Source organism: Aethalodelphis obliquidens, unplaced genomic scaffold, assembly GCF_003676395.1.
Source record: "Aethalodelphis obliquidens isolate GAN/ISIS:26980383/991018 unplaced genomic scaffold, ASM367639v1 scaffold97, whole genome shotgun sequence".
NCBI classification, from domain to species: Eukaryota; Metazoa; Chordata; class Mammalia; order Artiodactyla; family Delphinidae; genus Aethalodelphis; species Aethalodelphis obliquidens.
The window spans coordinates 1,985,673-2,244,468 of record NW_020838041.1 but is presented as its reverse complement, the minus strand read 5'-3'; the positions used below and the strand labels follow the sequence as shown (position 1 = coordinate 2,244,468).

General features: G+C 46.1%; 5 protein-coding genes, 3 long non-coding RNA genes, 1 other non-coding gene and 1 pseudogene across 30 annotated transcripts in view; 5 read left to right on the top strand and 5 right to left on the bottom strand.

The window, feature by feature from the left end:
• LOC113614462 (uncharacterized) overlaps positions 1–143 on the bottom strand; it is a 378-nt gene extending 235 nt beyond the window's left edge. The window contains exon 1 of the long non-coding RNA XR_003430647.1: positions 53–143. This is a non-coding gene — a long non-coding RNA (uncharacterized LOC113614462). The remainder of the gene's footprint in view (positions 1–52) is intronic.
• The window catches only part of INAVA (innate immunity activator), a 29,621-nt gene extending 22,906 nt beyond the window's left edge, over positions 1–6,715 (bottom strand). For 8 of the 9 annotated variants that reach the window (XM_027095988.1, XM_027095987.1, XM_027095984.1 and 5 more), the window contains exons 1-5: positions 6,519–6,715; positions 3,817–3,965; positions 2,880–3,004; positions 2,372–2,488; positions 1,586–1,802 (exon numbers count right to left, since the gene is read on the bottom strand). In XM_027095988.1, coding sequence (XP_026951789.1) covers positions 1,586–1,802; positions 2,372–2,488; positions 2,880–3,004; positions 3,817–3,871 — 514 coding nt within the window. In that variant the 5' untranslated portion in view covers positions 3,872–3,965; positions 6,519–6,715. Of the gene's footprint in view, positions 1–1,585; positions 1,803–2,371; positions 2,489–2,879; positions 3,005–3,816; positions 3,966–5,192; positions 5,655–6,518 lie in introns of those variants that run through there. The other variant, XM_027095991.1, reaches the window with a different exon arrangement.
• Positions 6,716–27,391: 20,676 nt separating this feature from the next.
• Positions 27,392–29,473, bottom strand: GPR25 (G protein-coupled receptor 25). Its single transcript, XM_027096014.1, has one exon. The coding sequence runs from the start codon at positions 29,390–29,392 to the stop codon at positions 28,274–28,276; it is 1,119 nt and encodes a 372-aa protein (XP_026951815.1). The 5' UTR covers positions 29,393–29,473; the 3' UTR covers positions 27,392–28,273.
• A 9,340-nt stretch (positions 29,474–38,813) lies between these two features.
• On the bottom strand, positions 38,814–136,773 carry CAMSAP2 (calmodulin regulated spectrin associated protein family member 2). 3 transcript variants are annotated; one of them, XM_027095965.1, is made up of 17 exons: positions 136,612–136,750; positions 118,109–118,368; positions 81,174–81,335; positions 72,528–72,611; positions 63,737–63,878; positions 63,305–63,444; positions 58,493–58,586; positions 56,364–56,448; positions 53,448–53,530; positions 53,111–53,180; positions 50,623–52,795; positions 47,809–47,945; positions 46,964–47,184; positions 44,894–44,966; positions 44,027–44,142; positions 42,366–42,484; positions 38,814–41,729 (listed from the first exon to the last, which is right to left on the bottom strand). In XM_027095965.1, the coding sequence occupies exons 1-17, from the start codon at positions 136,748–136,750 to the stop codon at positions 41,424–41,426; spliced, it is 4,404 nt and encodes a 1,467-aa protein (XP_026951766.1). In that variant the 3' UTR covers positions 38,814–41,423. The 3 variants fall into 3 exon arrangements, with proteins under 3 accessions (XP_026951766.1, XP_026951768.1, XP_026951767.1); XM_027095967.1 differs by lacking the exon at positions 136,612–136,750 and adding an exon at positions 128,347–129,461; XM_027095966.1 differs by lacking the exon at positions 72,528–72,611 and having other exon boundaries at positions 136,612–136,773.
• LOC113614506 (small nucleolar RNA SNORA62/SNORA6 family) lies at positions 87,034–87,178 on the top strand. Its single transcript, XR_003430664.1, has one exon. It is a non-coding gene; the product is annotated as a small nucleolar RNA SNORA62/SNORA6 family (small nucleolar RNA).
• On the top strand, positions 96,395–99,804 carry LOC113614447 (glycerol-3-phosphate acyltransferase 3 pseudogene; annotated as a pseudogene).
• Positions 136,774–172,086: 35,313 nt separating the features above from the next.
• LOC113614448 (uncharacterized) lies at positions 172,087–190,872 on the bottom strand. Of its 2 annotated transcripts, none has more exons than XR_003430637.1 (3): positions 190,558–190,872; positions 176,977–177,107; positions 172,087–174,649 (listed from the first exon to the last, which is right to left on the bottom strand). It is a non-coding gene; the product is annotated as an uncharacterized LOC113614448 (long non-coding RNA). The 2 variants fall into 2 exon arrangements; XR_003430638.1 differs by lacking the exon at positions 176,977–177,107 and having other exon boundaries at positions 172,087–172,687; positions 174,482–174,649.
• Positions 190,873–191,174: 302 nt separating this feature from the next.
• DDX59 (DEAD-box helicase 59) lies at positions 191,175–212,793 on the top strand. 5 transcript variants are annotated; one of them, XM_027095963.1, is made up of 8 exons: positions 191,175–191,340; positions 192,482–193,302; positions 194,379–194,546; positions 197,411–197,500; positions 204,845–205,096; positions 206,622–206,774; positions 207,288–207,403; positions 212,281–212,422. In XM_027095963.1, exons 2-8 carry the CDS (start codon positions 192,493–192,495, stop codon positions 212,300–212,302), a joined length of 1,611 nt encoding a protein of 536 aa, XP_026951764.1. In that variant the 5' UTR covers positions 191,175–191,340; positions 192,482–192,492; the 3' UTR covers positions 212,303–212,422. The 5 variants fall into 5 exon arrangements, with proteins under 5 accessions (XP_026951764.1, XP_026951759.1, XP_026951760.1 ...); XM_027095958.1 differs by having other exon boundaries at positions 191,180–191,340; positions 207,288–207,416; positions 212,281–212,793; XM_027095959.1 differs by lacking the exon at positions 191,175–191,340 and adding an exon at positions 191,660–191,765 and having other exon boundaries at positions 207,288–207,416; positions 212,281–212,793.
• A 6,043-nt stretch (positions 212,794–218,836) lies between these two features.
• Positions 218,837–221,541, top strand: LOC113614483 (uncharacterized). Its single transcript, XR_003430653.1, has 3 exons — positions 218,837–219,501; positions 220,099–220,305; positions 221,410–221,541. It is a non-coding gene; the product is annotated as an uncharacterized LOC113614483 (long non-coding RNA).
• A 7,163-nt stretch (positions 221,542–228,704) lies between these two features.
• Positions 228,705–258,796, top strand: part of KIF14 (kinesin family member 14) — a 53,187-nt gene continuing 23,095 nt past the window's right edge. For 2 of the 7 annotated variants that reach the window (XR_003430626.1, XM_027095955.1), the window contains exons 1-20: positions 228,706–228,816; positions 229,347–229,519; positions 231,964–233,158; positions 235,029–235,283; positions 235,807–235,894; positions 239,515–239,613; positions 240,609–240,661; positions 241,937–241,967; positions 242,412–242,519; positions 243,878–243,994; positions 244,725–244,840; positions 246,085–246,257; positions 247,228–247,375; positions 247,663–247,726; positions 248,312–248,496; positions 251,512–251,614; positions 252,437–252,597; positions 255,278–255,425; positions 255,794–255,946; positions 257,437–257,563. Coding sequence is in view for 6 of the 7 variants with exons in the window: in XM_027095955.1 (XP_026951756.1) it covers positions 232,077–233,158; positions 235,029–235,283; positions 235,807–235,894; positions 239,515–239,613; positions 240,609–240,661; positions 241,937–241,967; positions 242,412–242,519; positions 243,878–243,994; positions 244,725–244,840; positions 246,085–246,257; positions 247,228–247,375; positions 247,663–247,726; positions 248,312–248,496; positions 251,512–251,614; positions 252,437–252,597; positions 255,278–255,425; positions 255,794–255,946; positions 257,437–257,563 (3,211 nt within the window). In the remaining variant the exon portion in view is untranslated. Of the gene's footprint in view, positions 228,817–229,050; positions 229,136–229,346; positions 229,520–231,679; positions 231,774–231,963; positions 233,159–235,028; positions 235,284–235,806; positions 235,895–239,514; positions 239,614–240,608; positions 240,662–241,936; positions 241,968–242,411; positions 242,520–243,877; positions 243,995–244,724; positions 244,841–246,084; positions 246,258–247,227; positions 247,376–247,662; positions 247,727–248,311; positions 248,497–251,511; positions 251,615–252,436; positions 252,598–255,277; positions 255,426–255,793; positions 255,947–257,436; positions 257,564–258,796 lie in introns of those variants that run through there. The other 5 variants (XM_027095954.1, XM_027095952.1, XM_027095953.1 and 2 more) reach the window with 5 other exon arrangements.

Sequence of the window (258,796 nt, the reverse complement as noted above, 5' to 3'; positions counted from 1 at the left end):
ATCGACACAGGACACTAGACCCAGGACCTCAGGCCTCATCAACACAGAACACTAGACCCAGGACCTCAGGCCTCATCACCACAGAACACTAGACCCAGGACCTCAGGCCTCGTCGACACAGGACCCTAGACACAGGACCTCGGCCTCATTGACATAGGACACTAGACCCAGGACCTCGGCCTGGTCAGGCCAGGGCTGCAGGTGGAGAGCAGAGCTGCCTCTCTGATCAGGAGGGTGGAAGCAGTTGCGTGGCCAAGCCCCTTCCCCACAGCTCTGTTTCCCCTGGACTAAGTGCCCCCTCCCGCGGGTGGCTGGCCCAGCCCCAGGCGTGTCCTGGCCTGCTCCCCACTCCCAACAAGCAGCCTCATCGTCGCAATGATAGGAGCAGAGCCACAGCCCTACACCGTCCACCACCCCACACCGCAGGCCTGTGGTCAGAGGAGCCCACAGGGCGGTGTGAGGCCAGACGGGACACAGGAGGGGCTGGGACACACAGACGGGGCACAGCCCCCCGGGCCCCTGCCACCAGGACGGCAACGAGCCCTCAGGGGCTTCCGTGCCCAAGTCAGCAGCTGCCTTTCAAGGGGAGCTCGCATCCTGGGTCTCCCCGTCGCCCGGGGTTACTGGGTCAGCTGTCGCGTGGAGGCATCTCCTCCCTCGTCCTCCACTCCTGGCTGCTGGGGGGGACCTGGGAGGCGTCTGGACTCACCCTAAATTAGAGGCCACGTGCCCAGCCGGGGCAGGAGGTGGCCCTGGCACAAAGCTGACCTGAGGGGCAGGGGTGGGAGCTGGGGAGCCCAGGTGGAGGCCCCAGATCCGGTTCAGCCCAGGGCCCAACTCCCTGTGCCAGCTCCCTCACATGCACGGGAGGCCTGGGAACCAGGAGAGGCCTGGGGGAGGGCGAGCCCAATGCCCTGGCGCCGGAACGGAAGGGAGGCCTCCAAGGACTGACCCGACAGGTTGGGCTCGGGTCAGGAGAAAGAAAAAGCCACACGCGAGGGCCCAGAACCACTTGCTGGAAGAGGAACCGGCCTGGACGCACGATGTCCACTGACGCCTGGGCCTGGACGACTCGCTAGGTGCCGCACGGTCAGCGGGCGCTGGACCCCGGGCTCAGGGACTAGACTAAGAGGCACAGTAACTAGAGAACAGAGCGCGGGGCCCCAGTCCTGACTGGGCAGTTCTAGGTACTTCAGGGACGGTGGGTGTGCACTTCCACCAGAGCATCCGCCGGCAGCCATGGGCCCTGCAGCAGTGCAGCGAGCAGATATGCACAGAATGTGGGCCCTCGGCCGTGCTCACGGGACCACCTGCCCTGTGGGCCTGGGATCGGAGGGCTGGACAAGCCCTCGAGATAAGCTGAGGTCAGCCTGGGGGTGCCTCCTGTCCGGGAGGCCTCCTGCAGGGCGTGGATTCCGAGGGAGGAGTGGGTTGTTTTCTAAGGAAATGGGGAGGGTCTCAGGGGAGGGCGATGACTGGGCTGAGGCTTGTGGGGTTGCCACGGGTCAGGATGGGGTGGGGCGGACCGGGGAAGCAGGTTTCCCCCGACGACGGGACGGATGGGTCTGGGACCGCCACTGCTCACCTGGGCCTGGGGCCGGGGCGGGAGGGGCCCCGTTGCCTCGCTGCCACTCCCCCAGGCAGCGCTGCAGGTCCCGCAGCTTCTTCTCTTCCTGCTGCACCGCGTGCTTCCGCTGCCGGCGCGCCTGGCGGCCCAGGTTCCCCTCCCGGCACAGGCGCCGCGCGGCCTCGGCGATCTGCAGCTGCAGGGCCAGCTCCCTCTCCAGGCTGCTCAGTGGGTCCTGGGCGAGGACGCAGTGAGTGACACCGGAACAGCCCAGACCCCCAGCAGACGGCGGTGTCCAGGGCCCAGGCCTCCGAGCAGCTGGCCCAGGACCCACCCAGCAGCCTGACCCCGAGCCAGGCGGGGAGGGACTGAGGTGGACGCTTCCCTCCTACCCCAAAGGGCCGGGCAGACGAGCCACCCGTCACACCACGGGGAGGGACCCGAGGGTCCAAGCCACCCCACAGCCCGCCTCCCGTGCTGAGAAAGGGGAGGATGGCCCCAGGAGCCAGAGCGACCCGTCCACACAGGCCACTGCCTCTCCGGGCCGGCTGCGCTCTTGGCTGGCCTTCTGCCCTCAGGGAACTGAACCCCATGTCCTCCCTTGAGGTCCCCGCCCTCCCGGCACTGGCACGGCTTCCCTGAGGCCACGTGAGCTACACGTTGGCGGGTGCCCCTCGTCCACGCAGAGCCAAGCGGCCTGAGCTGTGTGATGCTAGAGCAGAGACCCCTGCGGAGGGGAAGCAAGGCCTGGGGACCACAGCCGCCAGCCTCGGGGAGCAGGGACGGCGCCCTGCAGCACCTCACCTCTCTGTGCAAGGCCCACTCGTCCAGTTTGTAAGCGGCTCCGATCCTGCGGCGGACCTTGGGGGCCTTCTCCCCCGGTCTGAAGGGGTACTCTGCAGGCAAGATGCCCGTCAGCTCCTGCGGGGGAAGCAAGTTCGTGCCAAGCCGCTCTCCACGCACCCAGCCCTTGGCCGAGCAGGAACAGCCCGTCCGGCGGGCCCTGGGTGACCTGTGCCGCCCTTCCCCAGAGGCCTCTGCCCATCTCCGCGCGTCCCAGCGTCCAGGGCTGTCCCTCGTCCGGGGATCTGCCCTGGCCTGGCTATGGTCCCCTGCAGCCCCTCCTCTGCCCGGCCATATGCCTGGGCCCTGCGGGGAGAGCTGTCCCCTCGCTGTGCCATCCGGTGCCCCGTCGGACCCCCAGAACTTTCTCAGGACCGGGCCTCCCACTCCTCGGCACCGACAGCCCAGCACGCGGCTCCAGCCCCCGGGGTTAAGCCCGCGCTTGTGTGCGGCGGGGGCCCAGCCTCACCGCTTCCCGCAGGCAGATCCTCCTCAGCTCCTCCAGGCAGGCCTCCAGCCGCGCCTCCAGGGCCCTCTGCTGCTTGCGCACCGCGTGGGTCAGCTCCTTCGCGGGGGCCACCGGGCTGTCGGGGCCTGTGGCGGGGCAGGGGCGCGCGCTCAGGGGAGCCTGTCCCAGGCGCCGTGGGACGCCCCCGGGGCTGTCGGCGCACACGCGCGCTCAGGCGGCCTCACGCCTGCCCAGGCTGCGGGCCGGCCGCCACAGCAGGCCGTGTCACACCCAAAAGGCGGCGTGTACCCCGGCGGCCCGACGGCACCGTTACGGCTCGGAGGGACGGGCGGCCCCTCGGCCGTGTGCGGTGAGGGCCAGGCTGTGGTCAGAGCCCGTTCCTTCCCGCCCTTCCCTTCCCAGCCGCCACCCGTGGCAGGTGCCTTCTTCCTTGTCTGCTCCCCCACCCCTCTCACACACACTCACACACATACACACTCACACACACACATACACACATACATACACACACATATAGACACATACACGCACGCACATACACACATTCTCACACACATACACACACCTACACACACACACACACACACACACTGCACGCGCATCCTCTCTCTGTCCAAACCAGACCCGACTGGGCCCATCGGCTGTGGCCAGCCTGAGCCACAGCCCCTTCCCGCGAACCAGATAAGAGTTTTCAGCTTCTTAGGAATCATGGGGCCAGAGCTGAACACGGCAGGTAGCTGTTCAGATAGGATTGACACTCCAGGCCAGAGCCCCCCCTCCCACCCAGGGAGGAAAACTCTCAGCCCTTCCAGGGTCTGCACCCACTTCCCCGCACAGTGGCCTCCCCGCCGCCCCCGCCTTGGGCCCCTCAGCCTGGCCGGGCCTGGAGCCTGGGACTCGAGGAGTTGGTGGGGTCGGGGGCGCCCGAAGCCCTCACCAGACTGCAGGATGATGCCGCTGTCGGTGTCGCTGACCTCATCCTTGCTCTCCATGGTGGACTTCTGGGAGGAGGGGGCACAGAGGAGGAGGGGCCGACACCCTTCCCAGCCTGGGCCAGGATGTGCAGGTGGCCTGGAGTTTCCCCAGCTTTTAAAAGAACAAAAAATGATACACGTAAACCCCCTTGCCTCCAGACAGAGCTGTTGAGTCAGGTGGGTGAGGGTGGGAGATGTGGTGTGAGGCCCGTGCTTCCGGGGAAGTGAGTCTGGGATGGGGGTGTCAGTGCTAGGGGCGCTGCGGACAGAAGGCTCTGTGGGCCTCTCCAGCGCACCTGCCCTGGGCCCAGCCTGGGCCCCTGCCGCCTCCTTCCCAGAGAGGCCTCCGAGCCCAAGGGGTGACAGCAGTGGTGGCCACAGGGACCACGACACTGGGGAGAAAGCCCATGAGGACAGGAGCAAAGAGAGAGGATGGAAAGGAGGGAACAAGAAAAAGGTGGGAGGACAAGTCAAGGAGGAAGGGAAGGAGAGGAGGGAGGGGAAACGTCGGTGCCAGGAGGGAGGCACGGCTGACGGTCCTCAGCCCAAGACCCATCCCGCCGCCCCCGTGGGTGAGGGCACCGGGCACTCAGCCAGGCCCTGTCCCGAGGCCCACAGCCCAGGCTGCCTGCTGTCTGTCTACACCAGGCGGTCCACCCTAGGGCAGGTGCCCAAAGCCGTGAGCCAACTCCCGGGCCACCAGCTATGCCTGGGAGGCGCCTCGAAGGGGAGGGGGCCCGGACCTCACACCCCACAGCCGGGAGCGAGGCAGCGCGCACGTGCACGTGTGTTGGGCGTGTGCTGCCGGGGCTGGAGGGCTGACCAGAGCCGAAGCTGCCCCAGGATGGGAAGGAGACCACGGCCACTCTGCTTGCCCGGGCCGGGCGCACGTGTGCAACTCAGGTAGAGTTCCAGGTGTGCGTCTGCCGGCAGCAGTCACCCGGCCGCACCCGCTGGCGCCCCCTCTCTCCTCGCCAAGTCTGCACCCCTGCTCAGGGTCCCAGCTGGCCGGGGCCTGGCGGCGGCTGGCTGGAGCCAGGGTGGGGAGCGCGGGCGGGGCCCGGGCAGGCGGCCTGGAAGCCCAGCCACCTGCTCCCTGAGTCAGCCATTGAGCAACAGTCCAGAAGTCCTCCGGAGTCTCTGTCTGGAGCTTCTCCTGCTTCTCCTCAGTGGGAGACAAGCTGAGCCCGCAGCCAGGCCCCTGGAGGAGGGACCGCTGACGGCCAGGCCCCAGGAGCACCTCTCTGCCCATGGACAGCTTTACAGACCTACAGAAAGAGCACAGCCTAGCAGAGCACCTTGGGCCTGTTAAAAACCTCGCCCTGAAAACAATAGGTACCTGCACTTTGGAGTTTCAGTTCTCCAAGGAAGTCTAGAGAGTGGAGGGGAGGATTTTTTTTTTAAAGTTTATATGGGGCCTCTGCGAAGATGCCAAGGAGAGAGCCTGGCCACACGTTCTGGGAACCGAGACCAGGGTACTGGGCGTGAGTTAGCTCTGCCCGGTTCACCCTCCCAAACCCTCATCCCTCCTGGAGATGGAGCGGGACAGACAGCAGGCAGCTCCCCCGCCGCCCGCTGCAGAGCCCTGGGCAGCCTGTGGGCCTCCCCAGCAGCCAGGGGCAGGGCCCTGTCAGAGCAAGGAAGCAAGGCCGTCCTAGCACGTCTGCTTGGACGAGGGAGGGGGTGATGTGGGAGGGAAGCCATCCATTACTCACACTTACTAATTAATTATTAACCATTAAGGAGCGCATTGGGAAGCTCTGACAACTCAGACCTGCTTCTCATGCTGTTGCCTGTTGCAGAGTGAGCAGGAATTGCAGGGACCGAGGGGTGGCCCGGCAGAACGGCCCCCTCAGCCCCTTCCTCCCTCTGGCCAGGGTCGGGGGCAGGCCTGCTCCAAGTAGGGCAGAGAGCACGGACCGGACGTTGGGAGCCCCAGATTCCAGCCTGGATCCTGCCATCACCTATGTGATCTTAGGGGAGCTCACCTCACCTCACCTGGCTGGGCCTCCCGTCCTCACAGGCACGGTGACAACTGGACGGTACCCGGGGCCCTGGCCAGTCCCCACACTGAATCTGGATAGCGCCAGGTTGAGCAGGAAGGACCCACACGTGTGCGGCCCGCTCATCTGCCCCCCCGGGGGCGGCCCTCCAGCTTCGGGGACCCTGTCCCAGGGCCTGCAGGCTCCCGTGGGTGTTGAAGGCATGCCTTTCAGATACAGGCAGTTCTGGGAATATCCCCGCCTCTCCGCATGGGAACCCTCCCTGCCCTCCAGACCCGCAGCCCCAGGTGGCAAGCCCTATCCGTCCACCCCGAACAGAGAAAAAGAACGGAGAACAAGCAAACGAACGCAAACCCCCAGGAAAAGGCAGAGGAGGACAACAGGGGAGGAAGGGGAGCGCCGTGCACTTGCCCTCGGGCTGAGCCACTGGGACCCTCTCCCGTCACAAATGTGGCCCCAAAGGGGGGCCCTGGGACTCTCTCGTCCCAGCCTTCCCCGCTCCCGTGGAAACTGAGGCCTGGGAACTACAGTGCCGGGTCCTCCGAGCCCACCGGCACCCCCATCACCCCTGTGCCCTGTGGCTGACGGCCACTGCTGGGCCCCCCACCCCTAGGCCGGCTTGCCCTCGCCCCAAAGACCCGCTCCAGCTGCCCCACCCTCACCTGCTTCCAGCTCAGTCCAGGAGTCCGGGAAACGCCCCCTGGTCCCAAGTCAGGGGACCGAGGGGCCTGGCATGTCTCCTCAGGGTGTCCCAGGCCGCCCCGTGCTCTCTGGCCCACTTCCGCTCCCCACGCCGATGGCCGGTGGCTGTCCCTCCCCTGGTCCCGCCTGTGTCCCTCCCAGGCTGCCCGGCCAGGGGAGCCAGGTTACTTGTTCCAACCTGAGTCAGAGGGAGGAGCGGTGAGCAAGCCCTTCCCAGAGCAAAGCCTGCCCCACAGGCAGCCCGGGCCTCTGCACTTCCGGGGGCCGCACAGGCGGGAGAAAGGGGCTCCCCACGGAGGAACCCCAGAAGAAGGCAGCAGGGATCAGGCCCTCACGGCCTCAAGGGCCCCCCTGCCCTGTGCTGAGCCGCCCGCCCCCCCAGATTCCGGCTCCGCGCAGCGCCCAGAGCAGGCGAAGACCCCGGCGCGTGGGGACCACCGGCGAGAAACCTACATGCTGACAAGGAGGGTCCCTGCTCCCCAGACCCTGAAGCGGGGCCAAGGCCAGATGAGATTAGAAACTCCGGGCCGGGCCGTGACCCCGGAACTCCACGCGGGGCGGCTCTGGGGTCCCACAGCTGGCCAGGCTGTTCTGATCACAGACATTTCCCTCCAGAATCCTCATGGCCACCACCTCCCTGTTTATCTTTACAGCCATCCCTCCACAGGGCCCATGGCGCATTGACCTGGACCCCAGTCCTCTCCCTAGTCCACAGGAGGGCCACTGGGACCCCGGGGTCTAAGCTCAGTCCCCAACCACCGGGGGCCAGAGACCAAAATGGAACTTGTTCCCTACAAGAAAGGAGCCTCTGGGTCTCCACGCCACTGACCTTCAAGGAAAACCAACAGTTTGGAATTCACTCTATTTCATTGGTGGAAGCAAGGGCCAAAGACACTGTGACCCATCACAGGAGGCAAGAAGACAGACAGCGCTGCACACGAAGGAGACCCCTCAAGGCTTAACGCCACCTGCTTTTCTCACCATGCCCCTCACCTTGGGATCCCAGCACTCACGAGTCTCCAGTAGCTCCACTCCCCCAACACCAAGACGACCTCGCCAGACGCTAGACCACATCCCCAGCCCCTACACCACCTCCCCAGCCCCAAAGACCTCCTCCCCAGCCCCAAGACCACCTCCCCAGCCCCACGACCACCTCCCCAGCCCCACGACCACCTCCCCAGCCCCAAGACCACCTCCCCAGCCCCTAGACCACATGCCAAGCCCCAAGACCACCTCCCCAGCCCCACGACCACCTCCCCAGCCCCTAGACCACATGCCAAGCCCCAAGACCACCTCCCCAGCCCCAAGACCACCTCCCCAGCCCCTAGACCACATGCCAAGCCCCAAGACCACCTCCCCACCCCCTAGACCACCTCCCAAGCCCCAAGACCACATACTCAGCCCTTAGTCCACCTCCCCAGCCCCAAAGACCACCTCCCCAGCCCCAACGACTACCTCCCCACCCCCTAGACCATCTCCCCATCCCCAAGACCAAATACCTAGCGCCAAAGACTACCTCCCCAGCCCCTAGACCACCTCTCCAGGCCCTAGACCACCTCCCCAGCCACAAGAGCACCTCCCCAGGCCCTAGACCATGTCCCTAGCCCCGCGACCACCTCCCCAGCCCTATATACTACCTCCCCAGCCCCTAGACCACCTCTCCAGCCCCAAAGACCACCTCCCCAGCCCCTAGACTCTCTCCCTAGCCCCTAAACCACCTCCCCAGCCCCAAAGACCGCCTCCCCAGACCCAACGACCACCTCCCCAGCCCCGAGACCACATCCCCAGCCCCAAAGACCACTTCCCCAGCCCTAAATACCACCTCCGCAGCCCCTAGACCACATGCCGAGCCCCAAGACCACCTCCCCAGCGCCTAGACCACCTCCCCAGCCCCAAAGACCACCTCCCCAGCCCCAAAGACCACCTTCCCAGCCCCTAGTCCACCTCCCCAGCCCCAAAGGTCACCTCCCCAGCCTCTAGACCACCTCCCCAGCCCCAACGACTACCTCCCCACCCCCTAGACCACCTCCCAAGCCCCAAGACCACATAGCCCTTAGTCCACCTCCCCTGCCCCAAAGACCACCTCCCCAGCCCCTAGTCCACCTCCCCAGCCCCAAAGACCACCCCTCAGCCCCAGGACCACTTCTCCAGCCCCAAAGACCAACTCCCCAGCCCCTAGACCACCTCCCGAGCCTCAAAAACCACCTAGCCAGCCCCAAGACCCCGCCCCCAGCCGGAACACCACCACCCCAGCCCCAAAGACCAACTCCCCAGCCCCTAGACCACCTCCCCAGCCACTAGACCACCACGCCAGCCCTAAGAGCAACTCCCCAGCCCCTAGCCCACCTCCCCAGCCCCTAGACCACCTCCCCAGCCCCAAAGACCACCTCCTCAGTGCCTAGACCAACTCCCCAGCCCCTAGACCACCTCCCCAGCCACTAGACCACCTCCCCAGCCACTAGTCCACCTCCACAGCCCCTAGACCACTTCCCCAGCCACTAGTCCACCTCCACAGCCCCTAGACCACTTCCCCAGCCCCAAGACCACCTCTCCAACCAGAAGACCACCTCCCCAGCCAGAATACCACCTCACCAGTCCCAAAGACCACCTCCCCAGCCCCAGGACCACTGCCCCAGCCTCTAGACCATTTCCCCAGCCACAAGACTACCTCCCAGCCCGCAGACCACCTCCCCATCCCCAAGACCACCTCCCGAGCCCCTACACCAACTCCCCACACCTAGACCACCTCCCCATCCCCAAGACCACCTCCCCAGCCCCAAAGACCACCTCCCCAGACTCTAGGCCACCTCCCCAGCCCCTAGACCACCTCTCCAGCCCCTAGACCACCTCCCCACCCCAAAGTCCACCTAGCCAGCCCCAAGACCATGTCCCCAGCCAGAAGACCACACCCCAGCTCCAAAGACCAACTCCCCAGCCCCTAGACCACATCCCGAGCCCCAAGACCACCTCTCCAGCCCCAAAGAACATGTCCCCGCCCCAAAGAACACCTCCCCAGCCCCAAGACCACCTCCCCAGCCCCAGAGACCACCTCCACAGCCCCAAAGACCACCTCCCCAGCCCCTAGACCCACTCCCAGCCCCAAGACCACCTCCTCAGCCCCTTGACCACCTCCCCAGCCCACAGACCACCTCCACAGCCCCAAGACCACCACCCCAGCCTCAAGACCACTTCCCCAGCCCCTAGACCACCTCCCCAGCCCCTAGTTCACCTCCCCTGCCCCTAGACAACCTCCCCAGCTGCAAAGATCACCTTCCCAACACCAAAGACCACCTCCCCATCCAAAAGACCACCTCCCCAGCCCCAAAGACCAACCCCCAGTCCCAAAGACCAACCCCCGAGCCCCGAGACCATCTCCCCAGCCCCAAGACCACCTCCCCAGCCCCGAGACCATCTCCCCAGCCCCATGACCACCTCCCCAGCCCCAAGACCATCTCCCCAGCCCCATGACCACCTCCCCAGCCCCAAAACCACCTCCCCAGCCCCAGAGACCACCTCCACAGCCCCAAAGACCACCTCCCCAGCCCTAAAGACCATCTCCCCAGCCCCAAAGACCAAACCCCCAGCGCCACTACCACCTCCCCAGCCCCAAAGACCAACTCCCCAGTCACAAAGACCAACCCCCCAACCCCAAGACCACCTCCCCAGCCCCAAAAACCAACTCCCCAGCCCCAAATACCACCTCCGCAGCCCCAAAGACCACCTAGCCAGCCCCAAGACCACGTCCCCAGCTGGAAAACCACCACCCCAGCCCCAAAGACCTAATCTCCAGCCCCTAGACCACATCCCGAGCTTCAAGACCACCTCTCCAGCCCCAAAGAACACCTCCCCAGCCCCTGTCCCAGCCCCCAGGGCAGGGATGACAGAGGAAGTCACCCCCCCCCAACCACCTTCTGTGGAGCTGTGTCACCAACACAGGCAGTCTCCCCACTCCCCCTGCACACACACCCATCTCCCCTCACATTCCTGTGCACACCCTCTGTCCAAACAACGTGAGCCCTGAGCCCTCCAGGCTGACCACCGCCTTCTTTACCCAGGCTGAGGGGCCCCAACAGGGGACAGCCCCCCTGTGCTGGGGGGCCTACTCTGGGTCTCCCAAAGAGCCCGCAGCCCTTCCCTTCCCCCCCACAGGTTTGTCACAGTCTTCCCACAACAAACAGAGGAGTTGACTCTGAAGCTGCCTCCACCCAGCCTCCACCTTGCCCATCCCCCAGCTCCGGGGGGGAGGGAGTGATGGAAGTTTCTAGAATCAACTCATAGCATATTTTTTAATGCATAAACTAAGATGAAGAGAATCACTAAGATAATGGATTATATTAAATACAGTTCTAAAAACAGTGAAACATAGTAATCTATATATGTTTCTTTATTAACATCAAACAGGATCTAGTAGTGGGCAGTTCCGTAGCAATGACGATGGTAAACGATGTTTCATGACCGACGGTAAACCAGGTTTCAAGACAGCGATCACAACTGCACCGTGATATGAAACCCTCTGTGGTGTCTATTAATGGCAAATCACAGGTACTACCAAGGGTTACAAGGCAATGCTAAATTTCAGTAAAGGTTAGTGAAAAATAAACCCTTCCCATCCGAGTACACGACCCTCTGAATGCTATCCACAGATGCTTGGGTGCCCACGGACCCAGTTAAGAATCCCGCCCTCAGGTAACCACCCCCATCTCTGAGCTCAGGGAGAGAAGGACAGAGGACCGACCAGTCTCCGCGTTGATCCTCTGGAATCCTCCAAGGCCCCTTGCTCCCTCAAATTCACACGCAGCATTTCCCAGCCCAGCAGGATCTGAGGCTTGGAGTGGGACCAGCCAACCAACTCTCCCAAGATCCCCAAGGCCATGGATCTCCCTGGCTGCCATGCCCTTCAATTCAAAGTATCCAGAGTGGGCATTCCAGAGGCCTGCTGAGAACGTGGGGTTCAGCGCCCTGCTCCCAGCCAGTGCCCTGAACCCCAACCCCACAGCATCATTGGTGAGGAAGTGGGGTTTCCCCACACACTTGGAATCTGATCTTTGAAAGAAGGGAAAAAATTGCATCTCTTTAGGGTTTTCATCTCCTAAGGAAAAGTCCTGAATCAGAAAACTCTTGCACCTCCTGCATCCATCCACTCTCCATTATTTTTTTTAAGTTCCTCCTTTAAGTTTCCTGTGATACATGAGATCGGAAGTCAGAGCAAGGGCCCGACCTGACGCCCCAACCAGCACCCAGCAAAGAAGAGTCTCAGGCGCTCCTACAATTTCACTTAAACAATTAAGGAGCCAATGGTCGGCGGCTCGAGCCAAAACAGTGAAAAGAGAAAGGAGGGAAATATCCCGGGACCCTCCAGGCGAGGGGGGCGGGAGATGGTTCCTCAAACTGTTTTCTTTCCCCTCTCCTCCCTTCCCAGTGGGAAAGGTGCTCGCCTCCAGCGAGCGATGGTGGAGCGGGCTGGGACAGGGGACTCCACGACGGCCTGGAATGCGCCCTGGAATCAGACCTCTAGGCTCTCCTCAAAAAGCCCCTTTGTCCGGTCCACCCTGCTCCCCTCCCCCACCGCGCCCTCCGCGTCCAGGCGGCCCGAGACTCGGCTCCTTTTGTCTGCCTTCCCGGAACCTGCCAGGGGATCCACAGGCGTGGGGAAGGTCGGAGGAGAAAGGTCGAGGAGACGGAAACATGCATTTTCGGTAGGAACTCGGAATTCCCACCCCCCGGCAAATTCCCCCCATTCCCCGCAGGGCCCCCTCCTCTAAGGCGGAAGACTGTGGGTTAGGGGCTCGATCCCCCCGGCTCCCGCGTCGCGCCCCGGCGCTCCCCCTTACCTGTCCCATGGAGATCCCTCGCCGCCCGCCTGCCCCCGCGCCCCCCGCGCGCGCCTCGCAGCCTCGGGACCTGCTCGTCCAGGCCAGCTCTCCTCCCCCCGCGACTCCTCCCGGCCTCCCCTCCCCGGAGGTATTTCATTTAACTTCGGCATTTGCAGCATCCCAAATGTTAAAGATCCCAAGACATCTGTCCCCTGGGGCGTACCAAGGCCCAGAGGAAAGAGGGGAAAGACGCAGGAAGGGACCCGGGAGTCCGATCCGGGAGCCGGGGCGGGGCCGCGCGTCGGGGCGGGGAGGTGCCCGCGGGGGTGGGCGTCCCGCGGGGACCCGGGCGCGGGGCGAGGCCGGCCCCCTCTTCCCGCTTCCGGACGCGCGCGCGGCGGGACCCCCCCGCGCAGCCAGTTCCCGCGGCCCGGCGGGGGAGGCTCCTCCCGGACCCGGGCCGCCTTCCCTCCGCGCGCTCCGGCCGGCCCGGCGGCTTCCGCGCCTGGAGACCCGGGCTGAGCCGAGGGGGTGCCGCGCCCACCCCCAAGGGCGCTCCCCGCCCCCCGGCCCCCCATTGCCGCGGCCCCGCCGCCCCCCGGCCCCCCTGCGGCCCCGGCCGGGCCCCCTCCCGCCGCTGGCGGCCCCGCCGCGAGAGGGAGGTGCGCGCTCCGAGGGGTCGCCTCCTGCAGCGTACCGCGAGCCGGCGCCCCGCCCGTCATTCATTCACTCACCCACTGATTCAGGGAACACGCTGAGCACCTACTAGTGCCCGTCCCGGCGGATCAAAGTTAAAGGGCTTCGGGGATCCCCAAGCTAGCCGAGCAATCCCTTGGCAAGAGGGTCAGAGAAAGAAGGCCGGCAGCACCTAGGCGGGGGGGCGGCGGGGCTGACCGAGCGGAGGACGGCACAGACTGCCCGAGGAGGCCATGCCAGGGAAACTGGGGGTCGGGGCGCGAGGAGGAGCCCACGGCAGCAGCGATGGGATGCGCAGAAGCAAAATGGCAACGGAGCTCAGGAGGGTCTAGGCGCTGAGGGCACTTGGGGTGTGGGGCCAGGAGGGGCAAGGGACTAGAAGACTGGAGCCGCAGGCAGTGGGCCGGCAGGAAGCAAGGCCGCCCCGTGCGGTTGTCCAGGTTGTGCACCAAACTAAGAGGGAACGCTCACCCAGGCTCCACCCACCAAGCCGCGGGCCTTGGCCAGAGCCGCATCTCCCCAGAGGCGGTGGCTTTTTCCAATTTGTACTGAGGCGCTAGGTGAGCTAAGTTGGCTGAAGAGTCATGTGGGCTGACTAAGGATTTCAGATTTTTATCTTGAAATTGAGGAAGAGCTCCCAGGAAACAGAACCAATAGGGGATCCCCCGTGTGTGTGTGTGTGTGTGTGTGTGTGTGTGTGTGTGTGTGTACACACAAAGAGAGAGGAATTGGTCCACGCCATTCCTATTCCAAAGGCTGACAGGTCCACAACCTGCAGGGTGGGGCTGGCAGTCTGGAGACTGGGGGGAGTTGCAGTCCGAGCCCAGAGGCCGTCTGCTTGCCAAACTCCCTCTTTATTAAAGTCAGTCTTTTTGCTATTCAGGCCTTCACCTGAGTGGATGCGGCCCACCGACATTATGGCAGGTCATCTGCTTCACTCAGAGTCTACTGTTTATTTCAATGTTAATCTCATCTAAAAAAAAATACTTTCGCAGAAACATCTGGAATAATGTTTGACCAAACAGCTGGGTACCGTGGCCTAGCCAAGTTGACACATAAACTTAACCATCACACTACAGAAGACAGTCCGCCCGAGGACAAGCTGGGCAGACTCACGTTCCCGTCACTTTGGTGTGTGAGTAATTGGTGCGGGGAGAGTTGCAAAACAGGGGAACCGTGGAGAGATGGCATTCAGACAAGGGGTGAATTCACGCTGTGGAACTGGGGGGACGGGGGGAGTCAAGAGCTATTTGGGACCTAGTCTGACTCTGTAAGTGACTGACTAAAGGCTTGGCAGAGAGGAAAGGGACGAGCCGGGGGTTCCCGTGTCTGCTTGAGTTCAGGGTAGCGTGTGTTCATTTTAGGACACGGGTGATAATGTCCTGAGAGCAGCCAGGCTGCAGGGAGGGCTTGGGAGCCGCAGCAGAGCTGCAGCTCCGGGACCAGGTGAGATCACCCGGGAAGGGTGTGCAGGACGAGAAAGGATGGGGGCGGGGGGAGGAAATTCTGGGAGCACTTAAGGGGTGGACAGGTCGTAAAGCACCTCCAAAGGTAAGCATTATTATTATTACTCACGCGATGGAATAGTTTGTTGAAATGTTGATTGGTAGCCCCTCCCCCTCCCAGTCACCCCTGCCTTTTCTCTTGCTGGGAGGCAGTGGCTTCCTGAAGGCCTCAGCTCTGGGCCCACTGAGACAATGCCAGGGGGCCCGAGGTGCAAGGGTAGGGATGTGGCTTTGAGGGCCCGGACACAGAGGGGAGATAGACTGGGAACGGGAAAGAAGACGCCCTGTGCAGCGAGGACCCTGAGGTGCCTCGGGAGGTGATGAGACCTCAGTAGAGATGGGGGTCAGGATGCGGGGCCCCAGATTTCTGGCCTCGGCAGATTCTTCCACTGCACGCGTCCAGGGGGCAGGAGCCCTGGCGACAAGAGACCCCCCGGGGGGCCAGAGCCACTGCCTTCCCCCTGCCTTCTGGCCTCCTTTAAGCCTTAAAGGATACTGCATGAGAAAATGCAATTTTTTGCCATCCCAGCAGGCCCAGGACAGAATCAAACTGATTTAAAATAAATTAAGTAACACATGTGTCTTGCAAGCCTGCGCTTGCAGGTTGAGATTTGCAGCAACGCTGTTCCCTTCATTTACAGGTAAGGAAACTGAGGCCCCGAGGAGCTCAAGCTGTGTTAAAAGCACACAGCCAGTAAGGGACTGACGTGCTTTTGCGAGGTAGACCTTCCTGATTCCATAGCCCTAACCTGTGGCCGAAAAACTGCAGACACGCAAAGGGACCGGGCAGACACGGTGAAGGGAGGAAGCGTGTCAGGGCCGAGTGCTGGTCACCACAGCTCTTACCCGGCCTTGGTGTGTGTGGCAGGGGTGGGGCAACTGTGGACGGCTTCCTGGAGGCAAAGTTCAAACACTCAGGCTCTGTCTCAAGGGGCCATCGCTGCAAACGTGGTCATAAGAAAAAGGCGTCTGTTTCAAAGACAAAGCTGGAAATCCACATTTTCTATGTGAAATCAGATGGGTACACCTTCGATTTTCTTGTTAAAAATTCAGAAGCGTCTGGGCTTCCCTGGTGGCGCAGTGGTTAAGAATCCGCCCTCCAATACAGGGGACACGGGTTCGAGCCCTGGTCCGGGAAGATCCCACATGCCGCGGAGCAACTAAGCCTGTGCCACAACTACTGAGCCTGCGCTCTAGAGCCCTCGAGCCACAACTACTGAGCCTGCGCTCTAGAGCCCGCAAGCCACAGCTACTGAGCCCACGTGCCACAACTACTGAAGCCGTCACGCCTAGAGCCCGTGCTCGCGACAAGGGAAGCCACCGCAATGAGAAGCCCGCGTACCACAACGAAAAGTAGCCCCTGCTCACCGCAACTAGAGATAGCCTGCGCGCAGCAACGAAGACCCAACATAGCCAAAAATAAATGAATTTAAAATAAATTTTTAAAAAAAGTATAGGTAAAAAAAAATTTCACAGGGGTCAAGCAAACCGTGTCTACGTGCGTTGGGCTGTGGGGCAAGGTGCTGCTCCGGGACCCGCCACCTCTAGGAGCCCGAGTCGGAAACTGGTTTGGACAGGAGGCCCGGAACACTGGAAGATGCTGGGCTTGGAAACAGAAGCCGGGCCCTCACTGGGGACTGACCGGCCCAGACCGTGGAGGGAGGGGTGGGTGCAGTTTGGGAAAGCCCACCAAGCCCGGATCAGCCTTCCCTCCTGTGCACTTTGGCTGAAGGGGGCAAGGGCATGCCTCCATCAGCCATCAGAGGGGCTTTTGGTGGCTGGGCGGCGGCCCGTCTGCACCCTGAACCCACCCACTGACACCCCTGCCCCAGTGGAGGGGGCTCACCCATACCTCTCCCTGCCCAGTGGGAGCTGCCCTGGTCCCGCTGACTCGTCCCCTGGGGCCTCAGGCCCAGCAGAGAGGATGCGGCTCCCCTTGCCCACCCCTCCCCCTGCTCTGTGGCCCAGACGGTGCCCTGTCGGTGCCCTCGGCCAGAAGCTCTCTGGAGACTCCAGGATGACTCGGAGCCGAGGCCCTGCTTCCTCTCCTGACCGCATCCTGCAGCTCGCGGCGGGGGCAGGTGCAGGGGAGGCACTGCCCCAGGCCTCTGTCTCGGTTGCCAGAAGCTAGAACTTGTCCGGACGGCCGCAGGCTGGTGAGTAGCTCTGCGAAACTCAGACAACTGACTTCGGGGCCAAGCCAGGGGACTTCATCCCACTTCTTCTCAAGGGAAGGGAACCCCGACACTGGGGCCAGACAGGAGTCAGAGCTGCTTGCAGTGCAGGGCAGCTCTGCTGCCTGGGGCTCAGGCTCAGGGCGGGAAAGGACCCACCGCCCAAGAGGCCAGCATCCTCCAGGCCGGCGGCTCTCGCTGGTTTCTCTCCGGAGTTTAGGGTCCCGCCCCGCACCCTCCCCGCCTGCCCTCTCTCTCCTCTTTCATTTTTCCTGTGCCTTCTCTCTTCCTTCTCTTTTTCCTGTGCCTTCTCTCTTCCTTCTCTGCGTCATCTCCAGCGCCTCCATCCCGGCCTGCGCACTGCCTGGACCAGGATCCCTGAGGCGCCACCCTCTCCCCGGCCCTGCTCCCCCCGCCGCGACCACCAGGGGGCGACAGTTCCCGGCGGAGCCTCCGGTCTCCGTGCGACGGCGGGGGGACAGGGATGGAGAGCCAGCCGGGGCCTGGGGCTCTAATCCAGCAGGGTCTCTATCTCGCTTCCCGCCCGCTAGCCCCCTGGCCCCGCTTCCCCTGCGTCCGCCGTGGGGCCACGTGTCCAGCCTGCCCCACCGCCCTGGCCTCTCTGGCCGGACCCCCTTTCCTTTCTGGAGACGCAAAGAGAACTGGGAACTTAAGAAAAGGCAGTGAATGGTGTTGAACATAATACAACTGCAGAGATAAGGCTAGATACCAGAACAAGGGGAGACAGGCATTTGGGGAGCTTTTTCCACCGTGGCAGAGACCAGCATCTAGACCAGAAGACACCCGGGTCCTGAGGGCGGGTCCGGAGGGCGGCTCCGCCCCAAGCTCCCCAGCGGGAAAGCGCGTCTGCTTGTCAGGTGGCAAGTCACTGCCCTCCTGGCCCCCACCCATGTGGCCCCTGGGTGGGTGGGTGTGCTGGAGAATCCCAGGCCCCGGGAGCAGCCCCGCCGCGGGACCCCATGGTGCTGCCCCCGGAAAAGGCTGAGAACCGTGCAGCTGGGGGTGTGTGTGCCCTGCCCAGGGCTGGATTATCGCCAATACTCCAGTAACCCCTGCCCTTTTCAAAGGCCCGGGCTGGAGGTGCCTCTGAAATAGCGCCGGAACCCCTCCACCCCCCGGGCCCTTGCATCACTTTACCTGGCAGGTGCGAGCGTGCAGAGTGGCTCAGGGTCACCATTTAGGAGAGACGTTAAAACACGTGGGGTTTGGAGTCAAACAGCCTGGGTTTCTTCCTCTGTAAAATGGTGGGGATGGGATCACGCGTGTGGCCGTGATGAGGCTAGTGAATGTCCTATCATAGTGAATGCGCGGTTAGAATGATAGTGAATGCGCGGATAGAATGTCCTCTGCACAGAGTAAGCTCTCAGAAAGGCAGTGACTTGTTGAAAGATGTTTTTTCGACATTCCTCATCTTAAAAAAAAAAAAGTTTTTCATCTTTCTCGCACTCAATTCTCAGGAAAAAATAATAATATTTCTGCACGATAATTGCATCTTTCATGTTCCAAACCTGTTACCGGTGACCAAGTTCCACTTCCTGTGGTTTAGCTGCTTCAGGCTGCAGAAGGCGCACCTCCTCCTGTGACCAGGCCGCCGGGCCTGCGGCCTTGGCACCGGTTAACTGAAAACAAGCTAGTGCCTCACACCTTTGGCGTCTCTTAAACTCCTCAGTGATGAGAATGGAAGGGAAGGCAGTGTGTTGAAGGGAAGTTGGTTTAAACTGAGGTCAGATGCTGTTGAAATGGTCCATGAACGCCGCTGCGTGGGACCTTTCGGCACCTCCCTCAGAGCTCTGGTTCCAGTCACTCCTGCCCTCACCCTCTGTGACCTGGTGACTTAGGTCAATGCATTTCTATTGATTTGTTCATAAATGCACTCACCAAAGTGTTCTAGGTGCTCTGATTACTCTGTAGGGGGTGGGTGCATTCCATGGAGTGGCCGAGAGGCCCCAGGAGGAGCTCAGGCCGGCTGGGCACTTGTGACGGGACGGGCAGAAGGTCCCAGGCTGGAATCGGGGGGAGATGCCACCCGGTTTGTTCAAGGAATGTCAAAACTTCACTGTTGTCTTGGAGGCTGGAAAGTGGGTGATTTCCATCTTCTTACGCACTGTTGAGAGCTGGGATTTCCAGCAGGAATAGGTAAGAAATTGAGAAGCGATTAATATGCACCCACAGGGTAACAGGGCGGTGGGGGGAGGTGAGAGGACAGAGGGACGTAAGCTTTTCCATTTCTGCGTGAGCTTTTTGTTGTGAAAATGCATTCTCTGTGTATGTGCAATTTCTGTAATGAAAATAGTGTAAAACTTGATATGAAGACTTTCCAACATTAGTAGAAGCAGAGCCTAGTATAGTGAGTTCCCATTTATCATCACCTAAACTTAGTAATTATCAACATTTCCCTGTATTTCCATAGTTTATTTTTTCTTTAGTGAAATATTTTAAAGAAAAATCCCAGGCCTGGTAACCTATCACTTCTAAATGTTTCAGAACGCATCTCAGAAAAAAAAAAAAAAAAAAAACCGCACCTTTTTCTTGTATAAACATGTGGCCATTTTCACAATAACTCCTTAGTAGTACACCTAACACCAAATCCATTCAGAGTCCTTCAGTTGTCCCAACACTGTCTTCTAAAGTCAGTCTTTCTATCTGGATCCAGTAAGGCCTACACGTTGCATTCTGCTCTTTTAATCTTGTGTGGGTCCCCTCCCCACCCTGATTGTTTTTTAATCATGTCAGTGACTTTTTGAAATCGGGTTAGTCGCCTCGTGAAATGGCCTACATTCTGTGTTTCGTCTGCTGCGTTCAACTTGCTCCTAACCCCACATTTCCTGCGACCTGGAAGGTATCGGCAAAGCCTTAGACTGGGATCCTGGCTTGTGTTTTGGGTGAGAACACCTCACAGACGGTGTCCGCTGCTCCGTCCCCCCCTCTCCCAGAGGCAGGTAGCCTCTGGTCGCCTCTCTTACAGCAATGATGTGGAGCTGACATGGGGGTTCCGGGTGACAGCGATCCTCCCCCATCAGACTGTGTTTTCCCCTTGTCACTGGGAGATAATCTGTGAGGTGACACGTCCAGCCCCCATCAGCTCCCACCGAGTGGTTTTAGTATCTTTTTCTCTAACAAACACCCATCACTGTGGCCCGAGTCAGTTATTGTACTGAGACTGCCGAAGGAGATTTTCTATGTCTAATTAAAATAGTTTTTCTCTTAAAAAGCAATAAATTCCATACGATGTGAGCAATTTCCTTCTTCGTGATCCATTTTCCCAACTCAGATTGTGACACAAGAAAACCCCCAGAAGACGTCCACGCTGGTTTATTACATTTTACAATAACCTCCCTATTTATACCACATGCTGGGGAGCCCCAGTGCTGGGGTCTTGCCCGCAGCTGCCCGACTGTCCAGCACTGGATACAGCACCTCAGCAGAGTGGTGACCGTGGGTGAGGCTCTCAGCCCCTCTCACTGCAGGGAACACTCTGGCCTCTGCAGGACATTCCCCGGCCGGAGGGACCAAATGTCCTCGGTCAACTTGAAGGCTTTCACTGAAGGGTCCCTGGGATTAACTGATACCCTGGAAATCAGTGATGTACAAAAAGTGGCTCAGTCACAAGACGGAATGCTGTGTGTGATTTTCAGTTTCAAGAAAAGAGAACTAGGAAAAGAGAAATAAAGCTTTACCCAAATTAAAGGTCCACCTGGCTTTATTTCCTTCTTTGATGCCAGTGAGGCTACCATCCCCATCTTTTTTGTGTTGCGGCTGGAGACTCAATTTACCGGGGTTATCCTGGAGGCGAGCCGAGACTCTTTTTAATTTCTGTAGTCCTGTGGTCTTGCACGCTGACTGGCACATAGTAAACTCAAAATGAAAATGAGTTGAATCAGTGATTTTGAGAAGAGAAATCCAAAACGATGGTATGACTCAATTCTATTTAACGAATGTCTTTCTCGGGTTTTTTACTCCCAATAATTATAGCAAACATACGATGCTTTTTTAATATGTGTCAGATAGTCCCGAGCACTTTTCACATATTAACACATCTAACTTTTTCACATTCCCTTTGTGCTAAGAAGCATGATTCCCATTTTAGGATGAGGATTTTGAGGTGAATAACAGGACAAAGACGGGGAGGAAGAAGCTGAGAGCTGCTGGCGTGGTTCACAGTCAGCGCCTAGCATCTAAAGTAATCATGGTAATTCTGACAAAAACCTGGTTACATAGTTGTTGTGCTACTTTTCAAGGTGCTTTGTTCCCGAAGCCGCTGCTCCTGGGGAAGGTGAGGCGGTCTCCAGAGGCGATGGGTCACACGGGGCCCGAGGGCCGGGAGCCCCGAGGAGGGCCGGGTGGCAGGGGGTTTGGGACCCACGTACAAACCAGCCCTGTACCAGGAGGAGGAGGTGATCACCGCACACGCTGACCAGAGCAGGGGTGCTGGCGTCTCAACTGTCTGACAGCGGAGGCCCCGCTAGTTACACGCGGCCTGGCCCCGGATGGAGCCTTCAAAGGGACCACTGTGACATCTACGTGGTGGCCAAGAAAAATGCTTCTAATACCTTCCGGGGAAAAAAAGCAGAGCACCTTGTGATTGCAGTAACGTGACCTGGGACCATGACAGGAGAAGGGCTGGAGAGAGAAGGTCAGAAAATGAAAATGAGTACAGTTAGGCTGCAGGATCCTGAGCTAGTCTACTCTGGATGGGGCCTCGTCTCTTTATAGTGATCACAGTGTTAGAAAATGAGACCTGAGAAGGTTTGAGGCCGTAGCTTATATAAAAACCGAAACTTTGTTTGAAAAGATAAAAAGAATTGGGCGAACCTGAGACCCTCCCCGGCGCTGTGACTTTGCGGGCACGGGATCTGGGGTAGGGACAGCCCGGGTGTGAGCTGCTTGTTTTAGGGTATCTGTGTGGCAGGGGAAACGGGGAGTGTGCACACCCGAAGACGGTCGTTTTCAGAGCAGGACGAGCTAGATGAATCACCCCTCGTCTGGCGCCTCTTCCTGGGCAAACCACAGCCTCCCAGACGCTGCACTTTCAGCTGCTTCGCGGGCCAGTGCCTGAGGCTTCTCCCCAGCAAAGCCCAGCACCTTCCACCCGCCTGTGGGGTTACCCAGGCAGCCCTGGTGGGGGGGGGCTTTAGCACTGCCTCTCCCAATCCCGACCCCGAGCCCAGCACGCCTGGGAAGAGCCCCCTTCCCCCTCTTAATCGGATGCCCAAACTCCATCTCCTGAGGGGACCCTGGTTGTATTAGATTGGGTTCTTCAGAGAAACAGAATATATATAAAGACGTTTATTGTAAGAAATTGGCCCAGCCTTCCCTGGCAGTCTGGTGGTTAAGACTCCGTGCTCCCAATGCAGGGGGCACAGGTTTGACCCCTGGTCAAGCAACTAAGATCCCGCATGCTCATCACGGCCACCCCCCTGCCAAAAAAACACAACAAAACAAAGAAACTGGCCCCCGTGGTTATGGAGGTTGAGAGGTCCCAGATCTGCACTAGGCAAGCTGGAGGCCCCGGAGAGCCGATGTGAGGGGTCCCAGTGCCGGTCCGGGTCCGCAGGGAGGAGAAGCCTGATGTCCCAGCTCAGCTGGTCGGGGGAGGCTGGGTTCTCTCTGACTCTGCCGTTGTGCCCTAGTCAGGCCTTGAGCGGAGGCATGAGGCCGGCCCTGTGATGAGGGCCATCCGCTCCACTCAGTGTCTGATTCAAATGTTAATCTCATCCCCAAACACCCAGAATAATATCCGACCGAGCACCCAGGCGCCCGGTGGCCCACTCAAGCTGACACGAGGTTAAGCGTCACACCCGGATCTTCTGAGAGCAGAAGCAGGGCCAGTGCCGGTGGCCTTCACCCCAGGTCACCCTTTGGTTTAGGGCTAATCGGTGAGAAACAGGGTAAGCCGGGCACCAGCAAACTACAAGAAGTGGAGGATGGCTTGAGCTGGGCACCAGGATATGGGCTTAAGTCCTGCCCTGGGCGTGACCTCGGCAAGTCAACACACCTTGGTGTTTGAGTTCCCATCTATACGGTGGGGGCAGTAACACAAGTCTTTAAGGCAAGTTACAGGAACTCTCCAAGGCTCGATTTTTCCATCTGGTGAACAGGGAGAATAATATACATGCCATAAAGTTGCTGTGAGGATTCATAAGATAGTACATATAAAACCCTTAGGTCAGGGCTTCCCAGGTGGCGCAGTGGTTGAGAGTCCGCCTGCCGACGCAGGGGACGCGGGTTCGTGCCCCGGTCCGGGAAGATCCCACATGCCGCGGAGCGGCTGGGCCCGTGAGCCGTGGCCGCTGAGCCTGCGCGTCCGGAGCCTGTGCTCCGCGACGGGAGAGGCCACAGTGGTGAGAGGCCCGCGTACCGCAAAAAAAAAAAAAAAAAAAACCCTTAGGTCAGCACCTCTCATATAGTTTGTGCTCAATAAATATTAGCCATTATTTTAACACCTACTTCAGAGTGATATTGTAATAATATGCTGTATAAAAAAGGTATTTGAAATAACATAATAAGATGGTAATATTGTATTCTTTTAAACTTGGGCAGATACCAAATTGGCAAATATTTTTTTACGATAATAACGCCTGGTGTTTGTTCAGGGTGTGGTGAACGGGCACCCGCATACCTCCAGAGAGAATGTAAATTTTTCAACATTTTTGGCACAGTGTACCGAAGTCTTAAATGTTCATAGTCTCTGATGAATAATTTCACTTCTAGGAATTTGTCCTGAACAAAGAATCAGAAGTGAATATAAAGATTTTTGTCCAAGGATGTTCATCACAGAATTACGTATAAGAATGAAAACTTGAAAAAAAGTTTAGGGGCTTAGTTAAATAAATGCGGTTACGTTTCATATAATGATGTAATGTAACCTTAAAAAGATGTTTAGAATAATATATATATATATATATATTTTTTTTTTTTGCGGTACATGGGCCTCTCAGTGCTGTGGCCTCTCCCATTGCGGAGCATAGGCTCCGGACGCGCAGGCTCAGCGGCCGTAGCTCATGGGGCCCAGCTGCTCAGCGGCATGTGGGATCTTCCCGGACCGGGGCACGAACCCGTGTCCCCTGCATCGGCAGGCGGCAGGCGGACTCTCAACCACTGCACCACAAGGGAAGCCCTAGAATAATATTTAACGACCTGATAAAATACGGCATTTTGCAAGTGAAGGAAGCATGCCACAAAATAAAGTATATAACATATATTCAACAAACTGTTACTGAATGCCAAGTTTGTGCCAGGCACTGGGTACACACTTGGAAACACAATAGACTCAGTTTTTGGTCTCATACAGATTGACCCCAATTTACTGGTTTATTTATTTATTTTCATTTGATTTACTTACTCATTTATTTTTGGCCACGTGGCAGGCAGGATCTTAGTTCCCTGACCAGGGATTGAACCCATGCCCCCTGCAGTGGAAGCGCAGAGTCTTAACCATTGGACCGCCAGGGAAGACCCCAATTTAGCTGGGAAACAATGTACATGTCTATTATCATATACACAGAAAAAGAAGGTATCTTCAAGGTAGAATAATGGATGTTTTCCATATTTTTCCTTTATATTTTCCCGTAATTTCCTTTTTTAAAAAAAACAAAGAACCTGCATTACTTAAACAATCGGGGGGGTGGGGCGGGACTTAACAATTTGTAAGAGAGAGCCTGGGCCTGGGCATCCCTGGGCGTGAGCTGGGTGTCACACGGGAGGGGGTGACAGGGTCCAGAGAAGTCGGGAGGGAGAGACAGAGGCTTAAGCTGCCCTGTTGCTGGTCTGCGACCCTGACCAGGCTGCCTCCAAGCCCAGCCCCACCATCAATAAAATGAATGGCTCATTCCTGCCTGCCCCAGGGTCATGAGGGCCAAGGAAAGCACGTCTATGTGCCTTTTACAAACGTGTGCTGTGCTGCAGAGATGCAAGTGGTCGCCGTTACCTTAAGCAGGTGAGTTTCCGGGTCTGGCCCTCCCTGTCCCCGACTTGGAATGAGCAAAACGGGCCTCCAGGTCTGCAGGCCTGCGATGGACGTACTTAGGGGTCGCACACAGCGCCCACTCTCATGAGAGATGCAATGGCACGCGCAGCAGACACTCTGGTGACAGTTCACCTCCCCACTTCCTCCTTCCCTCCCGCGAGCCCAGCATCCCTGCCCTTGGGCTCCCGGGTCTTTCCATCCTTTGCCCCACTGGACTGAGCGGGGGTCTTGATGGGGGCGGGGTGGTGAGGAGCTTCCTGCAGGCAGAGCAGCACTTAGACCCCATGGGCTCTGACAAACGAGATGTCCTCACCATGTCCAGAGCGACGGTGGGGCTGAGTCATCTCACCAAGCGTGGCTTCACCCACTCTGCCATTCCCATGAACTCCCCAGATCACTCACCCAGGGGCCTGGGTGACAACACGGTGCCCTGAGAAAGGGCCCAAGAAAGCCCAGAATTAGTCACAAGTTCAAATCAGAGTCACACAGGCCGAGGTGCCCGGCCTTTGCCCAAACGTTGACCTTTAAAAAACCCAGAGAGGGCTTCCCTGGTGGCGCAGTGGTTGAGAGTCCGCCTGCCGACGCAGGGGACACGGGTTCGTGCCCCGGTCCGGGAAGATTCCACATGCCGCGGAGCGGCTGGGCCCGTGAGCCATGGCCCCTGAACCTGCGCGTCCGGAGCCTGTGCTCCGCAACGGGAGAGGCCGCAACAGTGAGAGGCCCGTGTACCACAAAAAAAAAAAAAAACAAACCTCGGGCAAGGGGAGGGGGCACCCTCGGAAGGGGAGGGGCAAGGGCAGCCGGGCCTGGACGCAGCTAATCCTGAGGGTTGGGCTCCTGTGATTTCTCATGTACGGCTGAGCCCCTTTGCTGTGCACCTAAAACTATCACAAGGTCGTTAATCGGCTATACTCCAATACAAAATAGTTTAAAGAAAAGAACGTGATTTCCCTCGATCTGTGAGATGCCTGAGTAAACTAGAACCATCTCCATCCTTCAGATGAAGAACCAGAGGCTGGAGGGAGCTGGCAGAGATGCCCAAGGCAGGCCCCCGCCAGGACTGAGCCAGGTCAGGACCGGCTCTGTCTTCAGCTCCAGCACCGGGGCACTGTGACTGCTCTTTGTTCGCTGACCTTAAAAGAAGCTTGCAGAAAATTTCATGACAGAGACATGCAGGGGAAGGGGCTAGCACTCCCTCACCCCTACAGCCCTTTCCTGTGTGCCCAGATCGTAATACCATGCAACAACCCCGCTTTTACGCTTCGCGTTATTTCTTATCATTTCGGATGACGACGGGGTCCCGAGGACCATTCCCTCCACGGGGGGTTCATGCGTGTCCCCTTCCCCACCAGACACTGGGGACACAGCCTCAAACCAAACAGACGTACTCCCTTGGCTTATGGAGCTCGCATTCTCAAGGGAGAGACAACACGGAGAGAAACGGGACGGCTTCCCACTAGTTGAGAAGAGAGACGCCTATGGCGCTTAACTGGAGCTAGAGAGGGAAAAGCACAGAAGGTGGTTTTTACCCAAACGACCCTGTGGTTCCTAATGTTTTGCTTCGACAACACCAAGGCTAACAATTATTTTATGTCCTCCAGCCTTGAAGTGTGTGGGTGTTTATTTAACACAAGCAACTCTGTTACCCCTTTTTTCTTTTCACTTATCAGCATTTTCCAATCTCCCAGCAGCGGGAGGGAAATGCTGAGCTTTGATAACTGCTGTGCTGGGGGGAGATGGAGAAGTTTTCTGTCTGTCTGTCTGTCTTCAGGGAACTCAGTTCATCAGCAAGTCGGGAGAAGCAAGGTGACAGGGGTCCAGGTAGGGGCTCCGTCCGAACAGCCCAGTAAAGCGCTTCTGCTGTAAGCTGAGGTCCCATCATATGAAACGGTCACCTCTTGCCTCGGAGGGCGATGAGGTGAGGATGGGGGCAGCCCCGATGTACCGAGGTTAAAGTGTCTGGACTCGGTCCTGCCGGCCCGGCGACCCCACAGGCTGCAAGGCCTGCCTCCCTCGGGTGCGTGGGGAGGACGCGCCCAGGTGTGCTTCTTCCCAGCTTGACCTCCCAGGGCCGCTGACAGGCGGGTTTGAACTGCTGTAACCCATCAGCCCCAAAGACTGGACTCCACGCCTGCCCGGGGGTCTGGCGGAGAGGGGGGCCCTCAGAGAGAAATTCTGAGCTCCTTTCCGCAACGACTGACACTTCTTCAGGCCAAATCCTCTTAAAAGTAGAAACACTGAAATTTCAACCCCTCCAGAAACCTCAAACGATGTCACAGAGTCAGAAAATGGACACCCTCAACATTTGTACTGGATGGTCTCAAAAGGGGTAGGAGAAAAAGCCCTGTGCTGATCTGAGAATCACAATGACACATTTCCTCTTTGAAGTGACACCTGGCTGGCAGATGACCTTAAATCTTTTTTTTTCTCTTCTCTCTTTGAAACCTTCAAAATGTGAAGCACCCTTTAAAATAATGAGAATTAAAAGCTATGCCGCCCTCCCGTGGGACTGCTGTGCCCACGGTGGGATCAGCTCTCTCGGTCCCTGACCTTCACCCCAAATTCCGATCACTTTGAGGTCAACCTCAACTCCCGGGTTGAGTTTTGTCTGACCCAGTGTTCCATCCGCCTCTGCTCAAGTAAAGACCGACACAGTTGTCGGGCGAGGGCAGCGAGAGTGTTTATTGAGAAAGGGGAACTCACACTGAAGGGCCTGGTGTCCGGGCTGGGGGAGAGAGAATCCAAACACCTGATGAGAGATGCCAGAACCCTCTGTCCAGAGGGAAAGTCCAGGATAACTTCCAGGGTGAGTCCTGCCGCTTGTTGGGAGAGGGGAGAAGATACGGAACTGGGGCAGGCCCGGGCTTCTGGGGAAACTCAGGAGGAATGGCTGGGTGAGCGGACAGCAGGACTGGTTCCCACGCTTTGGCGAGCTTTGAAAATGAAGATCTGAACTGATGGTGACTAATGATTCAGCAAACTCTGCCGCCAAGACCGCTGAGTATAAAGGGCTGTCGGTTTCATAGTCTGTAGGATCTTTTGGAAAGTGAGGGGCCAGAGGGTCTGGCTTGGAGGAGGTATTTCTCAGACGGCAATGGCGATTGTAGGGACCAAAGGTAACAGAGCCCAAGACAAGAGTGGCTTTTGGGGGGCTCTGGCCAGTGTTGCTATCCACGGGGCAGAGAAGGGAGGCCCACTTCCCTTTCCCCTACTCGGCGGACCCTGCGGTGTCCGGGCTGCTGTGGGCTCCATCTTGCAGGACCTTTCTTGGGCTGGAGACAAAGAGCCCAGGTGCCCGCGGGGCCGAGCGGGAGAAGACCTGGTCTCAGCCGCCTGGCGTGGGGGGAGTTCGAAACGCTGAGGTTTTGGGAAAGCTGGTGAACGAGACCCGCGGGGTCTAGGCGGTGCCGGCGGAGCCGCTCTCCGCGCTCGGGAACGCAGGTCCGGGGAAGGCAGGTGGGGGGTTGGGGGCGGCCCACCTCGCTATGCCTCCCGCCCCTCTCCGCGCGCCGCTGCCGCGCCCTCCTCCGGGCTGGCCAGCTATGGGCCCACGGCCGAGGAGGCGTTCGTCGTCTGGGCTCGGCGGGCCGGGCTCCGGAACGGAGAGCCGTAGTCCTGGGAGAGCGAGGACGCCGAGCTGCCCCCGCGCGCCGCGCGCGCCGAGCGCCAGCAGGCCCCGCGCCGCCGCAGCTGCGCGCGGAACGAGCGGTCGAGCAGCAGGTAGATGAGCGGGTTGGCGCAGCTGTTGACGAAGGCCAGGCAGGTGGCGACGGAGAGGCCCCAGCGCAGCGCCAGCAGCAGGCGGCAGGGCAGCGGCAGCGCGCGCAGGCTCGCCAGGTGGAAGACGGCGCGCAGCGCGCAGAAGGGCAGCCAGGAGCCCACGAAGGCGCCCTCGACGGCGAAGATGATGCGCAGCGAGCGGTTCCGGGCGCGGCTCAGGTGCGCCGGCCCGCGCAGGCGGCGCGACACGAGGCAGTAGCAGACGACGGTGACGGCCAGGGGCAGAGCCAGGGTCAGCAGCAGCGACAGCAGGCTCAGGCCCTGGAAGGCGTCGGACGGCTCCTCGGCGCACTGGCTGCCGTGGCCCCCGGGGAGCGGCCGCAGGCGGCGGAAGGCCAGCGAGGGCAGGCCGGCCGCCAGCGCCGTGGCCCACACGGCCCCGCACGCGGCCAGCGCGCAGCGCCGGGTGCGGCGGGCGCGCGCGGCCAGCGGGCGGCCCACGGCCAGGTAGCGGTCCACGCTGAGGCCGGCGAGCAGCAGGGCGCCCGCGCAGCGCGTGCCGGCCATGGCGAAGCTGCTGAGTTTGCACAGGCCCTCGCCGAAGGGCCAGAGGCCACCCCGCGCCGCCGCCGCGGCCCACAGCGGCAGCGTGAGCACGAAGCCCAGGTCGGCGGCCGCCAGGTGCTGCACGAAAGTGTCCACGAGCCGCCGCGGGCCGCGCCGCCCGACCAGCAGCCACAGCACGAAGGCGTTGCCCGGCAGGCCCACGGCGAAGGCCGCCAGGTAGAGCGCGGGGATGTAGGCGTAGCCGTAGGGCAGGTCCCGGGCCGCGCACAGCTCCTCCTCCAGCTCCAGCTCCAGCTCCTCCGGGGCGCCCGACCCTGAGTAGTCCCAGGACGCCGTCCCCGGGCTGGGGCTCCAGGGCTCGGTGGGGCGCATGGCTGGCGAGACCCGGGCGGACGCGGCGTCGAGAGGGAGGGTGGCTCTTCACGGCCGGTGCCCAGCACCTCCCTTCCTGTCACCCACCCGGGGCCGAGGCGACTGGGTGGGCAGGAAGGGGTGGGGGAGGAGGGGGGGAGGAGGGGAGGAGGGGGCGGAGGGGGGGGGGGGGGGGGGGGGGCGGGGGCGGGGGCGGGGGCGGGGGCGGGGGGCTTCCCAGCTGGGTCCTAGGAGGAAAAGTCCCCAGGGCTGGGACACGGCCCTGCCTCCCTTGGGAGCCTAGCCTGTCCCTCTCCGTAAGTCGCTCGGTTTCTTTGTTCATGGGCCAAGAACGGCAACCGTCTCAGGGGTCTGGTGGCCGGTTGAAGAGGCGCCCAGAGCCCCAGGCGGTCCTCATCCCCGCTTCCCCCGCTCCCCGCTGCTGTCTGTCTCTGGGAGGAGACAGGGCCAGGGGTGAGTATTTTATCTGGGGAGGAGCCCTCCGCCGCGGTTCCCCTGCCTTCTAGGAAAGAGGGGTTCTGCCATCTGTGCACAGCGGGCATGTTGCGGGGAGCCTGCCCTTGGGGGGCCTACCTACTCTCAGGGACTGGCCACCAGGCCCTCGAATGGTGTTAGCTCCCTGAGATGCTGGGCCGCGTGCCTTAGCCCAAAGGGTGGCTTTTCTGACCAACTCAGGTTCCCAGGGAGCCACAAGGGAGGGCTTGACCCTGGAGGGGGAGGGTCAGACTGTCCAGATGAAAGGAGCAGAGCCTGGAATCCAAATCCCAGCTCTTCCCCACCTTCCTGCATCGGCAAAACCTACCTGTTAAGCCAGACACAGATGTAAGTTCAGTACAAAAGATGACACGAGACGGCACCTGACTCGGCAGATTAGTCGTCCTAAATCAGGAGTCAGGAGCTTAGAAGGCGGGCGAGATCCCTCGTGCACTGAGAGAGGTGGGGAAGGATACACGGAGAAGGGTGGGCGTGAAGCCTGGCCTTGAAGAAGGCGGTGGGGCCAGGAAAGGGACGGGGAAGGGTGCGCGGGGATGCTGGACGATCCAGTTAGGTCCCAACTCTTCTTAGCAGACTTCCTCCCATGGGCTGCTGTGTAGCAACTGATGTGACAGTGTGCGTGTCCCCCCAGAGCCCCCGCCCCATCGTCACCAGGAATGAATGAACTGTTGGGCCATCTGGCGTTAAAAATTTGAGGTGGATTATCTATCCGTTTTATAGCATACCTTCCCGTTACAGCGAGCTCCTCCGTGCGCAACGCCCTGTTTGGGCGTCACAGAGATGCCGTTCTTGACCTTGGAGGGTGTCTGAATAGGAGGCAAAGGAGACAGATTCATGCACAGGACATGCAGTGGCCAGCGTGCTAGAGGTCAGATGGCCTGGAGTGAATGTTAGCAAAGTCCCCCTGGAGCTCAGACGGGAGGGAGCAGCTGCCTCTGATGGGAAGAGTCAGAAACCTTTCCCGGCACCTGAGGTCAGTTCCAGAAAGGAGCTTGAAAGGTGAATTCTTCGAGCAGCAGAGCCCAGGTGGGAGGAGGGTGTTAGGAGGGGACGCAGGAGAGGCAAGAGGGGACTTGGATGTCACCAGTAGGAGCCCCCGGACATGTTGAGGAGGGCAGTCCCCCCATCTGCTTTGCACAGGTCAGTGCAGAACTGTGGACTGGACGGGGAGAAGCTCCAGCCGGGGGACCCCACCGTGGGCTGTTGTCATTGTTTGTGTTGGGGAGAGGCAGGGTCGGACATAGGGAACTGGACGAGGGGACAGAAAGGAGAGGATCTGTTCAAGAGAATTGCGGCACCGAGGACCTCAGCGCAGAGGAGTCGGCTGGGCCTGGACGGCCAGTGGGGAGCGCCAGGGGCACTGCCCGTCCACTGAGGTCGGGGCCACGGGGCGGCTTGTGTGTGCATTCCGTTTCATGTTGATTTGAGGTGGGGTGATGGAATAATTCTTTTTTTGTTGGTTTTTGTTTTTTGTTTTTGCGGTACGCGGGCCTCTCACCGTTGTGGCCTCTCCCGCTGCGGAGCACAGGCTCCGGACGCGCAGGCTCAGCGGCCATGGCTCACGGGCCCAGCCGCTCCGCGGCACGTGGGATCTTCCCGGACCGGGGCACGAACCCGTGTCCCCTGCATCGGCAGGTGGACTCTGAACCACTGCGCCACCAGGGAAGCCCTGATGGAATAATTCTTGATCCACAGCAGGCACTTCTGAGAGTGAAAGAAGCATTATCACGATCAACCTGGCCCGTTCTGCGCAAACTGGGACATGAGGTCACCCTAGCTGTGGCCCCTCTGGTCCATGGAGATCCCCAGGGGTGGCAAAGCCTAAGGAGGGGTGGGCGCGCGTGTCCACGCCGTTCCGGTCAGGAATTTCTCTCCTGGGCCAGTTACAAGACGGGAGAAGCAGGCAAGGGAAGAGGCTGGGGAATGGAAGGCTCTGGCCCAGCCCTCCACGGCATCCCAGCCCCCAAGCCTGGGTTTCTCCTCAAGACCCACATACAGCGTGGACACCTGAGGGGCCACGGGACATGTGGAGCAATTTTTCTGATGTTTGATCACGTGGTTGCTGCTGAGGGACGCTGTCGTCCTGGGGGGCCTGGGGGCCACAGCCTCCTTCCCCAGAAGGCCAGCCGAGGTGGTGCTGCCTTGCAGGAGCCCGGGACAGTCAGGGACAGGCCCAGACCTGCCGGGCGCCTCTCAGCCTGGGGCATAGAAGGGGCGTAAATCTGAAAGCTCAAGATGAACGGCCGGAAACCTCCAGGTGGAAGAGAATAGGGCAAAGAGACCAAGAGGGTCATGGAGGCAGGGGGTGGAGGGGAGGCAGAGTGGGCTGTTTATTAAAAACACAGAGGTTCTTGTTTCCTGGGCTGTGGTCTTGTGGTCCCGAGCACATGGCGGATTTTCTCTGCCAGGGCCTGGGCGTTGGGCCTTTCCGCATGTCTCTTGGTGGCAGGAAGCAGCTCGGGCCAGAGCTGGGGGCGCTGCTCTGGGCCTGGCCTGCCACGTGTCCAGCCTGGCTTCAGTGACTAAGGCCAACTCCATGACACTGGTCTCTCCTCCCCTCTTCAGGGGACCCCCCTCAGGGTTAGAAACAGTCCATTAGTGGAAACTCATCGCGGTCAGCTGAGAATCCAGGCCACTGCTGATGGGTGTCAACACAGCAGAGAGGAAATGGTCCTCCCTCTCTCCATCCCACCCGGGGGCCTTCCCGTGCCAACGGACCCTCCTCCCTCTGGACGGCTGGAGCCCGGGTGGCCTGGTCACCTGGGTCAGACTCACCCTGCCCGTGGGATTATCAGCTCCTGGGGTGAGGGACGCTCGCCATCACCGCGACTGGTACAAGCCTGAGATCAGAGGAGATACTTAATAAGTAAATATCCGATGCTTTGAACTAGATGGCTTCCAGGAGTATTTTTATTTCTGGCCCTTTATGGGCTGTATATTTAAGCCCTTACCACTTTCCCCCCTCAATGTTAATTTTTCTGTACAAATAACCATCTTAACGCTTTTGGAAAAATTTTGATAATTATCTCGCCTTTTTCATCATAAAAACCACAGTCACGTCGCAGAACGTGGAATAAGAAAAGGCGTCCCAGCCCTCGTGAAGCATGACGTGGTGAATTTCTTTCCTACCAGTGAAAGACATTTTCAGAAGTGGAGAATTCGTCTGTAATCCCATTATTCTTGGGTTTTCTATTTTGTCAACATTCCATTTCAGATGTTCTCCACGTACATAGATTTTACACAACTGTTTCAGAGGCATGTATGTAGTCAGAATGTGCCCTGTTCTATAGTCTGCTTTTCTCAATTCATGCAAATTCACATTTTTCTATGTTGCTGAATTTTCTGATCCCTTAATTTTGGACTTTTAGGTTGTTTGCAGTAATTTTTGCTGTTATAGAGATTTGTAACGAGTAACTGCACTTACAGCTTTTTTCTTCTTTCACTGTTTTCAGGGTATAAATGCCCTCGTGAGGGTCAAAGGCTATAAGCATTTTCCTGGCTTGATACAAATGCTTGCAGTGATCAGTAATCGTCTGGCATTGTAGGAGGGTACGGGTTCAGTGCAATCTTGTTAGAGACATTCATCAGTAAAATATATTTTTCCACTTTAATAGGTAATGAGGTCAAATGGTACCTCATTTAAATCTACATTTCTTTGAAAACAATAAGACTGAAAATCTTTCTAGATGTAATTCCTCTTATGTGAACTGCCTAATTACATCTTTCAGACATTTATCTATTATAATCTTTTGTATTTCTTATTAATGTGTATGGACTATTTTATTTAGGATAAACCATTGTCCCATTTGGTTTAAATATTTTTCCAGACCTTTTTCTTAGCGATTTTTAATTTTTTGTTTTACATTTCCATAGTCATTTGTTGCTTTTAGCAGTTTCAGAGTTTAGAATGTTATCTTCTCTTTGATGATCTAAAAACATTCAATTCTATTCTTGTTAAAATTTTGTATCTTTTTTAATCCACCTAGAGTGTAGTCATTCTTTTTAGATTTCTGTCGAAATTCCCCAACACCACTACATTAAAAATATTTTTAAAAACCCTGCTGTGTTGTGATGTCAAGTTCATCATGTACACACCTCACACGCTGTGTCCGAGTGTCTGCTTCTGGCCAGTGAACAAACGGGTCAGATTGTTACTGACCTGAGTTTGGCTCCCACGTCAGTTTTATAACTTGACAGTTGTGTGCAGCTGGGCTCCAGTTCCTGTGTCTTAGAGCGGGCGGGAGAGGGTCTCCCTGAGCGGGTGAGGATCACATCAGAGAGCCCTGGGGAAGGCCCCCCTCCAGCAGGGTCTGAGCAGGGGGGTCAAGGGCTCCCCCCCACCCGGAGCTGCCAGGCTCAGCTTCCCCCAGCCCCATCCCCTCTTTGCTTTCTGTGCACACAGTGGGTGGTGGGTAACGATTTGGAATTGCTCTGGGGAACTACCAAGGGATCATCCCCATCTGGGGGCTTGCAGACCTGACCACCACAGGTCCCTGGGCCTGGGCTCATGGGTGGTGAACTCCACGGGGTGAGGGGGCTTCTGCTGCAGATGCTGACAGGGCTGAGGCACAGACAGGTGGCATTTTGCCAGTTCTGCGGTCGACGGGTTAACGGCCCGTGTGTGTACCTGTGTGTGCATTGTGCATGCGCGTGTGTGCGTGTGCAGGGCAGGGAGGGGTGTCCAGGGAAGGAAGGCGGCGGTCCTGCCCCTGCCCTGCAGCCTGCCCAGCCGAGGGGCCCCACCCTGGCTGCCGGCCGAGCAGTGTGTCACGTGCTCGACTGTTTCAGAAACTCTCAGGAAATAAACCTGGGTGGCTGGGAAGGGGCATCAGTGTACCCCAGGTGCGCCGAGGTGACTCAGAGTGAAAGCACCTCAGGGCTGCGACCTCACTGCCAGCCTGCGGGTCGGGGGTGGGGGTGGGGGTCGGGGGCGGAGGGTGGCTTTCAAGGAAAGGGAGACTCCATCCCCTCCACGGCCGGGGCGCACACAAGGCGGCAGGAACCTGACAGATGGGCGGCAGGGAAGTCCCTCGGCAGGACCAGGACCCCAGAACGTGTTTGGAAAGGAAGTCACAGCTCTCGGTAGCCATTACTCAGCCCACACAGGCTGCTCGCTAGGACCTGCCATCACTTTCCAGTGATTTCACTGAAAGCTGGAGTGGGAAAGTGGGTGCACATTTCTAGTCATTTCAGTAGGAACTGGAGCGGGATGGGGATTGGGGGGCGGCTCTCTTGGTTCTGTGACCCTGCCCTTCCCACCCCATCCTGCCCCTGCCCCTGCCCTTCCCACCCCGTCCTGCCCCTCCTACCACAGGGTGGATGCCCCACCTGTCAGGTAACAAAAGACAAGAAGAAAATGACACCCTGCTTCCCTGAGAACCGCTCTCACGTTACTGGAGAGGATGAATTCTACCACATGAATCAGCATGACTCGAGGCAGCCCGCGGCATCCTGTCCCGGGTGCGGGCAGCGGGGCGGCCTCGCAGAGAAGAGGACTGCGTCGGGGGCGTGATAAGCAGGGTGATGTCCTGAGTGGCCCCAGCGCCGAGGGGTCACAGTCACCCCAGCACCATCCTCCCCGCAGCTCGACAGACACAAGAGGAGTTAAGATAAGCCCAAGACCGTCCTTACAGTTTGACCTTTTCTACGAGTACCTTGATGACTTACCTCGGAATGTCAGACTGTCTTATTTCCGCGGTGTCTACTGGGGATCTCCCTGCCGGTTGCCATGACAGTGACCCGGCCGGCTGGGGAGGGCTCCCGAGGCGAGGTCCGGGCCCAGGCGAGGCGGCCCCGGGGTTGGGGCGGGGGGGGGAGACACTCGAGATGCATCGGGACCCGAGGCTCACCTGCGAGAGCCGCCCGACAGGAGACTGGGGGCGGAGGGAGGCGAGGATGGGACACGTGACGGGGGTCCGGGCCTGGGTGCCTTCCGTGCTGCACGGGGGAAGGAGGAAAGGATGCTCTTGAAGGTTTCGGCCTTGGTGGCTGGAGGCTGCCAGGAGGGAGTTGGTTCCACTGGGAGGTTTGCTGTTCGGTTCCTGAGCAGGTTGAGCTGGGGATGGCCGTGAACTTCCAGGGGACAGGTCAGACGCATGGTGGCGGCGGGCGGGGCGTGGGGGGCCGGGACCCTGAGGGGCTGGAGGCCCCGAAGGAGGGCAGGGGGTGAGCAGGGCCTGGGGTGGGCGTCGGGGAGTGCGGAGCTCTGAGACAGGCCCATAACTCGCGGGGGGAAGATGGGGGCCCAGAGAGAAGGTCAGAAGGTCACCGTCGTGATGACCCGGCAGTTTGGAATTTCGAGCTGCCCCCGGGTCCCAGGGAATGCTGTGTGAACCGGAGGGGTCAGAGCGGGAAAGCCAACGTGGGGTTCTTACTTTGAGGGCAGAAATATCTTTAGTAGGAAAGCAGGGGTGGCCCAGCAGAGACCAGACTAGGTCTGGGTCTGATTTTCAATTCCGGGCCTCCACTGACTCACCTGGCGAATACCGACTCAGCACTGTTATGTTTACACACGGATCGCAGGGTCAGGGATGTAAGCACAGACTTCCAGTGTCCGCAGGCACAGCTGTGTGCTCCCCCGGGGCCCCGCGCTCCGCCGCCTTCACACCCTGTGGGACGTGGGACGTGGGACGGGCAACACAGTGGCTGCCTCTGGCTCCAAGTCAAGAGGGTGCAGTTTACAAGCCGCTACCTTGCTGAAGGGCCGTGGTCGTAAAAGTAGGCCCTTACGGCGACTCACAATTCAGGTCTGAGACCACGCTGCACGCGCGTCCTACAGCTAATGCTGTAGGACCGTCTTATGTTCCGTACAAAACCGGCTTTCATGAGGCTGAACTTGCTGCCGTTAAGGAGAAAAGGACTCGCTTGCCCCCATCACAGCAGAGACTCTACCAGCTGTTTTCAAGGCCTGAGTGCGTCTGCCTGCAGGCAGTCGAGCTCCCTGACGGAAGGGACCCTACCGTGGTGACCCTCGCACCTGACGACTCTTTCCCCGATACGTGCAGTCAACCTGTTGGCAGGCTTCGTTTATCTCCAGTACGCTCGCGATCGCTCCGTCTTCCCATCCTTGTGAATCCAGGTATTCAAGGCCACGGGAACACACTCGGCTGGTTTTAGCTGCTGCTGCTGTGTGGATGTTTGGAGAACTGGGCACCAGAGGGAAGCCCACCTCAACCCTAAGGGCTGTTCCCCACCGCCGGTGAACGTGTGACCGCCTTTTGCAACCGTCAGACTGCGTCGTCTTTTCACGCCACGGCACCTACGGCAGCGGGAAAGGCTGCCCCGTGTGGCCCGGGCGGGGAGGGGACCTGAAATCCCCAGGCTGACACGCCGGCTGGGACGCTGCCACTTCTTAGCTTTGTGTCCCTGACAGAGTCACTAACCTTCCAAGGCCTCGGCACCCTCGTCTGTAAAATGGAGATGTCAATGCTCGCGTCTCCACGGAGAGCACGTCAGAGGACCCTTCAAGTCCTCAGGCGATGTGAAAGGGGACGGTTTCTGCTTGGTCGGGGCTGAGAGCCACGTTTCCTTTCTCACATCGACGAGAACCACCGCAGCCGAGTGTAACTGTCAGCGACACGCGCCCCCCTGTGTCTTCAGCCTGCGGTGCTTCGCACCCCAGCAGATGCTCCTGAAGGAGGGCGAGGATTCAACCACCTCAAGCCACAGACTGGGGTGGAGCAGAATAAATGCATCAGGAGCTGAGGTTCCACAGTGGCTTCGCTTCGTATGGTAAAAAAAACCCACAAAAACCCTTCGCGGGCCTTAAAATATGTTTCTGTTAACTCAGTTGCCTTTACCCTCTTCAATGGAAAGTAAAAAAATCCTTTTCTTCTTTCTTTCCGACATAAATAGGAACTCACTCTTGTTGGGGCACGTGGAAGGGAACCCGGAGAGAGCGGGCCACCGAGACGAGGTTCTAGAGCCCCGACGTGAAGAGCAGCTGACGTACCCCCCAAATGACACAAATAGTTAATTTCTCATGTGTCTCTGAGAAGCAAAACTGCCATTTTAAGGAGATGCAGGTCTACTTTTTAAGCACCCGTGATTCTGAGGGAGGGCAGAGCTTCAAACTCACGCCCGATTCCTAGGTCAGAGCCTCACAGCCGTGTTCCCTTGGCTGTTATCTCTCCGCGTGGACAGGTTACGAAATAAAGGCGCCTGTTCCTATCCACCAGGCTACCTTCCTCTGCCCTGAGTAAGGACTCCCAATGAGCCAGGCCAGGGGGCGCACTCCCGGGCACCACGGTTTGCGCACGCTTCTCTAGTGTCGCCTGAGTCTCACGGTTAAATACTTTCAGTTTTGAAAATGGAAGCGCAGCTCCGTGCTGAGGCCCGAGTGTCCTGTCAAAGGACCAAAGGCGGAGGACGCACTCGGGCTTGGCAACCGCAGACGTTTCTTCAGGTGTGGAATATGCAGGAAGGATTTCTGTTGTTGTTAACCGGTTGTTAGATCTTTCTTTTTTTTAACTGCTCTGCTCTGAACGAAGAGAATCAGCAAAATCAAAGTGAAACTTAGAGAATAATGGCCAAGACCTGGCTTCCCACCGCTGCCAGAGACGGCGGGGTAGGCGGTGAGGGGGTCGCCTCAGCAGCCGTTCAGTTCCAAAGGTACAGAGGGTTAGTTCTGACACGATTACTAACTCACCAGAAGAAAGTGAAGCAACACGGACAAAATTAGTGCGGGACGAGCACAAACACTTACACGCCACCACACAGACCGTCTGAGCCGAGCACGGAAGGCAACAGACTTTCAGCATTGCCTAAGTCAGGGTTCAAACAACATCTAGTGTTAGTGGCCTCTTATGAGTATCTCAACTGTTCAATTTAAACAGAGGTGAAGAGACAGGAAGAACGATACGATGAGTTTGCCCAAGTTCAAATATTACCCCCAAAACCCGTATTTTATTCAAGAAACAGAAAAGGCCATTTGGTGCCATGCTTTTATTCAAATGAAAGGGCAAAAACTACACGGTACCAGGAAGTAGCAAATAGGACAGTCCTTTACAGCACAGCATCGTAAAAAAACCTGTAAGCGATGCTCCGGGGCGCACGGTAAGCACACCAGACACTGCACCGCCCGAAGTGCCCATGGAACCACAGTTAAAAAGCTGACTTCGGCTTTAAAAACAGCCAAATAAAAACGGTTAACAGTCGTTCGAAAGCAAAAGGGAAAAGCCGAGAGGAATGAAAAGCTTTCCAAGGCTGTGTCACGTGGCAGAATCTGACAGGCCGCACTGGTAACCGTTACGGGTTTGTTTGGCAAACTTGACTGAATAATTGTCCTAATAACGTGACCCTCCAATGATGAGAAGCACCAATGTGTTTCAATAAGGTTGACGGATATCTCCAGACTGTATGAAGTAGCGTAATTTTCATGTGTATAATTTTCAAAACATAATTTAAAAAAGATCTGCAGACTTAAATAGATCCATATTCTTTCCGCATGAAGAGAGTAAAACATACTGAGAGCGAGGAACTTCTGTGGCAACATTCACATTCTACCTTTAGGCGCTGTGGACATTGTCGGACACACACAAATTTGAGAATAAAGGGTGGTCCTGTCCGGTTTTACATAGTCAGTTCCTCCATTGTCTGGCAGCCAATTTAAAAAAATTTAATGGCCAAGTAATGTCACCAAGAAGATTGCTTTGATAAAGGAAATTTAATTGATTGAAAAGAACAAATTTAGTAATGTAGAACGCTTATTAATTCTCCTTCTGTCTCTATAATTTACCACATTTTGATTAGATTCACTTACTTGTTTTTTTTTAAAACCAGTCAATCTAAACATGTATTTGACGATCATTTCCTTCTCATTGTGATAGAAACGGCTGTCTGAAAGGTAACATGTGCAGTCCCCCAGTTTAAATCTTCATATATTATATACACAGTATGTATACACTTAAAATATAAGAGTTACATATATCCTGGTCTCTTACATGCAAACAGTAGATCACAAATAGTTCTGAGCTACACATATATCTTGCACAGGTACTGGAAAAAAATCTGTGAATTTTTTTTTTTACAGTTTTAACAAATATACATAAATATAAGGACATAAATTACAGTAAAATATTGACAGCATTTGAGAAAATGTTGACAACCCAGATGCACTGATGCCTAAAGGCCTTATAATAATAGAAAAGTACAGTTCAGGGACATCTCATTCCTACTCTGTTTAAAAAATAAGTAAATACATCATATGAGATATTAGTTATTTCTCTAAACAACTCAGTTAGAGAAATGTATAAATTTTAGTCTCTACTTCCCGTGAAAGAAAACAGACTACACATCTCATATATGCTACAATACTGTCTTTCCCTCTAAGTTTACACGGTTGTCACAACACTGAAACATAACAGGGTCACAGAATCATTCAAGTCTTTTCCTGAGAATGAAGTTTTTCCCCAACTAACCCTCTGGTATACACTGTTAAAGGAACAAAGACCACATAGAGAAGATTTCAAGTGTGTACTTAATCTAAGCTGAACCACTTGAAAAGGATAAAGAAGAAGAAAAACTCAACATAAGCAAAAGAATGTGAAGCTATTTTAAAATTAAAACGTAGCCCTTTGTACATGTTTAAAAATTCTAAATATAATTTTTTATATCAGTTATAAATATAATGTAAAGACCTCTTGAGAACTCATGGCAGGAAGTCTTACATCCTCAGATTCCGAGACTATTCTCCAAGTGTCCTTCACTTCCGCCAGCTTATAAAGTGACATACTTTCAGAGAGATAGAGAGCCTTTTTGTTAAAAGAACAATCCAAATTATTCTGAGTTGGCCAGAAGTGGTGTAAAAACAGCACTGATTTAATCAGCAACTTCTTATAACATCTTCTTGGTTAAGCTCATGTGGTTTAAGTGAACCTATAGCAGCTCTTCACAACTTCTCCTCTTATTTAATAGAGAAACATTAATACTTGAGTGAATAATAAATATGGAATTGTAAATACTCAGCAGAATAATTCTTGCAAATGCTCTAACACCATTAAAACATGAGGGTTGCTGTAAAACTAAACACTAGTGTTTCTCTCAGCGTCCTAAGAAAGACGCAAGTTACCTCTGAAGGCCTGTTTCCTACTCGCATGATCTCCACGTGAAACAAAATACAAAGGTATCTTGGAACAAACCCCCAGCAGAGAAAAACAGCAAAATAAACCATCTGAAGACAGGCATGTACGTTAAAAAGTTCTTTAAAAAAAAAGCAACAAACAAAACACACAACTCGTAATCTCAGCCGTATTTCAACTAGTGTCCATATGAGAACTCAGTGCTTCGATGTATCGAATACCGAGCAGGCGAACCTCCACCTGTGAGCTGGACAGCGCGTCACCGCCTGGCCTATCACCCGTGTGGGTCCTCCTGCACTCCAAACACTGCGGTCTACATTCCAGTTGTCATGACAACAGAGCTGGATGTCCAGTTTCAATTAATAAAAGTCTGTTGGCAATTAGAAAGGTTTTCTATAGGCAGGGAAGATGAAGTGCAAATTTAGCATGAATGTTCTGAAGCGAGTATTTCCCGGTTCCTATGCTTTAGTGGGCAAAAGTTTCTTGGGCGTCACTGGTCTCTTGGTCTGCCATAAATGGCTGTGAATGGTAATGGCATCAACACTGGCAGATAAAGTTTTAGCGGGGATGTGGCTGAACTGTTTCCTGTCAGAATTATATTTGTAAAGGCCCTCGATCATCTTTTTAGTGATAGATTTAGGGCCTATCCCAGTCAGCTTATTAATCTCTTCAGTCTCTGGGCAGTAAGTGTACAAAGACCTGAACTGGCAGCCTGAATCCCGGAACAAGATTAGGAAGTTGTTGGCATCTGACTTCTCCATCTCCTTTAGGATAAGAAACAAAAATAAAAGCCCTTAAACATTTTGCCGAATATAATTTATATAACTGTGTTACATTTCTTGGCCAGTTTTTATGACATGTAATTTAAGATATAAGTTCTTAGTAGCCAAAATGAGGCACGCAATCCACGTCCAGCACACGGGGATTGAGATGTGTGCAGAGACCTTACCGCCGAGGTCCTGTTGGCTGTGCCGGAATTGTAATCCCGGAGGGACTTAAAAGGGCTGCAGGGTCTGCTAACTCTCGGTCTCAGTCAAACTGTCTCTACCACTAACAAGCAGGCACTGGCGATCTCCTTCGCAACAGAGCTTCGTTTTAAAAAAGGCAGATCACGTTATCTGCATTTATGAAACGTGAATGAGTGACTCTGGGCAAGAAAATAATTTATAATTTTATATTATCATCTTAAGTCTATGCCTAGTCTTTAATAAAATCTGCGGTCTTCCAGAATCCCGTTTGAAAGTAAACTCAGTCTAACAATGAGAACATAGTTAACAGATCTTCCACATGCTGTTGAAATTCTAGGAGTCCCCTGAAGAGAATTTCCTCCTGAACTGAAAGAGAAGACGCCTACAGTTTTACAATGTTGCCAAGTCTAATTTTCATGCAAACATGCTTACCTCCAGTATTTTTTTCTTCTGACCTTCATTTACTTTTCCAGCCAAACAGCAATGCGCTAAAGCATTTTGTATTATGTGCTTATTGGACTTTGCACTGGGTTCTTTGAAGAGCTTTGGTCCTGTGGCAGAATTTAATAACAGTAATAAAACAAAAACAGCATTCCTACGTCAGAAATACGACTGTGTTTAAACGATGCGACTGTCCCTACACTGATTCAACTCTGTAATGGAAAACCACATTCTGTGCCTGAGGGCCTCTGGCTGCTCTGCAGCGGTCAGAGCAGGTCAGAGCAGGTCAGAGCACTGTTGCATCCGCAGGGACAGCCCTGGGGGCCTTCGCGGGCCTTGCCGTGATCGTCACACTGCCCGTCTCACCTCTTTCTCGGGTTTGGTAAGGTGATTGGTGAGCTTAACGCACAGTGGGACCGCAAGTAACTTTAGCTTTTAAAAGACGAGAAAAAGCTTCATCTTTTTCTTCTTCCGTACCTCTGGGGTTTTTTCTTAGCGTTTTTTCACAACGGTGTCTGTAAAGCACAGAAACCCTTTTTGCCACTTTGCTGGGACATTCGCGCTCGTGAAGGGCCGTGTGTTGGCAGGCTCCCTCCCCCTCACACTAACTCAGCTCTGCCCCGAAAGGCCCTCGGTAGTGTGCCGAGAAACTGGTTCTTTGGGAAAGAAAAAACATGAGCCCTGACCTTTACCTATTTCTAGAGTAAACTACTCCTACCGTGGCTGACTCAGGGCCAGCAATTGTTCTGCAGCCGCATAATTCCTGGAATTTTACAGTCAGCCCGTGAGCTGGTCTGAGCTGGTCAGGTGCGTGCCGCAGGCCTGCAGCTCTGGGCTCCCAGCGGTGCTGCAACACGGCCATTAAGCTGGCCTTGAAGGCTGACACGCTGCTGAACGGGGCTGTCGTAGAAGCCATAGAACAGGGAGGGAAAGCTCACACCAAGTCAGCCAGCTTTGCCTCCTTGGGCCTTTGGCGGCCGCTTCCAGGGCCACACGGATGCAGGCGGGACGCGGGCGGTCTCTGCTCCTCCGCACTTCTCCTGTCCTCCCACCTACCTCTCCAGGGCGCTCACATTTCCTCTCCTGCTTCTTTTCTTTAGGTCTTACCTACTTTCCATTCCATGAGCTTTTCCTTCAATAACACCTCTGCAAACAGAGGCTGGAGGCGGGCCTGACGGGGACGTGCAAGGCTGGGTGCCCTCCTAGACCCAATGCATTCCCATGTCTTCTAGAGCCTCTCAACATTTTTTCAAGACGCACCGTTCCAGATACTGAAATCCCAGCGTTAGAGCAGGGGCTTGGTGGACTCTAGCTGTTCCCAGTACTCAGGACCGATGCACTGCTGAGGGACCCTCTCTAAAACTTCTTCAGACCCAAACTACAACACAGAAACGGCCTGAATTTTTAAGGGAGAAGTAGAGGAATGAGGTGTTAAGTGGTGCTACTACCTTTTAGAAACTTACCTTAATTCTTCTGGGACAAACCATATCACTGAAACCGACTTACCTGAAAGTGACCACCTGCGTTCACTGTTTCGGATCAGTCTTCCGTGTTTAGACCGAGAGGCAAATCAGTGAACCTTTCTTAGCACAGCCTGCGGCTAGTCTCAGCCCCATGTTAAACTGTTTCCCTAAAAATGCACAGGCACTGACCTGTGTACTCTGTTCCAGAAGCCACAGAAGAAGTGGTCGAAGCGTTCTCCCAGTCCTTTTCGCCATTTCTACTGCCACAACGGCTTGGAGACAAGAAGCCTTCTACAGACTCTGATCTAAATAATAAATAACATTTTAATGCCTCAGATAGAGAAAAACATTTGGGGTTCCGAAGGGTATACGTGAGCACCAAACACACTCAACCCAGAGGCTTTAAAACAAGAGGACGGTGATAACTTCGTCTCATTCACAGCTATACATCCAAGTCCCGAGAACTCAGCAGGCACTCCCTAAGTGTCTGCTGAATGACAGAATGAATGGTTTGTCCACATGACAATCGGCAATTAACGCAGTAGGGTGGTAATACAAAGATCAGAGCTCAGAGCTGATGACTGTCCCTAGAAACGCTCTTTTCTGTATATGGGTGTTATAGTATAAAATAATGAAATACTGATTTTTAGCTTCTAAGGTACATATATCCTAGAGAAAGAAAGAGACAGCGTACAAAAGAGATCTTTCCTAAGTCACGAGCAATAATTCCTTACTTTGGAATTATTCTAAAGGGGAAGAAAACTAGAGGCCGGCACTATACCGATGAGGTACTTTCTGTTTTTACCATGATTATATCACAATCGTAGTGGCAACGACTGATGTACAATTACGGTTAATGTCTTATTGGTGTCATAATTCTAAAATTCTGAAAGATAAAAAACTGAAAGATGAACAGACCTCTTTACATATAAATTTCTTTGAACAGAAACCCAAACTGTCCTAGCGAGAAACACTTATAAACATCTGTGACTATGGTCCGTTCACTGGGAAATATAAAGTAACGTTTTCTATGAAAACGCTTATGCTGCAACTTACCTCGGGGTCCTCCTGCCTGAATGCACACTCTCGCTGTCGCCTGTGTTCAGTGACGCCAAAGAAAGGCTAGAGACTGAAAAGACACGATAAATTTGTGATCCTGAATAAAAACAAGATTAGAAATTCAAAAGGAACAACTGGAAAAGAGTCTGCTCATTAGGCAACACCAGCATATGAAAACGGAGCTCACGCAGTTTCTTTTCCTTTTTAGATGCATAATATGCTTGCACGCATGTACGCACAATTTATTCAAAATGAGCAAGGAACTACTTTTGAGAAATAATGAAGTAAGTGAGGAATTAAGAGGTACAAACTTCCAGCTGGAAGATAAACGAGTCACGGGGATGAAATGTACAGGGTGGGGAGCATAGTCAATGACTGTGTAATATCTTTGTACAGTGACAGGTGGTAACTAGACTAACCCTGGTGATCATTTTGAAACGTATGGAAACATCAAGTGAACCACTATGCTGTGTAACAGGAACTAACACAGTGTTGTAGGTCAATTATACTTCAACAAACAAACCAACTCATAGATAAAGAGATCAGATTTGTGGTTACCAGAGGTAGGGGGAGGGAGGGGGAACTGGAAGAAGGTGGTGGAAAGGTACAACTTCCAGTTACAAGACAAACAGTCCTGGGGATGTGATGTACAGCAAGACGATTACGGTTTATAATTTATCTAACACTGCTGTGTGATACATGACACGAAAACTGCTAAGAGTAAATCCTAGGAGTTCTCATCACAAGGAACAAATATGTTTTTCTTTGCCTTTAACGTTGTATCTATACGAGATGAGATGATGGATGTTCAGTAAATTTACTGTGGTCATCATTTCATGATGTATGTAAGTCAGATCATTATATTGTACATCTTAAACTTATACAGTGCTGTATGCTAATTATATCTCAATAAGGCTGGAAGAAAAAAAAAAGAAATAATGACAAAATTAATTGCTGTTAGGATTTATTCCAGAAACAACGTGGTAATATGAGATATAATACAGTGATTATAAGGAGGAAGTTAACAATAAGAAAAGTTAACAAAGAAATCAACAAGAAGAATAAAATATATTTAGGAGTATCTAATTACCAGGTAGAAAATTAATTTATTAATTTCAGCCAATACCGGGTATCAAAAATTTTCACTGACTAGAAAAGGTAGAGTTCTCTTTATTTTTTGAACTGAAGTATAGTTAATTTACAATGTTGTGTTAGTTTCTGGTGTATAGCAAAGTGATTCACTTATATATTATATATATATATATATGTGTATATATATATATATATACACACACATTCTTTTTCAGATTCTTTTCCATTATAAGTCTATTACAAGATACTGAATATAGTTCCCTGTGCTGTACAGTAGGTCCTTGTTGGTTCTCTATTTTATATATAGTAGTGTGTACCTGTTAATCCCAAACTCCTACTTTATCTCACCCACCCCGCCCCTTTTCCCCTTTGGTAACCATAAGTTTGTTTTCTATGTCTGTGAGCATTAGAGGTCTCTTTAAACAGTCAATGTTATGTTATTTTCCTTCAGTTTTAGAATTACTCTAGGAATTCTCTAAAATTTTCCATGGCATTTAGTTTTAATAAAGTAAACACTAAAAAAATAAGAATATGCATGTTGAATTTAGAAAAAAATATTATCTCAACTCCAGAAATTATAAATTTGGATTTTTGACCATTTATATCTTAAAGGAGGGACTCATGAACTCCTGATCTTATATTCCTGGTTATACTGACATGTTCTGTACACATTCCGCGCACACAATGCTTATCTTTCAATTTACCAGTACAGAAAGGGCAGTTAATGATCCAGGGAGCTGACGTCTGCGGGCGAGCTCCCTGCCAGGTTAGTGTTTAAGCTGGATGTTCAGCCCCTGCGTTTGCTCTGTTGGCCATAGGCATGCACACATAATACACTCAAGTCACCGGAAGCATCCTCTGCTCGTTCTGGTTCTGCACACAGGGAGTGTGCAGTTCAGCCCCGAGCACCCCCTGCCAGCGTGACTGCCCAGGTTGCTGTGGCTATGAACAGACTCCTCACAATGCACGTGTTACCTGGAGGACCTTTTATGGGTGTTTTGGGGGATTCAATGTGGTCTCTGTGGATAGACTTCGGCCGCTGCTTTTTCTGCTTTGCTCCCTGAGGCCGAGGTTTGATGACCGTGTCCATGTCTTCCATGAGCTTCAGCTGCTTGCGCCTCAGGTACTCCTGCCGGATGAACTCCCGGCGGGCTCGCTCATCTTCCTTCTTCTGACGTTCTTCCTCGGTTTTACGCCTAGGAAACAAGCGGGTACATTTCTTTGTGCACAACACTGTCAGGTGTGCGCTTACGTGAGAAGGAAGAATGATTCAGCCCCTGGGAAACTGGTTCATTTAAAATGTACTTGAGGGCTTCCCTGGTGGCGCAGTGGTTGAAAGTCCGCCTGCCGATGCAGGGGACGCGGGTTCATGCCCCGGTCTGGGAAGGTCCCACATGCCGCAGAGCAGCTAGGCCCGTGAGCCATGGCCGCTCGGCCTGTGCGTCCGGAGCCTGTGCTCCGCAACGGGAGAGGCCACAACAGTGAGAGGCCCGCGTACCGCAAAAAAAAAAAAAAAAAAAAAAAAATGTACTTGAGATCATTTAGGTCACTTAAATATACCATTAATAAGTAAGTACTTAAAAAATGCGTGTGTGTGTGTGTGTGTGTGTGGAAAATTACTTTCAATTAATGTTTCTGGAGAACTTTAAGATGCCTCAAACTCAGGATAAAAATATGCAACCAAGTAACACTTTGGGAAAATAACTTCTGAAAAGCACCCCAAATCAGCGTCGTCTCTATATTCTGCAAAGGTCCCTAAACACCGTTAACGAGAGTCAGGGGGACACCACCTCCCACGGACCCCGCGCAGCGGCCCCCACCTGGTCTCCTCTTTCTTGTGCTCCATCTCAGCTTCCAGCTGTTGCTTCCGCAGCTGGGTCTCTTTCTCCCTTCTTAATCGTTTCTCCAACAAAGCTGCCCGTTTCATGGCCATATCATTTTCTGCTTTTTGATCATCCTAAGAGTGAATGTCATTGAGAAAGAGGAAACATCTGAGGCACCAATATCCTCACGTTCAATGCTTGTGGCCACATGGAGGGGTCACTCTTAATAACTGAAACTCCAAACTGTCTAGTGAAGCTCACTCCAACTGCACCATAGATGCACATGTTCCAAAATTACGAGGGGAGAAATGAATTAAAGTGGTAATACTTTTATCAAGTAACAGAGGACACAAACTTCTTTGATTACATGTTTTCAAAACTTAGGAAGTTAGCAAAGAACAACATAAAAAGGAAAAAAAAAGACAAAGTTTTTTTGGGCCCTGATAAGTAACTGATAGAGTGGAGAGTTTCCCCACAATTTTTAAAACTGCCTTTAAATTGTATTTAAATACATGCTTAATATAGAAAACTCAAGTAAAAGCATCAAAAAAATTAGCTACCCAAAGCTGTATCACATAAATGAAGCTATTGCTGCATGATTTTTTTTTAAAAAGTTGAGGTCCTGACAGTTTGCTTGCTGGGTTCTGAACTATACCACAGGTTTTTCCTTTGAAGAGAAGACGAGCATACTTATACTCCTAACCCCAGAGCTAGTTCATGACCTGTAGGTGTCCTGAGCCTGCCCCAGCTTCTACCTGAACGCTCAGGGAGCTCAGAAGTCAGGAAAGTAACCAGCTGTAGAAGTGGTTCCCTGTCGTAACGATGCCTTGCTTATTAATTCAACAAGTGTTTCCTGCGTGTCTAATACATTCACAACATAGTGTCAGACATTACAGATACTAAAATATGAAAAAGATAGGGCACCTTAGGTTAAGGAGCTTCTAGATCCCACGGGGAAGAGGTACAAACAAGGTGCTTTGCACAGAAACCCAGAGAGAGATGAACTCTGAATGGAGAAAGTCAGAAGATACCCTTCAAACAGTCAGTCCAAACATTCACACGTCTGTGTCAAACAAACTACACACACTGCAATTTGCCAGGCACTTTACTATGCTCTGGGGATAAGGAGATGCAGTGTCTCTAGGAGTTCACAGTCTAAGAGAAATCGTAACAGAAGCAAATCACAAGGTAGTTGGAAATTCTGGGTCAGCAGCATTACTATGAGGATGTTTAGGATACAAGAGACCCAGAGGAGAACATATTCACATCTACCCAAGGAATCATGAAAGGCTGCAGCAAACAGATGAGGCCTGAAGTTAGTCTTACAAAACATCCCAAACAGAGTTATGGGGGGAGAGGGTGGACCAACAGGCTTGGATCAGTCTGTGAAAGGCCCCTGAATACATGCTGAGGGGTTTAAGTTTATCCAACAGGCAACTCTAAGAGACTCTGTCGAGTTATGCTACCAAGTGGCAGTGTGACGAATGGGACCATAACAGAGGCAGGGAGCCCCGTGAATGAGCTATGACCACGGTCCCAGGGGGGAGTACTGGGCAGTGAAAACTGAAGTGAGGAAACGAGGGTAGAGATGGACTGTACGTTTTACACCCAAGGATGCCCCTCTGTTCTCCTTTCTCTGCAGGAGCAGAGGTAGCAAGGTCTCTAAAATTAAACACATCTATTACTGTCTACAGTAGCAGCCTATTAAAAAAAAATAGTTCTACACGGTTAAGAGACAAAACACAACCCACATTCAAATTTCTAAACATTAAAAAGGGCCGAGAGGGCCATCTCTCTATGACCAACTTCAAAGTAAGTTACCAGGTTCCAATATTTAATGATCCTAAGTAAAACTAGCAGTTGTAACCACTTCAGTGTTCGCGGGTTTTGACCCCAATAGGACTGCTGTACGTTTCATTTAAAACCCGAAATTATAAACTGTTGCCACTGAGTGCTGTCTTCCTATCTATATTCCCAATTGTGGAGCTATTCAGGATCACAAACTATTTACTTTAGTCCCTTAACTAAAAAGAGAAACACGAGTAGCACACATGTACATGTTTCTGATTATAAAGAACCCTGTATTATTCCCTATAGGGAATTTGGAAAAATGTAAAGATGAAAAAAGGGATGACAGGAGAGACACTTTTAAATAACATTAGGCTTTTCTGGTTCTAATATCTATGATAAATTTCAAGATCTTACCATCACGAGGTGATCCTGCTCAGTATTTGTGTTAGTTGGCTGTAGTATCGTTTAAACACATGTCACATCCAACACCGATCCTGAGATTAGGGGTCATATGCTACACCTTCGCCAATGCTTCTAGAGAAGCTATTTCAATGACAACTGCTCCAATTATATACTTTTAAATGTTTCACCTTGCACGAGTGTGTCTGGTCAGTTTTCAAAGGATTTTTTAAAAAACAATACATACAAGGGAAGATGGTCGGTATTAAGAAAATAAACTAAAACAGACTCACATGCCAAGTTACGAGCTTTTTACAAAGTGGCCACTGCACACCTTTTGGAAGAGTGTGAATCACTTGGTTTTCAAAAGGCTTTGGTGAAAGTGAGAGAGTCAGAGGGACAAAAACAGCACGTCTAAACATGTACCACGATGTGATGAAAGGAGGACTGTTCTAGAAACCAATGTGCCCGAACAGAACTGCAGTCCGCAAGGGGCGGGCCAGAATACATTTTAGGGTTAATGGCAGACCTGGAACGAGAAGGGCGGCTGCCAAAGCAGCAAGCGCGCCCACTGAAAACACCCACCGGCGAAGAGGCCTGGGCCACGCGGGTCAGCGTTACCTTAAAGAAGAATCCACAGCATACTTTCTGGTCGTCATCAACTGGTTCTTTATCACTTTCTCCGTCATATTTTTCAACAGATACATCAGCCTTTTCAGGGGCTTTCAAATCTGAGAGGGAGACTTCAATCAGATTAGCACTTTTAGGAGCAGCGGGTGGGAAGGCAGGTCTGCAAGGAGGCTCTGCAGGCTGACTCACGCGGTCCTCGCTCCGGGTGGGCCACGCGGTCTCCGTGGCGGGCCGCGCCAGGCCCTCGGGAGCCGCAGGGGGCGGAGCCTGCGCCTCCTCGTCCTCCGGGATGTGCCCGTGCTGCTCCCGAGGGCCCGTGGACCCCTCCCCCTCCTCCTCCCCCTCCTCGTCCTCCGCTCCCTCCTTGCGTCCGGACTCCTTCGCTTCCGGCTCTCCGCCGCCCCCCAAGCACACGAAGGACCTGGTCTGAATGGGGACCTGACTCGGGGAGAACCTCCTGAGCCGAGGGAGGCTGTCCACAGAGCGAGGGGGCGTCAGCGTTCGGTGCAAGGGCGTGAGTTTCAATTCATTTGGCCTGGGAGTTCTCTGAGTTTTGACGGAGAAGGCGGCGCTCTTCCTGGCAGCGGGCTGCGGAGACGGGTGGGCAGGGCGGGGGGCTTCGGCCGGCGGCCGGTGGGGCTTCCCTGCGCGGGCCGGCCGGTGCGGAGAGGGCGGGGGTGGGGAGATGACCCAGGCCTGCTGCTCGCGCATGTGCATCAGCAGCTCCTGCTGCAGCGCCAGGCGCTGCATCTCCCGCTGCAGGACGAGCAGGGAGGCGTTGAGCCTCTCGATGGAGCGCGTGTGCTCCAGCAGCTCGCCGTCCTGCGGCGGCTCCTCCGCGGGGCCGGCCGGGCTCCACGATCCCTCGGGGTCGCCGGGCGCGCTCGGGGACGGCGGCCACCTGCCCACGGGGCTCTCCGTGCCCTCCTTGGGGTCCGCCGGGGACCCGCTCCTCGGCCCGTTCGCCTTCTGTGGCTCCTTCTCCGGCGGCCGCTCCGCGTACACTTTCCCGTCTTCCGCGCCAGCCGCCTCCTCCCGGGGTGGGGAGGGGCCGTCCCCTTTCCTTTTCACCACGGTGAGAAAGGCCGTCCGCCCCATCTTCTGCCTCTGCTTGGTGAACGCGGCCTCCATCTTCTTCTTCTGGGCCTCGATGGCCCGCCGTTTCTCCTCCAGCTTCATCCTGAGATGCACCACCTCGGAGGCCAGCAGCTGCGTGGTGTCCCGGCCGTGCGGAAGGCCCGTGTCGTCTGGGGTCTGTGCCCAGGCCACCACGTGAGGGATGTTGAGCTCCGAGCCCTCCGGCGTGGTCTTCTGAGAACTGCTGCCGCTGCTTTTTCCGTCGGTGTGATTCAGCTTCCTGAACTTCTGTTCGGCAAAGCTGGTCATCTTCACGCCGGAACTGGAGGAGGCGCTGCTGCCGGGCTGGGACTTGGTGCTGACGGTGCTGGGACAGGGACTCAAGGCCTCTCTGGGGTTGTAGTCCTGGAGGAATTTGGATGTGTCGTCCACGTCAGAGTCCAGACTCACGGTGTAGTCTCTCAGGGAAGAGTCTTCATCCATAGTTTCCGGCATGTCCTCTGAAGGGACGTGGATCCCCGTGTCCACCTCCGTGTTGTCAGTGACGGGGCTCGAGGCGCCTTTCGTGTCCGCCATGCTCTCGGGACTGGACTGGCTGCGCGGGACGCTGCAGTTCAGGACGCCCACGTCCTGGCTGTGGAGGAAGAAGCCGTTGGCAAGCTGGTCCGGCCGAGGGGTGTGGGCAGGCTGCTCGGTGTCGTGGATTATCTGTAACGCCTCTTCGATGCTGGGGGTCCCGACCTGACTGCCGAACTCATCGAGGAGCACCCTGCTCTGCAGAGCTCCATTCGGAAGCCTGTGAGCCATGTTCTGCTTAGAACCTACTTCGTTTGTGTTTAGGGGCACGTAGGCCGTCAGGTGGCCGTGAGAGCCCACCTGAAGTTCTTCTTCAATGCTTCCTGCTCCCTCCTCCCCATTTACTGGCTTGAAGGACAGATTTTTCCTAATGTTCTTGGATACACGACTGTTGTTCAGAGTAAGTCCTTCATTACTAATAGAACGAGTGATTCCTTGGTTTGGAGTGGACCTCTGTATACTACTTTCTTTATCGAAAGAAATATCAAATGAAACGCCATGCACTGATGATCTAAAAAAAAATTAAAGAGAAAATCTTTAAATAATCCCAGAAAGGAAACAATCTGATATCACTGAACAACAACAGTTATTTGAAATTATGCTTCCTTTCTTTCCCATTTCTCATAATCACATTGTCCTCAAGGCGAGGGTAAGGCTGTCGGGCCACCCGTCACATTTGGCCCCTTTGGTCACTCTATCATCGGCCCACGTTGCCCTTTTCAAATGCAGGTACTAATTAAATTGCAATCTGGCTAACAAGGGGGTGGGGGCGGGGGATGAGCAGTTCTTGAGAACGTGAGTACACTAAAAATAAGTCTCTGTGTACCTTTTCTCCTTGGGCCATGTCCCTATGAAGCCGTCAACGTAGGACATAGATGAAGACCTTCTTATTCCTCCTTCAAATGCATAAAAGTAAAAGTCATTGAAATCATGTAAAAAAAATTTAACTTACAATAATTTAACAGATTTCACATAAGGTAAGTACATGTGGAGAAATAAAGATCATTTTGTTAAAAGCAAGCATAGAGAAGCAACCCTTTCAGTGTGTCATATGTAACACTTTTTAGAAAAAAGAACTGGATACTTTTATTTACATTTATTCTCAATCATTTTCTAGTTAACCACTTAAATGGCATTTTCCTAGGCTTTTTCAAATACATTACCTGAGGCTGAAGGATGAGCTTGGGGACGTGAGTGTCTAGAAGGCAAATGAGGACGAGGGTGTGTAAGCGCAGCTCCTTCCCCACTGCAACGTAAAATACATGTCAATCAAATGTCATAAAGTGTCTAGCTCTTGCATATAAATTTTAGATACAGCAGCTGAAGTCGGAAACAACACTGTCACTTCCGACTCTCCATCCTAAGTGAAAAAAAAAATAATAAGGAAACATAATATAGTGTTTAAACCAAAGAATGGCGGTGATTATATGTATCTCTATGTATTTTATGTCTTTTAGCCCAAGAGCTTGAAACACTACTTTCATGTACAGCTCAGTGTCCTTATGAGACAAGATACGGCACATTATTTTCATTTTACAAACAGAAAGACTGAGAATTAAAGAAAGTAAAGTCGTCAACTTGCAGTATTCTGGTCAAATCTCAATCTCTAAAAGTACAGGAATGATGAATCCTTGTGAAAGAGCCTGGCACCCCCTGCTCGCGGGCAGTCTGCACGTCTTTAACACTTACATTTTTTCTGATTTAACTCTACCCTGTTCCAGTTAATGCAGCGGATCACACAGTCTACTTCTCAGTTTCTGACGACATTTGGCCACAATTTAGTTTTTCTTTTTCTACGTTTTCAGTCCACCGCGGCCTACCTTGTAGCAGGTGAAACTAAGCATCCCGACCCCAATGGGCTGAGACTAAGCTGGGAGCAGGACGCCGTGACCTCTGCAGCTCTCTGCGACCACACTACCTCTCGGCTAACGCAAACTGCGAAGGTGGACAAGCAGCTAAAGGATACAAAGGTAAGCCACAATGCTGCATTCTTATTATTTAATGAAAGCTTAATTCACGAGCTTTCCAGAAGCAACAACGCCCGGAGCACGTGCACACCTTCGCTGTCGCTTAGCTCCCACAGCCCCCGCCCCTGCCCCGCACATCAGTTTCCTCTCACTGGCGTCCCGGGTCGTTTCCTGGGAAACCCGGGGAGAGGACCCCACGCTGCTCCCTGTCTCGTCCGTCTCTCTCATCCCCGCTCCAGTAGCCTTTCCGCAACCTCTACCCTTCCTACATCTACAACAGGAGCATAATCCTGAAGAGATGTAAGGTCGGTTATTAAAATAGGTTCACTCTTTTCTTCTTCCCCAAGTAATGGCTAAACTGTGGTACCTTCCTACAGTTGCCTTACTTCACGCCTGCACAGAGGATTTTGATGTGGGGTGATTCCCGTACAGGTTAGTAGCCAAGCGTGTGCAGTAGCTGCTACCAATGTCTTGCTTTGCTGTCTTCTTCCTTTGGCTTTTTTTCCTCGTAAGGTCACCATTCAGGTGCGATAACATTTGTAAATGTGGCTGCATTATTCCCAGGAAGAGCAGAAATCCTTGAATCCTTCCCCAAAAGTTCTACAATGGGAGAACTACAAATGGACCATATAGAAACTCATAGAAATGAAAGGATTACACAACGACTCTTCAAGGAAAAGGATTCAGACATCCATCTGGTTATAGGAAGTTCTTCTGCTGGGAGAAAGGAGAAAGGTAGCCACTCAGATATCTGAGAGACAGAGAAGGAATGAGTCTTCCAGAGAATCTTAAGACATTTCCCAGTGTCAGAAAGGTGGAAGGTCGTCCACTCAAGTTCCTAGAAATAATAATCATGGAATAACCTAGTCTTTAACTGGAAAGTTTCAGAGGTTTTAAAGATTTAACAGTACAAGAGTTACGACCCAGAATACTGAGTGTTTTCTAAATTTTCAGGGAAGGAAATGCCACTATCCAACCGACCCAGGAAAGCACTGAGGAAGTAGCGTGTACAAAGAAGTTTCCGACGGGATAAAACAGAGACGCTCCTGGATCAGCCACACTCTAACCTAATCCCTTTGTGGTAAATCTCAGGGGTGGTTACGAAATAGAAAGCTTAGTGGAGGTAAGAAAATTTATAGGAGTCAATCAGAGGGTAAGGGAAGGAAAATGCCTTCTTAATCTGAAGGAAATACTTAGCGAGATGAGAAGTTCACAGCGCTAAGAAGCCCTACCGAAGGCAGTAAGAGTACTGTAAGGGTTCTGTCCATGCTCGTTAGCACACAGTGGAGAGAGAGACTTCTCAGATGTGAGGAGGGGGTGACAACTTCAGTACAAGTTCATATTTCATGCAGAAAGATTCAATTTCTTACTCATAATTTTTAAAATGTATTTTTAATAGATCTGCTTGAATTTCTAAAAAAAAAAAAAAAAAATCCCAAAATATATCCGTTTTAAACTTAAAATAAAAATCAGGTAAGTTAGGGAGCCCAAAGTCAATACGCATTTTAGGTTCTAGTAAATACGCATTAAAAGTGCTTATGGGATCTGCTGAAAGACAGTTTTAAACAAATTAATGTCTCTATCACATACTTGGGTCAGAAGTCAGGATTACTCGGCTATTAAATGTTTACTTTGCTTCCAGTCCAGTTCCTGATACTAAGAACTAAAGCATGAGATAAAGATTCAACAGGACAATAAATATTCCACTGTGCTCTATGAATAGCTACAGTAACCAGCAAACAAAACAGTAAGGAAAACTGCCTCAAAGATTAAAAAATTATTAAAAAATGGAAAATTAAAAACTTTCCCCCTGGCCTAAGAGTTACCTGTCGTTTAAGCATCACATAATCTCAATTATAAACAAGTTATGCAGCAAAGTTTAGTTTTAGGCTGATTATTTGGACCTTCCCACCTTTCAGTGGGATTCGTAAAAGCCTATTTATGAAACATTCATTTCAGTGTAAATTTCAATTACAGTGATGTTAAAACAGGCTTTAATAGGGTAAGTTAATTGAAACGTACTTAGTTCAAAGTCCAACTGAAACTTTAAAAACTCTAATGTAATAAGATTTTGATTTCCTGAGTGAATGGAATCGATGTTCTGGACCCTACCTTGGGGTGAAGTCAGAGCTGTCCAAGGCGTTTCTCTGGGCAGCAGTTAAGACAGGATCTGAGGGCAGATCGTCCACAGGTTCAGCTACAGGAAAGGAAAAAAAACCTCAGAATTACATAGTTAGCATGTTTGCAACACTGCTTCAGGAATTATGAGCCACAAATAAATGTTTAAGTTTAACCACAATTTTCCTTATTACTTATAGAGAAATCTTAGCATATTTAATTTTCTCCTTAAATAATTTTCAAAAGGACAGATTTTCTTTAAACTGTTCTTGGAAGTGTTCTGGCTTAAAAAATCCACTTGACTGGGGCTTCCCTGGTGGCACAGCAGTTAAGAATCCGCCTGCCAATGCAGGGGACACAGGTTTCAGCCCTGGTCTGGGAAGATCCCACACACCAAGGAGCAACTAAGCCCGTGCACCACAACTACTGAGCCTGTGCTCTAGAGCCCGCAAGCCACAACTACTGAGCCCACGTGCCACAACTACTGAAGCCCACGCACCCTAGAGCCTGTGCTCTGAAGCAAGAGAAGCCACCGCAATAAGAGGCCCGCGCACCGCAAAAAAGAGTAGCCCCCGCTCGCCACAACTAGAGAAAGCCCGCGCGCAGCAACAAAGACCCAACGCAGCCAAAACTAAATAAATGAATTTTAAAAAATCCACTTGATTAAGGCTAATTGGGGAAAAAAAGGCTTAATATAAGATAAATAAACGTATTTAAAACAAAAATAAACGAGTGTCTAATTTTGCTAAAAGCTTTCACAGAACTTCAGTTACACATGGTCACTTTTACATCTATGAAATAGTTGGTATTTTGGTAATCAATTAGAGACAGAATTTCATTGGTTAGTAATTAAAACCACGGGTATAGTTTACATTTTTGTAAATAACGCTCATTTATTTTTTGCTTTGGAGGCCTAATGTAACAGCTGTTGAATATTTTGAATAGTGGGCTTCACAGATGAGATCACACAAAGCGACGTACATGAAAACTCCATGTTAACGGTGAAAAGCTGTACAGTATCGTTTGTGGTAACTACTGAAGACACCTGGCTTTATGCAGTGGCCTTCGGGAAGGGCCTCAGCTGCTCTCTACGTCTGCCTCGTTACACGACAGCTCTGCCCTAAGCAGCTCGGAAGCACAACAGGTTAAACACTCATTTCCTGCATGTTTTACAGAATTTGGCCTGGGACGCAGTGGGCCAGCCGACTGAAGGCAGCTCCTTCTACTCACCAGAGTGGTATCGCCCTCCCACGTCCCTTACCCACTGCCGCCTGAGTGCGCAGTTTTCCCTCCTTCTTGATCTCTTGCTCTTCTTTAATATTTTTTGAGGGAAGGGGTGGAGATGGGGAGAAATAAGGGAAAATACAAAAATGGGGCACCGAGGAAAGCAGCTAGCTAGCTGGGAGGCACAGTAATCCCACTTCGTGCTGGGCAGACTGCTGGCAGCAGGAAGAACCCAGAGTTACGACGGGGGCACGTTCTCTAGTGGGCCCACACCTATCATGTGGAATTGATTTTCCCCTACAGAAATTAAACTCTGGTCTCATAATGGAAGCTGATGGAGAATTTGTTCTGCTTTAGAGAAAATACAGAAAGATTTTTTTTCTTCATTTCCAGAGATCTTTACGGTAACTTACCCCTTTATTTCCTACCAGTGTCCTTATTATGAGCAATCAATAGATCGTGGTACCGTAACAAATCACAAAACCTACTAGGGTTAAGAATAAACATAACAAGCCCCTTTATGGTTTAAGGGCAAGTTCAAATTACAGATTAAAGCCAAGCCATAATCTGAGTGGCTTCTGGGCAACAATGTTAAAAACTCCAGACGCTAACAGGGAACAAAAAGCTAGGGATGGGGGTAAAAGATGCAGAGAGAGGAAAGTGGGAACCAGTTAAAGCTACAAGTTCCACGGCATAAGCCGTGGAATGCAGGGCTATTCGCGCCACCCCCTTTGCCTCCCCTACACCATGTCTGTCACGGAGAATTTAGTGGCTTTAGACGCTGAGAGAGAATTTATCAAGGCTAGACTAGGACACAGCAACAGGCTTCCCTGTAAAAGAATAACCAGGTGAGGCTATCTGAACGCTCCATCCTGCTTGTTTACGGGAACATGGATCACCTCCTTGCGGACGAGCATCGCGGGGCTGGACGAAGGAGGGCTTCACGACCTCAAACCACCAGAAGAGCTCCGCCATGAACACCAGGTAGTTACTCTGTGCGAGAGGCAAGAAGTTAGGAGAGAAAGCAGGTAACGCCCGACCAGAAAGCAATGACAGGGAGTTCACCTATTAAAACACAGCTCGAAATAGCATTCACCCATCAAAATCTGTGATTTTTTTTTTAAAGAAATGATAAAGCTTATAATCCCTAAGGCTGTGCTGTGGGTTACCTTCTCAGAAGCTTTCCATTCTCAGTTAGATTTCTTTCTCCTGTATGTTTATTCTTCTCCTCAGCTGAGTCCTTCCTGCTTGGCTTTTACACGTGCTCAAACCTCTGCCACTGAACGCAGCCGAAACCGGCACGCGATCCTTCACCCTCCGCATGCGTCCACCTGGCCTTGCTCATCGCTTCGGACTTCTGTAACACCGGCCTCTCCCAACAACCTGTTCTCAGCCCTCCTCTCCCTAATCCACTCCAGTCTGGCACTCAGGCGCCCTCGCTCTGAGGCAGCATTTGCTCAGGTCACCAATGTCTGTGTCACTAAATGAAACAGATTTTTTTCGTCTTCGTTGCCCCCAAGCCCTCAGCAGCATTCGATACCCCTGATGTCTGAAAACTGCCGCCCACACCCACCAGCTATCGAACGGCCCCCAAGGCACAACTGCACTTGCACATGCACTTTCTGTTTCTCTCACTGTGCCAGTCGTCTTCCCCACAAGTCTGATCAGATCCCATCCTTATTTCCCTGAATGGCAGCCACCTTCCCGGCGCACAAAGCAAACCTGGGAGTCACCGCGACACCGGCCTCTTTCTCCCCTCATACCCAGTTCACCGCCGAGCCTGCAGGTTCTGCGCCTCAACGGCCCTGGAATCCACCCACTTCTCTCCACCTGCAGCGTCACTACCCTCACTCAAACTGTTTCCGCCTCTTGGTTAGCACACGGGCATTTCTTCTTCGGCTTATGAAGCCAAACTTTTCAAAATGCAACGCCCCTTCCCCCGCTCGCCCTTGCCCTTGGGAGACTGACTATAGTTTACAAGCGGGTACCTGATTGGGTCCCTTTTCAGTTTCCCCAGCTTCATCTAATACCATATTCTCCAGGGTTCCTCATCTTACCCATCAGACTATATGGTCAAAAGGACAAAGCTGTGCTCACCACTACATCTTCAGTGTTTAAGACAGTGCCTGGTACATAATAGATGTCCAATAAATATGTAGTGAATGAACATAGAAATGAATGAATAAACATATTAAAAGAAAGGCCAGTCACTGGCAAAGCATCGAAATGTTGATACGGAATATCTCTGGGTAGTACGATGATTGTGATTTATAGTTTTTCTTTATACTTATCTCATAGTATACTTTCTAAAACCAAAGTATAAAATTATATCTAAAGCATTGGTGCTAGGTTCCAGCTCTTCTAGTGCAGTTCACTGAAAGCTATGTATATCTTTTGGAAAAACACTGTTTAAGTACCCCGTAATTGTCTGTTGATAGGAAATTAATTACTATCTTAAGGACCCTGGAGCTCAACATCACTAATCATCAGGGAAACGCAAATCAAAACCACAAGGAGACACCAGCTCACACCTGTCAGAATGGCCATCGTCAAAAAGATAAGCGATAACCAGCGCTGATGAGGGTGTGGAGAAAAGGGAACCCTTGTGCATTGTTGGTGGCGATGTAAAATGGTGCAGCCACTATGGAAAACGGCATGCAGGCTCCTCAAAAAATTAAAAATAGAACCACCATATGATCCAGCAATCCTATCTGGGTACATAAGCAAAGAAAATGAAAACAGATCTCTTGAAGAGAGATCTGCACGTCCATGTTCACTGCAGCCAAGACATGGAAACGACCCGAGCGTCCACCAGCAGATGAATGGATGAAGATGTGGTGTACGTGCAGCCACGAGAAACAAGGGAGGTCTGCCATTTGCAACCACACAGACGGATCTCGAGGGCACTGTGTGAAGTGAAATAAGTCAGACGGAGAAACACAGACACTGTATGGCATCACTTGTACGTGAAATCTGAAAGAGCCAGACCCACAGAAACCGAGTGGTGGTTCCCAGGGACTGGGGTAGGGGAAATGCGGGAGTACTGGTCAAGGGTGCAAACTCCCAATTATAAAATGAATACGTTCTGGGGATCAAATAATTATAGTTAATGATAACTGTATTATATACATGAGACTTGCTGAAAGAGTAGATCTTAAATGTTCACAACAAAAATGGTAATTATGTGACGTGACGCGGGTGCTGACTGATACTATGGTGATCATCATTCTGCTGTATATAAGTGAATCAAATCAACACGCTGTACACCTTAAACTTATACGATGTTATATGCCAATTATGGAAAAAATTTATTTTAAGCACCTTGGTAAGATAACTGTCCTAATAACATAATTGTAATGTGTCTGGCCACTAGATGTCAGCATAGTAAGAAATAATTTTCCCAGTAACTAGTTTATGAAGAGAATGTCTTTCTGAATTTACGATGATTAAACAGCAATAAATCTGTCACTATGTTCCTGGAATGGTACCAGATTCATTTCATTTAAGAGCTCTTCTTTCCTTCTTTCAGTTAAGACAGTCATGCAGCTGTACATTAACGTTCTTAAACACTGTAAATGATATCAAAGAATACAAACATACGGAACATAGAATAAAAAGTAAAAGTATGCTTTAACTCCTCTCCCTCAAATCCTAATACTGCAGTCAGAAGAAACCACTGTTAACAGTTCCGTGTTTGTCTCTCTACAGACCTCTTCCCACGCCTCTGCAGGTGTGCAGATGTGCATACAAACAGAAAAAGGATTTTTAAAACATATGTAAATTGCATCATGCCGCACATAAGGCGTGCTCCCCGCACGCTTCCCTTAGTAACTCCTAGCGAGCTTTCCGCATCCGTAAGATACCCCTGCCTCCTTCAAACAGCTGCTTTACAAGACGTTTCAAGTGTGGCCCTCCCAAGGTGAACTGCTGCCAACTCCTCACCACCACGAACAATCCTTATACGTCCTTCTGTGCACTTTGAATGTGGTTAGACAACGCCCATCTGCCCTCTAAAAAGAGCACACCGGTTTACAAGTCCGCCACGAGGGGAAAAGAGGGCTCACTCCCTACTCCCCACAAACAGCTGTTACTCAAGTCAACAAATGACAAGGCGGCCAGCACCATGGACCGAGCAACCTCTTGCGGGCTTAGAGCCTTAAATACTCATTTGAGGCCAAAACTGTGGTTCTGATAATTTAGCAGAGAACGTAGAAAGTGACCAAAGCCTTCTCTGCAGATAAGTATCTAGTTTTAAAGTGCCCGATTGAAGAAAATGTCTTTGTATCCGGATCACGCCCAGACTAAGTTGATCTAAACATCAGGGATATGTGTTATCTATTGGAAGTCCAAGGTATACAACTTAAGCAAATGTAACCTTACAATTCAATGTATTTAACGAGGTCATTTTTTTTCTTTGAGATCTCAGTAAAAGTATTTGAAATTTTTAATAGGAAGCGCCAGAAAAAGTATTAAGATAAATATGAAAATATCTCCTAACTTCCATTTTGGTAAAAACGGCAAAGTGTAAACATTCAAAATCAGTCCAGGTTTTTCTTGTGATGTGCTGGACAGTGGGGAGTGAGCGCTATTCTGGTCAACAGGGGCAGTGGCTTATTCTGGAAACGCCGTTGCCCCTGGCTCCGTCAATCTGCCTCGCGGTAACCGAGAAACGGGTACAGGAAAAAGAGAGAGGCCGGAGAACAAGAATTTAAAGCGTCACAAGGCACTAGCATTACGCTGGGAGGGGTCCTTTGGCAGCTTCCATGAAGGTGGGCATCGCAGGTACAATTAGGACTGACATAAAGCTGTCCCTCTCGGACGTCAAACAAATCGATTGTAAGATCACTCATTCCTAAAGCCTTTAAACAGAAGTGTTAACTTCAGGCAGGCGTACGAGAGCCGTGAGCTGCAGCTGCCGGTGACAACAAGGGCAGCGTTCCCACCATGAAGTTCTGGAACCTGTAGCTCAGAAGCCATCACACCTTAGACACGCGTCTGTCTTCACCACTAGAAAGAACGCCCTGAAAGAACGCCCTGAAAGGACGGGGGTGGGGGGGGTGTCTTCGTGTTGTCTGCTGAGTTATCCCAACCACAGAACACTATGAGGCGCTCAATAAACATTTCTTGAAAGAAAGGCACTGAGCAACGCCCCGAAGCTAAGAGGTCATGTGATGTCCTGAAGCAAGGGACAAGTGTATGGCTAGTAAATGCGATGACTTCCTAAAAGGTTCATTTCCAGGTAACTGTGATGTTTCCTTCCCTCTTCCTTTCCCAAGGCTCTGCCTCAAGTTCTGGGACCTCAGGGCCCCTTCTTCCCAGACACCGTCCACAGTCCTGCTGAGTGTCCCGAGCGGCCGCACCCCTGCACGCTCCCCACAAGCGGCCGCAGCCCTCCAGGACCCAGAAACGCTTACTGGCTCGCCCGCTGTTTTGCTAACAACATCAGAACCATGGTTTAATTCTGTACCATGACATTACGTTTAGCTTTGCACTACAAAAGAAACCTGTAGCTAACAGTGTAGGTTTTTAAGAAATAAGAAATAAAATAAAATCAGCAGAAAAATCAAACAAAAACGATTTTTTCAAGAGTTCTTTTGCCTGAAATGACAGTTAATTTCGTAAGCTTAAAGCAGCTATACTGTTTATGTACCTGGTTATATGTTTTTTCAGCAAACTTGAACAAACAAAGGGGAAGAGGATGGTTGAAATACCTTTATGGAGGAAGCGGCGTACAGCATGTCTTCCAGGGCGAAATGGCAACACTGGTTCAAATATTCTTGGCAAAATTCTTGAATCAGCTGCAGATTATAGAGGCTATCAGCCAATGACATGGTTTCTTTCAAGCAAATATCTTCAAACAGGAAAAGAGCCAGGGTTAATTCTGATAATGTACATTTCATGTTCATTTTGTTCATACCTTAATACAGATACACAACTACGTAGAATCTGTCTGACCCACACATGTAACGGCAGTGATCACTACACAGAGGCTTAGAGACCAAGCACTCCTTCGCTCAACCACTTCCTAGAATTATACATAAATGTTCTTCTTAAAAGAAGCCGTCATTACTTATTAAATTTACTGTCTTAAATATTTCTTACCATCTATCCGCAGTTTCGAGACATTTCAGTGGAACACTTACCTTCTAATCTGACGACACCAGGACAGTAAAAATGAATAAGGGCAGCTAACGCACAGCCATCCGAGCCGTCTTTCAACAAATTTTCTACCAACGGAATGCAAGGCAGTTGCCTAAGCAATGTCTGCTCTTTCCTGTAACGAGCCTACATTTAAAAAAAAAAAAAAGAGATGAAAATGAATAAGTACTAAGCAACATACAGGAAAAAGACAGTATTGTAGATTCCAATGTATCAGTAATAAAATATAAGTCAAGAGAAATGAGAACTACTCACCAACATCCTTCTTTTCTAAACATTACCTAGACCTCACTTTACCACCAGCACTTTGGTTCTGAAGCCAAGTACTTAACGTAACATTACAGCGCTCATGTGCGTGAAATTCACTTAGCCTAATTTACACGTGAAAGCATCACAAAATGGATTTTGACCATTTGTTATCCAAATCATCAGTTCTGCTCTTTTGCAGATGATGAAATTCTTTCACTTTAAGGGTAGACTTCACTTAGACCACACGTTCTCACATGGGAAGAGTGAGACTCGAGCTGAAAGAACGAGGAGAGGCATCGGAGTTGGGAGAGCGGGCAGAGGAATGTGAAACCATTCTTAAAGGAAATGTGGCGAGAAGAAACATCACTTTAGGAACTGGAATAATATCCAATACCACGAAGATACTCTGGCTCCTCATCTGAATGCTGAGACGATGCAAATAAAGTGTAACGACTTGGCAACTGAAAAACACCCTCCTGGTTGAGGTCGCATTAACCAATAACAGAGCAAGTACGAGGGTTTCTGCTCCCTCGCAGAAAAACAGATGAAATTCTTGTTTTCTAAAGACTGGCTGGCGTGAGTGGATACAAACGTGTAAGGCGGTTCTCTAGACATGAGACGTGCTGTAGAACTCAGAGGTCACGAGAACGAGCTCTTAAGCCAGACCACCTAGGCTCAAGTCCTGGTTCTGCCACTTCTTAGCTCTGTGATCTTGGACAAGGTACTTCAGTGCTCATTTCTCGCTTTCCCCATCTGTGAACTGGGGACAATCACAGTACCTACTTCACAGCAGCACGAAGGACTACAGAAGATGATGGACAGAAAGTGCGATGCACACACGGGCACACAGCGGGTAATCGCCAGTGGTCAGCTGCTACTAGCTATTAGCTCTCCTCAGGCCAAGAAAAGTACTGCTGAAGGCTTAATGAAGATGCACCCTGAAGTACTTTCTTAGCAAACTTTACAATTGTAGTGGTTACTGATATTTAAATACAGTTTTTTTTTTTAAGTAATCAAAACTAATTTTTCTTCTAACTCCATCTAACCTGATTATATTTCATAATTAAAATACAATTATGAAATATAATACTTTCGTGAGAATAACAGAAAAATATTATAATTTACTGAAAGAGAAAATTTACTATTTGGTGGTGAGGTCAGATTTCCTCTAAATGATATCCCTCAGAAGAGCACACACGTTCAAGGAGACATTTATCCCTGTTTCCCTGTCACTGGCTACTCAAGAGCAAGGTTCATGGGACATCTCTTCCTCCGAAGATTTTCAGAGGAGCTTGTTCTTATGAATCAGTGGGGACTAGACATCTGTGTTTAATGGTATGTTCCAAACTCACAGACTACCTACATTCAGAAAAAAAAAATCACACAGATACACTACATAAATTCTTTAATTGATTACTGACTTTTACATAATCCTTAGAAAACGTCCTCATATTGCTGCTGGCAGACGGTTTAAAAATCAGCCATGAAAAAAGAGGAGAGAGGAGGGGAGGAAGGGGGAGAGAGAAAGCAATCAGCCAGTGGCCTCTTCCGGCCTTACGCTGCCCCTCACACTTGGTAGTAAGCACCCTTCCAGGTCCTCTTGGGCCGGCTAGAAACAAAAGAGTCACCTCTTGGGAATCCCCTACATGGGCTGGGCTCAGGGCCAAACTTCCCAGATCTCCAGGTCTACCCTTGTTTTCGGCCCACGGTCTGAACTGGACTGAGCTGAGTGCCCAGAGTCATGGAACAAAGAACTGAACTGTGTGCTGTGTTGTACCGCACCCTGCACAAGGCACACACAGACACACACGTACAGAGCTTCATCAGGCTGCAGCCACAGAGGCCCACGGCTTAGACCAATCAGAGGTTTATACGTGGCATGCCGAAACATCTTCCTGAAGATTATATCCTAGGAGAGGCATCAGGTAAACCAACTTTTAATACTCCCTGAAAGTTCATCTGCAGTTCACAAAGGTTACAGAGTCTTTTATACTTGAACATGCTCTATGCCTTACAAACTTACTGCTCTTTCTACAAATGGAGAAATCTGGCATTTAAAAGGGACATACTTTCTATCTTTCAACATTATGGTGCACTTGTAAGTTACATTTCTGTTTCCGAGGGTGTGAAATACTTAAGTGGTCTAACCCCCAGATGTCACCGTGAAAGATCAACTCTTCAAGTCAAACCAGAATCGAATCTAGCTCAGGTCCAGTGCTGGGAGGGACACAGAACCTGTCACTTCTTTATTACACAGAAAGTATCCTCTACGGTTCAGGCCAAAAGGAAATGATCCTGTCGAAAAGATGACTTTACAATACAAATAATTTACATGTGCAATTCATATTCACTTTTACTAACATTATTAAAACGAATGCAAATCTATATCCATACTTTTTTTGTTACCTAGTTACTGATGGTCTGTGAATACTGACAGACTAGCTTACACTTTAAATTATTTTTAAAGCTTCTAATCCAAAATTTGACTAGATTTAAAAAATCTTTCTGTTTTACATTATGATCAAAAACACCTTAAAATCCAATCTCTACTTGTGACTAACAGAATTATACGTAATGACCATATCGGCAAGACATAAACGATACCATTCTACAATTACACTTCTGGAGAGCAAGTTGAAGAAGCTGTGCAAACTTACTGGAACCAATTTCCAAAACCATTTGGAAGGAGACTTCAGAGGAAGCAGCAGGAAGAAAGGGGAAGCAAAAGGTAAAGGGAAAATTCATCAGAAGTTTTTAAAATTAACAAGTTATAGTAAAGTTTCTGTTAGTGGAGTTCCTAGTTTATAGTTCTCAAAAAATTTTTTAAATGTTAATACTTTACAATTTAGCTTAAACTATAGAGGTTCCTAACGATAAAGACCACCACCTTCCCTCCCCTCTCTCCTCTCCCAACATGGATGTGCGTTTTTAGGGTACCCAGGACATGCTGTGTACTTCGGCAGCAAAGAATTTTACCTCCCAGTTCTGGGATCACACATCACATTAGAAACTAAATTTATATCACAAGAGGGAGTAGAGAGATTCTAGGGCTGGACTTGCAATCATTAAAATTCTTAGACATTAGGAGGCCAAGTCTGATAAGGTAGACTTCTTCCCAGAAGGAAAAGAAGAAAGACTGTTTCACAAGTGCATGAATAAAAGCAAATAACAATGTAGAATTGAACACAATGATCATTTCTTTTAACGACATAAAGAATTTCTTTCAATTAATGGGGGATAAAAAACCAGTTGGCAATTCTCACCAGTTAGTATTTTTATAGAGTCTCTAAGGCAAGTAGCTACTAACACAAAGAGAATGTAAATGTTATTAATTTTACTGTCTAGGGGTGTTCCAAAGAATATAATTTTATGTCTTTAAGAAGATGAATATACAATAAGCCCATCATTTCAGATAATATGAGCATAATTTGTAACTGTTTATCTTGGTATTTCCTAGCACAGTTTTCTGGCAGCCCTAAATAAATATTTGTTGAAGTGAACCAAACTAAATGGGGTCTGAGTTAAAATTCATATTCAACTTCTATGCAGAAAGTTTTTCCTACAGAAATTAATAGCACAAATAACATTATTCGGAAAAATAATATAAATGAGGTATTTTCAAGAACTTCAAAGATCAGAAAAATGTCATCTCAAGAATCAGAAAAGTACCAGCTTCCCACAAAGAGATAATATTTCCAATAATTTTTTCTTATTGCATCAGGAAGAATAACCCTAATAATTTTTTTGCATGTATTTGCATCTCTCGTTTAGCCAAAAGTTTTTGGCAGCTGCAGTTATAATAGCCATAAAAAGTGCACGAGCAGGACCAGAGAGCAGGAAGCCCCCGGGAACGCGTCAGGATTCCCAGTGAATGACAGGAATTTCAAAAACAGGAGTTCTCTCGTTTCTGAGACTAGAAGAATCCATAACACAGAAACTGACGACAACAAGAAATTACTATGGATTATACAAAACAGAAGATAAGCAAAGGAGTCTCTCGTGGTTCAAATGAGTCTGCATTTCTTGCAAAATATTCAATACTTGACCTTTTTACTAATTCAGACAACTCTGAAAGAGCTCCCCGTGGCTGCAGCTGGAAAAACGGAACAAGTCAATACCACAGACTGGATTGTAACCCAGACTATACAACACATACTGGAGCCCATAACAATACAAATCAACACAGACTGGATTGCAACACCAGGTACAGAGCACATACACACCCATCCACATTGATACAAATACACGGCTGAAGGACATAAATAGATGGAGAAAGTACGAATCTCACTTACAGAATTCCAGATGGTGTATAAACTCTTCCCTTCAGGGAGGGAGCTTAACTTCCCTCTCCTGGAACACGGGGTGGATTTAGTGACCCACTTCCAAAGAAAAGAGCATCAGAGGGGGAAACAGAAACTTTACAGTGAAGGAGACCACTTTCAGCAAGTGGTCAAGGTGGACACCATCAGTGACAAATCGTGTTCATGCCACGTGCTCCCTGATGTGGCGTGATGAGATGTGAAGCCACTTCTGTGGTGTTCTTCTCAAAAGGCCCACAGGCCCAACCTCATCACAGGACACAGGAGACAAACCCCAATTCGGGGACACTGGTAAAACACCCGGTCAGGACACGAACTGGTGTAATGTACATAAAGTCTGTAGTTTAGTCAATGAGAATGCACCAATGCTATTTTCTTGGTGTTGCCAAACAGGCCACGATTACGTAAGATGCTAACATCGGGGGAAACTGGACGAAGCTGTACTATCTTTGGAACTTCTCTGTAAATCTAAAATTATTCCACAACAAAGTTGATTTCAAAAATGAATACACACGAAATTAAGTGAAGGTGGTCAAAAGGCACAAACAGTTACAAGATAATGAGTACTAGGGATGTGATGTGCAGCGTGCTGTCAACACTGCTGCATGTTATACAGGAAAGCCGCTAAGGGGGTAAATCCCAAGGGTTCTCATCACAAGGAACAGATAGGTTTTTCTATTCCTTTATGCCGTATCTATACGAGAGGATGAATGTTCACTAAATCTATTGCGGTCACCATGCATGTAAGTCAAATCACTATGGCGCACACCCTACAGTTACACAGGGCTGTGTGTCAATTAGATCTCAATAAAACTGGGAATGAACGAATCAATGAACAAATGAATAATGATGGACAGAAACAGATTATAACCCATTAAATAAAATAAGAATCCATCAGTTCATACAGATAATAAAGAGAGGATAGGTAGATTGATAAATAGATGAGGTCACATTTGCTTATAACAGAATCCTAACTAATAAACGTAGAAGAAATGATAGTTAGAGAATTGCCATTTTGTAACCACCACAGTAAAAAGTAACTGAAGTAGGGATCGTCAATAAATGCTAAGTCTAGGAGGTGGGGCAACACTGAAGAGGAACAGAATATTTACAGTCTCAAAGTACCCTCCTCTCCAATTACTTATTACGAAAGGAAAAATAATCATCATGCAGTCAAAAAACCCAAACAACATCTGAACCAACCGATCAAAATTAGTATCACCTAGTAGGGGCAAATGGATATCACACGCCTCTGGATACAACACTGGGAAAAGGACACACTTTACATAGTATTCTAGGCTAAAGAAAGCACAACTTAATCTAACGATGAGGAAACATCAGAAGAACCGAAATTGAGGGATATTCTATGAAAATGACCTGTATTCTTAAAAAATGTCAAGGTCACGAATGAAAAAGAAAAGCTGAGGACTGTTCCAGTTTAAAGAAGATGAGAGATAACAACAGCTAAATACCTTACCTGACCCTGGACTAGATCCTGGACTAGAAAAATATATAAAGTTCAATTGGGATGACTGACAAAACTAGAACATAGGCCGTAAGTCTGATCAAAGCACTTTATTGACATTGTTACCTATCCTGTGGTCGTGTAAATGAATAGCTTTCTTCCTAGGAAATATACATTGAAATATTTAGGGGTGAAGGGGTATGATACATGCAACCTTCTTTCAAATGTTTCAGAAAAATGTACACATATATACGTCTGTGTGTGCAACATGTAATGCACAGAGCACACAAAATGTTACACTGATGAATCTGGGTAAAGGACATGTAAGGGTTCTTTGAACTATTCTTGCAACTTTTTGTTAAATCAGAAATATTTCAAAATAAATGTTCTTAACAAGTTATATTAAATCCATACCAATCCAAATCTTTGTAGGGTCTTGCATCCAAATGCACAAGACTACTGATCTATAAAGCTGCTGAAGAAACCTCATTTTTATAGTACTCTTAGGCAAAGATTAAAATCACGGTACTAGGATATCTAACTAATGTATAAGTTTCTTCAGACCAAATCATCTTTATAAAATATTGCTTGGAGAAAAAAAAGTTACGGTACCATCTCTGAATTTTAAAAATGTTTAAATATATACATAAATGTGAAAGCTTATAAGGAAGAATTTTGTTTTTACAAGAATGTAAATCAAGAATAAAATGATTATATTTCTAGCCAAACCAAATAGTTCAAATGCCCAAAATCCCACTGTTGGGTAACAGAGCAAGGCTTCATCACCTACTCTGTGCTTGGCAGTGTGCTCTTCATGAGGACCCCTGTACTTCACAGACTATGTGAAATGAACACTTACCTTCACAAAGATTTTCACAATGAGAAAAAGGATAAAATTCATTTGAAAATGAAGGTATTGAATCTAAAACATGGCACAGATGAACTTATCTACGAAACAGAAAGAGACTCACAGACATAGAGAACAGACTCGTGGTTGCCAAGGGGGAGGGGAGATGGGGGAGGGATGGAGTGGGAGTTTGTGATTAGCAGATGCAAACTATTGCATATAGGACGGGTGAACAACAAGGTCATACTGTACAGCACAGGGAACTATATTCAATATCCTGGGATAAACCGTATGGAAAAGAGTATGAATAAGAATGTATATATGTGTATAACTGAGTCACTCTGCTGGACAGCAGAAATTAACACAACATTTTGTAAATCAACTAGACTTCAATAAAAAAGTAAATGAAAACAAATAATAAAAGAGGAAAAAAATGAAAATGAAGGTATAAATGCTATGCTTGTGCTCAAGTAAAAATGTGTACTGACCCAAATATTTAAGTGAAGCACACTCATTCATTCATTTACTCAATCACTCACTCAGCAAATACTGGCTGTGAGGTCAGTATGTACAATTCCATGGGCCAAGTGCTGTGAAAAAGTCGGAGTGATGTGATCCAGTAGTGTCTGGATGCCATAGTTTGCTTTTCTAAAAGGTCACTTAATCTGAAGTTGTTTGGAACACAAATAGCATTTTTTTCCATAGAAACAAGGTTTACTGGATCCTATGTCAGCACATAAAATCCCCATTTAGTTCATAATGTGTATGCAAAACTACAGAATTAAATCATATATATAATAAACGAGGTTTCCATGGAAATCCTGTAACGCAGGATGATGCTGAACCTTATTCCTGATTAGAGCCAGGAGCAAAATGGGGGGTGGGGGGGGGCAGGATTAAATCCATCTCTAGGGCAAGGATTTCTACTACTAAAGGGAGGGAAAGAGCAAGGGGGGAAACTGGAAAGGGCTGGGGGACTCAAGGGACAAGGCGGGGGCAGAGCTGGGGGAAGCAGGGAAGCGGGTGCAGATCTCCACTGGGGAAGGTGGTCAACAAAGACAAGAATCAAGCCCAGGGAAACCACTGTGACCCCAAGCGCCAGACTGAGACAGAAGTGTAGGTGGTCTCCGCACAACTTGCCTGGCGCAGCTGGTGATGCACAAACCAGCTTTTTCCCTTTCCCTCCTCCGGTCTCCTCTCTTACAGAGTATCAGTAACTAGCAGCATTCGCCCAAAATGAACAGAAGTGCTGTATAATAATGAAGAGACTTAAAATAACCCAGATGGAAAATAAAGTCTCTGCATAAGATGATTTCTTATACCTCAATTCAAATGCTAGACAACATGTTTAAAGGGCTCTCATTATAATATATTTTAAAAGATGTAGGAAATATACTTTAGGTCTTAGTATATAACAAACACAAACACACAAGTGTTTGGAGAAAAAAAACTCTAAAAGCCTGTTCAAGAAGTTTAAAGAATTAATCCGTGTTAATGTTTCTTCTTCCTTCACAAAATAACCATATGTACAACTTATAATTCCTGGAATGTAATTTTAGAGGCTGGTCTTACTACAAGTCATTATAAGGCTGATATATTGAAAAATGTTTTCCTGTTTCATATATTTTATCAAACAAAGACAAACCCATTATTTTTTGCCAAAAGAATGTCAGAAGCTGAGCTCTAGTCATTAACAAATTTTCCTAAACACCGTCATCCAATTAACCTTCATTTTGCACTGCTACTTACTTGGTATTTATGGAAAGGCTTTCTACGGTACAGTTAAGATCACCAAAAACTAATTTGATGAACACACTCTTAACGCTTCCCCAAACAGCACACACATATGAACACAGGGTCTCACAAAGGCGCCTTTTTTTCTTAAGAACATGTACCTTTTGGCCTCCTGAAGCTTCCACTGTGTGGTGGTCTTTCAATTTCTGTGTTTGTTCCATTATGTCTTTCAAATGTTCATTTACCTTAAAATATAAAAACATTAATTTGAATTTACAGTCAAATATAACAGTAAAATAACATGTACCTTAAAATGCCTGTGTTCGCATCTCTGATGTCAAATACCAGGACCACGCAAATGAACAGAATTCCATTTTCCCAACCAGAAAAAAGTATTTTACAGGTGTTCTGTTTGAAATTCTAAAATTCATGACTTTACCAAATATTTGTTGAGTACCTAGTACACGTCAGGTACTAGCTGGAGTGCTAGGGGGAAAAAAAGGTACTTGATAACTTCTGTTTTAATGCTTGGGAAACAATAAAACTTTTTTCAGTAAAAAGTTTACAATCTCTTTTAGGACTGCTAAGTGAAAATTATTTTCCTCAAAAACACTCGGAATCAAACTCTTTTTTTTTTTTAAATGTCTTCCTTGTCTTTTATTCTTTTCTTTAAAATAAATTTATTTATTTATTTATTTTTGGCTGCGTTGGGTCTTCGTTGCTGCACGTGGGCTTTCTCTAGTTGTGGCGAGCAGGGGCTACTCTTCATTGCGGTGAGCAGGCTTCTCATTGCAATGGCTTCTCTTGTTGCAGAGCACGGGCTCTAAGCGCCCAGCCTTCGGGAGTTGTGGCACGTGGGCTCAGTAGTTGTGGCTTGGGGGCTCTAGAGCGCTGGCTCAGTAGCTGTGGCGCGTAGTCTCAGTGGCTCCGCGGCATGTGGGATCTCTGAGCCGGACCAGGGCTCGAACCCGTGTCCCCTGCATTGGCAGGCGGATTCTTAACCACTGCGCCACCAGGGAAGCCCTGAATCAAATTCTTAGGCTGTGATCTCATAGGCATGTCCCTGGATCATGAGTAGGTTTTAGTGTGGTCATAAGGCCACAGTTAAAATACATGAAAAAATTTTGCATATGGGAACTTCTTAGGGAGAAGGTCTGACTTATCTATCAGATTGTTCAAACAGCCCATAATTCAAGATGATTAAGAGACACTCTGTCTAGTGCAAAAGTATTTCTTCAGAATAGTTTAGACAAGTTTGGATTCTGAATCGCTGATTTTAAGGTCAGTCCAGTAATAATAAGCAAATGTGCCAGTTAATTAATAATGGCCTTCTGGAAACTCTGAATGGTACCATCAACCACTGTAACTCTAAACTAAATCAATAATTTTCTAACCTCTTCTGCTGCTTAAAATTCAGTTCAGTGCCTAAGAAAAAAAGACTGAAGAATTTGAATTTATGATAAATTTAACTAACAGTTACGATACACTCCGAGGCGTCAGAAGGAATTTAACCAACACACAGATTCATCTTGGGCTGTACTGCCAAGTAGGCTGCTGTGCTCTAAGATCTTAGGGCGCCGACCTGGCAGTGTAGAACACTCTTCCGAAGAGACAGCAGAAGCAGAAGTGACCCGGTTCTGACTCAAGACCCCCACTCACAAGCCACGACCTTAATAATTTCCTGATACCTGAGCCTTCGTTGCCAGCTGGAATAAAACCTACTTCACAAGAGGTTTGGAGACGATGGCTCTAAGACGGTCCCCAATGATCCCCCTGAGTGTGGGCAGGGCCTATAATTTGCTCCTACCCAACAGAATACAGCTAAGGGGATGGGATACCACTTTGGCGCTTACGTCTCGCACACTAAGCCCCACTCTCTCCTGCTGGCTTTGAGGAAGCACGCAGCCATCCCTCGAGCTGCCCTACAGAGAGACCTGCATGGTAAGGAGCTGGGGGCAGCCTCCAGCCAGCAGCCAGTGAGGAACCGAGGCTCTCCGTCCAACTGCTGGACCTAAGCCCTGCCAACAACCATGTGGGCTTGGAGTGGACCCTCCACACCCAAACTTTCCAATAAGACCCCAGGCCTGGGCAACACCTTGACCCAACCTTGTGACAGACCCTGAAGATGGAGCGTGCAGGTAAGCAAGGTCTGGATCCCCGACCCACAGAAACTGGTAATCCTGAGATGATTATAATAAGTGAGCAAATAACTGAGCTACCAGAAGTTTTAAGCAGTTAAGTTTGTGGTAATTATTACAGCAAAACAACTAATACAGAGAATAAAAGAGATAATGTATAAAATGTCCCAAGTAAAGTGCATAATACAGAGCACAGACCCCATAAATAGAAACTACTGCCCTTACTTAGAAACAATACACCCCCAATGTAATTCCAGATATTACATGTCTGTAAGGGCTTTAACAAATCCTACTCAAAATACTTCAAGTTGATGTAATGGCATAAATCATCCAAAATACCAAACTCATGATTATAAGAAGATTTTACATGTTGATAAGTCATTAACTTTCTAATAAGGAAACTACACGGAAAGTACAAGACCTGGTCACTTCAAGTCATTTAACCTATCTGGGTACACAAGACAGATAAATGAGATAATTAGCTTAGTAATTCTTAAGCCAGTTCCCAGATGCTGGTTAGAAAGTTCTAGCACTAAAGTTGAGTCGTGACATTCTTTGCGCAACTCACGGATAAAAGTTAAAGATGTGTGTGTATCAGAGAGCCCATCGCAACTTGGAGGCGGTTCACCGCTGGAACGAGCGCTGAGGACCAGTGAACTAGAGAACATACAACGAACAGCCGGCGCTGGCATATGAATTAAAAATAAATGTGCTAAAACGTCACATGCATTTTTAAATATCCATTAATTTAAAAATGGACACTAGCTTTTATTTAATTTTTTTCATTTAAAAATACAAAATAGTCCTGTGTATCCTTGCCTTGATGTAAGTCTAAAGTCAGTCAATACTTCTTCCTTCCTCCTGAATAATACAAAAACCTTAGAAAGGCTTTAATTCAAATCACCTCCTCTCACCCCTCATGTTACTTTAACCTAGCAACATAGTTCTTCCTTTTTAAGGGCCTCAGAATTAGGCACGATGATGATTTTTTAATAACACTTGCTTAGATTTACCCATGTGCACACCAACCCCCCTTTTTATCATTGCTTCCTACACCCCACCTCTTCCTCTAGGTTCCCCTTCTTTCTTCCTGAAGTACAACCTTTCAGCACTTCTTTCTGCAAAGGTCTGAATGATAGACCACCTCTGTCTGAACAAATCTCGATCACAACTTTAGTCCTGGGCCAAAGTACAGAACTCTAGGTTCATCGTTATTTTTCTTCGGCACTTTGATGATCTTGCTGCACTGTCTTCTGGCTCAACTATTACTGCTGAGATGTCTACTATCGCGTTCCTTTGAGAGAGACTGTCTTTTATCTGTGGATTCTGCAGTTTCATTGCTATATATGTAGGCGTGGATTTATTTTAATTTCTCCTGCTTCAAACTCACGATGGTTCCTGAATTTGAACGTCTATGCCTTTCATCTATTGTAAAACATTTTCATCCATTGTCTCTTCAATTATTCTCTCCCCAGCCTACCCACTCCCTGTTAACTCCTTTTGGAATTCCAATCAGGCCTCTAGGCAAGTCTGTTAACCTCAATGTCATCTATCCCATCTCATCTCTCTGGGCTGATTCTGGGTAATCTCTTCTCGTTAATTAACTCCCCTCTTCAACTATGTCTAATCTTCTGTTTAATCTTTTTATTTCAACGACTAAAATTTTCAATTTCTAAAGTTATATTTTATTCTTTTTCCAATATACCCTCCACGCTGCCTTATTCTTTCCTATGGCCTTTATTCCGTGTTTTATTTTCAGCCACTCAAGCATTTATTTTTGTCTTTTCAGACTGCTCTGCTCTCTGCAGCTCTGGCGTGTGGGCCTTGTTTGTCAGGTTTGCTGACTCTCCCGCGTACGTGACGGCATCTTCATCATTTCCTAAACGCTTGTTGTTGGTACTTTTGCATCTGCGAGAAGAGTGTCCCTCCCCCACTGCTGGGGACTCCCACGGTTTGAGTGTAGAAGTGACCTTCAGAGCAACTTTACCTCTGCTGGTCTGCCAGGTGCCAGGAAGATACCACTGGCCTGGCACTGGGCTTTCTGGTCATCTGTCGCGCCCCACCCCACGCTCAGTCCAGGAGGCCTCCTCCCCAGACCTGGAGGGAGATGCAAAGTCAGCCCAAGACGACCCGACAGGCCGCATCTTCTCGCCAGGGGGTGGTTTAGGTGTGGGCCTGAGAACCACCCTCCTGGGGGAGACCTTCTGGGGGAAGGTTCCTTTGCTGATAGCAGCGCCCAGAAGACCCTACTCTCATCTTTGCCGGACACCGTTATGACTGCACGTGTACGACCTCTGGAATCACCACAGCCATCGTAAAACCATGCGTGGAAGTAGCCCCGTGGCAAAGCTGGAACCCCTGCATTCCTGATGACACTAACACCGACAAGGCCCACCTCCAGGTGGCACTTAAGAGCAAAGACATCGCGGCTGGTGTGCTCGTTTCCACTGAGGGCGCGAGCTCTTGGTGGGTCTCCACAGAGGTCACGGTTCCAACTTCCCGTAACCGGCAAAACCCACGGCCTCCTCTGGCACCCAGCGACTCTCGAGCCCCGGCAGAGGCTCCACGGCCCCTGAGAGGCCACCAACGCCTGCAGCCCCACTTTGTTTCTGGCACCCGACAGTTTCCTTTTCTGTCTCTGATGCTCAGCTCTGTAGCATAAACCTTTCCAACTGCATTTTATCAAACACGTCCAGGAGTCTGTAACAGGAAGGGCTACCGCTGAATGTGACACGCTGCCAAAATAACTAAAATGTTCTGTCCCGGCAACATGTGTTACAAGGCGTCATAACGTCCATGCATCTTGAAGCATTTTGATGGATTTACCAATTATGGGGGGGGAGGGGTTGATAGGGCCCAAACCTGGGAAAGTTTATAACTTTTTCTGGGTTTTTGGTTTGGTCCTTTTTCTTAGCATTTTCTTTTCTTTTCTTTTCTTTTTTTTTTAAGTTAAAAAAGAAACACTTTCAAATTCAATATCAGGTAGTTGTGACTGATCTGTCAGTTTGGAAATATCTTCATGATTTTTTAAATAGTCCTTATCTGATTCTCTCCACAAAGCAAATTGGTCACACGTGAACGTTCTGAACCACTATTCCTTCACTTACTCATCCACACAGTCAACAGCGACTTACTGAACTCCGGACGTTATATTAAGAGGCTAGAGGGACACAATGGTGCATAAATACAGTCTAGTCCCCGTCCTCACGGAACAAGGGAGACGGAACAAAAAAAGAGGGTGAAAAACTCCCCCCCACAAAAGCAATCTGTAAGGAGTGGTACAAATCAATGAAGAGGTGAGTAGAAAATCACAGGAGTGGGGAGACCTATCTTGGCAGGAACACTGTCCCAGAGGCGGGCTCTGAAGCGGCAGCCACGACACAGAGGAGGATGAGAGACAAGCAAAGGCCCTGTGGTGGGAAGGCCTGGTGTGTTCGAGGGAGCGAAAGAGAACAGGAAGGCTGGAACCCAAGGGGGGCTACAGATGGAACTAGAGAGAGGTAGGGCCGAGTAACAGAAGGCGCCTGTATTCACAGCTCTCGTGTACCCTGCCTGACTTAGCCATTGCAATCTTGTCCTCTGTGATCTTGCTTTTTTTAAGTTTAAGCTCATTTACAGTCAACAATGCTGATAACTATTCTAGCCATGTAATTCCCATTTTTCTATGGTAGCTTTTTTTTTTTTTTATACTTGTATTATCCAGAAGAAAAGGCAACTAGGTCAGGATGAGGCAAAATAGGAGCCAGAAGGAGAGCGGAAGGTGACGTCACACCCAGAGAACAGACGCCGACGCCGGGGCTGGTGGAACCGGCGAGAAAAAGCTACTCTGAGCTACTCTGAGGTGCAGGTTCAATCAGCTGGTTCCAATCATGACCTGAAAACTGAAGAGGACACGGCTGCCTACAGGTGTTGGACGTTCCGAATCAGGTGATCTCCTTATCTTCCGTAGACTCCCTCCGGAAGTTCTACAGTGCCGAGCCTGATTCTGTGGCTTAAACTCCCTCTTCGATGTATTAAACACCACCGCTTTGCCAAACACGGCACTAGTCCAGGCACTTACCACTAAAAAAAGAAAGATGGGCACAGTGCCTGTCCTCACATCGATTATTCTAGTTTGTTCAAAGGATTAAACTCGGAAAAGTGCTATAAAGGAAACAGAGCATCACAGTAGAAAATAAGACTTGCCAGGTGCCTACTTTGGACAGGCTGCGAAGGAGAGCGCCATCCAAGCTGAGAAATGATAGCGCAGAGGCACCGAGCCGCACAAAAGGCTGGGCGATGGGCCACCAGGAACGGGAAGCATCGCGTCCAAAGGGCCAGAGGTGAGCCCCGCAGCTGGGATGAAGGTCCTGACCTGGGTCGGGCTGGGGGGGTACTTTGTCGGCACTGGTCCACTTGACATTTTCAGTGTAAGATGTGAACTCAGCATGATCCGAGTGGCCTGAAAGCAACACTGGGGGTCCTGGCTCTGGTCCTGCTGAGGCAGCAGGTGTCACCCGGAGCTTCCCAGGGACACCGAGGAGAGCTCTGGACACGACGGCAGGACCGGGATGGGGAGCCGCTGGAGGAGGAGCACGCCGAGTGCGGTCGGCCTGCGTGGCTCTGCCCTCAACCCACGCGAGGCTGAGTGGCTGGGCTCAAGCAGGGAGCTGCAGCCTCGGTGGCTGGAGGAGCAAAGGGGTCAGTCACCGGCGTGGCTGGGTACCAAGGAGGAGCAGCCTGGCCGGAAGGACTCGCTCATGGAGGGGACCCCAACCCACACGGAAACTGCCACAGATCCTTGGCTGGCCTGCACTGTGCTAGCAGGAAGGGGCCCCGGAGCCCGGGGAGGGGACAACTGCTGGGACCCCAGCAGGGCGGTGGCGTGGCGCGCGGGCTTGGGGAACGCCCGGCGGTCCCGAGGCTTCACAAGGCTCACGTGTGAATTCGAGACGCGGACAGAAAAGCAGCCACTGGATTTGTCCAAATGGGAGGCTACAGTGGCCTCAGCAGCGACTTCAGGGTGGGAGTGGGGGAGGGGACGGAGAGGTTCCATGTACAGAGAAACAGGGTCTGAGGTGGATGGGGAAGCTTTGTTTACCAAGATGGGAGACAGCAGACCAGCCTTATTCTTAGAGGACGACCTGACAGGGAGGGAGTCGGGTGGCGGAGGAGCGTGAGTGTGGCCCACAGACCAGCGCTGGGACATTACCAGGAGCTTCTCAGAAGCGCAGACTCTCCACCCCAGCCCAGACCTACAAGCTCCCAGGAGATTCTTCTTTTTTTTTTTTTTTTTTTTTTTGCGGTACGTGGGCTTCTCACTGTCGTGGCCTCTTCCGTTGCGGAGCACAGGCTCCGGACGCGCAGGCTCAGCGGCCGTGGCTCACGGGCCCAGCCGCTCCGCGGCATGTGGGATCCTCCCGGACCAGGGCACAAACCCGTGTGGACTCTCAACCACTGCGCCACCAGGGAAGCCAAAGGTGAACGTTTTTAATAGTGGGGGTGTGAGAGTGAGGGAAAAGAGTTAATCAAGAACGGAAGGTCTGTGGTGGGTCGTGAAGGCCACGTGGTTTCTGACGATGAGTGGGTCCAGGATAGGACCGTGATCCCTACAGCTAACGAGTGGAGGGCAGAGTGCCACACGGGCCTTTGGCACTGATGCCGATACTACAGACCACGATGGCAGGTGCAGGAGTCTTCACACTTAGCTTCTTGTTACAAGCTCCACGCAAGCACTCAGCGGAGGACACCTGAAGATGCAACTGCTTTTCAATCCGTTCGGGTCTGTCTTGCTCACAGATAAGGTCTGATTTCTCTGGGGTTACAGTTGTAAACGAAAGAGAATCAAGAGGAATTAACTATTCAAATTGGTAAAGGGAGCGACAAATCGACAATCGAAGCATCTTCAGAGCACAAATAAGTAATCACAGCTCTATAAAAATTTCCAAGAGGAGGAATCTACAACCTATGTAGTCTTATGCAAGTCAGCCAAGCAAACCTCAAAAGCATCTAGTTGGAAATGAGAAACTTATTTCATTCCTGGATGTAAAAAATACTTACTGAGCGCTTGCAGCGTATAGTTAGTTCCCTATTTGGAGGGCTCTGAATTTTCTAATAATCTAATATGAACTAGATTAATCATTAAATGTAACTACAGATATTATGGAATACATAAAATCTATTTCCATCATTTTAACAGTATATATATATTTTTAAGTCTAAAGGGAATGGGAAATTTCAAGTAAGATCACACAACTTTCGTTTTCACTTTGATTTCAAACAAAAAGAGTAATGGAACCTGTCTTAGTCCGTTCAGGCTGCTACAACAAAAATACCACAGACTGGGTGGTCTGTAAGCAACAGAAATGTATTTCTCAGAGTTCTGGAGGCTGGGAAGTCCGAGATCAAGGCGCCAGCAGACTGTGTCTGGTGAGCCCGCTTTGTCACACGGCAGAAGCGGCGAGGGAGCTCTCTGGGGTCTCTTGATAAAGACAGTGGCACAGGTCCCACGCATGAGGGCCAGGCCCTCACGACCTAGCCACCTCCTGACACCACCACATTGGGGCTTATGACTTCAGCATATGAACTGGGGGGCAGGGGGACACAAACATTCAGTGTGCAGCAGAGTGGGGATGTGTGATGTTTTCTGGTTCTGAGACTTTTTTTTTACCCGAGGGAGCATATCCCTACCTTATTGATCCAGTACATGACGGCATCCTCAATGTCATAGGGCAGATCTGTGGCTTGGAAGAAGGCCGAGTACTGCTGAGCACACGCGGCCACCTTCTCCACACTGACCATCTCCACGGTGTAAGCCATCATGAGGGTGTCCATCATGGCCAGGTGAGCGCTCTGGAAACAGAAACCGAGAACAACCGTCAGAAACTGCTGCTTCTATATGTTTACACATTAATAATATTTCCTTACGAACAGGAGCAGAACTCAAGGCTATGGAAGACGAGCCTTGGTGAGAAAGCACAAATGGTCCAGGCCAGAGGTGAGCTGACGGAACCCAAGTCATCTATCACTCAGATACTTCCTGAGGATCTATGCTCAAGACACTCGTTATCTCCTGCTCAGAGCACGCTCCTTTTGCTCTTGTCCTGCCTTCGAAAATGTCGCAGTCATCGGCTCGGCAATGCAACTTCAAACTTCAGAGCAGTCTCTGAGTAAGTGCTCTCCTCACTCCTCTCCTCCACGTGGTAGAAATGTACACATGCTACTTGTAAGCTGTCTCTCAAGGCTACCCTCCTGGTCTGGTGGCTCCGCTCCCATTCCCCCGAACAAGGCAAAAATCCTGAGTTTCCTGTGGCTCCAACTTCTTCCTCACGCTCTGCATCCAGCACAGGGCTTCTAGTCTTTCCTTTGTGGCTGCTTTTTGGGAGGGGTGGTTTCAAACAGAAACGTTATACGGGCGGAGGGGGGTGTTTCTTAACATTTCCCAACATTACAAAGTATCTAAAGTCGAAAGTACCCTCTCCCCGTCCTGTTTCCCAAGAGCGTCTACGGTTTGGTACGTATTCTTACCAAAAATGTAATTTTGGTAAGAATTTACACTGCTTCCTGTTCTTTGGCGTCACAAACAACGCTACAACCTTGTGTGTCTCCAGGGACGATTCTCCACCGTGGGGCTACTGGGCCCGAGAGCAACCGCATGCTAAGTTTTGATGAATAATCACTTATCTGCTCTCTAGAAAGGCTGCAGCAACTTTCACATCCCCCAAGAACGTTAGCGAGGGTGCTTGTTTCCCCATGCTGTTTGCCAACATTAGACATCATTCCCTTTTTATCATCTGTATCGGTCTGAAGGTTAAAAACCCCACTCTTGTTCAGGCTTTGCATTTCTCTGATTGAGGACGGGCATCTTTTGTATGTTGGGCAATTATTTGTATTTTTTCCTTGGAAAACTGCTTGCTCATGTCTACTTTTCTCGTAGGTATACTCACCTTTCTTTATTTCTTGATTTGTAAGGGCTCATTATTTATTAGGTACATTAGCTCTGGACCATTCAGGTAGCAAATACTTTTTCCTAGCCTGTCTTTGGACTTTCAACTTTATTCGGAATGTATTATGCTGCAGAGAAGTTCTAAGTATTTACTCGGTAAAACCTGTCAAGCTTAACGTTCTCCTTCACGACTTTGGAATTTCTCCCAAGTTTACAAGAGGCTCCCCCCGCACACCCCCAAGAATATAGAAATAGTAGCCTCTCCTTTTTCTGTTATTGATACTTTAAATCCACGTGGAATTTATTTTTGAAGATGTTACCAACTAGGGACTAGTTATTTTTCCACATCAGAGACGTCATCATATCAGAGACGTCATCATATCACGCTCCCCTAAAGTCTACCTTATCTTCTATATAATAAAGTCTAAGGCCCCTCCCTATCCATCCAGTTTTACAACCCGCATTTCCTTCCCCCAATCTACATTCCATTTAGAACAGCCTCAGAAGAGCGTTTGCTGCTCCCCAAACCTGTCGCCAGGCTTCAAGCTCCCATGCCCTCACCTGCTGTCGCCACCTCACACTGCAGACTAAGTCCTGTTGTTGGTCTGACTGTCACCCTCTTTCCGACCCCCTTTCCAATCAAGATGGATCATTCTTCCTACAGAGTGAGTATACTATTTATACTTGCATGAAATTCTTTTCTTCTTTGAGCTTTACTGCAATGTAACTGAAATGCCACACTGTGTGAGTTGAAGACTGGACATACAGATATTGTGAAACGATGAGCACAAAAGGTTTAGTGACACGTTCACTGAATTCTGACTTCATTATCTGAAGCAGGGCACGGAAAACAGTATCTGTAAGAAGCTCCCCGGCTGTGGCTGAGGACCACAGACTGTCTTGCTGCAGGACAGGCACCATCTCCCTGGTGAGACAGCGAGACCCCAAGGGCAAGGGCACTGTCTGAGCATCTTCGCACTCCTACACCTCACACGGTGACTGACAGCGAGCACGGGCTGAAGGAAGGAAAGGAGCTGGCCTACTGCTCATAAAGGGCGAAGAGCTAGCTCGACTCTGGAGGCTGAGGAAGTGGGTTCTGACTTGGAGGTGGTGGGCCAGCGTACTGAAAGCTTAGCGGTGTTGACAGGAAGGCAGGTGCTCTGTCTGAAGCGGAATGCCTGATTACGGCAATCAGAAAACCAACGGTGACTCCAGGTGCTGTGCTGAGGGCTTTATTAACACACTAGCTCTTCCAGTTCCAATCTCTGCGGAAGTGAGGCTGGAGATAATATACAGTTGTTATAACCCTTAAAGCTCTGAAGGAAGCATCGTTTATGTTTTTAATGTGAGGAAGCTGAAGCTCCAGAAATTAAATAGTTCGTCCAAACCCACGTGCTCCTCCTATTGTGTCGTGCGGTTGGCAGAAGCTAAGTCACGTACCAATAGTTAGGCAAGAAATATGTTCTGGAAATGGTAAACAGACATCATATGCAAGAAAGAAAAATCAGCATCGTTATTTGAACCTCAAGTCATATTTTCACATTCTCCCTTTTTTTCAGGCGGCTACTGAGAGAGACCCCAATTCCTTCTTCAGACTCAGAGTGGACACAGGATCAATGGCAGCGCGCCCTTCCACTCAGGTGATTTCTGCGTCCTCTCTCTATTCACTCGAGCCCTAGGGAGCGGGGTCCCGCCTTTCTCATCTTTGTTCCCAGCACAAGGTTTTGAGGGCAAAGTCTGAGTCATCAGTATTTACAGCATTACAAAGCATAACTCTTCTGAACAAAAATGTGGGAAAACATCTCAGGAGCTGTAAAACCATTCACCTCCTCTTCACTAAGACTCTTTCTCTTGGCAATTTATTCTACAGATACAATTTAAGGGAGAAAACGGAGCTGTAGGAATGAAACTGACCGTTACAGAATTGTATATAACAAGAAAGGAAGCAATGTTACAACCACAATTAGCGATTTATGCCATCCTAAGCTATTTAACAATAGGGGAAAATGTGCACAATACAATGTTGAGTAGAAGAAACAATGCCGTACTATAGCAATGCTCAAAATAAATATATACACATAAATGGGCAGACGTAAGTGTATGTACATATACACCTTGAATATACATATAGTATATATATATATAAAACAGGAAGGAAAAGGAATGAATAAAAATAAAACTTACTTAGAAACGACCTTGTTATAATATGCAAAAAATACATACAAAATCTATAGTTTACTTCAAAACTTAGGATAGTAAACACTAAGTATAATTAGTAATACATTTTCAGAACAAAGCTCATCTCACTGATTACTTCACTTCCTAAATTTAAAAACAGACTTAAAAAAATTCCACTACAGTGTTTACAGATATTTCCATAAGACGTTCACCCACTTTTAAACTAAGAACCTTCAAATTTTATTATGATTTTTTTTTTTACCCCTTAACTTTATGAGGTAGAAGTAAATTTAGGAATTATATATAACAGAAACTATATACATAATGAATCTAGAAAGGATCGACAGTGAAAGATAAGCTGTAGGCTACAATCAATCCATTTGGAACGATTTATGTCTCTGAATAAAATACACGCATTTAATTGTTTACCCAAAGCACTGAGGTCAGAATAACAATAACGGCAGCTAGCACTGAGTGTTATGCTCCAGGCAATGTTTCCCACATTTGTGTCAACTCACTTGATAACACAGCGCTGTGAGATGCACTCTTATTAAACCTGTTTTACAGATGAGAGAACGGAGCCACCTGTCCGAGGTCACAGAGCCAGGAGGTGCGGAGCTCGCACGGCCCAGCAGCAGCCTGCAGACCCCAGGGCTGGGCGCCGCGGTGGCAGTGCAGAGCCCGCCACCCAGGAGCAGCAGCAGAAAGGCTAGTGAGGAAGGAAAGCAGGAAGGTTCCCTGCATTTTAGTGAAAAAGGCAAGGACAAGGAGGCCCGGGAACTCACTGAGGCCTCTACTAGCTTCTAGATCTGGGTGACAGGTTACATTTTTGTTATCTCCGACCAGTGGAGTCTAGACAAAAATGATTTACATTTAGGTATCAGAAATGAAGGTCAAGGCTATTAAATAAAGAAGAGCATCGAAGTGTTGTAGGTAAGAAGGCTGTTAATGAGCCTCACAGATTAATAACATCCAAGTTCTGCTATTTCATGGCTTTTTTATTCTTTTATCAGACGTAGGACTAAGAAAATATTTCCGAAACTGAACTCAGGCCTGTGGCGCAGTGGCCAGTGCACCAACCGTGTCCAAGCCCTCCTAGAGGGACACGGGAGGGAACAGGCTTAACAGGTGGACACGAACAGGAGGAATTGGAATTATTCTGCTAAAATGGCACACAACAGCATATACACATCACGCTATAGTTTGTCAAAGTTAATTCCGATTCAGAAAATAATATTTTACACATCATTTATTTACATAAACAAGTTCACCAAAATTTTCATTTATCCTTCATTTACATGGAGATACAAGGAAAACAGCACTTAAAGCCCTACTGAGATACCACTTCCCAGCAGGAAGGCTATAATTAAAAAAGTCAGATAATAACAACCATTGGCAAGGATGTGGAGAAATGGGAGCCCTTGTGCCCCGCTGGCGGGAACGTTGAATAGTGCAGCCACCGTGCAAGAGTCTGGCAGTTTCTCAGAGTCTGCCCCAGCAGCTCTGCTTTTAGGTTCATTATACCCAAGAGAAACGAAAACGTGTCCACACAAAATCTGTACACAAATATTCAGAGGAGCATTATTTGTAAGAGCCAAAAAGGTGGAAACAAGCCAACGTCCATCAACTGATGACTGGATAAGCAAAAACGATATCGCCATGATATTCTGAATGGAATATAATTCGGCAATAAAACGGAACAAAGCCTGACATAGGCCACAGCATGTGTGAACCTGGTAAACAATGTTGTTTTCTAAAATGGATTGTGGCAATGCTTACACAACTCTGAATATACCAAAACCATTGCACTGTACGCTTAGAATGCATGAACTGTATGGTGCGCCGATGATACCTCAAGTCGTTCCCCCCCCAAAAGATGAGATTGATTTATGATGCTCTGCTGACCCTTTTCCAGTGCAAACACCTCAAAAATGACCGTTTAGGTCTAAGTTAGGCAGTTAGCTATATCCATGTGTTTGCAAAGTATCTTCAGAAGGACTTCAAGGTGAAGGGACACATTTTTCTGGACAGTGAAGTATTTTAGATATTATTAAAAAATAAATTAACATTTGCTTACTACCATAAGTTTGTCTTCTACATAACGTTAAGCAGGAAACATCTATATATGAATTGATGACAAAAAGAAAAATAAATAAATATGCTGAGTGAATTCTATTTTCCTCCCACAGATATTTATGTTCACTTTCTTTTTTTTTTTTATGTTCACTTTCTTAAGGCTGCAACTAATCTGGATAAAAGGTATAGTTTACTTTAAAAGATTATTATTTACGATCTTTCTTAGATACTGTTCATTATTTTAGTAGCTAGAATCTTAGCGATAGATTTCTATGGTTGGTATGAGAATAGAAATTTTCCAGAAAAACATTTCCAATCATAATGTTGGTCCCCTTATATGATAAGAAAATCTTAGCGTATCAAAAATTCAGGCTATCAGAAGTAGGCTGGACTCACAAGTGTAGGTAGTGTGCTACATGAGGGGCAAGTTTTCTGCTAACATCACAAGGGTCTTTGGCCCAATGAGTGGAGTTTGATAGTAATACTTGCTACAAATGTGAAAAAAAAAGAAAAAAAAACAGTAGACTGGGCCAAGGAGCAAAAAGCACTGGCCTTAAAAACAAAGGCAGGACTTCCCTTGTGGTCCAGTGGTTAAGACTCCACGCTTCCACTGCAGGGAGCATGGCTTCGATCCCTGGTCGGGGAACTGAGATCCCACGTGCCATGAGAGGCGGCCAAAAAAAAAAAAAAAAAAAAAAAACAGAGGCAGACTATCACTGAGACAGCAAAGAGTTTAGTTGTAACCTACAGGAGGATCCAGGCATGGCTGTTCCAGTCATAACGATGCTGTATTCAACCTGTAGTAAACACACTTAGGACCAAAGCGGGCCAGCGTCGTTCTGCTACCCCAGACGGAACGGTGGAACTGGGCGCCTTGGCAAGGGAGGTGACGTCCGTGAGGTTCAAACTCTTAACATGAATGACATTTGCTTGTGACCACACAAAAGTGACACATCGATCTTATTTGGACGCATCTGGTTAGACACGTGAATGGGGTGAAGAGAGAAAGGTAAAAAGTACGATTACCAGCATGGGACTGTTAGCACAGTGATACTTATTTAGCTGCCATTTAACTCTGCCTAAATTGAAAACATACCGTAGGACACACAATAAAGCAGTCGAGAGTTCTCTTTAATCTGTGTCCATAAGGGCAGCACGAGCATCTGGCTTACATTCTGTCATTTGCACTTGGTGAATCTGATAATCACACACCCAATGGAGAACTGTTTCCGAGATAATGTTGAACCAAACTGATATCAAGCTTTATTACAAAAGGAACACATGCAAGAAACAGTGCAGCCCAAATGTCTATCAAGATGCAAGTCCCAGGCCAATGAAAGAAATGATGTCTCCTGAGCAGCTCCATCACTTCCTCTGGACTATATTTAACCTCAACTGGCAAGTTAAGGATGTTTACCTGAGGCTGCACCGGGCGGACGCAGACAGGGACTGCACATTAGTAGCAAATAAATACGGTAAACACAGGAAACGGTTTACAGCAGTGGTTCTGAAACTGGCTCATCATCAAAAATCACAGATTTCCTGGCCCCAAACGTCAGAGGGGCCCCAGAATAGCATCCTGACAGGAGTCCTGCCCCCAAAGGCCCTCAGCACGACAGACTGACAGTGACGTCACTCCACAACCCAGCGCCGTCAGGGGCGTCCCGGGGCCCACCACCCTCCAGGGTCTCCTCTTTCACTGCTTCTCTGCGTGAGCCTATGGTCCAGGAGCGCAGGTGACGAGCAAGCAGAGTGCCTGCGTGCAGCCTTGACTCTACACCCCGTACGTAACCCTGGGCAAAGCCCGCAATTTCCTTATGCTTCACTACCCTCAACTGCAAAGTGGGCTGACAACAACAGTACAGGCATTTCGTGCCCTGACAACAACACGGTTTACGTCAAGAACAGGGCTGGGGTAGGCACCTCTGTGACCAGGAGGTAACCTGGAGAGCCCGGCTTCCACCGGGCTGGAAGCTGCCCCAGCACGCAGGGGAAACTGCACAGAAGCGAGTGTGGACGTGCTGCGTGCTTTCTAATTAGAGGCTGGCTGGTGGACGATGACATGATGACACAGATGGACGTGGATCTCAGCCAGCAGAGGTGGACCCGGGAAGCAGTGCAGCTGTCCCCAGCCAAGACTGCACTCGCGGGGCTGCCCTTGGGAAAGGGCCCTAGGCAGATGCCCCGCTGAAGAATGAAAAGGAGAGAAGGCTGTGGTGGCAGTTTTGGATTGGAGGCTGCCCTAAGAGCTCATGATCCTACGTGTACGTCTCTCCTAGCCTAGAAGCAGTAACACGATAAATATACCTGTGCCCGTCTCCACATTAAAATAAACCCAAGGCTCTTTAGAGAATGGCTGATTCCAAGTCAGAGACAGGAAAAGCACAAAGTGAGCCTGGAATAGCTAGTTGGGTCAGAAAGAAAAAAGTATTCAAAGACTGCTGCGGAACTGTTAAAAGGATACAGGAGTCAGCCTAGCGGGGCGTCCCATTGGCCAAATATGGGCCCACATGAATACAAAAAAGATTAACAAGAATGAATCATAACACAAGTAATCAAAACCAAAATGAATCCATGAGTCCACAGTGATGATCACTAAAGGGGAAAGGAGGATGAGAAAGCTCTTCTTCACAGAACAATGCCAGGTAAGAAATACAAAAGGAATGAGAGAATTTTTAAATCACCATATTGCAACCACCACTGCAGTAATTCATTCAGGCACAGATCACCCAGAGATGCTAAAACCGCTAGGTGGTGTATCACTGGGAAACACAATATGCAACAAATGTCAAAGTATCACTCCACATAATGCCCCCGGTTACAAAGGGAAAAGTGGTCAAACTTAGAATCACCAGTAATGGGACATGATAAGATTTAATCAAGAGTATAACACATCACCTATTCATGTCATAGCGCTCATGTCAAAAGATTTTACTTGGGCTTCCCTGGTGGCGCAGTGGTTGAGAGTCCGCCTGCCCATGCAGGGGACGCGGGTTCGTGCCCCGGTCCGGGAAGATCCCACATGCCGCGGAGCGGCTGGGCCCGTGAGCCATGGCCGCTGAGCCTGCGCATCCGGAGCCTGTGCTCCGCAACGGGAGGGGCCACAACAGTGAGAGGCCCGCGTAACGCCAAAAAAAGAAAAAGATTTTACTCTGAATCTTGTATTGATATTCTTATCCCACAAAATTACGTTTACAGAGCAAGCTTTAAATGCTGTCTAGCTAAAACAGGAGCTGCTGATACATGCACAGAATAAGCTGTTTCTGTTTACCTTTTTAATTCCTAGCTAATTGTTGGTGGCTTTCTCCCCAAACCGTACCACACAAGGAATGCATTCCACATGTGTATCTGTCCATTAAACAAGTCATCAGATGGGTACAGGAGAATGTACGGCCTTAATGAAGTTCTAATTAAGCGATACTTGCCAGTCCTGTTGCTACAATTAGATACAGAAACTGAGGAGTTTTCAATAAGCCAAAAAGAAAATATATATAAAATCAAGAAAAAGGCTTAAGGAATAAAAGACCTTCAACTGAGGTACATATAAGCCCCGTAAACGATTGGTCAGTACACAGAGCAAAGAGGTCGGAAAACTGTCCTGGCATCAGTGCCATCCAGGTGAGGCAGGCTTCTCTGCAGCACCCCGTCCAGAAACAGTGCCACTCCTAAGAAATTTTAGGATCTAAAGTGAAGATAAATTTTATTTCTTTTAGTTACTATTTTGCTTTACCACACATTAAGTAACCATTTTTATAACAATACATATGTAAATATATTATTTTGAATTAATTAACATACTAATATTCAGTTTACAAAAGACCTAGGAAGAGAAACAGGGCAACAGAAACTGAGCACAATTGCTAAAATTTACTGACCTCCTATCACAGGTCAAGTACTACATTAGACGCTTCCCCGGCCTACTCTAATTCATCCTCACAACTGTGGCAGGTAGACAACAGTGTCGTTCCTTACATAGACAAGAAACTGGACCGCAGAGAGCTTCAGGACCAGTCCAAAGGCAGACAGCTATTTGCTGCCACGCGAGCCTGTCCTGCTCTAGCGACAAAGGGCTCCAGCACCACCACTCTGCCTCATCAGCAGAGACGCGTTTGCCAAAGGGCACAAACCATTTCTGCTCCAAACTGTAGCATTTCCTTTCAATCTTAAACGTCCATCCTTCATACACTTTTTTTAAATCAAGCTTTTTATTTTGAAATAATTACAGGTTCACATGCAATTGTCAGAAGTAACACAGAGACGCCACGTACCCTTTACTTGGTTTCCCCCAACGGTAACATCTTGTAAAAAGCACAGCGTAATGTCACACCCAGGAGACTGCATTGACACAACTAAACTGCAGAAGCTGTCCATCCCAAGGGTCCCTCCTGTCGGCCTCTTACAGCCACATCTACCTCTCTCCTGCCCCTCCCTCTCCTTAGACCCTGGCAACACTGATCTGTTCTCTGCTTTTACAATTTTGTCCTTTCAGGAATGTTACACGGATGCCATCATACACTATGAAGCTTTGGGGATGGGCATTTTTTACTCAGCGTATTCTGTGGAGATTCATACAAGCTGCTATGTTTATCGATCGATTGTTCCTTTTTATTGCTGAGTCCCAATAAAGCTCTTGAGACACTGATTGCTTGAGATTATGACTGTTAACACTTTTATAAATGTACACACATCAGCTTGAGCTACACGTTGAACATCCGACAGAAACTATCTCACTGACGCTTTTAGGGGCCTGCTAAATAGATTCCGCTGAAGTACTGAATTAGTCAACATCATGGGTGGCTGAACTTTCCCAGTTTAACTGACCTTTCTTAGGAACATTTAAAGCTCTAACTAAAGTTTGCACTCTTAAAAAGAAGGTTGTAATGGCACAGTTAAAGCAAGAAGCAGTTTATTTTTGGTCAGTATTAACTGAATTCTTGACCTAACCAGCTTATACGAAAGGTAAAGGTCTGTGAAGGTGTTTAAGGAAATAATAACTATAGGTGGTAGCTGCCCCAGAACACGTCTTCGATGGACAGCACAGGAGGAAGTCTAGAAATGTAACAGACCGCTCCAGCTCTCAGTGGCATGTCAGGCTCTCCAAGCGGCGACAGGAGGCGATGGGCTCAGAGATACCTGTACACACGGGGTTATCCACTTCCTACCAAGCGTGCTCAGCCCGAAACAGACGAGCACACGCACGTGTGCACCTGTACACACATACAGAAAAATGCCAAGCCTTAAAGATTTCACAAGGACTTGTCGGGCAGTGAATAAAATGCACATCTTAGTTCTTGTGCTTTTGTATGTAATCTTCAGTTGACTATTTTTAACTCATGAGAAAAAAATCTAAGCTAATTTCTACTCATTTCTTTAGGTCTTGGACTACACATGGCATCACCCAGAAAGGTTTCCCTGATCACTACTCCCCACCTCTGACTAGACTGGGCTTAGGTGCGTCTCTGGGAGGTTCCCCAGCACCTAGAGCAGCAGCAGGTCCCATGAAGCAGTTGCTTCCCTGTCTGTCCCTCCTGCTGGACTCTACGTGTTCCGATGGTGTAGCTCTGTATTAACACACATTAGGTGATCAACAGAGAAGAGCCTGTTGACGAATGAGCATGCAAGAAACACACAGTGTAGCGCTGACTGGGAGAACCAGTCCTCTCATGACACACCCTAGAGAACTGAAAACAGGTATCCCAACAAGAACGTGCAGATGAATACTCACAGCAGCATTGTTCATAGTAACCAAAAGGTAGAAACAACCTAAATGTCCATCAATGTGTTCTACCCCTACAATAGAATGCTTGTTGGCAATAAAAAGGAATGAAGTATGGCTATGTGCATAGAAGAACCTTGAAAGTATTATGCAAAGTAAAGGAGCCAACCAAAAGGAGGCCACATATTGTATGAGTCCATTTATATAAAATGTCCAGAATGAACAAATCCACAGAGACAGAAAGGAGACTAATGGTCGCTGTGGGCTGTGGCAATGGAGTGGGGAGGTTCGGGAGGAACTGTTGATGGGCTTAGGCTTTCAGGTGTGCGGTGGAAGGTTCTGGAGCTAAGTAATGGCGATGACTGCACAACACTGTACTTAATGCCACTGAACTGTACTCTGTAAAATGGTAAGTTCTATGTTTTATATAGTTTATGATAAACAGATAAATAGATAAACTGGTCATACAACCAAAACAAACCCCAAGATTTTTCCATTATTAATGAAAGATTTCAATCCATAGAACCAAAAATTTAAGTGAGCCCTTTGCAGAATATCTATAAAGAAAAATGCACATAGGCATCTCATAGTCAAACTCCTGAAAAAAGGGGAAATCTTGAAAGAAGCCAAAATATTAATATATGAAGAAAAACAGAATTAAAAAGAGAAACAGAGAAATCCAAAATTAGTTGAAGTTTTTAATACTTCTTTTTCAAGAATCAGTAGAATAACTGAACATAAAATCAGAAGGGGTATGAAAGACTTGAAAAGCATCAAGCAAAATGACCTGATGTTTACAGAACATGATACCAAAGAACAGCTCTTTTCAAGTACACATAAACACTCACCAAGACAGATTCAAATGCTGAGGCATAAAACAGTCTCAACATATTTAAAAGGACTGAAATCATACAAAATATGTTCTCTAACCACAACAGATGTAAATTAGAAATCAATAATAAAAAAAAGGTATCTGGAAACCATCTAGGTACTTGGAAATTAAATCATCTGAATTTCTATGAGGCAAAGAAGAAATCACCAGGGAATTCAGAAAATATTTTGAACTGAATGGTAATGAACAACATTCACTGGTTTTTGACTCCATGTCAAAATTTGCAGGTTGCAGCTAAAGCAGAGCTTAGAGGGCAACTTATGGCTTTCAGTGTTTTTAACAGAAAAGAATACTTTTCAATCAATTACCTATGATTCCATCCTTAAAAAGCTAAAAAAGAGGAGCAAATTAAATCAAAATAAGGAGGAGAAAGGAAATAATAAAACTAAGAGCAGAAATTAATGAAACAGTAAGAAAGAAAAAAAAAAAAAAAGAGAGAGCTTCCCCGGTGGCGCAGTGGTTGAGAGTCCGCCTGCTGATGCAGGGGACGCGGATTCGTGCCCCGGTCCGGGAGGATCCCACATGCCGCGGAGCGGCTGGGCCCGTGAGCCATGGCCGCTGAGCCTGCGCGTCCGGAGCCTGTGCTCCGCAACAGGAGAGGCCACAACAGTGAGAGGCCCGCGTACCGCAAAAAAAAAAAAAAAAAAAAAAATGAAATGAAAGCTGGTTCTTGGAAAAGATTAATAGACTTGATAAACCTCTACACAAATTAATAATATCAGAAAAGAAAAAGGGGGCATCACTACAGGTTCTACAGATATTAAAAGGATAATAAGGGAATATTATGAACAACCTAGTGCTAGTAAATTTGACAAATTTAGATGAAATGAACAAAGTCCTTGAAAAGACACAAAATAACCAAAACTGACATAAGAAACAAAAAAATTTATAGCTGTAAATATAATTTACAGCATTTATAGCATTCACCACCCACCTAAACCTATTTTTTTAATGAAGTTGTAATTTTAAAACTTTCCCGCAAAGAAAACATCGAGCCCTGATGGCTCACTGGTGAATTCTATCAAACATTTAAGGAAGAAACTATGCCAATCTTAGACAAAGTCCTTCAGAAAACAGAAGAGGAAAGAACATTTTGCAACTCAACATGTAAGGTCAGTATTACTCTGATTCTGAAACCAGACAAAGAAATTAGAAGAAAAATATCTTTCATACAAATGGCTGCAAATACCCTTGAGAAAATATTAACAAATGAAATCCACCAATATATAAAAGAGATAATACATCATGACCAAATGAATTTAACTCCAGAAATTCAAGACTGGTATAATATTTGAGAATCAATCAATGTAATTCACATGTTAACAGAATAAATGAGGAAGCCATATGATCATATCAACAGAGGCAAAAAAAGCATTTGACAAAATACAGCACCTATTCATGATTTAAAACACACACATACACAGAATTCTTAGCAAGCCAGGAATAGAAGAGAACCTCCTAAACTTGATAAAGAACATCCTACAGATAGTCAAAATTCCTACAGATAACATCATGCTTAACAATGAGAACCAAATACACTCTCCTTAAGACCAAGAATAAGGCAAGGATGTCTGGTCTCACCACTTTTATTTAACACTGTCTGGAAATCTCAGGCAGTTCAATGAGAGAAGGAAAAAGAAGGCAAACATACTGGAAAGGAAGAAGTACATCTGTTTATTCATGAACGACAGGATCGTGCATGTAGGGAATTCTGACTACTCCACAAAAAGCTCACCAGGAACAAATGCAAGGTTGCAGCATACAAAAATCAATGTTCAAAATTCAACTGTATGCCTCCGTATTAGCAATGGACAACTGGAAATTAATTTTTTAAAATTCCATTTATAATCAAAATAAAAAATATGAAATAAAGTAAAATTTCACAAAATATGTGTAGACTCATACACTAAAAACTACAAACACTGCTGAAATAAATTAAAGAAGACCTAAGTAAATTGGGAAGAGACAGCATGTTCACACAGGAGGAGTCAATAGGGCTAAAATACCAATTCTTCCCAAAATGATGTATAGATTCAACACAATTCCCATCGATATCTAAGCTAAATCTAAGCTTTTTTGTAGAAATTGACAAGTGACTCTCAAATTTATGTGGAAATACAAAGAACCTAGGATAACTAAAACAATTTTGACAAAGAACGACAAAGTTCAATGACTGACACTGCCAGATTTAAGACTTATTATAAAACTACTGTGATCAAGACTGAGTGGTGCTGGCCTAACAGACACATGTGTCAAAGTCAGTCAGTGGGGAAAGGACAGTCTTCAACAAATGGTTATGGAACAACTAAATATTCTGGTTAAATAAATAAATAAACCGTGACACTTCCCTCCCATTCTACAAAATAATAACAATCCAAAATGAGTCACAGAACTAAACGTAAAAGCTAAAACTATAAAATTCTCGAAGAAAAAACAGAGAAAAAACCCTTTTACAACCATGACATAGGCAAAGACTTCTTAGGACATAAAAGCACTAACCATAAAAGAGAAAGATTATAAATTGGTCTTCATGAAAATTTCTGGAAAGACATTATTAAGAAAATGAAAAGGTAAACCACAGACTAGAAGAAAATATTGGTAATACATATAATGGACAAAGGACTTGTAGTCAGAATATAAAAGAATTCTTAGAGTAAGAAAATAAAAAGCCCAATAAGAAAATGAGAGAAAGATTTAACACACAAAAGACAACGTATGAATGACCAATAAGCATATAAAAAACACTAAACTACATTAGTCATCAAGAAAACGGAAATTAAAACCATACGGAGATACTGATTCACACTAGAATGGCTAAAATTAAAAAAACACCACCAAAAGTGTTGACAAGGATGTGGAGCAACGGGAATCCTCATACACTGCCGGTGGCAAAATTAAAAATACAGCCACTTGGGCTTCCCTGGTGGCGCAGCGGTTGAGAGTCCGCCTGCCGATGTAGGGGACACAGGTTCGTGCCCCGGTCTGGGAAGATTCCACGTGCCGCGGAGCGGCTGGGCCCGTGAGCCATGGCCGCTGAGCCTGCGCGTCTGGAGCCTGTGCTCCGCAACGGGAGAGGCCACAACAGCGAGAGGCCCGCATACCGCAAAAAAAAAAAAATAAATACAGCCACTTTGGGAAACTGCTGGACAGCTACTTAAAAGTTAAACACGTGCTTACATATGGCCCACCAATTCAACTCCTAGGTATTTACCCAAGGGAAATGAAAATATATGTCCTCACAAAAACGTACACAAATGTTCACAGCCACTTTATTTGTAATAGGTCAAGCCCTGAAAACATCAATGTACACCAACAGGTGAATGAATACTGTGGTTTTCATCAAATGGAATGATACTAGGCAACAAAGAGGAACAGACGACACATAACAACATGACTGAATCAACAAAGTATGAGCGAAAGCATCCAATCTCAGAAGTTCGTTTTTCCCTGCAGCGGTACGTGCTGGGAGGTGGTGGCACTGACTCCTGGGAGCCGGGCACAGGGACAGCCGTCACCCTCGGACCTCCTCCGGGGACCCCTTCTGGGTGCGCCGAACCATGGATGGTGTGGGGCTGACTCTGATGCTAGGAGCTTCGGCCTCTGGGGTGTCTCTGGGCATCTCCGAGCTCAACGTGAAGACCCTGGTGAAAACTTGAGAGTGGACCACGTTACAGATGGAAAAAGGAGCCTCAAAGGAGTCAGTTCTTAAAAACTCAGCTTCCAGAGATGAGTCACCCGTGGAAAATGGGCTGTCCGGTCTGCGAGGAAGGGACTTGGAGCTGTCTGACGTGTTTTATTTCTCCAAGAAGGTATTGGAGGCCACGATGGAAGATGAAGTGACCCAGCGGTTCTCCTCAGAGGAGCTAGTGTCATGGAATCTCCTCACAAGGACCAACGTAAATTTCCAGACGTCCGTCCGTGGCTCACCATGGTGTGGTGCTGGGCGTCACAGTGCGCTACTGTGTCCTACTGCCTCTGAGAATTACCTTGGCCTTCGCTAGGATCAGTTTGTTGGTTTACAGCAAGTACCCTGGTTGGACAGCTGTCAGGAAGCAGCCTCAAAAACCGGCTGAGTGAACTGGTCCACTGCCGGATCTATGTTCATGCCCTCCCTGTACTACTCGTTATCATAACACGCAGTACAGACCCCAGAAGGGAGGCATTTGGGTTGCAACCATACCTGCCTGTAGATGTTTCATCTTGACAATGGATGGATGCTATGCTACGGTTGGCCAGGCGCATGCATGGTGGATGGGAATTATTCAGAGCTATGGTCAAGGCTTGTCCACATGTCTGGTCCGAACGCTCAGAAATGAAGGCCTGACACCTGGTTACCAACAGACTAAAAGAACATATTGCTGATAAGAAAAAATTACCCATACTCATCTTTCCTGAAGGAACTTGCATCAACAATACTTCAGTCATGATATTTAAAAAGGGAAGCTTTAAAACTGGAGGAACCATACATCCTGTTGCAATTAAGTATGATCCTTAGTTTTAGTCTGGTGATGCATTTTGGAACAGCAGTAAATACAACACGGTGAGCTACGTGCTTTGAGTGATGACTAGCTGGGCCATTGTCTGTGCTGTGCGGTACGCGCCCCCCGTGACCAGAGAGAAAGGAGAAGATGCAGCCCAGTTTGCTAATAGGGTTAAGTCTGCTATTGCTGTACAAGGAGGGCTGAAGAGAGCCTAGGTGAAGGACGTCTCTAAGGAAGAGCCACAGAAGAAGTACAGCAAGATGACTGTGGGCAATGGGTATCTCAACACGGAAGCAGACGGAACGCCACCCAGGCTTTCCAGAACTACCCCTCGGAAATGAAATGTGGTGGAGCTTTTTTTTGGGGGGGGGGGGGTGCACTGTTTTGTTTTACCGTTTTTGTTTTTTTATTGTTAATCTTTTCTACTGGATGATTGTCTCTACCTCTTTATGCCAGAGGCAGAATCCACGGTGCCCTTTTTGGCTTTTGTTGTTGTTACAGCATTAGCCTCATGAGCTGTTAAGTAGTTTACTGAGTTTCAACACGTTCTGCCTTTTGTAAAACGACTGTGTCACTGTGAATTGAATGAAATATTTGCACCGGAAAAAGTACTTCTAAAACATCTGTGGAACTCAGTTGTGTTTGGAACTCGTTGATACAGTAATTCTCAAGAAAATACCCCGAGCTATGTTCGTGATTAGCTTTCTCACGCCCCCTCCTCCCATTTCCTTCTATCACTTAAACGTGGATTTCACATCACTCGAGTTACTGTTATGGTTTTGTTCTACTACCAGGTTGAAAAGAAAAATGGAGGACAGTATTTAGGAGAAAGGACAGATTTGTGGCCACTTGATCTGAAAGTTGAAAGGAAATTAAATATTTTTTACTAGCGTGCTAGAAGAGACCTTCTATTTGGTGAGCTTTACCAAAGAAAATGAGTCCACGTTACTGTGTGTGCACGTTTGTACGTAGGCAACTTGCGAATGTTAGCCAGCAATAGGTGATAATGTTTTTAGTCTTCCTTGTTTGTATGCTAAAGATCTATACTTAAGGCCTCTCCCATCTACTGATTTGTTTGATCTTGTAACCAAACACATTTCAAATAGGAGCCTTTGACAACTGCGAATCCCACTGAGTGTCTTCAGCGGGGGCAGGAGGGAAGGAAGCACTGTTCCTCCCCTTCCACCCCTTCGTCCTTTATTGCAGAATTTTCCCAGTTTCTTGAACAGGAAAATAAGTGGTAAAACTACCTTTTGGAAACTGAGCTTTAAATTTTTTTAAAGGGGAAAGTAAGTGTTTCCCGACTCTGCAGCATAAGCAATGTTGATAGCAATATAGTGTCACCCAAGTGTTATTTCTCTTCCGGTAACCATGTACAAAATGTGACACCGTTTTACGGTGAATATAAGTAAATTCTACATTTCTAAAAAAAAATAAATTAAAAAAATAAAAGTTCATACATTATGCTTTCATCTGTATGAAATTCTAGAACAGGCAAAACTCACCTACAGGGACAGGAAGGAGACTGATGGAGATCTAGCATGGAATGCAGACAGGGATCTGACAGCAAAGAGGCACGAAGGGATTTTGGGAGCCAATAAAAACATTTTATATTTTAACTGGAGTAGTATTTACATGAGTGTATACATTTGTCAAAACTCAAACTATTTACTTTAAATAGGTACCCTTTATTTAAATGACGCCTCAACAAAGCTGATTTTTAAAAAGAAAGCTCTGACCTTAAAGTCACTCAGACTTCATTGAGATTCCTCTTCTTCATCTGTTAAATGTGGATAATACATAATTTCTCACCCCACAAGGCATCAAATGAGACCAAAGTACATCAAAGTACTCTAGAAGTTGTTATGTGACACAATGATTTGTAGCGTTTTATTACTTCAGGTATTAGTCAGTGTATGACTATGGGATTAGCCTGCAGAATAATTTATTACCTAAAGATAATCTTCAAACTTCATCATAATCATTTATTTATTATTATTATTATTATTTTTTTGCGGTACGCGGGCCTCTCACTGCTGTGGCCTCTCCCGTTGCGGAGCACAGGCTCCGGACGCGCAGGCTCAGTGGCCATGGCTCACGGGCCCAGCCGCTCCGCGGCACGTGGGATCTTCCCGGACCGGGGCACGAACCCGTGTCCCCTGCATCGGCAGGCGGACTCTCAACCACTGCGCCACCAGGGAAGGCCCCGTAATCATTTATTTTTATGTTCCCCCAAACAAATGCTACATGGATCGATACTTTAAGGAATGAAATTAGGAGTGTGCCTGGCCCACGAAGAGTGGGGCTGCAATGAGCCACCAGACAGTGGAAGCAGGAAAAGACAGCCACCACGGGGACAGCAAAGTGTGCGCTGCTTTACGGAAAACCCACGAAAGTAGATGATTATATCCAACACATCACGATTTAAGTACAGAACGTCTGTGTTTTTCAAACGTCCTAACCATAGTGACCTGGGCAAGTTTTATTTTTATGACCGTTTATATATGGCAGCTCAGGCTCGTCCACCACCACTCAACATAACTGCTGCCACCTCATGCCAACAACGCAGAATGACAGCTATGTTCTTTCATTTGCTAACCAATGTGACATTCCTAGTAGAGCTGAACCAGCCACATATGGTGTACTTCAAAGTATGTTTGTGTTTTATAGCTTTCCAGATTTGAAAGTTTTCCAGGCATATGGATATGCCGAGCCAAAAACTGCCTCAAATCTCAAAATCGAAAACAAGTTGCATAAAATACACCGAAATATGCTTCATCATATAAAAATAACCATCAGTAAAAGCTCCAGTTAACACTCAAAAAATTACCCGAAAGGAAGTTGGTCAGCAGATTTCTTTCAGCTGGGTACGTATGAAGACTGCACCTGACAGTACTAGCTTTACCAGAGAAAAAAAGAAAGTGAACCACACGAGGTCTGACACAATCATAGCTGTTCCCTGGTCTGCCCACCATGCAGTCAGGACTCACCTGCCAAGCACTGTCTACGGGGAAGAGAACAAGGAAGGTCATGATGTCTCTCCCTGGCGACGTGGAAGGTTACCGCCCAGGTTTTTAGAAACTACAAAGACAAGTTAAAGTTGAATAACAGTGGGCAAAATGTCACAAGATTTGGACACAGCTATGGCAGAAACTCAAACAGCAAAGGAAGAAGTAGGAACACCTTTCCTCCAAGCCACCAAGTAGAGGTCACCACTTTCTTCCAGATGAAGGCCTGTTGGCAAGCAGTGCCGAGACAAACATGCCACAGCGGCGGAACTAAGACACCTAACTTCACCGAGGCCGGCATCACGGCCTCTACACATAGATACTGGCCAGAGGTAAAGAGCTGTAGATCTGGGAGGTACCTCACTAGGTAACTGGCAGGAAAACGAGTGCTTACATGAAAGAGTTTAAATATGTATAGGAGCCAGTGCACTTAGAACAGATGCTGTCAGCACGAGACCCCCAAACTAATCTGGTGACGTAACTCTCAAGAAATTCTCCTACCTACGATAAAACTGTCAAATCTCCCCTACGTTCATTCTAAGGTGAAGAAATGTGTAAAGAGATCAAAAGACTATCAAGTTTTTCTTGTTAACCCTCTGAGCTGGTAATACAATACCTTACTGTCCACATAAAATGACACGACTATAGGGCTTCCCTGGTGGCGCAGTGGTTGAGAGTCCGCCTGCCAATGCAGGGGACACGGGTTCGTGCCCCGGTCCGGGAGGATCCCACATGCCGCGGAGCGGCTGAGCCTGTGAGCCATGGCCGCTGAGCCTGCGCGTCCGGAGCCTGTGCTCCGCAACGGGAGAGGCCACAGCAGTGAGAGGTCCGTGTACCACAAAAAAAAAAAAAAAAAAAAAAAAAAAAGACACGACTATAATTTTGGTAGACCATAACAAACATAACTCCTTTAAAACATTAATTTTTAATGACCCATTAAGTACTGACATTATTCAAATCTAAATTCTAGTTTAGATCACTAAAAAAGTCAAGAAATAATGCTATTATTTATCAATAACAATGCTAACAAAAGAAAGATAGAAAAAAATCAGTTTTCCTTGTATTTTCAGGCTTTCTTCAGTAACGTTCTTATAGCTATATGGAAACCAGCGGTGTGGCATCAATTCTGCCAAAGATGGGAAGGAAAAGCTGAATATAAACAAGTGGTACCAGTGCACCATACTGCAATTAATAAAATGTCAAAATACCCAAAGCATTTCTGAACCTATATGCCTCATCATTTTTTTTAAAGGAAACTTTTAAGGTTTTTTTTCAAAACTACTTTAGAAAAATCTATGAGATCACTCTTAATATATCATGATGTTCTACCTATTGAACAGACAGGTTAAAATATTTTCCCAGTCTGGGATATAAGACGAAAAGAATAATTACCGAGCAAAATGAGGATAAAAATCATTAAGAAAAATAGATGTCATCAGAACAAGAAGACTCCTGATACTATCCAGAAATGTTCAATTCTTCATCCCACACCTTTGTCTGTTCTCCACAGTGTCTTCTGTGCATTACTTGAATATTGGTTGCTTCTAACAGTTCCATCCCTAACCTTCTCCCTTTCCTCTAAAACATGCCCTCCCCGGTCATCGTGATCCCATGGCTTCAGCTATCCAGGACTACCCCGGTGATTCCCAAACCTCTATTTTCAGCACACACCTCAACAGGCATCTCTTCACTGGCCATTCCCCGCACTGCAATTCCTCCTCTCCCCGTTTCCCTACCTCAGGAAAGGTCACTACGATATGCACTCAGCCTGCTCAGTCTTAGTGACACAGTCTCTTATTTCTATGTTTTAAACATGGAACTCTGATCACGTCACTGTTACACTTACAAACCTTTCAGTGCGGGGAGGTTCTAAACATCCATCAAGGAACTGGGCAAATAAATTATGGTCTTTGGGCTTCCCTGGTGGCACAGTGGTTGAGAGTCCGCCTGCCGATGCGGGGGACACGGGTTCGAGCCCTGGTCTGGGAGGATCCCACATGCCGCGGAGCGACTGGGCCCATGAGCCACAGCTACTGAGCCTGCGCGTCTGGAGCCTGTCCTCCGCAACAAGAGAGGCCACAACAGTGAGAGGCCCACGCACCGCGATGAAGAGTGGCCGCCGCTCGCCGCAGCTGGAGAAAGCCCGTGCACAGAGACGAGGACCCAACACAGCCATAAATAAATAAATAAAATTTTAAAAAAATAAAAAAAATAAATTATGGTCTTTTCACACCACAGAGTATTGTACAGTCTTGAAAAATGATGGCATGGGTCTATACTCATCAATATGGAAAGATGGTTATGACCCTTTCCAGGCGCTCTCCCTGCCCCTAACTCCACTGTCTGCCATGCCTTCCCAGCCCTAACTCTCCCTCCTCAGGACTCTCTGCTTAGTTTCTCCATCTGCTAACAAGCAAATTCCTTCCATGGTTTGTTCAGATTTCTGAAGCAGAGACTCTCATTGGCTTCGTTTATCACCTTGGGCTAAGCAACTAGGCAGAAGCTAGGGGTCAACCACTCCTTGGATTTAATCTGCTCTTACCAAAAACTGGCTCTGGCCAAATGCAATAAAACTCTGAAGTTACTTTATAATTAAACTATTTCTAGAGAAATACCACGTAACTCTATAATGAAAGAATCTGAGCAACCTAAAATCTACTGTAACTGGATTTAGTTTCTAAACTATATCCTTGGTATTAATAGACCTAATTATATCTCAGGCATACTTCACTTCATGAAAACAAACTGGTAAAAATGCATTAATTAATTCTGTGTTATAAACAGAATTCATTAATGTGAATTTTTCAAAAAATTTCAGCTTTACTGACATAAAATTGTTAAGACATTTAAAATGTACATCCTGGTGATTTGATATATGAATATGAATTGTGAAGTTTTTTTGTTTTGTTTCGTTTTTTTACATCTTTATTGGAGTATAATTGCTTTACAATGGTGTGTTAGTTTCTGCTTTATGACAAAGTGAATCAGTTATACATATACCTATGTTCCCATATCTCTTCCCTCTCGCGTCTCCCTCCCTCCCCCACTCCCTATCCCACCCCCCCAGGCGGTCTGAACTGTGAAGTTTTAAACGGCACAGCTGGATACAGAAAGCAGAGGTGGAGAGGGAAGTCAACACATGCTCATCAGCTGATTATCTGAAAGCGGACAGGCGCTTACTATATTAAAATGGTAAAGTAGAAAGCCAACAATCTCAACACTTAATTAGATTCTCAGGGCCTCCCTCCCCCAGAAGACCTCATGTGGAAGCTCAGTAAACATACGTGTCGTGTCATGAATAATCAGAGCTCACGCTTTTCAAATCTGTAGGCAAACAAAAACAAAAACCACATCTCTACCACTCTCTCGGTTGTAATTCTGAATGACTTCTCTTTCAAAATAGATTTAATTCTTAATTTAAATATTCACTAACATCTCTTCTTCCTTCACTGAGGCAGCATCTTCTCTGGGCCAGGAGCTGGGAACACAACATGATCAACACAGCCCTGATTTTGTGGAGCTGATTCGGCACAAAAAGCGCACTCCCTGTCGGCTGGATGGAGAACTGCGAAGTAGTAAACGATTTTTCCCCATTTAGAACTTTATCTGAGGAATTTCATTTTGGCTCCAGCATACAAAAATAAGCTGAACTCTGTGATTCACTCTTTCTAAAAAAACGACTTCTTATAGAGTTAAAAAAAAAAAGAAAGAAAAAGAAAAAAGCTTTAGCAGATAAAGCTGTTTGTTGTGTGTAGGATCAGTACTCTCTCTCCATCCTCATCTCCCAAACAGAAACCCAAAAGGCTTCAGAGTAGGGATAAAACGGAACCTACTGCAATCCAGCAATATAAACATATATGCTGTACACCTAAAACTAATACAATGTTCTATGTCAATTGTATCTCAATAAAAATAAAACACTGTAAGAAAGAAATGGAGATAAATACAATATTCTATTTCCTTCCAGATTATTATCCAAGATTTTCCACCATTGCTTTTCCAATTAGTTTTAAGTGTTTTTCTGAAGTAGCTTTATCATCCAGACAAACAACAACAACAAAAATCTAAACCCTTTTAATCATAAAATTGGCTTAAGGAAAAGGAAATACACTCTCTCTTCTAAGCCCTCACATCCTTCCCTTTAGTCCATACCCAGGAAAGGGAAATATTGATAAGAAATGGACTCCAGCCAAAGCAATTGTGAGAAAAAAGAACAAAACTGGAGGTGTCACGATCCTTGACTTCAGACTATACTATACTGTCATCAAAACAGTAAGGTACTGGCACAAAAACAGACATATCGATCAATGGTACAGAATAACGAGCCCAGAAATAAACCCACACACCTATGGTCAATTAATCTACAACAAAGGAGGCAAGAAATACAGAGGAGGAAAGACAGTCTCTTCAATGAGTGGTGCTGGGAAAACTGGACAGCTACATGTAAAAGAATCAAATTAGAACATGTTCTCACATCATACACAAAAATAAACCTCAAAATCATTTAAAGACCTAAACGAACTCCTAGAAGAAAATACAGGCAGAAAACTCTTTGACACTGGTCTTAGCGATCTTTTTCTGGATCTGCCTTCTCAGGCAAGGGAAAGAAAAGCAAAAATAAATCAATGGGACCTCATCAAACTTAAAAGCTTTTGCACAGTGAAGGACACTGTCAACAAAACAAAAAGGCCACCTACTGAATGGGAGAAGGTATTTGCAAATGATAAGGGGCTAATACCCAAAATATACAAAGAACTCATACAACTCAAATGAAAAACAAAACAAAGCCAAAAAAAAAAAAAAGACCAAAAGAAAGCAACCAAAAAAAAAAATTTTTTTTTTAAATGGGCAGAGGACCTGAATAGACATTTTTCCAAAGAAGACATACGGTCGGCCAACAGGCATCACGAAAAGATGCTGAACATCACTCATCATCTTGCTCATGACCAACCTCAGTGGCCTTTCAGTTCCTGAAACACACATCCAGGCCTTTAGCTTGCTGTCCCTTTTCCCTGGATTGTTCTTTTCCCAGATGTCACGCATGCTGCTTCTTTCCGGTATTTAGGTCTCAGTTCAAATGTCAACTCTCTGGACAAGCCTTCCCTGACCACCTCCTATGAAAACAGCATTCTTCACTCCCTCCACCTCTTTCTTTTTGATTTATTTTCTTCAGAGCGTTTACTACCATCTGCAATTATTACAATTTGTTTAGCTTTTCATCGCTCATCTTTGCTACTCAAATATTAGCTCTGGGCAAGCAAGGCTTGGTCTGTCTCCTCATCTCTGTCTCCTATCGCCTAGACCTACAGTAATTCTCAACCAGGATTACTGAATGAATCAAGTAGTTCATATTGTACAAATTACAAGTCAAATAAATGTGGCCCTAAAAATTCAAGTTCCTGAACATGTTTCGTCCAGGAAACTCTTAGCGGGACTTTATCATCCAGACGTGAAGCTGATTCATTTTGAGGCTCCCTCTGTCAGCGATGCTCTCCCCCTTGTCTCGGCCTAACTGAACCCTCATGGACACCTCTGCTCATTCTCGCGCACAAGGCTGCCCCAACTATTCTATCCATGATGGACCTGCATACGATTCCCCCGATCGCTCTGTCACATCATCCCGCTTTTATATGCTTCACAGTCCTTCCTCATCACTCTCTGAAGTTACCTTTTTAATCTGTTTACTAGCTGGACTGTTTACCACAAACTAAATATTTTAGCTTCAGGAGAACAATAATTAGCATTCTTAGATCCCTGAAAGTATATAAGAACTTCCTGAAAAGACAGGCCCCAGGGACGGCTTTGTAACACAGCTCACTTTGTAACACAGCTCATTAAAACCCTCTTTTCAACCACAGAACAGTGTGAGCTCAGAAGAAACCGAGTATTACAAAGATTTTTTTTCCCCCATTACAGAAGCTCATTTATCCAGGTGTCTAAACACAGGCAAGCATTCAAATGGAACAGTCTGTAAAGTTTTTTTTTTTTTTTGGTAAAGTTTTTAAATAATCATCTATTTTCCTCCTTTAAAGCTCATCACTGACATTAATTAAAAACAATCTGCTAAACTACTACACTCTACCAAGCTACAAAAATGGGTCGGTATCATGGGGATGGGGATGGGGGATCAATCTGTTCGACACAGACTGGGGTGTCCGTGGCTGCGAACCACTGCTGGGACCGTGCACCGCTAGACAGCACTGGACCGTAAGCGTGCAGATTAGAAAAATCCGCATTCTACACCAAACCTGCTAAAACAGCTCAATCTTGGTGCTCCAATTATATACACTAATGCTGTATATATCATATAAATAAAGAAAAATCATCCTCTACAGTACTACCTACGTAAGTTTAGTAACCTACAATGAATAGATAGTTATCTTTCTTCCCTTCTTAAAAGACGAAAAGTCCTAGTTAATATACGTTTACTTCACCTTCAATAATCATCAAAAAGTACTGCTGGCAGGTCTGTAATATCAGACAACTTCCTAAGTATCTTAGCTTTTGCTACTTTGAATATGTTATGGAGATGAGATTACAAACAGAAAGAATAAAACCTTCATTATTTACGAGTGAATTATCTATTTTACAGACAAAGTTTGAAGTAATTGGTTACACCACACTTTAGACACTAGCTCCGAAGGTCAAATTTTTTCAAAAGAATACGCATCTGCATCTGTAATGTATACTGCATTTCAAGTCAAATAAAATGATTAAAAAATTTTAATTGGAAAATAAGACAGATATCAAAGTGTTATTTCAGGAAAATTAATCTGGCAGCAGTATACCATAGAAATTAGGTAAGATAGATATAGATAGATATAGATATTTTTTGCCTCACTGTGTGGCTTGTGGGATCTTAGTTCCCAGACCAGGGATTGAATCTGGGCCCAAGGTAGTGAAAACGCTGAGTCCTAACCCCTGGACTGCCAGGGAAGTCCCTAGGTAACATAAATCGTAAGGAGGCAAGTCCACATACAAACTCTATTCCCACAGTTCTTTTCATTAAAACAGATACACGTTGGTAACTTGTATATTAGAATACATTTTTAAGAAAAACATGAGTATGGTTATTTAGTTTTCAGTACCAAGACTGTCATTTCACCATTTTTTCTCTATAAAAAAAAAAAAACTTAACTAAACAAGCAATTTTAAACGTGGGTTTATGCCCCACTCACGGTCACACGTGAAGTAGGTTCAGTCAATTGCAGTCCACATTTTTTCCAAATAGAACAGGAAAAAAATCAAGTTACAAGGATAACTGTCACATGCGTTTATCTAGCTAGACCAGGCGTGGGTCCTGAGGCAGAACGTATTTCTAACTGTGAGTCTTAGTCAAGAGAATTTCAAGAGTCCAGGCCAGATGGCTGTGATGGTCTCTTCGCTCTAAAACGTTTACTTTTACAGTTAAGTCTGTCCTCACCTGGAAATAAAGGGAAATGAGTGGCTTCTTTATGTAATGTTTAGCTATGTTTCTTTTAATGGCAGGCAACAGAGTCTGTGGAACTAATTACGCTAATTTAAACAACAACTGGGACTTACTGATGGGGACATTGAAGCAGGGCACAGACTCTGGGAGCGCTGGACCAGTGGGCTCAGGAAGGGCAGAAACCGAAGGGCTCCGGGGCCTCGCCTTCCACCACAGTGCTGTGAGTTTCTCCCGGCACAATGCAATCAGCCCTCCTACATCAGGCAGCCTAACTCCTGGATAAACCAGCAACAGCAGGGAGGGAGTGCAGACACGGTCTCTGGGGAAACAAACTCTCCACCATCCCAATTTGTCTAAAACATCTGATTTTTATGGCCAGAAATTAACATTTCATTTTTAAGCACTATGTACTAGGCATGATATTTGGTTCGATATGATCAGTATACATAGTGTATGTGTATATTAAAACGTTAAATTATATACCTTAAATATATGCAAATTTTATCAATAAAGCTGGGGGAAAATGAGAAATATAAAATATGTTTTCAACAGATAAAGGAGACTGTGCACTATATGTAAGAGTAAGTCTTTTAAAATAATGAACATTACATTGAACATTATAATATGGACGATATTTTTCATTTCACATATTCTTAGAAACTTGGGTTATTAAAAGGCGTATTTTTCCAAAGCAATGTTGTGAAAATAAATCCTGGTGTAAAGCATTTTTAAAATTTAAAAATTATTTTGCAAAGTGAATCACTGTATTTTTAAAAGTCTGTATCTTCATACGTCAGCTGTCACTAAATGAGACGTCCCTATGTAAGAAGAGTACCTGCTGTGATCTGAATGTCTGTGTTCCCCCAAAACTCCTATGCTGAACCGTAAAGCCCCAGGTGATGGTACGAGGAGGCGGGGCCTCTGGGAGGTGGTCAGGTCCTGAGGTGGGGTCCTTGTGAACAGGATTCGTGCCCTTGTAAGAGAGGCTCCGGAGAGCTCCCTGCCTGTTCCCCCACGTGAGGTCACAGAGGGAAACTGGCAGCCTACAACCCAGAAGAGGCCTTCACCAAAACCCGACCGTGCTGACTCCTTGACCTTGGCCTTCCCAGCCTCCAGAACTGGGGGGGATAAACTTCGCTTGTTCATAAACCACAGAGTCTGTGGGATTCTGTTATAGCAGCCTGAGGAGACTAAGACAGCCCCTCGCTTGGGCGACCAGAACAACTCCCCTTCCCGCCGACCTCCCCTGCTCTTGGGGTTCCTAACCCTCTCCCCTCACCATTCTGTGTGTCTGCTGCACACCCTCTCACTGTGTCACATCCTGCTTCACGCTGACATTCTCTGCCAGTCTCCCCAGAATCCATGCAGAATAAAATCCACAAGGACAGGAACAAGGGTGGCAGCACAGCGTATGTGCAGAACAAGCACTGGGTCAGGAGTCAGGGAGGCCCGAGCCTGTCACTGTTCTGTCACCAACTGGCTACACAATCACCATCTGTTCACTGCCTCTTTGCACACCTGTTCCAGTCGGAACTGAACAAGTAGTTACTCACAACATCCATCCATAAAGTTTCCTTACTTGTTATAAAAAGAGATGGTAATAACTGCCCTATTTACTTTTCCTAGTTGTTACCAAAAAAAAAAAGTGTAAATGCTTTATAAACTGTTAAGCACTACAGAAATAGTAGGGTTTTGTGTGTGTGTGTGTTAGGGTTTTTGGAAGGCCATACGTATAAACGGGATGAGCGTGGGCTTGGGAGTCAGCAGATATAAGCTAAGCCCGAGCATCAGCATTTCTCACCTGTCTGGCCTTGGGCAAGTCAACTCACCTTTTGGAGTATCAGTTTCCTCATCTATAGAACAGTGACACTAACAGCTGTATCACATATTGCATGGATAATTAACATCTGTAAAGTGTATTCAACTCTCCTCACACCTGACTTCATCCCCACAGCCTTCTGCTTCGGTCCTATCCCATTTTCACACTACAGATCCTTCAATCCATGTGACTCCTCACCTCAGGTCTCCAGGAGCATCTTTAGGGCAGAGACCATAGACTTCATCACCAACGCCTAACCTAGAGTACACAGTGGGAGCTCAGTAAGTACATTAAAGAAGTGAATTCCCATCCATCTTCTTGGTAAAAACATAAATGTAACATAACAAACTAAAAAACCAGACATGTCTAACAAAATGCGTATCAATCTTACTCCATTCCTTAGTACAACAAAGACCCACTTTCACTTACATACATCCCTATGTTTTTCAACAGGTGCTAAGAAGAAAAGAGAAGCTGAAGACGAGACTCAGAGTAACCTTTATCTTTCTTACCAAAAATAAGACGTAAGACCATCAGCTCAAGATTTTTAAACTAAAAGGCTGTCCCGTTACTTATTTTGTTTTTTTAACCTATTAGGTAAAAGTATCAGCATTCAAAACCACCAGAAGCAACAGAGGATGGGGAGCTAAAATCTAGAGCCTGAGGCTCCCAGAACGAAGCGAAACCAGAGAGCTGGTTTTCCCAGCTTCTAGCAGTTAGCCAACAATTAATTACTTGGAGTTGATCTAAGGGCTAAAATCTTTTGGCCAGTCCTTATCCTAGGTTCTCTTCTTCATTTCCCAACTGAGGACTTGACTTCAGACTATATTACAAAGCTACAGTCATCAAAACAGTGTGGTACTGGCACAAAAACCAACATACAGATCAACGGAACAGGACAGAAAGCCCAGAGATAAACCCATACACTTATGGTCAATTAATCTACAACAAATTGTAGAGGTTTGAGGCAAGACTATTAAATGGAGGAAAGAGAGTCTCTTCAATAAACAGTACTGGGAAAACTGAACAGCTACATGTCAAAAAATGAAATTAGAACACTCTTTAACACCACACACAAAAATAAGCTCAAAATGGATTAAATACCTAAACGTAAGACCTGATACCATAAAACTCTTAGAGGGAAACATAGGCCAAACACTCTCTGACATAAATCGCAGCAATATATTTTTCGATCCATCTCCCAGAGTAATGGAAGTAAAAATAAACAAATGGGACCCAATTAAACTCAAAAGCTTTAGCACAGCAAAGAAAACCATAAACAAGGCAAAAAGACAACCCACAGAATGAGAGAAAATATTTGCAAAGAATGCAACCGACAAGGGATTAGTCTCCGAAATTTTCAAAGAGCTCACACAGCTCAATACCAAAAAAAACAAATATCCAATCAAAAGATGCGCAGATGACCTAAAGAGACATTTCTCCAGAGAAGACATACAGATGGCCAAGAGGCACATGAAAAGATGCTTAACATCATTAATTATTAGAGAAACGCATATTTAAACTACAGTGAGGTATCACTTCACACAGGTCAGAATGGCCATCATCAAAAAAATCTACAAACAATAAATGCTGGAGAAGATGTGGAGAAAAGGGAACCCTCCTACATTGTTGGTGGGAATGTAAATTGATACAGCCACTATGGAGAACAGTATGGAGGTTCCTTAGAAAACTAAAAATAGAAGTACCATATGACCCAGCAATCCCACTACTGGGCATATATCTGGAGAAAAACTTGGTTCAAAAGGATACATGCACCCAGTGTTCACTGCAGCACTGTTTACAATGGCCAAGACATGGAAGCAACCTAAGTGTCTATCAACAGAGAAATGGATAAAGAAGATGTGGTAGAGATATACAATGGAATATTACTCAGCCATTAACAAGAATGAAATAATGCCATTTGCAGCAACAGGGATGGACCTGAAGATTATCACACTAAGTGAAGTCAGTCAGACAGAGAAAGACAAATACCATATGATATCACTTACATGTGGAATCTAAAAAAAAATGATACAAATGATCTTATTTACAAAACAGAAACAGGCTCACAGACTTAGAGAAGGAACTTATGGTTACCGGGGGGAAGGGTGGGGGGTAGGGACACAGATTAAAAAAAAAATCATCTCAATTCCACCTCAAAAACGCTTCTGCTGAAATTCCACGGCCTCCAGCGGTGTCTCTCCCATGGCAGAGTGACTGTAACACAAGTCTGATGCCCTCCTCCCTGGTTTAAAGCCCCATCACTTCCAGGATGAAGTGACACTTCGGAGACACAGAAGCTCATCCGTGCCCTGCCCCCATCCAACGGTCTGGCCTCGGTTCTCATCGGCCCCGACACGTACCCTGGGCTAAAGCTGTGACGGTGCACACGGCTCTCACACCCTTGGCACTCACACACCATCTACAACAGGTGCTTCTGTGCCCACCTGGCAACCCCTTCAGAGCCGTAAAGACTCAGACTAAGATTAGGACTGAGTTTGGTGCCTCTGAACTCCTGAAACGTACGTACTACAGTGTGCTTAGGTTTCTACAATCTCCAGTAGAAAGTGAGCCACTGAAGGACAGGGACTCCGTTTCATCACAGCAGGTAATACAGAGTACACGACAGAAGCTCCGTAACTAAACTGAATAAATTAATAAACGGCCTGACTGACTTCAGTTTTATTATAAATATAAAGGTTACTGTGAGATCATCTGGTGAAATAAGCACCAGTCGTCAAGCTATTTCTATGAGAAAGTAATCTGGAGTTCTAAATAACTGTTACAGATAAACGCAGACACAAGAAACACGGCTGTAAGATATCAAGAGATACTGTGACTTTGTAACTGAGGCGTATATGCTACCTCGAAATACTAATGGAGCCCAAACTAGGTACATGACCCATGGGAAACAGAAAGACCCGGCACTGTGCATGAAGAAAAACCCTGCTCAACGACAGCTATGAGAATTTAAAATAATTTTTCACAGACAAGCTCTGCTCATAAGTTTGTAAGGCTCTATTATACAACGGTGACTAGAAATAAGTACCTTCTCAACCACTACTATAATGTTACATGTATATAATCCTTTTCCTCTAAAGTGCAATTTTTAACCTTCTTACATGGGGAAAAGATTTTTTAAAGCTTCTACATGGGTACAGGACCCCGAGTTCCAGCGACAGAGGTGCCGAGGAAATCCCAACAGCAGCTGCTGACCGGACCAGTGTGCCGGCAGTTGGCAGGGAGGCAGGGAAGGAAAACAGGAGGAAGGAGGACTGCACGACGCTCCCCCAGCTCGGCTCGTCCGTTCCGCGCTTTCCGTGTGCCCAGCAGAATCGGTGGGAACCGGGGGATCACCACGCACAGTCTTAAACCACCCCCCAGAAAGACCTGATCACAACTGCTTCACCCGCCCTCCGTCCGCAGCCCTTCACACAAGGCTACAGGAGCAGAAGCCAGGGCAGAGGGCTGCGCAGGCTTCCAGAGGCACACGGCCCTGCTCCCTCCCGCCTACAGCCCCTCTCTCCTCCCACCCGCTCCCCTCGGCCCACCTCCCAGGACTTCCCGTACCCAGGCGAAGACGAAACTACAGCCAGCCGCAGCAGAGCTGGCCTGGATCCCGCCTCCGCCCCTCCCTGCGCTGGCTCCGAGGCCGAGGCTGTGTTCTCAAAGCCTCAGCTTCCTCATCCGTACAGCGGGGACCATACACTCTCCTCTAAGGACTGTTGTAAGATTTAAATTATGTGAGACGGGGGATGAAACGTGGAGGCACACTGCCGGGCACAGGGTAGGCTAAACCAACAGGGCTTCCAGGTGGGATGGTACGGGAACACGTATACAGACGGGTACAAGCAAATCAGCACACAAAGTGCTTCCCAGGGTTTTGCCATGTTTGCTTGCTTGACGCAGGCTGGAAAAAAAAGTCAACAAACCACCACTACCACCACCACCACCGACGAAAACCCCAGAAAAACAGTATGAAAACTTACCCCATGATCCTGTAACCACAAAAAGAGCTACAGACCCTCAACTTCGGCTCAGAGCCTCCTCACCATCTAGGAAGCCCACCCTATCTTTCAGCATAATCTCACATTTATTTCTCCACACAGGCAACACTGTAAGTAGTGACACATATGCTTTCAGTTCCAACTTGGGTCAAGAATTCCTTCAGGGCCGTCACCTCTGTCACCCACCCCTTTTCCCAACCACTGGAAGCCCATTAACCATTCATCCTCTGAAGCCTTTCCTCATCCTCCCCGGCAGGAATCATCACGCCCGTCTGTACGTTCCCAACGCCTATTGCTTAAACTCATACTTAGAGCACTTGTTTCATGCTAGTTAGCATTTTTGCCAATCTTCTTCCTCACTGGATTCTAAGTTCCACGTCATTCAAGTGGAGGTGTCAGCGGTCAGGTGAATGCACAGACCACAAAACGTAACAAAATAAAGCAACACTTCTTCACCTACAGGAATGTCCTTCATGAGGGTAAACAAATATTTCAGTCATCTTTCTGTGTTCTAAACACAGCTTCACTGGCCTGCCACTACTACAAAGCAGTGTAATGGACAGGAGCAGGGATACGTACTAACTTTTTAGCTTATGTTTTCTGAATATCCAAAAACATCCCTTATAACAATCCTGACAGTTCACTGAGGAAACATTTTATGCCTTACTTATCAAATGATTTATCAGCCCACTTTAATTGCCATTAATTAAGCAGAGTATTCAATCTCTTTGCTACTCATCAAAAGAAAGCACTTCAAAATAAAATTTGTGTTATATGAGGATGACTGTTCCAAAACAAGATCTGATCAAATAATAAACGGTATTTGATAAATCAAATATGAAAATCAATCTCCCTGTTTCATATCACACATACTATATACACTCACTTTGTGGAGGTTTATAAATATCAACTCTTATTTCCTACATATACAAACAGGGCTGGAAAGCTGATTTACAACCAAGAGTTTGATTCATAAGCAGTCTACGGTTTAGATAGCATGAGTCCAAATATTAAAGCGCTCAAATTCGCTTCCAATTACAGCAGTCTAAATTAGAAAGTCACAGTTTTAGCTCATTCAGATTCTAATTCTACTTTTGCTACTAAATAACAGTGCTGCCCTAGGCAAGTCACTCAACCTCTCTAAATTCTAGGTTTTACATATTTGAAATGACTCTGGATTAGATCAGATTTCCCAGATCCCATCCTTATCATACAAATCACCTTGAACACTTGTTTGAAAATACATGTGCTGACCCCTCTTCTAAAGGCTCTATGCTAGCAGCTCTGCCTTGGGGGCCGGGGGTCTGTGTTCAAAGCTCCCACGGACTCGTGTTCCCCGGGCTCCTCCTGTTTGGGAAGTCTTCTACTACACACTGGTTTCTGATCTCTAATGCTCTTTATGGCTCTAAAGTTCTATGAATTTAAGATTTTATGACATGGATCAAATCCCCCAGCCCAACCTGATGATATCGAACACAGTCCACACGCAACTTCATTTCGCTGTGCAGGAAAGTTCGAAAGTTATCATTCTTAACATCGGGCTCCATTTACTGTACAAGTCCCTCAACTTTCAAGCCATCCTACACACCAGTATTTGTGCTGACAAATAATCTGACAGCTAACCTGCTTTGGGTCAGAACACACTTCTGGTGGGAGGCGCTCCCCTGTGGTTTTAAGGCACACAGCTCGCCGTACGTTTAACGCGGACTCACGTGGTAGCGTCAGCTCTCAGAGCCTGTGCTTCCAGCCCTGCAACTGTGCCTGGTTCACAATCTGTCCTTTACTCACATATGTGTGACAGCCATCAGGCAGACCACGACTCTACAACCCCTTCTAGCGATCTGACAGATAATTCAGTTAATAGTTATGAATAAACTTTAATACGTCATAACTATTAACTGGCTTTGAAACGTAATGCCTGAAAACACTTGCCCATGGTTATAAATACAGAAGAAAACATTTTAAAGGCTATACTCTCAAAATCTGTCTTTAAAAGCACTGTGATAGAAAGCATGTGCTCTGCAACGGGTGTTGTCATTTTTTTAAAAAGGCATTGCTTTCAATCCCCACCCACCCCAAGTTAATAAAATCTGGTTAGTCAAACTTGCCTTAGAATGATATTTCTGCTACCACCACACATTTCTTTCCCCCAAAAGGCTGTGAGGCAGCATACAGAAATAAAAGATCTCAAACACACCAAGATAATTTAGAGGTGGGAAGTGTGGTGGGGGTCAATATATTCAGTACAGTTAAACATACCAGTTTTCATTATACTTCTCAAAAAGCAGGACAAGGCAGGAAACTGATTCTTACTACTGTCAAACCAGACCAAACAGTTTCTCAGGAAACAAAGCTTTTACTAGTACTCTGAGAAATTTTCTCACATGGGTCTTAGAAAAATAGAGTACAGCATCATCAGTCAAAATTTCACAGCAACTGGAAAACTTTAAATCAAACTGTAAGAAAAACTGAAGGTATACAATTAAAACACAGATCAGTAGGTGTGACACCGCAAGGGTGAAGGTGATGTAGTCAAGCATGAGTGCCTGATGCCCACAGACAGAAGCCAGACCCAGAGGACCAGAGGCCGTATCATTTACATCACGTTCCTTAAATCTCATCTACTGGAGTCAGATTTAATAGCAGGATCGATACAGAGTGAAAGAAACCTGACAGGAATGCGATTAGTCGTCTACCAAACTGTATCTTCACACACACGCTGCACTAGGAAAACTAATGAAGAAAATGTGGTAGGTTTGTTTCACTCTTATTAAAGGGGATCTAAAATAGATAACCTCCTCTAATGCTACAAGGACCAGGTCATGTGACGTGTATCTTTGGTACCTGAAAGAACGGGTACTGAGCAAACACAGACACAGACTCAACGTTGCGGACGTGCTTTACAACCATCCATCTGGCCTGAACGATGGAAGCAAAAATAATCAGAGCAGGAGCAGTGACTGCAGAGAGGTGGCGGTGAGCGCCTGTGGGGACACCTGAGCACAGAGACAGGTGCACAACGATAGGGGGAACCCGCAAGGTGGACCTGAAGCCGTCAGTGAGAGGTGAAAATCTCACATCTGATAATAAACACTCTTCGTTTTCCTTAATAATTCTATTATAAATCTATTACTAAATTCATTAAGTTTTTCTTGAGACATTATTCTCCATTTCTTGAAAGTAACTGTTTTTTTTAAGAAGGAAAATAGGCAGAAAGCAAAAGCGGGTCAATCATCTCTTTCAGCACTATATTCGGGAAACTAATTTTTGTTCATTCTTCGAAATTCTTCAATTTCAAAACTTCATCTCTTCTTCTTGTATATTTCTCTCCTTCCTCCGAAGTAAGCAAGGTCTCATACAAGAGCATGATTTAATTCAACGTGCGAAGCCGCTGTTCTAATGCCATTCTTGACGATGCCCAGCGGTTTGTCAACCTGAGCTACCGCGGTACCGCAGATCGAAGTGGCATGCGATGCACCTGAGCGTCTGTGTGTCTCCACAGACTCTCATGAGAGAGGCCTGCCTGCTAGTCCCCAGCCAGCGCAGAGCCCGTCATTGAGTGTTTTCCACAAGAACGCATTCACGTTGTTAAATAAACTGAAGTATCTGATATACAGACATTTACCAAGAGGTCATTCAAGCATGTAAATGAACACTTACAAATCCCATCTCTTTCCTAATGAGAATAAAAGGATGCACTTTACATCTCTTCTAGTCTCTATGATGGAAAAAAGTTTTTAAACCAAAACAGAAATCACTTTCCTTTAGTTGGAAATTATGTAATTGTTTCTCCCAGGCCTTATAATAGCACCAAACATTCCAAAATAGTTTATTAAAATCTTCCTTAATTTGTTCACTTTGCTATACACCTGAAACACAACACTGTAAATCAACTATACTTCAATTTTAAAAAATCTTCCTTAATCTGAAAATGAGGCTTGTGAGAAAAAAGGTATTTTTTAAACTCTAGGCAGAGATGCCAATGCAACTGTAAAACCTATGTCCCTCTGCATTATGATACAATTCGCAAACGTACACACTTGAAACAAGATAACCTTGGGTGTGTAGACTCACCATCTGTATGGGCTTCTTGTGGAGATCTCGTTCTGTTACCAACTTCTCTTGGTCAGTGACATACAGACCCTTCTGTGCTAAAGCCTGGATGACAGCGTCATGGCCCAAAAGGGGTTTGGCAGCGTCGCTCTTCAGAATGAGGCTCCCAGCGCGACAGTACAGTTCAGCCGAGAGAAGCAGATTCACAACAGGCGGCTTGATGTGTTCCTGGTCATACTGATCTGTGTAAAATGGCTCTCGAAGCTCCTCTGGCACATTTTCTACAAGATTAAGGGGAAACAATTTCTTACAAGGTTTTTATAAAAGAAACACAGTTTATCTAATAATCATTCATGTCTTAAAAGTTAAGATTCCTTCTAAAAATAACAATAACCCTTTAGCTGAAAAGATGATTTAGTCGACCTTGGCAGGTAATCTGGAACGAGCAAGAGAGAGAATTTTCCTTTGCAGAAGATACGGTTCCGAGAATATTCTAAAAAGCAACTCTACCAAGCCATCAGGGAGAGACGTCTTCTGAGTCCGGGCAGTCTGCGGAAAGTATTCCCACGTGCACGCTGGAACACAGAGAGCGAGCTACAAGGCTCCGAAGAGCCCATTCCAGCGGATCCGCTCACATTCAAGCGCTCACGATAACAGCTGCTTCCGGGCACCGCTAGGCCTCGACGCCTGGGAGTAGAAAATCCTTTACCCAAAGCTGCCCGGCTCGCCGGCTGCCAAGCAGGACGCGCCCACTGAGCGCCGTCCCTCCGCCTCCCGCCGCCTCTGGCCTCTCCTTCCTGCTGGCCCGCGGAGGCTGCTGAGGGGCAGCTACAGCTGCGGTTCTCGGAGAACCGCCCTTACAGGTCCCGAACGCCAGCAAGCCCTGTTTCCTCCGCCCTCCCACCGACCCCACCCCAACCCCAAAAAGCCTTCCTGGGCACCCAGCTGCTCCCTTCGAGGGAGACAGACAGGGCAGCTGGGCGATGGGACGGTCTCTGAGCTTCTCTCTGGCGGCCAGGCCATCGCCCGGGAAGAACGCCAGGCAAGGACGGGCGTCGTCCCCCGCGAGGAAAGGCGGGCATCTGAGCAGGAAGCTGGCGCAGAGCCACAGTCACAGAACCTGGCAGCTCTGGCCCGACACCAGCCAGGCCCCCGCCTGCCTCCTCCGGAGCATGAGGGCTCGGGGCCACCCGCCGCCCATCGCGGCTCTGAGGAGCCTCCTGAACAGGCAGCTTCAGCGTGAGCCCGACGACGCCACAGCGCTCAGCCACGTCAGCCTTCCAAAAGGTGGACTCGCGAGTATTAATATACTCCGTAGCAATTTTACCTTCAAGTTCTTGACAGGTCCTATCATTTAGAAAAATATTTTCATCAAATAACAGTATCATAATGATTGCACGTTCACTTTCTATATGAGTATGGTTCTGGGGAATTCAAGGATTTAGAAATAATCCTTACCCTCAAGGAGCCAGTAGTCTACAAATAATCTAGACAGGTAAAGTTCAGCAATTCAGAAACTAGAGACAACACTAAGCAGTAAATGATCAAGGGGCTTCCCTGGTGGCGCAGTGGTTAAGAATCTGCCTGCCAATGCAGGGGACACGGGTTCGAGCCCCGGTCTGCGAAGATCCCACATGCCGCGGAGCAAATAAACCCGTGCACCACGACTACTGAGCCTGCGCTCGAGAGCCCGCGAGCCACAACTACTGAGCCTCTGTGCCACAACTACTGAAGCCCGCACACCTAGAGCCCGTGCTCCACAACAAGAGTCACCGCAGTGAGAAGCCCGCGCACCGCAACGAAGAGTAGCCCCCGCTCGCGGCAACTAGAGAAAGCCCGCGCGCAGCAACAAAGACCCAACGCAGCCAAAAATAAATAAATAAATTTAAAATGAAAAAAATAAATAAAAGAGAAAAGAAAATCAGAGGAAGCATCAACTCCAGAAGCAAGATCATAAACTTAGTTTTACATATGCTGAGTTTGAAACAAGGGTATTTTTCTACCCAAGTGGATATATCCAAAAAGCAGCTGGGAATACAGGACTCTGGAAGGAGGTCAAGAGTAGATGTACCAATCTGGGATTTTGGAGACATCTAAAAATATCATCCTCATTTAATAATTGAACACACTTTCCTTCCTTCATAGCTGCATTAACCAGTAGTGAGCCAGCCTTAAACTTAGCAGCTGCCTCAGCGTGACACATGAGCTCCGCTGTAATCTACGGAACACGGTGCTGGCACTCACTTAAATTCTCGTATCACAGGAGCTAAATGGAAGCTACTCGTAGAGCAAATTTAAAGGGAAATTATTGGATTTGAAGACGATTATTATAAAATGTATACATAATAGATTTTTTCCCCTATAACAATAAAAAGTGACTAATGCGGTGACTTGGTACCTAAACATCTGCTGTGCAAAGAAAAGTGACCGCTCATCATCAGGGTTGCAAACTTCACCGCACCTGTACATCCACTTACATTTATTTACGGCTTTTACATCCATTCTCACACACGATCTTTATTACAACTTGGTGGAACTGTCAAATCAGACAATACACGGAAAAATATCAGGAATGTATAATACTTAAAAAGGGCCTTTATGTGCGGGCATTGTCACAAACATGCGTTCTGTCGTTCAATACTAACAACCCTCTTGTCCCTATTTTACAGATAAGGAACTCAAGAAAGGTTACCTTGCCCAAGGACACATAGCTGATAAGTGCAGAGTCTTAGCTCTAAACCTTGTAGCTAAACAGATTCAAAAATAACAATGGTTTGCCAGGATCAACAGGCTGGAAGGTGGAAAACATACAGCTTAGGGGCTCTTTTCATTTTATTATGACGAACCCACAAATCTAAGTGATGAAAATGTAAGTTTCAAAAAGATCTCAATGCAAGGAAAAGGGAAGGAATCCAGCAAGTCAAACAATGTTTCAAGAATATGACAAAAACAGATTATTCCACCCCAAAAGAATGCAAAACTGCATACTGAGTATTGTAAAGTAGGTCACTTTTAAGAGCAAGTCTTCAAGAACTAAATATGCTTAAAAGAAGACTTCGAAAATGTCTATCATTTTGCCAACAGTACAGGACTATCATTTGTTAGAAAACAGTTTGGACTTGTATCACATTTTTAAAACAAATGACCTGAAACCACATATTACAAAATAAACAGGCAAAATCAAAGATAAGAGGTTTCACCCTGCCCCTCACCTCCAGAGTACAAGAAGGTAAGAAATTAATACTTCAAGAAACTGAAACTCCCAGAATTGCAAAGGATAAGAGACAAGTTTTTCTTGTGCACCAGGACTTAAGCAAGAACCTACCTTACTCATGTTATTATAAATCCTGACTAGAGCTAAGCTTTGAAATTAACAATCACCTGAAATGCTTGGGCACAGGCAGAGGGCACAGAAACAGTCTTGCCCAAGGCACTTTTCCATAAAGCTGAGTTAGTACTAGTTGCATCCATGCACCAGCAAATGACACAGATTTCCTTAAAACAGTGAATGGTCAGGGTGTAAGGGGAATGCAATTCAGAAATATCAGCACTCAACCATGGGAACACTGCCTTATTTTCCAAATCTACAAATTATGTCTAAGGCAATTACTAAGACAGAATTTGTGAGTTTCAAAAACTCCAAGTAAAAGTAAGCCCTACACCTGGAACTCTAAATTAACCAAAAGACACAAAAATGGTCAGTTAACATTTTTTTAAAAAATCATAGTACCGGTAATCAAAGAAAGTTACAATGAGACTTTGCCTATCAAAATAGCAAGTAATTTTTAAACCCACAGTTGACAAGGATGTATTAAAATGAGTACCTCACAGAAATCCAAAAAAGAGGAGAGGGCGTCCCTGGTGGCGCAGTGGTTGAGCATCTGCCTGCCAATGCAGGGGATACGGGTTCGAGCCCTGGTCTGGGAGGATCCCACATGCCGCGGAGCAACTAGGCCCGTGAGCCACAATTACTGAGCCTGCACGTCTAGAGCCTGTGCTCCACAACAAGAGAAGCCACTACAATGAGAAGCCCGCGCACCGCGATGAAGAGTAGCCCTCGCTTGCCACAACTACAGAAAGCCCGCGCACAGAAACGAAGACCCAACCCAGCCATAAATAAATAAATAAATAAAGCAAAACTGTCAACAAGTAAAAATAAACACTAGTATATAAAAAAAAAGGGGATATATATATATACTATAGCTGATTCACTTTGCTGTAGAGTAGAAACTAACACAACGTTGTAAAGCAACTATACTCCAATAAAGATTAATTAAAAAAAAAAGAGTACCTCCTACATGACCAGAGGGCAAGGACCATAATTATTCCCCATAATACAAACCGTAGCATCTTAGTGCCTGATCATGGCGAGGACGAAATAAATATTTGATGAATGAAAACGTTATTTTTTTTAAATTTTAGTCATCAGTCTTGTCCTAAAGGGACTCCCAGATTTCAAATTTCCCCTCAACTCCCAGATTCTGTACTAGTAATCCTAATTTACTCCGAGTACCTGCTTTGAAAAACCTGACAGTTTTCCCCTAGGCCACTCTTTACTTCTGCAATAGTATCCCTCTCAAAACCAAACCTTTTCCAGTTAACCTACATTCACTACCAGCAGGAGGCAGCATGACAGAGTGGGGAAAACGGGCTTTGGATTTAAAAGCTGTGTCTTCCCTGACCCGGGACCGTGAGTACAGGAACTGCCTGTCCTGAGTTCGGGCTCCCCAGCCTGCACAGGTGTGCAGCCATGGTCGCTCCTGACTTCAAGTTCCTCCACCTCTGGGCCCACCACACCGCAGACGCTACAGGGTGCCACGTCTGTCCCTCAGGGCCTGGGCACCAGCTACTCCCCGGCCCCTCACCCTCCTCCGGCGGTCGGCCCTTCCCATCGGGAGCTCAGTCAGTGGTCATCTCCCAGATACACCTTCCCTGACCCCACGCAGTCGTCCTGTTTCAATGACTACTATCCCATAATATTTAGGTTAGCCTATTTCTACCCCCTCCCACTACAATGCAGCCTCGAGGAGAGCGGGATACTTTGAGACACAGGGACCTCTCCTGAGCTCCAGGTCCTCACAACCCTTCACAAACCCCACACCAGAGCCTGGTTTCTCAGAAACATGGAAAGGGCGGGGGGGTCCGAGCGAGCTCTGTGGGGCTGGACTGAGATGGGAAGTGTCAGTGTGGACACATGGTGGTTGGCATGTATCTGTGACAGAGAGAGTCACACCTGCACGTGCGTGTTTCCTAGCTGTCTGCTAAATCCCAGCGGCAATAAGCCTCGCACCTATATCTCAGTTTCTAATACGCCTCCCATTAAAACGAACCAGGACTCCTCCAGAAATGGCTGTTTCCTCCCGGGCTGGAGCAGGAAAACTGCAAGATCAGCTAAGAACGTGTGTGTGTGTGTGTGTGTGCGTGTGCGAAAGCTAACAAATGATGGGACCGTGTCAAAAGTTCACAGGATTCAGAAGGAGATCCCACTGACCAAACCTGAGACAATCTGAACATCAAAATAAATAATGACAATAAAAGATTAGAACCCACGGAATAAAACAAGAATGTCCACCCTGATGGAAACAAATGAATGAATAAGTATGTGAAAGAAAAAGAAGGGAAAACTCTTCTTTGTAGTGGAATACCAACTAAAAATGGGATAAAATAAATGGGATAACAACTGATTCAAGCAAGAATCATTCTGGATGCTAAATTGGTGGGTTTGATGAACAGGGTATTTCAAATTATCTCCCCACGAATTGCTTCTTAATTAAAGATGGAAAATAATAACTTTATAGCGGAGAGAAGTGGCAGATACCGCCTGAAGCGAGTGATCAAAGTCTGCACCACCAACTGAACGTACGTCGCGTGTCCCTGACACAACCCACGCTGAAAACACAGCACCTCTTCTGTGGTCGTCCCGCCAGGTTTGTATAACTTGAATCCATCAAGAAGACACGTTAGATCCAAATGAGGGACGTTCTATAAAATAACTGGCCTACTGTTTTCATAAGATAAAAATACATTTTAATAAAGGGAGCAAATCAACACTGCAGGCTCAGACATTTCGGGGGTACTGAGAACCTGGATTTCCTACTTCCTGGCCCCCCCCCCCCCAGCATCTCGGTGCATGAGGGAGGATGTTAAGCGGTCTGATCCTGGGAGCAACAGAGGGTAAGGAAACTGCGCTCTGTCTAGATACTTCTCCTCTGCGGCTGCCTGGCTGCCCAGCGGTTCATCTCTGGTGCCTCCCGGGCATCCCTGCCCAAGCCCCCTGAGGAACGCAGGGATGCGGCCAGGCAGGGGGCAACGAAGCACACCTGCTGCTGGAGAGACAGGTGACGGAGGTGGCAGGGATGAGGGGGTGCGAAGGCGGGTCAGCTGCAGGCGAGCAGGGAGGGAAGGAGGGAGAGTAGAGAGTAGGTGGTCAAAGGACAAGAAGGAAGAAAGCCAAAGAAGACGGGGTGGCACCAGGGGACGGGAGCGGGGCGGGGGTCGGGAAACGTCTCCGGTTACTGGGTCTCCATCACTTCTTGTCTGGGGCAGGGGTCTGTGTACTGTTCCTTCAGACTGTCTAGGTTTTCTTGTTGGGACACTGCCCACAGCCACACCAGAATCTCATCGTCCCAGTCATGGAGCCCAGGGGCGGAATGAGGGCCCAGCGTTCCAGAGAGGGCAGAGGACCACGAGGCAGGAGGTGGCCCAGGTGGAGCCTGCAGGGAACTGCCTGCTTGTGCCAGGGGCACCGGGCAAAGACAGTGCCCAGGGCAGGGGCCTGCCACCCAGCTCAGCAGGCAGCTGGGGCGCTGAGGCTTCACAATGTCCGTATCACGGGAGACAGAGACAGACCGAGACGCCGTTCCAGGTTAAGGAGCCGACGGAGACAAGTCTACCAAATGTGATGCCCGATCCTGGACTGCATCTTGGAATGGGGGAAAAAAGCAGCAACACAGGACATTAAGACAATGGCAAATCTGAACAGGGGATGTGGATTAGATAATACGGGGTCGAAGTTAAATTTCCTTATTCTTATAATTTTACTGAGATTACCTGAGGCTTATCGTTCATCTCTCATCAGGAGACAGCCTGAAGTATTTAGGGGTAGAGGGTACGATGTCTCTAATTCTTTCCCAGACAGCTCAGAAAACATTACATGTGTGTGTGTGTGTGTGTGTGTGTGTGTGTATATACAGACACACACGGATTTGTGTGGGGGAAGGGGAAGGGAGAAAATGGGACAAAAGGTTAACAACTGGTAACCCTGGGGAAAGGGTATGCAGGAATTCCTTGTACTATTCTTATGCATTTGAAATTACGCTGAAGAGAGTCATGAAACCTCAAAGTGCCCCAAATCAATCTTCTCCCCAAGCGTAATCATTCCCGGTGTTCCCTGCGTCACAGAAGTACAGCGGCATCTAGGCGTCGTCCCTCAAGCCCCAGACCAAATCCATCACCAAACCCAGCCCAACCCTCCCCTTCTCGCAATCTCAACTCCCACCTCCCGGTCCTGGCTCTCGGAACTTTGCATCTGCACTACTGCATTACTCCTCAACTTGTCTTTGCAATGCTCACACCTGTCCCCACTCCAAACCATTCTCTACTGTAGCCAGAATCTGCTTACTTCCCGTGGGCAAACTTGAGCGGGTCACACACCCTGCCAGACCTCAGGGTTTTCGATGACCTCTGCTTCTTTAAGGACTCAAAGCCTTCCTGACCTACAAGAGAGACACGGCCCTGCCCCTGGCGGCCCATTCAGTTCCTGGAACCACGCACGCTCCCTCCCCCCGCAAAGCCTTTGCACATTCTCGTCACCACTGTTCACATGCTCTTCCTCCCTGTTCTTTCCTCCCTTCCAGATTCTCGGGGGCCAGTGATCCATTCAGTTCGGTCCAATAAAGGGAAAGAACTGAACAGTTATCCTGCCTTTCCTGTACCTCAGAAAATGCACTTTTACTTCCGAGGCTATCCAATTCTGTTATAAAAGATGCTTAAGTTTGTAAAATATATGTGAAACCTTTTAAGATATTTGAAGTATAGATAAGTACTAGTAAGCAAAAAGTTGTTAATCACAGACAGAACTCAAAGAATTTACCAAATAAAGGTTAAGTGGTTAGCAGCATATGTATGTTAAACATAGTAAGGAATGGAAAAACCAGAAGATACCTAATATTCATGAGGTCCCAACGTGCTAACTATTCATGATACACCAGATACACCAGGCAATAAATATTCATGATATATTAAATATACATGAGGCTAAACAAACAACAGGCAATGAACACTAAATATACATGAACACTTAAAATTCATGAGTGCTTAACTGGGCCACCCATCAGTGACACACATTCTGGCCTGCGTGTGCTCTGCCCAAGGCGCACAGGACCCAAGCTATTCATCAGGCTTCCCGACAAGCCACAGCTGCGGCAGGCATGCATGTCCTCTGCGTCTCTGATGGAGCAAGTGTGCGGCCTTGTGTCACTGTGGGCCTCCTTGTTCAAACCTCAGCGCTGGTTGTTGCAACCGTACCATCGGTGGGCAAGGCTGATGGAGCACAAAGAACGAGGTGTGGTGTGCTGCAGGATTCGGGGAGGGTGTGTTAATTCACCCCACCTTTCTTTGCCCTCGCTTCTCACTGTAAACCGATTTAACAATCCCTGTGATTGAAGCTCTCTGAGTTTGTCTGTGAATATTCCTGCTCCGTGACCTCCAGGGTGGCTGCCCGGCAGCTCACTGTGGAAACTTCTCCCCCAGGGCACCCAGACATTTAATACAGGGAAGAGAATTCCCACTAACAAACAAAGAAGCCATGACACGAAGAGAAATAACGAGACATTAAGTGCCTCCTGGTGGAAGTACACAAACCTATGGAGTGTGCAAAAAAAAAAAAAAAAAATTAAACTTGAATCTGTACAATTCTCTATAATTAGCTGTCAATGTATAAGAAATACAGGGGACAAAAAGAAACCTGTTAAACCATCCCGTGGTGATCCAGGCCGTGGGAAACGACAGGACAAATACTGTGGTTTCTCCAGTAAGTAAACTGTAAGGAAAACAAAATTAGATGGAGGGGGAGCCGATATATTTAAAAAACTTAGAGAGACATACCAAATTGCAAAGGCTGGCCCCTATTTAGATACTGACGGGAACAAATGAACTGTAAAACAGAAAAGTGAAAACAAAAAGATGACTGGTGACGTGGAGCGGTGTGATGCTGGCAGCACCACGGCAAAGTTTAAAAAGGGAGCGCCTGGGGACTTCCCCGGCGGTCCAGTGGTTAAGACCTCACCTTCCAGAGGCAGGGGGTGCGGTTCGATTGCTGGCTGGGGAGCTAGGATCCCACATGCCTCCGGGCCAAAACAAAAACCAAAACACCAAACTGAAGCAACACCGTAACAAACTCAATAAAGACCTTAAAAATGGTCCACATCAAAAAATCTTAAACAATAAATAAATTTAAAAAAATTAAAAGGGAGCCCCTGGCTGCCGGAGACACTAGTATGTTTACAGATGCGACGACACGATGTCGGGTACTTGCTTTAAATAGCCGGCGGCTGGGTCGGGGGTGAGCCGCCGGCCGCAGAGGTCAGACGCGGGGTACAGGGAGCTCGCTGTCATCGTAGCTGTTTGGGATGTGCCATCGTCACATGGCTTTGTCTGCTTGAAGAGGAAGGAGGAGGCGGGAGAAGGGCAGAGAAGTTTCTCTGAGGAGCCCTGGGTGCCGTGGGAAAGGACGTGAGAGAGGGCGGGGCGCGGGAGGAGGGCTTCCCCCCCCACCTCCGCCACCGCCGCCGTCCGCCGACCCAGGTGCGCTTTCCATGCCGCAGCGAACACGCCCCGGCCGCCCCGCCCGCTTCGCTCCCCTGCTTCCCCTCCACACCTTCTGCCGAGCTGCGAAATCCCGAGGTGCCTCCGGCCGCGCCTTCACCCCCCAAGCTGGGCCTCCTGTGCCGCTTCCTCGCTTCCCCTCTGGTCACTCTCTGCGGCTCTCCTGTCTTGAGGGCCTCCCCACACTCTCCCACGGGGTGACTGGCACCTACCCACCCTGTGTGTCTCCATCACCACCTCGCCTCTCATCCCCAAGATCTTCTGAGCCCCACCTGAGCGGGACTCTTCAAGGGCCCAACGCACACCCCACCGTCTCGGCGCTGCTCTGTCCCGCCCTCTTTCCTTCGCACACACAACCTGGCCCTCTCCCACTGTTCTGTTCCCCAGTAAGGAAAATCAGTCTTCACACGCCCCACAATATCATCAGGTCTTACCTTTGACGTGCATCCACCTCCTTCCGTATCCATCCACCTTCAAGCCGCTGCCACCTCTCACCTGGTCGGTAACAACTTCCTAACTGTTCCCCCTTCACAACCCTTCGTCTCCCTCCAATGCATTTCCTGCTCTGTATCCAAGAGATCTTTTTCCTTGTTGTGGACAAATACACGTAACATTAAAATCACCATGTCAACCATTTGTAAGTGCACTCCCAGAGATCTTTTGAGAAACAGTCTTCCAACAACATTACCAAGTTTAAAACACAAACTGAGTGGCTCAGGGTCCAGGAGGGAAGGAGATTTTCCACTAGACCTAGCCTTTTACACCTCTGGACTTTTGAATCGGTGCCTGTCTCACCTCTTCAAAAACTATTAAGTGTCAAAAGTAAAATTTCAAGAACTTATAATCAAGACCTCTAAAGTCTATGTTAAAAAAAAAATGGAGGTAGCTAAAAAAGAAAAAAGGTTATTTCTGCTGTTTCAAAATCTGTTACAATATAAAATTCTACAAAACGCGTAAATTAGAGAAAAATTGACAAGCCAGCACCCTCGTCATATGAATGTCATAAAACAAAAAGAATGGAAAACAAGAAGACAGTTGAAAGAGAATCTTGAAAGTAGCAATAAAATGCCAGCAGACAAAAATGAAACCATCTACTTTGAAACGTTCCTTTGCTGAGGACAAATGTCTTTTAAAGTATTTCAAACATTTCAAATATTTTTTATTCCAAGAACCTAAAGTACTTAAAATTTCCTTGTAACTCCCATTTAGAGACAAAATGGTTTGAAGGAGAGGGCTGGGAGTGGGAGCGGGGGTAGATTCAAAATAACTTTTCAAGATCATACACACATGTTCCCAGGAACCTATATTTGTCAAATATGGAGTAAGGAGACGAACACTTTTTCAGTGAACTGAAATTCTATTTCTTTATCTCAAAAAACCATTTTCAGGTGCTTCATAAACACGACTAGGCCTAACACTCAGGGTGTGACCATGACGGTTACAGAGGGACTTCGGTTTTCTCTCTAGTGCTGGAGTCCCAGCCTCTGTTTTATTTTTCCCAGTTCATAGTTGAAAAAGTTTTTTTTTTTTAATTTTTGAATTGTATTTTATTTATTTTTGTATACAGCAGGTTCTTATTAGTCATCGGTTTTATACACATCAGTGTCTACATGTCAATCCCAATCGCCCAACTGATCCCACCACCACCCCCGCCCCCACTGCGGCTTTCCCCCCTTGGTGTCCATACGTTTGCTCTCCACATCTGTGTCTATTTCTGCCCTGCAAACCGGTTCATCTGTACCATTTTTCTAGATGTCACATCTATGTGTTAATATACGATATTTGTTTTTCTCTTTCTGACTTACTTCACTCTGTATGACAGTCTCTAGATCCATCCACGTCTCTACAAATGACCCAATTTCGTTCCTGAAAAAAGTATTTTGAATAAAAAGAATTCTTTGAAATTATTAAAGAAATACAATCCCATTCCACAACGGGAAACAGAATATCCAAAAGTAGCCTAAGTGTGAGATGGATCAATTCATGTTTCAATGTATATGCTTTTTCTTCTAAAGAAGGCAAAACAAATGCTTATTATCATGACTATTTGGCAAGCAGGGGAACTGAGACAAAGACTTTAGGAAAAAGGCCCCCAAAAGGGAGCAGGTGGTAGAAGCAGAGCTGGAAAGACACTACAGTGTTGGGGTGTCGCCCTTTAACCCAGAATGTTACGTTGATGCAGAATCCGTGTTTAAAAAGAAAAGGAGAGACCCTGCAAGGCACAGGAAGGAAGTGCTAAACGTGATCAGTGAATACAATTATTATCTCAGCAGAAGCACCACGCTGTGACTACTAACAAATGTGTAATATTAATTTAAAGATCATTATTTGTAATTTACCAATAGAAAAGGTCCATGAACTAGTACCTAAAAAACTAGATCCACGGGGTGGGGGGTGGGGACGACCCTGAAATGACAGACCGATGCTAAATATGTTTCCTATTTCTGTACTAACTAATCAAATACAAACAGGTTTGCTGAAGAAAAATTAAATATACTTTTAAATTCCACAAAAAACAAAAAATTTAAGACTTACTTTTGAACGGTTTTCACGCTTTCTTTGCGCCTTCACTTCCAGTATTATACTACAGAACTGTAACGAACTCTAGGCACAGAGGTATAACACAGAGGTCAAAATACAAACTTTAGTATCATAAAGGTTTTGACTCTAATTTTTGTTCCACCATCTACAAGCTGGATGATCAAGGGCAAGTTATTTAACCCCTCTAAACCCATTTCCTCTTTTATAAAAAGGGCAAACTGTCATATTTCCTAAATTCTTATTTTCCATTTGAATATCTGTGAAATCAGGACATGTTGTAACAAATTTGTACTTCAATGTCCAAAAAACCTTTTTAAATTGAAGGTGTATCTCACAGTCTTCATAGCAGTGATTCTTAAGCTGGGGTCGTATTGGCCCCGGGAGACACTGGCAATGTCTGGAGACATTGCTGGGTGTTACAACTGGGGAAGAAGTAGGAGTGGGGAATACCACTGTCACCTAGTGGGTAGAGGCCAGGATGCTGGTGAAATCCTACAATGCATAGGACGGCCCCCTCAACAAGGAAGGAGCCAGCCAGAAGTTCTGCAGTGGGAAACCCTACCTTAGAGTGGCAGACGAAGAAATAAAATAGTATCTAATAGGGTCGTTCTCAGAATTAAAATAAGGCATATAAAATGTTCAAAACTGTACTTAACACAAAGTATGTGCTCAATAAATCATAGTAGCTTTTCCAAAAATCCAACGTGCTTAGGATAATTTATTTATCTACTAAACAAATACCAAATTCCCTAACGTGGTCCTTCAAACAATCCCAATTTACCTTTCAAGCTGCATCTCCCACTACTCATCACATAAACCTCCTCCAATCCTACTGGGCTATGTTGTTGCACTAACGGTACTCGGGTTCGGAGCTCTGTGCCGGCACACAGACCACGTGCTCCACCCGCCACCCATATTTGCCACTCAGGCATGGTTTAAATACCTGTAGCCTTTGACACTGTTAATTAGACCACCCGCCTGGAAACTTTCTCCTTCCAGGGCCTCAGTATCTTTACACTTTCTTAATTCTCTTCCTAACTCTCTGCTCTAATTCCACCTTCTTTTCCTCAGCCTCCTCCCAAAACTATTCTAAGTGTTCACCACCCTAGATTCTGTCTCAAATCTTTTCTGTCGCTCTATGGTGGCATCTACTTCTGATTTCAATCACACTTTATACGCAGAAGATTCCCAAATTGCTATTGTGTAGCCTCACCTGGTCAATCATACTCCCTACCCACATTTACAGCTACCTACCTTACTAGATTTCTCAGATAAGGTATCTGGCCAACACATCAAGCTTAAGGTTCCCCAGAACAAAGCCGACTTGCCATTTAACTTGCTGCTCTCCATCTCTGCCAGCGGCACTGGACTCACCCTTCCCAGTCACCAGATCTCAAAAGCTCAAGTAACCTCATTCTCCTCGCCACCTCAGGGGGCCTCATCCTCCCCCCATGCACCCCGAATTCAGTCATTTAGAAACACTAGGGATTATACCTTTGCAATGTTTTTTCTATCTTCTGCCTCTTTTCCATTAATTTGACTTCTCCCCAAACAGCGGATGGTAAAGTGGGAGGCCTGAAATCAGGTTCAGAACACAGCACCATAAGCTGGGTGGCTTTGCGTGAGTCCCTAACCCTCTGGGCCTCATTCCCTCATCAGTAACACTGGAGTGATGGACAGTTTCCACCTCTCAAGGCCGTCATGAGGATTAAAATGAGATGATACATGGAGAGTGACCGACACACAGTAAGTACTCAATAAATATTAGCAGCATTTCCGCGCGGCTGCTTCAAGCTCTCACCATCTCTTGCCCAGACTCCTACAAGAACTTCCCAAACAGGCCTCTCTGCAATCAGTCTCTCTTAACCAGAGTGCTGTCCACTGACAGCACATCCTTCACACGTGCATGAGAGTCAGGTGTGAGATGGGATTTTGAGAAAACGTGTTGGGATATATAAAGAAATGAAATAAAGGGTATTTAAAATAGCAGATGATTTTATATTCTCCTATATGTTTTGTAGTTTGTACCAAACTACACTGTATGAAAGGGAGAATGATAGTTGATAAAGTTGAAATGATAAAGTGACACTAGGAATTGGGCCTTAAGCTCCATGTTACGAACTCCAAATGCTGGGAATTCCCTGGCAGTCCAGGGGTTAGGACTCAGTGCTCTCACTGCCATGGCCTGGGTTCAATCCCTGACTGGGGAACTGAGATCCTGCAAGCCTCACAGAGTTGCCTCCAAAAGCAAGAATTTAGTAAGCAAGAATTTAGAAGTAAAGAAGAAACCATAAAAGGGTTTGCACCCACCATTTTCCCCAAAGCACTTAGAGCAAACTCAGTAATATCACTGCTAGACGGGTTAAGCTGTTCAAATACAGTAGACACAGCACAGTTTAACTTCCCCCTCTTCCGCAATTTGCTTAAAGTATCTATTTGGTTTACAGATTAAAATTCACCTAAACAAACTTATTCTTCATTTGATCAAAACCATACCTGCATTCTTCCACAAAATAAACTATGAAGATTTGAGTTATGTGGAATATTTTTAGTGTAAAGAAAAAGAATATGATTCCAAGCTCTGATAGAAGACTTCAAATTAAGTAAATACTCTATTTGCTTTCTAGGTACTACAATGCTAGCGCTTTATTTACTTTTTGTAGTTCAGTAACTTCATTCTGTGCCCAAAATTGATTTCTAGCTATCATTTTAAATGAATTTTCCAACATAGGGTTTAAAATTGACTTCTTTTTAATATGTCAAAAGTTAGAAACTTTCTCACAGAAAAAGACTAAATTGGTGACTGAGGACCGGACATGTCATCATTAAAGAAGCGATTTTAGTAAATCATAACTTAAATTTGGGCGAATGTTTTGAATGATTAGCTGAACACCACCAGCAATACCTCTGAAATATGTTGTCTACTATCATCTGCCATATAACAGTGTCTGCAGCAAATGCACAAAATTTACATCAAAAGAAATGAAACATGACATTTTTTCAACTCACTCCATATAAATTTATACTTTCAAATACTGTTGATGAAAGAATAAACAAAATGCACAAAGATAACATTCTTAATAATATAATTTCTCGTTACTAAGTGACTCTTAAGGTCTTCTGAGCTTGATTTTCATTCCATTTTGAATATGACTTTCATCCACTCTAACTGTTGCCAAGACAACTGCAAGTACCAACAACGTTCATCTAAGCCATCTGAGAGTGTGTTAAGATCTGCCCATCCTTTAAAGAAAATAAATCAATAAGACTTCTAACGCGTGCTGTATGCCCATTCTGCACACTGGCAGATGAGAGGCTTACTCTGCAGAGCAGGGTAAACAGCGCAGACTTAAGAGTCAGAAAGACCTGCACTGGCCCGCAGGATCCAGCGCTCGCCAGATGTTTAACCTTGAGCAAATTCATCTGAGCTTCTTCCCTCACCTGCAAAATGAGGACAATATCTTTCTAGAGGGATGCTGTGGGAATAAACGAAGCAATGTGTTTGAGGTATCGGGCATACAAGAGGCATGCCTGCCCTCACCAACGCCATACCCTTTAGGCAGACAATCAAATCAAAGCTCACGTCTGCCCGTACTAAAACTGTGACCGTGGGGAAGTTGTTTAACCTCTCTCTGCACTGGCGTCCTCTCTTTTTTAAATGGAGAGTACGCTACCTACATCACAGAGCTGCTGTAAGTCCCGAACATAAAACATAATGCAAAGCATCTAGCGCAGTGCCCAGGCACAACACACATTCCACTGACACTCTGTTTCTTCCTCTTCTCTTCTTTGCCAAGTGTGTTCAACACTTGTTTCTCAAGTGGTCCAGGATCTAGTAAACTTGCCTGACAGGCATCCAGACAGTAGGCCGTTTTCTGGTTAGGAACCCTTGTGAATCCAGGGCAACGTTGTGACATCTGTACTACAAGTTTCCTCTCAGTTTCAGAAGGAAAGAAAATATTTTTGCTATTCCCTCTGCCTTCCATTTTGTACACACTGCTTTTCCACAGAGGTCACTGTATCAATTTTACTCTTTCCATCTTTTCTAAATACTTAAATAGGGACTTCCCTGGCAGTCCACTGGTTAAGACTTCGCCTTCCAATGCAGGGGGTGCGGGTTCGATCCCTGGTCGGGGAGCTGAGATCCCACATGCCTCCCAGCCAAAAAACCAAAAATATAAAACAGAAGCAATATTGTAACAAATTCAATAAAGACTTTAAAAAATGGTCCACATCAAAACAAAATCTTTAAAAAAAACCCAAAACTTAAATAGCTTTCATTTCTCTTCTAAATGGATATTAGCTTCAGTATGCTGCTTAAGTTAAAACCAAAATACATCAATTATTTTCACCACCGATATCAGTGGTGCCAGAAAACAAAAATGTACTAACACTTTGTGTTTCCTCCGAGCTGTTACTCTACACATTTAGTTCCAAAGAAATCTTTAAAATCTAAATTATTTCCAAATAAATTTTTTATTATATTTACTCCTGATGCTAGTTTTAAAACCTTTAACATCAGGACTTCCCTGGTGGCGCGGTGGTTAAGAATCCGCCTGCCAATGCAGGGGACACGGGTTTGAGCCCTGGTCCAGGAAGATCCCACATGCTGCAGAGCAACTAAGCCCATGCGCCACAACTACTGAGCCCACTTGCCACAACTACTGAAGCGCGTGCACCTAGAGCCCATGCTCCGCAACAAAGAGAAGCCACCGCAATGAGAAGCCCACGCACCGCAACGAAGAGTAGCCCCTGCTCGCCGCAACTAGAGAAAACCCCGCACGCAGCAACGAAGACCCAACGCAGCCAAAAATAAATAAATAAAACCTTGAACATCTTTCTACTTCAATATCAAAGCATGATAATTCAAATAAAACAGAAGCTGTCATAAGCACAAAATCACTGTAACGTGAAGTTTCCCTCGAAACTAATTCAAATAGTTTTCTAAACGCTGAGATTCATTTGCTAGTTAATTAAATATGCAGCCCTGATAGTCACCTATGTATGTATCCAGCTGTGTATGTTTAAACAGTAAGAATGAATTAAAACATTTACCCACAAATTTTCACGGTCCTAAAGTTGGAAATAAGCCATCCTCTTCCCCTCAAAAAAAACAAAACAAAAAATCCCCTGTATTTAACATCCGGAGAAAAGCCTGTAAATACTAAGAAACTTCTCAATAAATATTTTACACATCCAATCTTTATGAACTAGGCCACAGAAATCTTACAAAATAACTCAAAGTTATCAGATTAAATTACCTTCCAGGAGCATCTCCACGTGAGAAGGTAATGCTTCCAGAGCTCCACAACATGGGCTCTTAAAGCAACAGCTAAGGAATTACAACAGGAGGCCCTTTTCCTGTCATTTTGCAAAGACTGGGTAAAGGTGGGAGTGTCTGACGCCTACTGTCCTATACAATTTGTGTCAACAGCACATGCCCTCAAAAAACTCTTCTATTAAAAAAAAAAAATCCCACAGTAGGGAGTTGTTGTTTTTCTTAATTTATGAAGCCAAAATGTTTGGGAAAAGGAATGTGTCTGAACACGAAGTAAAAATAGGACGTGACACTCAGCAAGCTAAATATTAAATAGCTGGTTTAATAGAGGCTGAAACGCGTACGGGAGGACACGGGCTTCAAAAATGACGACAAAAATTAATACTGCGCTCCGACAGAGGCCACGGTACAGTCCACGGATCCTGAATCGCAGCCATGGTTACAAATGTCAAAATCAATGTAGTCTGTGTGCCATCCACCTCCTTCCAATAATAACGAAACCAACTCAGATTTCTCGGTGGTGTAATCACAACTATGACTGTGGGGGAAATGAATGCAGCACAATGAGGAAAATACCACAAATTAAAACCACCCCATGTAAAAACATGACAAAATTGGTCACTGGGAGGGGGAAAAAAAAAACACCACCCACTTTTGCTATCCAATAAAAGAAATCTGGCTGCATCCCACCTGCCCAAATCAAGGGCTCCTGATTGAAGAGCAAACCTGCGTTATCCCCCCTCCTTTCTTCTCCCATCGCGTCCCCGAGCCTGTGCGCGGAGACACGCGCGAAGGGGACCAGAGGATGGGAAACAAAACGGGGACGCGCGCAGCCTGCGGGGACGGAGGGATGGAGGGATGGGGGGCGGGCACCACGTACCTGTCCCAAAGGCCTTGGCCACCAGCCAGGCCAGATTGCAGGCGATTTTGGCCCTGGAGAAGTCATAGTGGTCGAAGGGCTTGATGGCTGGAACAATGAACGTCCTCCTCCCGTCCCGGGGGTCCGCAGCATCCCCCATCTTCACGCGCTCGGGGCGCCGGCCCGCCCTTCACATGGTGCTGCCGGACGCGGGGTAGGCGCTGGGGGGTGGGGGTCGGGGTCTGGGTCTGGGTCCGGGCCGGGATCCGGGCCGCTCAAAGCATCGGCCCCGCGCGCCCGGCCCGGGATGAGGCGGCGCCGCGTCCGGCCGTCCCGCGAGCCTCCCGCGAGCGCGCGTGCGGGCGCCTCCCCTTTGTCTCGGCGCGGCCGGGCCCGGGCGCGGCGGGGGCGTCCTCAGCGGTCACGTCGCGGGGGCCGTCCCGCCATCGCGCCGCCCGCAGCACCGCCCTCCGCTCGCGGCCCTGCCCTCGGGGCGCCCGCCGGCCGGAGCGCGGGGCCGCTGGGACTCGCCGGAGACGCGGCCGGGGGACTCGAGCGGCCCCCACCCGGCGCAGCCGGAGCCGCCGCGGAGAACGTCAAAGTCCCTGCGGCGCGGGCGCCGACAGCCGTCCCTCCTGGCGCCCGCTCCCCGCCGCCGCCGCGCTGCCGCCCCGCGCCCTTCGCCTTGCGGACGCCGTCAGCCCGGAGCTCGGGCCCCGCCCGGCCAGCCCTGCCCCGCGCGCTTCCCCTGCGGCCGCCCGCGCTGTAGCCGCCTCCGCCGCCGCAGCTGCGGTTTTCCAGCTGCCGCACTGGACCGAGCGGCGGCGCGGGTCTGCGCATGCGTCCTCGCGCGGCCCGCCCCGCCCGCCGCCCGGCGGGGGTCCAGGCGGCCCGCGGAGCATGCGCGGTGGCGGCGGTGGCTCTGCTGGTCAGCCGAGTGCACATCCTGGCGTCCTGGCCCGGCGTGAGGCGGCCGCTGACCCTGCTGGAGAGGCGGGGAGGGAGGGGGAGACGGGCCTCGCTGTGGCATTCGTGTTTTCGCGACGCAGCGCTGAGGCACAGAGAACTGATGTTTAGTAAAATGCTTATTCGGTGACACACGCTTTGCTGCCAACTTGTGCCTAAACAATTCCATCTAGTCCTCGAAGTAACCCGAGGGGATGGGTGTGATCGCTGGTTGACCACAAAGGTATAGAGGTTAACGTGGGGTGATTAAGTCACACGTGGGGCTTGACCACGATTGAGGATCTGGGAAGCTCCGCACCGGTGTTGATTTCACGACTTCAGGATACTTTACTCCATGCTCTCCACTTAAATGTCCTCTCTCGGGAGGGGGCACATCCATCAGCGCCTCCAAACAAAGCATCAGTTCCTGCCCGGAGCCAACCGCATGACCTGGCATCCACAAACCCTTGTGGCTGCATTTTGTCAGAGCTGCTCCGTTTTCCCGAAGGGGCGTCTTCTCAGATGTCAGTGTCCTGGCTCGGCCGTACTCCTTCTGTCCCCTTGGCTCACTCCTACTCGGCCCGCAAGGCTCTCACAGGAATCACCTCCTCCTGGAAGCCTTCCCTGACAGCTCTTGATCCTCCCGGTCAGGGCTGCCAGGCAGGTGCTCTCCTGTTTCCAGAGCACCGTGTTCTTGTTCTGTCCCAGCTCTTGCACGTACTGTACGTGCAATCATCTAGGACTTGTCTGTCTTCCCACTGATGACAGCGTCTATCTCCCGCACCCGTGTAGGGCCCAACCCATAGTACTTGCTCAATTAATGTACAAGGACTCGGGATGGATATCATTGTAGTTCACTCTTGTTGAGCTTATCTAACTCAGAATTCCTCACATTATCTCCTTTCAATACATTATTGACTTTTAATTGTCCAACCCTGTGTATCCTCATTTCACACACATACAAAAAAAGGAAAGCTCAGAAAAATTTGAAAATTACCCCAGATCACACAACTAGTAAACTGGTTGACCCAAAATTTGAACCCAGGACTGTCTTACTGCAAAGCCCATGCTTTAACTACTAGGGCTTCTCTGGTACTCCCTGCCCTTAAGATAGAAGCAGGACATATGAAATATGGGGAGTGGGGAGGGGGCTTTGGACCCTACTATCTAAAAGGGCAGCTCCACTGGCAAGCAGGCCCCTTTGATCCCTACAGATACTCCCCCGGAACCTAGTAGGGCATTACAGATAAACCTACTAACAATAGGGGCTACAAAAAGAAGACAAGAATAATACACCACAGGGTGGTTGATGTCATTTTTCAATGAGTGAATGAATATTAATAAAGTATTTCTCAAGGGCCAGGCCTTTTGCTAGATCATTCAGGGGATAATAAAACTAGCATATGAATGATAGTTGACACAGCCCATTCATATGATAACTACCTTAATTCTCACATCCATGCTGTGAAATAGGCGTTATTACTATCTTCCAATTCTAGATACAGGACTGAGGATCTGAGGGATTAAGTTGCCTGGGCAAGATTTCATGGCTGATTCATACCTGGGGCTGGCTTCAAAAACAAGCACAGGTCTTCTGGCTCCACTCCCAGGGTTCCTTTCCCTGTGCCTGTTCCCTCCCCAGATTATGGAGGTTGACATGTACATAAATAAATACAATACAATGATGTAAGTGCACATAAAGTGCAGGGGGGACATCCGGATGGAGGAATCAGGGGGGTTTCGTAGAGACTCTGTTAAACCGAATGCACTCAAGTTCACCTTCAATGAAATCCTAAAGTGACAAGTCAAAGTAAGAGAAACCTATATACTGGAAAGGTTGAAGAGAGACACCAAAGCATTTCACCAGTCACCGTGACCATCTGCAAACAAATGCAAGATTCTCGAGGCCAGAAACCACGCCCAACCAACTCTATGCTGTGTCTGTGACCTAACACAGTGCTTCACTCACACAGGGTGCTGGGTGAGTGCTTGTTGAATCTTACGGAAAACAATTTCAACCTAAATAAACACAATGAGGAAGAGAAGGGAGCACAGACAGTTGTTCTGCTTGTCCTTTGATTCAGTGGTGATGCATTTAGTAGCGATGGCATAACTATGACCCCAATTGGGCAGGAGTGTGTGTAGGAATGGAAAACAAAACAATGGCTACACAAAGAGCAGCTTTTACTTTCAGGGAGGCTGTGAAACTTGGGGTCATAGTAGGAGGCTATTATTAACAGAGAAACACCCTGAGTACAAAGGAGGAGGATTTACTTTCAGGGAGACAGACACTCTAATAGGGTGCTCTTTGTGATACCTTCCGAATGATCCCTTTTAACAACTGGAAATCTCTGCAGAGTACCGCTGTCAAAAAGAAACGCTCTCCGCGGCCTTCTTGAGGTATCTGACTTCATTAAAAAACAGAAACAAAACCCAATGATTCTTTGGGCCAACTTGTCCAACTGCACAGCCATCCCTCTATTTTTTATCTCCAGGCTTGGAATCTAGCCATCAGGCAACAGTTACGCTATTCCTACATGTCTATGCCTCATCCTCTCTGTTTTAAAAGTTGATCTCCTTTCTCCTGGAAAATCCACAGTGTCAGCCAGACTTCCTTCCTTGGGGCCATCCTCCGTTTCTCTGTCTTTGGATAGACTCATACATTTATTCATTCATTCATAAGCCAATATTGATTGAGTACCTGCGTGCTGAGGCTGCAGTGTCGAACAAGGCAGCTGAGAAAGCAAATTTTGAATGGGAAAACTGAGAGATCTCGGGGCCTGGGCAGCCCAGCTCTCCTCCCGTTGTCATGATTACATCTTCGTAGGCTCAAAGCCTTGGTACTTCACCCACAGAAATCTTCACTGCGTCCCCTCGGAAACAGAGGAACACTAAACACTACACTACACTAAGCACTACACTAAGTGCACGTTATTTCTTTAACTGAAGGCGTGTATTCACATACTGTCATCCATGTTCAATTAGTTACACTGACAGGAGCTAACGCTTATTGACACTTTCTGTGTATCAGGCCCTGCTCCACATACATTAACTTTTTTAACCTTCACCACAGCCCTATTTTCCTCATTTGGCAAATGGAATAACCAAGGTACAGAGGACTTAAGGAGGTGGTGGAGACCTTATGTTACTTTGAAACTCAAGGAACTAGAATAAGTCACCTTTGAATCATCCAAGTTAAGAATGACCGGCAGGGTTGCGGTAGGTTTAAAAAGGACAAGAATGCTAAGCTAAACAATGACAATAAGGTGTTAAACTGGCTGAAGTATAGCCGCATCTGATAAACCAAGTTGGGGTAGAAGAGTGTGGGCCGAATGGCGGGCACTCCATCATTTCTAGACACGGTTGTGGTTTTCGTCCGCAGAGCTAACAGAGTTCTACAAGGATTACCTCATCAACCTTCACAACGACTCCAGCAAGGCCTGTGTGGTCTGAGGCCAAGTGTGGAGCTGCAGCAGCTGAAACACTGGGATCCCCGAAACCTCCCAGCGGGGCGGGAGGTGAGTCAGTGTCTAAACCCAACCGTGAAGCCTGGCCCTCAGCTTCCCAGGGGCGGCCCTCCCGTTTCCCAGATCCCTAAGACATTCGTCCTTCATTTATTCCCTGCTCAAACCTGAGTCTCCAGTAATGGGCAATGCTTCTACCGCTTTCAGAATCATTGAAGACAGGTAAGGATGTTGGAGGAAACAGAAAGAACACCAATCTGGGGGAATTCCCTGGTGATCCAGTGGTTAGGGCTCTGCGCTCTCACTGCCGGGGCCGGGTTCAATCCCTGGTCAGGGAACTAAGATCCCACAAGCTGCATGGCGTGGCCAAAAACCAAACAAAACAAAAAAGGGAGTGAGGGCTTCCCTGGTGGCACAGTGGTTAAGAATCCACCGGCCAATGCAGGCGACACGGGTTTGAGCGCTGGTCCGGGAAGATCCCACATGCCGCGGAACAACTAAGCCTGCGCCACAGCTACTGAAGCTCGCGCACCTAGAGCCCGTGCTCCGCAACAAGAGAAGCCACCGCAGTGAGAAGCCCACGCTCACTGCAGCTAGAGAAAGCCTGCATGCAGCAACAAAGACCCAATGCAGCCATAAATAAATAAATAAATAAATTTATTAAAAAAAAAAAGGTAGTGAGGATACTGGGCTCCACTACTCTTTGGGCACATGATTTGGGGGAACACATGTCACTTCTCTGCTCTCCAATTTCCACTTCTGTAAAACAAAGGAGGTAGAGTTATGCAGATTCTAAGGTACTCGCAATGCCAACAGTCCACATGGGAGGGTGACATCTCTGTACTTTACCAGACCATAACTGAAGGTTTAATCAGTCAGCTGGCTAGCACTCAAGATTTAAATCTTTAGAGCGGAAGTTACTTTTTTTATTTCCAGAAAGCATTATGATAGGATAATGCAAAAAGGCTAGGGGAGGTTACAGGACAAGAAATGGGGGTCCTCCAGTGAAGGCAAGGACCAAATAAAAACTGGAAGTGGGGGCTTCCCTGGTGGCGCAGCGGTTGAGAGTCTGCCTGCCGATGCAGGGGACACGGGTTCGTGCCCCGGTCCGGGAAGATCCCACATGCCGTGGAGCGGCTGGGCCCGTGAGCCATGGCCGCTGGGCCTGCGCGTCCGGAGCCTGTGCTCCGCAACGGGAGAGGCCACAACAGTGACAGGCCCGCGTACCGCAAAAAAAAAAAACTGGAAGGGGACTTCCCTGGCGGTCCAGTGGTTAAGACTGCGCATTCCCAACGCAGCAGGGAAGGGGGCACGGGTTCAATACCTGGTGGGGGAAGATCCCACATGCTGCATGACTTGGCCAAAAAAAAACTGGAAGGAGTCTAGCAAGAGGGAATGGATGCAGCTGTTTGTGGGTAGATCCGGTAGTTCTGCTACTTGAGTCATCAAGGTCTAGAGTTTTAGGACGTCACCTAGTCACTCATGAAGAGTTTGTTCTTTTTATCAAGTTCTTGATGGAAACATCCCACATATCCACCAGTAGAGGATTGTGTCAAGATTGATCAAATAAATTACGCTGTACGTCGGGATCATATAGAGAGATCTCCGAGACATCATATGGTCAAGCAGAAAGAGGGGTGCAGAGTAGTAGGTTTTAGTTGGTATTTCGAAAACGTGCCTGATATGTTACTATAAATTCAGATTATGAAGAATCAGGTATATATTAAAATGTGTGAAACGATCATAAAATAACAATAAAAAAATTCTCGGGACTAAAAAATCCCGAAAACCAAAACCAAAAATACCTATTCATTGACTCTCCATGGATATTCCTGAACATTTGAACAGAAATTGGAGGAGTAGGTGAGAGACCTAGGTTTCTCTTTATATGCTTTGGTACCTTTTGATTCATAGGCAGCTGTACTTATTCCAAATATTAACTTAATCTATTTTAAACTCACCTCTTCACTCTTTCCTGCGATGTGGCTTCGGCTCCCCCGGAACCACTGACACTGTGCTCACAGAAGTCCCTCAGGAGCTCCCGTTGTGACTCCTGTGCTCCTGTTTCTTTGGCCCCTGTGACGTGTGGCACTTACAACTGCCCCTTTGTTCCCGAGGCCATCTTCTCTCTCAGGTTCCGTGGGCTCCGGGAGACCCGTGTTCTCTCTGCTGTCCTTCCGAGCCCGGCAGAGGAGATGGTCAAAACTCAGCCCTTGGTCCCCTCCTTCCTCTACACTCCTGCTCTTGGCATCACAGGGATGTCTTGATGGCTTCAACTCTCATCACTGGACCAGGCGGTTCCCTAATCCGCGTCTCAGCTTCTGCCTCGAACGTGCTGCTAACATGTCCTTGAGTCCTGCACCCAACCAATCCGAATATCTCTCACTTCCGTTCCCTCTCATCCACTCCCACTATTTCTCACTTTCTGAGCCCACAGGTGAATGTGAGAATCTTCCTAAACCTGGATTTTGGTGATTCAGCAAATATCCACGACCAGCAAACTGTCATGGTTTCCGACTATGTGTCTGATACTGTCCTAGGCCTTTCCCATACTGTGGCTTATTGAACTGAATAATACGATAGCACGTCATCGAGGTATTAATCGCATTTTACAGCCGGAAAATGGAGGCCCAGAGAGAGTAAGAGAATTCCTCAAGGTTTCATGGGGAGAACAGCGCGGACGCTCAAAGTCACGCCTCCTGATTTCAAGGTCAGGAATCTCTCCATCCGCACACACCTGCTTGCTCGCTCTGCTTGGCTTCCTAGATGTGGTCTAAACATTTGCCTTGATTCTGAGGATCCCCTACGAAATGGCCTTCGCTATGTTCGTATTTCCCCAGGACTCTCTAGTACATATCGAGCCATACTGCTCTCAAGACCTTGAACATACTGAATCCTTTCCCAGGCTGACTGGTTTGGATGATTTTTTTTTTAACCTCCTTCCATAACACCCTCCACCAGACCAACGTGAGCTATGGAAATCCTCTCATCTTTCAATATCTGCCTCAAATGCCACCTTCCCCATGAAGCCTTTACAGCCCCACCCTTGGCTTCCCGCATCGATCTGTGCCCTCTCATGGTAAGTTTTGTCTTGAATTATAATTCTTTCTGTGCACCATAAGAGACAATCTTCTCATGCAGCTCAATATTAAAAAAATAAACAACCCAATCAAAAAAATGGGCACAAGACCTAAAGAGACGTTTCTCCAAAGAAGACATACAGATGGTCAACTAACACATGAAAAGACGCTCAACATCACTAATCATTAGAGAAATGCAAATCAAAACTGCAATGAGGTATCACCTCACACCGGTTAGAATGGCCATCATCAAAAAACCTACAAACAAAAAATGCTGGAGAGGGTGTGGAGAGAAGGGAACCCTCTTGCACAGTTGGTGGGAATGTAAACTGACACAGCCACTATGGAGAACAGTATGGAGGTTTCTTAAAAAACTAAAAATAGAATTACCATATGACCCAGCAATCCCATTACTGGGCACATACCATGAGAAAACCATAATCCAAAAAGACACATGCACCCCAATGTTCATTGCAGCACTATTTACAATAGCCAGGACATGGAAGCAACCTAAATGCCCATGGACAGACGAATGGATAAAGAAGATGTAGTACATATATACAGTGGAATATTACTCAGTCATAAAAAGGAACAAAATTGGGTCATTTGTAGAGACGTGGATGGATCTAGAGACTGTCATAGAGAGTGAAGTCAGTTGGAAAGAGAAAAACAAATATCGTATATTAACGCATATATGTGACATCTAGAAAAATGGTACAGATGAAACCGGTTTGCAAGGGAGAAATAGAGACAGATGTGGAGAACAAACGTATGGACACCAAGGGGGGAAAGCGGGGGGCGGGGTGGGGCAGTGATGTGATGAATTGGGAGATTGGGATTGACATGTATACACTAATATGTATAAAATGGATAACTAATAAGAACCTGCTGTATAAAAAATAAATAAAATAAAATTAAAAAAAAAAAAAAGAGAAAAGAGACAATCTTATTCTGCTTCATAATCTCCATCAGTGCCTAATATATAATAGACCACAGCAAGTATTTGTTGAATAGAAGAAAGAATCAGTGAATTAACAGGTAACAAAAAATACACATTAACACACATTCTAAGACCGTGAAACAGACCAATATAACTTAACTAGCTTATATGGGAATTAAAAATGGAAAGTTAATCTCAATACTATACTAAGTCATTTCCATTGGTTCCTAAATACTAGTCTATTATGTTTTATTAGAATCTATAGTGAGAAAATGTAGTGATTTTTTCCATAAACTAATTTTCTTCCTCTGAAGGACTATTTTTTATTATGAGATTGTTCCCGTCCTGATTTTTTTCTGTTAAAATGTCCTTTCTCTCAGGGAATAACCATGATTATTGACGATGGTTGAGCTTTTTGTATCATTTAGAGAAATGAAAAGTGGACAACCCTGTATTTTCTCCTCTCCAGTTTATTCACTTATTCATTCATTTGGGAACCATCGCTGCTCTGTGAAATCCCAGTCTGGAGGTCACTGCTCTAATCGACTGAACTAAGTGAATTAGTCCTGCCTAGGCTTCTTAGACAAAACTGGCTCCAAATAGCATTCAGAAAAACAAAGCACAGATGTGTTATTTTTGTGTTACCATATTTGTTATGGAAACAGTTATCACTCTCATTTCAAATACGTTCGTATTTGAACAAGTGATGGCATATGGGCTAAATTTTCCTTCTTTTTTAGTCACTAAAAATATAAATCAATTCTTCCTTTAAACCTCTTGTTAGGAGTTATGCTTCAACTTTTGTGGACCTCTTTCTAAATGGATTTCGAACTGTTGCTGAAGATAGGATATGGTCGTTCCTTTCGTGATGCCCTATAGACAGCTAGAAAAATGTACTGCCCCCCCCCGCCCCGATGTTTGATCTTTTGGGCCAGGCTACTGGGACGATGCTGAATCTATGATTTTGATGAACAGAAACAAAATATGGTGGCTTCCTTCTCCAGATTTAGTTTTCTCATCTGTCCCCATCTTCCTTCCCATTTTCTACACCAGAGAAAGGCAGCTTCCTGTTTAGTTTCTTCTGTTGTTGATTTAAAGGTTCTGGATAAAACTGGAAGAGGAAAATTACAGCTTGGGCTTGAGCACTTGAAAAGGAAAAAGCCTGTGGCATCCAAAATGATATTGCGTATGGCGCTTGGGTAACGCAACATTATCTTTGCCACTTGAGAAACACTTGGGGTCTTCAAAATCAAAGCTGGAGTTGAAAAGGCAGGAAAAGCAACAAATGGCCCAGAGGGTTAAAAATGTGCAGAGATCGTCCTCCACGATTCCCAAAACAAAAGAGGTGTCCTTGAAAACAGAAGAAAGACTCTGGAGCTTCAGCTAATCCATTTTAAATCTGCTTAAACCTGTTTCTTATTGCATTTTAAAACATTTTTTGTTACATTAGTGGACACAATTCAGAATAATAACAACCATTTGTAAAGAAGATCAGGAGATTTTTATTTGAAGGTAAATAGGATCGGAAATGCTCGGAGCCACCTGGACATGTGCGAATAGCAAACCATTTTCTCACCGCTGATCTCGTTTGTCCACGTGAATATTCACAGAGCGGGGCTGGTTCAAGCAGGTTGGATACTTGGACATCATTTAACTTTTGATTTCATTTGAAGTGAGTTTTGTTGTTTACCTTCCACAGGCCACTTAGCTAGTCTGGTTAACTTTTGGGAGTGAGGATGGAAGTGAGAGATGAGAGCAGAGACGTGGTGGGTAGGATCGGAAAAAAAATGGTCGGGACCACAGCCTGTTCCCAAATCGTGGCCAGCACTTTTTAAAGTATGTATTTTTTCATTAGGAAAAGGGAACACAGTACAAATAACTTCAGGAACCCTACATTAATACTAAAAACAATTTAGAATACGTTCTTCTAATCGCAATTGAGTATATTTTTTATACTTAAAACTCACAATTTTTTCTCACGGTGAAAGCAATCCACATTTATTTCTTTGATTTAGAAAATACAGAAAAGCAAATGGAGAAAAGAAACACCTGTAATTTCACCACCCAGAGATATGCTTTGTGTATACTTCCATATATTTTGTACCAAAGTGAGATCATATTGTATATCCCATTTGTACTTTGTTTCTTTCACATAATAGTATTATTAATATACCTTGATACTAATAATTATTCATCTAAAACATCAATTTAATGCATAGTGAATTCCATTGTTTGGATGCATTACTTTTGTTTGTTTGTAACCAAACCCCTGTTACAGGATATTTTTGTTATTTCGATAATTTTTGTTTTTATGATAAAGCTGTTAGGAATACCCTTGAACATACATCTTTGCTTACTTCACTGATTATTCTTAGATATGGATAAGTTCTTAAATGTGAATTGTCCGTTCATTTTTGTTGCCTTTTGATATATATGCTATACTGTTCTTCGGAGAAGTTGTACACATTTTCATGCATACCAGCAATAGGTAAGAGTACACATTGTTTTTTAAATTTATATTTCTTTAATGGCTAACTAATGATGTGAAACATTTCTTCATAATTTTATTTGCCTTTTTTCTCTTATAAGACTAGTTTCCCATTTATCTATTACAGTATTCATCTTCTTGTATTGAGTTGTGAGAGACATACTATATATTAAATATATGAGCTTTGTCTCTCAAATAGTCATTTTTCCAAATTTATCACTTCTTTTTTTTAAAATTATTCCAAATGGATGCACCATTTGTTTTATTTTACTTTTTATTGGAGAATAATTGCTTTACAATGTTGTTAGTTTCTGCTGTACAGTGAAGTGAATCAGCCATATGCATACTTATACCCCCTCCCTCGTGGACCTCCCTCACCCCCCATCCCATCCATCTATGTCATCACAGAGCACTGAGCTGAGCTCCCTGTGCTATACAGCAGGTTCCCACTAGCTGTCTATTTTATACATGGTAGTATCACTTCTCTTTTAATGTTACTTATAGCATTTTTTTTTCGGTCGCACCATGCAGCTTCTGGGATCTTAGTTCCCCGACCAGGGATTGAACCCCGGCCCTTGGCAGTGAAAGCACCAAGTCCTAACCACTGGACCGCCAGGGAATTCCCACTTATAGCATTTTTTTTTAACAAATGTATTTTTTAAAATTTATTAATTAATTTATTTTTGCTGCGTTGGGTCTTCGTTGCGGTGTGAGGGCTTCTCATTGCAGTGGCTTCTCTTGTTGTGGAGCACGGGCTCTAGGCGCGCGGGCTTCAGTAGCTGTGGCACGGGAGCTCACTAGTTGTGTCTCATGGGCTCTAGAGTGCAGGTTCAGTAGTTGTGGTGCACGGGCTTAGGTGCTCCGTGGCATGTGGGATCTTCTTGGACCAGGGATCGAACCCATGTCCCCTGCATTGGCAGGTGGATTCTTAACCACTGCGCCACCAGGGAAGCCCTGCCTCTTCCTTTTTTTAAATAGGTCCCTTGACAAATATTCTTTGGGGGCCATCAGCTACAATATGTTTTGTGTCTTGAGGTAAGTTCTTTCCTTCAATAAACTGTTTTCCACCAGACACTTCCAACTAAACATCCAAAAGGCTAGTATGTCATTTTACAGAATAACTGTATGTAAGAAAGCAATAAAACCTCAAAATAATGATGTGTTGTAGCAGGACCTATAGTATGACTCCACACAGAACTATCTCTTCTGAAACATAATGACCAAATACAGTAAATGTTTGAATTCTGCTAATCTATAAGTTACCTACCACCCTAATATCCAGGCCCAAACAGAATTCCAACGTAAGAAAAGAGAGTCATTGCCTTAATTTTAAATCTCTTAACGGAGATCAGAAGCCACATTCAATTTAGGAAAACCACTCAGCATTGCTTCAGTTGATGAAATGCTGGAATAACAACTGTAATTCCAAGGACTGTGTTGTGTTGCTTTAGACATTCCAAGGGGACTAGAGAACAATGCTGAATAGAACAATGAAGGGGACAGTCTAGCCTGGTGGAAAGACAGACTGAGTGGCCTCAGAGGGCTTGTCCAACCCTTGAGCTCTGTGACACTTCAGTGGCTTCTCACAGTTTCATGAAAGTTAATAAAAATGGTTTTGTCATCCTCTTTTTAAAAAAATCTATTAATTATTGTAGTTTAGAACAACATTACATGGTCTCTACTACAAGGTGTTTTTTTCAACTGATTCAGTAGGACCCCAGGTACTTTTCTGCAGAGGAAATTCTCTAAAAGAAAACAAATTACCACTTTTTCCAGGCAAATATCTTAGTTCTTTCTAAATCCCAAATGGAACTAAAACTACATTATGTAAAAGATGCTTGCCAAGAGCATGATTGGGTTTTGATCAAAGGTCTTATTGAAACACACACTTTCCTAATTGCATCCTTTCCCCAAACTTCTTACAATAAAAAGTGAGAGCATAACTAATGGACAAAGTCAGGCTCTACACATCATATTCGGTTTGCTTTACCTGGTGTGTGTGTTTTCAGAATTTGTAAAAAAAACAAAACAAAACAAAAGAAAAAACCTACCACCACAACAATGCCCTGAAGCAAAGTTGTATGACGAATAAAGTGTTCCAGCCAAGTTATACATCTCTGCAAAGGGAGGTTTGAATGGCAAGCGCTGGGCAGGACGGAGCCCTCAGGTCAGCAGAGCTCCGGAACAAAGAAGCATTCAGGAGTCTCCAGGACACTGCACGCTCCAGTCTGTCACTAGCTAAACATGAGGCTGCTGGAGCTGTTAGTGGGGTTTGTCTGGAAAACTCAAAGGCATGGAAAGAAACACATTGAAGGGTGCCTGGATCTGCCCATGCACTGCACTTCTGATAGACCAAATATTATTTTGGCACATGGATTATTTCATTAGCTAATAATGGGCTTTTACCATCCAGCAAAACTAAGACACTTCAAGCTCAGTGTATCATGCCCCATTTGGTTTTTGTTTGCTTTTTTCCCTTAACTTCACATTCTGTCTTAAAGCACATAACCACTTCCTAACCATCAACATCAATCATCAAAAACCACAGTTTACTGTTTAAATTTGATATGTCATTTTTTTTAAAAAAAAGGCAATCATTACAATCATCTTGGAGGTGTGCAGAGGCCAGCTTCTCCTCTGCAGGTTGTACTCTTCTTTTAGGGCCTAATTAGAGAAGATTCCTTTTAGATACTTTACTGGATTTCAAGGAATGAGTTACAGAGAATGTTCTCCCGCAAAAGCAGAAATAAAAATAGTATGAGAATGGATTAATGTAACAGTTCTCAACATTTTTTCTTCTCAGCTGTCCATTTTTAATTCCCTATATCATTTGTCAATTTAAATACCTAAAACAGAAGAAGCATGCCCACTTAGCCTTTTTAAAGAAGGCTTAGGGCTTCCCTGGTGGCGCAGTGGTTGAGAGTCCGCCTGCCGATGCAGGGGACACGGGTTCGTGCCCCGGTCCGGGAAGATCCCACATGCCGCGGAGCGGCTGGGCCCGTGAGCCATGGCCGCTGAGCCTGCGCGTCCGGAGCCTGTGCTCCGCAACGGGAGAGGCCACAACAGTGAGAGGCCCGCGTACCGCAAAAAAAAAAAAAAAAAAAAGAAGGCTTAAAAATACAAGAGGAAGACTACACAGGTGTAAAAGTTTAACTCACTATGTCCCTCTGCTGCCTTTTTTGGGTTTTTCTCAGCCTGGGTGTGTCCCTTGAACTGCCCTCGCACCCCACCCTCACCCAGCACCCCTTCGTGGCAGATGGAGACCCAGGTGCATGAGGTGGTGCTGTGAAGAGAAAGAATCACTGCATCCAGGTGCCCTCAGGGCCGTGCATTCTTCCAGCTCTGCACTTGACCACAGGGTGACTTACCTCATTGGGACTCAGTTTTCCCATTTCGAAGTAGGGTGTTGAAGAAGGCGTTAGGAATGGCCTAAGTTAAATTAAATCACATTTGGCATCTAAGTCTGCCTTTTAAAATCGTTTCTATAATTACGTAACGAATTACCCACTCTATACATATATACAGTGAAATACTACTCAGCCACAAAAAAGAATGAAATAATGCCATTTGCAGCAACATGGATGGACCTAGAGATGATCATACTAGGTGAAGTAAATCAGAGAGAGAGACAAATATTATATGATATCACTTACATGTGGAATTTAAAATATGACACAAATGAACTTATCTACAAAGCAGAAGCAGACTCACAGACATAGAGAACAGACTTGTGGTTGCCAAGTGGGAGGGGATTGGGGAGGGATGGACTGGGAGTTTGGGGTTGGCAGGTGCAAATTATTATATATAGTATGGATAATAACAAGGTCCTACTGTAGAGCACAGGGAACTATATTTGATATCCTATGATAAACCATAATGGACAAGAATATTTTTTTAAAAAGTATATGTACATATAACTGAATCACTTTGCTGTACAGCAGAAATTAACACAACATTGTAAATCAACTCTACTTCAATAAAAAATACTAAAATTGAAAACATGAAAATAAAAAAAATTAAGGTTCTGAACTTTAAAAAAAAAAATTACCCACTCGTATTGTTTTCAATTTGCTCCCTTTATTTTTGGTCTTGGGCCTGCTTATTTAAAACTTATTTTCCTTTCCTCTGGTTCCCTTCTCTCCTAGTTGCTCAGCTGTATTCCTCTCTATCCCTATGCTCCCCGCCAAGCCTGGTTCACGTTTACGCTTCACTGTTCTCCCAATTTTATTAAATATGACTTCATCTTTACTCTTTCACCCTAGTAATTTTGGAAAACACTGCTTGATTTTAAATGATTTCTTCATTTGCTGTGTTATAAGTAGAAAATGCTAGTATTAAATCAATGTATCATAAGACATTCCTACTCCAGTTCAAAATGTTACAGGTACAGTTAAAACCTTCTGTATGTTTTCCCCATCTCATTCCTCACCCTCTGCTTCCCATGTATACATTATACACTGAACGTTTTTTCCCTTATTCCTTTTTATAATTTTATTACATATGAGTGTGTAACAAATAAAACACATTACTGACATATGCTTTTAAATTTTATGTTAATGATATCAGACCATCTTCCAATGTTAACATTTACCCATGTTGACCCACTCAACTCAAGTTCATTCATTTTCATTGTTGTATAGCATCCTTTTATATGAATATACTACGGTTTATTGATCCACTTTACTATTAGTGGATATTTAGGTGGTTTCTAATTATTTGCTGTTGCAAAGTGTTACAGTAAATATTCTTGTACCTGTTTTCTTGGGCACGTGTGTGAGAGTTGCTGGGGGTTACAAAGATGCACCTTTTCAACCTAAATATGTATTTCTCAAAGGCTCTCAGAAGTGTGTGTTTCAGGGGACCTCCCTGGTGGCGGGGGCAGTGGTTAGGAATCGGCTTGCCAATGCAGGAGACACGGGTTCGAGCCCTGGTCCAGGAAGATCCCACATGCCTCGGACCAACTAAGCCCATGTGTCACAACTACTGAGCCTGCGCTCTAGAGCCCACGAGCCACAGCTACTGAGCTTGTGTGCCACGACTACGGAATCCGGTGTGCCTAGAGCCCGTGCTCTGCAACGAGAAGCCACCGCAATGAGAAGCCCGCGTATGGCAACCAAGAGTAACCCCCGCTCGCCGCAACTAGAGAAAAGCCTGCACCCAGCAACAGACCCAACACAGCCAAAAATAAATGAATGAATGAATGAATTAAAAAAAAAAAAAGATGTCTCCGCGGTTGCAAAAAAGTGTGTGCGTTTCTCCTGGTCCACATCCATACCAGCTCTTGACATCATCCGATGTTTACATTTTTTCTGATCCGATGTAAGGAAATGCAAGATCATTTTCGTTAGACTTTGCATTTCTCTGATTGCAAGTGAGTTGGATCATTCTTGTTTCATGTTAATTGAATTTCTTCTGTGACTTGCCTATTTTCACCCTTCACTCATTTTGCTTTTGAGTAGTCTTTATTTTATTTAGGCTTTTCCTTTGTGCATTGTGTGCGATAGGTATGTTATTTTATTTTTTCCCACATGATTGATCAGTTTTGCCACCAATTATTGAAGTGTTTGTCCTTTCCCCGCAAATTTGTAATGTCATATGCAGTTTCCATGTAGGAATGGTTTCATTTTGCAAATTTTTGTTTGGTGTTTTTGATCTATTTTCCCATCACTGAACCAACATTAATTATAATAGGCACAGTCATAACTTATAATAAGCTTTCTTACATGGCAGGGAATATTCTTTTACGTTGTTCTTTTTCTCTGAAAGCATCTCTTCATATAAATTTTAGAATTCATTTGCGAAAATCCTGTAGAGATTTTGGTTGGAAATACTGTGAGTTCAGAGATTCACTGGAAGAGAATGGACATTTTTACAATATTGAATCTTCCAACAAACAAGATATAGCTCTACATTTATATGTCTCCTTTTATTTATTTTGACTAGTCTCAGAATTTTTTTTTACAGGTTTAGATTTACTCCTAAGAATCTTATGGGTTTGGGTACTATTATATTGATGATACGTAGAAATGCAATTTGGTTTTCTAAAACTCTATTATTTATTTATTTTTTTTTTTTTTTGCAGTACGCGGGCCTTTCACTGTTGTGGCCTCTCCCGTTGCGGAGCACAGGCTCCGGACGCGCAGGCTCAGCGGCCATGGCTCACGGGCCCAGCCGCTCCGCGGCATGTGGGATCTTCCAGGACCGGGGCACGAACCTGTGTCCCCTGCATCGGCAGGCGGACTCTCAACCACTGCGCCACCAGGGAAGCCCTTGAGTCAGTTTTGATCAGTTAAATTTTTTCTAGGAAAATTTTCCCTTTCATTTATGTTTTCATATTTATTTACATAGACTTGCTCATAGCATTTTCTCATTACTATTTCAATTTCTGCTTAATCTCCTAGTTATTTCCCTTTTCTCATCCCAATATTTCTTCCTTGTGTTTTTCTCTTATTTTCTGATTAGTCTTGCCAGAAGCATGTCTATCTCATTAATAGTTTTAAAAAGTAACTTTTGGGGAATTCCTGGTGGTCCTAGTAGTTAGGACTCAGCACTTTCACTGCCAGGGCCCGGGTTTGATTCCTGGTCAGGAAACAAAGACCCCACAAGCCATGCAGCGCAGCCAAAAAAATAAGTAAATAAATAAAAATAAAATAAAAACTAACTTTTGTTTTTATTGATCTAGTCTCCCTTTGTTTCCTATCTTGTTAATCTCTGCTCTTACCTTTATTTCCTTCATTCTATTTTCTTTGGGTTTACAGTGCTGTTCTCTTTATTACTTCTAAAGTTGATTCTAGCTCACTAATCTTTACTTTTTTTCCTTTTTTAATGTGACTATTTAAGGTCGTAAACTTCTCTCTAAGAACTCCTTAGTCTTTGACCCACAAATGCTGATGTATATTATTTTTCAGTTATAAGAATTGTCTAGTTTATATTATTACTTCTTTCTTGACATGATAATTATTTGTGCTTTTATTAAGAAAAATTTCAAAGCACTATGTTCCGAGAGCACATCCTATGTAAGATATTGATTATTTGATATGTGTTAGGATTTTTATTGTGCTCTTGTGTGATGTATTTTATATATGTTCCATGCATGCTTGGACAGACTGGATTTTATCTAATTATTTGTTGCAAGGTTCTTTATGTGTGCATTTGATTGAGGTTGATACATGTTTTTTCCAAATATCTGTATCTTTTCCAATTTTTGTCTGCTTTCTATGTCCATTACTGAGAGAGGCATATTCATACCTCGACAATATGCTTGTTCATGTTTCAGTTTCTCCTTGCACTTTGGACAACTTTGGCTTTGTATACTCTGAAGCTATGTTATTAGGTGCCTGCAAGTTTAGTGTTGTTATATTTTTCTGGAAAATTGTTTCCTCTTATCATTGGATAGTTACTCTCTTTGTCCCTGATAATGCTCTTTGGCTTAATCACGGAGCTTTCTTTTGTTAGAATTTACCTAACATAGCTTTTCCCATCTTACCTTTTCACCCTTTTGGTGTCCTTACATTTTAAGTTTCCTGCTTATTGATGAGAGACAAACAGGTCGTCCTTGAGGCTCATTCCCTCCTACATTTGGTAGCGTAAGGAGGAAGTAGCTCAGCAGATTAACTCGATGGAAGGACAGGCTGATATCACATCCTAGTAGTGCCAGCTTCCTCTTCCTAGTAAGTCCATTTCTTCCATCAAGAAGGTCCCGCTGTTTTGCTGTAAAATAGATGTTCCTTGCCTCTCCTTCCAACATCCCTAGAAATATGTAGAACAATAAAGGGGGGGCCTCTTTTTGGATCCTGTGACACATCACAAAGTCCCCACCTGAGCACATTTCTCTGTGGGATAATGAGAGATGGGAAGATCGTGTGCCCTCTGTTGTTCTCGGCCTCTAAGTTTCCTCAACAAACAGCACTTTAATTTTCCATCACATGTACCTAGTGGTATATATTAGTCTGCTCAGGCTGTCAGGACAAACACCATAGACTGGGTGGCATAAACAACAGAAATGAATTTTCTCCTAGTTCTGGAGGCTGAAAGTCCATGATCAAGGCTCCAGATGACTCAGTTTGTGGTGAGAGCTCTCTTCCTGGCTTGCAGACAGATGTTTTCTCGCTGTGTCTTCACATGGCCTTTCCTTGGTGTGCACATGTGCACACGCACGCATGCACACACACACACACACACACACCAAGCTCCCCGATAAGAACACTAATTCTATCAGATCAGGGCCCCACCCTTATGACCTCATTTAACCTTAATTCTTCCTTAAAGACCCTACCTCCAAATAGAGCCATACAAAAGGCTTGAGAAAAACTCCAGTATAAGCAGTGAGAGGTAAGGTAAATGACGTAAGGTTATTTTTATATTTATTTAAATTTAGAGAATTTATCAGAAACATTTAGTCAAATATCTCCTAATAAATTTGGTATGAAAATCTGAACATGCGCTAAGTCAACTATCACATGAAGCGTTAATCATTCTGTTATTACTCTAATGTTAGCCAAGAAGGGTTTTATCTTGCATAACATCTATAATATACAGCAAAGTAGATGAGGAGATCATCTTAATGCATTCTGTAACTCATTCCTTAAAATTAAATATCAATTAAAATCGTTTTGCCTAAATTCTAAAGTGTCTCTTAAAGGAACTTTTAAATTACTACTCTTTTTAAAAAAATAAGTTTATTTATTTATTTGTTTATTTTTGGCTGCATTGGGTCTTCGTTGCTGTGCTTGGGCTTTCTCTAGTTGCAGCGAGCGAGGGCTACTCTTCATTGTGGTGCACAGGCTTCTCATTGCGGTGGCTTCTCTTTGTTGCAGAGCGAGGGCTTCAGTAGTTGTGGCTCGCGGGCTTAGTTGTTCCGCGTGTGGCATGTGGGATCTTCCTGGACCAGGGCTCAAACCCGTGTCCCCTGCATTGGCAGGAAGATTCTTTTTTTTTGGCAGGAGGATTCTTAACCACTGAACCACCAGGTAAGTCCTGGAATTACTACTCTTATTCAATATTCAGAGAGGGAAATTTTGATGACAAATCAATAACATATTGCTTTAAATATTTTATAGAAAGTGTTTTAAATAAGATACTTGAAATGATAACCACTTTTTCAATAATCAATTTCCAGTACTTGCATTTAGGTGCAACTTTGCCTACCAAAAACCTTGAAAGAGCCGACGTACATCTACACTAGCAATAAAAACTGTCATAAGTCCTTTAAGCGGTGCTTGGGTGAAATCAACTTCTAAATACTCAGCTACGATGAATGGCAGGGTTTCTTAATCAGAACTGTTTTGGTTTTGGGCAATAGAAATCTACTCAAGCCATCTTGAAAATATACTATATAAAGGGTTTATTATAAGTAATTAGGTTATCACAAGGAACCTCAAGAATGGGGTAATGTGAAGAATTAGACAACTAAACAAGAAAACTAAATTAGAAAATTAAGCCTCTGCATTCTTACCTGGGGACTCTGTGGTTTCCTGTGTTCATCACATTTCTCTCTTTCTCTCTGCAGACCTCTTTCCCTGTGCTCATAGTCAAACATTTGCCCCCATTTGCTCTCAAGTATAATCATAACGTAAACCTGAAAATGTATGAAAGGACTCTCTAATTTCAGGTAGTCATATCTAACAACTAGGCTCAAAGCTCAGGAGTAAAGGTGATTTTTTCAACAATTATCTAAAAAGTTTAGAATTCTTATTTTCATTCACCAAACTCAGGAAGGAAACTATTAATTTTCGAGTTGGTTTATTGCTGGAGTTTCATGAGATTAAAAGCAAGTTTGAGGGATGTGATGGTTTCTTTTTCCAAATCACCATATTTGGAAATATAAGATATGCTCCAATTTTACAAAGAAATCCTTCATTGGGAAAATTAAATACTTGTCATCACACGTGTATCGATCCTGCCTTGCTTTCCATCCCTTCTTCCCGGGACCCCTTCATCAGTCCCCGGCCTCTGGTCCCCGTTGCTTTTTGCCCGCGTCCCAGGCAGGACTGCTCACTCTTAACTGTCCCTCCTGAGATACTAGCTGAGGTCAGAGCCCGGGCTTTCCACCACCAGGGATAAAGATCACGTGTCGGACATGTTGCTTTAAACACTACAAATTAACTTTAAACAAGTGAGGGGAAGATGGAGGTTGGGCTGACTTATCTGTGGAATAGGCAAATTCAGATCCAGGTGATGACAGGTAATCTAGACAATTCCATTTCTGGACTTGTTTTCCTGAATTAGCCAGACAATTAACTCGGCAATTAAAGCTCACCAGATGATCTCATCATCTTTCATTCGGCAGCTTCTCGAGACAAAGCATGGCTACTTGCTTCATCGGGAGCAAATGCTGATTTTGTCCTTAACCTGCCCCGTGCAGGTTAGGGCACAGAAGACTCCTGGTGACTAACAGAGAAAGAACTGGAAAACGGGAGTTAGGTACAAGTTTCAGCCTTTAGAGGATGAGGAGCCTTTGGGTTAAGGCTCTCCTTACATCGTTTGAATCTTTGAAATGAATCACGACTGATTCGTGGCCCAGCTATTTTATTTTATTTATTTATTTTTTTACTTTATTTATTTATTTATGGCTGTGTTGGGTCTTCGTTGCTGCGCGCGGGCTTTCTCTAGTCGCGGCGAGTGGGGGCTACTCTTCGTTGCGGTGCGCAAGCTTCTCATTGAGGTGGCTTCTCTTGTCGCGGCGCACAGGCTCTAGGCGCATGGGCTTCAGTAGTTGTGGTTCACAGCCTCAGTAGTTGTGGCTCGCAGGCTCAGTAGTAGTGGCACATGGGCTTTGTTGCTCTGTGGCATGTGGGATCTTCCCAGACCAGGGCTCGAACCCATGTCCCTTGCACTGGCAGGTGGATTCTTAACCACTGCGCCACCAGGGAAGCCCCCCAGCTATTTTATGTCTAAAGGACTGACATCTTGATTTTTAAATTGACAACAGTAAAAAGTGAAAGTCTTTCTTTGAGAAACTGGTATCCTTTCAGATCATTTCTGTATCTCTCCAGAAATGATGTTGCAAAAGGCTAATGATGTATAATCAGATTTACAGAGCAAATCAGTTCACATCATTTCATTTGGTTCTACTAATATGTTTACTGGTTATGCAGAGGAAAATATATTGTTGTTCCCGTCTCAGAAATAGAGAAAGTGGCACAAAGCCCTTTTAGAGTCCTGGCCCACAGATCGCTGGCAAAACAGGGAGTGAGCTGGTGGAGCCCCGCCCCCCATGGTTTGAGTGCTATCTTTTTCCCTATTTCCTGGCTCTTCTGTGTTGAAACGCTTCATGCCTTCAGTCGGGAAATGCCTTCATTAGAAATACAGTTTAGTCATTCTGGCCTTTTGGAAGTGGTTGTAAAATGACCGATCCTCGTGTTTTGGTTTGTGTTGGGATGTTTCAGAGCTGGGCGGTCCAGGAGATAATTTACGGGCAATAAGGACTTGCAGGAAGCTCCCAGGAGGCGGGAAAGCACTGAATTATTAGCACCGGCAACACCACCAACAAACACTCCCGAGAATCTACTGCAGGCTAAGTCTGGAGACATAAGACCAAAACAGACAAACAAATAATCATGATGTAAACACTGCCCTCAGGGAGTTTCTAACGAGGTGTGGGGCATAATCGTAAACGTAGATGACAAAGTAAAGTAATAAGGCTAGGTGTACGGTGAGCACTTTTTTCAAATGAAATTTGGGTGGTGTGGACTAAGGGTACTTATGGGGGTGGAACCTCTTATTTTATTGCCAGTCAGCAGATGGAGCTCAGAAGAAGGGGTGATTCTTAAGCACCTGGGCTGGTTGGTTAGACCTTGTGGAGGAGGCGTGGCTTGAAAGGAAGCCTTCAAAGAACATTGGAGCATAGACAGGCAGAAAGGAGGTAAGGAAGGCATAACAACAAAACAGGAGATGGCATGGGTGTGGGACTTCCGCGTAATGTTAGTTGGAATAGAGGGAATAAGTCATTAAGAAATAAACTTGGGGGCTTCCCTGGTGGCGCAGTGGTTAAGAATCCGCCTGCGAAGGTAGGGGACACGGGTTCGAGCCCTGGTCCAGGAAGATCCCACGTGCCACGGAGCAACTAAGCCTGTGCGCCACAACTACTGAGCCTGCGCTCTAGAGCCCGTGAGCCACAACTACTGAGCCCGTGTGCCACAACTACTGAAGCCCGCACGCCTAGAGCTCGTGCTCTGCAATGAGAAGCCCACGCACCGCAGCGAAAAGTAGCCCCCGCTCACCGCAACTAGAGAAAGCCCGCGCGCAGCAACGAAGACCCAATGCAGCCAAAAATAAACAAATAAAATAACTAAATTTAAAAGAAAGAAACTTGAAGAGCACGTAAGGGCCAGATGGTAGAGGGCTTTGAATGCCAGCTAAGGACATACGAGTTTACAGGTAGCGAATGGGCTGAACTTGGTTGGATGCAATTAGGAAGTGATTTTACTTATCATCACTTGCTGAAAACATACTCCAAATAGGAATTCTCTTCTTCGCCCCTTGAGTGACTTTTTGAGCAAGGTCCATAGTTTTCAGGGCAAACTTAGGGCTTTGAGTAAATATAAATAAACATGCCAATCCCTCATCCGGTCAGAGCTCCCCTCTTGCCCTCAGCTCAGGCCAGACCTCTGGTTTGGGAGCCAGCAATGGGTGGGCGTCTGGTCTGTTCCTGCTCTATATCCTACCCACCACTGCTCTTGGCTTCTTTAGGGTTGGAGACAGTGGCAGGTAAGGGATTAGAGGGAAAGTGGCAAAGTCTATTTCTCGCGTCTGGTGGTGTCTGTAATTCTCATCTGGCCACCTAATGTGTGGCGCGCACCCAAGTGCTGGCTCTTTCACACAGCAGGTAGCGAGGTCTTTGGAAGTCCCACTGGATGTCCTGTTACAGCACTGTTCCTGGCCTTCATCACCTCCATCCCCTGGTGGGTCACCCAGAGTATCCCTCTGTAGGGATCTAGGCAGATGGTTCTCTTGGATGGGGCTCCTCCAAGATCATCCTTTCCCAGCTACTCGCCATGGGACTCACTTTGTCCACCGGAAACATTGCACATCCTTGCTCCAGGATCGGACGATGCTCTCCGGAACAGCAGACTGTTCCCACCGCTGCCTTTTCTTCCTGCCCTGACACCATGGGCAACTTCAGCTCAGCTCCCCACCTGATGAATTTTCCAGGGGAGAGTTAGACATTAGTCCCTACCTTGGTCCTGTATGACCCAATTTCCTGGGGACATTTTCTCCCCCAAATGTTATGTTCCCACGTTAGTAGCAAAACAGCCGGCTGGAAAGTGAGATTCCAATCTCCCCTCTTGTAGATAGCGCCAATCTCTATAAATGGGTCAACTGGGATCCCTTCTTTTGGTTTGGAGGTGGGAGGGGAAGCAAAACTACAAGACTTTCTACTCACATTTGAGTTCCCTTACTACCAAGAATCTCACTGAGGAATCTCTTCTGTTATAAAGGTTGGAAATGGGGGATGGTATTGATTATTGATGGATCTGTTTGGTCACTCCTTAGTCCTGCAGGGATGTGTCTAGTCTCTTTCTTAAATATGGGTGCATTGTCACCCGTTGTCCAAGCCTTGAGGCTTTCACTGAAATATTGAGACAAAATCTCCTCTCACATCCCGTGACATGGGAAGTGGGAGTCCAAGGAGGAGGAAGACACGAGGAAAGGGAACACATTTAAGTTCTCTTCATTGCAATTTGCCTAGGACTCTAGTGGTCTGTCTATGAGCTTCTGCGAACCGTCCTAAATAATTCCATTGGCTTGTTGGCTCGTTGGGCTGTGGCTGCCTGAACTGAACTGGAGTGAGCACTCACAGGCCCTAAAGATTGCAGTTCTGTCTCTTTGCATCATCGGTATCACATGTCCAGCCACACGAGTCCATCTACCTCTCCTGCTTCGCATTAAGAATCATTCTGATGCTTTATTTTCGAGCAGTTGCTATCTAATATTCTTTCAAGCTGAGATTAAACGAATATTTATGCACCTAAATGTGGGTATTATTTTCTCTCCCAAGTTATGTTCCTTAAAGTACATCCGTTTTCAGCCACGAATGCCCGTATCCCATCTCCAAAATGAGTTTTCAGTACATTCCTCTTTGATGTGTGCTCTCCACAAAGATTATGGCATGCATTTGAGGCGTCATGTGGGAAAACTTGGGGTTTATGTTTTTTTAATTTTTAAAAATGTTTTGAACACTTCTAATAACAAGTGCAATAACATGGAACGAACATATAAAAAAGACAAAGCTAATTGTCTCTTCTTTTTTCTACCTCTGCCCCAACGCCATCCATTCACTGCTGCTACCCTGAGATAACCAACGTCAGTATTTTAACACATATACAAATATATATTCAGATACGTTGGGGGCTTATCTGTTACCATACTTTATACAGTTCCAGATTTTCCAAGATTCAGTACTGGATCCCAACTTGCTTTTAAGTACCCTCAGCCCATGCAGCGCAACTTACATTTTGTTAATCTGACAGTTTATCACAGATCTCTCTGCAAGTTAGTAGATCTACGTCTGTAACAATGTTTTCTACTTTCTTCACACATAATCTCCCTCACACATGCCATTTTACATAGAAGAGTTTATTCCGTGTATACTAGAGTACGTTCACTTTGCTTACTCTTTCCATATTATTTATTTATCTGCATCCTCTCCTTCTCTCCTCTCCTGCTCCCCCATCCCTCTGACCACCCCCTTCTCCTCCAGGGAATTTGTGCAAACAAGATGATGCATATTTTTCTGTGTTTTTCTCCAGACATATAACTATACATAGATATGTAGATTGTAAACCATTATTTGCTTTGCAAAAATGCGATTATATTATATACTCTGCTCTCAAACCTTAGTTTTGTCTTGCAGTAACGTCTCATCCAAATCCCTTTGTGTCGACTGGCAGAATGCTAATGCATTCTTCTTCATGGCTGCACAATATTTCACAGTGTGAATGAATGTAACATATTCAGCCATTCCTCTCTCAGTGGACACTTTGTTTCAAATCTTTTTCACTATGAATGACCGCATGCGGGATCTTCATTGAGGTATGCAGGATTTTTGTTGGGACACACAGGCTTCTCTCTAGTTGTGGCACGCAGGTTTTCTCTTCTCTAGTTGTGGTGCGCCGGTTCCAGAGTGGGTGGGCTCTGTAGTTTGCGGTACACGGGCTCTAGTTGGGGTGCACGAGCTCAGCTGCTGTGGCACGCGGGCTCGGCTTCCCCGCGGCATGTGGGATCTTAGTTCCCTGACGAGGGATCGAACCCATGTCCCCTGCATTGTGAGGCAGATTCTTTACCACTGGGCCACCAGGGAAGGCCCCTATTTCTGAGTTCTTTATTCTAAACCATTCCAAATCCACGCTCTCTTAGTCACTGTAGCTAGACTACAAGCCTTGCTATCAGGTAGAGTGATTCCTCCCCTTTTCTTCTTCTTTGTCAAGATAGTTTAGCTATTCTAGGATGTGTTCCATATAAATTTTAGAATAAGCTTGTCTGTGTCTTAAAAAATCTTTGCTGGGATTTTGATAGGAACTCCATTGAAGCTACAGGTTGATTTGGGGAGAACTGACATCTTTACTGTTTGGTCTCCCAGTCCGTGAACACAGAATGTCACTTTATTTATTTAGGTCTTCTTTTATTTCATCAACATTTTACAATTTTCAGTGTACAGATCATCTACATGTTTTGTTAAATATATACCTAAGTATTTCATTTTCTTTGGGGTGACTGTAAATGGTATTGTGGGGGTTTTTTTTGCAGTACGCGGGCCTTTCACTGTTGTGGCCTCTCCCGTTGCGGAGCACAGGCTCCGGACGCGCAGGCTCAGAGGCCACGGCTCACGGGCCCAGCCGCTCCGCGGCATGTGGGATCTTACCGGACCGGGGCACAAACCCGTGTCCCCTGCATCGGCAGGCGGACTCTCAACCACTGCGCCACCAGGGAAGCCCGGCATTGTGCTTTAAATTTCTTTTCCACATGTTCATTGTTAGTATGTGGAGATACCCTGTGTTTTGTGTGTTGATCTCTTATCCTATGATCCTGCTGAACTCAGTTCTAGGGTTTGTTTGTTTGTTACAGATTCCTTGGGATTTTCGATTTTCTATGTACACAATCATGTTATCTGCAAATGGGGATAATTTTATTTCTTCCATTCCAGATGATATGCTTTTTATTTTATTCTTGCCCTAGAGCAGCGCCTAGACTTTCCAGTACTACGTTGAATAATAAAATAGTAATAAAAGGGGACATCCTTGTCTTGTTCCCAATATTAAGGAGAAAGCATTTGGTCTTTCACCATTAAGTGACATTTTAGCCATAGGATTTTGTAGATTCTTTGTGAAGATGAGTTAATTCCTCTATTCCTATCTTGCTGAGAGTTTTTTTTTTTAATCATAAATGGGTGTTGGATTTTGTCAAATGCCTTTTCTTTGTTAATTGATATGATCATTATGATCCTATGATTTTTCTTCTTTAGTCTGTTGATATAGTGATTACATTGATGGATTTTCAAATGTTGGACCAGTCTTACATACCCAGAGTAAATCCCACTTGGTCATGGTGGATAATTTGTTTTAGATACTGTGTTGCAATCAATTTGCTAACATTTTGTCAGAATTTTTGTATCTAAGTTCAAGAGAGATACTTGTCTGCAGTTTTGTTTTGTTTTACTGTCTTTGATTTTATATCAAAGTAATACTGGCCTCCTAACACATGAGTCAGGAAATATTCCTTCTGTTTCTATTTTCTCGAAAAGACTATGTAAAACTGGTATTAATTCTTCTTTAAATGTTTGATGATCTCTCCAGTGAAGACATCTGGGACTGGATTTCTTTTAGGGAATTTTAAATTACAAATTCAGTTTTCTAACGGCTGTAGAATGATTTAGTTTCTCTATTTCACCTTCACTGAATTTTGGTAGTTGGTGGTTTTTAAGAAATTTGTCCATTTCTTTTAAGTTGTCAAACTTATGAACATAAAGCTGTTCATGGGATTCCTTGAAGGATTTAGAGTAGCATCCCTGATATTGTTTTGTGTCAGCTCTCTTTACTTTTGTCAGTCTTGCTAGAGATGATCAATTTTAGTGATTTTTTTTTTTAAGAACCAGCTTTTTTTTCCATTGATTTTCTATTTCCAATTTCATTAAATTTTGTTCTTTTTTTTTTTTTAAAGTCTCCTTCTACTTGCTGGGGCCTTATTTTGTTTCTCTCCTTTTAGTTTCTTGAGGTAGGCACTTAGATGACTGGTTTAAGACCTTTACTTCCTTCTAATGTGTGTGTTTGATGCTATAAATTTCCCTCTCAGCACTGCTTTAGCTGCATCACACATATTTTGATATGTTGTATTTTTACTTTCCATTATTTATATTTTTAAAAAATTTCCATTGAGACTTTCTCTTTGACCCATGGGTTCTTTAGAATTATGTTGCTTGATTTCTCCATGTGCAGAGGAACTAAGACCTCTGGCCAACAGCCATCCAACTTGCTGGTGGTATGAGTGACCCATCTTGGGTGCAGATTCTGCAGCCCCAGGTAAGTCTTTAAGTGACTGTAGCCCTGGCCCCACTGTGAGTTCATCTTTGTAGGCTCCTAGCTAAGCCACTTTTGATCCACAAAAACTGTGAGAGATGATTAGTATTGCTTCAAGCCCCTAAGTTCTGGGGTAATTGTTATCTGTCATGGATAATTAATACAATATAAGCTCTGTTCAGATTAATTTGTTATTTTTGCTCACTTTCTCAAGTTTTTTCCTCAACTGGTGGTTTGTCTGATATATTCTCTGAATCCTTGTATATTTACAAGTATCTTTCATTCAAACTGACGGGTAAGTGATAATTCACCTGGGTATAGAATTCTTGGATTTCAATCCTTTTCTCTTAGTACTTTGCAAAGTTTGCTCCCCTGTCTTTTAACCTCGAGAACTGAAGATAAATCACATGCCTGTCTGATTCTCTTTCTTTATAGTTTGCTCATTTATTTTCCTGGAAACTCATAAGATTTTATCTTTATGTTGAAGTTCAAAAATTTTACTCATATATGCCTAGATATGGTTCTCGTTATTATGCCTGGAACTTAGTCGGCCGTTTGAAGTTGCAGACTCTGGTGTTTCTTCAACGCAAAAATATTTTCTTCTATTTTTATCTCTTCTCCACCTGCTCCTTGCCCTCCTTCTAGAATCTATCCTCCAAGGTCTATCTTCCAAATCTCTTATCTTTATGCTTTTGTCTATGCAATTTCTATCTCTTTGTGCTTTTGCTCTGTCATTTGAGATTTTATTCCATTGAATTTTCCAGGCCTCCAATTTGAGTCTCAGCAATGGCCTTCATTTTACTAAACTTTTAGTCAGAAAATAAAGGTTTGATTTATCTAGAGAGCCTCTTTTATGCTGCACATAGATCTCCTTCGTGTTCTTATCAGTTTTTTCTTACTGTTTTTCTTACAAGTTGTTGTCTTTCTCTTCCAGTGGCTCTATTTCCTAAGGGACTTAATCTGATAGTTTGATTTGCTCCTTCTCTTTCTGGTTGTGGAATCCTGGGAGAAGCTTAAGTATCAGTGGTCCAGGGAGGATGGAAGGACAATGGTCTCTGATTGTCTGATGGCATGGCAGCAGACAGGTCCTCAGGAAGGAAACCCTTTTGCTCCCTGATCTCCTTTAATTCTCCTGGCCTCGGTTTGGTTCTTCTCCAGCTCTTTGGGGTCAACAAGAATATACCCATGTACAAGGGGCAGAAATCAACCTGCTGGCAGGCCAACTATCATGGCACAATCAGGGGGTCTGTCTACTAGACATCGTCGTTTTTAGTTCTTTACATCAGTTCCATCCTACCCTGACCCCCAACCCCCGTCCTGCCCAGAGTGAAGGCGGCATCACACAGGTCTGTGATTCCCACCCCTCTTGCCTACTGAGTGGCCCCAGCAGAAGGAGTTGGAATGCAGTTGGAGTTAGAAGCAGAGGGAACGTGAGAGACAGTAAGCTACAATCTTTCCCTTGCGTAAATTTGAAATTAATTATTTTTTCACATTCATTCAGATCATCTTTCATGCTAAGTAGACAGAGTGCAAATAAAGTTTTTGTGAGTCATCTAAATATAAAAACATACTTGGAACTAAAATTCCAAGAACGTTTTATAGACTCCTTACAGAACTCCAGCCAACCAAATGATTTTTGTTCAGACGCTCCAATGTGAATGTTTATATGTAGACATCAAGCATGAGAAATGTCAGACCTGGCATAAAAACGGAACAAACGGCAGAATCTATGGTTTTAGAAAGGAAGAGTTATTTGATCTCTGTGCAAACCTCAGCATATTTCTTCTCTCTCCCTTTTTTTATCCTCTGGAAAGCTATAATTTGAATTTAAGAGCAGTAGTTAGGAGCAAAATGCTAATCAAAATCAGAAAACCATACATTAAACCCTCTCATGAGTGAGGCACTATGTAAAGCAGAACCCAGCAACCGTTCTGAAGACTCGAAGCACTTTTTCTGACCCCAGCATCAGCCCCTCACTGTCCCAAATTTCTTCTTGCTGATCCCAGGATTTCCCCAGATGGCTCCACTCCTTGGCTATGAACAGTCTGGTTTCTCTTCCAGAAATCCCATTCTCCAAGGTTAGCCTCAAAGGGGGCTACTCCTGCCATTTTTTAAGCCAGAAACAAGCCTTTTCATTTGAAGGGTTTTCACTGCTCCACGTTATTGAGAAATAGGGAATTAAAAGTAAACAAATGTTGGAAAAGTTACAGAAGTTTAAGAACTTACCAAAAGTTATCTTAAATACGTGTCCTTAGGCCACAGTAAAATGTAGCTGAGGCTGGGATGCCTCATCCAACTTCTCTCTTTGGTTGCTCACATAGAGAGTTGTAAGCGCCAGCCTTGCGGGGCTTCCCCCTTCTGTTTCTATCACCCTTATTCCTCTGGCTACAGCTCAGGGAGACTTCCTCTCCCAGGCCCCCACCCTAAGCCCCTCTCCTTTTCTATCAGGTTCGGATATTCTGATGATCTTATTGGAGTAGAACTTTGGGTGCCCTAGTAATTCAACCAAATGCCTACAGGCATTTGAAGTGGGTCATTTATATCCCCAGAGCAGTTCTGTGTCTATAACCTTCATACAAGACATGTCATTAAATTATCCTTTAACAAGTATCACAGATGGAGGGAATTATAAAGCAATTATGAAGTCAGTGTCCTTAGTTTTCAGTAACAGTCAGGCTCACGTGTAAGTCACAGCTCCAAATCCAAGTGGGGTAATGTAAGTTGGAGAAGAGGTTCAAAGCAAATTCAAATGATTAAGGACTTCCCTGGTGGTGCAGTGGTTAAGAATCCATCTGCCAACGTAGGGGACACAGGTTCAAGCCCTGGTCCAGGAAGATCCCACATGCCGTGGAGCAACTAAGCCCATGCGCCACAACTACTGAGCCTGCGCTCTAGAGCCCACGAGCCACAACTACTGAGGCCATGCGCCACAACTACTGAATCCCTCGTGCCTAGAGCCCATGCTCCGCAACAAGAGAAGCCACCACAACAAAGAGTAGCCCCTGCTCGCCACAACTAGAGAAAGCCTGGGTGCAGCAACAAAGACCCAATGCAGCCAAAAATAAAATAAATATTTTAAAAAATCAGAAAGAAAATTCAAATGATTACTAAAGGTCTGGAAAATAAGAATATACTAAGAAGATAACTAGTTTATCAACCTTGGTACTATTAACACTGGAGGATAATTCTTTGGAGGGCTGTGTGCATGTGTGTCCATGTGTGTCCGTGTGTGTGTGTGTGTGTGTGTGTGTGTGTAGAACCACCCTGCGCATTGTAGGGTGTTTAGAGCATCCCTGCCCTCTACCCACTAGACGCCAGTAGCATTTGCCCTCCAGTTGTGACAACCGAAAAAGGCTGCACACGTTGCCAAATGTCCCCTGGGGATAAAATCACCCCAGTTGAGAATGACTGGGTTAAAGGTTAAAGATACTCAGCACAGGGGGAGAGAGAAATTAGGAGTTTGGGATTAACATGTACGTATAGAATAGATAAACAACAAGGACCTACTGTATAGCACAGGGAACCATATTCAATATCTTATAACAACCTATAATGGAAAAGAATCTGAAAAAGACTATTATGTATATATACAACTGAAAATACATACAATTGAAAAAATATATATATACATCTATATATAAAACAGAATCACTTTGCTGGATACCTGAAACCAACATAACATTGTAAATTAACTCTACTTCCATTTAAAAATGGTTTTTAAAAAAGAAATCATGAAAAAGATGTTCAGCACAAAACAGAGCTTTTAATACAGGTTCAAATACATGAAGGGGCCTCACACTGATGACAGGCAGTAGCTTTCTAATTCCACTGAGGACAGAGGAATTTCAACCCAACGGATTTGGATAAAACATAGTTGATTAACTTCTTGTGAGGCTTGTTACATAACTACATGGGTTACTGAAAAGGACTGGAATTCCCTCCTTTGCCCATCTTTTTTAAAAAATTAATTAATTTATTTATTTTGGCTGCGTTGGGTCTTAGTTGCTGCGCGCGGGCTTTCTCTAGTTGCGGTGAGCGGGGGCCACTCTTCGTTGCAGTACAAGGGCTTCTCTTCGCAGTGGCTTCTCTTGTTGGGGAGCATGGGCTCTAGGCGCGAGGGATTCAGTAGTTGTGGTGCATGGCCTCAGTAGTTGTGGCTCACGGGCTATAGAGCGCAGGCTCAGTAGTTGTGGCGCCCGGGCTTAGTTGCTCCACGGCATGTGGGATCTTCCTGGACCAGGGATTGAACCCATGTCCCCTGCACTGGCAGGTGGATTCTTAACTGCTATACCACCAGGGTAGTCCCTGCCCATCTTTAAGATGAGATAAACCCTTTGTTTCTAAGGTAACTCTGATGCGGTCGTTCGTTAGAGAAGATGTGATAGAACACCTTTGCATTCCCCTCTGCCCGCGCGTCCCTTAATCTCGCACAAGGCAGGAGCCTTGCAGGGTTCACGTGCCTGTTACCAGCACCACCCTGTCGGTCAAACGGGCCTTTGCCAAACGGACAATGTGAAGTATGAGTGTTGTTATTATTTTGACCTTATTAGGAAGAATAGAGGAATCCATAAAAGTGGTCTTCAGTGTTTTCTTTTGAAGATACATCTTAAAGGGCTTGGAAGAAGTCTATCAGTCCTAAGTTCCACTGGGTATTATATTACCCTGAATTATTTATTCAGTGTAAGTGGTAAGAAGAAGTATTGTTGGCGTCTTTTAAGAACCACAGGGTGAGAGCAAGAGGTCTGTGTAAAAGGAGAGTTTGACTTCCTAGAAAAGAAGCTGTTAGAAAGAGGAAGGAACGGCTTGATGCCTTTTAAACTTATTTATATTCCCACGTCGTTCCAGAAAGATTGCAGGCTGAATTCTTGATAATGACGGAATTTTCAAGCTCTTAAATCTACAGTAATATTCGTTACCGAGCAACGTGTGGCAAAGAATTCTCGCAGCCTGTGATCAGGCTAGGGCTTCAGATTCTGCCAGCACGGTGCAGAACAATGACGCTTTGTATATCTCTGCTATATAACAGTTCATTCATGCGAATAGATGAACTAGTCAGATATCTTACTTGGTTTTTAATTATCTTATTTAATTATTTTAATTGTTTATTGTGTTATTTTCCATGTAGGAGAGTTAGGAATAATCTCAAATGTATCAGTTAGGATTTTTTTTCTATTGCAAGTTACAGAAAACCCACTACAAACTGGTGTAAGGAGAAAAACAAAACAGGGATGGAGAAGAGGATTTCCTGGATCTCGTGGCTAAGAAGCCCCAGTGGAGAGCAGACGCGAAACGTGGCTGGATCCTGGGCTAACAAAAAAGTTCTTTCATTGTCATATGCTCCACATGGCAAGATGGCAGCAGAATTAAAGGAACCTGCTTTTCTAGTAGCTGGAATGAGTCACGTGCCAATCCCGACCCAGTCACGCTCGTCTAGGGACTGTGGGGTTCTGAGAGGTTTGGCTAGGTCACAAGTCACCCCCAGACTCCCCCTCAACCAGATGGACAGAGAGGAAGACTAGATGCCCAAACAAAACCCGGAATTGTGACTGGAGGTGGACTGAACGGGTGTTAGCCAGCCAAGAACAAACGTCTTTCACACACGTTCCTTGTATTTGAATATTTCAGTGAAGCTCTCAGTTTAGGACGGTTACGCTGCAGTCTGTGCTCCCTGCTTATCTGGTGTGAAACTCCTCGGATTCAAGCTTTGTTCAGCAGTCAAAGCGGAGTCCCAACGGCCAGTGTCAACTGCCAGGCTAGTTGTTCCAAAGCGTCGGGTGCCGGGCTGTGAGTGCGTCCGTATGGTGAGCTAAGAGCGTTCCTCTAGATGAGGACTTTGTTTTTTGTTTGTTTGTTTAATTTTTATTGTATATTGAAGCATAGGTGATTAACAATGTTGTGTTAGTAAGACCAATATACGATATCGATATGCGGAATCTAAAAAGAAAGATGCTACAAATGAACTTGTTTACAAAACAGGAAGAGACTCACAGACTTAGAGAATGAATTTAAGGACTTGCCTTGTAACATCACGGAAACCTTCGCTGGCAGGGAGTAGCTGCTGGAGACGAGAGGCCCTGGGGCAGCACCTGCCCACCTCCAGGCAGACCCCCCGCAGTCGGACACTGAAGGCTCTTGGCTGGAGGACCCGACCAGACACCGTGGAATGTCCAGGCACTGCCCGAGGCCCTGTCCCAGCCGAGGGCGAGTCCCACTCACAGACGTCCTGAAACCATCACCAACCAGGGACCCTGCTGGCGCTGAGCTGCCTCCTCCCGGACTTCTCCTTGGCGAGGTCGGTACCCCTTCTGTGTTCTCCCTACTCTTACTAAGCTGTGCTGTGTGCTCTCCACGTGCACTAAATCCTATGATTCCTGAACTGAATACTGGCTCCATTCTGTGTGTCTCCACTCCCGTGACCCTTACGCAGCCTCACCGCTGGGCCTGGTGACAAAACCAGGACACACTGTCATTATGCTATGTGGTCGCATAGATTCTATTTAGAGTTATCGTGGCAGAGACGCCAAGAGCCCCCCACGCTGCCTCTTCCCTCCTTCCAGAGCAGGGAAAGTTTTACCCCGGCCAGACACACACTACCTCCCCCAGCTCCCTGACAGCAGGTGCAGCCACGTGGCAACGCTCCAGCCAATGAGATGTGACGACAAGTGATGTGTACAGTCGCTAGGTCTTGTCCTAAAAGTGAGTGTGGGTGAGGCTACCCTTTTCTAATAACATACATATATATTTTAATATAATATAATATAATATAATGTAATTTCTTATATATAATTTATACTTCATTATTTATTATATTTTAAAAAATATATAAACCTGTATTACCAATATTTCAAAGAGCAAGCAATGTTTACCCTGGGGAAGAGAAAACTTAAGAGAGTGGTTTTAAAACCACTTTTAGGGACTTCCCTGGTGGTCCAGTGGTTAAGACTTCGCCTTCCGACGCAGGGGCTGTGGGTTCGATCCCACACCCCCTGCACTGGGGGAGCTAAGCTCCCACATGCCTCGTGGCCAAAAACCCAAAACATAAAACAGAAGCAACACGGTGACAAATTCAATAAAGACTTTAAAAATGGTCCATGTCCAAACCGAAAAATCTTTAAAAAAAATAAAATAAAACCATTTTTAAAGATTTTAGCGTATGTTCTTGTTTCCTAACCACTGAAATAAATTTCTAACCTCAACAGAGCATCACGGCATCTAAGGAAAAGCCCCCAACTGCTAACCTTGGCTGTTCCAAGGAGCTGCTATTGTCCAATAGGATGGCTGTCCCCTCACATTCCCGAGACTCCAGGTAGGAATCACTGACTCGGGGCGGGGATGAGAACACTGTCTCTAAGACTCGAAGTGCTGTCCTGGGAAATGGGGAAGACTGGTTCCTGGTGAGGCAACAGTGAAGCTTCATGAAATGTGGCTGAGATTCCTATTGGAGGTGTTTATAGAGAGTGGATGGTCACCTACCAGGGATGCTGTCGAAGGACCTCACACCTTGCCTTTCCACCTTCACTTGGATTGCACCTTAATTTGAAAAGTGAGCCCGTGGCGTATGGCCCTGGGAGACCAGGAGACAGTCTTGCTGCTTTGGAGTCAAAACCGCACCAAAGGGCTTCACTGGTTGGTTTGAAATATTTGGTCTTCTAAACTCTCGTTCATTCCTATGAAGACATAGAGAAAAAAAAAAATTCCAAAGACAAAACACACAAGAAATCAGAACATCACCATCTTCGCCAGGCCTGCTCCAACCCCCTTGACCAGCGTATCACTTGCAATCGACTCTGAAGAATCAAACGTGTAAAGACCAGGGAGCTCAGTACCCTCATGAAGTCAGTGGCTTTTAGAAAAATCATCACCTTCGAGCTGTAGATGTTTCACTGACGCCCGCCCTTGGGAAACAAGCTCATGAACTCAGCAAAGTCTGAGAGTCTGTGACTGATGAGGTTTAATGTGCTGACTTGTAAAGGGTGTGAGCTCTGGACAAGAAGGGTGAACTAAAAGGCACACCTCTTTAATTACAGGATTTAAGCCAAGAAAAGGCAAAGACAGTGGGTGGGGTTTGTGACCCTGTCTCTGCCTTTAGTAGAGAAAGCCTTCTGGGTAGCTCTTGAATTTTTTTCTTTCTTAACGACCAGTTTGTTTAAGAGCCAAATAAGGGTCACGTGTTACATTCAGTTTCTATGTCTCTTCTAAGCCATGGGTTCCTCCTCTGTTTCAGTCAGGCTCACTTCCTTTCTTTTCCTGGAAATGTATTTGTCATTTGTTCCTGTAAGTTTTTCCACAGTCTGAACCTTGCTAATTGCATGCCACTGACGTTGTTTAAAAGCCTCCTCTGTCTCTTCTATTTTCTGTAATCCATACATCTAGAGGCTCAATCAGATTTAGGTTCAATTTCTTTGGCATGGACACTGTGTAAGTGGTTTTGCGTGCTTCCATCGGGAAGCACGGAATATCTGTCTGTTTCTGTGACGCTGGGATTGTTCAGAGGGCCCAGGCCCTGCCAGGCTGACTCATAACACTGTCAAGTTCTGTCCTTTTTTCACCTAATGCTTTTAGCAGCCGTTGGTGATCTTTGCTTACACCCGCTCTTTCACTGGAGGCTGCAGCCCTGTGATATTTCTGGATCTATGAGGCCTGCTTCGCTTCTTAGCTGGAATCTCTCTACAAAGGGAAACCATTTCATCAACGAGTGGTTACCCTCAGGTACAGTTTGTACAGGAAGGCCAGACAAGTGTTTGATTCTTTCTTTTTATTTATAAGTTGTTAGAATGATAGGTTGGTTCCTGAAAGAAAACTATGACTATTTCTTCTACTCACAAAACTTCTGAGGCCAGATGTGTGGGATTCTCTGTCCCATGAAGCAATTCTGACACTAACTACCCGAAGTTAGTGCAGACGGGCTAGAGGCACAGTCCCACAAGACCATCCCCAACTTGAGATGCTAGTTGCAAATCCCGGGTACCTGCACTTCTGACCAACCAGCTATAAATCGGAGATGCCCACAACCCTCACCTCAGCTTGATCATTTGCTCACAGAAGTTAGGAAAGCACTTACTATCACCCATTTATTACAAAGGACACAACTCAGGAACAGCCAAAGGGACAAGATGCACAGGTATTGGGGGAGGGGTGGGGCATCCATGCCCACCACTCCCAGGACTTTGACGTGTTCACCAGCCCAGATGCTCTCCAAAACCCGTTGTTTAGGGTTTTTACGGAGGCTTCATTTCTTAGGCGTCATCGATTAAATCATTGGCCATTAGTGATTAAGTCCATCTCCAGCTCCTCGCCCCTCCCCTGAGGTCAGTGGGTGGGGCTGACGGGTCTGACCCTCTAATCAACCCAGCCTCCCCTCAGTCCCATCCTTAGGGTCTTTTCTAAGTCACCTCATTAACATAAACTCAGGTGTGGTTGAAAGAGGCTAGTTATAAATAAGCAAGGAGGCCTCGTTTCACCTGATCACTCAAGAAATTCCAAGCGTTTCAGGAGCTCTGTGCCAGGAAGCCCGTGTAGACACCACATACATATTTCTTATTATGTCACAGTTCCCTGGCGTCCTCTGTGGGTGACTCATGGTTCCTTCTTTTCTTTTCTTCTTTTTTTTTTGTCATTATGAAATCTATCTACATAAAAGATAAACATAAGAAAGGCTAAGCAAAATGATTTATTACATTCATTTTCCAATTTTTTACGTTGTAAAAGGAAATCGATTCCACATCCTACCGTATAACATATTTAAGCTACTACGGTGTCTTAATCTGTTCCAGGTGCTCTACCGAAGTACCACAGACGGTCATTCTGTAAACAAAAGAAATTTATTTCTCATAATTCTGGAGGCTGGGAAGTCCAAGGTCAACACCATGCCAGCAATTCGGTGTCTGGCGAGGGTCCAGTTCCTCATTCATAGACGGTGCCTTCTCACCGTGTCCTCACGCGATGGAAGGGGCGAGGAAGCTCTGTGGGGTCTCTTTTATGAGAACACTAATCCCACTCATGAGGGCTCCACCTTTCTGACCTAAGCATCTCCTCAAAGTCTCACCTCCTAAGACTATCATGTTGGGAGTTAAGATTTCAACAGATCAATTTTGGGACGACACAGACATTCAGATTAGAGCATATGTTTTTTTTTAAAAGTAATTGCAAGGTAAACTAAATACTGATATTTTTACTCACAAGATGAAAATTATAATTATAGACATACAAATTGATACTTGGCTATTTACAGAAAGCAAGTGAGGTAAAGTTGCAGCAGCCATATTCATAGGGAAATCTTATTTGATTTGGGAAATGTAGCATCTTCACGTTTCTCAAAGTTGAATCCTAATCCAGAAATATTTGTAATGCTTTTTAGGAATAATCCAAGTGGCACACTTGGATTAGGTAATCCTATTACCTATTAGGTAAATCTATTACCTTTCAGAGAAACAAGCTAACCAAGCTTGTGGTACAAGCTTTTGTATGACCCACTCTTATAAAAGGGAGATACTGGGACTTCCCTAGTGGTGCAGTGGATAAGAATCTGCCTGCCAATGCAGGGGACACGGGTTCAATCTCTGCTCCGGGAAGACCCCGCAGGCCGCGGAGCAACTAAGCCCGTGGGCCACAACTACTGAGCCTGCGCTCTAGAGCCCGCGAGCCACAACTACTGAGCCCTCGTGCCACAACTACTGAAGCCCACATGCCTAGAGCCCGTGCTCCGCAACAAGAGAAGCCACCACAGTGAGAAGCCCCAATGAGGCAACGAAGAGTAGCCCCCGCTCACCACAGCTAGAGAAAGCCCGTGCACAGCAACGAAGACCCAACGCAGCCAAAAATAAATAAATAAATAAAATTTTAAAAATAAATAAAAAGGAGATACTCTAGGTGTAGGAACGAGAATGTTTAAGGTGGAGAATATTAGGGGCCAGGAACTCCCTTTGGTTGTTATCTTACCCAATGAGAATCTGCAAACAGCTCCTGTTAGCAGCTCTCTCTACTCTGAGAGCCACCAATTACCTTAAACTGGAAAATAAATTCTTATCATTTTGTTGGTAACTTGGTAGATTATTACATCCTTGTAATAATATTTTTGATGTGCCAGGGCTTACAAAGGTGTTGGTGACAAAAAGGGGAAAATTCAGGGTCTCTACCCTCAAGGAATTACAGCAGGTGAGGCAGACAGGAGACAGGCAATCTTAGCAAAGGGCTCTGATAAAGCCTCAGTGTGATTCTTTTTCCTCCAAAATAAGTATTACATAATAATCCTGAGTGGAACCGTGTATCTTGTACTTGACAGCATTTCTCCGACGCGCCACCCTCTGGTCTTTTGCTTAATAAGCGAAGTCTCCAAGGGGTACACACACAACTGCATCCTCCGCTCTTTGACACAAATCTGGGCTGTTACGTAGCAAACACTTCTGACAGCGGGTTCTAGCCCAGCTGCGGGTCTGCCTGCATCGCCATATAAGGGCTTTCCCTTTTCCACCTTAGAATTCAGGGGCAGGTCACGACTGCAAAGATGTAAACGTTTACATAAGTGGTCACTGAAAAACCAGCGTTGGTTTCCAAGCTTTTTTCCCTTTTTTTTTTAAGCTCCAGACCGAGTATTTAAATGAAATCACCCCTTGGTAGAAAACTGAAGGCTGCTACCCACACTCCCAATTTCCAGGCGCCTCTGCAGAACTCCGGCTGTTTCTCAGAACACTGACTTCAAGGATAAAAATTCAAAAACATAAGCAAAAACCTTCAACTTGAAATTTCTTGCAAAGGCTTATGTTCATGCTCTTTAAGAACATATATCTTCTTGCTTCACATAATAATAATAATTTCTATTTTATACTGCTTTTAACTTTCGGAAGTGTTTTTCTATGAATTATAGCAGATTTTGTGGTCTGGTCCTCCCGCCCCCTTTTTAATGTAGTTATTTCTAATTTCATGGCCTATGTCTAAGAAGAAAATTTGATATTATTACCTATTCATGGATTTTTCTCACTGTTTAAGCAATGTAGCCTTTTGACTAAGTAGATCTCTTTTAAGCAAGTATGACTTGAAAGTTATTTTCCTTAAGCCCAGTTATCATCTGATACTGATTGCTCCACCCACCTGCAAAAAAGAATTAATCAACATATTAACATATGCTATAATAAAGAGAAAATCTCCAATTCTTTAAAATACTTTTATATAATCTTTCAGACTATTTATAATCTATTTTAACACAGTCATTTTAATTCCCACAGTATATTATTATACTGTCAAATTGAAATTTAAGATTTTTTTTTTTTTTGCAAAACACTGTTGCTTGTATTTATCACTGTGAAGGGATTACCACCAAATGCTAACCCGTCATGGGGTAAGGGAAGGATGTGCTAAAGTGGATTAAAGTATTAAACCCAATTTGTGAAACCACACTGAATATATTACCATTGCAAATTAAGATTTTTAAAGTGCAGAGGTTCTTGGGATGCAGCAAACAATGAAAAGTCAAAAATGGAAAGGCAAAAAAAAAAAAAAAAATGGAAAGGCATGCAGCCTGGAATGAATCACCACACAAGACGAGAAAAGTAGAAACACCCACCAGATATCATTATTTGATGGAAAAAAAAAAAAACAGAAACGTTCCTCTATTCTACAGTAGAGGACAGTTAGAAGATGTAGGAATGGCTTGGGAGAATGGAGCAGTTTGCTTCTGAAGACAGTGATTTAACTTAAGAATGGTCTTGGGGCTTCCCTGGTGGCGCAGTGGTTGAGAGTCTGCCTGCCGATGCAGGGGGCACGGGTTCGTGTCCTGGTCCGGGAAGATCCCACATGCCACCAAGCGGCTGGGCCCGTGAGCCATGGCCGCTGAGCCTGCGCGTCCATAGCCTGTGCTCCGCAACGGGAGAGGCCCCAGCAGTGAGAGGCCCGCGTACCGCAAAACAAAAAAAAAAGAATGGTCTTAAACCCAAGAACTTCTATACTTAATTCTAAGAAGTTACCTTGCTGAGACAACAAACCATTGAAACGAATAACTTTCTTTTTTCTTACGACTAGAAACGCTTGTTCACTGCAGGGGATACAGATGAACAAAAAGATAAAAACCAGCATAAGCTCACCTTCCAGGAAGAGCTATTAACACTTTAGAAAGCTTTCTTGAGATTCACATACCGTACAATTCACCCATTTTAAGTGTATAAATATTTTAAAATATGTGTACTGGGTTGTACAACCATCACCACAATATAATTTTAGAACATTCCATTACCCCAAAAAGAAACCCATTAGCCATCACTTCCCATTTTTCCCCACACAGCGGCCCCTACTCAGCCCTAGACAACCACCGATCTGCTTCCTGTCTCTGTAAATCTGCTTATTCTGGACCTTTCATATAAGTGGAATCACAATATGTGGTCTTCTGTGACTGACCTCTTTCACTTCCCTTAATGTTTCCAAGATTCATGCAAATTGTAGCATGTATCGGTACTTAATTTTTTATTGCTGAATAATATTCCAATGTATGGATATGCCGCTTTTTAAAAATCCATTTATGACGCACATTGGATCGTTTCCAGGTTCTGATGGTCGGGAATAATGCTGCTATGAATATTCCTGTACAAGTTTTTGTTTGAACACCTCTTTTTGAGTCTCTTGGAGTGTAGGAGTAGAATTTCTGGGTTACATGGTGACTCTATGCTTAACATTTTGAGCAACTGCTAGACTGCTTTCCAGAATGGTTGTGTACCACTTTACACTCCCGTCACCAATGTAAGAAGGTTCCAGTTTCTCCATATAACACTTTTTATTGTCTGTCGTTTTTCTCTTTTAAATAGCAATCCTAGTTGGTGTGAAGTGGTATCTCCTTGTGGTTTTGATTTGTATTTCCCTAATAAATAATGGTGTTGAGAGTTTTTTTCTTATGTTTATTGGCTATTTGTATATCTTCTATGGAGAAATGTCTATTCAAACTGTTTGCCCTTTTAAAAATTGGGTTACTTTTCTTTTTATTGTTGGGCTGCAGACCTCTTTATATACTCTGGATATAAGCCTCTTATCAGATATATGAATTACAAATCATTTCTCCCAATCTGTGAGCTGTCTTTTCACTTTCTTGACATCATTTCTAGCACAAAAGTTTTAAACTGATCTATTTTTTTCTTTTGTCCCTTGTGCTTTTGGTGTCATATCTAAGAAGGTTTTGCCTAACCCAAGGTCATGAAGATCACTCCTATGTTTTCTCCCAGGAGTTTTAACATCTTAGCTCTTACATCTGAGTCTGTCCATTTTGAGTGAATTTTTGTGTATAGTGTGAGGCAGGGACCCACCTTCATTTTTTGCATGTGGATATCTGGTCCCACCACCATTTACTGAAAAGACTATTCTTTCCCCTACTGAATTTTCTTGCCACCCTTATTGAAAAACAGTTGACCATAAATGTAAGGATTTATTTCTGGACTTTCAATTTTATTCCACTGATCTAAATGTCTACTATTAATATTTGCCACAACTCCTCCCTCTTTTTTTCTGGGTATTTATTAATATTTTTCAAAATAACTGGATCATACTAAATACAGTTTTTAACCTTTTTTTTTTAAAAGAAATCACTAACATCCTCTCATGTCATTAAATATTCAACATAAGTTTTAATGGCTGCCTTTTATTCCATTGTACAGATATACAATATTAATTTAATTCCCTTTTGGTGAATATTTAGGCTGTTACCACAACAACATTATCATCAAATGACGTAAAAAAAAATACACCCAAAATATACCTTATGTGTATCAGTAATTAGTTTATAAGGAAAAAACCTAGAGTGGGAATTGCTATGTAAGAATATTTTTAAGTCCTTGATACATATAAGAGCTTAAGCGTCCCTCATTGAAATCTTGACTAATTCTAAATTCACATTTTATCATAGACTTACACAAAGAGGGACATCTCAAAACTAATAGTTTTTGATAGCTTGACTTAAAGTCAAATAACCAACTCTTCCCCCTGTCTTAAATATCTCAGTTTAATGTTATTTTCTTCTCCTATATGAAGTACTGATTTGTTTTGCTGCACTAGGTAAACTGTCACTGAAAGTGAACATTTCAAATGAAGCAACTGAACGAAACCACCAAGGTTTGTGGCAGGTGTGCTGAAGTTAACCCCACAGTACAGAATCTAAGTTGGATACGATGGGAAAGGAAGACATAAGATGGCATACATGTTGGGAGAAAATAGAGAAATTAATAGACTAGTGGTCCCAGTGTGGTTGAAAAATGATCACGGCAGGAAAAGTAGGGCAAGGAAAACTGGGAGGAAGGAAGATTATTGCCAGATAAAAGAATATCTGAATTGCCGCTCTCAATATGTCCACTGCTGAGAAATTTAGAGTTGCCTTGGAAAAACTTAAGATCTCTTGAGGGGACTTAGCTGGTGGTCCAGTGGTTAAGAACCTGCCTGCCAATGCAGGGGACGCGGGTTTGATCTCTGGTCCGGGAAGATCTGACATGCCGCGGAGCCACCAAGCCTGTGCGCCACAACTACTGAGCCCACATGCCGCAAGTACTTAAGTCCGTGCGCCCTAGAGCCCATGTGCCACAACTACTGAGCCTGCGTGCTGAAACTACTGAAGCTCGCGCGCCTAGAGTCCATGCTCCGCAACAAGAGAAGCCACAATGAGAAGCCCGCGCACCGCGACGAAGAGTAGGCCCTGCTCGCTACAACTAGAGAAAGCCCGCGCGCAGCAATGAAGACTCAACACAGCCAAAAAAATAAATAAATATTTAAAAAAGAAAAAAAAAGATCTCTTGAGAATTTAATGTCCCAGAAACAGGCCTAATCTTGAAAGGGACAGTCCACGCAGCATCTTTCCCTCTGGAAAATGGACGCACACTGGCAGATTTCTAAGTGTTCCAACGGGCACAGCTCTTGTATGACGTCTTCAGAGTATACCAGCTTTGCAGTGTTTAATCTAATGAAAACTGTATGTACCTCCCTTCGCTAAGGTCTACATATGCAGACTTTATAGTGTAGGGGACCAAAATTTCCACCCCAAAATGTCTCTTTGGGACATGGATTATTTTGAGCTGAAAACAATCAAGGCCAAAAGATGCAGGGAGAAACTCTGACCTTCCCCCAGCTGCCTAAAAGAATTTCGATAGAGGGCCTGTTCCCAAAATAGAGCTATCGCCAGAGATCTCTGCAAAGAATACGGGCCGGGTCGGTGTGGTGGGGAAGTCGGCAGGGCCTGGAGACCAGAGTCCACTCTGTCCCATTGTGTCTGCTGGCTCAGCAAACTCGCTCACCAAGCATTTGCTTTTCCATCTCCATGTAAATGGCCTTCCTCCCCTTTGAGGTCCCAAACCACTACCCGCAACTTCCTCTTTTGTCTTTAGTTGAAGATGGTATTTAAGGTGAGGGTTTTGGCCGTTTGGGGGAGTTACTCAGTTTTTGTGGATCTCTCCCATGAAGACATGTTATGAAACTTTGCGTGATTTTCTCCTGTTAACGTTTCATGTCAATTTAATTCTTAGACCATCCAGAAGAACCTAGAAGGGTAGAGGGAAATTTCTTCCTCCCTGACAACTGCTCAGTACCAGTCTACTTTTTCTAACCATCCAATGACTTTGTAAGTTCGAGGGGTATTTTTAAGATTTTTTTTTTTTTTGATGTGGACCATTTTTAAAGTCTTTATTGAATTTGTTACACTATTGCTTCTGTTTTATGTTTTGGTTTTTTGGCCGCTGGGCATGTGGGATCTTAGCTCCCTGACCAGGGATAGAACCCGCACCCCCTGCATTGGAAGGTGAAGTCTTAACCACTGGACCGCCAGGGAAGTCCCATAAGTTCAAGTTTTAGGATGAAGTTTTAGATTTGTAACACACACCTAGTTTTAACTAGACACCTCCTAATTTGGCATCCCAGAAGCCTCACTGCCAAGAACTATGTAGTTCTGTGAATACATCTGTGCCAGGAGTTTGGGCAGAAGGAATAATATGATTACCAAGATCATTAACTCTATGATGTGTTCAAGATTAGTAGGAAGACGTTTCTAAAATTATTCACAATAAAATATTTATCACGCTATTGTATTAAATTCATCTCTATAAAAGCTTTAATCTTCCTGCTCTGCTCTGTGGTTAGAATAAAGCAACTCGAGTGTCAACCATGGTTCCTTTCTTTCACCCTCCACATCCAGTCAACCAGGGAGAGCTAGTAACTCTACTTCGTATGCATCTCTTGATCCCGTCCACTCCTCTGTATCCCCATGGCCTCTACCTGCGTTCAGGCCACCGTCTGCTCCAGCCTGAATTATTACCTCAGCTTCCTCCCTCAGTTTTACGCCCAACAATCTTTTCTCCACATCGCAGCATGAATGAGAAATAAACCACTGTTGTTGTTGTGTGCCACTGAGAATTGGAGTCACTTGTTACTGCAGCGTAACCTGGCCTAAGCAGATGATCCCTAACTTCTTTCAGTTCCTTGCATGTGTCGTACTCTCACTTTGGGCCTTTCCCTCCTCCTCTTTTTCCTGTGTCAATTGTCCCAATTTATCTTTGGCCTTTCAGATCTCAGCTTAGGTGTCATTTCCTCTGGAAGGCCTTCTCTTTTCCCCCACGTCTGGTTTATGTTCCCATCCTACACACTCCTCCGACATTCTGTACGTCCCCTGTCACAGCACTTACTGTGTAATTATCGCCCCACCTCTACTGTAAGACAGAGACTACGTCTTTCTTGTTCATCATTGTATTCCTACGCTCGCCATGTGGTAGATGCCAGAAATCCCTTGAATGAGTAAATCAATTTTTAGAACTTGAAGATTTTGTCATAGTGCTTATCGGGAAAAGTCACCGACGGCAGAAAGTAGTTGAGTCCAAGTTGTGGTCTGATTCATTGTGATGATACAAGTGAAAAAAGTATCCATGCAGCCAAATGCTATCAACCTGTGCTTTCCTGTCTTCCCCTCGACGTAAGTTATACGGGTTTCCAAGCCTCCATACTAAAGGAATAAGGAGTAATATATATATTTATAACTGAATCACTTTGCTGTACACCTGAAACTAACACAACATTGTAAATCAACTATACCCCAATTAAAAAAAAAAAAAGGAGTAGCTATAAACGAATAGGTGTGAGACTGAAGGTCCCCGGAATCAGAGAACGATAGGCATTATTATTTCTGTACATGTCTGAACAGCGCATGAGGATAACATACAGGTCAGCTCACATTCTTGCAGCATTTCCGGTTCTAAGACACAGCCTAAGGCAAACTCTTAGCATGGTTATGCAGGATGTACGCATTCCACAACTCTTGTCTAACTGAGTCACCCTGGATAGTTTCCCGTCCCTCCCTGCCATAAAGCATAATGCATAAGAACAATGCATTCATCATGCCATCTGTGATCCCCATGTGAACTACCATGCGTAAGGCTTCCCGTGGTCCCACAATTAAAAGACCATCTGAAAACCATGTCGGTGAAGACGTTTTGTGCAGAAAGAAGGAGTCGCAGCTTAGGTTAACTAGACTGTGCTCTGGTGAGGCCTAGGAGGAAATCTGACTCTGAGCTCGTTACAAAAGAGCATATGGTGGGGTAGAGCCACATGTGAGGCCTGAGTGGTTCTGAGGTTGACTTATTAACGCCAAAAGATGAAGGGCTCGATGTTTAATAGTAGGCTTCATGTAGCATGCCTAACTCACGTGCAGAAATGAGTTTAACTCACTAGGCTATATATTAAGAATGAAACATCCCACATGTAAAAATTGCCTAGTTTTTGAAAAAGAAAAAACAGAAGAAAAAGACTGACTAGTTTTCTTAAAGTCATAGTAAGAAGAGGCATGTATACAACAAGGGTCCAAATCTTCTATGAGAAAACTGATGAGCGTCAGGCAGGGCAGGGTTATGCAACACGTATTAGCTTGAACTAGTTCTGAGGTTTCCAAAGGATTAGAAAGTGCTGGGAATGCTAGAAACGATGGTTAGAACCAGGTCCCTTGATTGAAAGTTAAGGGGACATGGTTTTAGGCCCAACGTAAAGAAGCACTTGTGGGGGCTTCCCTGGTGGCGCAGTGGTTGAGAGTCCGCCTGCCAATGCAGGGGACACGGGTTCGTGCCCCAGTCCGGGAAGATCCCACATGCCACAGAGCGGCTGGGCTCGTGAGCCATGGCCGCTGAGCCTGCGTGTCCGGAGCCTGTGCTCCGCAACAGAAGAGGCCACAACAGTGAGAGGCCCGCGTACCGCAAAAAAAAAAAAAAAAAAAGAAACACTTGTGAATGTTACCTGTTTCTTCATTAGTGCAATTCAGATAAAATACCTACTTTATAAGATTGTACTGAGAATTAAACATGATAATGTTTGTAAAATGCTTTGCACAATGCTGGCTAATTAAATGGTAATTATAATTAAGCAGAGATCTCCAATGAAGAACTGGGCTTCCCTGTAAGGTAAGAAGTTCACTGCCTCTAAAAGTACTTAGTAAGTCAACTGGTCACGTGCGGTAACACAACTCCTCCTGTTTGGGTACGGAGAGTGGCAGGGGCTATGATTGGACTCTGGTAAATGTATTCAAATCTAAGATTCTAAGACATATTGATGCTTACATTTCTTTGTACACACTGATTCTAAAATAAAATGGCCCCCAAATACACAAAACTAAAATTGCTGGAACTACAGGGAAAAATGGACAGATCCACCATTTTAATAAGAGATTGACTGACCTATTTTATCTATTCATGGGTGACAGACAGGCACACTGACAGGCAAATCTGAGCATGAGCGTTAGTAAAGGTGTAAAACGTCTGAACTACCAAGCTTGCTTTATTTGATATACATCCCTGCACCTATCTACCTGCTGGTGAAATCAACATTCTTCTTTGGTTTAGACGATTTCTAAAAATTGACCATGGACCAGCTCATACAGCAAGCCTCCAGGATCTTTGATTCTCTGGCCACAATGCAACAAATATATATGAACAAAACATAAGTACATTTTGAATTAAAATGTCCTGGGCTTCCCTGGTGGCGCAGTGGTTGAGAGTCCGCCTGCTAATGCAGGGGACACGGGTTCAAGCCCTGGTCTGGGGGATCCCACATGCCGCGGAGCGACTAGGCCCGTGAGCCACAGCTGCTGAGTCTGCGCGTCTGGAGCCTGTGCTCCGCAACAAGAGAGGCCACGACAGTGAGAGGCCCGTGCACCGCGATGAAGAGTGGCCCCCGCTTGCCACAACTAGAGAAGGCCCTTGCACAGAAACGAAGACCCAACACAGCCAAAAATAAAAATAAATAAATTAAAAGTCCTTAAATAACTCATGGTTTAAAGAAGAAATAACAACAGACATTTTAATATACGAGAACTGAATAAAAATACTATGTATCAAAACTTGTGGGATGCAGAAAAAGCAGTATTTGAGGAAAACTTATAGCCTTAGATGCTTATATTAGAAAAACAGAAAGATTAAAGGTGAATATGCTAAACTCATTAACTGAAAAATAGAATAATCTGAAGACAGTAGTAGAGAGAGAAAAAACATAAAGCAGTGAAATGGAAAACAAACTTGCAATAAAGAGGATCAACAAGGTCAAAAGTTGATTCTTGGAAAACGTACAATGAGACAAACTTTTTGGTGAGATGGATTAAGAAAAAAAATGAGAGAAAGATCAAGTCAGTATTAATGAAAAAGAGACATAATATCATATATAAAATACATTTTAAAAAGATAAAATGAAGAACTTTCTGAAAGTAAATATGAAACAGTTGAAAAGAACATTAAAACACATATAACTTAGCAACACTGACCCAAGAATTCCTTAAGAAAGGCTGAATAGTTCTATGACTGTGAAAAACAATAAATCTTCCTACCCACACACAAAAAACTCGACACCCAGATAATTTATAGGGAGCTCTGCCAAACTTTCAGCAGACAGGTCATTTCAATATTATATCATTTATTCCAGAGAATAATGGAGGGAAAAAAAGAAATATTCCCTAATTCATTCTTTGATGCCTGTAAAACCATGGATAGCGTGAGAAAGGAAAATTACAGATCAATTTTACTTATAAACTCAAAAATCCTAAACAAAAAGTTAACATAAAATATCAGATATATAAAATATATTATGGACAAATTAGGTTTATTTCAGGAATGCAAAGGTGTTTAACATTTGAAAAACCTTTAAATTATAAATATAATTCTTCATATTGCTAGATAAGGGGGAAATGCTTTTGCTGATCTCAACAGATTAAAAAAGGAAAAAAGCATTTGATAAAATCCAGTACTCTTTCATGGTGAAACTTTTAGCAAATTCACAATGAAACAGAACATCCTTAACTCGATAAAGGGTATTTGAAAAACCTGCAACACACGTCATTCCTAATGAGGAAACGTGTGAATTAAAGTGTTTTAAAACCAGGAACTAGACAAGAATGTCTGCTATCATCACATGTATTCAACCCCGTGCTGGAGATGGTAGCCAGCATGATAAGGTAAGAGAAAGAAAAGGAAAGGAAAAACAAAACTGTCATTACTTAAGATGTGACCCTCTAAATAGAAAACTAAAAATAATCTACATATTATTGGAAATATGAAGAGCATTTAGCAAGGTGGCTAAAATATCAATATGTGAAAATCAATTTCATTTTTATAAACCAGCAAATAATTCAAAAACATAAGTTTAAGGACTTCCGTGGTGGCGCAGTGGTTGAGAATCCACCTGCCAATGCAGGGGACAGGGGTTTGATCCCTGGTCCGGGAAGATCTCACATGCTGCAGAGCAACTAAGCCCATGTGCCACAACTACTGAGCCTGCGTTCTAGGGCCTTCGTGCCACAACTACTGAGTCCATGTGCCACTACTACTGAACCCTGCACGCCTAGAGCCCATGCTCTGCAACGAGAAGCCACTGCAATGAGAACTAAGAGTAGCCTCCACTCGTCACAACTAGAGAAAGCCCACACGCAGCAACAAAGACCCAACGCAGCCAAAAAAATAAATAAATAAAAAGTCACCAAAAAATCTTATTAAAAACAAAAACATAAGTTTAAGACACATTTATGATAATGACATAAACTGTAATGAATCTAGAATAAATCTGACCAAAGATGAGCAAGTATCTCTAAAGAAAATTAGAAATTCTATAGAAATCATTAAAGAAAACCTAAATAACTAGAGATATATAGCAAAATCTTACTATAGGAATTTCAATTCTCCCCCCAAATTGACCTACAGAATTAATGCATTTCCAATCATAATCACATCAGGACTTTTTTGTGGAAATTGACAAGTGGATCCTAAAATGTATGCGCAAGAAAAAAGGGCCAAGAATAGCCAAGCCAATCCTGAACAAACCTGCTCAACCAGACAGCAAAATGTATAAAGCTATAGTAATTCAGGCAGAAGGGTACTGGCACAGGGACAGAAAACTAGGAAGAGAATAGTGAGTCCAGAAACAGACTTTGGGGCCTTGATATATGACCAGAGATGGTAACCACAGGTCACTGGAGAAAGGATTCTAGTCAATATAGGGTGTTTGGACAATTGGCTGGCTATCTGGAAAACAGGAAAGGAAAGGAAATGGAGCCCTACTTCATACCAGACAAAACCCAATTCCCTATGGATTAATGATTTAAATGTAGAAGGCAAAACTTTAAAAATTTCCCCCCAATTGGAAGAAATACCTTTCAGATAGCAGGGTGGACAAGGATATTTTTTTCTATTTGATAGACTTTACTTTCTAGAGCAGCTTTAGGTTCACAGCAAAACTGAGAAGGTACAGAGATGCCCCGTCTACCTGCTGCCCCTACACAGGCCCAGCCCCGCCATTATCAACGCCCCCCCCCCCCCCCACCAGATGGCACGTTTGCTTCAACGAACCTACAGACATGCATCACCATCACCCAGAGTCCACGGTTCACATTAGGGTTCACTCCACTTGTACATTCCACAGGTTTGGACAAAGGTATAATGACATGTGTACCCCATGACAGTGTCACACAGAATAGTTTCACTGCCCTAAATATTCCCTGTGCTTTGCCCATTCATCCCTCCCTCCCTTCAACCCCTGGCAAGATCAGGATTTTTTTAAGACATCAAAGTTTGCTAATTACAAAGGAAAGGATAGACATATTTAACTACGCTAAACTTAATATTTATCTAAAGATAGTATAGAAATAAAGAAAGTGAAAAGATCTTGGACTGGACCCTGGCCTGGGGGTGCGGGGGATTGCTCTAAATCATTGGTCCCCAACCTTTTTGGCACCAGGGACCGGTTTCGTGCAAGACAATTTTTCCACGTACAGGGGTTGGAGGGGGGTAGTGGAGAGATATGTTCAGGCGGTAATGTCAGCCATGGAGAGCGCAGATGCTGCTTCGCTCGCTCACCCACCGCTCACCTCCTTCTGTGTGGCCCGGGGGTTGGGGACCCCTGGTCTAAATGACATTATTGGAACAACTGATGAAATTTCAATGTGGACTGTATATTAGACGTATCATATCAGTGCTAAATTACCTACATTTGAAAATTGTTCTGTGCCAACATAAGGAAACATCATTGTTTTCAGAGGTGCATGCTGCAACTTACTCTCAAATGGTTCAGCAAAAATAATTTGTATCTTGTCTCTCTTACACACAAATACAGCAAACTGTGAATCTATGTGAAGGGTATACAGGAGTTCATTGTATTAGTCCTGAAACTTTTCTGTAAGTTTGATATTTTTTTTTCAAAATCAGAAGTCAAAATTTTAAAAAAATATTTGAAAACACACGCTATAAACAGGGAGAAAATATTTGCAACACATACAATTGACAGAAGATTGGTATCCAGAATGTTTTTTTAAAATAAAAACGCTTAGAAGAGGAAAAGAAACATGAATGAACAATCAGCACATGAAAAAATGTTCGACATTATCAGTAATTAGAGAATGCAAATTAAGACCATAATCTTGTACCAATTTACTCTCAGTAGACTAGCAAAAATTAAGAAGTTTGACCAAAACAATGATTGGAAAGAATGTGGAATAACAGGAAAGGGCTGATCCGTGCTGGTGGCAGTATAGATTGGTACCAGCACTTTGAAAACATTTTGGCAACATCGTGTAAAGCTGTATACCCCATCCCTCTGATCCAGTCCTGTTACTCCTGGGTTCAACTGAGACGAGTGCAAGAGCTGTGCACAGGAAGGCCCTTGCCAGCCTTGTGAGTATCACCCAGGCAGGCTCAGGTTTTGTCAGGCATGAGCTTATGTAATTGGAGAAAAATCACAACAAATTGCAAATGTGACGAAACCCAGGAAAGTACCATACTAATTTTAAAATTAACTGTCTCACACACCTCTATACCCTTTTCCTTCATTCTTTTGGCTGCATAGGCTTAATCCCCTCTTTATATGACAATGATTTCCACAACATCACTTTCCATAGAGAAAATGAGAAGACTGCCCTTCTTCTAACATAGTTTACTGAACATTTTTTATTATTAATATTTGGGATGTAGAAAACATGTGTCTTCACATCCAGACAGACTCACTGTAGTTCTGTTATAGGGTTATGGCCTACAAACTCAGAGAATCTGACAAATTTTACTTTGTGTGATTCTCATCATTAAAGGAAACATGTAAAGTGCATTTATAAACATAGAAGCATGACTACGTTCCTGACAGGAGAGAACTTCCAGGTCAGAACTGGATCCTCCACTTACAATTTTACACATCTGAGTTTTTTCAGATTAGCTTCCAGCTCCCTACATTTCAAACTAGGTTTCTGCCCCAACACACACATAGGTCAGGTGCTGGATGTTGTGGGACATTCCTATTCTGATATGACCATCTGTTCATGCACCTTCCTACCCTGGGGCGAAAAGCAAGAGCCTGACATTGAAGACTGCAAACCTCACACATACTCTCCACTGAACTCAAACGCATCCCTGATGCAACCCACCTTGGCTCAACCCCAAATGCCTGCAGCCGTGTATCACCCAAGCTGAAAAGGGCTGAAGGAGGGGGCGCAGGAACGTAAAGAGAAAGTGGCCCTCTTCCATCGTGGTTTAAATGTCTTCCTTCTGTAGATTTTACAAACATATGACCATGGGAACACACTGGCAAGGCTCCTCTTTCGGGTCGATGGGAGAGACCCATGGGAGGGGCCCTGAAACTCCAATTTCATTAGCTTCACGGTCGGTTTGCCTCGAACAATAACAAAATACTGGAGACAAGTGTCCACAGAAAAATGGATAAACAACTGGACATAAACGACTTCACAGAAACGCAATGTTACAGCAGTGAAAATAAATGTTCTACAGCTTGCTTACACTTAACAGCTTGGGTGAATCAAAGAAACGTTCAACGATAAAAGCAAATCCCACAAGACTGTGTATCATTTGTATAAAGCTCAAAAAGAGAAAAGTCAAACAATATATCCTTTGGGAATGCCTCCACCTATAATCAAACGACTAAGAATGTCAAGTAGAGACAAAGTTCAGGACAGGGGTGGTCGAGGAAAGAAGCAAGGGGTAGAACACGGGAAGCGCCCGTATATATGCTCCACGTGGATAATGTGGAGTCACAGGCTTCCGTTTTCTCAGTGTGCTTTAAAACTTACATATTTGCTCAACATGTGATTTCGTGTGCATCCAGTATTAGCCTGAAAGCGCTGGAAGTCCTGGAGCCCTGCGTCCCTCCTTCCGGTCCCGCGCTTTCCCCGTCACTTCACTGCCAGCGGCTCGGGGACCAGCTCCAGCGAAGTGCGACCCCCGGGACCCACCCGGCACGTGACTGTGTGACTATCCCCGCAGTCGGGTGGGGCGGGTGGAAAGGTCCAGAGTATCTCACGTGCACACTAAACCTGCTCCGTTAATTCCAGTTATTCGCCGGCTAGAAGCAGATCAGGGTTCGGGGCCCACGGGGCCTCACCCACTGCCCGCAACACCCCTCCCACCCCCGCCTCCAAGCTTGCCGACCCCCCCACTCCCACCCCCGTCCCCGCCCCCGCCCCTTTCCCGGCGCCTTGACTCTTTTCCTCCAGCCCCGCCCACTAGATTAAGCGAATTTTTCCAGGAGGATCCCCACATCCGCCCCTCCCCACGGAACCCGCCCGGTTCAACCAGTCTCCGGGATTTACAACCAGCCGGAAGCCGGGAAAGGGGCGTGGAAAACGCGCGGAACTGCCCGCCCCCGCCCCCTCCCTTCCGGCCTCTCCGTCGGGCCCCGCCTTCCCCGCGCGCAGCGGCGCATCCCAAAAGCTGGAAAAGTGGAATTTGCGCTCCGCACGGTTCCCCAGCGGCAGGGTGGCCGCGTGGCCGGGCTCATCGGCCGGAAGCCCGGCCCAGCGCCTCAAGGGGGAGCTGCACCCGAGAGGGAGCGGACGCGGCCGCAGTCCGCGCGGGTGAGCATGCCCCCGGCCCCACGGCTCGGGCCTGCCTCCCGTCCTACTCCTCTCGTTCGGGACCCGGGCGCCGAGCCGCGGCGGCGGGACGGGCCCCTGCGTAGTCCCCTCCCCCACTCCCTGTCACCGCCCCCACCTCCGGCCTCGTGCCCAGCGCGCTCCGCCCAGGCCGTGGTAGCGCCGTGACGTCACGCGCCTCTGCATGCGGAGCCGCGGTGGAGCGGGCGACGCACGAGAGGGTTGACGTCGGGGGGAGGGACGACGCCCAGGGGGAGGGGAGGGGCGTTGGCGCGAACAGGAGCAACGCGGCTGCAGCCTCGCCAGCTCGGCCTCTGTTCCGTCGCGGGGACCTGCGTTTCGAGCTCCTCCCTCTCGAGTGCAGCCGCCCCCCACCCCCACCCCCTTGACCTTTTCGGGGACTTGAGGTGGTAACCCTAGACCTTCACTTGTAATTTCGTTGGAATTTTTCTGGAAAAGTGGAATCTGGCAATGTATCCTAAGAATTTTTGTTTTGAGAAAAATGTTTCTTAGCATATTTGGCAGCCCCCAAATTAGGTTAAAGCCTGTTTACCAAACGCTGTCATTTTGCAAAAACCTGTTTGGTTGTAAATGGGAAGCGCTGTGGTTGGAGGCTTGCACACGCTGAGAAGGTGTGAGCTTCAAGTCCCTCAGCCTCCAGGTGCTGAGTCCCCCGTGAGAACTGACCCCACGTAAGAGAACACGCGTGTGTACTTCGCGCTCAGCTTGGACCTTGGAACCTAGTAACTGCTGCACACGTATTACTAGTGATCTTGTGGCTTCGTTTTAAAGACTCCAGTTGTGAAGTAGACCTTTTTCTTTTTGTGTTTTCGTTTGTGAACGTGTAACAGAAGGGTTTACCCCAGAATTTCTGTGATGTCTGGTATGTCAAAGTGCAAGTCAGTCCACAGACGGAGGTCAGTGGTGTGAAGCCGTGTGCAGTGTATGCAGACAGAACTGTCCTCACCCGGTGGACTCGGGCGCGGGCGGAAGGGAAGCTTGATGGGAGCATTGCCTTCTTTATTCTTTTGGAGCAAAACCCGGGGACATGATGAACTTAGGGTTCTTTATCTGTGATTTTATTGAGGGTAAAATAAATCTCAGTGTATAATTTCTTCCACAGAATATTGAAGGATGTTCGTTCCAAGATCCCTGAAAGTCAGGCGGAATGCTAACGATGATGATAGAAGCTGTGCAGCCAAGAAAGTCAAACTAGAAGCAGAAGACCCCCACCTGGGTGCGGGCGGGGATGGTCCAGCCGATGATGCCTCGGGTACCAAAGAAGCTGCACTAGCGGCGCATCACGGCGCCCAGCCGTGCCCTCTCCCCGGGCCTGCCAGCCAGGTGCCTGAGGGGGGTCTGGCTGGACCCTGGCAACGGGCACAGGACAGCGATCTCCTCGAAGAGCCGGTGAAGTCCTTCTCCAAAACTCAGCGCCAGGCCGAGCCCGGGGAGCCGGTGTGCGTGGTGTGCGGGCGCTACGGAGAGTACATCTGCAATGAGACGGATGAAGACGTGTGTAGCCTGGAGTGTAAAGCAAAACACCTTCTGCAGGTGCGCGGAGCGGAGGCGCTGTTAGCGCCAGGCGGTCCACAGAAAGCGGATGCTGAGCCAGCGGCTCCACATCCTGCTTCGTATGTCTACACCGAGCACGCCTTCATCTCGAACCTTCGAGAGGACCAGATTGAAAACCTCAGACGGCAGCTGGGAATCGTGGTTCAAGGGCCAGGCGTCCCCAGGCCCATCATTGACTTTGAGCATTGCGGCTTCCCTGAGGCCTTAAACCTCAACCTGAAGACCTCGGGCTACGAGATCCCCACCCCCATCCAGATGCAGATGGTCCCCCTGGGGCTTCTGGGCCGAGACGTGCTGGCCAGCGCGGACACTGGCTCTGGGAAGACGGCCGCCTTCCTGCTTCCCGTCATCATGCGAGCTCTGTTTCAGGTAAGGTAGAGCTCACCTGTATGAGCCTCAAGAACAGTCAAGGTGTTTACCAAGTGTCATCCTCAACTACGTTAAAATTGCAAACTGAAACCAAGTACTTCGATCTTTAGTCACTGGAACTAAATTTTATTATATTGAACCAGTCTCTTCATTGAAGGTCTAAAAAATTGCTTTCCTTACAAAGTGTTGTCTTTTTAACACATTTTCTATTCAAGGAACAGGGTTTGGGTTTGGGGCGAAAATCCTGCTGACCAGGTGAGCTGTGATTTTTGTGTCAATCTAGCCTGCTTCGATTTTGTGTTTTGAAAAACCTGATATCAAAGTCAGAACACTATTGTAGAGTTTCAAAATATACCGCTAAGCGTGACCTGCGTTTCATCTTAAAATGATACCACCTTGCCTTACTCGTTGGTTTATAAGCACTCCTGCACATAATTAGTTTAACAGACGTTTTGAGTAATTATTTGCCAAGTACTAGGGAGTTTGTGAGGTTTGGAGGATGGCAAGGGGGGAAAGGAGTGAGAAATGTAGGCGAAGGGAGAAGAGATAGAGGAAATTTTGGAACGCTAAAGCGTAGTAGAAGATAATGTGAGAAAAAAATAAAAGACTAGATTTTTAAAACATAGACGAAACTCACTGGAAGACCAAAATAGAATGTTTGTATAAGTAAGGTCTCCTGACAAAGAAAGAAGTGAATCTACAAGAGCGCCGAGGGGAAGTCGAGGGTAGGGTGCCAGGCTTCACCCAGATCTTCAGGGCAGCCAGCAGGTTTCTCTTCCGAGGAGGCTGGCTGGAGGTCGCACAGGCCAGTCGATGGGAAGCCAAGCTTCAGTCTTCCCGCCTTGATTGAGGCAGACGCCTCTCCCTGGTCCTGATGGTGGGGTCTTTCATTGTCTGTCTGTGTTATGTGAGAAATGGGTGCAATTTATGCTGGTTTTGGAGGAGAATTCTGCAGTTGAGCAGAAGGCCGGTGGGCTGATGGGACCACTTTCAAAGAAAAAGTGCTCCTGGGGCTGCCTTGAGGCTTGCGTCCACAGCAGCAGAGCTCACTGCTGGTGTGTTTCACATCTTTGCAGAGCAAGATGCCATCCGCGCTCATCCTCACGCCCACGCGGGAGCTGGCCATCCAGATAGAGCAGCAGGCCAAGGAACTGATGAGTGGCCTGCCCCGCATGAGGACCGCGCTCCTGGTGGGGGGCCTGCCCGCCCCCCCGCAGCTCCATCGCTTGCGCCAGCGCGTTCAGGTGGGCTCCCTGGACCGAACGCCTTTGCAGAGGACCTAAGCAATGCAGGAGCTAAGGGTTTTCGCCCCCTGAGGAACTTCAGAGTGTGATTTTAGGTGGCCTTTAAAGTCTTGCCATGTGAGCCTTTCTGTGGGGAAGGCCAGGAGCACAGGTTAGGGAGGTGCCTTTTGTTTTCCCAACGCAGTTGGACGTTCTCACAGCCATTACCACCTTTAATCATTGCGTTTGCTCTGGGAGGTGGGGTGGCGTACCCCCTCTTTTCACGGCTGAGAAGATGAATCTCCGAAAGGTGGGCCTTACCTCAGGATCGTGGCTGATACACTTTAGAGCGGGATTCCTACAAACAAGGACATTGTCCTTCATCATCACAGTCCAGTTATAGACCCAGGAAGTTCACGCTGGTCTGTTGATGCGTTAACATTGGTGTCACACTTCCGACCCCACTCAGGTTTTGCTAGTTGTCCCGTCAGCTGTTTTCCGTCAAGCTCAGAGTCTTCCGTTGCTTGTAGCTGTCATGTCTCTCAGTGTCTTCAGTTTGGAACCGATCTTTCCTTTTTTTCTCAGGATCTTGGCACTTTTTAAGGATTATAAGCCGCTTACCTGGAAGAACAGCCCTGAACTGATGAGATTCAAGTTGTGGCTCTTGAATTTAGTTCTTTAACAGGACATCACAGAAGAGACGCTTTTCTTTCCATTATGTCCTTCTAGGTGGCACACAGTTTCAATTTGTCCTTTGACTGGTGCTTTTATCTGCCAAGTTAAAACTGTAGAGTTTGTTTGTACCCTTTGTGTTGAATAAGTATTTTAAGGGGAGTACTTTCAGGTTGTAAATTTATTGAGCTTCCCCAAACTTTCCACTTATTTACTTTTTTATATCAGTACGGACTCATGGTTCCCTGTTTTCTTTACAGGGGTATAATCTCTTTGACCAGTGGAAGCACCTTCCAGTCGGTTTCTGTGTCCTTTTATCATATCCTTGTCATTCTTTGACTTCTTTCTTACTTTCCATCTAAAGAAGATGTTCCGTCCTTACCTCGTTCTTTCCTGGCCTCGGCCCTGGAACTCTCTCCATGGAGCCCTGGCTCCTTTGGTGTGGAGAATAGTCTTCAGAAACCGAGACCTGGGCGCTACCTGGGCTCCTTGCTGTTGGACTGTCATTGCTTCTGGGACCTCAGCCTATCCGAGACCATGAGTTCATGTTGATATTTCCAGTTCTCATTCATCACAAGGTTCCTTTTACGTTTTCTGTTTCCACGTTGGTAACTCTGACGATGAGAAACCTGCCATCCCTTATCCTTTATGTAGTTATTTATCTGCCCCATCCCCCGGCATGTCACCAGTGTCCCTCCGTCACAGCGATGCCTTCCTCCCTGGACTCTGCCCTACACGGCCTCACCCCTCCTCGCCCGGCTGCCGCACCCCCTGCCGCCCGGGCCAGGACTCACAGACACCTACCCTCTGGGAGGAAAAGCAGCTGAAGCGTCTGTGTGCTCGGCAGAGCTATATTTCAAGAGTAAGGACAAGACGAAGACCTACTCAGATAAACAAAACCGAGAGAGTGTATTGCCAGTGGACCATCTAAAGGAACTTCTGGAGGAAACCCTTCTGCAGATAAAGAAGATTCCAGAGAGGAAGGTGGGGGGGTGGAAGGGAAGCTGGTGCAAAGTCGGCAGTAAGCGTGTGGGCGAAGCTAAACAAACACAGGCCAAGCGAACAGTGACCAGGAACAAGCCATGGTTTCAAAATGATGGGGTGAATACCATCCCACAGCGTGTAAGGGCAGGCGAGATGCGATCGCCGTAAAGCAGCGCCCTGGACCTTTCGAGAACAAGCTAAAAGTGCCGGTTAACTTTATATTAAGTTATAGATTTGTCGACATTCAAGGCGAAGCACTCGAAGAATGAAAAAAGTTGATAACTTCCAAACCATCAGAGGGGAAAATGGAAGAGAAGGAGTGAACTCAAGTCAAAGTGATTAAAATTGACTTGATATCTGTGGATGTCTGAAGTACCCACGCCAAACCCTGTGTTCTGGGGATACAGACCTTTTATCATCCACGGCGATGTTACCACTGTGCGGGTGTAGACTGGAAAAGTGGGTACAGCGGAACATAGGAGGTCATTTGTAACCCCACCAGAGTTATCCCGACACTGTCTCATATAATCCCCACGATAGTTTTTAGCATTTCCATCTTACGACGGGAGAACAGAGACTCACACCATTATTAAATGCTGAAGCCACGATTCCTGCTGAAGTTTCACTAAGCCTCTACTTTTAACCACAACTTCAGCTAATACATGATAAAACTGTTAAGACCCTTGAGTGACCTTAGAGTTCATTGTACCCAGCCTCGTAATTTAAAAGTGAAATAGCAGGCCCAGAGAGGGCAAGGGGTTTGCACTTGTTCACGGAGCCAGATAGCGGTGAGCGTGCTCGTAAGGCCCTCCCAGCGTGGGCCCTGCCAGGTTCTCAGGCCTCAGCCGCCTTCTCCCCCCTCCACCCACGCCAGCCTCCCCGCCTCCGAGCTCACCGGTCACGATGCCCTTCCCTCTCCCTGGACCTGCCGGTCGCGCTCACTCCCACTACTCCCGTGGGTGTTGGCTTGTGGTTTAGCAGCGCTGAGTACATCCCTCCGTTGATAACACCCTGTCGTGATTCTCGTGAGCACGTGTTGGCTCTGTTTCTTCTTTGGTGTCATGACTTTCACGAGAGCAGAGACCAAGTCTGACTTACTCATCATCGAGTTCCGAGTACTTACACCAGAGTCTGGCATGCATTGGCCACTCAGTAAGTGTAGAATGAAGGAATACGTGAGTGAATGAACGCAATCGAACTTTCTAATTTGCCTTTTCTCTTTCGTTCAGGTTATCATAGCAACTCCTGGGCGACTTCTGGATATGATAAAGCAGAGCGCTGTAGAACTTGGCGGTATAAAAATTGTAGTAGTGGATGAAGTAAGTAGTGGTGTTTAAAAACAGAGTTTTATATAATCTGGGAAAAGCGCGTTATAGTTATATAATTGCATTGTATATTTTCAGGCATTTTCTCTCCCAAAGGAAAACAACTCAGGGATTTTTTTTTAATTGGCAATAGTGGTTCTTAAGCTGGTTCTCGTGTAGCACTGCAGCTAAACTAAAATTAAACCGCCACTGTCTTGTCCTAATTGATTGAAAATGTAAACTTAACAGGCATACTGTACTCTCAAGTGTTAAGTTTTTTAAACATGCTGGGTGTCATTTGTCTACAGAAAAAAGAAAGAAATCAGTGGCCAATCACTCAGTGGGAATTTTGGAAGTAGCTGATGATGCTTAGTTGGAGGAGGTTCTTTACTTTTTTCTATGTGGACGCAGGTGTCTGTGGTTGTGATTTTCTGTGTTGCATATAGCAAATAGGCATTTTTGTACTTTGGGCTTGCTTAATAAGAAGTGAATGTGTTATTATTTGATGGTAATCCATCATGTACCAACGGGACAGGGTGGGGGCACGGCTGTCCTGCCTGCGTGCTCGTCCCGCTAGCTGCGACGGGGCAGAGGCTTGGGCTTACCCAGCAGTGATCAGTGCTGACCAGTGACAGCAACCTGGCCTGCGTCTGTGGCACCAGGGAGTAGCCTCGGGACAGCCTTGGCCACAACACAGCCAAGACCCAGAAGATGGGGCTTTGAGCCTGTACGGCGCCTGATGTGAGACCTTGGGCAAGTCATTTCATTTTCCAGAGCCGTGGCAAGGAAGAGTAGTGGTTGTGAAAACGTCTCGCACTGAAAAGTCCCGTATAAATGTAAAATAAGATCCAGTCCTTTAGAAAGTGCTGCTAAGTCAGCGTTTTCCTGGCCCGGCCTTTGGGGGACCTGATGTGTTGCATTGGGTTCTCGTCCTTACTGCCACCCTGAACGTGTGGCCGGGTTTCCCCTGTGGATAAGCCCACGTCCTTAGGTTTCCCCTCCCTGTCTCATGAGCCAGAGGATGATCCTTGTAGAGAATTCATTCATGCCCCCCTCTCTTCAGAGCATTTTCGTTTTCTTACATTAACAAGGTTTCCGGGGCACCCCAGGGCTGCGCTCAAGGTGATGGTGCCCGAGGAGTGCTGTCCGGCAGAAGTGCACCGATGCCCAGCTCCTCGGTGACTGGGGACGTGGCTCCTGTGTGGTCAGGGGAGAGGAGCCGGTCAACAGCATAATCGGTCACGTACTGAAACTGAAGTCAGCACAGAGGTGCTCTTTGGGTGCAGGGGACGAGCCCTGGGTGAGATGGGTGGCGTCACAAAGAAGCTGTAAACACCCTCCAAGCCTACAAGGTGCCCTGTTTACAAGAGCAGGCGAAGGTCTGAATTCGTCCCGAGAGCCGAGGTTTGCCCTCCCCCGATGCAAGCTGTCAGTAGGACCATGTATGTGCTCAGGGTTCAGGAGGAGAAACGAGAGGGTCGGCGCGTTGGCTTCTCAGAGGTCACGGGACTTGACCTGAGCCTCGGAAGAGGGAAAAGGATTTAGAAGATGAGAGGATGCATCCAGTGTCCCAGGTGAAGAGACTAAGGCAGCAGACTGTCGGGTCGGGCAGTGCACGTGTGCGGGGCCGGCGGGAGAGACGGGCGGGTGTGCCACGTGGGAATTGGTGGTTTACGGGGTCTGCTGCCCATGCTGGGGAATTAGAGGAGGAGGAAGAAAGCCAGCCATCGGCCCAGAAGAGGGGGGAGGGTCGGGGACGGACTGGAGGCAGGCGTCGGGGTTCGCCTGAGGGTCACAGTGAATCACTTACGGGTCGTGTGATGACCAGACACGCGGGAGGACGAAGGTGGGTGGGGTGTGCCTTGAGTTAGGGCCCACGGGAACGGGCTGGGGCCTGGTAGACACACTCGAGTTGGTTTTGGAGATGTGGAATCTCACGTGGGTACTGGATGAAGGGGCAGGTACCAGACCCATGCGTGAGAGTCCGCGGGACGTGCTGGCTTCTCTAAGGAGGAAGTTGAGAGAGACGAGCAGTGGGCTGAGGCTCTGCCTTCTGCAGCTGAAGACAAGTCAGTGAACAGAGCGGTGGTCTGAGAGCCCAGAGGGAACCGGGAACAAATGATGTCCCTGGGGAGAGGGGCCACTGTTCGGGGGCGGGGGGAGGGGGCCGGACACAGGAATGGTCAGGCCGGAAGTCTGACAATCCTTTAAGATTAGGAAAATCTGCTGCCACCCTCCGCGTCCCCCGTGTCCCGAGGATTCTCTCCCAGCCCCTCCGCCTGCTCTTCCTTCGTTCCGTGTCCGTGACTCAGAACCTTCCCTCTGGAGCCGCCCTGCAGACCTCAGGCCCCCTCGTCTCTGCTCCGGGGACCCGTGCGCAGACCGTCCTTCTGCAGTGTGTTCCCTGCTCCACCCCGCGACCAGGCGCACTGTTTGCCGTTTCCCCAGTGGCTGAGATGGAGAACCAGAGCTCGTGCTTGGATGCTCTGGTTCCGTGGGTCTGGGGTGGAGTCCGGGAATGTTTGCACTGCTTACCTTTAGGGAGGCTTGGGGCACACGGACCGTCCTACCTGCTGACGTACAGTGCTGAGAATGATGAATGCTTACCTATCAAATCCATTAGGGCTTTTCCCGTGCTAGCCTTTGTTCTTGGTTGTGAGGATGTGATGGAAAGCGAGGTGAGCTGTGACGCAGGCGTGTACACAAGGTGACAGGACAGAGGCGCCCGAGGAGAGGGGGCCCCTCAGGTGGGAGGGGCCTCTGGGGGGCTGAAGAGCAGCAGCTGCCACGCGGAGATCCGTCTGGAGGAAGGACTCCAAGCGGGAGAAGGGCCGCCGGCCACAGGGGGACAGGTGAGGACAAGTGGCGAGTGGGGCAGGTCCGGGGAGGGAGACGGGCTTGCAGGAGGGGCGAGGGGGAGGCCGGGCCCGGGTGGGCGCCCTCCTGGAGTGATGGGAGGTCTCGGGAGGCTTGGGCCAAGGAGGAGCACCTGTGACACGTCCTCAGGCATCTGTCTCATTGCCTGAGGTGAGCGGGTTCTGGTTGGCCGAGGCGGGAGTCGGGTCCGCATGGACGTCAGCAGAGTCTGCGGGGCTGCTGATGGATCGGAGGTGGGGTGATGATGACAAGAGACGAAACAGAGGTGCCGGACGGTGCCGTCTCCCGAGATGCTGCTGGAGCAGGACTGGGTCTGGCAGTGGGAGAGACGGTCTGTTTTGAACATGTTAAATTCCAGGGGCCTTGAGGTCCAGCAGGGGCCACGGAGTGGGCAGTGAGTCTCCACCACTTGAGTCCAGGGAGGCGGTTATGGCCCCGAGTGAGGTTTGGGGCATCTTTGACGTGTCTGTGGTGCTCAGAGCCCTGGAACTTGTTGAGCTTCCTGGAGAGAGAGCATGGGTTGAGACGGAGGGAGCCTGGGACGTAGCCCACCGGCTCATTGACGTACAGAAATTGTCTGAAAAAGGAGAGCTAGGGAGGGAAGGAAGACCAGGGCTTGAGGGAGTGCTGGTCAGGATGTGCCGTACTGTCATTTAACTGTATCATGTTTCGAGGATACGAACATAGTAAGTTTCCCTTCTGGACCATCAATTCTGGAAAGGTAGGGTCTCCTTCCGTGTCCTCACCGTCGAGCACACAGCATTGAGCTTGGTGTTCATGACGTAGGTTTGGAGCCAGTGGTCCCCAGTCCACACCCCAGCTCCACCACATCGTAGGGCACTGTGTCATGTGCCTCAGTTTCCACATCTGTAAAGCGGGGTCGCGATGGTGCCCACCTCCCACCATGCTCCCTTGAAAGGTGCCCAGCGTCCAGTAAATGCCCATCGAATGGGGACTGTCAGCCACCGTTGGCTACGAGTTAAGGTTTGCTGAGTGGAGTGAATGTTTAGCCTGGGGACCCTCAGGAGTGAAGTTTTGGTGGCAGAGATGGAAGTCGGATTGTCTGGGATTAAGGACATCACGAGCAATGAAGAAATGCAGGTGACACCAAGAACAGTCCCCAGAAAATTAGGCCAGGTTTGCTGTTTAATTAGGGGACACCTATGTTCACCTCTTACCTTATTAATGCTTACTCTGTATCCAAGTGCTGTCTCCCCCCGGGGACTCTGAGATTTTCAGAGTAGCCTTGTGTTCATTGTGAGTGGCTCTACTGTTTGAATCACCTTAAATTTAAGTAGTGCTTTTAATTCTAAGAGGTTTTTTAAAGTACATGTTCCCCCACATTTTAATCTGTTAACATCCCTCTAAGGTAGGTAGGAAATAGGTTTATAAATGGAAACTGAGGTGTAGAAAGAGTAAGATTTTCCCAAGGTCTGATTGATAATGGCTTTCAAAAAGTACAGTTTAGATGGGAACCAGTCAGGAATATTGTTTAGGTAGGGGTGTGTGTGTGTGTGTGTGTGTGTGTGCGTGCGTGTGTGTGTAAATGAAACAGAACTTTCATGAAACAATACTTACCCTTGTGACCTGTGATTTCTCTATTCTCATATGTTTTATTCTGTCCTATTTTGTGGTTTTAAAAAATGATCTTCATGGCCCATTCTGCAGTTTGAATAACAACTGTATTCTATGAGTAATCCACGTACATTAAAGAGAAGTTAGAAACAGGAGGAAAAACACCCATATTCCCATTGAAATAACCATAAATAACCATAGTCATTGTATTTCTTTTTCTCCTGGCCTTGAGAATTCAGGCATTATTCTGTAGACACTGGGAACCTTTAAAGGATTTTAAGCCTGAGTGTATTATACTCAGACTCATATTCTCCACGTGGAGAATAGCCTTTGAGCAAGAAAGCTGGTTCCCAGGAGGGAGGGGGGAGGGCTTGAGCCAGGGTGGTGGCTGTAGGGAGCGGGGGGAGGGTTTCCAGACACAGTTAGGACATGGATAGTAAGTGAGGCAGTGCTGGTGTCTGGATAGTGGGATGATGGGCGAGTTTGGTTTTCTCTACTTTGTTTTGTTTACCAAGTTTTCTACAGTGAGCACGTTATTACTTCTAGTATTTAAAACTAATAATAGGGCTTCCCTGGTGGCGCAGTGGTTGAGAATCTGCCTGCCAATGCAGGGGACACGGGTTCGAGCCCTGGTCCGGGAAGTTCCCACATGCCGCGGAGCAGCTAGCCTGTGAGCCACAACTACTGAGCCTGCGCGTCTGGAGCCTGTGCTTTGCAACAAGAGAGGCCGCCATAGTGAGAGGCCTGCACATCGCGATGAAGAGTGGCCCCTGCTTGCCACAACTAGAGAAAGCCCTCGCACAGAAACGAAGACCCAACACAGCCAAAAATAAATAATAAATAAACAATTTTTAAAAAAAAGAAAGAAGTATACTCTTTAAATAAAATAGTAATAATAATAATTGCATCTTAAAAAGAGTTAGAGACTTAAAAATGGTTGTTGAATGTGGCACCTGGGGAGTGATTGAAGACCTGAAGGAGCCGGTGAGGGGCGGGAGGTGAGCCCTGGACCGGACAGTGGGGGGAGGGCGGGGAGGCGGGGGAGGGAGACTGCAGGGCTGGAGGACTCTTCCAGGAAGTTTGGGTGAGAAGAGAAACTGAAGGAATTTATTTCTCATGGTCATTTTTTCTGAACCAGGAGAAGCAAGGTCATCTACTGAGATGAATGGGGCTTAGTGGGATTACTGAGGCATGTGGGGATGTTTGCAGACACACTGTGGGTGTGTGTTCTCTCTGTCTGCTAGTTAGTTGAAACACTGAGAAGGACCTTGCTGGTACTTTTATATACTTTATCTCTTTAATCCTCATCACAGCCCCAGGAGGTAATTACTATTATCATTTCCATTTATAAAGGGAAAAACTAAGGCTTAAAGATCTTCATTAACTTGCTTGAGGTCATAGATAGAGCCAGGATCGAACCCAGACCATCATGATAATTTCATATTTTTTAAATGTCATAGAGTGAATAATATTAAAACAAGTGATCAAGCTTCAGTCTAACTGACAGCACATTAGTGGACACTAAAACAATTCAATGTCTTATTTTCCAAAATTATAGATACCCAGATTATATTTGAAAATCAAGATAGCCTTAACTTTCGTTATTTTTTTTCTTTATTTTTTTTTTTTGTTGTACGCGGGCCTCTCACTGCCGTGGCCTCTCCCGTTGTGGAGCACAGGCTCCGGACGCGCAGGCTCAGCGGCCACAGCTCACAGGCCCAGCCGCTCCGTGGCATGTGAGATCTTCCCGGACCGGGGCACGAACCCGTGTCCCCTGCATCGGCAGGCGGACTCTCAACCACTGCGCCACCAGGGAAGCCCCTGTTTTTATTTTTTTTTAATGTTTATTTATTTTTGGCTGCGTTGGGTCTTAGTTGCGGCACGCGGGATCTTTCGTTGTAGCGCACAGGTTTCTCTCTAGTTGTGGCACACAGGCTCCAGAGCGTGTGGGCTCTGTAGTTGTGGTGTGCGGGCTCCAGAACACGTGGGCTCTGTAGTTGCGGCTCACGGGCTCAGTAGTTGCGGCACGCAGGCCCCCGCAGCATTTGGGATCTTAGTTCCCAGACCAGGGATTGAAACCTCGTTCCCTGTGTTGGAAGGCGGATTCTTAACCACTGGACCACCAGGGAAGTCCCTCATTGTTTTTAGAAACCAGCAATGCAGAGGTATATACAGAAGTGAAAACCCCCAAATTAAATTTTTTTTGTTAATTTAAAATTATATTTTATTATAAATATATGTTCATGGTAAAAAAAAAAAAAAATTCAAGAACTTCCCTGGCGGTCCAGTGGTTAAAACTCTGTGCTTCTGATGCAGGGAGTGCAGGTTCAGTCCCTGGTTGGGGAACTGGGATCCCACATGCTGCACGGTGTGGCCAAAAAAAAAGATCAAACTTTGCGAAAAGCTATAAAATGAAGAATAAAACTGTTCCCCCCCCCAGCTCACAGGTCTTCTCTCCAGAGTTAGCAGTTAACTTTCCTGAGTATATACACAAATGGTCTCATGTTATACATAGTGTTCTCTATTTTGCTTCTTTTCTCCTAGCAGGGATAAAGAGCCTTCTGGTCATTTTTCATGCTAGCACCGTGTTGTATGGTATGGGTCTACCATAATTTACTTACCAAGTCTCCTCCTGTTGGATATTTAGGCTGTATATGGTGGGGGGTTTTGGGCCACTATTACTAATGCCATAACAAAAATCTTTGTATATCATTATAAACGTAGTTACACAATATGTAGTTTTATATAAATATATTTTTTCCCAGTTAATCCTTTGGCTTTTGACATTGTGGTGTATTTTTCCGTGTAAAGAGTTTTAAGTTTTTTACGTTCTTAATTGTATCCGGTTTTTTTCTGGGGTGGCCCTGGGTTTTCGTGTAGGACTAACTTTACAATGATTTTGTTTAGGCTGATACCATGTTAAAGATGGGCTTTCAACAGCAAGTGCTTGATGTTTTGGAAAATGTGCCTCGTGACTGTCAGACCCTTTTGGCTTCGGCCACGATTCCAGCCAGCATAGAGCAGCTCGCAAGCCAGCTTCTGCGCGACCCCGTGAGAATCATCACTGGGGAGAAGAACCTGCCCTGCTCCAACGTGCGCCAGATTGTGTTATGGGTGGAAGAACCAGCCAAAAAGAAGAAACTGTTTGAAATCTTGAATGTGAGTGGTAAAGCGGTCAGCCCTGCTTTGTGGATTGCACTTGCATTTTTCACAGTTTTTTGTTTTTTGCTTTTTTTGGCCACATGGCTTGTGGGATCTTAGTTCCCCGAACAGGGATTGAACCCGGGCCTTCCGCAGTGAAAGCATGGAATCCTAACCACTGGACCGCCAGGGAAGTCTCCACAGTTCTTTTTTTTTTTTTTTAATAAATTTATTTATTATTTTATTTATTTATTTTTGGCTGTGTTGGGTCTTCATTGCTGTGCGCAAGCTTTCTCTAGTTGTGGCGAGCGGGGGCTACTCTTTGTCGCGGTGCGCAAGTGTCTCATTGCAGTGGCTTCTCTTGTTGGAGCACGGACTCTAGGTGAGCGGGCTTCAGTAGTTGTGGCACAGAGGCTCAGTAGTTGTGGCTCGCAGGCTTTAGAGTGCAGGCTCAGTAGTTGTGGCGCATGGGTTTAGTTGCTCCGCGGCATGTGGGATCTTCCCGGACCAGGGCTCGAACACGTGTCCCCTGCCTTGGCAGGAGGATTCTTAACCACTGGGCCACCAGAGAAGCCGTCTGCACAGTTCTTGAGAGAGTGCTTTTTAGATGCGGCTTCAGGGGAACCTGCTGTAGATGTTTAATAATAAATTGCTTTGCTTACTTCAGAACTCTTTAGGGTTCAAATAAATTTTTATTTGTGAAAACATGTAGTATAGACGCGAGGTTGGTTTTTTTCGCATTATTACAGAAAGATATTTAAATATCAAGGTTATTCCCAAAGAATATTTTTTTCGTTTCAAAAATTTTTAGTAGTTTTATATATAAGGTAAAGACAAGTTCTTTCTTAGCTGTTCTGTCCTTGAGAAATAGAATTTTTTTAACAGTTTAAGCAGAAATTTGTTAAGTGGGTGGTATGTACAAGCGTAGTTGTTAAAAATACAGTATTGGGCTTCCCTGGTGGCGCAGTGGTTGAGAATCCGCCTGCCAATGCGGGGGACACGGGTTCGAGCCCTGGTCTGGGAAGATCCCACATGCCGCGGAGCAACTAAGCCCGTGAGCCACAACTACTGAGCCTGCGCGTCTGGAGCCTGTGCTCCGCAACGGGAGAGGCCGTGACAGTGAGAGGCCCGCGCACTGCGATGAAGAGCGGCCCCCGCTCTCCGCAACTGGAGAAAGCCCTCGCACAGAAACGAAGACCCAACACAGCCAAAAATAAATAAATTAATTAAAAAAAAAATACAGTATTAAGTTAAATATGGTTTATTTTGACTTACGAACAATTTTGGAAAGTTTAAATTGCACTTAAAATCATTTCTGCAGCTTTCATGAGGTGATGCAGAAGCGTGAAGGACGTACACTGTTTGCCTTCTGTTTGTGCATATTTTAAAGAAAGCACTCATTTTAACAGAATGTGCCTTTTTTCCTTCTTAGCAGTGTTGGTAAACCTGTTGATAACTAGCTTATACTAAAGCTCTCAGAAAAACGTCCCATTGTAAATTATGTTATAGCAATAATTTTAAATATGTGTTTTTAATGTTTCAGGATAAGAAACTCTTTAAGCCTCCAGTGTTAGTATTTGTGGACTGCAAACTAGGAGCAGATCTGTTGAGCGAGGCCGTTCAGAAAATCACAGGTCTGAAAAGCACCTCTGTGCACTCGGAAAAGTCACAGCCGGAAAGGAAAAACATACTGAAGGTGACACCCAGCGTTCTGTTGTCTTCTCCTTCCTGTAAATCTGTTTTGCCTCATTTTCAAGAGATACCATATTATCTGCTGCTTTTTAAAGCAGACCTTTTTTTTTAATGACCCTGAGAACTTCAGGCACGCAGCGGTGTGAAGTTAATTGTTTCTCTCGCTCAGGCTTCTGTGTTTTGGGAGCAATAAGCTTGTCCCCTAGGGACTGTCTACTAAATAGATTAATCATTCAGAATCCGCCATTTCTGAAATCAGGTCACTTTGGACTGAGGCATAGAGTAGTTCACCTTTGGAAAAGGTTTGCCTGAATAAATTATTGGAAAAAATTGGGGGTTGGGGTCGGAAGGCCTTTAAGCTACATATGTCTCTCAGATGTACTAAGACCTATACTTACTGCGAAGGTATTGCAACACCAGTGTTGAAGAAAGTGTTGAGAAAAGAAAGGATAATCTGAACGACAGAAAACCACTCAAGAAAAATCCTCAATAATGAATTTTGTTCTGTTTTGGAAAGGGTTTACTTGAAGGAGACTATGAAGTTGTCGTGAGCACGGGGGTCCTAGGAAGAGGCCTGGACTTGGTCAGCGTCAAGCTGGTTGTCAATTTCGACATGCCTCCCAGCATGGATGAGTACGTGCATCAGGTAGATTTTATATGTTACCACCGTTCTGCTCATGAATTTTCTTATGCAAGGCATTGTCGTTATAATGGTAAGTTAAAAGAAAGCAGGGCGTAAAACTGCATGTATTTTTGCTTTTAAAATATATAAACTAAATTATGTTTTTCACAACGATATGGATGCGTAGAATGCATTAAAAATCAGTTGGAAATAAAAAACTAAAACATTTATTTAAAAAATTTAAGTGATTAGCTTTTGGTGTAGTTTAATTTTCTTTCTATTTTTTGTTTTCTTCAGTGAGTATATTAAATGGCTTTTATAAGCAGAAAAAGAGGGCTTTGTGTAAAAAGGTTGTTTTAAGTTGCTGCATCTGGCCAGAATAAAGTCGATCTGCTGAAGTGTTTGTTTTTTTAGGAATCATGTCTTCATCTCCTCTTCATACCCTTATTCGCTCTAGACTTTCACCTTTCAGAGTTTGGTTCCTTTCCTTTGCTGCCAGAGATAACAGCAGCTCTTCTTTCTCTCAGAAATAAAGCCTCTCTGAGCGCCACGTTATCTCACTGACCGCTACCTGTCTTCCTTCTCCGGCATCACTTACAGACTCTTCAAGTAAAGCCTTTCTCTGATGTTCTTAGAATCACCTCTGAATGTCACATTTACTGAAGTTGCCCACTGAAATGCCTGTAGCGCCCTTACTGAGTTGTTGCTTTATATTTCATAAGACTTAATAATCTAGCAGTCTGCTCTCTCTCTCCCTCCTTCTCGCTCTCTCTCTCTTTTTTCCTTTCTTTCTTTTTTTTTTTTTTTTTTTGGTACCACCTCATTTACCCATGCCTCAGGGATTTGACTATTCCACAGGAGCTGACTGTTCACGTAACTAAACTTTATTTTCTTCCAAACTTTCAATTTTTTTTTTTTTTTTTTTTTTTTGCGGTACGCGGGTCTCTCACTGTTGTGGCCTCTCCCATCGCGGAGCACAGGCTCCGGACGCGCAGGCTTAGCGGCCATGGCTCACGGGCCCAGCCGCTCCGCGGCATGTGGGATCTTCCCGGACCAGGGCACGAACCCGTGTCCCCTGCATCGGCAGGCGGACTCTCAACCACTGCGCCACCAGGGAAGCCCCAAACTTTCAATTTAATGATTTTGGCTGGATGGGACTTCCCTGGTGGCGCAGTGGTTGAGAATCCGCCTGCCGGTGCAGGGGACTCGGGTTAGGGCCCTGGCCTGGGAAGATCCCACGTGCTGCGAAGCAACTAAGCCCGCGAGCCACAACTACTGAGCCCGTGCTCTGCAACAAGAGAAGACACCGCGATGAGAAGCCTGCACACCTCAACGAAGAGTAGCCCCCCTCGCTGCAACTAGAGAAAGCCTGCATGCAGCAACGAAGACCCGACGCAGCCAAAAATAAATTAATTAATTAATTAAAAAGAAAAAAATAATAATTTCGGCCAGAAATCTGTCTCGAGTATTAAAATACTTAAGAAGCTTCTTTGCTTGTTACGTGGAACATGCTGGTTATACCTATGTACCCGTCTCTTGCTCTCCCCAGGCCAGCCCTGTGGCTGGCAGTTACCACGCTGCACCCACTGTAATACAGGCAGCGTGCCTCGGGGATGCTGACAGGTGCAGAGCTGCGTGCCTCTCCTCAGAGGGGCCACAGGTCCTTCTGCTTTTCTAGTTCTGTATTTGGGTGTTTTTTTGTTTGTTTCAATCATCAAAGTACACATACACACGATAACAAAGCAACGCGAATAATGAAAGATATAAAGTGAAAGGTAAGTCTTTTCAAGGAAGCCCTCCTACCTTTGAGTGGTTCCCCCAGTTAACACTGCAGAAACGGTAAATGCATGCGTGTGTGCATATATACAGATGTGATGTGCATACCCTGTCACACCTTCCACATAAATGGGACCATATTATACCCTCTATACTGTGCCTTCTTTCTTTTTTTTTTTTAACGAGGAAATATATTTATTTTATTGAAGTATAGTTGATTAACAATATCATGTTAGTTTAGGTCTACAGCACAGCGATTCAGCTCTATATGTGTGTGTGTGTGTGTGTGTATAAATAATATATTCTTCAGATTGTTTTCCCTTACAGGTTATTACCTAATATTGATTAGAGTTCTGTGTGCTATATAGTAGGTCCTTGTTTTTTATTTATTTTATATATAGTAGTGAGTATCTGTTAATCCCAAACTCCTAATTTATCCCTCCTCCCACTCCCCCTTTCCCCTTTAGTAACCATAAGTTTGTTTTCTATGTCTGTGAGTCTCTCTGTTTTGGAAATAAATTCATTTGTATTTTTTTGTTTTGTTTTGTTTTAGATTCCACATACGAGTGACATCATATGACATTTGTCTTTCTCTGTCTGACTTACTTAGTATGATAATCTCTCTAGGTCCATCCATGTTGCTGCAAATGGCATTACTTCATTCTTTTTTATGGCTGAGTAGTATTCCGTTGTGTATTTATACCACATCTTCTTTATGCATTCGTCTGTCTGTGCCTTCTTTCTTTATTAAAGAGACCTTAGACAGTTTTCCTTATCAGCACACACACTGGGTGCCGTTTAGTAAGTGTTAATATGTACTGAGTGCTTAGCCTAATGCTAGGCACTGTTCTAAGCTCTTTAAATGTTTTTACTTGTTGAATCTGCCTCGTTCTATTTTCGTGGCTGCATGGGAATGTATTATATGGATGTCCTGTAATTTATTTAACAAATCCTTCATTGCTGGACAATCAGATGTTTCCAGTGTTTTGTTATTAATGCTGCAGTGAACACCTGTATACACAGCTCCCTGGGCCTCTCCTGCAGGTGCATCTGTAAGAGAAATTCCTAGTGGGAGAACTGCTGGGTTAAATGATATGGGTATTTAAAATTATAGTCAGTATTCCCACGTGTCTAATTTTTAATTTCAGGGGTGGTAAGCTTCTGGAGAAATAATTTGTATTGTTAACATTAGCTGTCTTTGGCCGGGCTGCGTGGCTTTGTGGGATCTTAGTTCCCCGACCAGGGATTGAACCCAGGCCCACAGCAGTGAAAGCTCCGGGTCCTAACCACTGGACCGCCAGGGAACTTCCTAGCTATCTTTTAGAATTTGGAGACCGTTGTAGTTAATTTTTAACTGCTTTTTATCTCAGTATAACATATCTAGTATAAATTACATCTCAGATGTAATCCACATGCTATACAATTTGCTAATTTAAAGTGTACAGTTCATTGGTTTTTAATATATTCATAGAGTGGTGCAGCCATCCGTATAATTGATTTTAGAAAATTTTCATCGCCCCCAAAAGAAACCCCTTGCCCCTCCGCAGTCACCCCAGTTCCTCATCACATGCACACACCCTCATTCTCAGGCAACCGCAACTGTACTCAGTAGATGTATGTCTTCTGGACATTTCATGTAAATGGAATCATACAGTATGTGGTCTTTTGTGACTTGCTTCTTTCACTTAGCATAATGTTTTCAAGGTCCACACGTTGTTGTAGTATTTTATTGACAGATAATATCCCATTGTAAGGATACACCATATTTGTCCATGCATTCATTGGTTGCTAGACATTTAGGTTGTTTCCACTTTGTGGCTACTATGAATAATGCTGTGAACGCCCAAGGCCATGTTTTTGTGTGGACATGTGTTTTCATTTCTGTTGGACATAAACGTAGGAATGGAATTGCTGGGTCCATGTTGAACATCTTGGGGAACCACCAGACTGTTTTCCCATGTAGCTTCATATTATACATTCCCACCAGCAAAGTATAAGTGTTCCATTTTCTCCATATTCTCATCGACATTTACATTCTTTTTTTTATTATAGCCAGGTTCATGGATATGAAGTGTTTTGGATTTGCCTTTCCCTAATGACTAATGACGCTGCACATCATTTCATGTACTCATTGGCCACTTGTATACCTTTGGAGGAATGTCTGCTTAAATCCTTTGCTTTTAAATTGGGTTGTCCTTTTGAGTTGTAAAAGTTCTTTATATGTTCTAGAGACCCTTATCAGAAACATGATTTGCAGATATTTTCTCCCATTCTGTGAGTTGCAGGTATTAATTTTTAGTTTTATTGAAACAACTCAGTAAGGTAAATAAATCAGGTAAAAACAAAAGCTGATACTGAAAAACAGCATCTCCCCCTTATTTCTCCCCAGTCTCATTCTCTGCAGGCCACCCCTTCCAGCTTTTTTAGAAGTTTCTTCTTTTACAGCGTTAAGAACGTTCTGTCTATTGGCGGGAACTATCTATTCATTTAGATAATCTGAGTATACTTTTAAGTTCTACGTTTCAATTAAGGAGCAGAAATTGACCATGATTGTGTATTTCACTCCCTTCTGAAGAGTTTCTCAGTATATTTGGAGACACATTTTGTTCCTTCTCACGGGGTCTCCACAAATTTGTGTCTGTTTAACTCTGTCAAAATGAGAAATAACTTTATGCATAAATGGACTTGCCTCAGTCTCACATTTCAAGGCACTTAAGTACTATAAAGGAGATACAGTCCTTTTGCTCTTAATGCAATAGCTTTCAAAAAGTTTCTACCTTAACCCACTCACAATAAGAAATATATTTGCCTCCTTAACCCCTACACGTACATACAAACATGCACACACGCGCATAACTGAAACACAAGTTTCACAAACAATACTCACTTTTCTTATTTTTATTTTCTGTTTGGGTTGTTTCCTTAACACTGTGCTAGTGGCAGCCCACTAAATTGATCTCACAAGTATATTGAGGTGAACAACTCAAAAAATGCTCTCTGAACAAATGTTCATCTCAGTGAAGCTTCTGTAAATACTAGTCTTCGTTTTCTTTCAAGAGACGTTAAGATTCTATGTGAACATTTTGAAAACGTCCTTTGCATTTCATTTCAGGTTGGAAGAGTCGGGAGGTTAGGTCAGAATGGAACAGCGATTACTTTCATCAATAACAACTCGAAAAGACTCTTCTGGGATATTGCAAAACGAGTGAAACCCACAGGATCCCTTCTCCCCCCGCAGTTGTTAAATTCCCCTTACCTTCACGACCAGAGGAGAAAGGAGCAGCAGAAGGATAAACAGACACAGAATGATCTGGTTACGGGGGCTAATCTTATGGACATTATTAGAAAACATGATAAAAGTAATTCTCAAAAATGATTTGTGATACCACGTTGAATAATTTTTATTGCATATTGTCAGTGAAATTTCTGTACATTATTCCTGTATGGTTTGATGAATGTGACATGCACATGAAACAAAAAGTTAACATGATGTAAAAAGTTTTAATAGACTATCAAATTTATACAGCAATATTGTATTTATTTTCCTTTTTAATTTTCATAAATTAAAAACAACAACAGAAAGTGAATTACTAAATGAAGTAAAAATTTCTTCTCTCTGGAAAAAGTCCTTTTTTTTTTTTTTCAATAAAGATTCCTTGTAGCTATCATCAGAACCAGAAACCCACACATCCTGACTCAGATGGTGATTCTTCTGTTTTATATCCACTGTGCTGCATGCACCTTGGCACCTGGATTATTGTTGAATCAATGAATATTAGCAGAAAAGTAAATGATAAAAAATGGAAGAAATGGTCAGTGCCCCTTTTGAAAGAAATGTTAAATATCTATTTTCTCTCTCCGTTTTCCTTTTGGCTAGATAAACGTAAATTTATTTTACATCTGATGTGGGCTGCTCATCAAATAATGTCGAGTTATGTGAATGTTGCATTGCAATATGTAGTTTTATGTTAACGCCACTTGGCTAATTCAGTTGATTTATTTAAAAAATAAATGTAAAAAGTGTATTAGTGTACTCCACACATCTTTCCTGAGCTCACACTATGTTCTGGACATTTGTTCAGTGCTCAGGACACAAGTGGACATTGTGCCTGCCCTCAGAGCTTACAGACTGCATAATAAACCAACTTTAAAGTCTGGGGAATTTAACAAAACCAAGATGTATTTCTCACTTATGGCAGGACTGGCAGCTCTTCTCTGGGTCTGAGTTCTTCCATCTCTTGGTGTCACCGGCTTAAACACGTGGCCTCCAGGGTCGGCCTGAGAAACACATGCAGGTGCTGGCCTGTCTGGGCTCAGGCTTCCAAACCTCTCAGCTGATGATTTTAAACACTGGGAGGAAGGATGGGCATTTTGCTTTGATGCAGCAATCCTTTCATTTCTTTAAAAACCATTAGTATTGGTTTAGCTGGGTTAGTTAGAAGGTATGTTACTTAAATGTTGACACTTAAACAAGCATTGTACCCTCAGCATCCTCCCCGGGGGTGAGGGACCAATGCAGGTAACTAAACCCTAGCGTTTGTGGTCGCCACCCAATGGGAACAGTGGGGTCAGAGTCTCCCCAGAGTGCGCGAAACCTCAGGACTCCCTCTTGCCCCATTTCTGTCTGCGGACTGTTGAGTGGTATTTCAAGGGACCAGGCTGCGGCAACGCTTAAGGCCCAGGGCGCTGTCAGAGGTGCAGTGAGCACAAGTCTGCACATACACCAGGCGCTGTCGACGTGTTGGTAATACTCACCAAAGAAAGGGCAGCTTTTCAGGAGACTCAGACGTGTTTATAGATAAAAGCAGTATGACCAGAAACGCAAGAAAGCTTAGCAAATCAGCATTTGCAGGGGAACGTATTTAAGCAAAAACAAGTACTGTTGGGCTGTAACATCACCTCCCTGGTCAGCTTAACGCGCGGGCACCCTGGCTTCTGCTCCCACCGCTGGGCACACGATCCTGTGTCTCTGTTCACCACCTTCCAGCCACGCGTGCCGCGTGCTCCCCGTTCCGGGTTTTGTATTGCGTGGGGCATGTGGACCACGCTCTTGGAGACTCACTTCTCAAGGCAGCAGGTGGAGGAGACAGCGGTGAGGAGGAACCCCTGACTCACAGGCTTGTTATGCGGACCAGACCTCAGTGCTGTGCAGAGCGCGGCGGCGGCGGCGGCGGGTAGAGGGAAGAGGGAAGGCACCAGTGCCCTGCCCTCCCTCCTCGTCCCCCACCATCCCCCCACTCCTATTTCTGGTCCTTCCTGCTTCTCCATATCTCAGCCTCTCACTCCTTGAGATCTTGGCAACACCTTCCACCTCTCCCATCTCCCCTCCTGTTGGGGACAGGTGGCTGCAAGGCAGTGGTTTCCTCCCTTAATATATCAATAATTTACAGACCAGAAATTAAAACTTGTTTTCATTGGTCCCAGTGTTGCTAATATTTTTTTCCCAATTAAAGATGTTATTTTTTTAAAAAGCTACCTTCTCTCATTTCATGAAAGAAAGAACGTGAGATCTAGAACAAGAAGGAAGGACATACTCTCTGAATGAGAGCCACTTCTTCCCAAGAAGGGAGAGATGGCAACCTTACACCGATGAGCCATATGATAAAATTTTAAGTAATAGATGTTTGTGACGAATTACTATACAGTCTGAAATTTTAATTAGCTGAAATAACTAGTCATGTATGCTCTCAGACATTTGTTTTGCTCTTCTGCTAATTGTGTTACGTGACAGAGGTACAGAATTCACTCTTTAATTGCTTTATTGCCAGATGGAAGCAGACATCTTTTGTATGTCAAACACCTTAATGAAATTAAGCGGCTTTTAGACTCTGCAGTATGCAGTGCCATTTTATAAGATACTTTCAATGGCATTCTATTCATATTTCTAATACCAAGCACATTGTTAAATCAGAAATTTTTTTCCAAAAGCCCAAGTTTGTGTGTGTGTGTGGTTTCATAACATCTTTATGAAGAACATTGCCACATACTTAAACTGTGAGTCACACTGATGAATTTAATAAATCTAAGTTGGCTCCATGAACTGTCATATTTTCTGATAAAACAATACTATTGGGGCTTCCCTGGTGGCGCAGTGGTTGAGAGTCCGCCTGCCGATGCAGGGGACGCGGGTTCGTGTCCCGGTCCGGGAAGATCCCACATGCCGTGGAACGGCTGGGCCCGTGAGCCACGCCCGCTGAGCCTGCGCGTCCATAGCCTGTGCTCCGCAACGGGAGAGGCCACAGCAGTGAGAGACCTGCGTACCACTAAAAAAAAAAACAACAACAACAACAAAAAAACAATACTATTTTCTGTTGGCAGGCTGAGTATTATTCGGGGTGTGCCCTTCTTTGGAATTAATATCAGCACAGGCCTTATTGCCTTGCTATATTTTCTGCTTAACACAGTCAACACAAATTTCGCTCCATAAACTAGGTAGGTATCCAGAGGTGACAGGTCATTCAAGGTGACTTTCCTGGAAGCCACTTGTAAAACGACTCCAGGCAGATAGGACTCTTTCGGTGTCTCCCAGGCGCACTCAGAGTGACCCCAGAGGCACTAGGGCCACAGTGTGAAAACCAACCAATGATAATTAAGGAAACACACTTCTCTTGTTCTGCTGTGGGAGGACCAATTTTATAACGGCACATGTGGTGTTATTGGACAGAATTACAAATAAAGTCAGTATAAGACAAATGTTTACTTTTTGGGTGTGTTGACAGTCATTTGTAAAATGTTTACAAACAGTGATTTTAAATATTGAATTTTAGCTTTCCAAAAAGTTTGCATATCCTTCTTTTTCTCACTTCATCTCAGAAAGATGAAAACTTGGCAAAGCTTTTGCAATTTTTTTTCATTAGAGGAAATTAATTCTATCTCTAATCTTTAGCTTTTCTCATCTGTAAATTGAGAAAAGGATTGCTTTAAACTTCTCTGAGGTCTTCCCAAACCTACATGTTCTGTGCTTCCTGCTTTTAAATCTCTCCCTGTCTGGAATATGCTTCAGAATCACAGAGGGTGGAGGAGTCTGGAGGAAACTCGTTTGGAATTGATCATTATTGAAGCCAGTGCTGGGGGCGTGGAAATTCATTATTATTTGGTCTACATCTGATGTGTCTGAAACACTATATTCCATAAGAAAAGCATACAGGGCTTCCCTGGTGGCACAGTGGTTGGGAGTCCGCCTGCCGATGCAGGGGACACGGGTTCGTGCCCCGGTCCGGGAAGATCCCACATGCCGCGGAGCGTCTGGGCCCGTGAGCCATGGCCGCTGAGCCTGCGCGTCTGGAGTCTGTGCTCTGCAACAGGAGAGGCCACAACAGTGAGAGGCCTGCGTACCGCAAAATAAATAAATAAATAAATAAAAAATAGCATACATATATGTATATATATAATCTGCAATCCTATCCTTTTATTTGTGCCCTAGTTACAGATCTTCAATTCTCCACTGAGCCTTTGGCTCAAATTGGACCCGTCTAGAGCCAAACTGACCAGCTTCCTTGCAAAAAGCCAGTTTCCCTCTTTCCAATTTCCCTGTTGCCTGTGGTGCAGCTGCTTCCTATGCTCAAGATCAGGGAGCCATCCATAGAGAACAGACTTGTGGTTGCCAAGGGGGCAGGGGTGGGGGAGGGACGGACCGGGAGTTTGGGGTTAGCAGATGCAAACGATTACATATAGAATGGATGGACAACAGGTCCTACTGTATAGCATATGGAACTATATTCAATATCCTGGGATAAACCGTATTGGAAAAGAATATAAAAAAGAATGTATATATGTAACTGAGTCACTTTGCTGTACAACAGAAATTAACACAACATTGTAAATCAATGATACTTCAATTAAAAAGAAAGATCAGGGAGTCATCATCAGCCCATTTCTCTCCCTAGCCTACGTTATCAGCTTAGTCACCGAGTCGTTCTGGTTTTCGTTCAAAATGTCCAGATTCTTACGCTGCTACGGAAGCCCGGGACTCCATCACCTCAACTCAAATTCTACTAGCTGCTTCCAAACTGGCTTGTTAATTCTAGGACCCCTGTCACTCAGGATCTCTCCAATCCAGAGCAGGAGAATATTTTTAGAGGATAATTTCACTACTTCTCTGATGTTTCCTTGCTCAGAAAACCTCGGCACGCTTTTGACAGTGATAGCGAACCTGAGTCCTTCTGGCCGGAGTCCGGATCGCTCCTCCGCCTGAGTGCACGGTACAGCATTCTCCCCACTGCTCCCAGCCGGAACCAGCTGTTCTGCACTGGGGCAGCACTGAACATCACAGCCTGGAGATGAAACGGGGACACATCCCGGCAGCTACAATTAGCAGCTGGCCGCCAGGAACTGATGTGTCACTGGCGTTGCTCTGTCTCCCAGCACAAATAAAGGAAGGCCAAGAATCTGCTAACGGAAGGGCAACTTAATGAGGGAGGGAATGTTTTCGCATTTTTCCCCTTGAATCCTGGTGATATTTTCATTGGGATTACAGACAACTGTAAATGCTTGGAATCAGGAAATAATAAGAAAGTGAATTCTGAAACCAGGGCAGCATTTTAGAACTGACAAAGTTGCTATGATTTGAGCTAGGCAACTGAGTGCATTTAATTGAATGTGGGGCTTTGTGGGGAGGAAATTAAGACGTTTGTAAACAATTGTTACGATTTCTGAGATGTTTCGCACAATTAGAGTAGTTTATGACTTTTATGAATGCAAAAATATAAAAGATGCAGAAAATTTGTAATTGAAAGTAGCATCTTACATGTGTGTGTGTGCATGCACGCGCGCGCACACACACACACACGGAAAGTACCTTTGGAAGAATAGTAAGAAGGGAAATGTGTAGCCTATGAGGAGAGAGCTGGGAGATTTTCACTATATGTCCTTTTAATATAATGCACATGGCTTCTCTGGTGGTCCAGTGGTTAAGACTCCACAATTCCACTGCAGGGGTCGCCGGTTCAATCCCTGGTGGGGGAACTAAGATCCCACATGCCATGCTGTGCAGGCAAAAAAAAAAAAATTAAAAAAAAAAAGCACAGTATGGGAAAAGAATCTGAAAAATAGCGGATATATGTATATGCATAACTGCTTCACTTTGCTGTACAGCAGAAAGTAACACAACATTGTAAATCAACTCTACTCCAATAAAAAATTTTAAAAAAAGAATACAAACTACTAGATATAAAATAAGTAAGTTACAAGGAAGTAATGTACAGCAAATGGAATATAGCCAATATTTTATAGTAACTTTAAAAAAAATTTTATTTATTTATTTTTGGCCGTGTTGGGTCTTCGTTTCTGTGCAAGGGCTTTCTCTAGTTGCGGCGAGCGGGGGCCACTCTTCATCGCGGTGCGCGGGCCTCTCACTGTTGCAGCCTCTCTTGTTGCGGAGCACTGGCTCCAGACGCGCAGGCTCAGTAGTTGTGGCTCACGGGCCCAGCTGCTCCGCGGCACGTGGGATCTTCCCAGACCAGGGCTCGAACCCGTGTCCCCCGCATTGTCAGGCAGATTCTCAACCACTGCGCCACCAGTGAAGCCCTATAATAACTTTATATGGAGTATAATCTATAAAATACCGAATCACTATGTCGTACACCTGAAACTATTGATAATATGGTGTTGTAAGTTAACTATACTTGAATTAAAAAAACATAGTGTTCAAAAAAATAAATAAAATCATGCACAGATTTCATATTTATTTATGGGTAAATGGTTACTAAATTTCCTTTTAATTCTTTCAGATTTGGAGGGGGAGTGTGGAGTTTGCGTGTTTGTAAGTAGCAGACCTGGCTGCTGTGGTTAAACACGGAACAGGTCTGGGTGGGACGGGAGGTGGTTGAAGCTGAGTGCAGGACACTGAGTGGAACAGAGAATCAGCCCAGGGCTCCCAGACTGGCAGGCAGCCCCACCGGGTCAAAATCTGTGCTGACGGATCAATAAAGCCGGGGTGGGGTAGAGGGGACACCTGCAGGGAGTTGGGGGGACAGTGCAGAGAAAGGGAACCCCCCTCCACCGCCTAGTTTATTTCTCAGGGAAAAACCTCTCCCCTCCTAGAAATGGAAGCAGAAATGAAACTGCAGCTGGAGCCGAGGGTGGCAGCAGGGCAGGGAGCCTGGCATTGAGAGAAAACTCCGTCTATGAATGTGGAATCCATCGCCCCTCCTTCCACCTCCAAGGTGCAGGGCGGGGAGGGAGAAGCACAGCCCGGAGGGTCCAGACCAGGCGCCCACACAGACTGGCGCCCACCACCCTGGCAAGGCAGGGCCCTGTGCCATCCTGATGACCCCGTGCTGGGTACCTGTCCCACAAAGGGAGAATTGAGTTCATGGTGTCCTCAGGTAAGAAGGTGAGTTTACAGCTGAGCCAGCGAGGAAGCAGTATCAGTTGCCACATTCCAGGAATGGGCCAGATTACTAAAGATTCAAACAGTTTAGGGAAACGGGCAGAAACGAGGCTAATGAAATTCAGTCTCACAAAGCTGGAAGGTCAGCCATTCAAGCAGAATCCATAATACATTTAAATGGAGCCTAAACGGGGAGAACTGCTGAAAATAATGAGGAAAGAGCCCGAGGGCAAAATATATCATCCACAGTCTAGTTGCCAGTGGGATTTCCTTCCAGAGCAGTCGAGGCACTGGGGGCTCTCCATAAAGGCACCTCTCACGCCTCATTTAGAATCTGGGGGGCAACCCTGGGCTTGCAGCTACTCAGAAAAGGGCTTAACACAAGGCAGAGTCTTGTGTTAAAGGGGGAACAGGAGAAACGAGAGGGAAGGCTGGCCTGCAGCTCAGGAACCTGCATTTTCACCCTCTTCCTGAGCTGAGCACAGAACCTTTACACTCAGGTGTCGCGAGTTTCTGAGAGGGGTTCCCCCAATTCTTTTCATGATTTTGTCCTGACTCTTTTGCTGACTTGGTTCTTCTCTCTGTTGTGTGTTTTTGCAGCAGAGCTTCTAAATCAATTGCAGGGAGAGAGCTGGGGATTTGAACCAAGAAAAAGGAAATGGAATGATTTTGAAATTAGCATCAATTGAACAGAGTCAGGTACCTAATAGCGGTGAACAAGCTATGGATACAAATTCATGAAATCTGAAACAGCCTCAGACTACAGACCTGCTGGCAGCAGGACCAACAAAAACCCAGACAGATGAGGTGAGAGACCACGGAGTGTGCAGCCTGAGATCGGAGCTGTGGAACTCTGTTCCCTTTGTCCAGCTAGAATGCCATTACCCTGTGATTGACGAAATACATTTTGAACCCACATCCTAAGACCCTGCTCTGTTATTCCTACATGCAATGAGAAAGAGAGAGAGAGAGAGAGAGAGAGAGAGAGAGAGGGAGGGAGGGAGGGAGGGAGAGCCCCTACACCTGCACTGTCCAATATTACGGCTCTTAGGCACTTAAAATGCGGTTGGTCCTGGAAGTGTAAGGTACACACTTGGGTTCTGAATAAAAAACATAAAATCTCTTATTAATCATTTTTATGTTATCCAGCGACAGATGAATGGATAAGGAAGATGTGGTACATATACATATATACACACAATGGAATATTACTCAACCATGAAAAAGAATGAAATTTTGCCATTTGCAGCAACATGAATGGACTTGGAGGGCATTATACTAAGTCAGACAGAGAAAGACAAATAGTGTATGATATCACTTATATGTGGAATCTAAAAAATACAACAAACTAGTGAATATAACAAAAAAGAAACAGACCCCACAGATATAGAGAACAAACGAGTGATTACCAGTGGAGACAGGGAAGGGGCAGGGGCAAGATGGAGGTAGGGGATTAAGAGGTCAAACTACTATGTATAAAATAAATAAGCTACAAGGATGTATTGGACAGCACAGGGGGTGTAGCCAATATTTTACAGCAACAATAAATGGAGAGTGATCGTTAAAAACTGAATCACTACTTTGTACACCTGAAATGTATATAATATTGTAAACCAACTATACCTCAGTTTAATAAATTTATGTTGATTATGTATTGAAATGATATTTCTGATATGTTGGGTTACATAAAATATATTATTAAAATGAATTAACCTTTTCCTTTCCTTTTCTTAATATGGCTACTACGGGATTTAAATTTCTCACGTGGCTGACATATTGGACAGCCCTCCTTTAGACTCTCAAATAGTGGAACAGATTCCTAGGGCTGCAGTTTGCACTCCCCCTTGTTAAATTCAGGAGACTGGGCGCAAACTGATCAGCCAGAAGTTTGTTTTCACTTTCTTTTTTCAGGAAAATGATCTCAAACTGCTCAGACCTGATTGTTGTCAACTGGAGTGGACGTTTGGGGCCAATGAACAGTTGCGGTACAGAAATTTAATTAATAATATTGAAGACATGCAGCTGGGAGAAATAAAGGACACAGTGGAGAAGACTAATTCTGTGAGCATTATTTCATATCATTTCATATGAATTAAACCCATAAAGTGCACACAAACCTTCACCATGGCTTGGGGGAAACACTGTTATCACAGAGGACAGAAAATACCATCATTATTCATCTCTGTGCTGCAGGAAACTGAGAAACGTTAATCCAAACAGAACACTACACTCTCTGTTGAGCCCCAGACCATTAGATCCGAAAAAAAAAAAAAAATGCAGAACTCTTTCTGATGGCGGATTTCTTTTTTTCCTGAGTGAGTCAGAGAACAGACTGTGGTTTAAACCAAAGAAAAAAAAATGAAGCCTTCTGTAAACGGGTAAAGGCATGTGGACGGGTATGGAATGATTCATGAAGCCGTGAGACTGACAAGCCCGCCTTTTCTCCCACTGAAAAGCCTGGCATGATGTATAATTCTTGCCATCCAGGTGGCCTCTTATTTGACAGCTGCCCTTTGAAAACCACAGATAAGAGAAGCAGTCACTCGACACAACCTTTTTTATGCTGTTTTTTAAATGAGAAAACTCATTTATATGAACACACACTGAAAAGGGGTTATAAAAACAGCTAAATTTGTATCAATTTAGATAATTCTGGACACTCCTAGTATTACAATGTAACAATAGAAGCTATGTGATTCTAAACTATTTGGGGCTTAAGATGGACCACAGAGTGATTTATACACTTTCAACATCCTTCCTGAGGTCATCTTTTTAAACTTGTTGAAAGTTAAGTGGCACAAAATCTTTCATTCTCCGCTTTGGAAAAATAGCTCCAATTCTACTTAGAAGAGTCAGCACCATTTTTAACAGGATGTCAGAAATGACTTTGGGCCATGTTGGCAAAGCACAGAGGGGAGAAGACACCTGATCGAAGGTCAAACTTGGCCTGTTTTAAAAAAAAAAATGTTCTTCCTAAGTGAGCCCCAGAGCTCCCTTTATGTAGAAATAGGTTACCCGGTAGCCTTTGGGGTTGACAACGGTTCTAAATTTTCCTAATCTTCTCTGGAATGAAACCAGCAGGATTCAAAGAGAAAAGAGCCGTTGGACTAATCCCTGAGTTCTTTTCGTATTAAAAAAAAAAAGGATTACTCACTTAATGTCATTGTTTCTTTTAAAATTCCTGGCAGTGTTGCTAAATGTATTTAGCTTATGAAACTGATCATAAAGGTTTTCATCAGCTTCATCAAAACATACAAGCCTGCTATATGCCTGCTTCCAAGACCGTTGCTCTAACATGCACTAGAATTTAGAAAGAAAATAGAAAATATGACAGATTTAAAACTACCCTTACGTTTGTTTAACTCTTGTGCTTATCACAGTGCCACAGAAATGTGAGAATTGGGAACAATCTTAGTAAAAACAACAGGTCAGGGTAGTGATGCGGGACACCAGCAATGGCGCCCCATTTCCTGAGTTCTGAACTTGGCTCTGTGACTTAATAGGCTAATAAGATCAGGCAAGTTATTTAACAACTTGGAAACTCAGTTTACCTCATCTGTAAAACAGCAATAATCACAATAATAGTACCTGCCTTACAGGGTTATGGAAATTAAATGAGATAATGTACGCATCTTACATAAAGAAGAGACTCAGGAATTGCTGGTTTACTGGATAATTTAATCCAGTCATTGAGTTTCACAGGTGAGGAAACTACACACGGAGACCCCGCCTCAGTTCCCTCCACTGAGCCTCGACGGAGCTCAGCTCTGATCACTTCTCCTCCACTTCCCATCTGGGCTTTAAAATTAATCCCCATAGTCCTGTTTGGTTATGGACCCCAAAATGCAGCCAGTTACAAACACCTACACACCCAGAAAATAATCCTCATTTTAATAATTTAAAAATTATGAAATTGGGTAAATTATAATAGATCTGTATCCTAAGAGATCATTAATTAGCATGAGTTAATCATTTTTCTTTAAATCTTAACATAATAGGCGGCTTCAGATGTGCTTGCTTTACTTCTGAACACTTTCTACATGTTTTCTTTTGGTTTGTCTCCCTCTGGTGGATTAAAAAAATACTTCCTTTCATTTTCAGAATAACCACGGATTTTTTGGAACAGGTTTTGCTCAAGTTAAGAGTTTGTCTGAAAAAAAAAAAAAAAAAGAGTTTGTCTGTTGTCAGCCTGGTTCACGTTGTGGAACTTCTAGAAAACTATCTTTCCTGGATGGGAATCTCTGCAGAGGCTCAGATTCAGGGAGGGCACCTGCTCCCTGACACTAAGAAGCTCATGCAAAGACACAGAGGAGTAGTCAGAGAATGACGTGTGGTTTGAATGGCTGAGAATAAAGTACCAGAGATTAGGGGTGAAGGGCGATGGTAAGAGATGAAGTAGAAGGTTGAGCAGGGACCAAATCATTGGGCTTTTAAAGTTATGTTTGAATTTTATTTTGTAGGTAATGGGAGTTGCATTACTTAGGATGAGGCTGCAAAAACAGGAAGCCCAAATAAGTAGCTTTTAAAACAAAAGGGTTATTTCTGTCTGTGTAAAAGAAGTCAGGAAGCAGGAGTCCAGGGTTTGACATAGAACTCCCTGTCATCAGGGATCTAGGCTCCTTCCAAAAAGTCCTACTCCATCCCTAGGGTGTGGCCTTTGTCCTCATGGCCCAAAATAGCTGCCGGAGCTCCAGCCGTCACTTGCATTTATCCAACTGGACATCTACATTGGCACTTCAATCTCAACTTTCCCAGAAAATACACCGATTCCTACCCTCAAACCAGTTCTTCTGTTTTGTTCTTTAGCTTCCCATTTCACTAGAGGAAAGAGCAGTGAAATGAGGCTGAGAGGGAGGTGCAGGAGACTCTGAAGCTAAGGAGAGAGAGTTCAGAAAACAGCAGAAGAGTGATTTAAAGGGGAGCAGTGACCAGTCATCTAAATGCTGCACAGAGCTCAAGTTGCACGTGCTCTGCAGGTTGACTTTTATTAGAGGTGCCAGTGAGGCTGGTGACCTTGGTGATGATGTGTCTGCACTTGTTTTGCAGAGCAGAGCCCTGTTCAGTGTTGAAGCTCATGGCAGCCCTGACCAATGCGGCCTCCATCACATGAACCCAATGTGCGGATCCCCCCTGCCCAACACCTACTCACCCCCCCGTAAGGTAACCTAGACGTAAAGAGATAGAACAGCAGCCAGAGGCCTCCAAGAGGAGGGCTGGGGGTATCTTCAAAAAATTTCTTTTTCTTATGAGAGAGATGCTGAAGGTAGAGGGAAGTTGGGGATGTGCTGCAGGGAGGTCCCTGGGGAGATGTGGAAGCTGCGTCCAGGATACAGGTGTGGCACTGGCCCTAAGCAGCAGGAAGGACACCTGTTTCTCTGAGGCCAAGACCTAAACAAGGGCTGAGATGAAGAAACGTTTGCAGCTGGTGGCATATGAGGTCACAAACTAAGACAAAAATATTACCAGTAGAGCTACCTTAGATGACGAAAGCCACAGCTGCTTCTTAGTTCCCGTTTATGGAGGCCTTTTGTTCCATGCAGTGTGTGTGCAATTTTCACACACATTATCTTTTTTTTCTTTTTGGCCTCGTGGCTTGTGGGATCTTAGTTCTCTGACCAGGGATCGAACCTGGGCCCACGGCAGTGAAAGCGCCGGGTCCTAACCACTGGACCGCCAGGGAATTCCCCACATTATCTATTTTAAGTCTCACAAATATCTAAGTTAACTATATACAGTCAAAACATATATCAGGGGGCTTCCCTAGTGGTGCAGTGGTTGAGAGTCCGCCTGCCGATGCAGGGGACACGGGTTCGTGCCCCGGTCCGGGAAGATCCCACATGTCGCGGAGCGGCTGGGCCCGTGAGCCATGGCCGCTGAGCCTGCGCGTCCGAAGCCTGTGCTCCGCAACGGGAGAGGCCACAACAGTGAGAGGCCCGTGTACCGCAAAAACAAAAACAAAAAACATATATCAATTAAAATTTACATGCAGTAATGTGTCGCATGTTTCAGATGGTTTCGCGTGCATTATCTAGTTTGATTTTTCTAGCTATTGTTGACAATATCCCCCCATTTTACAGGTCAAGAAGCCAAGGGTCAGAGAGGTAAAGTAATCTGAGTGGCTAGCAGATTGTATAACTTTAGATTCCCAAAGTAGGCGTTATTTTAATGAGTCAAATCTGAAAACAGGTTTGAACTATAGGGCATTTTAAACAGCTGCTGTGTCACCAGTAAGGAAGCATTCCCTCTGCCTGAACTGGAGGGCAGAGCTCTGACACCACCAGTGTCAGTGTGGCTGTTGGAAGGGCTGCACGTCCTCAAAGTCAGGCAGCAGGCCAGGACTAGAGGCCCCGAGATTTCATTTCACTTCATTGCATTTGCGGAGAAATGAGATTCCTTCAGGATGCTCGCCCTGGAATCTTGTGTGACTGAATCTGAACTTTCTACATTCCTTTTTCTTTTTTTCTTTAGTTCAATAGTATTTTATTTTTATTTTTTTAAGTTGAAGTTTAGTGGATTTGCAATATCATGTTAGTTTCAGGTGTATAGATTCCTTTTTCTTGTCTTCCATCAAAAAGCATAGATGATCTGAAGTTCTAAAAAATTTTCATCGTATTAAAGCAGAATGGAGATTAGTTCTGCTTCCCCTTGGAGACCATTTGTCACTGCTTTCTCCTGATTTTTAATAGCCTCCAGTGAGTCCAGTACAAAAGGACTCGCTGTTTCATCTTGTGGTTATTTCTAGGGATTAAATCATAATCCTCAGCCTTCATAAAGTAAGATGTGTCATTACAGAGAGCCTGTAAATGTACGATCGCAGTTTGTCAACACTGGCCAGGGCCCTGCGGCGTTTTGGAGAGTGGTTTTAGGCGATTCAATTTAGTAGCTTACATTTATGGAACGTAATCCTGTGCCCGGCTCGATGCTAAGCACTTTGCATGCACTATGTAATTTAATCCTCACGACAACTCTTTAGGGTAGGTGGCATTAACATCTGCAATTCCCAGATGAGGAAGCTGAGGCCCCCAGAAGTGACTTTGCCTGCTGGTCAGCTGTGGGCAGGATCTGAAGAGAGAAGCGCCGTGTCAGTGGAATATATAAAAGACCCCAAATCCCTCTTGTGTAACCCGGAGGTGGCTCACAGGTGGCCCTTGATTCTGTGGAGTATTATCCCTGTGGCTGGAATTGAATCGGGAGCTTCGTACAGAGCAAGAAGAAAAGGGAAGTGTGGCTAGCGACCTGTGAATGTTCTCTGTGCCAGGCGCTGGGGAGACAGGGTGACATAGACGAGGCCCCTCTCCATCTTGGGCTCACAGTCTGGGGCGGTGTCTGGTCTTTAGGCCACACACTGTCTGCTTCTAGTTAATTCGTAATTGTAACTTTAATGACACTTAATTGTTGTAATAGAATTTATTATTTTTTTCTTCATTTTTAACCATTTAAAGCATTCTCTCATGGTTGGCCATTGAGAGCTTTTCCAGTTTGGGGCCTACAAACTTTTAGGATGCCACTGAGATATTTTCTAAGAATAAGGTTTTGTAGTGCAGTAACTAGGTCAAAGAATATGAATCTCTTTACGGTTCTTTCAATACATTATCATATCACTTTCTTTGATATTTACTCAACAAATATTTATTAAGCGTCTTTTATATATTAGGCCTTACACTGAGCAGTAGGGATACACTGTGAATGGGTGTGGTCCTTGCCCTCAGGAAGCTTACCAGTTGCTGTCACTAGAAATGTGTACTTTGAATTCTGATGCAAAATCACTAGCACCAAAATTAAAAAACATTTTTTTTACTTGTACCTCTTTTTTTTTTTCACACTTGCATTTAATGGCTGGGTTTTACATTCTATTTTTATCTGAATGATTTTTGTGTGTATATGAATTCTTTATTGCATGAAGTCCCTTTGCCAATTTTTACATTTTATTTATTTTCTTATTCTATTTATAAACTTATTTGCCTTATAACATTGAAAGAGATCTTTACATCTTGTCACACTTAATGTATTTTTCTAGTTTACTACATTTTATTTTTGTTATTTTGAACGATACTTAAGTTTAAAGTTTTAATGTATTTGTCAGTCTTCCTTTGCCATATCTTCTTTTGCTTCTAGACTTGATCATTTCCCATATATCTGATAAATACAATATTCTTTTTTTGATAGCTGCTCTATAACTTAATTTTAATAAATTTTAGCATTTTTTTAGCATGATTTTTAAAGTGAGCTTTAGAATGAGTACTTTATCATCCACTCAATTTTTCTTTATAGTTGGAGTCCATTTCTGTTTCTCTAGCCTACTGAATACATTTCCATTATCTGCACTTTTTGCTGTTTAAAAAATATAGTTGCTTTATAATATTTGCTGGACTAGAGTCCCTCTCACAGATCTGGTTACTTTTCAGCATGTATTTTTATTGTTTTTTCATGCTTCAAAATCTTATTGTAGGGCTTCCCTGGTGGCGCAGTGGTTGAGAGTCCGCCTGCCGATGCAGGGGACGCGGGTTCGTGCCCCGGTCCGGGAGGATTCCACATGCCGCGGAGCAGCTGGGCCCGTGAGCCATGGCCGCTGAGCCTGCGCGTCCGGAGCCTGTGCTCCGCAACGGGAGAGGCCACAACAGTGAGAGGCCCACGTACCGCAAAAAAAAAAAAAAATAAAATAAAATCTTATTGTAATATTTATAGAAAGTAAGTTATATCTCACGACGTGGGCTTTGGAATTCTAGTTACACCGCCTGCTACTTGTCTGATTTTTTACAAGTTTAACTCTAAACCTCAGTCCCTCATCTGTAAACTGGGGAATCATATTAATATTTACCTCGTAAGATATACAGGATTAACTGAAAAAATTCCATGTAAGGCATTTAGCGCACTTCCCATCACCAGTCTTTGCACAGGAAATCCTAGAAAAGTGTGAATGATTCTGGTTCACTTGGGGGCAAACAGCCATTTCTGCACCGAGAAGTCCTGCTGTGAGGCGGACGGACCGTACTCACGGTGCACCGAGGTTGGACAAGCGCGCTGCTGCCCGCTTCCTAGTCCTAGCCCACCCGAGGGCGAGCACCCCGGCCGCCCAGAGTCCGCACCCCCTGCGCGGCTATGGCCGCGCCCAGCTCAGTGCGCGCAGCCCGGAGGGCGGGCCCGTTGCCTAGGAGATGCGAGCTCGGATCCGCGCTACGGGCGCGCGCTTCCGGGAGGACGTGCTTGCGCGGCGCCCGGCAGCCAATCAGAGGGCGGGGCGCGCGTTCAAACCGCTGGCCGGCGGCAGAGCGTGAGCGGCGCGGGAAGGCCTGGGGCCTGCTAGGTGGGGTACGCGAGGTAGGTGTTGCGGCCTGGGGGCGGCGCGTCGGTGCGGGCGGCGGCGGGGGGCGGCCGAGCGGCTCGAGAGTCCGGGCGGGGCGGGGCAGGGGTCCTCCAGGGGGACGGGGCGGGGGGTCCCCAGGAGGGACAGGGGCGGGACCGGGCCTCGCCCTTCGCGCCGCTGCCCCCGCCGGGGCCGCCTTCGGGGCGCGTCGCTGTCTCGGTCCCGGCGTGACCGCTGAGAACCGGTCCCGGGGTCTGGGCCCCTCTTCCCTCCGGTCTCACAGCGACCCCCCCCCCCAAAAAAAAACAAAAGCAAAGAGCCATCTCGTTCCGTGTAAGTAGCAGCGGGTTTTCAGCTGCGGTTGAAGGTCCGCAATCTCTTCTTGCCTTTGTATTTGCTTCCGTAACAGGAAGATTCCCTGCTTTTAGTTAAAAGGTGATGGGAGATGCTTAGGTCCTGGTGAAGTTTCCGGTAATGATTGTTAGTGATTTAGAACTTTCAAAGGCTTACTTGAAAGTGAACCTCTGTTATTTTGTTCCTTCAGAGCCGTAATCTCTGGGGTCGACTTTAAAACTACAGCAGCCAGTTGCTGGATTAGCAGGAAGAGTCCGTGTGGGAGCAGCAGAGAACTGCAGCTCAGGGCGAGCTCGCTGGAGCAGAAAGGGTGGACCAGTCCAGAGCAGAGGAGAGGGGCTTGTCTGTCCCGGCACCTCCCAGGTAGTGTGGGCTCCGTGAGACCACCCATGGAGTCACAGGGATGTCTTGTTTCATATAAAAGTTATGTTTGTGCTATACTGTAGCCTATGAAGTGTGCAATAGTATTGTGTCTAAAAAAACAATGTATATACCTTCATTTAAAACACTTTAATGGTAAAAATGCTAACCATCATCAGAGCCTTCAGTGCGTCCTAGTAGTAACATTCAAAGACCAGTGATCACACATCACCATAACAAGTAGGGGGCTAATGAAAAAGTTTGAAATATTGTGAGAATTACCAAAACGTGACGCAGACATGAGGTGAGCCGGTGCAGCTGGGAAAATGGCTCTGACTTGCTGATGCAGGGTTGCCACAAACCTTTAGTTTGTAAAAAGCGCAGTATCTGTATGGGGCAGCAAAGCGCCTAAGACAGGTCTGCCTGTGTGAAGAAAAGGAGGGAATTGAACGACAGTCGGGGTGGTGATCACCTCCTAGTGGCTGAGCTGCGCATCTTCTCATTGGCTGGGCGGTTGCTATAGGCGACGAGGAAACCTTTCTTCCTCTTTGCTCTGGGATGTGAAGTAGCTTCTTCCTGTAGAGTCTGTAAAACATGGCAAGGGGTAAAGCGTGCGAGCTGCTCTTTAGATCCCGCAGTTCTATTTTAAATGAGGTTTCCTTTATTTACTTTCACAATGAAATATGTGTCAATGATCAGGTGTCATTTTACAAGTTCGAATCAGGCATGCAAATGTAAAGACTTGTTTACATCAATATAACCAGTTTGATTCAGCGTTGGCTAGAACCCAGACCTCTTAGTTGTTACTGCAGTTCTCTTTTCTCTTAAACATGAATGCTGGATCGCTACTGTTGACACATAGTTAAATACATTCCTGTCTACTTCGTTGTCTAACTGCTAGAGGGCAGGCTGTCTACTTAACTAATCTTGCATAATTTTTCTCAGCACAAGCAATTAATTTACAGCATTTATTTTTATTGTCTCTGCTACTTATTTGGGAATAATCTGTCTGTGACACCTCTCAAACTCATCTCTCTGAGGCATTCTTGCATGTAACGTGCATTCAGCTGATGTAGAAGTGCTTCACTCCGGTCTTTAACTTTGGTGCTGGAGTGTCCCCATTAGTCCCCCTCCCTGCTCCCCAAGCTGGGGGTACTTAAAAAAAAAACCTTTGCTGACATGTTCTCTTTTCTAACATTTACCATCTTAACCGTTTTTAAGTGTACATCCTTAAATATATTCATATTGTTGTGTGGTCGTCACTACCATCCATACCCATAACTCTGGTCATCTCGTAAATCTGAAGCTCTATACCTGTTAAACACTAACTCTCTGTTCTCCCCTCCCGCAGATCCCCCAGGCAGCTTTCTGTCTACGGTTTTAACTACTGTATGTACTTTGATATAAGTGATGTCATGTGTTCTTTGTCTTTTTGTGACTGGCTTATTTCACTTAGCATAACGTCCTCGAGGTTCATCCATATTGTAGCATATTGCAGAATGTCCTTACTTTTAAAAGATGAATAATATTTCATCGTATGAATATACCACATTTTGGTAAGCCGTTCATTGGTCAGTGGACACTTGGGTTGCTTCCCCATTTTAGCTATTGTGGATAATGCTGCTATGAACATGAGCATAAGGATATCTCGAGACCCTGCTTTCATTTCTTTTGGGTCTATACCCAGAAGTGGAATTGCTAGGTCATGTGGTAATTTCAATTTTTTGAGGACTGTCCATACTGTTTTCCATAGTGGCTGTACCATTTTGCATCAGCAGTACACAAGGGTACCAGTTTCTTCACATCCTTGTCAACACTTGTTTTTTTTGATAGTAGCCATTCTAATGAGCTAGTGATGTGGCATCTCATTATAGTTTTGATTTGCTTTTCCCTAATGATTAGTGATGTTGAGCATCTTTTTATGTGCTTGTTGGCCATTCTTATGTCTTTGACATGTGCTTTTTTTTTCTTTTTTTGGCTGTGCCACACAGCATGCGGGATCTTTGTTCCCTGACCAGGGATCGATCCCGTGCCCCCTGCAGTGGAAGTGCGAAGTCTTAACCACTGGACCACCAGGGAAGCCCCCGACATGTGCTTTTTACATCTTTAGAGTCACCTGGTACATTTGGCCTGATAGAAGTGTTATCTGTGCATTCCTTCTAGACTAAGGAAATGAAAACAGGGGTCTTGCCTTTGAAAATCCATAGTATCCGTCAGAGGGCCTGGCACCTCATGGGAGCTCAGCTGAGTAATGATTGTAAGTAATGACTGTAAGCTCTCTGAGGTCGGAGGTTTGTCTGAAGCTGCATGGGAACAATATCTGAGCTGGAGATCATGACCCACTCTGATGTATTGCTCTGAGCAGTTACTTTCACCATGGAAGCTTCTCATGTTTTTACGGCCTATTCGTAGTCTGTGCCATCTAAATTTTATTTATTTAATTTTAGCAGATAGTTTTGGAAACTGATGCAGAAGGAATGGCCGGAAGTTAAATGAACGTCCGAAGAAGAGCTTAAAGTTTCTTCAGCAACATCCTTTCTAAAAATAACTTGTTGCCACAATGTCAGTTTACACTGCACAGAGTAGAAATGACAGCAATATCCTCGGTATCCCTTCTTCCCCAAAGAGTTCATCGCTGCCTGTTCTCCCCCGCGGTAGCAGGCTGAAGCAGCATTCAAAGTCGGATATGTCGGAATGTGAAAATGATGATCCGTTATTGATATCCGCAAGTAAAAGCAGAGACATAAATAGCACTTATGTTATCTCTGCCTGTCAAAAAACGGAAGATACACCCCTTCGCCCTAACCCTGTGGGTAGGTTAACACTTCAGAGGAGAGTGGCCAGGAGCAGAGAACCCTCTCTGCTTGGTGAGTTGGGGGACACAACTGCGAAAACAGCAGAAACATGTCTTGCGTTACAACGTCGGGCTAAGACAGATGCTGTGGAAAAGTGGAAAGCAGCGCAGAATGTGGGAGGTAAAGGAGAAAACAACTGTGCTTCACCAGAAACTAGTATAAGTGCAAAGACTGTAAATAATGATAGAAACTTTCTTGTCACACCTTCTGTACCTTTAGCTGCAGACCCAAAAGACCCTGAAGTGAAGGCTGGTGGAAAATACAAAGAAACGCTTTCCGCTGTTGGTGGGGCAGACGAAAATGTTGCCCTTAAGTCCCTAAGTGATAGACCACCCGCTGGTTCCCAGAGTCAGACTGAAGCTGTTAGATCAGGACGCTTGGCAACAAAACCTATTCAGAGCAAGCTGGATATCAGAGCGTCAGGAACAGGAAGCTTACATCACAGAAGTGCTGGGAAGGATGGTGCGAAACTTGCACCTAAATTTGAAAGCTTAGAGAAAAGAACACCTTCGAAGTGTGTTACAGAGCACAGATCGACACCAAAGCGTGGCATTCCTCAGTTTAAGAGCCCAGCTGCGTCAGTTCTGAAAAACAGGATACCTACCCTTCAAGTTAAACAAAGGCCGAAAAGTTCTTTTCTCACAAACAAAAGGGAACGGTCACGAGAAAATATATTCCTTCTTGAAGAAGAAACTGCACTTCGGAGAACCTCTACAGAAACAGACCCCCTAAAAGTGGAAAACAGTCAAGTGACGGTGGCAGTCAGAGTCAGGCCTTTCAGCACGCGGTACGTTCCCCTTTCTGTCTAAGGCCAGGCTGGTGGCGTGGGGCGTGTCCAGTTCCTCTCTGCCTTTGGGAAGTCAGTGTGTTCGTGCATTTTCAAACTGGCTGGTGATTCTTTTATATAGATAGAACTTCTCGGTTCAGTTGTAGTATGTGGATTATTTTTGATGATTGGCTGTAAAATTAAAGAATCGAAATCACCGTATTTTGCAGACGTAAGTTTCTCTGGCTATACTGCTTTTTAAAAGTCTAAATGACTTCAGTCTAACGCAGTCTGCTTTCAGATCTGTAATGTACGGTGGGATCTCTACCTTTCCCTTGAAAAGAGCCATAGCAGGTCACTCGTTCCCCAAAGAGGTCCTTCCAAAACCCTTTCCAGAGTGGTGGTCGCCCCCTCATCATCTCTGCTATGTGGTGGTTATACGCTCATTTATTAGATTAGATTTTTTTAAACAATAAATTTATTTATTTATTTTTGGCTGTGTTGGGTTTTCGTTTCTGTGCGCGGGCTTTCTCTAGTTGTGGCAAGCGGGGGCTACTCTTCATCGCGGTGTGCGGGCTCCTCATTGTAGTGGCTTCTCTTGTTGTGGAGCACAGGCTCTAGACCTGCAGGCTCAGTAGTTGTGCCTCACGGGCTTAGTTGCTCCGCGGCATGTGGGATCTTCCCAGACCAGGGCTCGAACCCGTGTCCCCTGCATTGGCAGGCAGATTCTCAACCACTGCGCCACCAGGGAAGCCCTAGATTTGATTTTGATGGCAAAAAAAAATCTCTCCCCAAAAGTGCTTGTGGGTGAGACACTCACAGATTGCGGGTTGTGCTGAAAAAGACGACCCGCCCAGTGTGAATGTGGCATCTGGTTATCTTTACATTCTTGGAGAGATGACTGTGAAGACTTCACAGAGTCAGTAGTTTTTAACTCTGTTATGGACCTAAGTGAGTTAGAGGAGGGTATGGTGACCCGGCAGTGCAGACGGACCTCTGGTTTAAACCTAAATGGCCAGCAGTTAAGGCAAGTTCCAGAGGGCTGTGGGCCTTTTAGCTGAAAATGTGGGGTCAGTGATAAGGGGAGAGAACTCAGTACCAAAGAGCCTCAAGACTGTGCGGGGAAGAGGGGCAGAAGGGACAAGCCCGGGATGGGTGGCTGCCCTGGAGAGGATGGAGCGAGGGACCACGTGCTGATTCCAGACCCAGCAGGCGCACCTGTAGCAGGCCCGCGGGGGAGGATGAGGGAGGTGGTTTCCGCAGTAGTTTCTGATCGAAAGCAGAGTTGGGGGCAGAAGGAGAGACCTGGGGCCAGACAAGGACTGATACTGTTTTTCTGCAGCTCTGGAGCCAGTGAAAGATTTCCTACTAAGTCTTAGATGGAAGAAGGATGGACCCAAAGAGATAATTTAAAGGAGGAGGGACCTTTGGATTCATAGAAACGTAACTGGTAGCCCGAAGACACTTATGGTTCAGACTTGTATCTAACTGAGTTTGTTGAAATTGTGTTTCTTACCAGCTTTATATAGATTTGTACCTCCAAAATTTCTTTATAATATATTCAAGCAAGTTTCCAGGTTTGAACTGCTGAGACAGGTAGATTATAGTAGACAGGATGAGAAAAGGGAGAGCTTAAGAGAAAAAGGAAAAAGATGGAAAATCCTGTAAAAGTAGGGGGCATTTTTCCAGACAAGCAATCTGGAACTCCATTTTCCCTTTGAGCAGTGGCACTGGAGCTGCAGGAAATAGATTTTGGAAACCCACTATCATTACATGTGCTGGTCTGGAGTAATGTTGTATTTAACTAGTTTGAGGTCCTTATTACATTCTGTGGGAATGATACTCAGAATAATTATAGTAACGATATTTTTCTCTGTGCTTCTTTTTAAAGAGAGAAGAGTGAAGAAACATCCCAGGTGGTCTTCCTGAACGGGGAAGAAATAGCTGTGGAACATCCCAGCATGAGACAGGTGTACAGTTTTGTTTACGACCTTTCCTTCTGGTCTGTTGATGAGTGTCATCCCCGCTTCGCGAGCCAGACAGCCGTGTACGAGGCACTGGCAGCCCCGCTCCTGGAACAGGCCTTTGAAGGCTTCAACACCTGTCTCTTTGCTTATGGTCAGACTGGCTCTGGAAAGTCCTATACGTAAGTTGTATCATAAGTCCAATTATCCAGAAATGTTTACATTTTTTGTGCGAAGCAGCATAGTTTAATGGAAAGAATATAGTTTTGCAACTGCACAGGCCTGGGCGCAAATCTCACCATTTTACATACTAGTTCTGCAAACCTGGGCAAGTTACTTTGTCTCTGGGTTTCTGTTTATGTGTGAGATATTGTTTCGTTGGCCCCATTTTACTATAAACTCTTTCTTGTGTAAACTGAAGCCCAGAGAGGTTAATTGGAAGTATTGTTGTGAGAATTACAAGCAAGTCATCTGATCAACGGTATGGTAATAATACCTGTCCTAGAAGGAAATACTCAAATTTTAATAGTAGCTAGCACTTATTAAGTTTTTACTGTGTTCCAGGCCCTGTGCTAGAGGCTCTGAATTAGATAGTTCTTATTTATTCCCATTTTACAGAAGAGGAAATTGAGGTTTAATTTCTCTCCAAAGAACTTAAAAACCTAATTAGTTTTACTTCCTCCCTATTCATAATGTATTTTCCAGGATGATGGGATTTAGTGAAGAACCAGGAATAATTCCAAGATTCTGTGAAGGTCTTTTTGCCGAAATAGCCAAAAAACAAACCCAGGAGGTATGTTCTCATAGTATCCATAAGCCTTCTTATTAGACTAGAAAACGGTCAAACCAGTTAAAGTCGGAGTCGTGGCCGCTGAGGAACTGCTCAGCAGAAGATGTTGTAACTTCTGGTCGCTCTCCTTTCGGACAGTGGTTTGGGGGACGGGGGCTCCAGACTCAGAGGCGGTTCCTCCTGCTGGACAGGGATGCAGGGTCCTCTCTTCCGCCTTCTCTGCCCAATCACCTCCATGGGTGTGGGGTGCACGTGGCGGTAGTTACACCCCGTCGTGCGTGTCTGCAGTGGGGCGGCGGCCCGGCCTTCCCTAAGGACGGCAGGCATCAGCATTAGGACGGCGACAGTAGGAGAGAGGGGAGTGACGTGCAGATTCAGCCCGGAGTGGAGGTCACAGCCTCGCTCGTGCCCCGCACTGCCCCCGTGCTCGTGCCCCGCACTGCCCCCCGCCCCCTCACCTGGTCCTAGTGCGGCCAGCTGTTTGCCGGGCAGCCCATTAGACCAGTTTTTCTGAAACTCGCTTGCGGGTAAGAGCGCCTAGGAATGTGTGTGTGGGTGTACTTGCTGAAAAGCTTCTGGAGATTCTGGTTCAGTTGGTGTAGAGGGTAGCCTGGGAATTTATAATTTTCATACTTTTCCTCTAGTGATTCTTATGATAAGGGGACTTGGGAAAATGTTGTGCTGTACTTGGGAGCACGGAGTGGAAAGACCCGGTGCCTGTAGTGAAGAGAGTGATGGAGAAACGGGCCAGTACACAGTCGAGTCCAGTCACTGAGATGCTAAATAAAGTGAAGTGAATACTAGGTTAGGATGAGGGCGGCGGCTATGGGAACAGGTAAGCTGGGGGCACGGGGTCCTTAGAGGAGGCGTGGCCCGTGGGTTAGGCCCCTCTGTTGAGCATCTGTTTTGTTTAGAGGTGGTGGAAGCCAGGGAGGGAGAGCAGGCGAAGGCAAGGGGTCTCTGGAGTGATCACGGGTCTGGGGGCCTCCAGTTGTGGGGAGCGACTTTGTCAGTGAGCGGAACACATGAAACGGTTCAGAGCGAGGACTTTGGAGATGGCTTGAGCTGGAATCCAGGTTCCACACTTCCATGCTGGAAGTGTGACCTCGAGCAATGTGCTTAACTTCTCTGAGTGCCTCAGCACAGAGCCTGGGGACGAGGAGGACGTTCTCCTAGGTTTGCTGTGTGAAATGTGCTCTGTGTGAAAGGTTTTGAACAGTGCCCCCCACATAGAGAGCCCAGCAAAGTGACTGTGGTTTTCTCAATTTGGGATTATTCAGGATGGTAGAAGATAACAGCATGCGGGTGGGGGTCTCGGAGGTGGGTATAGCCACAGATGCCAGGTGCCTCGAAGGAGCAGACAAAGCATGATCCTCTGCGACGTGACCTCTGCACCTTTCACTGCTCCCCTCCCACAGCATGTTCCTCTCCAAGGCCCCCTGGAAGCCCCATAACACAGTACACTGTTTTATATATAATAGACACTAATGCATGTTTGTTGAATTCTGAGCCCCAATACCTGTATCCACAGCCCTTGTAAATAACCTGTAATTGCATGGGTTCACCTGTACCTGATCTCTACCCAGAAGTGCTTTGTTCCTCTCCCGGGACGCTAACTGTATCCTTCTGTCTGTGTTACTCAAGTGCTGTGTTGCATCTCCAATTAGACTGTGAGTTCTCTGAGGATGAAGCCTGTCCAGTTCACCTCAGGTTCTCCCACGGCACCTAGAAGAGTGCTGTGTGCCTGGTAGGCCTAATAAATATTTGGCGAATTGAACCTACATCTCTTTGATCTCCCTTGAAGCTTCTAGTTTCGTTAGCGCTGGGTGTTTGCTGACTCACTTTGGGCCTGTAGATGAAATTTATTTCGCTAACAAGGAAACATGCCCTAACTCAGAAAAGCTACATGGAAGCAAATTTTCCCTTTTTGGCTTTTATACCTTGTCTTTCAGAGTCAAAAGGAGGAGAAGCTCAGCTCTACTGAGTCTGGTGATTGTTTTTTGCCGCAATCCGGAATCACAATCTGATTTAAGATCCGCACTTAGCAGATCAAGTGTTCACCCACAGGGTCCAGCTCGCTGCGTTTCTCATGCCTCACATCCTTTTCTCCTCCTTCCCCAGCCTCTCTGGCACCCGCATCTCCCCTTTCTGATTGGCCGTTTTATCTATGGTCATGATTTCTCATTTTGGTTCTTAATTTTCTATTGCTCTGTCTTATCTGTTGGAGGGTATGTTATGTTTCTCTGAGATGGAAACTCGTGGGCGAGAACCTTGCCATATACTTCTGTATATCCTTCTCATATAGTCCAAAGCCATGCACATACTAAGGTGAATTGAATTAGGTGAATTTCCTAGAAGTTAGTAAGAAATGCAAGGACTTTTGTTGTTGAAATTTTCCTTTATTAAGATAAAATTCACATAACATAAAATTGACCATCTTAAAATATAAAACTCAGTGGCATTTAGTACATTTATAATGTTGTGCAACCACCACCTCTATCTGGGTCTAAAAAAATTTTCATCACCCTCAGAGACCATCCACGTACCATTAAGTAGTTATAACCCATTTCCCTCCCCTCAGCCCCTACTTTCTGTCTCTGTGGCTTTACCTATTCTGGACGTTTCCTGTAAGTGGAATATCATGCAGCATGAGGTTCATCGGTGTTACAGCATGTATTGACACTTCGTTCCTTTTTATGGCTGAGTAATATGCCATTGCATATATGCGCCACGTCTTCCTTATCAGTTGATGGGCATTTAGGCTGTTTCCATCTTTTGGCTTTTGTAATACTGTTGCTATTACAATACACAGTTGTATAGTTGTGTACAATTTTTATTTGAGTAATTTTAAAAAATATTGATTTATTTGACTATGTCGGGTCTTAGTTGCGCAACGCAGGATCTTTCCTTGCGGTGCGTGGACTCTGTTGTGCGCACGGGCTTCTCTCTCCGTGTGGCGTGTGGGCTGCAGAGCGCGCAGGCTCAGTAGTTGCGGCGTTTGCTTAGTTGCCCCGCGGCAACTAAGTGGGATCTTAGTTCCCCGATCAGGGATCGAACCCATGTCCCCTGCATTGGAAGGCGGATTTTTAACCACTGGACCACCAGGGAAGTCCCTATTTGAGTAATTTTTAATTTGAATTTATTTGTAATTCTTTGGGGTAGATAGGAGTGAAATTGCTGGGTATACAGTAATTCTGTGCTTAACCCTTTGAGGAGCTGCCCGCTGCTTTCCACGACATTTGCACCACTTAACACTCCCACCAGCAACACTGGAGGGTTCTGATTTCTCCACATGCTCATCAGCAGTTGTTGTTTTCCGTTTCCTTGATTACAGCCATCCTAGTGGGTGTGAAGTGGTTTCTTACCATGGCTTTGATTTGCATTTCCCTACTGACTTGTGATGTTGGACACCTTTCCATGTGCTTGTTGACTATTTGTGTATCTTTTTTGCAGAAATGTCTGTTCAGTCCTTTGCCTATTTTTTAATTGGTTGTTTGTCTTTCTATTGTTGGATTGTAAGAGTTCTTTATATATTCTGGTTACCAGACTGTTATCAGATATGATTTGTAAAAAGTGCAAGAACTTTTCAAATAAATTGTATGCTGTGTTTCTGTTCCTGCTAGGTCAGCTATCACCTTGAAATGAGCTTCTTTGAAGTATATAATGAAAAAATTCACGACCTTCTGGTTTGTAAAGGTGAAAATGGGCAGAGAAAGCAAACAGTAAGATTTAAAAACTTACTTGTTTTTAATTTCTGTTTTTATTGATGCATATAATTATATTGGTTCTCAAGATGATATATAGCTTAATTACTAAAATGTATATGATAGCAAATGCTTGAGATCTAGTCTAACTACATTGCTATTTATTAAATAGCTGAACATTATTGTTAGTGGACATTAAACTAGTTATGAACTGTAACCTCATTTTACGTAAGCAAGTATTGTGTAGAAGTTAAAGATAAAACATTCTAAGATTTAGTTGGACCACTTATGTCAAATACCAAATTCCTAAAAGTCTGCAAAGCCAAAAAAGAATAAAAGTTTAAAAAACTGCATTGTTATCGTAGAGTCTGTATTTCACTCGATTATTTAGCCAATTGATGTCTTATAGCTCATATTTTCTGTGAAGTAGAAAGTTTCACAAAGGCGTAAACTCTTTAAACAACCGCTATTAGAATTAAAAACTTCTGACTTTGGAAAGGGCTGTGGAGAGCGAGAAGCTAACATCTGAAGAGGTCACTTGACTCGCTCAAGGTCGTGCAGTCTGCTTTTGGCAGCATCAAGAGACTCACACAAAACTTGGCATTTCCTTCTCTGACTTCTACGTGTTCTTAAATTTCTGCTCACAAAGTTTAAAATGTATAACGTAAAACGGAAAAAAATGTTAACTGTCTGAAATTTATTGCACGTATTTTAGAAAGCTATTTAAAAGCATATAAACAATAGCTACGGCAGGACTTAGGAATAAAAATCTAGTAAGATATTTGATGTTATGGTATGTTGTCAGATACTGTGCAGATGTGAACAGTTTGTGGTCTTGAGGCAGTTTCCTAGTGCCTTACAGATGTGTTTCTGTGAGGACCTTTATATTTATTTCCGGGTAGAGACAAATCTCTTTACTGTAGACTCGAAATATAGAAAAAGAAGGTCATTTGAAATTCTCTTTTATATGAAGTATTTGCCTTGCTGTTAACGTGCCTCATGTTTGCCCACAGCTGCGAGTGCGGGAGCACCCGGCCTCCGGCCCCTACGTCGAGGGCCTGTCCACGTGAGTGTGTGCGGCCAGGGCCCGTGACCGCTGTGCTCTTGGCAGCCTCCCCAGCCGTGAAGCGCTGCGTCACTAGTCTTCTCCCCTTAATATTATCCAGTTAAATGTTCCTCTTTCCAAATAGGGTGTTAGCTGCTCGTTGTTATATTTGTTTATATCTCCCACGGCACCTGTGAAGTGCCTTGCGTAGAGCATTAATTATGCTGTGTAGGAAATATTTGTCCTTCCTCCCTTTCCCCTGCTAACCCATTAAGTTAAGCCTTCCCTCTCGAGCCACTTTTTGTATCTGGTACTTTAAGCTGTGGAGGCGAGAAGGTGCTGAGCTCAATGTTTAGAGTTAGAAATATGCTGAGAGTCATTTATTTGGTTTTCAACTCCAAATGCTCTCTTTTTATATGTGTATATATGTGTGTGTATATATATATATATATATATATATATTTTTTTTTTTTATAAATTTGTTTATTTTACTTGTTTTTGGCTGCGTTGGGTCTTCGTTGCTGAGCGCAGGCTTTCTCTAGTTGCGGCAAGCGGGGACTACTCTTCGTTGCGGTGCGCGGGCTTCTCATTGCAGTGGCCTCTCTTGTTGCGGAGCACGGGCCCTAGGAGCAGCAGCCTTCAGTAGTTGTGGCACATGGGCTCAGTAGTTGTGGCGCAGGGGCTTAGTTGCTCCGCGGCATGTGGGATCTTCCCGGACCAGGGCTCGAACCCGTGTCCCCTGCATTGGCAGGCGGATTCTTAACCATTGCGCCACCAGGGAAGTCCCAAATGCTTTCTTAAAGGAAAAGAAAAGTGGCTAGAAAAAATTCAGCTCCATTTAGTAAATCTGGGACAGTGCTGAGACCCATACACACCCGCACTACCACACCCATATATATGTGTACCTATACATGTACCTCTACCTACGCCTAACCACACCCACATATACAGGTACCTATACCTATGCCTTTGCCTATACATATGGGTTAAAGTTTATCTTTTGGTCTCATGATTTAGACTTGGATAGTACAATGTTAAGATGCTATAAGGTGCTTCATTATATTAAGAAAAATCATACTTCTTAAAATTTGTTAAAATGAAAGCATTATTTTATTACCTCCCTTTTACAATGGAGAAAATGAAAGATTCTGTAAGAATCAGTATAGTAATACCTATGGATTATTCCACCGTGGTATTCGTGGAGTAATTATGTGGTTGAAAGGTGGCTGATGTTTTATAAGGACAGGAGTGTGATCATGAGTAAAACTGACTTTGTCCTTTGCTTTTGTGAAATAGGAATGTTGTCAGCTCTTACTCTGATATCCAGGTAAGGTCCATTGTAATTGATCTTCTCTCCACTAGATAGAAAGATCAGTCATAAATATTCATAAATATTGCTGTTTGCATAAATAAAGGTTACTTGCTGTTTGCATAAATAAAAGGTTAATTTATAAGGAACTGATTTTGTTTGTGTAGACTTTAAGCAAAAGAATTACTCTTAAAAACGAAAAATTTAAATCGATCATCATGTCAGTTTAGAGCTATAGAAATAGCCTGTTAAAGGTATTATTTCCTCATTCAAATTTCTATGACAGAAAAAAAAATAGACAATGGGAATGCAAATTCTTAAATAAGCATGTATTAATATTTTTATTTTATAAGCTGATTATAAATGTGTGTATATACGTGCTCACTCTACTTTGCTGTTCGTTACTTTGCTCCGGTGAGCCCCTGTCTGCAGGCCTGACCTCCTTCTCTCCTTTCTCACTAGATTTGGCTGGAACTGGGAAATAAGAGGAAGGCAACTGCGGCCACTGGCATGAATGACAAAAGCTCCCGCTCGCACTCAGTGTTCACCCTGGTGATGACCCAGACCAAGGTACTGTGTTGTTGATTCATTTCTTAGGTAAGATAGTCACTATCTTCAAGTTTCATGTTTTCCTTATTTTCTCCTTTATTTTTTTATTTTTATCATCTTTATTGGAGTATAATTGCTTTACAGTGGTGTGTTAGTTTCTGCTTTATAACAAAGTGAATCAGCCATATGCATACGTATATCCCTATATCCCCTCCCTCTTACATCTCCCTCCCACCCTCCCTATCCCACCCCTCCAGGTGGTCACAAAGCACCGAGCTGATCTCCCTGTGCTAGCGGCTGCCTCCCATTAGCTATCTATTTTACGTTTGGTAGTGTATATATGTCCATGCCTCTCTCTTACTTCTTTAAATCAAAGGTAAAAGTCCAATCATATAAATATATAACATAATTGGATTTTAGGACATATACACAGTAACGCTGAGTGGCATATACAGGAGTATGTTTTTCTCACTGTTTTAAAAATCAGTAACGTGATTATTAACTTATCATGATATTGATATTGTCATATCAATATGTGATAATATATTATCAACAATACATGATAATTGTACAGTATTTGAAAAAACATATCAGAAAGTAAAAGATTTTTAAGTAATTCAGCTGTAGGGTTCCACTGCTCAAATGAAACCCCTCTAAAGAGTTTGGTATATAATCTTTCAGTTGTTTTACAATCACACGTAAACAAATTTACAAAATCTGCAACAATTTTATACTATTAAAATTACTTGCAAAACATTATTATTCACAGCCACATAATTTTCCTTTGACTGTTAAAATTCCTCAAATTTTTCTCTGCTGTTGGACATTTATGTTGCTTTTAAATGCTTTGCTACTTCAGGGCTGGGATGAACAGCACCTTTGTACATTAAGCCTTTTTTCTATCTGTGGCCGTTTCCTTAATATAATTGTGTAGTTATGGGTTTAGCCCTTTAAAGTCATTCCTTTTATTTTGCATAGTCTGAGCACTGCTCAATATGTTCTTATAAATCGTCACAGATTCAAGAAGGGATAGCTTCAAAAATAAGTGAGTGGTTTGTAATCTTGTCAAACTTTCCGTTTTGCAGACTTATATTGATGGCAAGTCGTAAAAGAACTTATAATGTGTTATTTTACCGTTTTGTTTTTTTTTTTTGCTGTACGCGGGCCTCTCACTGTTGTGGCCTCTCCCGTTGCGGAGCAACAGGCTCCGGACGCGCAGGCTCAGCGGCTATGGCTCACAGGCGCAGCCGCTCCACAGCATGTGGGATCTTCCCGGACCGGGGCACGAACCTGTGTCCCCTGCATCGGCAGGCGGACTCTCAACCACTGCGCCACCAGGGAAGCCCATGATGTGTTATTTTAATGTCCTTTTGTCCCAGACAGAATTTGTGGAAGGGGAAGAGCTGGATCACAGAATTCGGAGCCGCATAAACCTGGTGGACCTGGCGGGCAGTGAGCGCTGTTCCGAGACCCAGACGAGCGGGGAGCGGCTGAAGGTAAGGGTGAGCCCTCACGCTGGGGAGCTCAGTCCTGGCCACTTTTTTTAGGAGATTACTGGCTAAGCACGTAATCTTTTTTTTTTTTTTATAAATTTATTTATTTATTTATGGCTGCGTTGGGTCTTTGTTGCTGCGCGTGGGCTTTCTCTAGTTGCGGCGAGCGGGGGCCACTCTTCGTTGCGGTGCGCGGGCTTCTCATTGCGGTGGCTTCTCTTGTTGCGGAGCACAGGCTCTAGAGCACAGGCTCAGTAGTTGGGGCACACAGCCTCAGTAGTTGTGGCTCGTGGGCTCTAGAGTGCAGGCTCAGTAGTTGTGGCTCGTGGGCTCTAGAGTGCAGGCTCAGTAGTTGTGACACACGGACTCAGTTGTTCTGCAGCATGTGGGATCTTCCCGGACCAGGGCTTGGACCCATGTTCCCTGCACTGGCAGGCGGTATTCCTAACCACTGCGCCACCAGGGATGTCCCTAAGTATGTTATCTTAACCAAGAATAACCTCTCTGTCCCTGCACTTTATAGACTGTGTTGCTGAGACTTAAAGAGGAGCCCGTAGTTCCTGGTTATGATTGCTTCTCAGAGTCAATTAGTAAATTTTGAGTCTGAAGAAAGTTGGTAGTTTATGGAAGAAAGTATTTCCTCAGTAATTATATGAATGAAGAAATATATTTTGTGAAATACATTTATTGCTGGGCAGTTCCTTTCAATTAAAATGTTTGATCTTGTCCCCAGGAAGGCGTGAGTATTAACAAGTCCCTGCTGACCCTGGGAAAGGTCATATCCGCGCTCTCCGAGCAGGCCAGCGGGAAGAGAACATTCATTCCTTACCGCGAGTCTGTCCTCACATGGCAAGTAGCTTTTGGAGTATAAGGAATTGTACAAAATAGAGTGAGTACTGTGGGGGAAAAGGGCATAGACTGACTTCATGTGACTCTGGGACAGAGCAGTGGTGAGCGGTACGGATTCCAGAGCCAGGCTACCTGGACTTGATCTCAGCTGTGCTTCCTACAAACTGTGTGACTTTGGGCAAATCAGTTAATAGTCTTCCAGCCTGTGTCCTCATCTGTAAAATGGGGATAATTATCAATATCTGTCTTTTAGGGTTGTAATGAGGGTTAAATGATGAATGAACTATTATTAGTGCCTGATGTTTGAGCATATATGGTATCACCAAACACATTACTATGTGTGTGAAGTGAAGTTTAGCACACACTGGCTGGTATGTAAGTGTTCAAAAAGTATTTTCATTAATGAACATGTATGTAACTTCAGATATATTACATTCAGAATACATCTGTATTGATTTAATATCCAATTCTGATACGGACTGCATCACTGTTGACAGCAGTGTATCGTTATATTTGACTTATTATATTATAATTGCCACCTCAAAACCTGTAAGGGAACAATGTGATTTTTTTAATGCCTTTTGAAAATTAAGAATAACTTTTGAAAGTTAGGAATAATTCACTCTGCATTCATAAATACAGAGCTTTTAGTCTCATGATCTTTTTCCTTCTAAAATAAGGCTTTTGCATATAATAGAAAACAAAGTTTGTGTTTGTATGTTCATCCATCATTTTGTGCACTTTTGAGCAGCTGCTTTGAAGGGCTCTGGTGACCCTGGAAATGCAAGGGTGACCAGACACACGGTCCCGCCCCTAAAGTAGCTTGCAGTCTAGTATGGGGAGAGGGATTTTACTAAATATTGGAGAGTTAACCGTATTTTAAAATCTTTGCACAGACTATCGCTTCACAGAACAACATAAAAAGTGTGAGACGAGGGACTTTCCCTGGCAATCCAGTGGTTAGGACTCTGCACTCTCACTGCCAAGGGCCTGGGTTCAATCCCTGGTCGGAGAACTAGAATTCCACAAGCTGCGCGGCCAAAATAAATAAATGAGAAGTGTGAGATGAAATAAAGTGCGCAGAGATCTAAAAATAGCTACAAATACCAAACAGTTCTAACCGGTGTCTGAGTGAGGAGCGTAGCACTGCGTCACGTGTCCCGGTGGTCTGCCTTGTGCTCTCTAGGTAGTTGTCACGAGGTCGTTGCAGAAGCAAAGTCTAATTGTGACTGTTTTCCTTGAAGGCTGCTGAAGGAAAGTCTGAGCGGAAATTCCAAAACGTCGATGATCGCCACGGTCAGCCCGGCGGCCAGCAGCGTGGAGGAGACCCTGAGCACGCTGAGATACGCCACCCAGGCCCGGATGATAGTCAACGCCGCCAGGGTCAACGAGGACGTGAGCGCCAAGTTGATCAGAGGTCAGCAGTTCCCTACAGACTTAAAGATTATCTTGCAAGAGTTTAGTCTCAAATATTCATTTCAGTGATGAAAATATGCAGTTTAAGGAAGTTAAAGATTTTTCTCTCGTATCTGTGTAATAGCTGCTAGCCATCGTTCCACACTGATGAGGAAGGCGGATGGAAGGACGGCGGGAAGGAGAGTAGGGAAAGGGAAAGTCAGAAAACGCTGGGAAATGGGGTGGGTGAAGGGGAAGGAGCCAGCGTAGGAAACCCTCTATGGACTGAGTCGTGCGCCTGTGCAGCACAGGGACGATAATGTCCTTTACTTTTCCTCCTGTAGCCTTTCCGCCGTTGTCTGTCTCTCACCTCTGCTTCCTCTTGGTTCATTGACCCAAAGGCTGCTTGGTCCTGGGTTTCCAGCACGGGCCTCCCTTCGCCAGCGCCGAGTGTCCTTCTCTTGCTCACCTGCTCGGGGATCTTGCAGAAGGCGAATAGGTCCCTCAGAGGTGTGGGCCAGAGGAGGATGGATTTGCCGTCTCGTGCTCCATCTTTTCCTGTTTGGATCCCCTCGCGTTTACAAATGGGACCATTTTCATTAAAAATAAGTATTCTGAATTCCAACTTGGCAAATCTGTCATCTTTATCTAACATGTCTTTATGAGTATGGTTTGCCTGGGGCAGTCCTGGTTCATGGCTGTCATCCCAGTGTGATGAATGGTGCCCCCGGTCCTTCCCAGACGTGTCCCTCTTTGGACGATACATTACGTGGCCATACTGCTTATGAGGGAGGGAAATTCATTAAGAGGGGAGCAGTTTTTCAGGTAAAGGTTAGGTAGAGATTTGTGGGTAAAGTAAAATTTCTGCAAGTATTCTGTTTTACTTAGTATTTAAAACGTCAAATAAAATAGAAGATTGGAGGGTTATGTCTAGTGTGGGAATTACTATATATCAAATGTTATTGATCATGCATCTTTCTTCAAATATTTAGACTTGAAAGCAGAAATTGAAAAGTTAAAAGCTGCTCAAAGAAACAGTCAGAACATTGACCCTGAGCGATATAGGCTCTTTCGGCAAGAAATAACATCCTTGAGAATGAAGCTGTATCAGCAGGAGAGAGACATGGCAGAAATGCAAAGGTGGGCTTTGGTCACTGCCTTCGATGCTGTGGGTGTTGCCTGGAATCGCTGGACTGGCTTGGGGCAAGGGGCGGGACAGGGGGCGGGGGTGGAGATGGGGACGGGAGCTGAGGAGGTACCGGAGTCTGCCTTTATCCCTGCCTTCCCTGTGAACAAAGCAGCTTATCCCCAGACCATTACGTTTTAAGTATTCCCAGGTGGTTTCCTCATCTCAGAATCTCTTGATTCTCAGTCTTATAAACCTGGATAGTTTTAACTCTTTTAAACTCTCATTTGTCTTTGGTAAGAATGTGGAAAGAAAAACTTGAACAAGCTGAAAACAGGAAACTTCAAGTAACAAAGGAGTTACAGGTATCGTTTCAACTCTCTAAACTGATTTGAAAATTTGCAAAGAAATATGACAGTAAATATACAGATGTACTTTCTCAAATTCCAGGCCAAGGAATTTGTTTTATCCTGTGGGAAGTGGGAAATCATTGAAAGTGTTTGACCAGGGAATCAACATTTTGAGAATTAGTTCAGAATTACTTTGGTGTAGGGTGTAAGCAGGACTGAAGCCAAGAGGGACTGTTGGCAGGGCGGGCAGAAGGCTGCCTCAGTGGTTCAGGCGGGAGGTGCTACGGGTCTGAACCAAGGTGATGGCAGTGGAGACGCGGCGGCAGGACCTGACCTGCTGTAGACGTCGGTGGGTGAGATCAGGCACATCTGGTGATGCTGGGTTGAGCCGTGAGTGGGCTGAGGATGGTGCCAGGACAGAGGGTCAGCGTCTTCCTGGGAGTCCAAGAAGTATGTGGTCACACTTACGGGGAAGTCGTGAGGAGGGGTCTAAGAGACCGTTAATTAACTGAGTCCCACATACCGCGACTTTAATGTTGTAGGTGGATCTAACAGTTTCATGCTTGTGATTGAAGTTAATCTTTTTCTGACTCACACTAGAAAGCAGGAATTACGTTCCAAACGGACAACCACGTGCCAAACCTGACCAATCTCAGTGAAGACCCTCAGCTGTCGGAGATACTGTTATATATGATAAAAGAGGGAACAACTACAGTCGGAAAGTATAAACCAAACTCGAGCCGTGACATCCAGTTGTCGGGGGTGCTGATCGCCGACGAGCACTGGTGCGTTCCTGCCAAGTACTTTTCCAGATCTTGATGACTGTGGCTTCCTTCACATGAGGCATTCACTCACACTGATTCTTTGGTATAAGTCTTCGAATGCATCTCTTAGCCAGGAAAAACAGGCAGTCTGAATGTTTTGTAAGGATGGCAGGTCAGTTACTCTCAATATGAGATACGATGTGGTATCGCTCTATCAGAAGTTATCCCTCAGGCAATAGATCTAAACTTCTATCCATCATCTATGGCAGGATTTTTGATCGGGTTGACAAATTCTAAAATTTGTTCACATGAATTGAACACATTTTAAAATTCATTCATATGATTGAACGATACTGTGTTGTTAGGGTGATAGTACATGTAAACTGTTGTAGCTCCGCAGTGTGTTTCCATGATTTGTCCACGTTGACGCTCTCTCATTTTTCCGCTGTGAAGTGCCCTGTTGTGTGAGCCTGCCTGTCTACTTGGTTGGTGGGCGCTTGGGTGGTGTCTCACGTTTTGCTCCCTCAGTACTGCTGTGGGCGCTCTTGGATGCGTCTCCTGGTACAGACGGGCAGAGCTTCTGTGGGGCGAGTTTCATACCCTGAGTTAGGGCCCTCGGGGCAGCCGCTGGGAACCCGGGCGGCCAGGCCATCCTGTCCGCCCCGCTGCGCTGCGTGAGTCTCTGATGATCTTCCTGTTACCCTCCCTGTATGGTGATCATTGTGAAGTTTGGGAAAATCGCTCCTAAGTGGTGTGTCTAGCAGCAGAGATGCCAGGCTGCAGCATATGTGCGTAGCCACCTTTATGAGGTAATTTCGGATTGTTTTCCAGAATGGCTGGCACTTCTGCCGCCCTTGGCGCTGAGGTCCCTGTGGCCCCGCATCCTTGCCGACCCTTAGCTGTCAGGTGGATGTGAGATGGCGTCTCGTGGGGGATGCGTGTTGCATTCCCTTGACTAATCCTGTTCACCTGTTCTTGGGCCATTTTTGTTTGCTCTTCTGTAACCTGCCTGTTCATGGCTTTTGTCCATTTTTCGATTGTGTTGGGTTTTTTCCATAATTTTTAGGAGTTTTTTAATGTATTTTGGTGGCCCAGCTTTTGTGAGTTTTGTAAATGTGTTTTCTCCAGTGTGTGGCTCATCGTTTCACTCTCTTATGGTGCCTTTGGATGGATCAGAGTTCTTAGTTAGTGTAGTACATAAGTCAGTCTTTTCCTTTACGGTTGTCAGTGTTTGCGTCTTGTTTAAGAAATCATTTCTCCACTGAGGTCACAGAGACAGTCACCTAAATTATCTTCTAAATGTTTTGAAGTTTTGCCTTCACATTTAAGTCCTTAAGTCGTATGGAATTTTTTGTTTGGTGTGAAGTAGGGATCTAAATTCATTTATTTTCCACGTGAATAACCAACTCTATCAGTACCATATATTAAATAACATATGACTTTTTTTGTGATCTGCAGTACAAAAAATTTCCAAAAATACAGAGTGTATTTTCTCACCAATATTGCACGGCCTTAGGTCCTCGAGCCCGCGTTGTCTTTGTACCCGGCGTGGCACGGCTTCTTGATCCTCAGATCCTCTTTCTCTTCCGTTAATTAACCATTTTCTATAACAAATAAACCCAGAATTATTTATGCTTGTAGCAAAGATACAGAACATGCCCCCGAAGAGTTGAGAGTCCAGGGGGACCAGGAAGTCCCCCACTCGCCTGGCACTTGGTGTTTCCCCTTTTAGTACACGGATAGGTGTTTGTCTCACTCTCTGGACCGTGAACTTCACGAGAGCAGGTTTCGTGTCTGTCTTCACTGATGACATACCTGGCACGTGGGGCTCAGTGGACAAAGGAGCGCCAGTACCCATCAGTTTATATTAACATTAGGTGGGTCTTAGCTACTTAGTGCTTAAAAGTAAAGAAAGAGAAGGCGAGTTCACCTCTAGCTTTGAGCCCTAAAGAGAAGCTGCTGAGAGGGCTCTGGCCTTGACGAGTGATGGAGATAAGGGAGAGGATGTCTTATGTCGACGGAGCGATTCAGGGAAAGGAGAGAAGCTGATGTTAAGGCAAATCCAGGTGGGGTTCTTATGGAAAAGAGTGGTGGATCAGGGGGTTGGTGGTTGAAGCTGGATGGGGGTGGGAGGGGGCAGAATGCTAAGGCCAAGGGCTTTTGATGGCAGAGCAGATAGAACTGGGAGAGAGGAGGCGTCAGAACAAGCAGACCTTGTTTAAACCTTTATGGGGTTAGGACACTAGGCTGGCGGGAGGGTGGGCCGTTCTTCCCAAGTCCTCTCCTCTAGGTGCTCAAGTTCAAGTTTAACTGGAGATCTCGGAGCCTTGTCTGGAGCTGGAGGGTTTGTTTGGGGCTCAGCTTTTGCTACAGTTTTCTCTTTCTTTCTGTCCAGTTAATCCAAAGATAATTGGATTTTGGAATTTCTTTCCTATTTTCTGTATAAAAAGACTCAAAAGGATATGTAGCATTTATAGCTGATTTTCAACAGTATCATGTTATCGTCAGAGTTCAGTTAATTAGACGTCCAAGGAGTGTGCTTTTATCTCCATGCTTTTCCTTCCTCTGTATTACCTCTCTTTTCATGGGAGGAAAATGTTGTTTGTTCCATTATTAAAACTCATAAATGAAACCAGAAAGTTAGAAAAGTAAAACATAAAAATACTTAAAACTCTTCCATTCATAAAGAAACCACTGTCAGTATTTTAGTGTATTTTCCTTTAATGTTCGTGTATTTTTTTTTTTCCATTTCTGGGGAAGAGGGGTTGGTATTTTTTTTAAGTAGTTTTAATCAAAATACATACGATGAAAATTTTTCCCACCACTGGTGGATAGAATTGCTAGAGAAGCCAGGCTTTTTCACCAAACCTTCAAAATCTAATTGAAGGAAAATAAGAGAGTTCTAAGTCATTATGGTCACAAATTGATATGAACCTTGACACTAAGGGAATAACTCAAGGAGGATTATCTGTATTGCCTTTTTCTTACTTGTTAGTCTGTCCTGTAGTTGTAACAATGTGCATCCTGTCTTCACAGCACCATCAACAATTTCGATGGGACCGTGAGTATCATCCCAGCTGGGGAAGCAAAGACATATGTAAATGGAAGACTTATTTTGGAACCCACGGTATTACATCATGTAAGTTGGCTGCTGCTAAGATGTGAGAAATTGTTTGACTTCGGGCAAGTGATCTAGTTTTTCTGAGCCCAGTTCTGTCCTCTGTAAGATCAGTAGTGAACGGGATGAAGGACTTTCTGGTTCTAACGTTCTCTTATTTCACGAATTGCCTGCCTTTGCGCAGAGACCGCAGTTCTGTTATGGTGGGCGGACCAGCCCCCAAGGAGCTGTCCACCAGCAGCAGCATTATGTGTTCCGGGAAGAGCTGGGCTTTGGAATCAGGCCAGACAGGGTCGAAGCCCTGGCCCTGCCACTTGCCATATGACCTTTGAAAAGTTATTAAGCTCGGGGTGATTGCATGTCACCCATGTCAGGACACTTTTGAGAGCATTTCAATAATTATATTAGGAGAACAGGCATGAACTATTCTGTTGAAGGTAAAGCAAGACGTATGGCCACTTGGTATATATCCTGTCTTTCAGGAGGGATAAGGGAGGAGAAGGTGAAAGAATTCACGCATAGTTCTTAATACAGTGTCTGCAGACAGTGAGCTCAGTGTGCGCTTACCACTGTTACTGTCAAGCTCTGTGCTCTATTAGTTGCCTCATTCCTAAAATCGGGATAATAACATGCATAGTTGTGAGACGTCAGTGAGATGATGTATGTGTAGAGTGTCAGATGCAGTTCTTGGCCTGTAGGAAGCATTTCATAAATGTTAGCTGCCGTGATTTTTATGTTTATCATTAGTGATACTAGACTATTGAATTGTTGAACATAAGGTTTGTCCCACGGAATTTTTTGGTTCAGACTCACCTCAAGGAGTAAATTTCTTGTGTGCTTTAGGGTGACCGGGTGATTCTTGGTGGCGATCATTATTTTAGATTTAATCATCCAGTAGAAGTCCAGAAAGGGGAAAGACCGCCCAGTAGAGATGCTCTTGTGAGTGAGGGTCCAAGAGACTTTGAATCTGCAAAAAATGACTTGCTCTTGGCACAGAGATTACAGTAAGTATTTTTGTTGGTATGAAACTGTAAGTATACGGGAGAGGGCTATGGAGAGCCTTAATCAGGTTGTCCTGACTGCACTCGTTAACTCTTGGGGTGCCGATTTCTAGCGACGTGATCTTTCCTCTTCTGTGTGCACTCACTCAACAAACAAACTTAGCTCCTACGCTGGAGGAATTTGTCTTCTTATGGGGCTGACGGACAGACAGACAGAGTGCCCTGACAGAGCCCTCCACCGTGTGGAGCTCCTGGGGTGACTCCTGCCCCGACCAGGGGTCAGCGAAGGTCTCGTGAGAAGATGTCCCCTGGGAGGGAGTCGGCCAGGGGAAGCCTGGGGAGTGGACCCTTATTTACTTTTCTTCTTTTGCCCCAGTTTTAGCTGAGGCAATATTGTAGGAGTTCTGATTTCAGCAGGATCCCTGTAAAATAAATGGCAAGTAACACAGAAATAAAATGCTAAAGCATTTGGACTTTATCTTAAAGGTTATGGGGTCATAAGAGAATTTTAAGGAGACATGAGACAGACATGATGGGGATCACATTGCAGAAGGGTGGCTGTGGCCCAGGTCTGGAGGGTGGAGGGCGGTGGAGCCGGGTCCCGGGCTGCAGTGCAGTGGGGGCTGGGGGGTGAGACGGGCATCTCGGGGTCACGGGGAGAGAAGTATCCGCACAGAGGATGGAGGCGGGGGGTGGGAAGGATGACCGGGGTGGGCCACACGAACCCTGCTTTGTCACCTTGTCAAAAGTCTGAGCTTGCTTTGCCCTCTTTTTTTTTTTAAAGTTGTGGTACAACATACATAGCGTAAAATTCACCTTTTTAGCCATTTTTAAGTGTGCAGTTCAGTGGTGTTAAGTACATTCACAGTGTTGTGCAGCCTCAACCATATTCTATCTCCAGAACTTTCTCATCACCCAACTGGGCCTCTGTACCTACTAAGCAACGGCTACCCCCTCCCCCCAGGCCCTGGTAGCCATTAGGTCCTCTTTCTTTTGACATTCTTATTCTTTTTTTTTTTTTGGCTGCCTTGGGTCTTCATTGCTGTGCGCAGGCTTTCTCTAGCCGCGGTGAGCGGGGAGCAGGGGCCACTCTTCGCTGCCGTGTGCGGGCTTCTCACTGCGGTGGCCTCTCCTGTTGTGGAGCACGGGCTCTAGGCGCATGGTCTTCAGTAGTTGTGGCTCGCGGGCTCAGTCGTTGTGGCTTGTGGTCTCCAGAGTGCAGGCTCAGCAGTTGTGGCGCACGGACTTAGTGGCTCCGCGGCATGTGGGATCCTCCCGGACCAGGACTCGAACCCGTGTCCCCTGCCTTGGCAGGCAGATTCTCAACCATTGCACCACCAGGGAAGCCCTGGCATTCTTATTCTAATTCAGTAAAATTGGGTACGGAAATTTTATGCAGTACAGTTGTTAAAGCGTCGGGTTTTGTTGAGAAGAAAAAAGCTTTTAGTTTTCTGTAATCACCAATCCTTTTCCCCCCATACAGTGAAAGGTAATTTAATATTTTGACTTCTCAAAATGTCTATAAGTGTTACCTGAAAACTGGGTTCACCTCTTGGTGGGTGTCGAGCCAAAAGACATAGCCAGGCCAAAGATCAGGAGAAGGAAGGATGCATTACTTGCATCAAGTAAGGAGAACGTGGGAACTTTCCCAAAGCCGTGCTTCCCCAACAGTAAGACTGGGGAGGTTTTAAGCTAAGGGTACATGCGTGTTCGTGAAGGGGCCCGAGCAGGGGAGAAGTCAGCATAGAATCAGGGCAGGGATCGACAGAGTCCAGGCTTCAGTTGACTGAAGTCACGGGGATCACAGATGGTCAGCATCTCCATCCCTGAGGTTCCCGTTGACCTGGTGGCTGAGCTTCAGGCTAACCTTCACCATTGACTCAGAGCTGCAAGTCTTCACAACGGGTGTCTTATCTTTGCTGTTGTTGTTTCTCTTGCCTGATAACAGTTGTTCTTTTTTTCCCTCGAGATCATTGGTTTCTGAGGCTTGTTCAAGGGCAAGCGCTGTGTCCAGGCTCAGATCGCAAAACGGCTCAGGCCAAACATGGCTTCTCTTCTGTCAAGAAAGCCCTGCCTGGTTCTCTCTCTGGGGGACCCCCCACCCTGTCTGCTTACAAAGTTATTATAGATGATTGGAAAAATATGGTACAATCTCTGCTTTATCAGCTCATGTATCATGCTTTTAGAGGCATTTCAATATATTCCTAATCTGTGACCTAAACATGAATTGAAAGATAATGATATGAAATAATTTTTGCCCTAACCATTGTTAGTTTAACATAAAATGCCCATATTTTGTGTTTACTACAATGTTAACTGTAATATTTACTGCAGTGTTCACTGTAACATAATTATGTTATAAATATATATTTTATATTTTTATGTAAGTTAAAACATTTTTATATAGCTTAAGCATTAGAAAAACATTTGCTTAAATATCGAGCATCTGCAATGGTAATTAAGTTAGAAATGAGCACATTTTCAACCTTTTATGTTTTGTTTGTATAAACAGTTCTAGAGCTAATAAACATTTCAGAATGCTGCTGACAGAATGTCAGAAATGAAGTTTTGAGATTTGAACTTTTGTTTAATTTAACATCTTAATATGATTAAGAACTATTATAGCATATGAAGAATTCTTGACAGAGTACCCTGTCACTATTGAATATTTTGCTACTTGTAGACTTGAAGCAGAAATAAAGGAGGCGCAGTTGAAAGCAAAGGAAGAAATGATGCAGGGGATCCAGATCGTGAAAGAAATGGCTCAGCAAGAGCTTTCCTCTCAAAAAGCTGCGTACGAAAGCAAAATAAAAGTCCTGGAAGCAGAACTGGTAAGAGGCAGAACTGTTTCCTTTCTCTGCCGGTGCAGGGCCCCAGGGGAGCGTCAGAGGGGAGATCACGGCTGCTGGGCTGGGGGAGGAGAAGCAGACAGGCTCTGTCCCCCAGCCCTTGGGCAGCCCTGCCTCCCAGAAGCCCATCTGGAGGGCAGCGCTCTGAAAGGTTTGACTAGTGATGGTTATTTTCGGTTGGGTTAGTCAACCTGGATGGGGTGGAGGAGCATTGGGGCACCTTTTCTATCTGTGAGTCAATTTCCTGTGCACTGATTTTTACAAAGGGACTTTTGTACCTATTTGGTATCATTTTTGAAGAATTGCTCTGTATCTTTGCCCTATTTATTTTTTATTATTGTATGTCAAAGAAAGAAGAATGTCAAAGAAAGAAGATACAGGAAATAAATAACCAAAAGGCTAATTACAAAATTGAGGAACTAGAAAAGGCAAAGCAGCGTTTTGAACAGGAAATATATGTCAACAAAAAGCGGTTAGAAATGGAGACTTTGGCTACGAAACAGGTAATTTCATTTTATAGCTAGTCTGAGCTATCTTGAGGAGAGGCTGGATTTTTCTTTTTTTTAAAGAGCTTATGGTCTCTTGATGGGCGATGGCCAAATCCAGGTCTGCAGGTGAGAAGGGGCTTCCTGCCTGAAAGCCTCTGTCCTCACGATGTGCTCACACAGATCTTTTCAAAGGGACAGAGCTGTTGTTTCCAGCGAGTTTCAGTCGAGTGTTCTCTTTCCCTGCGTGCACAGCGACCCTGTGGTCAGTCATGCCGAACGATGTAAGGAGTGAGGTGATACTAGGGCGTGGTACACAGAAGGGGGGACGGCTCAGCTCCTGGACCGGTTACATCCCAGTGCCAGGGTGGAAAGAGCAGCGAGCAGGCCGTGTGCCCGCGTGAGTCCTCAGGGAACTACCTCAGCCTTGGGAGCTCAGGCGCTGACTTCCCTCATCTCTCTGAGCACAGAGGCATCTTTCAAGGGCAGCTCACGGTGGCTCTCCAGGTGCTGGACCAGCAGCCTCAGCATCGCCTGGTAGACGTGCAGATCTCGGTCCGACCAGAACTGCCGAATCACATCCTCTGGGGTGGGGCCGGAATCCCTTCTAACCAGCCCTGGAGGGGGGCCCTGAATCCGGAAGGGAGAGCCCCTGCTTTCGTCTCTGCTGCGACTTCTTACATCTTCAAGTTTTACTCTCAAATGGCAGTTTTCCTTCTTTCCTTCCTAAGTTTATGGTGGGGTTGGGGGTAGAGGAAGATACTCGCAGTAACCCCAGAGTACCGGTACTATAAAATGGTGAGAATACATATATTAGCCGATTCTAGAGCACGGAGGGGCTAGTGAACCACCCTGGAAAGTTTTAAGAGAAAAACAGATGTGTTTAAATCTTGAAAACAATTATCATTAGTGGGCTGTTATAAGGCTTATTTGTATCAAGTGAGGTGTTTTGGTTTTTTTTTTTTTTGTGGTACGCGGGCCTCTCACTGTTGTGGCCTCTCCCGTTGCGGAGCACAGGCTCCGGACGCGCAGGCTCAGCGGCCATGGCTCACGGGCCCAGCCGCTCCGCGGCATGTGGGATCTTCCCGGACCAGGGCACGAACCCGTGTCCCCTGCATCGTCAGGCGGACTCTCAACCACTGCGCCACCAGGGAAGCCCTCAAGTGAGGTTTTTAGGTGTATTTTTAATTTAACTTTTTAATTTAGTCAACAAATTCTTGAGTAGTTTTTTCCTTTTTTTGTTTTTTTTCTGAAGGTTTTTATGCTCCTATCAATGGGGAGAAAAAGATTAATCTATGTTATCAAAAATTCCTAATGATTTTGTTGTGGGGGAAAAAATCATTTTATGAGGATACTTTATAAATCATTTTTTAAAAAGCCTTTATGCTTAATAAAACACGCACTGTGAAATGAGAATTATGTAGTGCATTACCATCGTCAGTCTGGTTTTCTAATTTCTCTCTTTGCACGGTCTCGTGTACGGCTCCACATGAATGAATATCAATTAGGCTTTAGAAGACCACAGGATCCGCCATGCAAGAATTCTGGAAGCTTTAGAAACCGAGAAACAAAGGATTGCTAAGGAAGTACAAATTCTACAGCAAAATCAGAGTAATAGGGATAAAACTTTCACAAGTGAGTATAGGACGATTTTAGCAGGTATTTTCTAAAGTTATGTATGTTATTTCATACAGTTAGTAAAATGTTAATTAACTTTGTGTATTTAAAATTTTTTTTCTAGGTGTTGCTGACTTCTCTGGATCTAGATAAATTTGTATGAATGATTATTTTTAGGATATTCACTTTTTAGAATATTTAGTTATATAAGCAAATAGTAAACAGAATTCCAAGTATTATTTTAATGTGTAGTATGCTTCTTAAAATGTCTTACTCTAATCCTTAATTCTTATTTTATAAGAATTATTAATCTGAGTTGTGCTTAATCATTGCATACTTCGTTTTCTTTCTCACTTGAAAGTTGTTATTTTTTTGTACGTTTCTACATTCCTGTGTAGAGCACAGCATTTTTTTCAAATATTTATATATTTATTTGGCTGTGCCGGGTGGCTTGTGCCACCTTAGTTCCTGACCAGGGATCAAACCCAGGCCCTGCAGTGAGAGCGCAGTGTCCTAACCACTGGACCGCCAGGGAATTCCCCAAACACAGGCTGTTTAATGTAAGCTTTCTTTTTTTAATTATAGAAAGTTTCAAATAAACTATGAAAGCAGAGAGATTACTACAGTAGACTCTTCCATACTTATCATCCATCTTCAACAGTTACCCACACATGTTCAGTTTTGTTCCAGCCGTGCTCAATCCCCCTGCCCTCCTGGACTATTCTGAAGCAAATCCCAGACATCCTGTCACCTGATCTGTAAATACTTCACTGTGTATCTCCAAGTTAGATAAGAACTCTCTTTTCTCTCTTTCCCTGTCACTCTTTGAAGCATAACTCTGATATTATTATTACACCTAAAAATATTAATAATAATTTCTTACACATCAAATATCTAGTCCCTATTCAAATTTTGTGGACTGTGTCATAATTTTTAAAATCCAGGAGCTTCCCTGGTGGCGCAGTGGTTGAGAGGCCGCCTGCCGATGCAGGGGACGCGGGTTCGTGCCCCGGTCCGGGAGGATCCCACATGCCGCGGAGCGGCTGGGCCCGTGAGCCGTGGCCGCTGAGCCTGCGCGTCCGGAGCCCGTGCTCCGCGATGGGAGAGGCCGCAGCAGTAAGAGGCCCGCGTACCCCAAAAAAAAAAAAAAAAAAAAAAAATCCATTCGGTTTGTTTGAATCAGGATACAAATGTGGTCGTCCACACCCTGTGTTTGCTAGATGTACCTTTTTTTTTTTTTTTTTTTTTTTG

Bases quoted from the DNA above. Each gene is read 5' to 3' on its own strand.
- CAMSAP2 (XM_027095965.1), bottom strand. From the start codon at position 136,750: ATGGGGGATGCTGCGGACCCCCGGGACGGGAGGAGGACGTTCATTGTT. The intron at 47,185-47,808 runs GTGGGGGCCGCT...CTTGTTTCCTAG, and splicing joins CACAAGAAAGAGGAGACCAG to GCGTAAAACCGAGGAAGAAC. The intron at 41,730-42,365 runs GTAAGCATGTTT...CTTATCCTAAAG, and splicing joins AGAAGAAAAAAATACTGGAG to GAGATGGAGAAGTCAGATGC.
- DDX59 (XM_027095958.1), top strand. From the start codon at position 192,493: ATGTTCGTTCCAAGATCCCTGAAAGTCAGGCGGAATGCTAACGATGAT. The intron at 197,501-204,844 runs GTAAGTAGTGGT...GATTTTGTTTAG, and splicing joins AAATTGTAGTAGTGGATGAA to GCTGATACCATGTTAAAGAT. The intron at 206,775-207,287 runs GTGACACCCAGC...TGTTTTGGAAAG, and splicing joins AAAGGAAAAACATACTGAAG to GGTTTACTTGAAGGAGACTA.
- GPR25 (XM_027096014.1), bottom strand. From the start codon at position 29,392: ATGCGCCCCACCGAGCCCTGGAGCCCCAGCCCGGGGACGGCGTCCTGG.